Here is a 253,829-nt window from a genome sequence, read left to right as displayed (position 1 = left end):
AAAGATGTTCAGCATCATCAGCCCTCAGGAAAGGCAAATTAAAACCATGATGAGATTATCACTACACACCTATCAGAATGGCTAAAATAAAAAAAAAGACAACCAAATGAGGATGGTAAGGATATGGAGAAACTAGATCACTCACATACTGCTAGTGGAAATGTAAAACGGTACAGTCACTCTGGATAACAGTTTGTCAGTTTCTTAGAAAACTAAACATGCAACCACTGTATGAAATAGCTGTTATACAATTAGACATTTATCCCTGAGAAATGAAAATTCATGTTCATACAAAACCTTGTACACAAATGTTTCTAGCAGCTTTATTCATAACAGCTCCAAACTGAAAACAACCCAACCGTCCTTCAGTGGGTGAAAGGTTAAACAAACAGGGCTATGTACATACTGTGGAATACTGTACAACAATTAAATGGGCCAACTACTGATAGACACAGCAACCTGGATCATCTGCGGGAAATTATGTTAAGTGAAAAAAAGCTGATCTCAAAAGGTTACTTATTGTATGATTCCATTTATGTAACAACATAAGACATCCTGAAATGGCAAAATTATAAAAATGGAGATTCCATTAGTAGTTGCCAGGGGTGAAGGAGCAGGTGGAGGTGAGAAGGGAGTGGATAGGACTACAAAAGGATAACAGGAGGATTTTCATGATGATGGAAATATTCTGTATCTTGGTTGTATCTATGCAATATCAGAGTTGAGATACAGTACCGTGGTTTTGTAAGATGTCATTATTGAGGGAAGCAAGGCAAAGGATCCACAAGATCTCTATTATTTCTATCAAATACAAATCCACAATTATGTCAAAATTAAAAGCTTAATTTAGGGGCACCTGGGTGGCTTGGTCTGTTAAATATCCAACTCTTGGTTTTGGCTCAGGTCATGATCTCATGGTTTCATGGGTTCCAGCCCTGCATCAGGCTCTGTGTGGAGCCTGCTTGGGATTCTCTCTCTCATCCTCTCTCTCTGTCCCTCCCCCATTCATGCTGTTTCTGTCCCTCTCAAAATAAATAAATAAACTTAAAAAAATAAAAATAAATAAAAGCTTAATTAAAAAAGTACTTAATTTTTTAAAAGGCCTCTCATTACCTTGAGGATAAAGGCTATATTTTACAAGGCATGCAAGGCCCAACATCACCTCACTCCTGCCCAACCCATTCTACTCCACTCTATATCACTCAGAGTTCTTAGCAAACCAACTCTAGCTAAGTTTTGCTGAAAAAGAACCTACTGAAATAATTCAAGTGGTTCTGAGTCAACAGTAAATTTGAAGGACAAGGCTTGTGGAAGCCAGCAGAAATAAAGCTGTGTGGCCATGCCCAGCCTCTGGCTACAAGGACATCAGGTCAGTGAGGGACTACTGCCATTAAGGATACTGGGCACTGCCACTGGCTCCACACTGTCAGCTCCACTACCACTGGATATTAGATGGCACTGTCCCCTCCAAAGCATCTCACCCCAACTAAATTGTTAGGGTTCAGAGAGACCTTTCAAATTGGAAGATGGGACTTTGCCTTCTCAACTCATACAGTGGAAGATTCTCCACACATAGAAAAGAGACATCCTAGAAAGCCATACAAAATTAAAATTAAAATCTTCAACCCATATAGTTTTCTTCCAAACTCTTGCTGTGGGCTCATATAAGTCTTAAAGTCCCCAAATGTGCCTTGCTTCATCACACACATTAACCTTTGTCCAATCCTCCCTTTTTGCCTGGTATGGCTTCCCCCCATTCCTCTCCCTTTTTGTACTCTAGTGTCTTCCAACTTATTGGCCAGATAAATATAGGTACTTGTATAAGAGTCAGAGAAAGTGTCTCCCTCCTTCATTCTTTTCTGACCTATTTATTAAACAGAATTGACCACTTCCTCGTTCATGTTCCCCACCAGATGCGATAACCATTTCTACATTTAGCTCATACTTGTCTCACCCAATAGATTCTAACACACTTATTGTAGCCTTCATTAGTTTCCAATAACCAACACAGTGCCTAACATCTAATAGGTACTCAATAACGCATGCTGAGAGTGAACATCATTCATCTAAAACACAGACTATAATGTCTTAAGTCATTTAATATCTGTTTATGTGTAATTGTGTTGTTTCCCCCAAGCACATTGCTCTGACCTTGAAGATAAGTGTGTGTCTCGCATTTCTTTGCATCTCAATCTAGAAAGCCATGCTATACAGAGGACCTCCCGACTTCCACTCTTGCTCTGCCACAATCTACTCACCAAATGGCAGCCAAAATAATCTTTAAAGTATAACTCAGGGGTGCCTGGCTAGTTCAGCCAGAAGAGCATGAAACCCTTGATCTCGGGGTTGTGAGTTTGAGCCCCATGTTGGGTATAGAGATTACTTACATAAATAAATAAACTTAAATATACATATGTCAGATCTGTGTTTTTCAATAGCTTCCTATTCACTGGAAATAAATTCTAAACTCCATAACTTTAGGAAAATGCCCTGCCGGCCTATCTCCTGCCTATACCTTCCAATGTCATCTCCCCTTTCTCCTTCCTTGGCTCTTTGTGGTCCATCCACAGTGGCCATATTTTTGTTCTCTGAGGAAACAACCAAGGCCTTTTTCTGACCAGTGACCTTTTTTACGCGCCATTCTCCCAGCCAAGAACACTCTTGTTCAGACCCTTTATGCAAATCTACCTTTTAGTTCTTAGCCTAGATAATACAGCCTCAAAGAAGGGTAACCCCTCTTACCCTCTTAGGTACCCCTCTTAGGTACCTCTAACCACTGAACCCAGCTTCTCTTTTTGAGTGTGCTATTGGTTGAATTGTGTCTCTCCAAAGAGGTATATTGAAGTCCTACCTCCCAATATGTCAGAGTATGACCTCATTTGGAAATAGGATCTTCTTGGCAAAACTCAGGTTCTTCCTTTGGCTCAAATATAGCCTGGTGCCCTGGGATCTTTGATATGTTTGATCTTAGTTTCCATCAGTCTCTCATTTAGTTATCTTCAGTGGGACCAGACACTGGCCCGACACAGGGCAAAACAACAAGAATCTGTTAGAATGAACTAAAGAATATGAAATAGATTATGGAGAGCTCAGTTTATATATGAAGAAAATGATGAGGAGGAGAAGGGACAACATTAATATTTGAAGCACATGGTGACAACTTAATTGTAAATTTATCCCAGTCTTCTCAGCCAAAGAGTAGAAATGTTCAGATTAGAGAAAGAGGATCAGACATATTTGCCTTGAAATCTAAGAGAAAGCTATGATTATCATTAGAAGCCAAAATGGACTCAAAAAAAAAAAAAAAAAAGAATGGGTGCCAAAACTTTAATTTCTTTCTTCATATAGAACTGTTATTATAAGGGAAAATCTTTCACATGCAGCAGCATTTAGCAGATATCAAAGCAAACGCTGTATCTTATTTTATTGCAAGTGGTGGTAACCCGCTAAAACTATTGAAGGACATGAACTGTGAGCAGCCCAGCATGCCATAACTGAAGCATCTTTCCTGACCAATGACAATGGACTACTTTAGGCATCAGCCAGCACTGAACACTGGACTCATTCAGTTCTTTCTAGAAAGTGTGTTTTCAATTTTAAAGAGCATAACCAGGAAACCCTATTTCTCACATTCAGAAACCATGCCTTTTTCCTTCAGTGAACTACTCAGGTGAATTTCTTTACTGATATGAGTTCCCTTGCTTGCAAGAAAATTAACTCAGCTTTGGAAAAGAAAAAAAAAATCCTTTAAAGCTCTTTGTTTCATTCTTTGGCACTATAAAAGACATGAAATGGGCATAGTACATCTAGATTTCATAAGATATGGAAAAAATATTCTAAAGAGATCTGCAAAGGGGATTAGATAAAGAACTTGCTTTCCAAAAGAACTGAATATTCTTATATACACAATCTCCTAGGAACAGCTGATAAGCCTTTTCTAAAATGGAGATAGGTATCCATGGTTCACCCAGGTCGTTTGTCCTTGCCTGATACTTCATTAATCAAAGTTCTCATCTATCCAGCAGCAAAATTATTGTAGCACAGGCACAGCTTCAAGATACTGCACTGCAATAAAGCAAATATTACAATAAAGCAAGTCAAATTATTTTTTTTGATTTCTCAATGTATATAAAAGTTGCATTTACACTACACTGAACTCTATTAAGCTGCAAGAACATTATCTCTAAAACAAAAAAAACTTAATTTGAAAACTTTATTGCTAAAAAATGCTAACCATTATCTGAGCTTTCAGCAAATCATAATCACTGATCACAGATCACCATAACAAATATAATAATAATGAAAAGTTTGAAATAGTGTGAGAGTTACCAAGATGTGATACAGAGACACAAAATGAGCAAATGCTGTTAGAAAAACGGTGCTGATAGACTTGGTTCATGCAAAGGTGTCACAGACCTTCAATTTTTAAAAAAGGCGCTATATCTGCAAAGCACAATAAAGCGAAGCATAATAAAATGCCTGTATCTGCAAAATTCCAATAGCATTAATAAAATCCTAACCCGGGGTGGGGGGGAGAATATTGTCATATGTCCAATCAGCATTTTCCAAATAAAAAAGATATGCAAGAGGTTTATTTGTTACTCAAGGTTGTAATTTTTTTTTTTAATTTTATTTTAGAGAGAGAGACAGCTTGAGCAGGGTAGAGGAACAGCGGCAGGGGAGGGGCAGGGAGAGAGAGAGAGAGAGAAAGAGAGAGAGAGAGAATCTGAGAATCCTAAGCAGGCTTCATGTTCAGCACAAAGCCCGACATAGGGCTTGATCCCACGACCCTAGGATCATGACTTGAGCTGAAATCAAAAGTTGGACGCTCAACTGAGAGCCACCCAGGCGCCCCCAAGGCTGTAAAAATTTTAATCATTACCAAAAACAACAAATGTACTGGCTCTGACTCCTGACTTATATGTACATGATTTTATATAGAAACAAAAAGATTCTTATAATAAACTTCCCAGATTTAGAATTTTCCAATGTTCATGCCAAGTAATTGGGCAGAACTTCAAGAATTTCCTGTTCATCTGGCTTTTTTTTTCTTTTCTTTTTTTTTTTTTTGTCTCTTGATAAGTGGTATACTTTGCTTTATATATATATATATATGGTGGGACTATCCCTAAATAACCACAATCAGGTTTCTACTATTCACATTAATGGTTATTGTTTAATTGTCCTCATGTTTTTAAGCATTTCTTTTCACTTGTTTCTTAATTTAAAAAAATCTACTACCCCCTTAAATTCCTACTGTTTAAAGTCAAGGTTAAAGAAATATTTTGGTTAACTTCAAACAAAACCCTCCAACAAATTTTCAAAAATAATGAAAGACTCTTTAGGAAAGTTAGTTATTTTTTTCCAAATACTTGGCATTTTAACAACTAAGCTCATAATAATTATGTTTTAGCAATGTTTATATTGAAAATCCCCCGTTAAATCATTTATATGTATAGCTGTATATGGCACGGCAATTTACAGACATGTAATTGGTGTCATTGGTGTCTGGGGCCTTGAAATATAATTTCAGAAATGTAAGCAAGTCTCAGGGGCTTAATGTTCCTTGGAGAACCATCAAAGTAAATATGTTTAGAATATAATAAAAGCCCATTAGAAGGTGGTTTTCATTTCCTCAGTTGAGGTTAAACCAAGTAACACCCTGTCCCTCACATACAGAATGATATATAGGTATTTGGTTTACTGTAACACCAAAAGCCTATAATCTGTGTGCTATACTCATCTTCAGAAAGGAGCATTCATTACAGTATGCTAACTGTACATATTTTTACATCTCCTTGGTTAATGGAAACGTCAGAATATTATATGCTCATATATAAAGAGTGTATATGAATGGAGTTACAAATCCATTCTACAAGCCTAGCCCCAAATGTACAGAATGTGAGACAAACTTCCCTCTTTTTATTCTCTGCTTGGGCTCCCGGCATAAGGTCTGTTTCCAGCTACTGTAGGTCATCAGCTAAAACTCTATTGCCCAGTTCATGTCAGATGCAATTAGAATTTTGTCCAATTATAAAACCACTCATCTGCTAGTCTATCAAAAACAACTGTGTAGAACACTCACGTTTTAGAAGATTAAACCATATGTTATTAATGTACCTGTTGATGGAAGCACACTTTAGTGACTTACAAAACAGTGGTCTTTTAGCAGTTATTTATTTTAGTGGTCCTTGGAGCTTACCTCTTTTGCTTCACTGAGTCAAGTATTTACTGAGCTCCTACCGTGTGTCAGGCACTGGCCTAGTGCTTGGGGATGTAAAATTAAATAAAATAAGCATAGTCTCTCCTGTGTAAGGACATTATTGCAAATCAAAACTGTGACCACATAAATACTGTCAGTGCTGAGGGAGTTACAGAGCTAAATAAGATATAAATTTGTTTGGAAGGAATGTCTCCATCTTTGACTTCCACTATAGTTTTCTTCTTCTATAATTTATTCAACACATGATCATCGAACATTGCCTACAGGCATGGTGGTTGCTGTTGAGAATGTTGACATGAAAATAGATACAGCCTATATCCTATATAGAATTTATAAACTAGCAGAGGGAACAGTATTAGATAAATGCTTACAGAAATAATTAATAACCACTTCCTAAGAGCTATGAAGCAGAAATTTCAAGTGCTAAGGGCGCCTGGGTAGCTCAGTTGGTTAAGTGTCCCAACTCTTGGTTTTGGCTCAGATCATGATCTCACAGTTCGTGAGTATGAGCCCCTCATCGGGCTCTGCACTGACAGCATGGAGCCTGCCTGGGACTCTCTCTCTCCCTCTCTCTTTCAAAGTAAATAAATAAATAAAAACTTAAAAAAAAATACCAAGTGCTATAAGAGGGCTATTATACTCTATTATAGAAAAGAGTCTTTAGATCTATACTTGTTTCATCTTTGTATCACCCACAGAGCTTAGAAAAGCATATTGAAAAACTTGACACTTAAATGAATATTTGTTGAGTGATTGAGCCCTGAATTTGAGAACTAGGTCAGAAAATATCACTCTTGAGAAGTTAAAATATTAATCAAAATGACTAGATGTGGTATTTATTATTGTTGTTCAAGGATATTTCCAGTTCTCCTCTTTCAAGCACATGGTAGAATTGTGCTTTCCTATTCCTTTGAGGATAAGCATGACCATATGACTTGCTTTAACCAATGAAATGTTATTAGAATTGATGCATATCACTTTCAAATGAAAGCCTTTAAGAGGAAGTGTGCAATTAAATGCATTTCCTTCCCTTACCATGACAATAGTGTTCCAGATGAGGGGTGATCTATTAGCCTACTTCTCTGGCTGAACAAAACTGGGAGCAGAGCCTAACGAACAAGACAGGTACATATAAGCTAATTGAGAATAACCTTTGTTGTTTTAGACCTCAGAGATTTTAAGGACTGTTAAGGATCACAGCACTTAACCCTAAGTGACTGATAACCTAGATAAAGTTAGACATCTATGGAAAGTGTAATGGGAGGAAGAGGAGGGAGGAGACACATCTAGAAGAATACAAAATAAACCGCTGGTAAGATTAGATTGTTTCCCAAATCTCAGCAAAACACTTACAGGGCTCCTTGAAAAAGGAAGTATTCCTTTCAGATGGATCCTAGAAAATATGTTTATCATGAGAAAGTTTATTATGTAATATAGAAGGATTTGTGTGTATATGACTGATAGGTATTGAAAGAGAAGAGTGGATAAAAAGAATGTATCTCAACCATACTCTGATTTTAATCACTTTTTTTAATATACTTATTTATTTTTAAATTTACATCCAAGTTCGTTAGCATATAATGCAATAATGATTTCAGGAGTAGATTCCAGTGATTCATCCCCTATGTATTACACCCAGTGCTCATCCCAACAAGTGTCTTCCTTAATGCCCCTTACCCATTCAGCCCATCCACCCACCCACAACCCCACCAGCAACCTTCAGTTTGTTCTCTGTATTTAAGTCTCTTATATTTTGTCCCCCTCCTTGTTTTTATATTATTTTTGGTTCCCTTCTCTTATGCTCATCTGTTTTGTGTTTTAAATTCCACATATGAGTGAAGTCATACGATATTTGTCTTTCTCTGACTAATTTCGCTTAGCATAATACCCTCTAGTCCCATCCATGTAGTTGCAAATGGCAAGATTTTATTCTTTTTGATTGCCAGATAATACTCCATCATGTATATATACCACATCTTCTTTATCCACTCATCTGTCAATGGACGTTTGGGCTCTTTCCATTCTTTGGCTATTGTCGATAGCACTGCTATAAACATTGGGGTGTATGTGCCCCTTTGAAACAGCACACCTGTTTCCCTTGGATAAAACCTAGCAATGCAATTGCTGGGTCACAGGGTAGCTCTGTTTTTAATTTTTTGAGGAACCTCCAAACTGTTTTCCATAGTGGCTACACCAGTTTGCATTCCCACCAACAGTGCAAAAGAGATCCTCTTTCTCCACTAATCACCACTTATTGTCACAGAATTTTTGTAAGCATGAAAAAGGCTCCCACTCTAGAACATATTAGATGAAGTTATCATCAGCTTGGTAACACTCAATTTCCTTGTCCAGATTCTGTATTCACTAAGCAACTTTCTCTGTTTGGGATTCCTGAATATATCTTATTATCTCTGCCAAATATACCTGTTATTAGGAATTAACAATTTGGCATATATTTAATAAATCATTCTCCTGTGAATATAATTAGAATCTTTTTAATAAAATTAGCCATTTGGGAATAACCTGGTTTTTTTTAAGTTTCTAAATATGCATTATTGAGAACCAGGCCCTGCATCAGTGTTGACTCCACTAAGGCATCGATGCTCCAAAACACTCAGTCTAAAATGGCTGTCAGCCTTATGTGACACAACATTTAGTGCTGAAAGACAACACTGTCATTGTCTTAAATAGCAAGCATGACTGGAAAGAGCTATATAGGCTGAAGTTATGAGAAACAAGAAACATTTACAATACTAATCTTGAGTTTAAACTTAGACATGATACAGACTTTAAACAAATAAATGATAAATTGTTAAATGACTGCTGTCACATGTAAGGCAGAATTTTTAAAAATAATCTTTCCAAACTAGACTATCTTTTAGGATTTAATGTATTTATTTTTGACATTTGTAAAATATTACCATTACGAATATTTTGAGAATTGCTAGTTATGTATTTTATGAGAAAAACATTATTTCTGTATTTTATATGGTTCATAAGCTTAACCAAATATGTAAGTATAATTTCATTATACTCAAGATCTTATTTTCTTCCAGTTAAATATATTTTTAATTTTAGAAATTATTTAATTATAGAAATATAAATATAATATAACTCAAGATCTTATTTTCTTCCAGTTAAATATATTTTTAATTTTAGAAATTATTTAATTATAGAAATATAATAATGGGGCAAGAATTCATGTAACAGAAATTTGATGTGCAATGAACTTGACCACAGAAATATCTATTCTCCTAAGCAATGGGTTTCAATAATTATTCTCAAGTAATCCCATATGTCCTCACTATACTGGACAAAGTCCAATGGAAGAAAATCATAGTCAATGATTTAGAAAACGTTAACTGGAAACAGAGAGATGTATTGAATTTAACATGAAACAAAATGCATCAATACAATAAAAAAATTAAAAAGTCAAGTTAGCACAAATCACTGTTGAAAACATTAAATAACAAAAGCACTAAACTTATTAAAGATGAAAGGGTAAGTGGCAGTTAACTGATCATTATTTTAAAACTATTCCAACAAGACCCTACAGTCTATGGCTTATTTTCCTTTGTGCATAATATTATGTAGGAAGCAATTTTTCAATTCATGCAATAATATTTATACTGCACTTTTCCATATAAATGTGTTCATAAATATTAATTCCCACAACAACACTGTGAGAAAGCTAAGAATTATCCAGAGTTGACAGACTGAGAGCTTAAAATGATGTTTGGCTATGTTGCCAAGGACTGCTGAGGGAATTAATAAAAGAGCTGACAACAGAGTCAAAAATCCTGGCTCCTGGCTGCTGCCAGGGTGAAGGAAACTGTCACAGAGCTATCTTGTCCTGTCCTGACTCCTGTGCTCCACAGTGACATGAGGAGTCACAAGCACCCCTGCAACGGCAGTGAAGCTATTATAGATTCTTCTTCTAACCTCTCAGTGTTTCAGAGTTAGCTATCTCACTTCTTCCTTATAAAACCTGTAAGAACATTTTCAAATCCATAATTCAGAGACCCGCTTTGAGATGTCCTCCATAAGTCCAAATGACAGAATCTACCTTAGAGCTTAAGAAGGAATATCACAGCATTCTGCAAAGCTACAACCAGGATACTGGGACTGATTTATCTGAACTCTTAGTGACTAACATCTTTGTCTGTGTGCTTTTAATGTGAGGGAGCTTGCGGTTTGTACGTGGTATGCTGGTGACTAACTATCCCTGTTACCCTGTAACTGAAGGTCTTACGGTACAGAGGACTTTCTGTGTTAAAACTAGGGAAGTCCCAGGCAAACCCAAATGTTGCTTATCTTACCTCTGGGTAATGAAATATGCTGATGCTTCTTTGTTTATTTTATATGACTGCGGAAATGAACGTAACCAGTTGTCTTATTTCTGCAGGTAATTAGATATGTACTGGGTAAAATTAAATTTGAGCAAAAAATTTTCGAAGTATTTTTAAATGTATCTTTTAGTGAATTATGGCCAAATTTTCATAGGTAGTAAAATTTCGTATACAGTTGTCAAACTGCCATGGAGTAGGACCATTGGTATACATAAAAATCCGTACTGAAAATTTGTCTTAAGATTCTATTCTTGCATAGGAGTCAGACTGGAGAGATCTAATCCCCTTGTCCATCCCAAGGACTCTACTCATCTGTGGCCTCTTAGCTAACATTCTATTTTAGAGCCCTATTCAGGGACATAGGAAACTTCCTAAGGTTCTCCAGGACACAAAAGAATCTGAATGGCTGCCCTGTTTTATCTGCCATGTCTCCTCCACCCTGATGAGCCATGTTAGATGAGATCCTCTCTTCGAGATTACAATCTGGTTGGTTATAACCTTGGAAGCCAGAGACACTCCCTGCTCTGGGGTCTCCCCATTATCCCCTCCTTTGTGAGTGCTCAGCCAGAAGTATAGAAGTAGAAATCAGGCTTATTTCAATCATCCAAGGAAGCCTCAGTTCTCACTTAGGCCCCTCTGATTCTCTTCCCACATGTTTGTTAACTTCTCTTCTTTTGGGAGAGAAACCAGCTGTTATGTCATCATCTATTCATTTCTCCACCATGGATGGAATAGACTGCTAGGTCTGCCAGGTTTGGGTTCTTCTTACAGCTACTTATTTCCTGTGTGACTATGAGTAAGTTTTGTTTTGTTTTGTCAGCAAAGATTATTATTTTTTTAAGTAGGCTTTTTTTTTGAGAGAGAGAGAGAGAGGGTGGGAGTGAGTGAGGGAAAGAGAGAGAGAATCCCACAAGGGGCAGAGAGAGAGAATCCCATGCAGGGGCAGAGAGAGAGAATCCCATGCAGGCTCTGCACTGTCAGCACAGAGCTCAAAGCAGGGCTCAAGCTCACCCAATGTTGGGCTTAAAGTCACAAACCATGAGATCATGACCTGAGCCAAAGTTGGATGCTTAACCAACTGAGCCACCCAGGTGCCCCTAAGGTTTTTTTTAATCTTGTTTTTTCAACTTTGTTTCTCTTACTTATTCATTTATTTATCTATTCATTCATTTTAATTATTATTTTTAAATGTTTATTTATTAAAAAAAATTTTTTTAACGTTTATTTATTTTTGAGACAGAGAGAGACAGAGCATGAACGGGGTAGGGTCAGAGAGAGGGAGACACAGAATCTGAAACAGGCTCCAGGCTCTGAGCTGTCAGCACAGAGCCTGACGCGGGGCTCGAACTCACAGACCGCGAGATCATGACCTGAGCCGAAGTCGGCCGCTTAACCAACTGAGCCAGCCAGGTGCCCCAATGTTTATTTATTTTTGAGAGAGAGAGAGAGAGAGACAGAACGTGAGCAAGGGAGGGGCAGAGAGGGAGAGGGAGACACAGAATCCAAAGCAGGCTCCAGGCTCCTAGCTGTCAGCACAGAGCCCGACATGAGGCTTGAACCCATGAATGGTGAGATCATGATCTGAGTAGAAATTGGATGCTCAACCGACTAAGCCACCCAGGCACCCCTATCTATTTATTTTTAAAAAGACCCTATCAATCTCTTTTTTTTTTAATGTTTTATTTATTTTTGAGAGAGAGAGAACGTAAGCAGGGGAAAGGCAGAGAGAGGGGGACAGGGGATGTGAAGCTGGCTGCATACTGACAGCAGAGAGCTGGATGTGGGACTCAAACTCACGAACCATGAGATCATGACCTGAGATGAAGTCATACACTTAACCAGCTGAGCCACCCAGGTACCCCTTGGTTTTCTTTTTAAAACCTTGTTTCCTCATCTGTAAAAATTGGGGGTTATTATAGTATTTACAGGATATGGATTGTCATGAAGATTAAATAAATTAATAAATGAATGTGAAATGCTTATAAAAACTTTGACACAAAGTAACCCTTCCATAAGAGTTACTAATATTTTCAATTTTGTTGTGATTATTTAAATACAAACTTTAAATTATAAATACAATAACTTTTTTTTTTTCCTCTCAGAAGCTTGTTCCTACTATAGAATGCCTTTCTTTTAACACTGTTGTTTCTGGTAAAGACTCAAAAGTCTACTTTGAAACTCAGGAGAGAAATTAACTCTTGGGGTGTCTGGGTGGCTCAGTCAGTTAAGTGTCCGACTTTGGCTCAGCTCATGATCTCACCATTCCTGAGTTTAAGCCCTGCGTTGGGCTCTGTGCTGACAGCTCAGAGCCTGAAGCCTCCTTCAGATTCTGTGTCTCCCTCTCCTTCTGCATCTCCCCCACTCACAATCTTTCTCCCTCAAAAATAAATAAACATTAAAGAAAAATTAACGCTTGATTTTGAGTTCTTTTCTGTCCTCTTCTCCCTGGGGACCTAGATCTCAGTCTTTTTCTCCACTTCTATGAAAGGAATGTCCCTCAGCACCAAATTAAGGAGTGAAGAGAAGAAAAATTACTAGATGATATTACTGCCCTTTTCCAGCTATATTACTTTGGAAAGTGGCTTAAATTCTGAGCCTCAAGCTTCCTCATCTATGAAACCATCAACGAATATATATTGAGTACCATATGCCAGACTGCTTATCTGGTCCTGGAGATAAAACTTGAACCTCACTGAGTTTAGAGCCTACCGTGAAAGTGATTAAACTAATAATTACAGACAAATCTAGTAAATTCAATTATGATGAAAGTGATAAAGGGACCTCAATCTGGTCAGGGTGTCTTTCTGAGGAAGGGACATGTAAGCTAAGATCAAAAGTGAGGAGTAAGATGAGCTGGGGTAGAGGGCAGAAGAATTACAAGGTGAACTTAACCAGCTGTCTTCTTTCTTTTTTTTTTTTAAGTTTATTCATTTTTGAGACAGAGACAGCATGAGTGGGGAAGAAGCTGAGAGAGACAGAGGGAGAGAATCCCAGGCAGGCAAGCAGGCTCCATGCTGCCAGCACAAAGCCCCATGTGGGGCTCAAGCTCAAGAAACCATGAGATCATGACCTGAGCCAAAACCAAAAGTCAGATGCCTAACAGACTGAGCCACCCATGTGCCCTCAGATGTCTTATTCCTGTAGGTAATCATATACATATGGGGCAAAGATAAATTTTAGTGAAAAATTTTTAATTTGTCATAATAAAGTAATGACATGTGCAAAGTTGTGACCTAGTAAGGAATCTTACACTTTCTGGATGCTTAAAGAGGGCCATTGTGGCTGGAATGAACAAAGGGAGGAGAGTGGCAAGAGGTAAAATCAAAGTATAGAGGGGCCAGATTTGCAGGACCCTACAGACTCTAGAATGTGAAGATGTAATGAAATAATAAATATAAAATTTTGGTCCATAACAACTCTTCACTTAACATTGATTCCTTCCTGCAAATTCCTTCTACAATGTAGAGCTTCTCACCTTCATTATCGTTTTTCTTAGTCCTCTTCATTTTTTAGTATTTTAAATTAAGCCGAGTCACTTCACTTATATATTCCCATCTCCTGTTTCTATTATGAATATTCTCATCAAAAGTTTATGACTACTGCCAAATAATGCAAGATATTTTTGAAATTATTCATTTTTCCTTACAGTACGTTATGATGGGTGTCACACATATGAATATATGCAGATTTGTGTACTACTTACACATGCAAATTTATAAATATTAAACAGCAAAGGTCAAAATTACTTACATTTAAATTATTCTAAAGCAGTCTGTTCTATTCCAAAGCACTGTGTCACCTTTCATTCCACACTTCACATGTTTTATTTTCAACCGTTTTGTCTTTTTATAGATTTTAAAAATGATTCCACTATTAGATTTTTTGCTTTTTTTTTAAAACAAATGAGAATATGGGGTTTTTTAATCTTTGTACAGCTACAACGATAAAGAGGCAAAAGGTATGAAACTGAAAATAAGTGAACTTAACTGCTCAAAAGGATTCTTAGCTTGTCAGAGGAAGGTGTTGATCAGAGCAAAAAAGTAGGAAGAAAATATTACAAATTGTTTTAATTATATACTTCTGCATTCTCTTGAAAAATTCATCTCCCAACTGGTAAACATATTTTCAGGTATCCAAAAATAATTCTACATGATCCATATATCAGATTGATTCTCCAAAAAATATAAGGAATGAAACCTAAAATGTTTTAATGCTTACCACATTAAAGTAATGAAGTAATTCATACAAAACTAGAGGCATGTTACACATTGTATTTTATGTGTTTTTGTGTTTATGTGTTTATGTGTTTTTTACTTTCATTACAAAATAGAAAGCTAAGACTCAGGAGTTAAGTAACTCAATTTAGGTCACACGGTATGGGCCAAGCATGAATTAGTTGCCAAGGCATCTAACACTGAAGTCCTGATTCCTTTCCTAGCAGTGCAAGGATCGTTTCCCACAGGACTCACCTGACGGTGAAAATGCAACCCTAAAACTCCAGTCCTTCCCACTGTGGAGCCCAAGGTGGCCTGCCTTTCCTTTCACAAAAATTCCTGTGGACTTCAACCTCCTCCTCAGGCAAAGTGGTCTTTAAATCCCAGGGCTTCCTTGCCAGCCCATTCAAATTTGTAATTTGATCTTTGTAGGTAGGCTCACAGTACTGATTCAATTTGATCTTTCTCCAAATTTTGGCTGCTCTCCCCTCTGAATTAAACTGTAATTACCCTTTGACATCTTCCCTGATCATTGTATTCATGTACACATTCCCCTGCTCATTGAACAAACATTTCCCGACTACCTACATGCCAGGGACTATGCAGAGCACTGGAGAAAGCCTGTGCTTCTTTCAGAGAAGATGGGGAGTCACCTTTGCTTGGCCACACATCTCCATGCAAACACACCCCCAAGACCAGATGCTTTCATTCATTCCACCCCTATCAAATCAACTCCTACTCATACAGCAGCTACACAAAGTTAACACTGGTGCGTCTTACCAGATAGTGTACATCAGACAACGAAACCTGCAGGAAAATGGCTTTCTGACTAAGGAGGAGAGTGTCACATCTTCTGGATACCCTCAGTCTTTCAGTAGTTATGAACATGGCATCCTAGGCTTCGTTAGTCAGAGGTATTTAACTTGTTGGGTAACATTATTGTTTATTCCCAAGTTCAAAGACAATAGAACACTCCCATAAGGACAGTCCTGTTGCATTTCTAAAGCCCCTTAACAACAACAACAAAAAGATTCTAACCAGCGTAGAGTCGGTTATTGTATATTAGAGGACCCTAAAGAGTTGGGATGGATTCCTAATAACTAACGTTGGTTATGGGGAAGGGGTATGGTGCCAGGCTTTCGGTTAGGCATTTTAATCTTCACAACACCCCATGAATAAATACCTTATTTTGTTAAACTTACAAAATTGTGAAATAGAACAAACAGAAAAAAGTGCGTAAGACTTAAATTTACAGCTTAACAAACTGTTGTAAAAAGAATACTCATGTAACACCTACTCAGATAAATAGATCACCAGTGCAATGACAGAAACTCTGCAAGAGCTTTCCGTATCATAGCCCCATCCATTCCTCAGAGCCAAACACTTTTATGGAATTCAACTTCCTTCCATTTTCTCATGGTTTCACACCCAATTAACCATCTCTAAAAACATCATTTAATTTTGCCTATTTTGGGGGTCATACAGTAATTGTTCTGTTGTGCCTGGCCTCTTTTGCTTAACATTATGTCATTAAGAGTCATCCATTTTGTAACAAACATCAGAAGGCCATTCACTTTTATTGCTGCATGGAATAAAGTTGTTTGGAAACACCACAACTGTGTGCTCTTTTGGGATGGAACTTTAAGGTTGTTCTCAGTTTGGAGTCATTTTGAACAATACTGTGAACCTATATGCATATGTCCCCTGGTATACAAGTGGACACTACACATTAATCTCTCTAGTAGTGAGGTTCCTGGGTTGTGGGTTGTGGGTATACTCAACTTCACTAGATACTGCCAAAGAGGTTGTGTTGATCTGTACTTCTGCCAGCAGTCCATGAATGCTGCACATCCTCATCTGACTTTCATTATTACGCTTTTAGTTGTTGCCAGTCTGATGAAATGTATGTCACTGAGGTTTCGGTGTTCATTTTTCTGGTTTCCAATGACACTGAACATCTTTATTTACATTCCATTTCTTTGCCCTCTTTTCTGAAGTGTCTTCTCAGCTATTTTGCCCAGTTAAGAAGAAATAAGCGTTCCTACAAGCCAAGGAAAAAAATGTTCACCTTAAAGAGGGAGTGATCAATGTGATGAATGATGCTCATAGGTAAAATAAAATGAGGACTTAAGATTGACCATTGGGTTTAGCAAATGGGCATCCTTGGCAAACTTAATCAGAGAGTTGGAGTGTTGGAGGAAAAAGTTTGTGTGCTTAAGAGAGCAGGGAGAGGAGGGATTGCAGGCAATGAAACTGACAACTATTTCAATCAGTTTTCATGAAAGGGGAACAAAGAAATGGAAGAACTTGTTTGAAGATGAGAAAAATAACAGCATGCTTTTATGATTGTGAAATGATTTAGTAGAAATGAAAATGTTACAGGAAAGATGAGAAAGCACTATTTTTGACAGGATGAGCTGTGGTGCCCAAGTGGAGGGCTGGCCTTACATGTGTGCAGCTAATCCATAGCTGTTCTTCCCAAACTTCAGTGAGCATCAGAATCATGTGGAAGTTTAGTTAAAATACAGATTGCTGAGCCCTACCTGAGTTTCTGATTCAGTCATTCTCCAGTGGGGTCCAAGAATTTCTGTTTCTAGCAGAAATTTCTGTTTCTAGCAATTTCTGTTTCCTAAGTGCTGCTGCTGATCTAGGAACCACAACATAAGAACCACTGCTCTATAGTAATAGGAGGCAAGGTAGAGTACCTAAGTATGTATGCTAGTTGGTAGTGGGTATTTTTCCAGGAAAATAGAAGTTTGGTCAATACTTGAGAGTAAAGATGAGGGGACATGGTAGCAATATGAAAAGAGGAAAACCATAAAATAATTATCTAGGACAGCAGTAGAGTGAATGCACCAGGGCAATAAAGTATTATTGTGCAGTAGCATTAAGTACTCATTGAAATACATGTGCAATGGTTGTGTATATTTTCTTCAGCCAGGATTAGCTGCTCATGCATACAGATAACAAAGAGTTGAATTTAACCTGTGTGTGTTAGCTACTGTTGTGTAACAAGTAACCCCAAAACTCAGTGGCTTAAATGGTATTTATGATTGTTTAGGAACCTACAGTCAGCTAGGTAGTCTTGTTGATATGAACCAGGTTTGGTTGATTGTGGCTAGGCTCACACATGATTTAAGGTCAGCTCATAGATCACTGGAGACTGATTTTGGATGGCCTTGCTCACATGTCTGGTAGTTCACTGGCTATAGGCTGAGATGACTTGAGTGAATGACACAATGATTCATCATCCATCAGGGCAACCCAACCTTATTAGCATGGCAGTAGCAGAATTCCCAAAATGAGGGTGGAACCCCTCAACACCTCTTGTGACTCAGGCTCAGAATTGACAAAATGTCTTCCACTTGAATGCTGTTGACCAAAGCAAGTCACAAGCTAGACCAAATTCAAGAGGGAATAGATTCTATTCCTTATGGGAGGGTTTGCAGAGCCCTAATGCAAAAGGCATAGACAGATACTGGGGAAAAATGAATTATGTTGTTTTTTGATATCTACCACTACCAGGGTATGATTTTTAACTAGTTTGAAGAGGTGAAAAAGTAACACAGGATTAAAGATGTATCAATGAAGTGATTATAATGATTCTCCATGAATATTCAGCTGGGGAAAAAAATGAGAACACAATAGTAGCGAAAGAGAGTGAAAAGGAAGTGGCAATTATTGAGTTGTAAATACCAGTGGACTCAAAGAGTTAAGAGTTGGAAATGAGGACATGAGCTGGAAAAACAGAAGAGGGTAGGAATAATGTCAGTAAGAAGATCATCATAGAAGAGGAATTAAAGGAATTAAGGGGCTAGAGTATCATAATCATTAAAAATTAAACAGGGGAGATGGAAAAATTACAATGAGCTAGGAGCTAATACCAAGACATGGGAAATGTGAAGGGGGAGCTGATGTAGGTTGCTAAATATATATAAAGCTGTAAATACAAATATCTTTGTAAATATTTTTAGAAATCATATACATATATTTTGCTATGTTGCGATAGGCCCACAGGAACATTCATCCAATTTATAGTAGTTACTTCTGGGAAGAGAAACGATAATGTATTGAGTAATGGTGAAAGGAAATTTTTGCTTTCATTCTATTTGTTTTTTTGTTGTTCCATAACACACATGCATTATGGATCAATAACTTTGGTCTGAAGGAAAACTTCAGATAGAAAAGTGAAATAGAGCTTTAGGAAAAGCAGACGTGGTTGGCTTCCTGTCACATAGACCTGGATTTGAATTTCATCTGTAAAAGGAGTATACTCTTATCTACTTCTGTGTTTTGATGATTAAGTGAGATCACTATTTAATGCTCTTAATACAGTATCTGGCCTATGGAAGAAGCTCAATGATGCTTGCTATTTCTCCACTCACTGACAAGTCCCCCCACCTCTATGCAAATGCACTCTCTGTCCATGTGCATGCATGCGAGAGAGAGAGAGAGAGAGAGAGAGAGAGAGAGAGAGAGAGAGATTGAGAGGACATGCATGGATGCAGAGATTCTGTAGTACTTGTGTGCTCTCCCTGTAGTACTCTCATTGTGCAGGGTGAAAAGGAAGAAAGATAAAAGGAGGAAATGGACATGCTGTTTATGCTGCTTACCTGGCTAATTTCCAGAAGAGACTAATAATAAATTATGCATATGTTGACACTTTCACTATCAGCAGCATTTATTCAAACATTCTCATTAAGAACTGTTTACATGCCCACATGATGTTTTTAAAATACAGCTTTAAGAACAAGAATAAATCACAGCAAATAAAAATCCTTTCCAAGGGTCAAGAGTCACAATGAAGAGAGTTTGGTAGGCAGTATTATCTCAATATAGTCAGAATCTATTAATAGAAACTGGGAGGATTCTGTGAACCTCATGATAAAACACCAAAGTGTTTAAAATAAGTATTTTTCTAAATGATGTACTATTAAAAATTAAGTGCTGCTGGGTAAGTTAATTCTTAGGTTCCCCAAATGTTGGCTTAGGCCATTTTTACCCTGTGATTAATACAGCCTGCATGTGAGCTCTTGGTGTGGAAAGTGAAAAGTCTACCAAAGGTCAAATTGAAAATTAGTGCCTCATACACTTACACTAGTATTTGACAGAATTAAAAATTAATGGTTGTCAGAACACTGCCTGAAATTGTCGCTCTAAGTGATTAAAATCTGTATTATAAGCCTGTGAAATGTAAATCCTGATTTATTGATTACTGAGAACATGGAATTCAGAGTGAAACACAATGCCTCCTGCCTACAAATAAAATGTTCCTTGCATTCATTCAAAATTTCACAGTGGATAAATATGTAGAAATTAGGAAATGGAAATTCATTCATTCATCCAATGGCCATTATGTGCCAGGTTGTGTGCTAGGAACTGAGAGGCAAAGATGAACAAGACACAGTGCCAGTGTGAAATAACTTACAACTAGTTGAAAAGCCTGACACAAAAACAGACACTAATAAAACAATCAGGAAGAAAAGAGATCTCCAGGTTCCTGCAGCTAAATGTTATTTCTAAGGGTGATGTGGGAGGTAGCATGTATGGGAATGGAAAGCAGCAAATAAAAGGGGGTATGATGGTTAATTTAATGTGTCAGGTTGACTGGGCTAAGGGATGCCCAGATAGCCAGTAAAACACTTCTGCATGTGTCTTTGACGGTGTTTCTGGAAGAGACTGCCATTTGAATTTTTTTTTAACGTTTATGAATTTTTGAGAGAGAGAGAGACAGAGAGAGAGGGAGACACAGAACCTGAAACAGGCTCCAGGCTCTGAGCCATCAGCACAGAGCCCGACACGGGGCTCGAACTCACGGACCGCGAGATCATGACCTGAGCCGAAGTCGGACGCCCAACCGACTGAGCCACCCAGGTGCCCTGAGACTGCCATTTGAATCAGCAGACTGAGTAAAGAAGATCCCCCTCATCCATTAGGCTGGACGTCATCCAATCTGTTACGACCTGAACAGGAAAAAAAAAAAAAAAAAAGTGGAGAAAGGACAGATTTGTTCTCTCTGCTTGAGCTGGGACATCCACTTTCTCCTGCCCTCAGACATCAGGGCTCATGGTTCTTGAGCCTTTGGACTTGGACTGAATTATCCCACTGGTTTCCCTACTTTTCTACCTTGCAAACAGCAGGTCTCAGCTTCCATGATTGAATAAGCCAATTCATACAATAAAACTCTATGTACACACACACTCTGTTTCCCTGGAAAACCCTGACTGATACAGGAGGAAAGAATATATTGGGCATGAGTAGACAGCATGAGGTGAAGAAGCCATGCCAGACTAGCTTCTCTTTGTATTTTATGTACAGTATTATATTGTAGTTATTAGATTGTATGTCATTTCCCTCTCTAAACTGCAAGCCCCTCTAGGGAAGGTACCACTGTTTGTATTCTGGTATCTATCATAGTGCCTGACATATAGTAGACTCTCAATAAACATGTGGCAAACTAAACTAGGAAGCCAAGAGTTTACTACTATTTAAAATTAAAACCCTGAATGGGGCACCTGGGTGGCTTAGTCAGTTAGGCACCTGACTTCAGCTCAGGTCATGATCTCACCGTTCCTGAGTTCGAGTCCTGTGTCAGACTCTGTGCTGACAGCTCAGAGCCTGGAACCTGTTTCAGATTCTGTATCTCCCTCTCTCTCTGCCCCTTCCCTGCTCACACTCTGTCTCTCTCTTTCTTAAAAATAAACACTAAAAAAAATTTTTAATAAAAACCCTGATTCAATATAGTATTTCAACCAATAGAGTGCACAGAACACACTTAGTTCTATTTATCCTAAGATATTAATCAGGTCCACCCTGTCAACTTTGGAGGAGTCTCAGAACTTCAAGAGCCCAGGCTGCCCCACCTATCTGGGCCAGATTCTTCTGTTTGCTCCAATGTGCTAAGTAAACATTACTATTTTCTACGTGAGCCATGATGTGAACAAATTCAGGAAGCAGTGGACTAAAACATTTGTGGGAGTTTTCCATAGAGTTTTATTAGTTTGAATTAGGGCAGAGAATACACAGGGTAGATCACAGATGGAATAGAAAGAGAAGGTACTGAATGAACAGTGGATTGGAGACAGACTGACCAACAGAGTGACACCATGCCCAGATAAATCCTTATAGAGTAGAATAAATTTCATTGACTACACTGAAATGGGTAAGCTTTTACAATAGCCACTGTAGCAGATGGCACTGGTGCTCTGTATCACGACACTTTAGTCCACTTCCGATTTTAGTCACATCTCACATGAGAGCTCACACTAACAGTGTCCCACCTCAATAAAGCTATGCAAAGTCTTCCTTTGCATTTGATGGTCTTCCCTGAGGTTAGAGGAGCTCAAACTCAAACACAGCCTGAAAGTCAGATGGTGGGTAACCCTCAAGCATAAGAGAACAGAGCCAAGAGAACGGTTCCTTTTGGTGGACAATTCTGGGAGAGATCCTCTGTGTTTCAAGGAACATCCCAGTGGAATTAAACCACTATTGCCTACAAGAGTGACCTTGATGTTACCCTTTTGTATTGTTACTGGCTCTTACTCTCTTATTTCACTGCTGATTTCTGGGACTGCCTCTTAATAAACCACCTGCAGCCAAGTTTTTGTCTCAGGCTCTGTGCTGAGGACAACCTATCCATGAGAAAGACATGGTACCTATACTAACTTTTGAGGAATCATGAATTTTCTGCAAATAGTAATAAGGGAACAGACCTGAGAACTCAACATCTCAGTGCACACTGGAGTAGAACAAGAATCATAAAACAAGCTACATCTGGAAGAGGAAGCTTGACCTAAGAGCATTATCTTACCATAACAACAACAACAACAACAACAACAACAACAACAAAACTCTGGTAACTTCTCAAGGACAAGGAAGCTAGAAATGAATGTCACACATCACTATATGACATCTCTGTTGCTTAAGTTCATGTGTACAAATGTGCACCATAGAGTATGCAATATGGGTTAAGTCATTTTCAGCTAAAATGGTTTGGTACCTTCCTAAAGACCCTAGTTCAAGACTTCCTCTCAGGTATTGTTATAGTTCAATTTCTGAAATCTAGCTAATATTGTCTATGGGATTCTGGTGCACAGAACAGGCAAAGCCAAGGACATCTGACATACTCAATAAGAATTTATAAATGAATGACTGATTGGCCCTTTAATAAGGTCATTGTTCCATGAGTGCAAACTCATTACCTGGGCTAAACTCACTGCTGGGCTAAACAGTGTCAGGAGATGTGCATCTTACAGAAGTGAGAGGATTTCTTACCACCCAACTCCATTTCTAACTAGTGTTTCTAACATGAGGCAGAACTAGCTAATGTGGCCGAAATCAAAAGAACTTTCCTTTATCTCACTGAAAATGGTGAAAGGGTTAAGAAGCAGCAACCAAAGAATGACCAGACAATTGGTCCTTGTACTGCCCACCCCAGGTCCCTCACATACCCAGCCACATTTTTGAAGGACTGTGAGCCACCTGTGAGTGGGAACTGTGGGATGGAGAAAGGGACAGATGTGGCCTAGTTGGGGACCATCTATCCTGTGGAAACCCACATTGGCCAACCAGAATATGTTTGTGGCTGTTGCTTTCCACAAATTCCAATATGTTTCAGTGGGTAGGTAAGTGAGAATAAAGGAGAAAGGAGCTTTAAAAGCAACTTTAAACCAAAGAGAGACAATACATGACTCATTTTGCTTCCTAACAAGTCTTTTGACCACTAAACTGATTTTGTTAGATGAAAAGATCCAACACTACACAAATTTAGAAATTTAGTTCTTTGTTTATACCTTTTTGTGTTTTTAAGATTTAAATAGCAATCATCTTAAAGAAAATAAAGTAAATCACTATATTAAAGTCTTTGATAGCAAATACCTTATAATGCATCTCAATTTTTTTTTCAGATGGTATTTATATCTTCATGTGTAAAGTAGGTTTCTTTAAATGGCATACACTTGGATCTTGTTTTGGTTAAGTCTGACAATCTCTCTTTTTTAAAAACTAGTATGTTTTCATTGTTATTTATTTATTTATTTTTGAGAAAGAGAGTAAGCAGGGGAGGGGCAGAGAGAGAGGGTGACAGAGAATCACAAGCAGGCTCTGTGCTGTCAGCAAAGAGCCTGACACAGGGCTTGAACTCGCGAACCAGGAGATTATGACCTGAGCCGAAATCAAGAGTCAGATGCTTAACTGGCCAAGCCACCCAGGCACCCCTAACAATCTCTTTTAATTTGAGTCTTTAGATCATTTACCACTTAGTATAATTACCCATATGCTTGTGTTAAAAAAAATTTTTTTTTTAATCTTGATTTATTTTTGAGAGACAGACAGCGTGTGAGCAGGGAGGAGCAGAGAGAGAGGGAGATACAGAATCTGAAGCAGGCTCCAGGCTCTGAGCTGTCAGCACAGAGCCTGACATGGGGCTTGAACTCACAAACTGTGAGATCATGACCTGAGCCAAAGTCGGATGCTTAACCAACTGAGCCACCCAGGAGCCCCAATATGCTTGTGTTTAAATCTACCATATTGGAGACTTTGTTATTTGCTTTCTACTGCTCTTGTCTGTTCAGTATTCCTTTCTTCTTTCTACCTTCTTTTGTATTAATTGGATGTTTTTCAAACCCATTGTAGAGGAAATGATGGTCGGAATGTTTGGCTGAAAGACAGGAGCAGGGCAAACTATGGAAAAGTGTGTTAGTACCACTTCTGAACACATAGATTTCTCACAGGACCATAACACATTCCATTATTTTACATTTTCTTTTGAGAGAGAATGTTTAGAGTCTTACAGTAAGTATACCCTGTCTGTTAGGTACAGCAATAATTTACTAACCCTTTCACTTTGCCAAGAGAAGAAAAACTGTTACATAGTCAATGTCCAGCAGTTACTCTATTACCTGAGGTTCTTCTGGAACAGAAATCCTAGATGCCTAGAATTAGATTATAGATGTCAACACATAATAAATCATATCTAAGACTACAGATATTCATTTACACATTGCTTTTCTAAAGGGTTGGTGTGGAATATTTTTGTTAAGAGGAGACAAAAAAAAAACAATAGTGGAGAAGGGTAGATGAGCATGAGATACTCAATTCTCATGCCTTTTTCAAATATTAAATAAATATCATTATTTTAAAGAAAAGTTTCAAATATCTGATTTTACAGATAAGAAAACTGGGACAAAGTAATTAAAGAATCAAAAATATCAAGTTAGGAGAGGTGCTTGTTATTCATTTAATGGTTCTCTTGTACATCATTAGAAATACACGAATGGAGAAAGATCAAAGATGAAAATATACAGGTCAGGTGTATTCAGTCACTCAAGTCATAAAAGTAAACATGCTGCTCAAGAGATTTGGAGACAAAGAATTTACGGATTCTTACCTGAGTCACAGGAACTCCACGTTGAGTGAATCACAGTTTATAAGGCATGCCTGAAATATGTTCATATTTGGATGCCCTTGAAGACTCAAAACTTTAACATACTTAAATATTTGAAAATTTGGAATCAAAACATAAATGGAAAAAGATGAAAGGGCCACGGATGTAACAACCATTTCATTGTGCTCACATATTCTTTGCTATTGTCACCAAAAATGCTAACCAGCCTGCAAAAACATCTCTTAAGTTTCCCATAATCCCTTAGGAATACCAAACCCTAGATAAGAAGGCCTGACTTAAATGTATCCATCGTTATTTGTTTACAGATTTTGCCCACACTAGTACAATATTAAAATATTTGTAAAAAAATTTTTAATGTTTATTTATTCTGGAGAGAGCACACATGAGCGGGGGGAGGGGCAGAAAGAGAGGGAGACACAAAATCCGAAGCAGGCTCCAGGCTCTGAGCGGTCAGCATAGAATCTGAAGAGGGGCTCAAACTCAAGACTGGTGAGATTATGAACTGAGCCAAAGTTGGATGCTCAACCGACTGAGCCACCTAGGTGCCCCAAACTGAGATTTCTTCATTTCAAAATTTCCCCACCGTTTAGAAAAGTAGTAAACGTTTTCTCCAGGCCCAGCCCTCACAAGAAGATTTTCTGTAGCAGACAAGAGAGACAATTTCCTGGTTTTGTGTTCCAGCATGGACTCCAGACTGTTACAGTAGAAAAATAGTCTTGAACGCTGCATTAGTTTTCTACAGCTGCCATAACAAAACACTGCAGACTGAGTGGCTTAAACAACAGAAATTTGTCTCACACAGTTCTGGACGGTAAGAAGTCCAAGATTAAGATGTTAACATGTTTGGTTTCTTTTGAGGCCTTTCTCCTTGGCTTACAGATGGCCACCTTCTTGCTGTGTTCCCACACGGTCTTTCTTCTTCTGCGCTTGGTGACTCTGGTATCTCTTTGTGTGTCGAAATTTCCTTTTCTTATAAGGACATCAATCAAAATGGCTCGGCCCAACCTAGAGCTTCTTTTTAATTTGATCATCACTTTAAAGGCCCTATCGCCAAATATAGCCACTTTCTGAGGTTCTGGGGGGTTAGAACTTTAACATATTAGTTTGGGGGGCACAACTCAGCCCATAACAAATGCCAGGACACATCTTTTTTCAAGTTCTGGGCTTTCTGAAAGAAAAAGTTAATTAGAAAAAAGTTGTGTTTTTTTTTTAAAGTTGGTTTCATCCAACAACTTATGTGAATTCTGAGAGAAAACAACTTTGCAGAGTATCCTGTGATAACAGGGAGCAATCACTAGGATAGAAATGGTGGGCCACGTCTAGATAGAGGGCATCTGAGGTAGCCACCCCACCTTCCCACACTGTAACACATGTCTCCCTTTTCTGTGGCTCCAAAGCCAAAAGTTTTCTGTGAAGGTTTCCTGGGACGGCTCAAGAGAGGAGCAGAGGCTGGCTGAGTGCGGAATGGCCAGCCTGAAATGGTCTCATGGCTTGGATCAAAACTAAACCGTTTTCTGTTGACACTGTAACAAGAGGTGTTTCAGAGTTTATGCCGCAGGACTGGTTGCTGGCAGTGTGGCCAATGTGGCCAGAGGTAACCAAATACTGACAGGGATGGAGAAGCAGTTGTATGGATGCCATTAGCCAAGGGCCAGAGTCTGTTCCCAGACTCCTTGGCAATATGTTAAGCCCTTCTGCAATTTAGAACTCCCAAACCTCCCAGAAAAACAGTGAAGAAAAAGGGAAGACTGAAGTGACAATCCATCAAAGAGAAACTGAGTTTAAACTGGAACTAGCTGGGGCGCCTGGGTGGTTCGGTCGGTTAAGCGTCCGGCTTCTGCTCAGGTCATGATCTCATGGTCCGTGAGTTCAAGCCCCGCGTCAGGCTCTGTGCTGACAGCTCAGAGCCTGGAGCCTGTTTCAGATTCTGTGTCTCCCTCTCTCTCTGCCCCTCCCCTGTTCATGCTCTGTCTCTCTCTGTCTCAAAAATAAATAAACGTTAAAAAAAATTTTTTTTTTAAATAAAAAATAAAAAAAAAATAAACTGGAACTAGCTGAGTTCACCTTGACCTTATCCACACTTTACTTCCAACTTACCTGCTGGTAAATCAAGATTCCCCATAATATGCTGTTAAAGTAGATTATTTGAACCTGATCCCAAAACTCAACCTTTGTCCTAATTAATTACATTTCAGTCTATTGCTACATCATTAGAGATCATTCTGAATTACATTCCTGTCAGTTAGTATTTTAGCTAAAATAGGAGCTCATTTCATACTTTAAACATTTAGTTATTTATGAGAACATTTACTTTAAACATTTAGTTATTTAATGAGAAGTTTCCTACTAAAGGACTTCATCCCATCGCATTCTCTCCCTCCACCGTCAAAAATAAATATATGCACACACAAAAATGAAATAAATGCATACACACACAAACCACAGTAAAATTTCTAAGGAGGCATCTCTTTTTGTAGCAAGAGCAGAAAGGGAGAGTATAAAATGACTTTTTTTTTTAAATTAAGAAACTTAAGGATTTTAAGATTACTAAAGCAATCAAATGAAAAATATTCCTAATGCAGAACTACTGCCATCTTATGGCCACAGCCCAGTATTACAAATCAGTTTTTGGTTCTATTTCGCTCAATGACTTAATATTTAAGTGCTACAGAGATGAACTTTTAGGCATTATTACGTTTTTAGGCCTTATCTTTTGTTTTTTTCCAAATTACTGAATAAACTTTATTGCTTCCCAAAGCAAATTATATGATCCAGGGAAGATGTGTAGATTAGTTTAGATTATATAAAAAGTCAAACATTACAATGTTTACTTTGGGGTATTTAGAAAAACCAATTAAACTGATGAAACAATAAACAGGTCTCCCCCCCACTCCCCAACCAAAATAACAGTTTGGTAAATAACATTTACAATGTAGATATTAAATGGCAGTATTTTAAATCCACAAAAGGTCACTTAGTGAGTTATTTTAGAGTCTGAAACAAGCAAGCTAATCACTAAGTTACTTTTAGGTAAACAACAAGTAAAAGGCATATCTAAAGTTAAAGTTGCTAAATTATAGTATTAACTGTAGGTTAAAATGTACGTCCGTACGTCAGTATTAACAATGAAATTCAATTTTAGAAAATCAGCAACAAATGTAATTTCTTACTTCTGAGCATTGCTGAATTATTTCATAACTTTCTGGTTAGAAGAAAAAAATTCAGTACACAGAATACTAAACAATTCCTAAAACTTCACAGCAAAGTACTAACATTATACACAAATAAACGTACCAAAATTCTGAAAGCCAGCAAATAACCTAAGGAAAAAACTGAAGCATAAGTTCATGTCATTTAGGGATCCTGCAAATGCAAATATTATTTTCGGCATTTGACACAACATGGATTAGAGTCAAATCTCCTTATTGACCGTAGTAGTCTGCTGAGACTGCCCTAACAGTATACCACAGACTTAGTGGCTTAAACAACAGGAAATTATTTTCTCACAGTTTTGAAGGCTGAAGTCCAATATCAAAGTGCCAGTTGGGTTGGTTTCTGGTGAAACCTTTTTTTTGCTTGCAGACTGAATCTTCTCCTTATGTCCTCACAGGGTGTTCCCTCGATGCATGTGTATATCTGGTATCTCTTCCTCTTTTTATAACGACACCATCATATTAAATTAGGGCCTTACAACCTCATTTAACCATACTTAAAGTCCCTGTCTCCAAATATAATTACATTGGGGCTTAGGGCTTCAACACATGAATTTGTTGGGGGTGGGGGGGAGACACAATTCAGTCCACAACACTGACATATTTAATATATCACTCAAAGAAACAGAAATTAACTGTTTTAAATAGAACACTGAACTTTTGCTTGATAATAGAACAGCTGTGGTATTTTATCAGTACATGTGATAAAAGTTTAGGGGAATCATTTCACATGTTCTTAAAGGAGGCAGACTGAGGTTTGAGGTAGAAGCCAAGAAAAGTGAACAGGGCTCAAAGGAGGAGTAAGATCTCTAATGATTGGAGTGCACTGTTTGCTAAATTCTCCCACAATATGTAAATGTCGTAGACTCTAGCAGAGAGCTTTTTGAATGGACAGGAGGAATGTAAGAAACATAACAGTTGACACTCAGCAAGTAGATAGGTCCGGGTTTAAGGGTCAACTCCAGTCCCAGGGCCACTTACATCTTGAAAAACAATCCTTCGGTACACTTCCCTCTGGCAATGAATGCACTTGTGCATTTACATTACTAAGGGAAGTCCCTATCCTACATTAAAACAAGGTAACTTTCAAGGAAACTTGTGGCTTTCAAGGTGTCCTCTACCAGGTAGCTTGACCTTGGCAGGCATTTGGCAGGGGGCAAAAAGGAATGCTGAAGTCAATGCTCCAGGGACAACAGAGTCATAAAAGGGAAATAAGTACAAGCTGTAAATCAATCCAGCTTTTTCTCTTTTGATTCACAGACATTAAAAACATGGTTGTTGAGCTCTCATCAGTGAACAGCTCCATCTTCTTTAGCATTCTTTCCTCTTCCTATTCCAGAGAGATTTGTTTGGGGCTTTTAAGAGTTATAATGGAACAAGTATTCAATTTATTCAATGGGTCCACTAGGTATAATAAGTGTCCTACCAAACTGAACTATTTATTGCACTAAATTAATCCCTTGATTGGTCTATTAGCCTCATAAGGGTTAGTATTAGTAAGGGTTAAATGTAATTCTCAATCAATTATATTTTCATTATGTCATAACTATTGATTTTTTTTTCCATTGGACAGCTTTCCTTTAAATTTAACACAGAAGTAGTACAAAGATAATAGACTCGTATTTTTTAATGACATTTGTATTTTCTCTTTTAAACAATTTAAAAGATCTCAAAGTCCTAGCCTTTCATATGGGTTCTCAAAATTAAATGCATCCATTGTATGTAATGAATTAACTTTTCTCCTATACATCTAAAATGATATTAGCTATACACAGTCCTTGAGAATTCAGATAATTGTCACTTGAATCATTTTGTGCACTATAAATCTGAAAACCATCTGTCTGCAGAAAATTCTCTACTCTGCAGCATGTTCTATCAACTTTCTGATGTCCTTCCATTGAAAAATTCATTACAATAAAAAAAAGAATAACCAAATAACAAAATAGCCAACATTGGTTTCTTTAATCATTAGTGTCATTTTTGCAAAAAGGGTCCTTCTAACTCTTTCCTAAAAACTATTTAACTCACTCCAAAAGGTGAAATAGTGAAAGATCTATTTGACTACTTAGGAAGATACAAAAAGATTCAACTCATAGCACGTAGGCAAAAAGATCTTCCAAATTCTAGGCTAACTGTGTCAGAGGGTATTAGTGGGTAGAATTTTCTCCATCTTACCTTATTCCGCACAAGAGCAAAGGGTCGGGTCTAACTTTACAGTGTCCTGGTTTCTGTGGCACCTTCCTAACGAAGGGGAGCCCCGGTTAATTTTGTGGCAAGGGCTACGTGCCAACAGGGATTCATCTGTATCCCCAGGTTCAGCAGTGGTGACGTGACCCCCCCGGTCACACCCGCCTTTGGGGCTGCGGGGCGGGGGAAGGACGTCGGTAGGGCGCGGGGAGCCGGCCGGCCGCCGTCTGCGGGACGCAGGGCGCCGAAGCGGCGGGGAAGGCGCCGGCAGGCGGGCCGCGCGAGGGGCGGGGAGAAGCGTGGCCGGGGGCGGCGCTCGCGGGCGCGGGAAGCGCTGGAGGCAGACGCGCTGCGTCCTGAGGGTGGCCGCAGCCCCGCCCCGCCGTGCCCCGTCCCGCCCCTGCCGGGCCCCGTCCTGTCCCGTCCCGCAGCGTCCCGCAGCGTCCCGTCCGCGGTCTCCTCGCACCCTCCCGGCACCTGAGGCGCTCGCCGGTGCTTCCAGCGCAGCCATGGCTCAGCATTTCTCCCTGGCCGCCTGCGACGTGGTCGGCTTCGACCTGGACCACACTCTGTGTCGCTACAACCTGCCCGAGAGCGCGGTGGTGAGTGGCGCAGGCTGCCCGGGGCGCACGGCGTGCACCTCCATGGCGGCCGGGGCTGGAGTTTCTTCCCGGCTCCCGCGGCGACCGCTGCCAGGGGCCCTGCAGCCGCCGCGCCTCTGCGCAGAATTCGGCCTCCCACGGCGAGGCTGGGCGGAAATGTGCATCCCCGGGCCCCTCTCGAGCCGTCGGCACCGGCTTATGGAGCTCAGCTTTTAGCCAACTTTGAGAGAGCGGTGGGAAGGAAAGGGGCAGAGGGGCAATCTGTGCAAAATCGGGATGAGGAAGCGGTTCCTGGGACGGAAGGCAGGGCGGGGCCAGGGGAACTGGGGATGTCTTTTGCAGAACCCTGGCCTTGGAACTTCCTTGCAAGTCATTCTGGGCACCAGCCGCGCTACGATGCAGCCACCTGGGCTTCTATTTTCCTTGTGTGCAGTTTTCTTTTAGCGTGTCCACGCGACCACCTGTCAGTTTTTAAACACTGCAGTCAGGGAGAGATTGTGTGGTGTTTTGAAGAAGCACTAGCCGAAAAGTCATTAGAATCTTAGCCCAAATTTTGTCTTCTACCAAGAGACGAAAATAAACATTTATTGCGCACTTCCTACGTGCTGCATGCTCTCTGAATAAGTTCTAATCCTAGCAACCGTCTACTAAGTTTGCGTCCTCCCAGAACTTTGGGAAAAAGGGGGAGTGGAGTATTTATGATACCACACCCTAAGGGGAATTGTCCTTCCTCCCCCATTACTTTGGTTTCACAAGGAAACTAATTGTAAAAAAAAAAAAAAAAAAAAAAAAAAAAAAAATCACAGGAATTTTTTAGTCAAAGATTCTTTTGAAGAAAGTTAAACCACTGTCATGTTAGAACCCGTTTTGTGCATATGTGAGTATAAAAATCTCAGAATGCAAGACCCTGCAGTAAAAGGATTCTTTTTTACAAACCTCGAATATAAGTGAGGCTTAAAGATCGGAAGTATCCTAATAGTGTGTTACGGATCCTGTTTAGTTCAGAAATCTTTTATGAAATACCAGCAGTGTGCTGAGCCCCTTAATAGAGTTGGATGCTGAGATGGACACGGGCCTGCGGGTGGCGTTGTAACGGGGGAGGATGCCGAAGAGTTCAGCTCAGCCCCCTGTGGTGAGGGCAGTATTGCACCTTGCTGCAGACTGCCTGCCCCTAGTGTCTGGAGACCCTCCCTCCACACCAGCCCATCTTCCAATCTTCCACAAAACCGTTAATTTCTCATAGCACTTACACATGGCTTACAATTTCCTGTGAACCTGTCAGAATCTTCCCCTAGAGTCTAGAGCCATGACTCCTTGACATCAGTATCTCTGATAGTTTCTTGTGTGTTCTGTGTGCCGAGGTGAGTGCTTGGCACATACGGGGTTCAATAAGTAATTGAGGAATAACTGAATAAAAACATAGGTATTTTAATAAGTGAAGATGGCACAGCCATTATTCTAATATGCATTCAGTTTAAATGAACTGGTTAGATCCTTACAAGAACTGTGTGAGGTATTTGCTTTGTCACAGTCGCTGTTTAGAGATGAGGATAGCAAGGCACAAAAAGAATAAGCAGCTTATCCAGAGTCACCTTGCTAATTGGCTTCTGTTCCCACCACCATGCTTTATGTGAGCCAGAAAGCCCAGAGGAGAGGTCTGGAGTGACACTTGATGCTTGAGCTGGGTTCCAACACAAGAGTTAAAGCTGGCAGGTGAGGAAGCAGAGGGGGGCACTTCAGACAGAGGGAATCTAGCCAGGGCAAGGACCCAGAGATGAGAAACAATTCAGGGAACTGCTGGGTGTCACGCGGCAGGTGGGGAGTTGCAGAAGATGTTGGAGAAGTCGGTGGTGATTGCGTCATAGAACACTGAGTGCCTCTCCCATCAGTATCATAGGCGTTTAATAAATGCAAAATGTGCAGATGTTGGACTGGATGTGTTACCTCACCTGGGGGCTCAGGAAAGGCATCCTAGAAATGATGACCCCTGTGCTCTCCTGGGGTTGCAGACTCAGAAGGGTAAGGGGCCAAGCAGTTAACCCCCATTTGTGAGTGGGAGCAGGGCCTGGGATAGCCAGGAGAGTGTGTTTGCCTTCTGAAGGCACAGCCACACTTGACTCTTGCCAAGTTCCATGAGGAAGTAGGGGCCGAGTCTCCTTTTTAAAATTTTTATTTATTTTATTTTTTTAAACGTTTATTTATTTTTGAGAGACAAGGAGATGTAGAGCGTGAGCAAGGGAGGGGCAGAGAGAGAGGCAGACACAGAATCTGAAGCAGGCTCCAGGCTCTGAGCTGTCAGCACAGAGCCTAACGCGGGGCTTGAACTCACAGACTGCAAGATCATGACCCGAGCCGAAGTCGGAAGCTTAACCGATGGAGCCACCTAGGTGTCCCAGGGCTGAGCCTCTTAAAAGAACTAATTCTTTTTAAGACCAGTTAGGAATCTGAACTTCTATGAGAAGTCTCTCAACTTTTAAATGTTAGTTTGTTTTCAAACACATCAGGATTATGGGGTTGCCACATTTAGTGAAGAAAAATACAGCACCAGTTAAATTTGAATTTCAAATAACAAAACCATTTTTTCTTATATGTGTGTTCTGCATGGGATGTGCTTATACTAAAAAAATTCATTGTTTATCTGAAAATCAAATTTAGCTAGGCATTTCATGTTTTATCTGGCAACCTTAAGTGGGAACCAAACATAATTTGTAGTCTGCATACAACTCACAATTTGCAGCTGCTGTTCAGTGTGCATTATTAGGCACGTGAGACACTGGGAGAGGAAGAGGGCTGGTCATGGAGGCCCTGTGCCATGAAGGCATCTGGGGTAACTCAGTATAAGAAAGAGATCCAAGAGCTCGGGCCTTGGGACTAGGATGGGTTTCAAAGGCACAGACTCCCTTATTTTCCTCAGCACCATTATTCTCTGGTTCTCCCCACACATTGACCTCATTCTCTCCTATCGCAGAAACTTCTCCGCGAGGTGAGGAGCATAGCTGTGGATGCCCCTAACGGCAGCCCTGCTGGAAAAGGCCCCTTTCTCTCAGGAAGGTGTCAAGTCTCAGTGGCATCATATGCCCATATCTTTATCAGTATTGTCAAGGGGTGAGAATTTCCTGTTGTCCGAGACTGAGTAAAGTGCCTTGACTCGAGGCGGCAGGTTTAATGGTATGTAGTAAGCATTGGTAGCTTGGAACTGGCTGTGGTGAGAATATTGATATGTGGAAATGGGCAAAGGTACTTATCAGAACTTTTTTTTTTAAACCAGCATATATATGACTGATAATAGCAAATATTTCAGTTGAATTTACTTGTATGTAAGGCACTGCTCTAAAGCACTTTACATCTGTTAATCCCACAGCACTGGTTCCCTGCAGTCAGGATCATGATGTGTATTTTTTATTATCCATAGTACTTTGTACCTCAGAGTGACTCAGTCCATTTTTGATTGATTTTTTTTTTAATGATTCAATGAAAATCCGTATAATGCATAAAGCCAATGATTTTCAGTCATCTCTGGACTTCAGGAATCCTGTATGGCCTCACCTGGACCCCACCCTATCCTGGAGGCCTGAAATTTCCAGGTGGTTTTAGGAGCCATCACTGGTTCTGAATCACTGCCAGGATTGAGAAGTGCTGATATGTAGTGTTGACATAATGTAAGCCTGTTAACAACTGACCTGGATCAGGGTCACATTGCATTGCATGGGAGTGCATGTATAGTAATTTTAATTAGCTTTAGAATAGAGAACAGCTCTATTTGACAGGGAGCTTTTTTTTTTTTAATGTTTATTTATTTTTGACAGAGAGACAGAGACAGAGACAGAGCATGAGCGGGGGAGGGGCAGAGAGAGGGAGACACAGAATCCAAAGCCCGAAGCAGGCTCCAGGCTCCGAGCTGTCAGCACAGAGCCTGATGCGGGGCTCGAACTCACGAACCTTGAGATCATGACCTGAGCCCAAGTCAGACACTCAACCGACTGAGCCACCCGGGCGCCCCTGACAGGGAGCTTTTGATTTCTCTGCACTCGTTCCCTGATGCTCACACCCAACTCCCAAATCCAGATGTGTGTGGGTCTCTGGGTTTCTGGATTTGGTGTGCTCCCCTCCCTCTGGATTCACCCAGCTAACTGCTACATCTTGCAGGGGTCAGTGTAAACATCATCACCTCAGGGAGGCCTTCTCCCATTCCTTTTACTGTGTCTCTGCTCTCTTCCTGCTTGTGCTGTCTCATGCTGCCAAAACCTGTCACGGGTTAACATATGGGAAAAAGGTCGAGTTGCTCAAGAATCTTTTCACACACTGCTCAGTCAGACCCCAGACCAGCATTCTGCCTCAGGTCTGAGGGCATCTGATGCTGACTTAAGAACCCTCATGGAAGGAGAATGGGGTAGGGCCAGTGTGGACCTTCATCCACCTTCTGCCTCCTCTTTGTTTGGTATACACAGTTCTTTAAAAATGAAGCCAACTCTTTAGAAAAAAATAAGACACATTACCCCAACACTTGGGATTTTGTTGTTGTCGAGAAATCGGAAGATCTATCAACCATCGGCAGAGCATTTATCTTTGTACTTGTTTCCTGAAGCTTTCTTTGTCCTTTTCCTTCAGTTTCCTTAAGCAAAGAAATAAGAGGTATTTCCTGTATCTGATGGAAGCTCCTTGATTCCTCCTTCAGATCATCTGCCTTGTCTCCATGTGTGTTTTCCCTTTGAGACTCCCCTGTGACAGTGACAAAACTAAAACAATTTAGTGACAATTTCGATGTCCTTTATTCGGGGAAATAATCTATGAATTAGGGAAACCCAGTAAGCACTTTCCCATAAGCACTTTCCACTAAGAATGGGCTAAGGATAGATATAATGATAGAGTGGTCTATATGTTTAAAATGAGTTTACAAAGCTTTCAAGTCTTAATGATCTCCAACCCATTAGAATTCAGGAGTAAGATAATAGTCATCCTCAGTTATGTAATTGTATATTGATGGTGTAATTCTGCAGTGGAAAAAGACACAACAGCTACCTGGGGCTTTCAGGGGTGGATAAATTGCTTGTACACGGGGATTAAACTGCCGAACTTCACAATTAGAGATATTTCTCTCCCATCTGCCCCATGAATGACTCCAGTAGGTTTTCAAGTCTGTGAAATTCAGAATGAATAGTGAATTTTATATTTAATTTCTCTTTATTCCTTCCCCTTATTTATAGCTCATTTATAATAGCTTTGCTCAGTTCCTGGTCAAGGAGAAAGGGTATGACAAAGAATTACTAACTGTGACTCCAGAGGATTGGGATTTCTGGTAAGTTCTTTTTTTTAAGGGCTGCCCATTCCCTCTGTTTCTTAAATGTTGCTGATAAAATTTTAATGCTTCTTCTGTGGAGACAGAAAGTGAAATGTGAAACTGAGTCAAAAGACAAAATGCTTTCTCTATTAAAAGTTTTATGTTTCATTAATTAAAATCTTTTCTACTTTAAATTTAGACTTGTTTAATTAAATATGTAAATAGGCTAAAAGCTTCTTGACTAATTTGGATGTTTCTGTATGGCTTAAGTTTGTCATAAGTTTCAGAGGTTATTAAGAACTATCTTTAAAATTTACATCTTAAAAAAGAAAGTTTGCTTTATTTCCCTTCAAATACTGAACTGTAGAAGAGGAAGAATCATGTTTTGAATAAATGTCTGAACTGGGACATTTGGTTTTCTGCAATTTGGGTAAACGTTCCTGTCTCTAAGACTCTTACTGCTTACTCTTAGGGTTCTCTAATTGCCAAGGCTTATTTTGTCTCTCTTCCTTATCTAAACAACAAAATAAAAATCTAACACTTTAAAATTGCTCAGTTGAAAATTAATAATAAATCTAAAACACATGAAAAACACATACAAAAGTAATTCTAGAGCAATGATGTTCATCTGTTATATATTTCTGCAGTGTTTGGTTAGTCCTTTTTGATGTATCCCTTTTGTAAAAAGAAGAAACACAAATATTTCACTGTATAAAACCGCTGACTCTGGAAATTTTACTGTGGACCAAAGTCAGTAATGCTTCTAAAGTACCCTGTCATTTTTTGTTTAATTCTCTTGGTATTTGGTGGCATTATACTTCCTTGCTTTATTATTCATAAAATGAATCTGTACCCACCTCTCTCCCCAAATCCCACAAGTCTTTTGCAGTGAGGAACCTGAAACTTAGTATTTGACTTTCTTTTAGTGGTTTTCAATAGTATGCCCTGCCCAGAGGGCAAGGTTTTAAAACCTGACCTAAATCGAGGCAATTTCTAAAGAATATAGGAGAAACTCTGGCTAAGAGCTTATCTGGCAGAATTTAAATGTGTGTGTGTGTGTGTGTGTGTGTGTGTGTGTGTGTGTGTGTGTGTTTTATTTAATGAAAAATACTTGCACATTTTAACAGAGACATGAAATAATGTTCCTTTTTTTGTTCTAATTTTTGAATTCCTCTTTTTTTAAAGCTTAAGGATTTTACAAACTAAACATGCTGTCTCTCATTTTCCCACATGGCAGTTTTCCTTACATACTTGCTCTGTGGATGCTATTAAATTTTAGAATTCTTGGATATTCTTGGTCTTTTTAACCAATATATCATTCACCTGCATGGGAGAATCCCTTTTAGCATTGTGACTTTTTGGAAGTATAGATTATTATTTCTTGGGGTTAGCCGAATCTATGAATTGATCAGTAATCAAATTTTTCTATTTTTAGTTGCAAGGGCTTGGCACTGGATCTGGAAGATGGGAACTTCATTAAATTGGCAGATAATGGCACCGTGCTCAGGTAATAAAATTTAGTTGTGAAATCTAAACTTTTTCTCCAGGACACTTTGTTATTATATAGCATTTGATTGTTAAGTACGGGTTAAATAAGATTATTATTTTTATCATTCAGATGACAGATCATGTGCTTCTGTTTCTTCGTATGAATTGTTTTAACTATTTAAGTACAGATCGAGAAGCATTGGACTTAAAGGTCTAGTTCTTTTAAATTCGGCTCACTAGAAATATTTGCAGGAAATTCAGGAGAGTTTTAATAACTTGCTTCATCTCATTGATCACCTCTACTGCAAAAGAGCCTGGAGATTATGTTGTTTTAGATGAGTGCACAGTTGCCTGGAATAAAGTGAGATTTCTTTTTACTAAGAAGAGAATGAATGTTGGGTAGGAGTTGGTGGTCTATGCACACTTCTCCTTCCTTCTCCATTTATCCAAATTTGTCCCCCTCGTACAAGACTCCTGTTGTATTTTAGCTCCTTCTGGAAGTTTTTCTAGCCTACTCCAACCCTCATCAGTCTCTCTCACACTCAGTACTAATTCCCTTTCCTTCCCTCCTCTCAGGGTGCACTGGGCACTTGGAGTATTTGGGGGGAGTGGGACAAGCAGATGAGAAGCTGCCGCTGCCACTGCTCTGAGCCTTACAGAGCGGGCCAGGGTGTGGGCATCCGCTTTTCCCCCAGCACCCATAGTAGAGGCAAGCCAACGTGGCCACAGCTATGCGATTTATTATTTCTGTTGACGTGATCAGAGTCGAAGGAAAGGACGCTCAGCACAGGTTACCCCTGGCACATACTCTCCCTTTTGATACATCATTCTTTTTGCACGCTACGAACTCATACTCTCCCCTGGACCTCACGCTAAGTGCAGATAACTACAACAGGTGTGGCCCCCCTTCTGATTATTTTGTTATTCATTTGCATGTTTCTTGCCTTGGGCAACTAGAGCTGAAGTGTAGTATGTATGTATACATACTCAATGCAGCTTTGACCAGGACCTTAAACTCAACTATCAGATTCTTAACAGTGTACTTAGCTCTCTTCAATCATAGTTAAAAGAATGTAAAGCATTGTATAGTTTTGGTTCTGTCTTTCATTGTTGTATTTGTCTGTCTGCCCCTCCCATCTCCCCAAACCAGAGCAAGCCATGGCACAAAGATGATGGCTCCAGAGGCACTGGCAGAGGAGTATGGTGGGAAGGAGTGGAAATACTTCATGTCTGACACGGGAATGGCTTGCCGATCAGGTATGGCTCATGGGGTGGGGGGGAGGCGGGCAGCACCACCATTACGTCTCCTTTTGTTTTGGATGTTGAACCTGGGGCATGAGGGCATGAAGCGTGCCATTCTTGCCTCCTGTCGGCCAGTTTACACCACGGGGCAGCCGTGGTGTGATAGGAATACGATGCTTTCCTTGTGTCTGATACCTGTTTGGGAATTGGTTCTGCTTCATTTAGGGTTTCATTGATTGCTCCTTTTACTTGTACTTGTTCTGGAGTGAAAAGACTAGCACCTAGGAATAATACATTCCTCAGTCTTCTCTATTTTTTTTTTAGTTTATTACATGCTCAGTCCTTTTATTTCTCCATTACACATTTCTTCTCGTATTCATACTACCCACCTCTCTTGTTTGCTTGTTCTCTTGTTTTCTTGAATTCTCTTCTTTACTCTCAGTTCTAGTATCTTCTTCCTTTGTCTTTTCTTTTCCCTTATTTTAAATGATTTCATATATTTTCATATCTTTCTTCCCATTGTCTTTAAAGAACACGAATGGATTTCTCAAAACTTATTTGTAGACGTTGATATGCATAAATTAACAAGTAATGCTTAAGACATTATTATAAACAAATACACCTTGTTATGTTATAGTTGTTAGTTTTTCACTTGTTCTAAATGTGCCATTTTCTTTCACACTACACTTTTGAAATGCACCTGTTCTTCAGAAAATGTAGTAACCGGGTCAGGGGTGGGGGACACCTGACTGCCTCAGTTGGTAGAGCATACGACTCTTGATCTTGGGGTTGTAAGTTTCAGCTCATGTTGGGTGTAGAGATTACTTAAAATAAAATCTTAAAAAAAACCAAGGAAATGTAGTAAGAATATAGTTGGAGTTATTCCTTGTTATAATTAGGTTTGCTTTGTAACATTCTCTGTCTTTTGAGAGTTTGTTTTGCTTTTGTACTGAGATCAAAGTGTCAGGAAATGAGTACTCCTGATAAAGTAAATCGGTAGGAAAACGTATTTCACATTGGGGATCAATACACAGTGCTTTCACACATCTCAAGTCCAAATGGCTAGTGGGAGTGAAATGGGTGTCTATGTTGCCCTTTACTCCGCTGAGGATAGAGAACTGCTGTTGTCTTTCCAGACATAGTTGTGGATAGCTGCCCTCCTCCCAGAAAGGCCAGGCACAGAGCTAAGTGTTTCATTCTGCCATCCATTCATTAAAGGAGTAAAGTATTTCTCAGCCAAGAAAAGAGCATTCACCCAGTAGGACCAACAGTCTGCCCACTCCTCTGGCTGCTAGTGGGCGCCACCTCCTGGAATCAGCAGCTTCCCTCTGGTGCTCACTATAGCCAGGAGTGCTCTGAGGATGACCTTGGAATTTATCTCCTCTTAACTGAGTTGGTTAAGGAGGTGTTTCCCCTTCCTGTGCTCAGTGGTCAGGTGGTGGTGACACAAGACAAAGGCCTTTGTTTCTGCCACGTTGTAAGGGAAAGCTTTGCCTTTAAAAAGTAATACAACTTTTTTTAATTTTTTAATTTATTTTTATTTATTTATTTTTTTAATACAACTTTTTTTTAATGTAGAGATCTATAAAAGAAGAAAAAACTGGCCTATGATTCCACAACCCAGTTAAATTTTGTTTACGTTAAAAAAAATACTGTGAGCAAATGGTTAGAAAATTTAATTATAGAAAAGAGTAAAATGAAGAGTAATTATCTCCAACCCCTGGCCCCAGAATCCCCTTTCCTTGAACTTATTTCTCAAAAATACCAAAAGGAATCATACATTTTCTGTACTGTGCTCTTTTTAATTGACATCTTGGAGATCCTGTCACATTAGCACACAGAGGTATACTTTAGTCTGTTAAATGCTGCTGTGCTCTGCCATCCAGTGCTGTCCATCAGTCCGTCCATAGTGCATACTGACTTTGTGTCTAGTGTCTGGCCATTACAAACAAGCCTGCAGTGATGTTTTCATATATGTATATTTTTCACTTCTGTGCAAATGCATTCAGGGTACACTCCTAGAAGTACAGTTGCTCTAAAGACATGTAGGTTTAAAATTTGATCAGTATTGCCAAATAAAACCTTTATTTTCACGAACACCAGTTGGTTTAGCTGTTTCCATCTACTTTGAGCGTACTCATCCCCAGTGTTAAGTAGCGCATTGTCAAGTGCATTCCCTACCGGTATGTTTAGGGAATTTAAAGCATTGATGGCTAGAGACATTTTACTGACCATTTACTTGATAATCACTTTTCAGGTTCTTGCACTGGCAGGAGTATGGTTTTCCTTACCCGCCGATTTCCAGAGAGCAAGTCCTTTTGGTCTTGTTTCCCTCTAAACTGGTGGATTATGCAGAAACAACTTGGTATAGCAGAAACCACAGGGAGCGTGGAGGCGGGTGGTCCTGGATCATATTGACTCTGTTCCTTGCTGGGTCAAGTGATCTGGCAAATTACTAAGCCACTCTTGGCATCACTTTGTTCATATTTAAGTGAAGATGATATCACTCACCTGCAGGAGAAGTGAGCTAACATAAATTGTTCTCTTGCCCTCAGTCATTTGTGTGCCTCTGTTCTGTTATCAGTAAGAATATGTGGTTTGTAAAGTACATAGTTGTTGGCACTGGGTTCTTGGGGAGCAGTTTCTCCTAAAATTAGGAGAGAGAGAGAGTCAAAGCTTTCATGTGGTAGTCTTGGAGTTTTGTTGTGGGAAGAGGCATTGAGAGGAGCCTGGTCCAGTTCACAGGTCAAGACTGAACAAGCCTCGGTGTGTCCACAGAGTGGTCATCCAGCCCAGGTTTGATAGCTGAGTGAGTCAGCCCCTTGCCTTGTGGAAGGGAGTTTCATTATCCCCCTGCGTTATTTGCTTAGACCCCAACCAAGACTCATGATCAGTGTTTCAGTTCTTTAACTGAACTTCATCTGTTAATGGCCATAAAGGGAGTGAAAGGGGAGGGGAAAGCAAGGGCACATATCTGGTGACGAGGACACCTGCTGCTCCCACTGTGCCCAGAGCAACTGGCCACTCTGGTGTCATAGGCCAAGAGAATAAATACAGCACAGGTTAATGTACCTTGGAAAGCTGTTCCCACTGTCTTAGGTCTTGGGAACCCTGGAGTATTATGTGGCCTTACAGCACAGCAAAGTGTGAGCAGAAATGTACATGTTATATTATCTCCCTCTTCCTCCAGATCCTGGTTCCTCACACTGACAAAGCCAGTCTAGCCTTTCTTAGGAATTAAAAATAGTCTAATAAAATGAAAAAATGAAAAATAGCCAATAATTTTAGCTGCAAAAGAGTAAAAAACAAACTGTTTTTAACTGAGGGAAAGGATACACAAATCCACACAGCCATTTTGTGAATTAACAGAAGGAGAACTTTGAGTTTGTTTCGTTTATGTTCTTAATAATTTGATATGAGGAAGTAAAAAGCATTAAATTGCAGTTAAAGGGATAGACATCTGGCCCCTGCAGAGGGTTTTTTCCTGTTAATTTACCCATGACACTCCTTCATTCCAGAAGTCCATTCCACTATTAGATCATTCATTCGTTCGCTTAACAAACATATTGAGGGCCTACAATATGCTGGGTATTGTGTTTAGTGGACACTAAAGAGCAAGACAGCCGTGTTCCAGAACCTCATACATTACAAATGGGAGAAAGGGAGGACTCGAAATCAGGCACTTATAATAGTGCATTCAATGTTACGACCATTTGAAAAGTACTTTCTTACATTAAACTAAAATCTGGCTTCACCTTTGGTTGTTTGATTCCTCTTTGTGCAAGGGTTATGACATTGGGACCCCGCATCCTGCCCAAAGCAAAGTGGTTGGTCTCAGTCCTGGTAAACAGGAGTGAGATGTTAGAGGCGATGAGATGGAAGGAAGGAGCAATGGGGGCTGTGTTCCACTGGGACTTCTGAGAAGCACTGAGAATACCTCCCGGAGTTGTCAATCCAAGGGACAGAAGTCTTCACTGTCTCCTAAACTTGAGGCTCATCCACTGGTGCCTGGAGCTTGCCACGTGAGCACATGGACTCCACAGGCTTTTGGGGAAAGTGAATGACACAGGTGTGCTTAGGTGGGATGATGTCATTTAGCACGGCCATGGCTGGGATCAGACTTGAGCCAAAGGGATGTGACATGGGTCATCAGGTGTCTGCCCAGGGATGGCAGATTCGAAAGTGACATCTGTACCAAGGAAGGGCTCAAGTTTGATTCTGTCCTAGGGCCAAATAGGATAAATTAAATTCCTCTCTTCCATGAGATCCTGGAGTGCCTGTCCTGTGCTCCTGAGATTTCCAAGATTAGTATACTGTGTCCTGATATGATGTGCTATTTTTTTTTTTATTCCTCTCAGTGCATTGGTTATTCTCACATTGCATTGAAGGTGGACCAGCCAGCACAGATATGGAAAGGCACTGTTGTATTGATTACTTCATGGTACTCCAATGTTAGACTGATTGTTTTGGAATTCAGTGACATTGATAACATAAATTGTGGCTTTTTCATAATCCATTTTATATTTGGGGTAAATCTATTTAATTTTTACATAAAAGCATTTTTTTCACGAAATCCTTAAATTATGGATACCATATTTTAACTTTCTTGCAGCTTAATTCTTCTTTAAAAGACAACAATAGGGGCTCCCTGGGTGGCTTAGGCTGTTCAGCATCTGGCTTTTGATTTTGTCTCAGGTCATGATCTCACGGTTCATGTCATGATATCAAGCCTGCATTGAGCTTTATACTGACAGTATGGAGCCTGTTTGAGATTCTCTCTTTCCCTCTCTCTCTGCCCCTTCCCCGCTTGCCTGCATGTATACACATGTGCTCACTCTCTCGCTCTTTCTCTCAAAAAAAAAAAAAAAAAAAAAAAAGACGTTAAAAAAAAAAAGAAGACAATGGTAGCCTGTAATGGAGCCATTCTGAATTGAAACAGAGGTCCCTTTAAGTGACTAACCCAAAATCTAGTGTCTCTGTAGCCAGGTTTCTGTGTGTCACATAAATGAGGCAATAATTTATTCCCAGTTTAAATTTTTGTTCTTTTTTAGGAAAATATTATTTTTACGATAACTACTTTGACCTGCCAGGAGCTCTTCTGTGTGCCAGAGTTGTGGACTCTTTAACAAAGGTGAGCAGGGCCTCATTTTTTAGAAATTATGGTATGTATTTAGTCATAAATCAGAGGACTTAATTATATATGTCTTTTGAGTTGAGATTTTACTCAGTTTCCTCTCTGTAGTTGTAGAAGTGACTGAGGAAGAAAAACAAAATTTGGTCGAGTATTTTGGGAAAATTAAGTAGCAGTGACTATTTTTTTTCTCAAGGATAATAAACCTATTCGCCAGCAGGGGGTGCAAAAGTCTAAAAAGAAAACACCTCATAGGTGGAAAAATATTTTCTTGGTTTCATTAGCAGAATAAAAAAAAAAAAGTAAGTAAATTCCACCTGTTCTTAAGCATTCTAAATAATATGAAATTAAAAAATGAGATGGAGTTTTTAAATTCATCATTTTGAGCAGTTTGATGCATGCAGACTTTATACTGTTTATGAAGATTGAATAGATGTCTGGTTCCAAGAAGTTACACTTAGTTAGTGCTTAAGACCTGTGAACAGAAACCAGTTTTATGTCAGAATTACTTTTCTTTTTTGCATATGTTGTCTTTTAAAATCATAAAGATCATGTTCATAATTGAACATGGATAATGGTTTATTTTTGAACCAGAATTAGTCATGTTTTTGTGAAAGTTTCTGTTGAGCAATAATTTTAGTATGTTGGTAGAAGTTATTTGCGTGAGCTGGAGTCAGTTTTTTATTCATAGTAACTTCAAGCAAATTTATCAGTCCTCAAATATTTCAGAGCTTATATAATTAGATACAAATACCTAGTAGTTTGTCTTTGTTTAGATAGAAGGACACCAGTTAATGTTTCCAAGAAAGCAAGGGGTTGTAGGGTTATGTGTTTTAATATAATGTTACTTCCTGGTTTAAAGAAATCTGAATAAAAATGGTGTACATTTTGGGTTTTGAACCTCCTTTATCTCTCCTGTAGAGACTTGCTGCTCTTTTATATAGAAATCAGGTAAATGTGCATTGAATTCTAAAGTAACCAGCTTTTAGGGCTTTAGGAGTTGAAGTTTCTTAGCCCCATTGATGCCCCACTACATGAAGAGGCACATTCTGATATCTCAAAAGCTGTAACACCATAAATTTACTCATGTGTTTAAAATACATAATTTTTAGACATTACATTGAGTGGAAATTTCTATTTTATTTGGGCTATATGAGCTATATTAATATTTAGTTATATGTATATATATTGTATATATATATATATATACATAACAGTGATTTTCATGGAAGATTTCTTTTTTTTAAATCATTCGGAAGAATGAGTTTATACATCTATTACCTTTTCTAAAATATGAGTCCCAATTTTATTTTTTATTTTTAAAAAACTGTTTTTAATGTTTTATTTTTGAGGGAGAGACAGAGTATGAGCAAGGGAGGGGCAGAGAGAGAGGGAGACGAATCTGAAGCAGGCTCCAGGCTCTGAGCCGTCAGCACAGAGCCCAACGCAGGGCTCGAACTCACAGACCATGAGATCATGACCTGGGCTGAAGTTGGATGCTCAACCAACTGAGCCACCCAGGCGCCCCATAAAATATGAGTCCCAGTTTTAGATTACAGTAATATTGTAATGGTTTGGCAAGTGTTTTCTACTGGGCTTGAAAACAGAATTATTACGTATGTTAACATTTGGAATTTTTTTTTTTTTTAGCAGAACAATGGTCAAAAAACATTTGATTTTTGGAAGGATATAGTTGCTGGTATACAACACAATTATAAAATGTCAGCTTTTAAGGGTGAGTAATGTGAAGAGAGATTTTCTAATAGATGTTTATTAAATGCTATGTCTTATGAATCACTTAGAAGTTACCTATTTTGTTATGTGTCTCAGGATTTACGTTCATCTTAAATTTTGCTATGTAGTTGGTACTGTTTACATTTTAAGAGGTTCTGTAATTCATGTCTGGTTCATGGCCATAATTGCCAGTATTCTGAGCTATGCTGTCTCTTACATGCCTGCCTAAAGGGTTGTTCTGTGGGCTCCCTAGAATTGAAGTTCACACTTCACTATTTCCCAGCCTGGGAATGCAGATTACTCACGCCTATAACCATTGGTGTCGTGGTTATAGACTGGTAGGGGAAGTGAGAATTCTATTCTCATTGCTTAAAACAGGATTGGCTGACTCAGAATGGGGCAGAGACATCGCCAAGCTGCAGCTAAGGTTTCACAGCTGTATCCGCAGGTCTGCTTGAGTTACACAGAGGATATTTCTAAGGAATAAAGAGATGGGTTTATCATATGTTACCTCGTTGACTCCAACCAGACTGTCCTGATTCAACCAGTGGGCTGACTGATAGATGCTCAAGAGCAATGTTTCTCAGCTTAGAGAAATGTTGTCTTTTGATTGACATAAACTAGCCTGCCTTCTTTTTAATGTAATTTAAGCCATCAAAATGTAATATCAGCTCTTAAAAGCTGATATTAACGTAATCCTAAATATTATGACTAAAATCTGACATGATGGCAGCAAATAGTAACTGCAGAATATTTTTTTAAATTACATATTTCTCTGCCACCTGCTTTGTCCTTCCCTGAAGAAAATCACTGTTTTGGAGTAATCATCTCACTTTTCCATGCCCAGTCACCTGCCCTTCACCCTGGCTGGTAGGTCCCATGGGGTCCTGTGGGGGCCTTTTCACAGTCCACACTGAGTGCTGGGGGAGGGGGGTGTGGGAATGCCCATCCCCAGTAGAGGGGAGTATCCGTGACAACTGTAAAAGTCACCCACATACCACTACTGTTTTACTTTTATTAACTTTGTAAAATGAAAAGCCTTCAAAGAATGGTTGAGAATACCAGATTGCTGCTGTCGAATAAATTAACATAAAAATCTGTTGATGTTATTTTATTGCATTGTAAATAAGGAGTAGGTAAAACATTTCATGCTTTAACAAGTGAGGCACAGCTTAAAAGTTTTAAATAGCAATGTAAAAATACAGTACAGAGCATAAATAAATAACGTCTTTTCATTTCTAGTCAGACTGTGAAACGCTTGACGTTAGTTATACTTTCACTAGAATAGGAGGCTCAGGGTACATATGGTAATGGTCTGTAAACCCACAATATCATATTATGTAAGATTCAAGATGGAATTAAAGAAATCAAATTAATCACACTTGTATTAAGTAAATAAAATAGGTTAGACACCCATTTCCAAGTTACGAAGGATATATAGGAAGCTTTCCTGCAGTCACAGAAAAGTTTGCAAAGGTTCATGGCTAAAGCACCTTGCATTTCAGATTAATTTTAACATAATCTTTTGGTTTTATTAGAGCTGTAAGAAGTCTATATGCACCTGTATGTTTGAATAGATCTTGATGAAGGGGCCATATAAGCCTTCGAGTAATGCACCATCAGAAAGATCTCAGGGTATACAGTGTCTTTGAAATTTGAATATTCAAGTATTTGAGTTCTATAAAGATATGATACCTCCTGATTGTTTCCTAGAAGTTCTCCTGTTAATTGTTAGAAACAGGCTTCTTTTTAAAAACAAATGCTGAATTTCTGAAATCAAATTTAACGTAATTTAGTGTCCCATTTCAGGGTTTCATTGCGATCATTTTATTTTTTTAGCCTAGTAGGACTTTCATGGTGAAATTTTTAAATACTGAAGGAGTTCACAGAAAACTTTAAAGAGTCTTAAGGCTGCTGACTAGAAATTCAAGAGAGTCTTCGCATATAATTTACCATTGCTGCTCGCTTTGTCAGGGGGACAGTTTATTGGTCTGAAAGCTCAAATCTGTATTTTGGAAAATTAAAATTAGTCACATTTTTTTTTTGCCTACCTCCATATGCATTTTGTGGGGCGCAGTGGAGTTGGAGAATGCCTTTTCAAGCAGATTTACGTTAGCTTGGTTGGGAATATGCTCACATTGGTGCCACCAAGAACCCTGAGAAGGAGGAGTGGACATACTCAGAGGAGTACAGCCCATTTGACCCAGCATTGGGCAGCTGGAGCCACACCTGGTCATTTTCTGTGAGATCGAGTATGGCACTCCCAGAAGCCTGATCCAGGTAGCCTTTGGTGTATTCATCATAGGTGTACATGACAGGGGTGCCGTTCTTATACAGGCCCACCCAAACATGGTTCCCTTTCACATGCACGTGGTAGGAGAAATAGTATGTTCCTGGGATCCTACAGGTAAAGATTCCAGTACTTGAGTCATAATGCTGTTGCCTGTTATACAGAATCTTGTCAAATGGGATGGGAATACCTATAGCTGGGTAAGCTTTGGAGAGAATAACAGTGAACGCAGACACAGGCATCCCCGTTACTCCCTGGTTGGCACTAACAAGAGGCCTTTGGCCTGCCTTTATAAAGCCCTCGGACGGGGCTGCCTGGCCTGGGGGGCCTGGAGGGCCTGGGGGACCGGGGAGGCCAGGCTCTCCAGTGTGGCCTCTCGGACCTGGAGGCCCTGGTGGCCCAGTGGGACCATTAAGCCCCTTAGTTGCAATGCCAGCTGGGCCAGGAGGACCTGGAGTTCCTGGATCCCCTTTAGATCCAGGGAATCCTGGAATGCCTGGTGGCCCAATGGGGCCTCTGGTACCTGGTATTCCAGGGGCACCTCTTGGACCAGCCTCACCATTGTGTCCAGGTACTCCCTTAGCTCCTGCTGGGCCCACAGGACCTGGGAGACCAGGAGGTCCTTTAACTCCAGGGTCACCTTTTGGGCCTGGGAGCCCTGGATTTCCCTTAAGACCACTGGTGCCTGGTTCTCCCGGGTACCCTGGTTTTCCATCTAACCCAGAGGAACCCCTTTCTCCCTTAGCCCCAGGGTGTCCTGCAGGCCCAGCCGGTCCTGTCTCACCTTTAGGGCCTGGAATTCCTTGGTTGCCTGGGATGCCTTTTGGTCCTTGGGGTCCCATGTTTCCGGGGGGTCCAGTCAGACCTGGTTCCCCAGGATGGCCTGCTGGGCCTTGTTCCCCTTTGGCACCTGGACTCCCTGGAAGGCCAATAGGTCCTCTTTGTCCCTTCAGGCCTGGTAACCCTGGTTTCCCAAAGCCAGGAGCCCCGGGGACCCCAGCTATTCCTGGGGCCCCAGGGTGACCTTTTGTCCCAGGAATCCCTGGCTGGCCTGGGGCTCCAGGGGCTCCTGGCTTTCCAATGCCTTCTGGTCCTCGCTCCCCAGGAGGACCTTGGGGGCCTGGCGGGCCAGCTGGTCCTCTCTCTCCTGGAAAGCCCCGCTCACCTTTGATGCCTGCCTGCCCTGGAAGCCCATTTTCACCTCTTTTTCCTACTCCAGGAGAGCCAGGTGGTCCCATGGGACCCTGAGGGCCTGGAAGGCCCCTCTCACCTGGGCGTCCAGGAGTACCATATCCTGTTTCCCCTTTCTGTCCATGCACACCAGGGACTCCTGGTGTGCCCTTTTCTCCAGGAAAGCCTCTGGGTCCTGGGGCTCCTGGAGGTCCTTGTTGTCCGGGTTTTCCTGGAACAGTAATTCCAGCTGGGCCGGGGATTCCAGGTGGCCCCGGTGGGCCCCGTGGGCCCGGTAAACCAGGTGGTCCAATATCTCCTTTGGGTCCATATAGTCCTTTCTCCCCGGGTTTTCCTGGGAGTCCTGGCAAACCTGGCTTTCCAGTGGTGGATGGTCCTGGTGGTCCTGGTAATCCAGGCTCTCCTTGGGGTCCAGGACTTCCGTAGCCTGGTTTTCCTGGTGGTCCAGATGGACCTGGGTGCCCTCGAGGTCCCACAGGGCCTGGGGGACCAGGGATACCTTGCTCTCCTCTTACTGATACACCTGAAAGACATGTCCGATACACAGACCCAGAGAGAGGGATAATTAGTAATGTTAAGGGATCATTGCTTCTTGAAATATAAATCAGGACAGGACATGACAGTGTCCGTCAGTCCATTTTGGCAGACTAAGCTCAAATGGTTTCAGATAACACATTCTACATTGTTTTTAAAAACACTGCCAGAGGGCACAGTTTCATAAAACCATGGCTACCATATTGTTTCATTAGATCCTAATTATCCATAAAAATAAACTGGGATTGAAGAATTCATCTAGAATAAGAGTATAGGGGGGACTGGGGCACCTGAGTGGCTCAGTCGGTTAAGCGTCGAACTCTTGGTTTTGGCTCAGGTCATTATCTCACAGCTCCTGAGTTTGAGCCCTGCATCAGGCTCTGCACTGACAGTGTGGAGACTGCTTGGGATTCTCTATCTCTCTCTCTCTCTCTCTCTCTCTCTCTCTCTCTCTCTCTGCCCTTCCCTTGCTTGTGGTCTCTTTCTCTTCTCTCAAAATAAATAATAATAAAAAGAGTACAGGGGAGATATTTACCTTGCCCCCATCTGTTTGGAGAAAATCATCTACCTCAAAAGGAAAGGGGAAAGTATTTAACAGAAAAGGAATGAAGAGACAAATGCAGAAATAATGGGAAAATATTTAAGAACTCTAACAATTGTCTTTCACAAAAGCTAGCCTATATGACATCAGTGAGAAGTGCTATTGATTTCTAGTTTATATCTGCCATGGCTCTGCTGAACACAGTTTAGATTTAGTTTGAATTTTTTCAATTTCAGTACATACTGTGAGCTCCTACATTCTCCTTTAATTGACTTAAAATCGAAACAAAGAATTAGAGAATTAGATCTAATGGGCAAAGTATATAAAATAGTATTAAAATATTTATCTAAAGTTTTTTTTTGACTAATGCAAATAGATATTGTTGATTTCATAAAGCTGTGGGTTCATTTGAACTAAATACTTCTATTGATATTATGGATTAAATTCAAAAATCACTTATTCACTGCTTGCGATGTGAAAAGTGCCCCTGGGCCACAAGTGTGGGGGAAGCACACCACACATCTTATAAGAGTCCTCAAGGGAGCAAAACACGTGTCAATGTGATAAGTGCTTAAAGAGGTGTCCAAGGTTTTGGTTTTAGTCATTCAAAGATGGGATTAAACAGAGCATTACTGCCATTAGGATATATAATTAGAGAACTATTACCATGTCAAAGAATCTTTAGGCAACAATCATCATAAACATCTATAAGATACTCTTTCTCAGAGAAATTCTTTAATAGCAAAAATGGTAATAAAATGACATGTGATTTAAGTGTCTACTTGCAGAGTTTATATTAAAATCACTTTCTGTTTAGTAAATTTTCAGGAACATAGATGAAATGCCTTCATATACTATTTAGATTCTTACACATTGGAAAATGGTTCATAGTAATGGTAGATTTAGCAAATGGCATAATCGTTGAATGGTTTGGTCAAAACCCTGAAAATGACATTTGGCTGTGACTTTTGAGCCATACCTTTTTTGTACAAAAATGATTATTTAATTTACTTAAACTTTGTCTAAGTCTTTAATGGCTTTAGAAATCAAAATGAAAACTAAATTGGAATTAATATTAAGTGAATTGAAATAAATTGTAAATTGCCTTTGAACACATATGCCTATGGGTATAGTTCCCATTAACTGTTAATTGTTGGTACATTATTATATTTTTAAAAATCTTTCATATTAATTAACTGGCATGTAAGAAGTAGTTAACCAATAATAGTTGCCTATTCTCCTGGGTAGAGAGATTCCTGATATCTGAAAAACATTTAGTGACAAATGAAATGTAAAATACAGAGCAGAATCATTAAAATAGATGTGCTAAAAGAAAATTATTTTAGAGTTGGATATTTTGTACTAATTAGAGTTATGTTTTGTTTTGCAAATTTTTAAATGTATAGAACTTTATTCACCCCTGGATTTTCAGAAAATGACATCAGGAAGAAGATTATGAGAAAAATTAATTTATGGAAAAGATCTCCATGTAATCATACATATCTTATTGATAGATTGACTTTTTAGTGGACATATATGATATGTCTATAAGTGTAAAGGGTGTGATACATTGCAAGTAGAATAGATGAATAAGTAGAAAACAAAATAGTACATTTTTTTTCAAATACAAGCTATGTTAGATGGGGTTTGCTTTAGAATCTTATTCTGAATCTCCTAAAGATCAGTATCCATACTAAAAATAATGGTCTTGGTCTGGTCAGAAATCTGTTTAATGTTAAAATAGGGAGGAAAAACAGTCTTACTGAAAATGACTGTATAGAGCATCTTTTGAAACTGGAAGTTCCAAGACAGGGTGATCTCAGTCACTTGGAATGTTGCCCTTATTAATAAGTCCTCCACCTCTTCATGCAAGAAAGAATGTGAGTTCTGTTGTGTCTTTGGGGGATAGCCCCTGTTTGTTGCTTGCCAACCGAAAAAAATTAAAGATTAGGGTGATACCATCCTCAAGGAGAAATGATTACCCAGCAGAAAAGTTTCTGAAATGCCACAAGCCAAAATAGTGGTTGATTATGTCGGAATGTGGCATCCACCTGGCCACCAGCTCTGCAGTCCTTTGCAGCGTAATTTAGTGTGTTTGGCTGAGCTGTCTTTGAGCCTGTGTTGAACAGATGAGCCCAGGAATTAAATAGGCACTCTTTGTGTTTCTGTTATCAGTTTAATGTTATAATTGTATAAATTGTGGGCTTTTGTCTTTCTTTCAGTGCATTAGTGCCTGCCAGTGAATGATAAGGTATTTGAGTTTCCACCTCAAATTATTATCAAGTAGAGACCTTAGTGGAGTTAACAATTAAAATGCAGCTTCTAAACTTTTCATTTGTTAGTAAGATACATATTTTCATTTATTCTGCAGAAATAGCCAAGTACATGTGATGCTTGAGTCTTTTTAACTCAAGACTGTTTCATATGATCTTAGCTAACTATAAAAAGTGTGAATTAATGATCATAACAGTGTACCCAGTGATGTTTGTCCTAGCATTTCACATTGCTGTTCGTTGCTTCAAGTAAAGTAGCAGGTTTCCTTATCTTTTATTCTTTCTTTCTGTAACTTTTCTCGTTCTCATATATTATTGTATTCTGAGACGTTCAGAAGTTTTTGTTATGCACCTGTGCCTTTGTTTTTAAACATTGAGCTCCCTTTCATGAATTGCTTTAAATTTTGTTTTTCTCAAGAAGAGATTCCTATAAGTTTAACTTGCTCAAAATGGTTGTCTCCAAAAGCATAATTTGTAAAGTTTATGGCAAATACCCTTAGCATTATTCGCAAGGTAAAATATATAACTATAATGAAAAAATACTAAGGAAAGGAAATTTGAGTCCTGCAATCAGTTCAGATTGTTCAGTTTAATTCAGTAGATTTTTACAGCCAGTTTGTGCCAGATGCTATTAAAATGGAATTAGCAAATCTGAAACCTAATAATTGCCTTTCTTGAGGATCTGTTAGCAGTGTACATACATTTTCTCAGTTCTCTTCATAGTAACTGAGAAAGCTGAACAGTTGGGAAATGGATTCAAGAACAAAGTTAAATCGTGTCTAAGGCTACCCCACCCGTACCACCACAAGTGAGGAGGAGGAGTACCCGTAGTGCTGCTAATACTTGAGCACTTGACAGGTATTCACTCACTTAAGCTTCATGACAGCCCTTGGAGATAGCTGCTGCTTCTTTTACAAATGAAGAAACTAAGGCACAGAGGGGACAAGTAACTTACCTGAGGTCCCATAGTTAGTACAAGGCAGTTCATAAGTCTGAGTACTTAACTGCTAAACCATACAGAAATTTATAAAGAACTGTGAAAGTTGCTGCTTCATTTGTCTGTTAAGTTTCTTGGGAAGGCATTAGATTTTATTTGATAATTAAGACTGAGTTTTGTATATATTTGTGGACTAGCTGAATCGGTTGTAAAAGTAAATAATGGTCAACTGTTTAGATGGATAAACCTGCTACTCTTTGTACAATTGGCAATTATTTTCAGTTAAAACATTTTAAACTTGATTTTTATTGGATTCATATTTCTAGATTATGGGTAATTGCGCAAAAGCATCATTTGAGGGAAAAACTTTGCACACATAAAAGTTCTTACTATTCTTTGGGTACATCTTTCTACTATACTCATTATACAAAGGATTTTAATGTTCTTGAATAGACCTGCTTTTTCCACAAATTATTTTGTTCTAATATTTCGGACAGGTTCGGGAGTTTAAAGGTAATTGAACACCAAATAGAGTTAAAAGCATTTTGTTTAAGAGATCATTAAGATTGTAGAAAGCAACAACCAATATGTTTATACAGCAAAATACACAGTTTTGTTTACCTTTACTCTTTATGGCATAGGGAATGAAGAACTGTGTCTTAGTGTTGGGTAGTGGGCCTTTTATGCCTGTAGGTGTTTGGTATCGCTCAGCATAAAATCCTCCATGAACCAGGTTCAGGGACAGTAGCAGCAAAAGGGCTGTTTGTGGCAGCATGTTCTCAGATGGATTCTGAAAAAACAGAAAAGAATAGTGTCTTGTTATTGACCTGTTTTATCTGTCTGATGTTGGACAGATGAATTCTTTATTCTAAAAGGTAGTTAGCTACCTTTTTTTTTTTTTTACTTTATCCTGTTTTTAATGTATTCCATAAATCAGAATTATAAGTTTTTAGTTACATGAATATATGGCTTAGTTGTTACTGGAAACCACATTCAAGTAATCAAGCAAAACTGAAGTGATTTTTTAAAAAAAGAAACACAGAAACCATAATTGGATGCATATATTAATAATTCAGTATCTTTAACATAGATTGAAACATCCACTAGTTCCAAAATACACTGAATAGGACATGATTTTACCAATATGATTTTATTAAGACTGTCTTTTATGTAGACTGATACGAATTAAACTTTCCAAGTACACTTTAGTGGAAAGTCATTTTTTTTAAATGACAAAAACCAAATAGTCAATTTATTGAGGCTTATTTCCAAATAAGCTAACATGGAGGTCCACTAGAGTATGAAGTGATAGACTTACCCGGTGCCGGCGTTCCTGGAGATGATTTCTTTGCAGCTTTCTGAACCCTCCTGTGCCCAGGTGAGCAGTGCAGAAGGGTGCCTTCTTCAGAGCTATCCGGCAGTATTTATACTGTTTTTTCCCTTACTTCATGAGGTTACCCTGAGTTTAAGCTCCTCCCTCGAGAGGTGGAGAGAGTACTAATTATGGTGGAAAGTTCTATTGGGCAGGCGTACAGGATCAGGTTGGGCTGTCTTTCCTTGTTTTCTTATTGAAAAATAAACTCTTTGTCTTAAATATATATTAATAGTTTTAACCATGCACCATCTTTTTGTATGATTTTATTTTAGAATTTATTACTCAGATGTTTAGGTTGGTTCATGATGGGATGATAATACCCCCTTTTATTTTTGAAAGTACATTCTTGTGTTATTTGTTTGAAAATATTTGGTAGTATATGTAAGTAGGAAAGGAAGTCTTTTGGATGGGGATGTGGATATGAACCATCATCTAAATTCTTTAATTATGACGGAAAGCCACCAATGTATCCATTAATGTTCCTAAACTTTTATGAAAATAGCTTACTCCTATTCTTACTTATTTTTGAGCTTGAGAAAAACAAAATGGTAAAAATGTAGATATGTATTGTGTCTTAGGATTTTTGTGTAAGTCCTCAGAAGTTAAGAGAAATTTTATGTATGTTAGTATATACATACTATATTTCAATTTTTCATATTAAATATTTTAAAGTTTTCAGGAATTCCAAATTCCATGAATCTGATAGTAGAGTTAGCAATATAATTACCCTGAGGGATTATTTACAACATTACAATGTATTCAGTAAATAGCTTCAGGTTTTATTGCTTCATTTTGGATTTTACTTTAGATTTTCAATAGAGATTACAAAAGCCTTAACTGATAATGTCAAATCATGTCTGTTTAAATAAAATTGTTAAGTTCATGGCAGAAGAAGAAAATCAAACTTTGCTTTCAGTTTAAAAATCTCCGTGGCTTACCTTACCTTTAGGAATCTTGATTCAGCCCAGTTAGAACATTTTTCCCCTCAAGATGCAAGTAAACATTATCATTGTCATTTTCAATGGTTAGAATTCTCTTTAACAATATTAGGAGACTCTTAAAGTCAGTTTTCAGGATGCTAAAAAATCTAATAAAAGCGGAATGTTGAGAGGCCAAACTTTGTATCCAATTTTATTGTTTTGGAGCTAAATTAAATCAACTGTACAGGTGAAGTAGGTGAGAAGAAAAACTCCATAACAGGCATAGATACAACATTTTGAAAACCTCTGCAGAGTTAGGGGTGCCTGGGTGGCTCAATCGCTTAAGTGTCTGACTCTTGGTTTCAGCTGAGGTCATGATCTCATGATTTCAAGAGTTCCAGTCCCACATTGGGCTCTGTGCTGACAGTGTAGAGCCTTCTTGCGATTCTCTCTCTTCTCTCTCTCTCTCTCTCTCTCTCTCTCTCTCTCTCTCTCTCCCCCCCCCACTGTCTCTGTCTCTCTTAAAAATAAGTAAATTAAAAAAAGAAAAACCTCTGCAGAATTAAAGTAGTATGGTTTCAGGATTGATCAACAATTGAAATAATTGAATGTTTGACCGGTGGATGAAATAAAGATTTGTTCTTTTTGTTGTCCTTTCCTCCTCCTGTGCCTGTCATTTTCTGTATTCCTTTAGACTAAGCCTTGTATAGCACCTTACAGAAATGTAAACAGATAGCTCATCTCGGTGATCCGCTTTCTCCTAACTCTCACTTTTAAACCTTTCCTTGGTTGCCATATTTAAAAATCTACGAGGTCCCATATGTCTTTATAAATACTCCTAGATACACATGAAACATAGCCTTTATATCAGTTTAGATTAACAGGAGAATTAGAAAGTTTATATTCTAATACTTCTTTCATCATTTGGAAATTGTCTATGGAACAGCTTTTGTAATTATATAATTATGAGCTCTGCTATGTCTAACAGACTGCAAAAGGTAAGTGGGAGAAATGGCTGCCTTCCACTTACTTATGGTTCATTTGGATAATGTTTTGGAAAAGTAGGTGAGGTAACATGGATGTTCTTGAAGGCTAGGCTATAGAATTTGTTTGAAAAGGAGTTATTAGATGTACATGTTGTAGGGGCACCTGGGTGGCTTAGTCGGTTAGTGTCTGATTCTTGATTTAGGCTCAGGTCATGATCTTATGGTTAGTGAGTTCAAGGCCCATGTGGGGTTCTGTGCTGACAGTGCAGAGCCTGCATGGGATTCTCTCTCTCCCTGTCTTTCTCTGCCCCTTCCGCACTCGCGTACGTGCTCTCTCTCAAAAATAAACATTAAAAAAATTTAAAAAAGCAAGTACATATACTAGTATTTTTGTATGTATATATGGTTACACACACGTACACTTATTTGTTTATAATCGAGACTGATACCTGTTAGATACCATTCATATGGAAGTTGAGAAGATTAATTCTCAGCTCTTCCTAGTGCACCTATGTAGACCATTTGTTCATCTGTGGCTACTCCAGCTATTTTCAGAGCTTTTCACCTTAAACTCTCTAGGTGTCTGTTACACAATGAAAAGTTTGGACTAGGTTTCTAAGCTCCTCCAGCTTTAAAATTAGATTATTATTGTGTTTGAGGTATTTTGCTGTTCCCCATGGTGAGACAGACAGTGGGCTTGGCTCCATTTAGTACTTATTAGACAAAGTCCATACCAGGTGGTCATATGCCTTCTTTTTGGGATATGTAAATATATGTGGGTATTTGTCAATCTATATTCCCCTTTAACTTTGGAAAATGTGGTGTCTTTATTGGAGAAGCCCTGGACATTCAACCCTTTTTGCAAATAGTGTATTTATTTCAGCGCAGGGAATCTGACTGCTGTTTGCTTTGTTAGTCACATAAGAAGCACTGTCTTGTCCAAAACAGATTGTAGAATCAGAATATTTGCTAGCCACACCTCACCCAATTGTGTATTTAAAACTATTTTTACTTTGGGAGTTTACTTGTAGCTGTTTGAAGTGCCTAGTCTGTGGCTTCATGATGAAAACCCATCCTACTTAAAACAGAAAGCCATGCTTTTTCAACGCCGTAACCTAAGTGAATTTAAGTATCAAATATGAATGTTTTTTGCATATCTAGCATTTAGCCGCTTTAAGCTTGCCTATCCATTTTCACTACCCAGGGTTAGTCATTAACTGTCCGAATATTTTTTGAGTACCTCTTATGTGTCCGGCATAGAGATAAAAAGTGGGTGAATAATGTGCGGCCCCCACCCTTACTGGGTTTGAACAGTGGTTCACAACCTTTTTTCCCCATTTCTACATTTCTGGGGGACATGACACAGTCCCTTCAGTCTTCCATGTTCTGTGAGATAGTGGTGGTTCAGAGACTATATTCTGAAAAAGCCCTTCAGGTGATCATAGTGGACTCCTAAGTTGGAATATCTTGGTCTGATAACACTGATTACAGCTTATTAATATATTGTTACATAGTTTTTGTTGTTTTGTGCATATAGTTTTTAACTTTATTGTGGAAAATTTTAGTCTCAGATAGAAATAGAGAGATTAGTTACTGTGAGTGCCTAGGTACCCCTTTACCCAATTTAAACTAATCTCAGCTCCTTGCCACTCAGTCCTTCCATTTGGCATAGCCCAAAGTTGTGGGCAAATGCTGCACATATGTTGTACCAACTAACCTGTGAATATTTCAGTATACTACTCCAGAAAATGAGTCCTTTTTCTCTAAAACAAAATTTTCATCATACCTAAAAAACTAACCATTTCTTAATATTATCAAATCCATTAGTCCGTGTTCATATTTTCCCAGTTATCTTAATGTATGTATACACACACGTACATATGTATGTAAGTGTATACATGTTTACATATAAGCATATATAGATAACTCATATAATGTGTGTATATGTGTATATATACACGTACATACATATTTATGTTTTTTTTGGTTTATTCTTTGTTCAAATTAGGTTCATGAATTGTCCCTAATTTTTTTTTTAATGTTTATTGATTTTGAGAGAGAAAGTGAGCGAGCATGACAGCAGAGGAGTAGCAGAGACAAAGGGAGAGAAAGAATTGAATCCTAGGCAGGCTCAGTGCTGATGGTGCAGAGCCTGACGCAGGGCTCGATCTCACCAACCGTGAGATCATGACCTGAGCCAGAATCAAGAATTGGATGCTTCATCAACTGAACCACTCAGGCATCTGAATGGTCCCTAATTTATATGTTCCTGTTACTGTAGTTTTCTCATCTATGTCTCTTTATTTCCTTTGCAGTTTATTTGTTGAAAACTGGGTCATTTATTTTGTACAGTTTCCCACAGATTAATTTGGATTTTGTTGTCACTTAAAATACTTTTCTGTATCCTGTGTTTCCTATAGATCGGTAGTTAGATCTAGAGGTTTGATCTCCTTCAGGTTTGAGAGACATACACACACACACACACACACACACACACACACACACACACACTTTTGTAGCAAGTATACTTTATATAGACCCTAGTATATGGTATATTTCAGTCAGAAGGCCCTTCATTGCTCGTTGTCTCCTCTTGTGGTGTTTCTAGGCATGATCATTATCTAGATTCATTATTTCACTGGAGGTTACAAAATGGTAATATTCAAATTCTATCATTCCTCCTTTGTTTATTAGCTAGAATACTTCTGTAAATAAAAACACTTCTTCATTAACTACTTGGTTACCTCGAAGTACAGTTTGCATAGAAAAAAGCAGGAGAAATGCCTTTATCATTGTGTAATCTAATAAGCTTATTTTCATAGCATCCTCTAGAGGTGGCCCAGTGAGTTGTTTGAGTATTATTATAAACTCGTGGATTTAAACATATTTTATGTATTTAAGATCCATGGTAGTTACTATTGCACGGATTTTTTCCCTGCTTCTTCATGGTGGCTCCTAATTTCTTTTGACATGATCCCAATAGTCTTTTATAAAGCTTCTTTCCTTCTAGGATTTCATACGTCCCTGGCCCAGAGCTGTACTCAGGAAGTCTTAGTTCCTTTTGTGGGAAATAGAAGTTAGAGACCACAATCCGGGTGTCTGGGTTCTAGGGGTATACATTGCTCCTGGCTTGGGATTGTTTCTAGGCTTTTCCAGTGGACAGAGCTAGGAAATTCATTCATGTAATGTTAATTAAATATAAAACACATAATAACCTCATACTGACACATCCAGTTCACATGCAGGATCACAGAGAGTTTAATGATTTTCAGCTTAATCGCTAACTCCTTAATCCTATACTAAAATTCCCATTTCTCAGGACAGTAAGGGAGTTATTACTTTGCTTTGTTCTATAACACAATTTCTCAGTAACCATACCCATATTCACACCACAATATTGAAAACAGTTTAAAATTATTTTTGCAGTTCTTTCAGTATTTCTACTAGACCTATATAGTCAAATTACTGTGCCTTAGAGTCAAAACAGCTCAGAATGCTACCCACTCAGTTCACTGTTAGGTTTGTTTCCTCTTGCTCTCAATTTTTAGAAATGTTCTCTTAAAATTTAATTTTGTTTTATACTTTCCTAAAGTGTTTACATTTCTAGTGCTGTGCTGATAAATGATTAACAACTGGCTTGGGGGTTCAGAAGGTATGTTTGCTGGGATCCATGTTGTAAATACCTTCCACCACAGCCAATTTCAAGCTGCCACGGTAAAGACAACTGGCTCACAAAATACCTGAGCTTTTATCAGGAGCCAGTACAAGCCAGCTTTAGCATACATTGCGTATTTCTCAAGTCAAATGTATAAAACCAGGAATATTCAGAGAAACTTGGCTTCTGTTATAGACCTATCCACCCTGTTCCACCTGCCTTCTATAACTTTTAAAAAAAAAATCTTTTTTTTGGTTTATACTTTTATTATTTTTTAAAATATTCGTTCATATCCCCTTGCAGTTTCTTAGATAATGACATCATAAAATACATACTGAATGCTACCTTTTTATGTAATAGTTTTACAGCTGTGTGGTACTTCATTGTATGAACGTGCCATAGTTTTATACCCATTTCCCTATTGATGGACATGTGTGTTATTTCCTCTCTTTTGCTAATACAAATATTTCTACAGTGAATTGCTTTGTCTATGTGTATTTTTTTGCCAGAATATCTTCGGGAGAGATTTTTACAACAGGATATCATAGAACAAAGGTAAATGCATATGTAATTTTGTTACATATCATTGAATCCCCTCCAGAGGTCCTGTCTCATTTTGCATTTCCACCAGCAAACTATGAGAGGGCTTGTTTTCTCATGGCCTCACCAACAGGATATATTGCTTAGATTTTGTTGAATTTTCAGGGTTTTGCCCATTTTATAGGTGAAAACTGGAATCTTGGTGTAGTTGTGATTTTGACTCTTCTTACAAAGCCTATCGTTGCACATCTTGTCATACAGTTAAGACCATACTTCTAGCCCACTTTTCCTGTAAGTGTTCTCTATCTTAGGAATATAAACCTCTTTTCTGTGATACAGTTTGCATATATTTTTCCCAGTTTGTCATTTGTCTTTTTTGTTTGTTTATGAGTTTTTTTTTAACACTCAAAATTTTCTTTGAAGATCCATATGCTTTTGATTCCGAAAATTATTGTTCTTTCATAGACTCAGAGCTGTAAGGAACATTAAAGGTCACCTAGATCAATCATATCATTCTTCAAATGAGGAAACTGGCTTCTGTGTTATGAATGTCTCCTTCCCTCATGTTTAATTGAGTTACATTTCTGAAGTGAAGAGCTGTTGACGAGAGAGCCCATTGAAAGAAAACGCCACTGACTAAGCTCATATGTTCATCTCCTTATCCAAGCAGGGTGCTGATCTTCCTGTCTCCTTAATCCTTCAGTCTTTTAGCAGTGGAAACGGGAAAAGCGCCCAGAAGCATAGTTAGGGCACTTGGAGATCCACAGCATCCACCACCACCTCGCTGTCCCTCATTCCTCTTGAAAAGAATTTAAAAGAACATTCGTAGGTGCTGTTACAGAGCCCAGGAGCTAAAAATGAACTATTTGTGAAAATAGTCAAATGTGGCTTAGTGGTTAGATACCTGCTGACGGCTTGAAAGGAGAAATTCATGCACAAAAACAGGTGTTTATGAATCTTCAGGCTAGGTCAAGAAAAACTGAGAGTCATTTAAGAAGTTTGAACAAGGGTTTTATATTCTATTTTCTATTACACATAAATTGCTACATTCCTTAAAGAACTCATAGTTTTGTGCCACAGGCACTTAATGACATCACCATCTTTCCAAAGTAACCTGCTGAGTTAAAAATATAGAGCTCCTTGGCTCCTTGACCTCTGATCTTCAGGGATCTCGGCCACCCAAGAGGCTCTTGGCTGTTCAAACATGTTCCTACTCTATTTACAAGTTCAGCTTTCACGTGCAGTCTCTGCTAAGTTAGAAGAAGTTAGAAAAAGTGTAGAAAAGTAAAGTTTTAACGGGGCAAGTCACAGGAAGACACTTTCTTTTTGGATCTTTCTACTCCCCTGCTTATTATCGTACTTTGAACCACTCCATAGTCACAAAGTACCTAAAGGTACAAAGTACCTAGAGGGTACCTGAGGTACCTGTTGGTAACAGTTGGTATTTGCGAGTGACAACACAGACCATCAAGAAACCCACCCCTGAGACTATTGCTCCTGCAGCTGTTCAACTTCCTCATAGTAACAGTTACAATACATTGCACGGTTTAAGTCATGCTGGGCCATACTCTTTGATCAAACAACGTCCCTACCTGGCTGACAGATTTCCACTCCTAACTGAGCTGATGCTAAGGGACTCGTCTTCCTGCCCTCTCTGGCTCCCCCCCACTGCCCATCAGTTACCCTGGTGAGGTCACCTGGCCTCCTTGTTCCCTGGTTTCCTCATCAGTGAAATCCCTAACATCTGCTTACTTGCTTTCAGATTTTAAAGGTAATCACTATTTAGAGAAAATATAGAAAATAGAAAATAAAATCTGTACACCAAGGAGATATAATGACTGTTAGTAGTGGTGTCCCCCACCAACACCCTTTGGTGTTGACCTTTTGGTGCTAAAATTATCAATTTAATCACTTGTGAGTCAAAATAACTCCTGCTGCTTCTGATGACAATGAGGCTGAAATGTACACATGCTATGGTCCTGTCCTGTTTTCTCTTATTTTTATTTGTTGGGAAACTTGGAAGGTGAAATAAGATATATGTAAAGAAGTGGAGCTGTGCAAATAATGGCGAAGGAGGAAGTATCTGATTCATACTTGAATCTCTTTTTTTTTTTTTTAATTTTTTTTTCAACATTTTTATTTATTTTTGGGACAGAGAGAGACAGAGCATGAACAGGGGAGGGGCAGAGAGAGAGGGAGACACAGAATCGGAAACAGGCTCCAGGCTCCGAGCCATCAGCCCAGAGCCCGACGCGGGGCTCGAACTCACGGACCGCGAGATCGTGACCTGGCTGAAGTCGGACGCTTAACCGACTGCGCCACCCAGGCGCCCCTTGAATCTCTTTATAGTGTCCGTCTTCTCCAATGTTTGCCAAACTGTTCTTTAACCCCTACTGTGTGCCAGTTGCTACGTTAGATGCTGTAACCTGCTAATACTGATGGTCTTAGTCTCTTGGAGGAGACAGATAGCAAACACAGCCTCTTACAGCCTTTGCTCTGGCTTCTTTTAGAATCCAGAATTCACAGATTCTGGCATGAAATGAAGTCCATGTTCCAAATCATCAAACACTGTTCTCTCATCACACTTTATACTCATTTCTGAATGGAACTCAGGGACTATGGGTTATTTATCACAGAAACTCCACTCTGTACAAGTACTGTCTGGTACAAAGCATGAACTTCATAAATATTTGTTGAATGAAGGAACTAAGAGCTTTAGGACACCAGATTTCAATATTTATTGAATGTGGGCATTTTGCCTCACACTTGTGGGCACCGAGAGGTGGGGCCTTTTGCACAGTGCTGGTTTGGAACTGGGTCTTTTCAGTTCATGTCTTACCTTAAAATAGCTCTTAATTCTTGCAAGAGGTCCCAGCATGACCAACTGCTTCCCAGAGCAGTTTTCACAAAAGATATTAACTATGGCTGCTGTTCTGTCCAGTGATTTTGTGCCTTAAACTTTTCTATCACCAATTAAGTTAGAATTTTGGAGTTAGGTTTTCCAAAGACAGTGTTTCTCAAGGTAGCCATGCTAGGGGGTATATCATTAAGGAAGTAGTTCCAGGATGGGAGCTGAGATGTAGAGAGAAAGAAAAAGGAGAGAGGCCTGGATTCTGAGGAATTTAAAGGGATTTCTTTAAATGTCTCAGGATCTGAACATTACAGTTTCAAAGGAATTTTTATATATGCCTGTGCTTCATTTTCAAAATTTCCTCACCCATTCATACCTCATTTACTTGTTGATATATTGATTCATTAAAGATTTTTTTAAGTGTTTATTTATTATTTTTGAGAGAGAGAGAGACAGAGCATGAGCAGAGGAGGGGCAGAGAGAGAGAGAGGGAGACACAGAATCTGAAGCAGGCTCCAGGCTCTGAGCTGTCAGCACAGAGCCTAATGCGGGACTCAAACCCATGGACTGCAAGATCATGACCTGAGCTGAAGTCGAATGCTTAACCGACTGAACCACTCAGGTGCCCCAATATATCAATTCATTAAACTGCTCAGTATATTAGATTCCTTTTACATGCCAGGAAATAAAAATGGTCTCATAGGTTGTGGTCAGCATTTATTGATTCTTTCCCTTCTCAGACTACCTGTTAGCACCTTCTCTTTTGAATGAAAACGCATGACCTTTAAAGGGAGAGAAATGTTATTGTTTGGAAAGAGAGTATTGGATGGGGTGCCTGGGTGGCTCAGACCATTAAGCATCCAACTCTAGATTTCAGCTCAGGTTGTGATCTCATGGTTTGTGAGTTCGAGCCCCGTGTGGGGCTCTGCTGTGACAGTGTGGAACTTGCTTGGGATTCTCTGTGTCCCTCTCTCTCTGCCCCTTCCCTACTCATTTTCTGTGTCTGTCTGTCTGTCTCTCTCTCTCTGTCTCGGTAAATAAATAAGCTTAAAAAAGGCAGGGGGAGAGTAGTGGATGACATTTTAAAACATTAAGAGTTTTTAAGATGAAAAATTTGAGAATCACATTCAACATCACTAAAAACTGAATTTTACTGGGGCACCTGGGTGGCGCAGTCGGTTGAGCGTCCGACTTCAGCCAGGTCACGATCTCGCGGTCCGTGAGTTCGAGCCCCGCGTCGGGCTCTGGGCTGATGGCTCGGAGCCTGGAGCCTGTTTCCGATTCTGTGTCTCCCTCTCTCTCTGCCCCTCCCCCGTTCATGCTGTGTCTCTCTCTGTCCCAAAAATAAATAAACGTTGAAAAAAAAAATTTTAAAAAAAAAAACTGAATTTTACAGCTTCAAGAGACACTAACCTTAAATAAGTACCAGAAACTGATATTTAAATTTTGTCCATAGCAGCCTTAAATTCATGTTTTACCAACTTCATGTAAATCCTCTAGATAACAATGACAGAGCCATGAGTTATACCTGTTACTTAGCAAAAGTATATTTGAGCAGAATGAACTTTTTCCTGTTAAAATCTAATGTAATAGGTCATTCGATTATTTATTGAACTATATGACTTATATTATCAAAAAGTATTTTTCACAAGTTATAGTGACTATTTACTCTGGCTTCATTATATTTTAATTTAGTTGAAAAAAATGTTTTAGCTATGCTTCAGATTCCACTCTCACCGGTGGATCAACAGACCCATCCCTGGTCATGTTTTTATAAATATTCTTATTTACTAAACCAAAGTACCTTATAAAATGGATGTGTGCAGTACATACACGTTTCCATGGAAATCAGGTGTCTTAGAGTTGTGAAATCTGTCAGGGAATGTCCAACTGACTAGCTTACATATTTAAGTTCTTACCATGTGCTAAGTACAATTTGAAGAACTTTGCATAACTTATTTCATTTGCTTCTTGTAGCAGCCCACAAAATTGGTACTGTTATTATCCCCATCTTTAGACATGAAGAATTGAGGTCCAGAGAGGGTAAGCATCCCAGCCCAAGATCACACAGTAGGTGATGGTAAAGTTACTGTTTTCTGGGGATCGGTGTTAAGGATTTTTGAGGAATCCAGTGTAATTCTGAGTATTTAAATTCTGACGATTTAATTAGGAACTACTGTGTGGGCTCTTCTTTGTCAAAGATTAGTGTGTAAGTACAATTCCACTGTGCTTGCTTTCCAGATGATCATCTCAGATTGGTGGAAACTGTTTTTCATTAGTTCATTTTAATTCAGATTTTGCTAATTTTTAAAAAAAGAAACTTCAATTAGTGCTCATGGTGCTAATGTTGGTATGTGTTTTTTTATCCTGAAGAAATGTCAGTATATTTCATTCATAGCACATCATGGCCTTTTACGATGACTGAAAGGTAGGGTGGGTTTACTAAAAAATTCTCAATGTTTTGGGAGACATTTGAATTCTTACTAATATTTTAATTCTGGCAATGGATAAGCCTTAGTAAAATTTAAGAGACTATTTGTTCTGAAAAAAAGAGATCCCATTTTAGAATCCTTAATGTGGCATTCTCAACTTCAGGGAGTTTTTTGATGGTTTGTAGGGAAAAAAAGGAGAGCTTTTTTATGAATTGATTTATAATTTGAATTCTCTTGCTCTTATATCTTAGTGACATTTGACCTACTTCTTCAAATGCTACTATTTCTGTAGGATCAAAATAACTCAACTTTGAGGAAATGATTAATCTAATTTTTATCTTTAATTCACTCCTGCTCTTCATATGGAAAATCTGGCACCAGAAACCTTAGGTACATTTTAAATTCTGTATTACCCTGTTTTGATCTAGGACTAGCACACCTTATCAAAGAATCTTTTTTCTTCAAATTAGGTAAGTTCAGTATTGTGCTTAATGTAGAAAGTTATGTTCCAGGGTAAAGTTTCATTGATATACCACCACTTCTTAATTTTGAGTTCATAGTAGTTTCATTATTTAGAATTAGTATTTAGACATAATTTGTTAAGTGGAGCTAATCAGGTGGCATTAGAATCCACGCTTGATTTTGCAAAATGTGGCACTAACTTACATATGCTAATGGGGTCCATCTTTAATTTCATATTTGGATCCTCATATTTTTATAGAATTTTATAATTAGCACCAGTTAAAAATGACAAAGGATTGTTCTCGATTACAATTATGGTATTAAGAGAGTGAGAATAAATACTTGTATATTTCCCACTTTGCCTCTAGTTCTGCTTTTGGTTTTATTTCTCCTAACCCATTCTTTTTCACATTGGTAAATATTAGTTTATAATTGCTCTTTAATTTTGCAACCAGTAGGATTTACCTCACAGCAGCCAAGAAAGGCTTTTAAAGATTAATTTAGGAAAAGGCATATTGATTGTATAGGACAGATAAAATAATGCAGTTAACAAAAGATAGACATGTGCTTCTAGTATATATCACAGCTATTAAAAATGCAGATATAATGAGAAAAGAATTATTTGGTAAAAAATTCTAATAGAATTAAGGGGGGAATGTTAAGAGGTTTGTAGGCTCTGGGGAAAAAGGGACCTTATTTGTTACCAAATGTAGGTTTTTAGGGGTGAAAGCTCTCCTTCTGTTAGTAAAAATTTGTGGGTAATTAAAGGCTCAAAAATCTTTGTTATTTGGTATAAATGTAGGTTAAACTCATGAAGATTTTAGGTGATAAAATTATTATGTTTAAATCTATTTAGAAGCTGACTCCACAGTAATATTGAGTAAGAATTATATTTGAAAACCATCTATTATTTGACCTTATTTTACCCTTAATATTGACACAGAATTCTTGAACATTTTAATGCCTGTCATATGCTAGAAATGTAACAGTACTGAACTGCTTTTAAAATGCACTTGACTGTGTTAATGCAGTGTTAATAAATTTTTCAGACTTTCAAAGAACATTTCATAAGACAGTAAAGAGCACTTCCATCTCTTTAAATTTAACTTTACTTTATAGCACTTTACTCGAGGATCCAGTTTTTCAGTTGAGACGTCTACATGGGGGCCATGTTTATGGGCTGTGTGACTCTTTAGATGTTTCTTGACTTGGAAGGAAAGAGGGAAAGAAGAACTTAACTTTGTTTTGCTTAAGAGACATTATAGATATTAAGTCATCTTCACAGTAGCCATTTGTATAAAGGTTATGTCTGTGAGACCCTAGTAAAGCACTTGAGTGTTCTGTTGGTCGTTGTTAAATAGCATTCTGTGATTATCACTGTAATTAGACCTGATTTGACTCTGTCTTCATAGTGGGCTTGCATTTATTGAGCATCTTGTGTATGTCAGATACTTTGCTTTTCTCATTTGACCCCCAAGAATCTTACGTGATAGATATCAGCCTTCTTATTTTGTATGCAAGGAAACTGAAGCCCAGGCAGTTGAACAAATTACACAGGTTCAATAAAACAGTAGGTGGCAGAGCAGGGAGTTTGGATACCACAAGAGCATGCTATCAGGTATTTTTAATTTTTAAATACTCCTCTTTTGGGGCGCCTGGGTGGCGCAGTCGGTTAAGCGTCCGACTTCAGCCAGGTCACGATCTCGCGGTCCGGGAGTTCGAGCCCCGCGTCAGGCTCTGGGCTGATGGCTCAGAGCCTGGAGCCTGTTTCTGATTCTGTGTCTCCCTCTCTCTCTGCCCCTCCCCCGTTCATGCTCTGTCTCTCTCTGTCCCAAAAATAAATAAACGTTAAATACTCCTCTTTTGTTTAATATCCTGTGATTATTACTTAAATCAATCAGCTCTTGCCAAGGTTCCACCCCTTATAAACGGTAGCTGAAATGCTAGTATAGCAGTTCGTTTGGCTAATCTACTCTCTCAGAGTAGAAGCAATTCCGTTGATTTCCTGGCCACAATATGCCTGTCTCCCTCTTCTGCTTTACATTATTGCTTCCCACTGTGCTAAAAAAGACTTCTTCTTTCAATATTTAAAATTGGGAAAGCTTTGATATATATAGTATATATGATTTTTAATACAAAAAGCAATAATATTAACATAGTGAACATACAAGTACCTGCTGTCCAGCCAAAGAAACCTCCATTACTACTGCTTCTGAGGTCCCTGTGCACATCTCCCTGACTGCACTCCCTGTGTTCCCCTCTGCTGAACTGTGCGTCTGTCGTTCCCTCTGTCTTCATAGAAAATATACCCTTCTCACATCCCATGCCCAAAAACACCCACATACATATCCCACAGTAAACTTTTTTGTCGTGTCTTTTCAAATTTTGCTTAAAGGAATTATACTGGGTGTGTGCTTCTGCAATTTGCTTTCTGGATATGTCGTTATGTTGTTGAGATCTGCCCATATTAATGTGTATAGTTATTGTTGATTCATTTTCCACCACTGTATACTTTCTTCTGGTACGAGTAATCAGAATTTATTTTTGTTCATTTGACAATGGATATTTTAGCTAATTTTTTTTCCTGTTAAAATAACGCTGCTTTAAACATTCTTATACATGTTCCCTGGCTACCCACAGAAGAATTTTTCTAAGGAGTATATCTGGGAGGGGCACCTGGGTGGCTCAGTCGGTTAAGCGTCCAACTTCGGCTCAGGTTGTGATCTCGCGGTCCGTGAGTTCGAGCCCCGCGTCAGGCTATGTGCTGACAGCTCAGAGCCTGGAGCCTGTTTCAGATTCTGTGTCTCCCTCTTTCTGACCCTCCCCCGTTCATGCTCCGTCTCTCTCTGTCTCAAAAATAAATAAACGTTAAAAAAATTTTTTTTAATTAATAATAAAAAAAGGAGTATATCTGGGAGTGGAAGATCAAATATACATAGTTTCTGTTGTACTGACAAATGTCAATGTCAAATTGTTTGCTAAAGCTATTTTATGTTTTATCAGCAGGGCATAAGAGTTACAACCACCTGGCATTATCCAAATTTTAAAGTTTGCCAATCAGTTGTAAAATGCCATCTCATTAGATTTTTATTTGTATATTCCTGATTTCCAATGAGGGTAAGCATATTTCATATATTTGTTGGTCATTTGTGTTTACTCTCCTCTCAATGTCTGTTTATACCTTTGTTCATTTTTTATTGGGTTGTCTCTTACTGTTTTTGTTGATTTTTAGCATTCCTTAAATATTTTGGATATTAATTTTCATTAATTGTATGTGTTGCAGATATATGGCAGCTTATGTGTTGTCTACAGCTATCTTATCCAAGAAAGACTTGATTTTTAAAAATAACTCATTGAGGGGCACCTGGATGGCTGAACGTCCAACTTCGGCTCAGGTCATGATCTCACGGTTCGTGAGTTCGAGCCCCACGTCAGGCTCTGTGCTGACAGCTCAGAGCCTGGAGCCTGCTTCGGATTCTGTGTCTCCTTCTCTCTTTGCCCCTTCCCCACTCCCTCTCTCTCTCTCACTCTCACTCTTACTCTCTCTCTCAAAAATAAACAAACATTAAAAAAAATTTTTTTTAATTAAAAAAAAATTAACTCCTTGAGACCCAATAAGTTATTTCTGTTACTCTTTTCCCAACTTTCCAGTGGGACTTCAAGCCATTGTATATTCAAGAAAAAATTTAGCACCTCTGTGAAAGATGGTGGAGAATGTTTTCACTAAATTTTTCTTTTGATGACTTTCCTTACTCTGAGATAGATGATTTCCTTTTATAGAATTGCAGTTTAAGATTACTTGCAAAGGTTTTGTATAAATCACTAACAAGTTTATGTTCAATATTTGAAATCAAGTAAAAGATATTTCTTCTGATGTGATAATAACTAGCATAACATTTTCTGGATAGAGTCCTAATTATTTTAGTAAGTAATTTTCTGGGGGGAAAAAAAAACACTGTAAATGTGAGATGTTTCCAGTCTAGAAAATGTATAGGAGTTACTTTTTCAGGAAAATTTTGAAGTTACTTGGATGAAAACTCAAACTACATGTTACCTCCTATTTTCATTCAATAGCTGATCAGTAGTACATGATACAAATACAATTGATACTAGGAGACTATTCCATTTTACTTTGATATCTGTGCAACTTTTGTGGGCGCTAAATGGATGCCATTTCTAAAATATGACACTAATATTCACCAGTGTTCTATTTTATTTTTAGAGTCTGTAGGACCAATTTTAGTAATTTCAGTTTAAAAGCCAAGAATGTCATAAACTCTGTTTTATTAACACCATTTTTGTTGGGTTTTTTTTACCTTAAAAAAAATTACCTGGCATATTCTTAGAAAAAAGTAGTAGAGGTTGCATTGAGTTGGAAAAAAACATTTTTTTTGATACCATAAAAACTAAAATCACATGCAGCCTAATTTGGCTACTAAAAAAGATCTCCTTACTTTTAGGTTTCATATTTTATATTTAATTACGTATTTTATATATCATCAATGTCAGTTTTACTCAAACTCCTTTTTCACTCTTAAAACATTAAATGAGCATATATCTTCTGACAATTTTGTTGAAATTTGTTGGAATGTGAAAATAAACACGTACAAGAAAATGAGATCCTTTGTTGATAGTGTGTGGTGAAAATTAAGTTTTGTGCTTATAGTAAGGCATGTCTTTAGTGACCTAAGAATCTTTATAGAATGATAGTTCATAGAGGTTCATGGCAGTGGCTTGGAGTTAAGCAGGAAGGAATCACTGAAATAAATTTATAGAGTTCTTACAACATTGAAAAATATAATTTGGGGGCGCCTGGGTGGCGCAGTCGGTTAAGCGTCCGACTTCAGCCAGGTCACGATCTCGCGGTCCGTGAGTTCGAGCCCCACGTCGGGCTCTGGGCTGATGGCTCAGAGCCTGGAGCCTGTTTCCGATTCTGTGTCTCCCTCTCTCTCTGCCCCTCCCCCGTTCATGCTCTGTCTCTCTCTGTCCCAAAAATAAATAAAACGTTGAAAAAAAAATTTAAAAAAAAAAAAAAAGAAAAATATAATTTGGTACTGATTTTCTTCCTTCTCATTTCTTATTAACTGCCTTGAGACTGCAGAGGTTGCAAGCTCTTATGTTTATCAGCTCTAAGAGAGATTTTCTTATTGTAAAGGGCTTTGTTCTAGAAGTCCCAGAGTCTTAGAGGAAAAAAAAAAAGGTCCAGCATCTTCACACAAGTCAGTCTGTATACATGAAAATCAAGCAAATGCCCCCAAATGTCTGGAGTAACTGTTCTTTGTGTGTTATGCTTGGAAAATTTGGTGACATTAATGATTTCTATCTTACTCAGAAAAAGCTATAGTTTTGTCATATACATTTTGCTATTACTATGAAATTCCTGGAGACAGGGTGTAGTTATTTGAGTAATTTTTAGGAGTAATATCAAAACGCCTGATATTTTACTCATAATTAAATTTGTCTCTGGAATGGATTATATTTGAAAGAGTTTTCACCAGTGTAGATAATAACATCAGAAGGAATAGTCGTATTACATTTTCTCACATTCTTATTTTAATTTTTTCGTTCAGAATGAATTAGTTCTAAGTATAGATTTTTTTCCTATGAAAACTGCCAATAAGTCACACTATCTTTGTTAGCCACAGTTAAGGAATAGGAAATGTGCCATTTTATTACAGCTATAAATTTGACATTTTGCTGTGCTACATATTTATGTGTTTGATTATATGTATTTTTAAACACAAGTGATCATTTTGTGAATAAGCCTAGGAAATAAATTATTTACTCAAAAATTAACTATAGTAGTTCATTTTATTATAATCAAATCAAGAAAGATTATTAAATGCCATTAATTACAACATGACTGAATTTGTAGTGTTTGGTTGTGATGTGTTGACTCTATTAGATTTTAATCTATAACAATTAGTAAGATATTTTAAATACTTTATAAAAATGTAGATGTGAATGGAATGTGTCATACCTTCTTATACTTCTTATAACTAGAGGAAAAACTAAAGAGATTAGGAGCCTTTTCTTTGTGACTTCTCACACATTGCCAAGCAAATATGGTCGTTGATTTTTTTTTTTTTTTTTTGGTAACAAGGATATCCAGAGCTCATTTATTACTGGCTGTTCTGCATTTGGATATTTGGATTTCTAGAGTGTTATATAATTGGAATCCTTTTTATAACAAAGTGTGAAAGTGAAACCTTATTCTTGTTACAACACTAAAATGTAAACTTAGGGGGTGCCTGGGTGGCTCAGTCAGTTAAGCATTCAGCTCTTGATTTCGGCTCAGGTCGTGATCCCAGGGTCATGGGATCAAGCCCAATTTCAGGCTCTACTCTGAGATGGAGCATGCTTAAGGCTCGCTCGCGCTCTCTCTCTCTCTCTCTCTCTCTCTCTTCCCCTCCCTCGCTCCCTCCCTCTCCTCTACCCCTCTCCCTGCTCACGCTCTCTCTCTCTCTCTCTCTCTCTCTCTCTCAAATTAAAAAATTAAAAAAATTTTTTTGGAGTTAAATGTAAACCTAAAGGAAAGCACCAACTTTGATTCACACATACTGAGCTGCTAAATATGTTTTTTGAATTTGTTTTTCCTCATTTTCTGTATTACTTTAAATATAAGATTCTAAGTTTAGAACTTAAATATTTGCATATATTTAATTTAAATAAACTGTGATTCCCAATAAGCTAGTAAATGGACTCTTAGAATTTATCTGTAATCCACACCAGACTTTAGGACGCCTATTTCTTAGACTTCACAACAGTCATGTAATTTTTAAGGGGACTGGGTGTGATCACAGAATGCACAGCAGGAATGGTGAGCCAGTAACATTTGTCCCTGATGACTTTGAGCTAGTTCACCATACCCTAGCGGCAAACATGCACAATAGGAGAATGATCCCTCTGGCATGTAGTTCACAATGTGATTTTTTATTTTTTATTTATTTTTTTAAAAATTTTTAATGTTTATTTTTGAGAGAGACAGACAGAGTGTGAGCAGTGGAGGGGAAGAGAGAGAGGGAGATACAGAATCCGAAGCAGGCTCCAGGTTCCAGGCTGTCAGCACAGAGCCCAACGTGGGACTCGAACTCACAAACTGTGAGATCATGACCTGAGCTGAAGTCAGAGGCTTCACCGACTGAGCTGCCCAGGAGCCTCCAAAATGTGATTTTTTAAGCACAGAATCTTAGACTGACAGCACTGACTGTTCTCTGCAAAATTTTGTTACTGGATTTATTTCAAAGTGTGCTAGTTGCCAGCCGTGGAGATAAGATCTGTGGGGAAAGATTCAGCTAGAGTATGATGTTGAAATATTCCCAGAGGGAATGAATGAACCAATCACAGATTTGGTTCTTACATCAGACTGACACGTGAGAGGTGGCATGCCTTTCATATCTAATGCGTGAGCAAAGTTATGGGGCATAAAAGCTTCCTTTGGGTTTAAAGCATTAAAATAGTCTGGAAGCTTCTTTAGGATCTTCACCTCCTACAAAGGGTGTTGTTATGTTACAGAGGACAGTTGGTTACTGCATATTATTAAATGTCTCCAGATGAACTTGTTTTGAAAGCTGATGAAATGTGATGAAATGTTTGAAATGTAATGAAATGAATTGGCAACAAAATATTTGGATTATGGTACATCGTAAGATTTGAGTTCAATAGCTCTTCATGGTAAAATTCTAAAAAAATTAAACAATAACATTAAATTGCTGGTAAAAAAAAAGGAATGCTGATTTTCAAAATGCAGTATTTTCTCTCTTCTTTATAGTAGGGAGATCAGTTACATTAGAAATCTCAATCAGTGTTATCTTAACTATTTTCTCTTCATCTCTTACCCAATATGTATTTATGTACCATGTTATAATCTTTTACTCTGAATATTTCAGAGCTTTCTTTCAGATGTAAACAATGATGTAAAAACCAAATTTGTATTTTCAAGACAATGTGAAAATGATTTGTTTCTTTTTTTTTCCCTGTAACTTACTGTTTATGTTAAGGTGTTAACAATTCATCTTATCTTTTAAAGTATGATTTTGTTTTTAGCAGTAGCTGTGTAGCTGAGTCAGAAATTGTTTTTGTAAAGCAATCAAATAGAGTTTTTGGTACCTTCTGACCTTCTTTTAACATTTATATAAAAATATTTAAGAGCAGCAAACACTTGCCCAGAATTTTGTGTCTGGTAATTATTTTAATTGAGTGCATAGTTTGGCTTTCTCTCAGAGCACTGTCACAGGAAAAGTCTTCCCATATTTATTTCTGGAGAGCAGCTTGGAAGTGGAGAGAAGGCCCCCTCCTCCTAATGCACAAATACCAACCCCACGTCACACACCCCACTTTTTGATTATGGTGACAGTACTGATTAGAGAAAACCATCATACTCTGTGCGGTAGGCAGAATTTGAGGCAGGGAGAGTCTCTGGGATATAATAAAGGAATGTAGATATTCTGAGATTTGAGTCCAGTATACCGTTAAAAGGGAATCAAGCCAATAAAGGATTATGCGGGCTGCAGAAAACCTTTGGCTTGGTACCTTTTAAATATGTGGCATCAGCCTGTGATGCTAAGTAGCTTACTACGTGGACTCTGACCTCTCAGTTTCCAATAAAGGGGGAAAAGGGAATTTCTCTGAAACTACGTGGCTTAAGTAAATAATTGGGAGTTGTTTCACTCAAGATGGGGAAAGAAATCCCTATGTGTTAAAGCCAGGAAAATTCTCACCTGGCTACATGGAAACTTCCTCCTTAAAGGAAGTGTGTGCCAAGGGTGAGGAGAAGGGCAAATGAATTAACAAGTAACATTTAAAGCTAGTAGAAATATTTCTTTTTTCTGTATCTTGTAGTCTCCTATAATTATGACACAACATGTTTCCTTTTTTTTTTTAATTTAAATTCAAGTTAGTTAACATACAGTGTAGTACTGGTTTCAGGAGTAGAATTTAGTGATTCATCACTTACATATAACACCCAGTGCTCATCCCAACAAGTGCCCTCCTTAATGCCCATCACCCATTTAGCCTCCCCCCCCCCCCACCCGCTTCCCCTCCAGCAACCCTCAGTTTGTTCTCTGTATTTAAGAATCTCTGATGGTTTACCTCTCTCTCTGTTTTTATCTTATTTTACTTTCCCTTCCCTTCCCCTATATTCATCTGTTTTGTTTCTTAAATTCTACATATGAGTGAAATTATGTATTTGTCTTTCTCTGACATTTTGCTTAGCATAATACACTCTAGCTCCATCCACATTGTTGCAAATGGCAAGATTTCATTCTTTTTGATCACCAGGTAATATTCTATTGTGTATATAAACCACATCTTTATCCACTCACCAGTCCATAGACATTTGGGTTCTTTCCATAATTAGCTATTGTTGATAGTGCTGCTATAAACATTGGGATGCTGTGACATAATGTATTTCTTAAGCTTCTTTGAATTTTCTATGAATTCTTTATAATCTACATTGCTCAAAACTCAGTATTAAGATTGAATTGAAAGTCCAGAAATAGATACAAAGGCACTGGGATATTTAGTATCTGATAAAGGTATAGCATTTTAATCAATGGAAAATGGATTGCTCATATATAGTCACCTGTAAAAATAAAAGTTGTGCCCTAACTTCATACTTAACCCCAAAATAAATTCCACAGAAATCAAAGATCTGGGCATTAAAAAAAAGGGGAGTGGGTGCCTGGGTGGCTCAGTCAGTCAAGCATCTGATTATTGATCTTGGCTCACGTCATGATCTTACAATTCATGAGTTTGAGCCCTGCATCAGGCTCTCTGCTGTCAACGCAGAGCCCAGTTCAGATCCTCTGTCTCCCTCTCTCTCTGCTCTCTGCTCCTCTCCTGCTCATGTGTGCACGTGCTCGCTCTCTCTCAAAAATGAGTAAACATTTTTTAAAGATAAAATTGCCATTAGAAAATGTGAGAGAAATACGTATTTGTTTAATCCTGCAGTCAGAAAGCCTTTTTAAGTATGACTCCAAACCCAGAAACCATGAAAGAAAAGATGTATGAATCTGATAACATTAAAAAACATTCTATATATGAAGAGAAATACAAGCAAAATTAAAGACAAATGAAAAACTGGGAGAAAAATTTTCAACTCATGTAATGAACAAGATGCTACTAGACTTAATATATAAAAGAGTTTCTTTAAAAATGTATTAAGAACAAAACAACCCATTGAATAATGGAGAAAGGAGATAAACCGTTAACAAGAAAGAAATACAAATGGCTTTAAGCTTATGCAAAGATGTATGCTCTCATCCATGATAAGAAATTGCAAATAGAAACTGCTGCAGAAGTATAAATTAATAAACTTCAATTTTTTTAATGTTTATTTATTCTTGAGAGAGATAGAACACAAGTGGGAGAGGGGCAGAGAGAAGGAGACAGAATCCGAAGCAGGCTCTAGGCTCTGAGCTGTCAGCACAGAGCCCGACACGGGGCTCGAACTCATGAACTGTGAGATCATGACCTGAGCCGAAGTCGGATGCCTAACTGACTGAGCCACCCAGGTGCCCCTAAACTTCAAAAATTTTTAAATGTCCGTAATTTCTACCCCAGAATTTCATTTCTACAGATTGATCCTTCAGATATAGTTGCTTGTGAGCAGAGAATGTGCACACAGAGTTATTTATTAAACCATTGTTTGTAATAGCAAAAGAAGGAAACTACACAAATACTCATTAATAAGGACTAGGTACATTTTTGTACATATGTACAGTGGAACATTAAATAATCATTAAAAAGATGGAGGCCCCTTGGGGCGCCTGAGTGGCTCAGTCATTTAAGCATCTGACTTCGGCTCAGGTCATGATTTCGCAGTTTGTGAGGTCGAGCCCCGTGTCTAGCTCTCTGTTGTCAGTGCTGGTCCTGCTTCTGATCCTCTGTCTCCCTCTCTCTTCCTGCCCCTCCCCTGCTCATGCACTCTCTCTCTCAAACAATAAACATTTGGAGAAAAAAAAAGATGGAGGTCCCCTGTTATGGACTGATATGAAATGACCTCCAGAATATATTTAGTAGAAAAAAAGTAAGATAGAGCATATGGTAAACAGCACTTGTGTAAAATACACATAGTTGTTGCATATGTCACGCAGAATATCTCATACAATTTATGTAGGATAGACAAGGAGCTCTTAAGAGCGGTTGCCTTTTGGGAGAGAAAAAGGGTGGGTGGGTGGATGGGATGGGAAGGAAACTGACTTTGCATCATATGCCAGTCTTTACATGCAAGGATGATCTGTTCCAAAGTATAGTATCTAAAAGACCAAAAACAAAGAGAAAAGAATATAACATTTGTTTTCATTGTAATTTACTGTACATGCCATTCAAAGATTGCCTGCTTTTCTGAGCACTTGAATACAGTGGTAGACAGCTATAATCCTTAAACTTAGTTTTCTGTTTGCTTGTTGTGTGTGTGTGTGTGTGTGTGTGTTTTGCTACTTAACTACTACTCAGTCTTTCATTGCCTTTGGACTATCATTATGACTATTAGTTGTCATTACCCTCTCAAAATGTGGACATGTTAATTCATGCAATTATTAATGATAATGCCAGAATTTATTATATGTATTTTTTCAGTACATCAATTTTTTGTTAAGTAATGACTAAATACTTTATATAACAGAATCATTACTAACTAAAATTTGAGATATTTGTTTTGTTTTTCTCAATGGGGAAGAAAAATGAGAGAAATAATGTTTAATATTCAGGTATATTTAAGTCTGTCTTTGTTTTTTTTTTAACCATATTCTGGGTGGTTAACTTTACAGGCAGCCATTTCTATAATTAAATCAAAATGAAAGCTTAGTAGGAAAAATAAGGATCTAGGCAAATAAATATTTTCAATAAATCTATATTACGTGACACTGGCTTCTAAATTATAGCTTATTTTAAGGTACCAAACTTTTGTTTTCTATCACTAGAACATACTAAAAATTTAAGTGATGGACATTTTCCATGCTGCTGAGTCTCTCCTGGACATTTGGACTTTTAGCCTATTTTGTGTGTTTCTTAATTTTCTTTTTTATTTATTATAAGATGTATACATAATCTGTGGATAAACACAGGTAGACAGTAAACCAACAAATATCTCAGCATATTTTGTCTGGCAGAATGTTTTGGGGTAACTAAACATTTGGTTCAGAATTCAAAGGTGTTAGCAAATACAACACAATTTAAATTTCTCAATGACTTAAACATTAAATATTAAATTAAGAACTTTCTCATAAATTAATGGCTTAAGTAACTGTTCATCATTGCAAAATTTCAAAGTAGTATAAGCCATTTGTATATACTAACTTATGCTGCTTCCTACCATGCATGACAGGAAACTGAATAGACAGTATGTTTCTTTACTAGACCGACACTGCAGTTTTAGGATTATAATCTTCTAAGTTATTTCTTTGCCAGTATTAACAGAACACTGACCTATTCAAAGGTTACTCTAGTGGGATAAATAAGTTGAGCCTGAGATGGAGCTTTCCAAACAGTGGTATTTGAATAGTGAAGGACATGGCACTGTTGGTTTTAACAAAGGTAAACCAAAGGACAACTGTCGGAAAGGGTAGCTAGACTTGAAATTGGAGAAATAGTTATTTTCCAAAAGAGTCCCATGCCTAGTGCAGACACTGAATTAAAAACAGTTGAACTTAATGTTGATGCACTAAATTAGTGCAGAGATTGGGGTAGAACCTTTGAATCCGGAATCTCTGTGTAAAATAAGCAGTGAAAGAATTATAGAATCAGAGAGCTTAAAGATTCTTAGAGGTCTTTTTGGCCAATCTCCTTTCTTCAGAAATGAGGAAATTAAGAAGAAATTTGATATATACAAGGAATTGGGATTAGGACTCATGGCGTTTTATCTAAAATCCAGTATTCCCCCTCAGTTGAATGTGTTGGTACAGCATTTTACCTTCATTTCCTATGATGGCTTCCTTTGAGAAGTACCCCCAGAACTCTTGTAGAGAGAAGTCTTTCAGGTCATGAATGAGGAGACTTAAAGCTTATAGCAACTAGATCATCCCTGGTCTGGTCTTTTAAAAGGACAGTGAGAAGCGAAGGCTTTGAAGGGTTTTTACAGTAGAGTGACCTGATTAAATGTGTGTTTTTGAAAGATTACTCTGGCCGCAGTATGCAGAACCTTGGACAATCAGTGGTCACTGGGAGATCAGTTAAGAAAATGATGTCCTTACAGATGGCTAGCAAACATGAGAAGATTCTCAGCTTCACTAATTATCAGGGAAATACAAATCAAAGCCACAGTGAGATATCACCTTACCCTGTCAGAATGGCAAAAATTAAAAAGACACATAACAAGTGTTGGTGAGGATGTGGAGAAAAAGAAGCCCTCATACACTGTTGGTGGGAATGTAAGTTGGTGTAGCCATGAAAGAAAACAGTGTGGAGATTCCTTGGACCATTAAAAATAGAAATACCAGGCACCTGGTTGGCTCAGTTGGTTAAGTTTCCACTTAGCTCAGGTCATGATCTCACAGTTCATGATTTCAAGCCCCACATCGGGCTCTGTGCTGACAGCTCAGAGCCTGGAGCCTGCTTCAGATTCTGTATCTCCTTCTCTCTCTACCCCTTCCCGCCCCTCTCAAAAGTAAATAAAAATTTAAAAAAAAAATTAAAAGTAGAAATACCATATGATCCAGTAATTCCACTACTGGGTGTTTACCCAAAGAAAATGAAAACACTAATTCAAAAAGATACATGCACTGCTTTGTTTATTGCAGCATCATTTATACTAGTCAAGATATGGAAATAACCTAAGTGTCCATCAATAGACAAATGGATAAGGAAGATGTTTTTTATATACATATATATATTATATTTTTTAATATATACACATATACATAAATGGAACATTACACATAAAAAAGGATGTGATCTTGTCATTTGAGACAACACAGATGGGACCCAGAAGGTATTATATTCAGTGAAATAAGTCAGAAAGGCATGGGAATAAAAAGCACAGGATAAAGAATATAGTCAACAATGTTGTAATAACGTAATAATGTGTGGTAAGTGTAGCTTCACTTGTGGTGAGCATAGCATAATGCATAGAAAGGTTGAATCACTATGTTGTACACCTGAAACTAATAGAACATTGTGTGTCTGTTATACTCTTATAAAAAAGTTTTTTAGGGGCACCTGAGTGGCTCAGTTGGTTGAGCATCTGACTGTTGATTTCAGCTCAGGTCACGATGCCAGGATTGTGGGATCGAGGCCTGCATCAGGCTAATCAGGCTCCACGCTGTGTGTGGACCCTGCTTAAGATTCTCTTTCTCAGCCCCTCTCCCTCTGCACCTCCCCCACTCGTGTGTGTGTGTGTGTGTGTGTGTGTGTGTGTGTGTGTGCGCGCGCGCGCGCAGACACGCACGTGCTCTCTCTCTCTAAATAAAAAAATGTAAAAAACAATTTTAAGGGAAAAATAGAAAATGGTGTCCTGGAATAGAAAATGGTGTCCTGTGTTGTGGATGAAGTGAGGGAGATGGATGATGGTGATATTTAAATACTAATTTTTATTTTATTATTTTTTAATATGAAATGTATTGTCAAATTGGTTTCCATACAACACCCAGTGCTCATCCCAACAGGTGCCCTCCTCAGTACCCATCACCCACCCTCCCTGCCCTCCCACCCCCCATCAACCCTCAGTTTGTTCTCAGTTTTTAAGAGTCTCTTATGCTTTGGCTCTCTCCCTTCCTTTTTTTTTCCCCCCTTCCCCTCCCCCATGGTCTTCTGTTAAATTTCTCAGGATCCACATAAGAGTGAAAACATATGGTATCTGTCTTTCTCTGTATGGCTTATTTCACTTAGCATCACACTCTCCAGTTCCATCCACGTTGCTACAAAAGGCCACATTTCATTCTTTCTCATTGCCACGTAGTTAAATACTAATTTTTAGAGATTGGGGCATTAATCTGGCAACATTTGGGAAGCTTATTTTTATTTGATGTTGCTTGCCGTTGCCGGTCTCTGTCATATATTCTTGTCATTTAATATAATATCTGAATGTAGGGAGGCTGGAGAGTCTTGGAATATTATACATAGTAAACATCAAGTGTGAGTTTAGGAATATCACTTAAAATCATATGTAATACAGTGTTCATATTTAAATATTACACAAACTGATTTAGGAACTATAAGTGGCATTTAAATTTTATAAATAGAAACAATTTCAGATTATATGTGATTTTATAGCTTTTGATAAATGAGTGAATAAGATGGCATTTATAAATTTTTATGGCATTTAAAAAGGTTATTTTTGTTGTCTGAAATCTTGACCATCTCTGGATTTATATATCTTTCTAAATTTGTTCATGGATTAAAATTGCAGCTCCTAACAGCAGTTTGCATCACTTGCGTACTCTTTTTTTTTTGTGTGTGTGTGCTTCTGTGGAGTTCTCCAGCCCACCTTCCCACTGCCTTCAGTGCCTACACCATCCTCTCTTCTCTCCCCCACTCCCTCTACATCATTAGGGTGCTCATATCAGAGTGGTGTCCCTTCCAAAGAGTTAAGGTGTCAGCCACTTTAACTTCAATTCATACATGTAAATACATTTTTACTATATATCATTTTCTTGGCTACTTTTTTTCTCAAAATAACACAGGAAGAAAAATCCTAAATGTTTTTTTATTACACTGTTTGTGGTTTACACCCTCCAAATTATTATATGATTAAAAGGTATTTGTACAGCAGAATTTTATTCCATTCATTTATTTATTCACTTGAAATATTGAGCATTTGCATGTTGTTCCTTATTTGTTATATAGCACTGTTCCATTTAAATAATTCACATGTGGTCCCTTGGTATGCTTTTAAAATTCACAGTGTTACCAAGAAAACAGTGCATATTGAAAAATGTGATATTCCATATTAGATTGTTCAATATAGGGTTAGGTTTATAGGCAGCATATTAGAAATTATCACTTTGTATTCCTTCTTCCCATTTATGATGCAAATAAAGTCTGTCCATTTTAGCTTTTCTATAATAACAGCTTTAAATATTACTTTAAATAAAACTTTAAATTAAAAAAAAGGCAGCAACAACAAAATAATTCACTATAACCTGTAAATAATAGCAGCTCTTTTCCTGATTATTGAGATATTTATAAACTGGTAATTTTGTCTCATCAAATATTCTTTTGTTTTTGGAGCACCAAGGCATTTTGGATTCTGAAGCTTTATAAGGACATGTTATTTGGGGAGTAATTGATGCCAACTTTATTGAAAACACCTATTTTATTTTAGTAAGATAATACTTCTTTGACTCAGATGCAGGATTACAGTGGCCCAGTTGATTCCAGTACACCACTCCTTACAAAAGAGGAGAAATGGAAATTTTGAAGGAGATGGAGCTTGTACTTCATAGTCTACTTTTAAAAGGATGCACTGTCTTCGTTTTCATTATCCTTTCAGTACAGTTGATTTCTGAAATGCGAATTATAAACAAGTTTGAAGATTAAGAATTTGACATGGGAATATATGATGGGAAAATACAGGAGCTAACTATTTGGTTCTTTTTCTTTTTTCTTTTTATTTTTTATTAAAAAAAATTTTTTAACGTTTATTCATTTTTTGAGAGACAGAGTGCAAGCAGAGAGGAGGACGGAGAGGGGAACAGAGAGGGAGACACAGGATCTGAAGCAGCCTGCTGAAGCAGGCTTCAGGCTCTGAGCTGTCAGCACAGAGCCCGACGTGGGGCTCGGATTCACAGACTGTGAGATCAGTGATCTGAGCTGAAGTCAGACACTCAACCAACTGAGCCACGCTGGCACCCCTGGTTCTTTTTCATCTATTAACAATTAGAGTTTTGACACCTCAAAGTTGCACACATTTGATTCTTCAACTTCTTTACTGCTTAACTTTCATCCCTTTCATCCTGGCCTTGCTCCTTCACCATGAGGTAGAGCTCTTTGCCATTTGTTTCAAACGTAAGAGAAAAGGATAGATATGTTTTTTAACTGCTCTCTCCCCTACCTTTAATTGCACCTGTTATGGTCCATACTACCATGTCAGAGAATGAGGTGCCTTGCTCTTTCTCCCGGTCAGTCCTGCATACTGGATACATCCTCTTGTTTCTCACATGGGACTTTCAGTCTGCCAGCTGTCAGCACAGAGCCCGATGTGAGGCTCTCGAACCCACAAACTGTGAGATCATGACCTGAGCTGAATTCAGACATTAAACCAACTGAGCCACCCAGGTGCCCCTGTTCCATACTTTTCTGTTTCCTTTTATAACTCTAATACAATTCTCAGAACCATTCTGTTGTTCTTGATAAGGACAACCAGAAACTCTCAACTGGCTAAGTCCAGTGATCTATTTTTAATAGTCATATTACCATTCTTCTAAACATCTAACTTTATAAATCATTCTTTCTCAAAACTCACTCTTCTTTTTTTTTAATCTTTTTTTTAATTTTTTTTTTTAACGTTTATTTGTGAGACAGAGAGAGACAGAGCATGAATGGGGGAGGGTCAGAGAGAGGGAGACACAGAATCTGAAACAGGCTCCAGGCTCTGAGCTGTCAGCACAGAGCCCGATGTGGGGCTCGAACTCACAGACCACGAGATCATGACCTGAGCCGAAGTCGGCCGCTTAACCGACTGAGCCACCCAGGTGCCCCTTTAATTTTTTTTTAATGTTTACTTATTTTTGAGACAAAGAGAGACAGAGCATGAGCAGGGAAGGGATAGAGGGAGAGGGAGACACAGAATCCAAAGCAGGCTCCAGGCTCCAAGCTGTCAGCACAGAGCCTGATGCGGGGCTCGAACTCAAGGACCGTGAGATCATGACCTGAGCCGAAGTTGGACGCCCAACCAGCTGAGCCACCCAGGCACCCCAAACTCACTCTTCTTTTAGCTTTCTTATTACCTCTCTCCCTGGTTTCCTGATCTGTTTGGGTTTTCTTTTTTGTCTTATTCCTTGGCTTCTTCTCTTGCTTTGCTCATCCTATGAATATTGGGATTCCTAAAGGTTCTATGTTTGGTCATTTTTTTTCTGTACTGCAGAGGCTACTTGGGTGTTCACATTGTCATAACTTCACTCACCATTTATTCATATGCTGATTTCTCCCTAGCCCCATATTTCCACCATCCTATTGGAAACTTAATAAATACAGGGAATTAAGAATCAGGAGACTATTGAAATCATCCTCATAAAAGGTGGTACAAACTGCACTTAGGAAGGTCAGAGGGATAGACAAGTTAGATGTTTACAAAATATGGGAAGGAGGTAATATCTACAGGACCATATATTCCGTGTTATGGGGGGGAGTGGGAGTGAAGAAATGAATTTGAGATTTTAGGTCTGGTCACTTAAAAGCTTGTGGCTCCATCCATTAAAGATTCAGAGTATAAGAAAATGAGCAGGATTTTCAAAGATGATGGTTGTATCTTTGAACTTACAGACTTGGAAATATCTGTTGGACTTCAATTGTTCATTTGACTTGTATGAGTGTAGAGTACCAGGGAGAGATCTGGTATGGAAATAATGGGCATAGGAGAAACCCACCTATGGGTGGACATTGAAGACAGGGAGGACACAGAGCATAGAAGATGAAGACAAGGGCTAATGTCACAGCTTGTCATAAACACTACTCACATTTCTCACCCCTTCTCTGGCTGTTTCTCATCTCCACAGGTAGTCTTGACGTTCTCTTAATGTGCCACGTTCTTTTCCCTTTGTGTTAATACTCATCAGTGTCTGAAAACCCTCTGCCCATCTATGAATTATGAACTCCCTTTTTATCTTCTAAAATCTAGCTCAAGTAACATCTCCTCCAAGAAGCTATAATTAGACGTATTTCTCTCTGCTTCTGTAGTGCCTTATCATAGCATTTTTTTACCTCTTTCTGTGACTTACGTGTCTAGCTCATTACCACTAGACTGTATTTTCTATTGGCTTAAGACTTGTTTTAGCAAGTTTAGGAGCCAGATTTACTCATTTGTTAAGGTAATAGAATTTTTGGTAGAATGTTTTATGATTATATAGCTCATTAAAGTATAATAAAAAATAACTTAAAGATTACTGCTTGGCCATGTTGGTATTTAAACATGACTTTTTAAAAGTCTACTGAGAAAATGCTTCTGAGTTCTTAATTAGACTCTGTGAGCTCACCAGAGAAAAGAAACAGTAAATTTCAACAACCTATTATTTCCCTCCATATTCTAGTCTTGTTTCTATAGCATAATAAAATACAGAGAAATGATTGCTTTATATTTTACCACTAGATGGCTGAGTTACACTGCTTTTGGAAAAGAAGTAAAATCTTAATCACTTGAAGTAGCCTAATAGGTAACATTTAACAAAATGTCTGATATATAAGTATAAATATATGTATGTATTTACAAATGCACACATATATACATATGCACACACATAAATAATTTAATCTCTCAATAGTCAGGTTAATTGGAATTAAGAATTGTTTCTTAAAAACTTAGAGAAAATTATAACCTTGTGTGACTTCAGCTGTAATTTATAAGGTATATTTTGATAAGACATATAATAGGTTGTATATTTTAAAATCATGTCCTTACACAGAATATGCACAAATATGAGCACTAGAAGTTTCACCAAGCCCTTGAGGGTGAATTTAGCTCTGTTAGAGAAGTAGTATCTATTGTCAGATGAGTACATTCACTTTCTCTTTAAACATAGCGTTTTGTAGTCTCTGTTCCACTGGAGTTCAGAATGATAGAAAAAAGGTAATATGCTACTACTTCTTTTAAATTTTAAGTGTAAAACATTTTGTTCCAATTTTTAAGTCTCCTGGAATCAAGTCTTGGGTCATAAGTGCCTCTATTTTTGGTCAAGATTCAGGAATGCCATATTAAGTTGAACTATATGAAATTACCATATCTGTATATCAAAAATTCATCGTCAACAGTCTCATATAGTTCAACCTAATAACTTTCTTACTGTTTTAGTCATTTTCATTTCTTACAGTTCATGCAATGACCTGAATAGTTCCTATTTGGTAAGCTAAAGGCTTGACCTTGAAAGGATGATTTATGTCCTTTATCTGTGGGATTTTGTGGAAGATACATACATGCAGTTTGGCAAAATGACATTCAGGATAATAATAGGCCTTACTGAATACCAAAAGGTTTTCCAAGTACCATTTCAGTGTAAAGTTACGTGTATTACACTAAAAAAATGCAGTATGCATCTTTGAAAATAGGACATATAATATCTAAAGGGAATATTTCTAGGACTATTTTGGTTATGTGCTAGTTGAAGTGATTGGCCAAAAAATGTTAAAATGTGGGTCTGAAGTCAACATTGATTTGTAATGTAATTTTTTCCCTTTGGAATCACATAAACATAATAATAATCTATTGATTTTTATATTCGGTTACTTAGTGTTAACATTAAACAACAACATATGAAATTTCAAAATTGTGGATAAGCACATTTAATATTTTCACAAAACAACAAAATATCTGAAGTGATGTTTTTGGCTAAACTAAGATGCTGTCAGTGACCCCTTCATCTCTTTCCATTCCTATATCCTAACACCTTCCATGGTAATCCATTTTCTTGGGCAGGCATAGTTTTGACTTTTTTTTTTTTTCCTGAACTCTGACAACAGATTCACCCGAATATGTTGTATTTATTGCTACAGGTGATCATGCTAGTGTTTTGGAATTTTTATGTCAACCTTATTTTAAGTCTTCCAGCAAAATGTTCATTTAAAAAATACACAAAACCTTGTATTTACTCTTTTAAAAAATGCTAGGACAGTGAGGTAGTGTTAAAATAGTTAAAATAGAAAGTACTGTTCATAGTGTTTATTTGGTAAACTTACAGGTTAATTTAATTATGAAAAGGAGAGGTCCTCCCTGAGAAATATTTGGGTGTTGTTGATGATGGGACTAAACAATTCCTTATTTGTGCTGTTTTATTTCACCCATCAAACTAAAAACAATGCAGTGTTTATTTATGTTTCAGGATTAATAATTAGGGGATACTTCTCAGCAGAGGCCATTACATTTCTTGACTTGGCTGTAATGTCTTGTAGATGAAAAATAAGAATTGTTTTGAGAATAAAATATAAACATTTTTATGAGATAAAAATAGGAAACATTGTTCAGCATTTAAAAAAAAAAACAAAAACAAACCTACAGCCACATTGCCCTTATCTGTTTTGTTTTAACTCCCTGTGCAGATTTGAAATGAGGCTGTTAGAACTTTGTTTTGACAGGAGTGTATAGACTTTGTACATGACCAACTGAATACAATATGGCATTGGAATATTTCTCCCTCTGGGTTCATTAAGGGTATAAATGTTCAACATGATGTTAGTGTTTTTAAGCATTGATAGAAAACATACAGTCATGATAGTTATATGTCACACAGTTTCCTAACTTCTCCAAACTGCTCCAAAGATCTGGGAAAATCTGAGAAAGATCATAGTTTTCCTTATTGTGAATAATTTGTTCAGTTAGCACTTTATAGTAGTAGTTTGCTTTAGTCTTTGTCACCCACCTGCACAAACACCTCTTCTGGAAATCAGTGCCACTTGCTAGGTCACACAAAGAAATAATGTGCTTCTCCTTAAAAGGGTGGGTGGGGGGGGACAGGAAGAAGAAAGAGAGAAGGGTGGAGGGAGGGAGGGAAGAAGAGCTATATGTGCTAAAATAGAAGGATTTGGGGATATGTAAAATTTTTTTAAAGATATGGAGCTGTACATGTTTTTTAGTATCTTCTGTGGGGGTGGAAGTGGATGAGTATACCAAAAAAACACGGGAAGAATATACAACAGACTAACATTAAGTCATTATCTAAAGGCATTTGGAGTTGGGGATAAACTAGAAAAAATTACATTGACTTAATCAAGTTCACTGGTAGCTTTTATCTTTTATAATGAAATATCAAATAGCCAATATACTTTCTTGATTACGCCATCACCTAAAAATCTTGAAGTTATGTTGAAGTCAGTAATACTTATTTACTTTGAAAAAAATAATACTGTTAGCCTCTTTTCACGTCATCCTTTACTTGGAGAAGAAATAAGCAAAATAACCATATTTCCCATTTGCCTCTTGTTTTCCTGGTTTTGCTCTTCACTTTCTGTAGCATTTCCCCCTCAGTCTCTGTCCCTCTAATTTTTTTTTAATGTTTATTTACTTATTTATTTTTTTAATGTTTATTTTTGAGAGGGACAAGACAGAGCATGAGCGGGGGAGAGGCAGAGAGAGAGAGGGAGACAGAATCCAAAGCAGATTCTAGGCTCTGAGCTGTCAGCACAGAGCCCGACACAGGGCTCGAACTCAAAAACCATGAGATCATGACATGAGCCGAAGTCGGGTGCCTAACCGACTGAGCCACCCAGATGCCTCCCTGTCCCTGTAATTTTCTAACAAAATTAATGTGCTATGATTTTGGGGGGAGGATGTTTGTTTGTTAGTTGTTTTTTTTTTCCTTTTTTTTCGGTTGTAGATTTTATTCAACTAGGTAGGCTTTTTTTTTTTTTTTTTTGGCTGTTTAAATACTTGGGGATTGAGACGATGTATTACGTTGTCTCTGCGTTTCAATCCCAAAGTATTAAAATTAGTTTATTATAGTCTGTCTGTTAAAGGATCACCAAGCTATGTATAGTACTAAGTAGGAAGGAATACATCATAAAGAGGACACACGTGAAGTAAGGGAGGGGAGATTACTTTTGCTAATTGGGGATGGGTAGGGAGAGTGTAAGGAAGCCTTCCCAGAAATAATGATAATTTAAAGTTGCCTTGAAAGATGAATTTGGTCAAGTAGAGACAGGAGAGGGGTCAGGTGGGATGACACCGCAGCCATCCTTATCATGCTTCCATTATATTTGCTTTTAAAATTCATTCTCATGAATTAGAGTTACATTTGAGAGCTCAATGAAAGATGTCTGTGGATATGAAGAAAATAAAGCTCAGATAACACCTTCAGGCTTCCCATGCTCTCCCCACCCCTACCACAGCATAACTCCTGCACAATCCCTGTGCTCCTGCCAGGGTCTGGTTCCTGCAATTAACCCCTGGCCCATGAAGAGCCATTTACTCCCTGGGAAGAAGGCTTGCCCCATCTTTTCTCATGAAGCTTGTTCATTCCGTGTTTTCTTTTCCCTTTGCTAAGCATGCTCATTCCAGGATACCACCTCCCCTCTACCAAAAAGATAGGGAAGGGAGGAGATGAAGCCTTGGGCTGCACATTACCTAGGTTGTTTGGGTGGGGATGGAGAAAACAAAACTAACCTTTACTGATACGTATCCCAGATATTTGCCTCTTTTCCCTCTCTCACGTGTTTTCTTGATTATTGAGGACCCTCCCACATCTTTGAATTAATGGCAGTGCTCTAAGGTTCTATACCACTGTCAAACTGTGTAGGACCAGTCCGTTGTTAGTGGAACCCTAGACAAATAACTTTTATAGGCTTCCACATTCATTTTGTTCCTTTGGCCACTGCCACCATAGAAGCTCAGAGAGTAGGAAATATCCGTGGGGACAGGTTCAAAGGATTGAAGCTAATTGACAAAACTGTCTGCCAAAAGCCAGTGTTAAAGTCTTAAAAAAACTAAACAAAATTTTATTTTTTTGGTAATTCAAAAACTATTGACATGAATTGTGGAAGAGTCCCAGGGGAGATCAAGGATTGTGAAATTGCATTTCTTTTAAGTTAGGCTTTTTCAGGACAACCAAAAAGAATATGAAAGCACAAGAGAGGGTAACTCCACGTCCTCCCCAAATTTGGACCCATTTTTTAACAAAACAAAACAGTGAAACTGAGTTATGACAGTGAGATGATGAAGAGGGCAGAGCGGGGGCAGGCAGGCTTCGGGTCAGAGGCTTTCAAGAGGGAAGTCAGAAACGGAGGGTGACAGCCAGTAGCTGACCTGACCCCACCTGTTGTGGCTCCTCCTGAAAGCTGTGGTGCCCTGGATGAGTGTGCCTGTTAGACTACCAGCCACATTATTAAACCACAAAAGCAAAGTGTCTTATAAGCATTATAAGAACATTAAGAAACACAAAAAGCACGTATGTCCATTACATCTTTTTGTACTTTTCTTCCCATCTTTTTTTGGACGCTTAACCCTTCTTAAAAAAAGCATCACATATCAGCAGCTTTGAGCTCAAAAGAAGGCAATTCCCCTGAACTTCCAAAGACTTTCTAGTTTCTTTCCCTAGCTGGGATGAGTGCAGAATGCTCCACTGCAGCTCTTATAGAAGAACTCTGTCATTGACGGTACTGATTCTCTCTCATTGTTGGGAGGTGTCGCCTTTTACAAAAGTGAGGGCAGGTCTGGCACTACTTTAAAGAGGGTGCCTCACTTGAAGAGACGTGAGATTTCAAACCTAGTTTTCGTGCATCTCTATGGATGCTCTCCTCCAGCTGAAATTGCCTACTCCGGCATCTCTTCACATCCCAGGGGAGAAATACTGTTGTTTGTAAATGATTCACTTTTTAATTCAGCCGTTTCTTAAAGCGAAGACAAAAAGTTACAAACATAACCATCTTATGAGATACAGAAAAAAAGTATCCTGTTTTCTGTAAATACATTTGATTATCTCTTCTGAGAGATTGCTTAAATAGTCACAGCCGGTGTTCATGCCCTGTTTTCCATTTCATTACATTATCAGTCATAGAAACCTCTTGTCATACGTTTGTATTTCTCCTACCTGTATTTGCTGAAAGGGTCCCTAAGTGCTTGTTGTTGGCTGCTCTTTAAAAGTCACTACTTTGTCATCCCGGTGTATTCTTCAGTTACGCACACAGGCAGAAGTTCATAGATGCTGCCAGTAGTAATTCCAGGAAGGGTGAAAACAGTCCACTACTTCCAGAGCCTTTTGGGGGTTGTTTTTGAACTTTATACTTTTTAGACAAAGCTCTGCTGAATCATATGCTGGCTACCGAATGATGGTCTGCCTTCTGATTCATTTCCAGGAGAGAATAAATTTCTGTTGTTTTCCAGCCGTCAGTGATTTTTGACACATGGATGGGAATTGGGACATTTGTATTAATGCAAGAGTGAAATGACACCGTATCGTGAACATTTGCATTGGGATGGCTCAAAAACAAACCCTTCCGTAGTTTTCATTAATAAATCTAAATGATATGTGCATTTTAGAAGGAAAATTACTTTGTATCTACCTACTAACCAGCAATATGAGGGAATTAAGATAGACTGGTTTCTTAATGCCATTCTTTGGGGTTAAATGATATTTAAAAAAATATACAGTGCCTTGTGACTTTTTATAGCTTGATTTTTATTCTGTCTTAACTCCTTTTTAAAATTGACTCAGCTATGTGTTTATTCTTTTCGAAAGTCAGAGAAACTTAACCTTTTTCTATAAAAAGTAAAGAGAAACTTCACACCAAATCTTCAGTCCCTTATTCCCTTTATGGTCACATTGTTTTTCCTAATTACCCAGATTTGACAGTTTACACATATTGGTTATTCATGCCCACTTCTTTTGTTATTTTCCCCAACGTCATCACGTACTATGAATTACGGAATGTCCTAATTGTTGGAGACCTTTTCTCAACATCGTGACTATGTCAGATTTTCTTGACATCATGTATATAATTAATTTACCAACTTACTGAATCTTCATGCTGTAGCTATGACCTGTATTTTTTTGTTAAGCTCCCTGGAGGCACATGCCACTGATGACCTTTTCTACATGCTGAAAAATGGAAAAACTTCTTAAAACCAGGTCAGCAATTTTTGGAAAGTAGTTTTGTTATAATCTAAATCTGTGGGAAACTTGTAAGTTTTCAAAGGGATCCCCTTTCATGTTGTACGTACTTGTTTCTTAAATCTGGGTAAAAGAAGAAAATGATTCCATGAAGTCAATTTCATTACAGTAGTTTCTATTAAAAGATGAAAGGGCTGAAATTTATATTAAATCTGCTAGTTCTAACTTTGAAATGAGAATAATTTTTTTCTCATTAGAAATTGAACTGATGAAGTATCTTGCTTTTCTTGTCTTTCTGAATTTTGTTTAGTAAGTAAATTATTTTGGGGAACCTACTAAGTGCAGTTAGTTGTGTGCTAGGCATGCAATAGGGATTATAAAGATGGTTAAGACATTTCTTGCCTCAAAATTAAATCACAGGCTAGAGCATTCAACTACTTTAGGAAGGCTTTTATCAGGACGATCTGTGTATTTCTAATAAAAGGCATCCTATGCATAATGTGATATACTATATACTCCAAAAGCATTTATAAAATTGGTTCAAACAGAACAGTGTCCTAAGGCAAATAAAAATAAATACTTTTGACACTGATTAGTTGTACTGATACCATTTGTTGAAATTCAAATGTTTTATAAATTGAGGAGTGCTGTTCTTTCCTTTTTTCTTAATCCTTCTACCACCCATCAGTTTCTAAATTGATTTGAATTGTTTATGAACAGCATTTGTCCTCAGTGTCTTGTAGAGTTTTTTTAGAAAGGACAATCACTATAGCCATTGAATAATTAACTTGCATAGCTCCCAAATTGTAATGAATAGATGTGATCCTTTAGCTCAACTGAAATATAAAATAACTTACTCTTTGTATTTGTTGTTTGCTTTCTGAAAATGTTTCTATTTTGCCATCATTCTTGAAGGGTATTTTCTCTAGGGTTAGAAGTCTAGGTTAGTGGTTGTTTTCCACCAAATCTTAGAACTTTCTGTTGTTTTATATTGGGAAGTCAGCCATCAAAATGTCTTTTAAAGAGTAATCTGTTTTGTTCAGACCACTGTGAAAAATTTCTGTGTTTGTTTTTTAGCCTTTTGTTAAGGTGTTCTGTTGTATAGTTTTATTTTTCTTTATCTTCCTTGGGATTTGCAGGACATCTCAAATGTGTATTTAATACCATTGGTTGGTTTTTGGAAAATTCTGAATCTTTATCTCTAAAAATACTGCTTCTGCTTTTTTCTTTATTCTCTCTTTCTGGAATTTCACTTACAGATATTTTAGGTTATTTTTACTGCTGCTCTCTATCTCTTAGCCTTTTTTCAATATTTTCTCTTTTGTTGCCTGTCAGTTTTCTTCTTATCTGTCTTCTGACCTCTTTCCTAATTCCTCTTTAACTATGTCTAATCTGCTTTTAGTCCTATCCTTTTAAGCATGAATATTGGTTACTATATTTTTCAGATCTAGAATTCCATTTTGTCTCTTAAATATTTTACAGTTCCCTGACAAACCTTGATTTTTATCTTGTAGCTCTTTGCATTTATTATGCATGTTTAAAAAAAAAGCCAGGAACCATCTCCTTAAAGCATAGTAGCCCCTGTGGATCTGGTTTTATCATCTGTTTTTCCCTCTTTTTTTTTTTAAGTTTTATTGTATTTTCATGTTGTATGTCTCTGTGTATCTGATAATTTTTTATTGATATCAACTATTTTTTTATAGTTATTGAAGAAATTTGTGGCCTACAATGACGATGTTCACTTTCTAGAGAAAGAACTTACCTTTATTTCTGGTGAGCAGCTAAAGGCACTCGCAATCCTGCATCACTTTTAATTCATTTCTCAAAGTTTGAGGTGATTTGAAGTTGTGCTTCAGGCCAGTGAGAACTGTATTATGTCTGGTTCACACTTAACTCCTATAGTATAGTTCTCTGGGTTACCACACGAATCATGGAGGGTTTATTAGCCTCCAACCTGCCTTGGGAGGTACTGGTCTATGTTTTTTGTGCCCCAGGCTTCTTGAGGCTTCTTAGGCTTTTCTTTATTTCTTGTGGAATTGGTGTTGCCCTGATTCTGAGAAGAGGCCCGATTTCAAACTCACCTCTCTGGGTTTCTGCCTTCCTCATCTGGTTCCCTTAAATCTTCATTGACTTTTTGGCTCTCTGGTGCTTTTAAGCATATATATTTTTTAACTTTGTCCAGTTTTTCTAGTTATTCTTTTGATTAAAATTATAGAGTCCTCCAAGAACAGAAGAAAAACCCAGGGCTGAGAGAGGGACACCCAACATTTCAAGTTCCTTCAGGCAGAAAGGGAGCTGAGAAGAAAGTCAGATAAAGTAAGGAGAGAAAGAAAAAAAAACAAAAATAGGGGGGAATGCTGTCCTGGGGCTACAAGAGTGCTGATGCATAGGGGCACTTGTACCCCAATGTTTATAGCAACACTTTCAACAATAGCCAAATTATGGAAAGAGCCTAAATGTCCATCAACTGATGAATGGATAAAGAAATTGTGGTTTATATACACAATGGAATACTACTTAGCAATGAGAAAGAATGAAATCTGGCCTTTTGTAGCCACGTGGATGAAACTGGAGAGTGTTATGCTAAGTGAAAAAAGTCATACAGAGAAAGACAGATACTGTATGGTTTCACTCTTATGTGGATCCTGAGAAACTTAACAGAAGACCATGAGGAGGGGAAGGGGAGAAAAAAAAAAGTTAGAGAGGGTGGGAGGCAAACCATAAGAGAGAGACTCTTAAAAACTGAAAATAAACTGAGGGTTGATGGGGGTGGGAGGGAGAGGAAAGTGGGTAGTGAGCATGGAGGAGGGCACCTGTTGGGATGAGCACTGGGTGTTGTATGGAAACCAATTTGACAATAAATTTCATATTTTAAAAAAATGAAACAATTCCTATTTCTACAATTGTAAATATAAAATTAAGAAATGTATGTAGGGGCGCCTGGGTGGCGCAGTCGGTTAAGCGTCCGACTTCAGCCAGGTCACGATCTCGCGGTCCGTGAGTTCGAGCCCCGCGTCAGGCTCTGGGCTGATGGCTCGGAGCCTGGAGCCTGTTTCCGATTCTGTGTCTCCCTCTCTCTCTGCCCCTCGCCCGTTCATGCTCTGTCTCTCTCTGTCCCAAAAATAAATAAACGTTGAAAAAAAAAATTTTTTTTTTAAAAAAGAAAAAAAAAAGAAAAAAAAAAAAAGAAATGTATGTAAAGTGCTTGATTCATAGTAATAAATACACTGCAGTTACCGATTTTGTTGTCACCTTTAAATTCTGAAGTCTGTGTTTGGAAACAATTAAGAACTATTTATTTATTTAAGAACTATTCATGCATAAAATCATATGTCTTAGCAGTAACAGCCTTAACAGCCTTGGCTGTTGCTGGACCTCACTTCCCTAAAATCCAGCTCTACCAGGCTGCTTGCTAGCTGTTTTCCAGTGTACTTAGTCTGTCATACTTCAGCTGATCAGCTTGGAAGGGCTTGCACTCCTCCCCTATCCTCTATTGTCTTCAAAGGCCAACTTATCTTTCAGACTTGAACACCCCTTCCCTGACACCTTTCTTGACACCTGTTCTTTTCCACATAATTCCATGATTGACCCCTGCCTTACCCCTCTGTGGCCTCATTTGAGCCTGTTAGTACCCTACCAGTCTTTCAGCTTGGTTCACAGAGCTGTCTCTACTGACCTATAATATCCTCAAAAGTGGTGAACATTCATCTTTTGCTTTTATCTCCAGCACAATACTTGACCCATAGTAGGTGTTCAATAAACAATTGTTGAATAAATTAATACATGTGTGAATTAATGGCTGATATGATCACCACCAGTGTTACAGCTTTGCATATCTTAATGCTTTAATCACTTTATTTATTTGTTAATTACCTGCCAAGATTATTATTTTACAGAGAATACAAATCATAAAGTCAAATAAATATGTGAGGTTTGGGGTGGGTTTTTTGTTTGTTTAGTTGGTTGGTTGGGGTTTTTTTTGCTCTGGCTTAGAAGAGCGTTATTTTGTGAAAGAGGTTTCAGACCAGAAATTACAAATAGACACTGTTCCAAAAGTTCATTTATACTCAAGATATCAGAAATTTGGACTGTACTTTCTAAAACAAGTCATGCTTTATAAGTGTTAGTGGTGGTAAAGATAATTATTATTATAAGAATAATTAAATTTCAGATCTGTACTTACAAAATGCTTGCTCAAATCATAATGTCCTATAACCTGAGAACTAGTTTTTTGAGGGGACTTGGAATAGGGCAGTGATGAAGCAGGATAACGGCTTATTCCACCTTTGACTCGGCTGAATTTTCCCATAGAGATCCTCTATACCCCTCTGCTTTTCTCTATTTTCTGTTCTCTTTTAGATATTAAAGGTTATTCCAGAACTCTAAATTTTTAGCTTTCCTCTCGTGGCAGGAACAGTGGGGCTGTGTTGGGTAACAGGTATGATTAGGAGCCTAGGAACAACCATTTGTACAAATGTGTGATTTCTGTGACTTGTGTTTTGATGTTGAAGATGGGCTTAAAGAGTTGCCTTTAAATCCATGGCCTATGTACAAGGAAGTCCAAGGATGAGAGGGTTTTCTGACTTCCTTTGCATAGTGGGAAGGATTTTGTTGATGGGTAGCCACCCAGAAGAAGGCTCGAGTACCTTAAAGGAAACATTATGTTGTGGAAAGACTGTGAGGAAGAAAGAGAACCAAGTTGTTGTCCTAACACTATTACTTTCATCTAAACTCTGTATGAGTTTAAACAAATTTGAGACTTCAATTTTTTCCATCTGTAAATCAAGGTGTTGAGCATTTTTAACCTTTGTAAATTTGTGAACCCTTTTCTAAGTAATGATCCATGGTTCCTTCATTGAAATTTTGAAAATCTCATTTTGTCACTTTTATATGTTGTATGATATGGTATAATATATCAGATTATATATTATATTAAAGAATATGTAGGGGCACCTGGGTGGCTCAGTCGGTCAAGCGTCCGACTTCAGCTCAGGTTATCATCTCATGGTTCGTGGGTTCGTGCCCCACATCAGGCTCTGTGCTGATAGCTGGGAGCCCGGAGCCTGCTTTAGATTCTGTGTCTTCCTCTCTCTCTCTGCCCCTCTGCCACTCATGTGTGTGCTCGCTCTCTCTCTCTCTCTCTCTCTTTCAAAAATAGATGAACATTTAGAAAAATTTTGTAAAGATTATATAAAATTCATTTTACTATAACCCTTAGTAATAAAGAAAAATTTTCCATTTTCTCTGCATAACTGGTAATATATTCTGTTAAATTACATAAAAAACTATTTGTTGAGAAATTTTTAGGTGTTTATTATGTTTCTTTATTTGTTAAGGCATCAAAAATAATCAAGAGCTATTTTCTGTCTGGATGTTTGGAATTCTTGGATTTTGACTACTAGGAAAATCTCTTTTTGTTCCTGTTTGGTTTCTAAAGGATAAGAAAGAATGTTTCAGGATTCTATTTGCAAGCACTTTTCTACAGTCTCTCCTTGCAGGTGTGAATAACCAGTTAGGTGAAAATGATCTTTATATTGTTTCTTTTAACATTTGTTTCCTGAAGTACCAGAGATGTCTTGATCTGTTGCATAAGAAATTTGATCAGATAAATGCAATTCACAGGAAATTTCAAAACTTGTCATCCTTATGTTTCCTGCCTTTTTTCTGTAGTCCATGACATGAATAAGTTAAACACAACATACTAAAATAACCAAAAACACTACATATGTGTGGAAACTACAGCTCTTAGCAGTGTCTGAGTGATAATCTGACTGTGTGACTGTGTTGGAGGCAGCTTACTACCACTCACTTGAAACACACATTGAGACTCTCAAAATTTTGTTTTAAAGGGCTGCACAATTGGGACATTTAAAAGTAAGTTTCAAAATAGGCAGAAATTTGTTGCTTTTTCCTTGAACAGTCTAAAGTTGAAATTCCTGGACCCATCTAGAGTGGTGGTCAGATGACATAGAGAAGTAGTGAAACCAGTGCAGGCATCTTGTAACTTCATGCTTTTTGGCTGACAGGAAAGAATATTGTAGTTTTACGGTATGAGGGAATGCACAGTCTGTGAGTACACTTGAGAGCAGTGATTTTCATTCACATGGAGTGTTCCATCTGGGAAACAGTGGCGGAAAAGATATGTGAGGGCAAGTGTGCCTCAAAAGCACATGGGTCAGAGAGCCGCAATGGTCTCCTCTTTTCCTGGACATACTACTTTTTTTTTTTTAATTTTGTGTTGTTGGTTTATAAACTTTTTGTTTTGGAATAATCCCTAGATTTACAGATAAGTTTCAGAGATGGTATGGAGAGATCCTGTACACCCTTCATCTAGTTTTATCTGACGTGAACATCTTACAGTGACGGGTGATGTATTTGTCAAAACTGAGAATCAGCATTGGTACATTACTCTGAATTAAACTCCGGTCTTCATTTGATTTTCACCAGTTTTCCACTTACATCCTTTTTCTGTTCCAGATCCCATCCAGGATACCACATTGCATTTAGTCTTCATGTCTTTTTGTTAATCTCTTCTGGTCTGTGACGTGTTCTCAGTCTTTCCTTATTTCCCACACGTGGCTTATGGCAGTTCTTTAAAATTGTAGCCAGTGTCTTCCGAGTTGTAATTGCAGCTGGCCCTTGTCCTCCGGTGCACCGCCACAGGTAAACTAGGTCGTGCGCCCTCCATATCCAACCTCTGGTGGTTCGTAAAATTGCCATGTGTGGTACAGTGAATTTCCAGAGAGGATTGTACTTGGAGCCCTTCCAGATTTAAATCTAACAAGTGAGCCCACAGACATATCCAGAGTCTGACTGGTTTCTTCTTGCCTGATAAACCGTCCTTCTCTGGGGGCTCATTCTCCCAAGTTCATTCACGGGTCCAAGATATGAAAGTGACCCCTTCCTGTTTAATTCTTTTACATTTCCATATGTTCACAACTCATATATGATTTTTACAGAAATATGTTTTTGTTGGGGTGCCTGATTGACTCATTAGTTGAGCATTCGTCTGTCTCTTGATATCAGCTCAGGTCAAGATCCCAGGATCATGGGATTGAACCCCGCATGCTCAGCATGGAACCTGTTTGAGATTCTTCTCTCTTTCTCTCTCCCTCTGCCCTTCTCCCCCCACCCCACCCCCATTCATGTGTACAAATGCTCTCTCTCCCAAATTAGATAGATGATAGATAGATAAAATGTGTTTTGTTGAGGTTTATCTGGGGATTTGTTGTGCTCTGGGCAAGAGTACAACATCCTCCTTCATCCAGACCGAAAGCAGAACTTACTTGTTCATTTTTCAGCTATTCCATGTTCTACATAACGTTTTTCTACTAAGTGAAGGTACTCATTTGCGGATTATATGAGTTCTTAGAAAACACCTCCTTAGCGTTTATGGTGCAACATAAAATCAGTTTTCTTATTAAAATTGGCTAGGAGTTCTCTAATCAATGAGCAGTGCTGGATTTATAGTGTTTTCAGGAAGAGCAAAAATTTTACAGATTTTAGCACAGTAGGCTTAGTGAAAGGAGAGAATATGCTCCTTGTCATTTATGCTATTGTTTTTGCAACTTCCCTGTTGTTTCTGACTCGATATTTTGCTGATCATTAGTGTCTCTCAGATAGGTCATAAGGAAAATTAATTTATTATACTGTACTGATTCAAAAATATTCTATTTTTAGGTTTGCTTACGTTATATTAACTAAAGTATATAAGAGAGAGTTTTTTAGGGTTTTTTTTTTTAAAAGAAAGATCCCTTTTTTTTTTTAGTCACTTTACTCTTAAGCTTTGGAAGTTAACAAAATCGTAGCTTTATTTTCATTCTTCCTTGGATATTTTCTTAAGAATTACTTATAGGAAAATTATTAGATCTATACTAAACATTATTATGGTATAGCTATAAAATAGAATTTTCACCATGAAGTTCTTTCATCATGAAGTATAATAAAATAAATTGTGCCTTTGCTAACATGTTCCTACAGTGATAATGAATTTCTCAAGCATTTAATAATGTTTTTTATGTATCTTAGTATTATTCTTGGGATTTCTTTTTGGAAATATATATGTAATTATAAGGGTAGAAAACTGATATCTTTTTTGGAGGGAGAATTTGTTGTAACAAAAAAGTCATAACCATAATTTAATTCACATAACCAAGTTAAAACATGTGGTATACTTTGAACAAAACACATTCCAAACTGGAAATTTTGGCTCCGTATTTGATTATTCTTGAAATAGCTGTGTAATCAAAACAGAACTGGAATTATTAAAGACTATAATAACCTTCTAGTGGTTATTTAAAACAGAGTTATACCTTAGAGGCTGTTTTGACTTTTTAAATAAAGGCATTTATCTAAGAAAATACGTTATTATATTTTAGTGATGTATTTTACTCTGTGTGGAAATCTGAAAATTCTTCTGAGGGTTTCTGATTAACATTCTCACTGAGAAGTCTTGTAGCTGTTTAGTACTGATGCTTTGGGACTGATAGTATTGGAAATAGTTCTATAACTGTAGCAAATGTGTGTTAGCTCTCATATATATAAACTTTAAAAAAGAAATTTAAAGAAATTGAAATAAAGAATGAGGGTAACATTGCCACGGCTGACTTACAGAGTAATCAAGGTCTTGGCTTTTTGTATCATTCACTTATTATACATGTTCTGCCACAATCTTTAGAGACACTAATATGTAGTGTTATCATTACCATTGTGACATTTGTGGCACACCAAGTACTGTGCGGAAGAAAAATCTTTGCAATATATTGGAAAGTCTGGAGTTAAAATATCAGATGCTGCTTTTTTCTTAGCTCATTCTTGGAATTTATATCCTGACAAGAAATAACTAAAACTATGCCTATCTTCTGTTCTGCCCCTGCCTTTTTATCTGTAAATTGCCATTTTTTCACCTGCTACTCCCCCTGGAATGGAAACACCAAACCATTTCTTGAAAATGGCAATTTAGTAGTTAATTTTTGTGTGTTTTTATTAATCTGTATGATAACTCTTTTAAAAAAGACATTGTAGTGTACCTGTTTAAAAATTTATTTGCATAAGAGAGTATACATATGCTACAGAATACTTCCCTGTCCCATTAACTATGTTCAACTTGTTAAAGAGCAAAGCTAGTGGGAATGGTATAAGTTCATGTGCCATTCTCATCACTTGAGAAAAGTAAGAAATCCCATTCAGTTGTCACTGGCCACTTGGTTTGCTTTACTGGTTCTAATACTTCCTCCCCCCACCCCCCCCCATTAATTCACAAATGGTAGATTCTCTGAATTGCATAAAATTGCCAGTGCTTTTTAGAGCTTTTCACTTTAAGGGATAACATACAAAAAAAAAAAAAAACAGAATAGTGAAACCTTTTTATGTAAGTATACAGATTTCCTTCAGCTGATAACTTTTAGTTTAATTTAAAACCTTAACCAACTTTTTTTCCACATTTGTTTTCAATTTTGTTTCAAAATATTGATATATTAAAAAGGAAGTTTATAAACAGAGGCATCTGGGTGGCTTAGTCAGTTAAGCATCCGACTCTTGATTTCGGCTCAGGCCATGATCTCAGTTGTGAGATAGAGCCCTGTGTAGGGAGCCTGCTTAAAAATCTCTCTCCTTCTGCTCCCCTCCCCACTCCTGCTTGTGCACTCTCTCTCAAAACATGAAACTTTTTTTTATCCTAAATATCTAGTTTCTATAAATTGTTTCATAGATAATGAAAGTGTGTGTGTGTGTGTGTGTGTGTGTGTGTGTGTGTGTGCAGTTGGAACCTGGCCTAAATTTCTGTGATCTAAGTGAAAGTGAATTTGCTTGCAATTCCTCATTCTATAACAAGCTGACTATATAGACTCAGGACACTTTGTTTTCTGAACTCCTTAACTTGAAGTCTTCCTCTTTTGATTCATGGAGGAGGGGGAAGGAATCCATAGCCATTTCTACGTTTTAATATCCGAGCATAAAAATTCTGAAATTGAACAGTGAAAACCTTGGTCAGTGTCATAGAAAGGGATTATTGCAACAAAGTAGAAAACTAACCTGCTTTCCAGTCTTTTGTGCTTAAAGTACCAGGTGAGCTGGTACACAGAAGGCAGATTACCTCCAATGATTGAACTTTTCAAACCCAGTGGAAACAACCATAGTATTAGTAAAGACAATTTCACTGAACAGTCTAAAATTTCATCTCACTTCTGGAAAAATAGAACAGATTCCCTGTAATCGTAAAACTTGTTGATTGATCCCCACCCAAAAATGTAAGCATCCCAAAATGGCAAAAACAAAAACAGAACAAAAACTCATGCATAGATTTAGGTGAAGACCAGAAAAAGCCTCCAGGTCCTAAGAGATCTGCTGTTTGGTTGTTCATTTTATAAATCATCCTTTGTTAAGCAACACTTTCTTGACTCTGTATGCACTCCCAGCCCTTCCTTTCTTTTTTCCAAGGGTTCTGGGGGCACAGTGCTAATTAGCAGTAGAAAGAAAAGATGTTCATATTCCTCACTTTTATGGTTACACAAATGATTAATTCTTGGCCCTAAAACAGTCAAGGCAAGTGAAATTGTAAAATAAAGTATGTTAATCCTGCTCTTTTTTATATTTTTTTAGCATTAAGTGGAGATACTTAGCTTGACGCATTATGGCTGTTAGGATAGGGATAGCAATTTATTTCAGAAATCACGCATACTAAGTATTTTCCCAGTGCGTGTTTCACAGTTAATGTCAAAATACTCTTCATCTTATGATACTCGAGTGGAGAATTCTGAAAACTGCATCAGCAGGAAGATTGACATTGTCTTTCTGATCAGCCATGTATACTTTCATTCAGAGAATTGCAGTTTTAGTATTCACGCTTTTTTTCCTTGAATATTAGGAACCACAAAGACTTTTTAGAAAATTTAACATACCGATATTAAATTGTTCTAATCATCCCAAGCCCATCAGAAAACATAACCAATTTTGAGCATTTGGCAGTTTGATGATTGGAATCTGAAGCAGCTTCAGTGATAACTCAATATGTATCATAAGATTCCCATGTGATCTAGACCCACCTGCCTTTGATCTGGTTTGTTCCAGCCATACCCATGATTACTTAGAGTGATCTTTTTTCTCTATGGGAAACACACACGAATGTACGTAAATGCCAGGAAGACTCTTTATGTGATAGGATAATCCTTTTTATCCTAAAGGGTTTGTTAGCCAGTGACCCCTCTGAAGCAAGTTCACAGTTATTAGAATGGTAGAAAAATATGGAAAGCATGGGCAGTTCTAGCTGTGGTTACATAAAATAGCAAGAAGCACATTGAACATCTTTTTTGTTTTATTGCTAAATACCATCAGGTATTTATCAGGTATTTATTGCTAAATTTTTGTATAAATTTAGTTTTGTATAAATTTAGTTTTGTATAAAATTGAAAAGTATTTAATTCAAAGGATAATGTATATTTCTTTATCTTAGATGGTTATTTTATATTATCTTAATATATTGTTTTAATTATAGAGATAGTCTGAAAAAGGTGTATTTTACTTTGAATATTATCCTAAAGGAATAGAATGTTTCATTGGTCACATTTTGGGGGTATAGGGTAAACCAACTGCAACTCTGAAAATAGAAGACAAAAGGAAAGAATCAAGGAATTATCTTATTTCCCTTTTGCAGATTCTAATGCAGGATAACCAAAGAGTTGATGCCAGAAATTTTCTCATTATGGAAGACTTCCAGCTTTAAAAAAAAAAAAAAGTGGAAAAGGGATAGAATTGATATCACATTTTACAGTCTCTAATGAAATAATGGATATAGGTGGTGCTAAATGGATATAGTGCTGCTAAAACTCTTAGAAGGCTGATGGAGAAGGTAATTATACCTGAACCTACTGATCACTCTTAACACACAAAAGAAGAAACAAACAGGTATTATATGCCTCCTAGTTTGATGCAACAGGAAATATAAATACCATCTATAACATTTTTTTACCAAAATATCAAACCCAGATTGTATTAAACTTCTTGAATTATTAGTTGATAGGAAGTACAACTAAAGTGACAAAAGGTAGCTAACACTGTAGAAATGCAATAAGCAAAAGCCAGGATGCGAGAAATTCTGTAGGGGAAATCACTCAGTTTCATTAATAAATAAGTGGCAAGAAAAAAAGCAAGACTGTAGATTAGGAGAAATTTAATTAAATTTAAATGCAATTTGTGGGGGCGCCTGGGTGGCGCAGTCGGGTAAGCGTCCGACTTCAGCCAGGTCACGATCTCGCGGTCCGTGAGTTCGAGCCCCGTGTCAGGCTCTGGGCTGATGGCTCAGAGCCTGGAGCCTCTTTCTGATTCTGTGTCTCCCTCTCTCTCTGCCCCTCCCCCGTTCATGCTCTCTCTCTGTCCCAAAAATAAATAAACGTTGAAAAAAATAAATCTTTAAATGCAATTTGTAGTTCTTGTTTATATCTTGATTCAAACAAACCAGTTGTAAAAACAAACTAGGAGACACTGGTGACATTCTCAACACTGGAATACAATAGTATTAAAGAATTATTGTTACATTTGTCAGATGGCATCTAATTAAATGAGAGCCCTTATCTTTTAGACACACATACTGAAGAATTTATGAAGTGATATGTAGTGTCTTGAATTTACTTAATCCAGCCAAGGTGGAGGAGAGCTATATAGAAGAAGAGATTGATAATGGTAAAAGTTGAGTGGTGGGAATAGCAGTTTATTATACTGTCTTCTCTACTTTTACATATGTCTGCCATAAAATAATCTAAATACAGTGATAACTTTAGGACTATCAGATCAGTAAACATTGGATACTTAACAAAAAGAGTGTAATGTAGTATAGATACAAAAGAATGTTGTAAAAGTTATTAGCAAACGCTGAATATATAAAGTTATCTCCCCCCGCTGTCAGAGTGTAAAATCAACTTAACATTAGAATTATCAGTTTAATTCATGATATCAGCAAATTAAAGGATATCAGCAAATTGAAGGGTAAGAATCATGATTACACAAATAGATTCAGAAAAATGCGGTTAATAAAACTCAGTGTCCATTCATAATTTTTTAAATCTTAGGAAACTAGGAATAGAAGAGAACTTTTTTTAATCTCATTATAGGATAGCTCTAAAATTTCATGCCCTTGTTGCAAGTGTCCTCTCTGAGATTGGAAATAAGACAGGGAGGTTTGCCATCCCTGCATTTATTCATTATGTAAAAATCTGTTGTATATCCAGAGCTCAGCACAATCAATCAGAAACTAAAATGTTTTAAATACCATTTACAGTTAACATCACAAAATATCAAGTACCTAGGGATAAATGAACAAAACCTATCATAAGCTCTTTATGTGGTAAACTATAAAATATTATTGAGAGAAAATAAAAGATCTAAATAAGTGAGAACTGTATCATATTCATGGATTGGAAGCCTCAATACTTTAAAGGTGTCATCTCTTCAAACTAATTATGTAAATTTAGTAGTATAACAGGTTTCTTTATAGAATTAAAGCTGATGTTAAAATGTATGCAGAAATGCAAAAGGCCAGAAAAAGCCAAGACAGTCTTGAAGAACAAGGTAAGAGGACCTATTCTATAAGACATCAAGATTTACTGCAAAATTACAATAATTAAGACAGTGTGGTTTTGGGGCAAGAACAGACGAGTAGAGCAGTGCACCAGCGATCCCAGAAGCAGATTCATGCATATATAAACAAGTGCTTGATGACAGCAGAGGTACAGTAGAGCAACGGGGAAAGGACTGTTTCGTAAATGGTGCCCCGAAAATTGGGTATCCATATAGAAAATCCTAATACCTGATCCCCACTCCACATCACACACAAGAATCACTTCCACATAGATTATACACATAAATGTAAAAGGCAAAAAGTTGATGTTTGACAGACATTAAAATTAAATATCTCTGTTCACCAAAAAGAAAAATCATAGAGAATAAAAAGGCAAGCTATGGAATAGGAGAAGATACTGACAACACGTATTAAGTATAAAATGACTTGTATTGAAAAATACAAAGAAGTTCTATAAATCAGTAACAAGAAGACATCAACCCAGTAGAAAAGTGAGCAAAAGACTTCACAGGCAGTTCGCAAACAAGGAAATCAAATGTCCAGTAAACATTAAAATATGCTTATGCTCATTAATAACCATGAAAATACTAATTAAAATGTCAGTGAGAGACCACTGGGTACCCACTGGAGTGGTTAGTATTAAAGATCCTGGTGATATAAGTGGTTGGTGAAGATCTGAAGCAATGTGAACCCTCCAGACTGCTGGTGGGAATGTAAATTGGTTGAGCTAGTTTTGAAAATTGTTGTGTATTGTGAAGTTGAAAATGAGTTTTTTCTATGACTCAGTCATTCCATGCCACAATATATACCATACAGAATGTTCTTAATGGCATTCACAATAGCCCTAAATTAGAGATACCCCAAATGTCCATTACCAGTGCAGTTGACAAGTTATATATCATACAGTGGAATCCTATTCACCCATGAAACTGAAGAAATTAGAGCTATTCCAACAATATGAATGAATCGTAAAAACATAATGAGAGAAAGGAAAGGCTAGATACAAGAAGTACATATTTTATGATGTAATTTGTATAATAAATCATAGAGTGGGATAAACTAGAGCATAGGTAACTGATAAAACCAGGAAAGCAAAGATAATACCGTAAACATCAGGACAGTAGTTACCCTTGGGGAGTGGTGCTGGAAGGCGTCTAGGGTCCTGGATATGTTTTATTTCTTGACCTGGACAGTGATCACGTAAGTGTTTACTTTATAATACTTCACTGAAGTATACTTTTATGGGTTTTGTGCTTTACATGTGTTTTACAGTGATTTCTTTAAAGAAATAATGTATAAATTGTGAGTTATGAGTATAAGGCCCATTTCATAGCTAGTACCTTGTTTTTCATTTTGTCTTATTTGTTTAAAATTAATTATCTCCATCATCTTAAAGCGTAAAGTGTAAGTTTGTAATTGCAGTGGATAAATACATTGATTCACATGTTAGGACTTTATTAAAAACAGACCTTACAAATCCAGGAAGTTGTAGCCTTGCATGTTCTCGTCTTATAGTGAAGTCTTCACCTATCCACTTACTCTTCATTACAGTTGATTTTTCCAAAGATTCATCGAATCTGGTTGCAATAGGATGTTGAGGAAAACCTTTCCTACTTGAATTTGTCTCTCCTTCAGTTTCACTCTTGAGAAATTTCTTCTGGGTAGCAAAATTGTGGTGAAAGCTTTACCTCGATTCATTAACTAGAACTTATTTCTCTCTTAGACCGTTAGACTGTGACTTAGAGATAATCTCTGTTATCGCTGTATATTTGCATTTTACTTTTTGTCTTCTGAGTGTTGACATTTTACTCTGATTTCCTCTGGTTGTGATGTTTATTCTTTATAGATCTCTATCTTATTTATAAGCATTTCATAAAAGTAATTCAGATCCTTTTTACATGAAGAAGAACACATGAATGAAAATACAAACAAACAAATGTAAGAGTGTGGGTGACACGGAGCCTCCGAGACGGTGCCTCTCTGTAGTTCTTGCGGATGAAGCAAAGTTCAAAAGTTTAAACCCTCTATGCAGACTGTTTTTCTCTCCCTTAAAAAGGCTCTTGCTTGTCAAATGAGAGTAAATATTTATAGTTGGCTATGGTAAAATGTTCTGAGGGTGAAGAGAATGATTTTAATAGAACTGTATCCTTAATAGGAGTGGGTACAAAAATCCATTCATCTGCAGAAAGTGGGGTCAGTGAAGCAAAGGCAGGCAACAGCGACTTAATAAGTGCTTAGTAGCACCCATTCGAAGGAAATACGTAATTATTTTATCACATGCCATGGTATATGTATGCATTTGCCTTTCGAGATTTTTTTTTTCTTTTTTCTATTAAATTGCTGAGGTGCTTTTGTGGAAACGAGATTTTTAAACTGATTTCAGTGAAACATACATGCTTCTTTTCAGTTTTCAGATAGTGGCAGGGTACTGTGAACAGCATAATATAATGGAAACTGCATGGGCTCTGTTGGAATATGGGCAAATTAGTTCAGCTCTCTACATCAACCTCAGGGCTTTTTCCAGCTGTAACATGGATATGTAACACAGAGGCTATGGTGGATCTTAAGTGAGATGAGGTGTAGGAAGTGCCTGGCATGGAGGAGCTAGTCTATATGTTTATTTTCTTCTCTTCCTGTCACATTTTCAGCAAAGGAAAGCCAGCCTTCACTGCAATAACACAGTATTTTTAAAAAATTTTAACGTTTATTTATTTTTGAAACAGAGAGACAGAGTGCAAGTGGGGAAGGGGCAGAGAGTGAGGGAGACACAGAATCTGAAGCAGGCTCCAGGCTCCCAGCTGTCGGCCCAGAGCCTGACCCAGTGGGGCTTGAACTCCTGAGCTGCGAGATCATGACCTGAGCCGAAGTCAGACACTTAACCGACGGAGGCACCCAGGTGCCCCAACACAGTATTTTTTAAAATTATTTTCCTACTTTTTTCTTTTATTATTATGTGATATAAAAACATATATTCTGTGTTTTTTCCTTGAAAAGTGAGGTTAATGTGACATGATGCAAGGAAGTAATTTCTGGTGGTTCTTATTTTGAAAGAGAAGGTAAGTTGTTTTGTCAACAGAAGGATGGATATAGAGGGGTCCCTGGGTGGCTCAGTCGGTTAAGCGTCTGACTTTGGCTCAGGTTGTGATCTCACGGTTCGTGAGTGTGAGCCTCATGTCTCTGCTGACAGCTCAGAGCCTAGAACTTGCTTCAGATTCTGTGTCTCCCTCTGTCTCTGCCCCTCCCTCACTCACACTCTGTGTCTCTCTCTCTCAAAAATAAATAAACGTTTAAAAAAAATTTTTAAGAAGATGGACTTAGAGAGGGAAACATGGATAGAAATTTGGATGAGGGATGAGAGGTGAGGGAGACAGCAGGTGGGAAAAGGAGTTGGGGACATTGTTGAGAAAACAAAACAAACCCCCATCACATTAGTTACTCTTTTTACACAGCTAAATTTAAGTCAAGAGGAATAAAAATGACCGTGGTTGTGGGGGGTAAACAAACATGCAATGCAGAAAGCCTCCATTTTTTGCACAACAACTTGCTCTGTTGGGTCTTGAATAAAATCAAACAGGAAAGACTTTAGATCCACAAAACTGCCAAAAATGTGGTGGTCTCTGGATTCTTGACAGCTGAACTGCCAGAATCATGTGGTGTGTAAAATTGCTGGAAAGAATAATTCTGCTGAGAAGCAAGTGACGGGTCTGGTGGGTTTCAGTAATCTGAGAAGGTACCAGAACCATGCTCTTACAGCTTCATGGATTCACAGGGGTCTGTGTAAGGCTCCTGCCTGGTTCTCATTAGTAGTTAACCCTCTTTGTAAAGACCAGTAAATGGAACTCCTAGAATTCCAAGCTGGGCAGGACTTGAGGAATTGTCATCCCCAGCTCTGTATTTTAAATGAGGAAACTGAGGCTCAGAGACCTGAAGTGACTTCCCCAGTTTCATAGTGAGTGTGCATTAGAAGTAGAGGCGGGGCTTGAGTCTCTGAACTCCTGAGTTAAATGCAACTAGCAGGAGAAAAAGTTCTTTAAAAGTGTAATGTGTTTCTACCCTTCTAACATTAGTTAGCCCGGGGGGTGCCTGGGTGGCTCAGTCAGTTAAGCATCAGACTCTTGATTTCAGCTCAAGTCGTGATCTCGTGGTTCCTGGGATCAAGCCCTGAGTTAGGCTCTGTGCTAACACCACGGAGCCTGCTTGAGATTCTCTTCTCTCTCTCTCTCTCTCTCTCTCTCTCTCTCTCTCTCTCTCTCTTTCTCTTTCTCTCTGCTCCTCTCCCTCTCTCAAAAAAATAAACATTAAAAAAAAATTACTTGGTCCTGAAACTCAGTATCTTAAAGAAAGAGAGAAAATAAACAATTCCTATCCTTCCTTCTGTAGTTTAGCAAGAATTTATACTTCTGACCCAAACTCCACACCAATTGCTACGAAATACAAAACAGGAAGAGTGTCTGAGGTCTTCCAAAAATGTTAACCATAAAATAAATAAAAAACCCTGCCGGACTTACTGTGTTGTAGCTCCCTCCCATTTCTCTGTGGAAGGGGAAAGTGAGAGGAGGTTCAGAAGAAAGAAAAAGGTTTTATAGTGTAAGTGATTTCTACTTAGTAGGAGCTTCGTATTTACTGATAGATTTATTGATCATTGATAACATGAAATAGCCTACAGCAACCACTGTCTAACTCAAAAGGATTTTTATGTATGTGATTATTTGTCCATAGGAATAACCACATCTTTATTTTTCAACATGCATGGTATCACCAAGTATATGGAATGGAGTCAGTACGAAAATAGTCTGTCTAAACTATAAAGAAAATCTTCCTGTTGATAAAAATAATCTACCAAATTGTCTAAACATTTTTGTGTAATGTAGGTTATATAAGTTTCTAGAATCACCATCTAAAATTTGAGGTGTTTTTCCTAATACTTAAGTCCTAAAAGTATATATATTGACATGCAGTATTTATATATTTGTATTTCCTTAACCTTCAGACTGCCAGGTTTTCATTATTTGTTAATGTCACCAGCAAGGGAGCAGGAAACATTCAAATCAGTTTTGCTACTTGTGAGTTACTTTGATTGCCCTATTTCTTTTGGACAAATTAAAAATGAGGTAAAAAAAATCAACAAAGGAGAATGAGAATTGGGGCTTATCAAATGCATCTAATTAATCTTCCTTTGCCCATTACTCAGATGAAGATTTATGATCATTAATATCAATGTAAGAATTTGTCACATGGACTTTCATACACTTAATTAGATATATAGGGAATAGTAGTATATATATAATATTTAAGAGATGAATGTGAGTTTGGCAAATTAACCCTTATAAATCTTCATTTGCTGATATTTAAAATTGGGATACATCATATTATTGTAAAGTAATGCATATAATGTGTTAAGCATGAGCTCTCAATAAATGTCAGCTAATATTATTTAGGAAAAGGCATGATTCTCTTTGTATAGAATCAGATATTGTTATGAAATGCATTTCTACTTTATAGAGTTACACACATTCCCCCAACATCATTTTAAAAAGAGAAAATTGGGACTAGAGTTTAAGGATATACAAATCAAAGATTTGAAATGGACATTTCTTCTTGCTCAAATTGGATTTTATATTTCTATAATATTTCAATTTCTAAAAACTTTTTTCCTGAGCCTTTTTCTTTTGATATAAAGTAAAAAATAAAATCTTAACATTAAAAACTATTTTCTGTTATAAAAGTAAATACAAAATTCAGAATTTTGAAATTTAATTTTCAGATTTTGCCTTATACTTGTGTTGAGAGTGCAAAGCTCCAACTAACCAGAATGTATCTGGCCCAAACACTAATATTTTAGTGTTTCTCAGAGTACATTTCCTCTGTTAGGAATTCCTCCTGGTGTTAAGATGAAACGTGCTTTTTTGTGCTCATACTGTTGGAAGGTGAACCTACTTCCCCTCGTTCTTCACACACCATCTTCGGACCCCATCCTCCTCCTGAGTGGTCTCTAGTTGCACTTGACCTTTTAGAATCAATACCTGGAGTTGTTCCTAACAAGCTGTTTGTGAGATGCAGTTGGTTTGCCAGAGTGTGATTGGAGCACTGTCCCTTTTATATGAACACTACATTATATTTTTTTTAACGTTTTTATTTATTTTTGAGACAGAGAGAGACAGAGCATGAACGGGGGAGGGTCAGAGAGAGAGGGAGACACAGGATCTGAAACAGGCTCCAGGCTCCGAGCAGTCAGCACAGAGCCCCACGCGGGGTTTCGAACTCACATACCATACCGCGAGATCGTGACCTGAGCCGAAGTCGGACGCTTAACCGACTGAGCCACCCAGGTGCCCCTGAACACTACATTATTAAAGGTGAACAGAATAACCCCACAGACTCCCATGTATTACTTAAGAAGTCTAGTGCTTATGAATCTTTGGCCTTTCGTGACTATTCAGTTTGTTATTATAGCAGCCCTTTGTGTATGGCTTTTAGTTTATTTGTATTTTTCTCCTGGTTCTGCCAGCTTTTCCAGTGGTTTATTTACAAAAACCCTGCCCCATAGCATCTAGTAATAAATAAAGAGTGAAAGTACTGTATTGTTTTCCATAGGGGTGTTGTAATCGATAACAAAACCTCTAAAAAAAAGTGTGATATTTTGCTTCTAAACAAAAGGCAGAATGAGCACAGGTGTTGGGCAGCCGCAGTAGAAGCCAAGAAAGCTGGCTTTTGAAAAACAAAAACTTGGTTTCAAATCTGAAACTTGTAACTTATTGTCTGATCATGGCTAAATCTCTCTGTCTAATCTTAAATTGCGGTATTTGTGAAATGGAGAAGATATTGCTTCCTTCATGGAGTGAGAGCATAAAATAATATGCACAAGTGAAGTTTTATAAACTGAAAGTACCAAATAAGTGGAGCTCATTAACACACATGGAATACATCTCATTTCTGTGCTAAAGGACACAGAAGCAAAGGTTATCTTTGTTCAGGCACTTAACAACAAAATAGCATTTTCAAAAGTTTAATTTTAACTCCCTATATAGTAAACCTTGAAGTTTTCATGTTTATGTGTTAAATCCAAACATGCAATTATGCTATAAAAAATTAAAGATTTGATGAATAATAAAAAAGTAAGGCAATTAGAAACTCTGGATAAAAAGGCATGCAATGATGTCACAGTCCAATCACAATGCATCAAAAATGGGGTATGATTTTGAGCAATTATGAAAACTAAGAAAAGGAAATAAATTTCTTTCATTCTAGTAATGTGCTTTTTAAAAGTCAGATCATAAAAATGGACCTCTAGAAATAGAAATGTGATTCTAACACATTATTTGACTCTGCTAGGAACAATATTTGTGCATCATAATATAGTAAATACAGATTATATGCCTTTGATTTTTATTTTATTTTTTTTTAATTTTTTTTTAACATTTATTTATTTTTGAGACAGAGAGAGATCAGAGCATGAACGGGGGAGGGTCAGAGAGAGGGAGACACAGAATCTGAAACAGGCTCCAGGCTCTGAGCCACCAGCACAGAGCCCGACGCAGGGCTCGAACTCACGGACTGCAAGATCATGACCTGAGCCGAAGTTGGCTGCTTAACCAACTGAGCCACCCAGGCGCCCCTGCCTTTGATTTTTAGAAACAACTTATAAACAAAGCATAGGAAGGTTAGCCGATGATTTGAAAACAAAAAATAAGATGTTGGTCAGAAGTTAGGATGCAGGAGGAGGTTGACAAGTTGGTGGATACTGATCGCCTGGTGTTATGTGGTGGGGAGTAAAAAATTGATAGAACAAGTAGAGGGGTGTCTGAGTGGCTTACAAGTCTGATTCTTTTTTTTTTTAATTTTTTTAGTGTTTATTTTTGAGAGACAGAGACACAGACACAGTGCAAGCATGGGAGGGCAGAGGGAGAGGGAGAGGGAGACACAGAATCTGAAGCAGGCTCCAGGCTCTGAGCTGTCAGCACAGCGGGGCTCGAACTCACAAACCGGGAGATCATGACCTGAGCCGAAGTCGGACGCTCAGCCTACTGAGCCACCCAGGCGCCCCACAAGTCTGATTCTTGATTTCGGCTCAGGTCATGAGCTGCACTGACAGTGCGGAGCCTGCTTGGGATTGTCTCTCTCTCCCTCTCTCTTGCTGCCCCTCTCCTACTCATTCTCTCTCTCTCTCGATAAATAAACTTTAAAAAGAAAGAAGAAGAACAAGTAGAGCTTGAAGTGTGTTATTTAAAGTGGAAAGTGACCAGTAGAAGGATAAAGCTAAATATAACTATAAAAATTATAAGCAGGGAGGAGGATAATGAAGGGTAATGTGAGTTAAGTTAATCCTCATTCTTAGTTGGAAGTCAGTGGATGTTGCCTGAAGCTTATGAACTGAGAACTATGATTGTTATTATTTAGAGTTGTGAATCTAAATTATCAGAAGAGTCAAAAACAAATGGCTAAAGATGATGGCCTTTGAGAGCAGTACTGAAGAGGCCCAGGTAGGGGCTAGAACCTATTGCTTTTCATTATGAGCCACTCTGTGTGATCGTAGTGGTATTCTTACTAAGTACACATATTACACTGATATAGACCTTGAAAAAAAACCCAGTACTGATAGCAAAAAGCCATGGATGGATGCTGTGGAATGTGTCACCCCACCCCCAAATCTAGAAGACACACTATAATTCTCTGAGCCTAAAATCATCTCAGGTCCCTGTCAACCCTGCTCACCACTCCCTCCAAACTTTCTTTGTCCTACTTTTAAACTAAGCAGCATAGAGTGTTTTTGCCTTCCAGCCTAGTATCAGCCTATGTCACACTAAATTTTACATTATCAGTGGAAAGTCTTAGTTCTATTGTTCCCTGAAATGTCAAGAGAGTATATTTCTATAAAACAAAACAGACTCAAAGCACAATGCAGGTGTATGTTAGTAAGTAAATTATATATCTACTGCTTAGAAAATGGTTTGTCTTCTACCAGGATTTTATACCAAGATTTCACTATAAAAATCATGTAGAAGAGGACATGTCCCAAAATTAGAAATAGAATGGGTGCACTGTTTTATTTCCTGTATATTTCTATTGAGTTTACCTTAAATTTTTATTAACATTTTTTTCTATTGGAGAAGTGGCAGTAGTGTACTAGATCAGCTTGGGCATGACCAGATTCTAACCAAATCATTCCTAAAATATTCATCTTTAAGACCAGTTCATTGCAGGGATGCCAACAGTAATTCAAATATTCTGCCTTTAAACACTACTGCACTTGAAATTTCTACTTTGGTATTTCCCTGCCCCCTCCCCCAAATGTACACAGTTAAGGGTAAGAAAGATGGCTACCAGACATTTCCCAAATTTCTAGATAAGGAAGGCCCATTCTTTAGAAAACAATAGATTTAGTTGTCAATCAGCCAGATGTGTTCATTGACAAAAGATTGAAAGTGTAGATAGATTTAGATCAATAGCACCTAATAGTGAGTAAGCCAATTTGATATGCACTGAGCAGACTCTGGCATTGTGGATGGGGATTGATAAGACCCCAGAGAAATTCTTTTCCAGCACGAAGTTTAGGAGAGAATGAAGAGTTGTTTTGAACCACAGTTTGGGAAGGGGGAAAGTGGAGATGGGGAGACATTGCCACTCTCTAGCCATAACTTGGTAATAAGCACTTTGGTCACTTACGTACTCACCCTTCCATCCACCAGCCCTGTATTTGTTTGAGCACCTACTCTAAGACTGTGGTTGGTAGTGTGGGGATATTACAGGGCTAAACTTGACAGTTCATTATCACTGTGATCTCCTGGAGTAGCTCCAGGAGTACCTCCAGGAGTAGCTTCTATCACCAAAGTTTTCCTTTACTTGCCAATCATATATTCCATTAAGTATCTGGCTTCCTTGATGGCTTAGACCTCAAATAGTCCAGGAACAACTTTCAGGAATTACATTTTTAACTGATTATTTATATTATCTAAATCACATTTGTTATTTACTAAATGTTAGTCATATTCCTTATTTTTTCTCATATTTTTGCATTGCTCTAAAAACACTGACAAAAAAAAAAAAACAGGAAAGAGACCAGATAATCAAAGATTAAGCCTGTTGTACATAGTAGTACTTAAATATTTCCCAAATGTTTTCCCAAACTGTAAATCAACCCATTATTGGCAATTAGTTTGATTTAGAAAAAATAGTTTTCTCTTTTCAGTTAGGTATTTATTTTACTAGCAAATTATATAAAATTTTGTCAAACTGTAGTATATGGAAGCTTGAGGTTGGGGGACAGGAGGAGTCGCTTCATTATACCAAACAAAATAGCATTTATCCCTGTCTGCTACGACATTTTATGAGGATTTATCAATGTTGCTGACTTTCTGGGTAGTACATATTTGCTGCCTTAAATTCTACAGGCTCAGGAATGTTGCGTCAGTCCCTCCAACTTTCCCTCTTCTACTTGTGTGGCCTTGTGTATGCTGTGTTTAACAAATACACACCTGTTCACCCTGAGCCAGGCACTATTCTTCACGAGGAAGAGAGGTGGTACTTCACGTTCTGCCCTTCTTCTACCCTGGTGGTATTAGAGGTGTCCTCAAATGCAGTTATCATGGTTCTCCGGAGTCCTGTCTCGTAACACCTGATAAGCTCTTTTTCCTCGCATTTCTGAAAGGCAGACCTAGTCTCTAGTGGATGCTCACTTTCCTATAGCTGTACGTGTTTGTTAGAGCCACAGCCTCAGAGCCAGGGGATTGTGGGAAGTAGGGTCTCTTCCTGCAGGACAGGATATCCTCTGGTCTCCTGTCCACACACCTCCTTTCTCCATTTTTAATTTGCCTGCTGTCCTCCTCACCTCCGCTGCCTTCTATCCCTATCTAGGGCCTAACTAGGCATGAGCTTTCACAAGTATCTGGGCACTTGATGTGCGCTTTGCCTGGTTAGCAAAATGATACAGATACAGATGTATCTGTATACAGATGTCAGGATTGTCCTAAACCGTAACTCACAGACAACACTGGGGTCTGTATGAGACTTGTCACCAAACTTTTTACACAGCCCACAGAAAGGCCTTGATTTCCCCTGCTAGGTCTCTGGTTACCATCTTGTCTGATTTGAAAAGCTAAGCAGAATTGAGTTCTTAGAAAAATTGGGTGGAATAACTCTTAGCATTCTTGACCCCCACTACCTTTACCTCTGCCACCCATCTTAGAACAAGCAGCCATTGACACAAAAACAGACACTCAGATCAATGGAACAGAGTAGAGAACCCAGAAATGGACCCACAACGTATGGTCAGCTAATCTTTGACAAAGCAGGAAAGAATAACCAATGGAATAAAGGCATCTCTGCAGCAAATGGTGCTGGGAAAACTGGACGGTGACATGTAGAAATATGAACCAGGACCACTTTCTTAGGCACTTGTCTATGTCATCAGGAGCTCCCAAAATAGAACCACCTCTATTATATTGTTCCTGTAAACTCCTCTGTATTTTTTCAGAGAGGGCAGTGGCAGTTTATGGTCCCAGGGCACACATAGCTTTGCTCATAAAATGTCCTTCATCGTCTTGTTAGTAGCAGGAGTGAGCAAGCTTTTTCTAAAGCTTCCAAGAAAGATCTTGGTAAACAAAAGGGTTCTTTTTTCTGTCAAACTGTTGGGTGGTCACTGACTACATCAACAAACAGGGATTCCGTCACTCACTTCCTCTCCAAATTGTGGTCATTGAGCAGTGAACAAAAGTTCCTGGGTTACAGCCATTTACTTGGTAAGGTTCTCCAGTTCATTGGCAGATTCCCCCAGCCACCTTACTGCTGTGCTCCATTTTGCTCCTGAACCAGAGGACAGCAGTTAGTGTGGCCATTACATGATGGCATACGTGGAGATGGCCTTTCCTTTTCCGGCTGATGACATGTAACTCTGCTCATACTTGAGGAAAGCTGTTGCTTTGTTCATGCCCTACATGACTCAGGTAACTTATTTTAATAAGGGTACTCCTTCTGTTTGTCCCATACATAAGAATCGGGGGAGTTTCTTTTAACTGATTGTGAGCCATATTCCTTAACCAAAATGGGGGACTTTTTCTTCTGATAGGCTAACTCATGAGGTTACAGAATCAGAGTTTTTCGTTTTTATCCCTCATAGCCACCAACAGAAAAATAATTCAGAAAAATAATTTAAAACTGGATGAAGCTCCCATGATGGTCATTGTTTTGGCTATAGGGTCTCTCATTCTTAGCACAATTGTCATTCTGAACTGGGAATTCTTTGTTGTGGGAGATATTATGTGCATTGTAGGATACTTGACAGCATCCTTAACCTCTGTCCACTAGATACCAGTAGTGGCACACTCCCTACCCAACAAAAATGTCTCTAGACATTACCAAATGTCCAGGAGTTGGGAGCGTGGGGATAATGAAATCAACCCCAGTTGAGAACCTCTGCTGTAATATAATTAGAGACTTCATTCTACATAGGACAGAGTCTCCAGTAATTTATTCCAGGTAAATAGGAGAGTTGTCAGATATCCCTGCTAAGTTTGTACTCCTGAAAGGACTGTCTTCTGGAAATACCTTTTCTTCCTTTTTCCTTTTTCCAGCAGTTGTTAATCTGGTCTTTAATGCCATGTCCTTGCCCAAAAGACATCAAGTAGCAGAAAGGACTTTGAAGTGTCGTCAAAAGTGTTTTGCCCAACATTGACATTATTAGTCTTGATCTTGAGCAAACCCTGTAATTACTCTGAACCTTAGTTTACCCGTCAGAAAGGTTGTGGAAATGAGAGAAGTGTGTATTTGAAAGCACCTTTAAAAAATAAAGCACTCAGCGCCCAGATCTCGGTTTCTGATACCACATTTAGTAAAATGAACCAGAGCTCTTTGGAGAAATGTCTGACTCTAGGACTGGGGCAGGCAGTATATGAGATGAGCCTGTCACATCCTTATCCTTGGAACCAGAAAGTAAAGTGCTCAAAAAATGATGATGATGGGGCGCCTGGGTGGCTTGGTCGGTTAAGCGTCCGACTTCGGCTCAGGTCATGATCTCACGGTCCGTGAGTTCGAGCCCCGCGTTGGGCTCTGTGCTGACAGCTCAGAGCCTGGAGCCTGTTTCAGATTCTGTGTCTCCCTCTCTCTGACCCTCCCCCGTTCATGCTCTGTCTCTCTCTGTCTCAAAAATAAATAAACGTTAAAAAAAATTAAAAAAAAAATGATGATGATGATGGAGTATGTCAAAGGGACACAGGAATCAAATAACAGCTCCCAATGGCAACAGCTGGAACAATTTGAGAGCAAAATTAATAAAGTAATATTGGATTATAACCCAAAGATCCAAAGTATAAAAGAAATATCAGTGAGTCGGCTGATATAAATGATTGAACAAATAAATAGGGAAAGGGAATACTTTCCTATGCAAAAGAATTCCAAATAATTTATGCAGACGCTTCACCCTTAAGGCAGTGGAATATAACTCCTTACTCCTTAATTGTGGGCTGCACATAATGACTTCCTTGCAAAGAGTATAGTTTGGAAAGGGGGAAAAAAGAGTAACTTCACAGTGAAGAAACCTGACAAGCATGGCCTCAGCCAGGTGATCAAGGTCAGCATAAACAGTAAGTTAATATTGATAGGATTTATCCTGGATATGATGTGTTGAGAATGGTGTACCTAGCCTCTGTGGTCTTCCTCCTAAAATCCCATAATACCTGTCTTACCATGAAAAAAAAAACCAAAAACAACAAAAACATGAGATAAGTCTCAGTTGAGGGACATTCTACAAAATACCTGGCCAGTATTCTTCAAAACTGTCAAGGTCATTAAAAACAAGGAAATTGTGAGAAACGACCACAGCTAAGAGGAGCGTACGTAGACATGACCGCTAAATGTAATATGGTATCCTGGATGGAATCCTGGGACAGAAAAGGAAAATTAGGTTAAAATAAGGAAATACGAACAAAATGTGGACTTTAGTTAATAATGTATCAATATTGTTTCATTAATTGTGATAAATATATCATAATATTGTAAGCTGTTAATGGCAGAAACAGTTGTAAGATATGTGGAATGCTCTGCACTATCTTTTCAATTTTTCTATGAATCTAAAATTATCCTAAAGTTAGCAGTTTATTTAAAAAGCCACAGCTAGGGGTTCCTGGTTGAGCATCTATTGATTTCAGTTCAGGTTGTGATCCTAGGGTCATGGGATTGAGCCCCGCATCTGGCTCCATGCTGAGTGTGGAGCCTGCTTAAGATTATCTCTCTCTCTCTCCCTCTGCCCCTCTCCCCAACTTGCTCTCTTTCACTCTCTCTCTCTAAAGTATGAATATTTAGCCCCAGCTAAATTAAGACACTTTTGTAAGTAATGGTCATTTTATCTAGAAGATATATCATCAAGCTCTAGTATGTCTTCCTTATTTAAAAAATATTTTTTTTAATCTTTATTTTAGAGAGAGAGAGAGAGACAGAGTGTGAGCAGGGGAGGGAGAGAGAGAAAGGGAGACACAGAGTCTGAAGCAGGCTCCAGGCTCCGAGCTGTCAGCACAGAGCCTGACATGGGGCTCAAAACCACAAACCGTGAGATCATGACCTGAGCTGAAGTCGGACACTTAACTGACTCAGCCACCCACCCAGGGACCCCTGTCTTCCTTATTTTTAAAGGTTATTCATGGAGTCTATCTCCAACTTTGTTCTCATGATGATGTTTAACATCCTTTATCAACTATACCTCGTCTCTCCTCCTACTAGCTTGGAGCAGTTTTAGGTTTCCAACTAAAGAGGAAAGAGTATCACATATAGTTCTTCACTTTGACAGACCAGGTTTACTTTTTCTCATGAGGAAATCCATAGTTGGTCCCCTTTTCTTCCTCCACCTGGTCAGAAGAACTGCTTCCTTTACAGCTTACAGGTGCTTTCTTCTAACCAAGGTCTGGAAGGTTCCCTATTTGGTTTCTCTTTTCTTGGGGGAGAATAGAAAAACAGTGAGCAGGTACTATGGCAAACACCCATTTTGTGCAGGTAATACAACTGGATGTGTACAGAATAGGAATGGGAGAGGGGAGACCCTTCAGAATGGTAAAACCTTGGAGAAACAATACAGTAGAGGATTAAAACGTTTATTGTAAGTATGTAAGTAACTAGAACTGTTTCCTCTGTGACACTCTCAGCTTTCTAGCTTTAGCCATGATACTTAACCATCTTTATTTCAGTAGACATTATTCTTTATTCACTCCATGCATCTAGCACTGTATATAAGTTCAAATATAATATTTAAACATGGTACGTTATAGAAACTGAATTTGAATTCAGAATTACTGTATTAGGAAGATGGCAGTGTTCTATAATCTTAAGTGGTAATAATCTTTTAGTGATAATAAATGAACCAGTCAAGTTTCCCTAATATGACCAGTGACTATGGAATCAACTCAGTATTGCTTTTTAATCTGGGACCTCAATGAGCTGAGCATTTGACCAAGTCAAGTTTACTGACGATACCCAAAATGGGTCTCTTACATAAAAATAATAACATAAACGACATGTGCTGAATGTCCAAAACCTTCCCTCATTTAGACTTGTTTATCATCCGTCCCCCCCATGAAGTAGGGAAGGTAACATATGGCTATGAGGACCAGTGGGGCAAGGACACACAGCTGAAACACAGGTGTAAAAGCCTGAGCCCACCTGATTCTGGGCAGAGTGTTTCCCCTGCTGGCCCACACTGCAGCCTTGGCATGGTTTCATGATTAAAATTATTACTTTTACTTTTCAAAATGCTCTCTTTCTGGACCAAATCATGTTTGCTTGCTATTTTGATCCGAGGTCACATTGTTGCTGTATGTAGCCACGGCTGATAATTTTAGGAATGGTGAACTGAAGTTAACCTAGAGGAGTGCTAACCAATAGACCTGCCTCAGTGATGGAATGTTCTATATCTGTGCTGCCCAGTGTGGTGCACAGGGCACTAGCCACGTGCGGCTCTCAAGCACTTGAAATGTAGCCAGGATGTTACAGGAACTGACTTTAAACTTTTATTTAATTTTAGTTAATTTAGCTTCAAATAGTTTCATGTGGCTAACAACCGCCATGTTAAACAGCGTGGGTCTAGACAGTGTAGGGATCCTCCATTATAACGTAGGTTCCTCTGGTATTTAGCTCTCAGCATTGCTTGGGCAAACTTGGCTATTCTTTTAGAGAAGAATTATCTTTGAGAGACTTTTTTTTTTTTTTTTGGACATTTGGAACATATAAACAGGCAACACAAGGTTCCTCCTAAATTATGACCCACTTAGGCGTGCCTGGGTGGCTCAGTTGGTTGAGTGTCTGACTCTTGATTTTGTTGGCTCAGGTCATGATCCCACAAGGATCGAACCCCGTGACAGGCTCCATGCTGACTGTAGCTATAAGCTGTATAAATTTATACATTTAAATTATGACCCACTTAAATTTAAAGCTGTGAGATCTCGAATCAACACTAAAAAGTAAAATTCACTGAACTTAGTTCACTATATTCTTTTTGGTAGAAATAAGAGAGTGATCCATGTGTCTTTTTGATTCTACCTTTAAAAGACTGAACCTTTAAGAGTTGTGGGAGGCGGGATGGGTTAAATGGGTAAGGGGCATTAAGGAATTTACTGAAATCATTGCTTCACTATATACTAACTAATTTGGATGTAAATTTTAAAAAATAAAAAATAAAGTTAAATTAAAAAAAAGACTGAACCTTTAGAAAATTATTATTGGCAAGAGATTTATTTCTTTAATTCTAAAAACAAAGAGCTATTTTCTTTTACAGATACAAATCTGTTATTTGAAGCCTGCAAAGTTCAATGACACTTTAAATCAGGATTGAGTGATATGTACAGAGCCAGACAAAAATCCAGTCACATGATGTTTCCATTAGACTCAGAATGGAATTCTGAGATTATAGTCAGGGAGAAAGGGAACTGTGCTTTATAAGTTCATAATGCATTGCAGATGAACATTATAATATTAAAATGACAGCTGTTTTCATTACTGTTGCTAAACTGAACAACTGAATTTAGAAGCTGTATGGAAGAAATTAGAAGGAGTGACAGTTCTCAATTATCTAACAGTTCTTTGACTGGAGAAATCTCAAGGAATGAGGAAAATACCAAAGTAACAGATACTACTAGCAGTAATATAAAAATTCAGACAAGAAGTAGGGGTGCTATCTCATCAGAAACTTTGTTTTTTCTTCTAACACAATTTTTGACTTCTTAAAACAAATACTTTTTAGTTAAATTTAAGAGACAACCATCTTCCACAGATTATGATATTAGAAAAACACTTTTTATGCTGGGAGACAGGAAATAGTGAAATTGATCTAAAGTGTCATTTACTGTAAATTTGAACAAACTGAATTACCAGATGCTTGCTCTTTAATACTGAACAGGCTTTCAGTGTTGTTACATAGATTCTCTTTCGATGTGACTTCTTTAATATCTGAGATCACACTTGTTTCTACTCAGTTTCTTGGATTCATCTTTATGGGCATGAACATAGTGTGTCGGCTCTTTATAATTACTGTTGTCAAATACTGTTAAACATGAACATATTTTGAGCTAATAGAAAATTTTCAGTCCCCATAACCCCTCCTTAGGCTCCCTTCTGGCCAATATCCCTTGCCTGTAGGAACATCTAACACCAGAAACTAATTTTGTCTGATTTCTGACTTTAGGTAAGTAGAATTAGGCTGTATGTGTGTTCTTATGTCTGGCTTCTTCAACATTATGTTTCTTTAATTCATCCATATTGTTGTTGAACATAGCAGTAATTTATTGATTTTCATTACTGTACAATATACTATTAGGGCTGTACAACAATTCATGTAATGATTCTAGACAACTTATGTAATCATTGATAGATATTTAGGTAAATTTAAATTGGGGACTATTAACAAATAATGCTTCATGAGCATCACGTGTGTGTGTTTTGTGCACCTGTTTTCATACTCCTCTCAGATCTGTACCTAAAAGTAGAATCGCTTCATTATAGGGTAAGTGTGTGGATGTTTACTTTTAGTAGGTACTACCAATTTTTCCATCTCCTACAGTGTAAGAGAGTTCTAGATACTTTATATTTTCAGTGTCCTCACCAATATTTGAGTCTGTCAATATTTGTTTTGTGTGGGGAAGGATCACTTAACATCTGTAATAATAATCATAATATAGCTTTTGGAAAAAGCTAGTAGGGAGTAGCTGGCCTAACAGATTTAGGCCACAGACACCCCTACACACACACAGGGTGATCATCAAATGTTCCCACTCCCGACTTTCCATAGACCCATGCAAGAAAACACCTTGAAGATGGTAACCTTTGACCTAGTTCACTTTGGGCAATGTTATTGCAATTGGTCCTGCAGAGAAACAGTTGGATAAGAGAGAATGATACCCTGCTCTGAGCCTGAAGGCTTTTGATGGGATGAGAAATACTTGAGTTAATAATACTGGAATTTGCCAAGTGCTCTTAACAGAGTGTGTTTGGTGAATTTTTATAGTAAGTAATCTGACACGAGTAACTCTCCGTTCACCCAGTTGAATTCAACAAACATTTTTTTTGGTGAGTGCTTCACTCCCACCTTCTATATTATAGAATGCAAAAGGAATGACTAATAAAGATACAAAAAGGTGCTTCACTTTAATTCAGGGAAATGCAAGGTATAATGAATGGATGCCCATTTTCATCCAGTGGATTGGCAAAATTATGTCTGCTGATACGCTCTAGTGAGAGTGTTGTGTAAGGGTATACACATACTATGCTGCTAAAGTGTTACAGCCACTCTGGAAGGAAACTCGATGTATCTACTAAAATTAGAAGTGGGGGCGCCTGGGTGGCGCAGTCGGTTAAGCGTCCGACTTCAGCCAGGTCACGATCTCGCAGTCTGTGAGTTCGAGCCCCGCGTCGGGCTCTGGGCTGATGGCTCAGAGCCTGGAGCCTGTTTCCGATTCTGTGTCTCCCTCTCTCTCTGCCCCTCGCCCGTTCATGCTCTGTCTCTCTCTGTCCCAAAAATAAATAAACGTTGAAAAAAAAAATTTTAAATTAGAAGTGGACAGGGGCACATATCTGGCTCAGTTGGAAGAGCATTTGACTCTGGATCTCGGGGTTGTGAGGTTGAGCCCCATGCTGGGTATAGAGATTACTTAAATTAATAAAACCTTTAAAAAACTAGAAATGTACATCTTCAATAACCCAGAAGTCTCATTTTAGGAATAAGCCCTGGAGAAATACTCACCTGTGCACAAGAAACCATACACAATGATATTTACCCTAAAATTTGTAATCATGAAAAAAACTCTTCAATAAAGGACTGGCATAGCCATCTGTGGTATATTCGTACATGGATTGCTATGCCATGGTTGAAAAGAATGAAGCATCTCTAGAATGTAAGCTCTGTGAGGGCAGGAGCTTGGCTTTTGTTCATTCCCGTGTCTCCAGCAACCAGAATGATGCATGGCAGGCATGTAGTACACGCTCAGTAATTATTAGTTGAATGCATGTGTGAGTACATGGCTGGCCTCCAACTCCTGCTGTCGAGTGAACAACGCAAACTACAGAAAATCTATATTACAACATACATATGCGTGTATGTAAGTCCACAAAAACTGGAAAATATACACCAACATATGAAATACATATGGGTGTTTGCACATCTATAAAAACTTACCTGGAAAGATATACGCCGAAATGACAACAGTGTTACCCCTCAAGGGCAAACAAGGGGAAGGGACAGATTTTGGGAATAGTATTCCGAGAAGACTTCAAACTTTCCTGCAGTATCTTAAGTTTGGAAGAACATAATGTTTTCTTATATTAGGTAATTACACGATAATCTTAAAATGACATTTTACTACAGAAAGATAATTTCCTTGTTGTCTGGCAGGCTGAAGTATATTGGGTGAAGAGCTCCTCCATCCAGAGCCCCGCAGCCTACACATAGCCATACAGAGTGTCCAGGCTTGCTGAATTTAGTTTCCCAAAGGGAATTCCTCCAGCATGTGGAATAATTTGGAAGAATAGCTAGTGATTCTCCATATTTCTTTGGGAATAAACCAGCTCCTTGTGTTTTCATCTTCATTCTGATTTATGTTTGAAAAACATTAAAAAGCATTTATTTGCACTAACTATATTCACATCTTTCTTAAAAAAAGCTTTTAAAAGATCTTAGTAAATTTAGGAGATAAAACAATGAAGTTAATAGAAGTAGACAGTAAGGAATGTGGAAGGAAAGGACCAGGAAACCAGGATTTTCATTCCATCATGCTGTTTCATCATTCTCTGCTGACAGCCTAAACGGCCTCTCGGGGCCTTGCTGGTCCATCTGTGCCGTGAGGGGACGGGGTTTTGTGGTCCCCAAGGTTCTGCCAGTGCCCTGTGAGAAAGTATACATAATGGAGCTGTGTGTCATCCAGCTCTGTGTTTTGCCCTGGAAGCACCTCCCCCTTAGTGGAACTTTCGGGGGTTTTTTCAAAATACATTTTGAAGGTATGTGCCATTTGGATAAGGGTAACCTTGCATTCTGGACCCATGCAGGGTGATTCTGTGATGCAGTGTAGCTCATGGCATTTCACAGTTGGTTAATTGTGCTGAAGCCAGGTTACTTAACAGAGAGTGTTTACTGTGTGCCACGCATGGTACTAAGTGCTCCATGTATATTATTGTCTTTAGTCCAAATGCTAACATTATGGGATGGCTTCTGTTATTATCATGTCATAGCCAGCAAACAACCAAGTGCACAACTGAGAATTGAATCAACACTATCCGATTTGTATCTGGGCTACCCAGCACCACATCCTTTAGTGTGCTTTTGTGTGTGTGTGTGTGTGTGTGTGTGTGTGTGTGTGTGTGTGTGTGGTGTGTGTGTGTATCTGCTCCATGCAAAACTGCTCTGTCCTTGGAAAATTTTTCAATAGGAATAGAATAGCCACTCTCCTTAAATCAATAGCAACAGCTATTACTTAATGAAGTCATCTGCAAATCATGAATTCTTTTCTCCTTTCCCTCCTACTCTGTTCCATAATGATTTAATTTGCTGGCATGCGACCTTTAAATTAAACTCCTTTTGAAGTTTTAAGTGGAGTTCTTATCTGGAAGGAAGAACATTTGTCACAGTTTTCAGATAAATTGCACTGTTCCTGGTCATCTATGAGGTTAGTGTGATTTCCTTTCATTCATATTTTTCTTCATTGAGTACACATAGTTCATATAGTGTTTATCGCTAACATTTGCCAAACACTGTGAGTAAAATATTTGCCTCATTAAATTGAATTTTGAATGTTTTCTTCTTGGTTATTGAGTAACTCCAGGCTCTCGCGTTTTCTGGATTTGTGTTGACAGCTCCTTTCCTTTCAAAAAGAAATAGTCTGATTGCTTATGTCATATGTGTTCTTAACAAAATTTTTTCTAGGTCAAAAGAAAGTCAAGAATATAATTTGTCTTTTTTTTTTTAAGTTTATTTATCTTGGGAGAGAGAGAGTGTGTGCACATGAGTGGGGGAAGGGAAGAGAGGAGAGAAAGCACAAGCAGGGAGGAACAGAAAGAGAATCCCCAGCAGGCTCTGCACCGTCAGCACAGATCCCAACACGGGGCTCAACTTCACAAACTGTGAGATCATGCCCTGAGCCGAGATCAAGAGTCAATGCTAAACAGATTGAGCCACCCAGGTGCCCCATAGTTTGCCATCAGTGAATAGATTATTACAAGGTTGTTGTATTCAGGTCTTGGGAACTTGTAGTGTCTCTGACATAATAACTAGACCTGTTTTCTACTTATAGCAGACTTCTTGTAACCTGTTGTCTGAAGGACTGAAGATGTGCACGGGGCATATACCACCATTTACACTACTTTTAAGACCTTTAGCCTTGAGATTCCATTTAACTAAAATCTATGATAAATAGGCTCCATTTAGACTGAGCAGAAATAAAGTTTACCTTTGACTACAGAATGAATGGTTATTTTATTAAACCCCATAATGCTTTATACTCACTAAGATTTCAAATGAGTATGTTTGACCCCCTTAGAAGAAGTGTTAATGGTACTACTGCCTTTACTGAAAGTTTTCTGTGTTCCTAGAATCTGGTTACTCTAGTGGCAATCACTATAATGGCACAAAGAAAATTGCCCTAATGGGCCTTACCAGTAAGGTAAAAATCTATGCAGTGAATGAACTGTACAGAAAAATATGTGAATAAGAATTGGAGTAAGCGAACAGGAACATGGTAGCTGGCATATTCAAGGGAGAGAAAAAAAAACTAGAAAAAGTGTGAATTGAGCTAACTCCCAAAAGCGTTGTGGAATTGAGAAAAACAGAGAAGAAATTGGGTTTGAGGTCATAGCTTAAGGTTAGAAGTGGATGGGCTCAACAGCAAACATTCTGAGCAGAAGCACTGTTGTGGGGACAGACCTGTCCTGTGATTTAGGCAGTAACAACAACCTTTGCCTCCCACTCAGGGTTCACATGGGCTCTGAGCCCCTGACCTCCCTACAGTTCCTGCTCTGTTACCTTTTCTGCTGCTCTCTCTGCTGGGTGCTGTTCATCCCCTTTACTGCATGCGGAATGTGCCTCACTAACCAAGGCCCAATCCAAATCTCACTTTCTCTTCCAGGCTCACTTTGCCCTTTTGTTTGCAAAACCTTTAAGAATATATATGCAAAGACTGAATCCTTAACATTATTTTTTAAGATTTTTTATGTCAAGCCAGCAGAATTGTTTGCTGATTTTGGGTTTTAAAAGTATCCTATTTCAGTGTTTAAAAAATACATATGATTGTCGTCTTAAAAGACTAAATGTTTGTTAACTCAAAACAGTAGCCAAGATATAGAAACTGGTTGTCTTAGTGAAATCGGGAAGAGAGAGAGTAAAAAAAGTAAAAGGAATCAGGCTAGAGAAGAAAATAGACGGAGAAGCTGAACAGTCCTGCCGAGAGCAGAGTATCCTCTGGAAGCCAGCCAGACCTAGCGTCCCTCACCTGTGAACCTTCCTGCCCCGGTTCCCACTGTCTTCTCCCTGTGAGCCCGTCCACTCCTTACAGAGGCTGCAACTCATGTTAGGTACTGAGTTCTGCCAGCGACATCCCCAGGCTTCCTCTCCTCTGTCTCATGACAGATTCTTGTAGAATGGGGCTGGGTTCCCATAACGAATCAATTATTTATGTTTATTTGGGAGCTGAATCCAGTGCAGTGTGTATATACTAAAAGGCCGTGTGGACAGTCTGTTAGGCTGCATACTCCAGGAGCAAAACCGGGTTAAAAGAAACACGATGAAAGTTCTATTTGAGCACTTGAGTCGTCGATGAGAAGGAGGGTTTTTAGAGACATTTGTACTAAGTGCACCCCAAAGTCTACCTTACGACTCCTTTGTTCCTCTTATTGTTCTGAGAAGCTCAAAGCTAGAGAAGTGCATGGTAACTTTTTAAAAGCAATAAACCCTAGCACCTCTCTGAGGCTGCTTTACCCCAAGGTATCCTATATTCTCATTTTTTTCCAGCTTCTTTCTTCTGGAGGAGGCTAAATGTTTCAAGTCAGAGTCATCAGTGGGCTTGCTTCCTCCGGTGAAAACAAAACCTTCCAAGATGGTTTTGTGCCTAGCAAATAACATTTAAAAAGTATATGAGACAAAACTTAAAGTATATCTCTTTGAAGCAAGACCCTAAAACTTGTTCCAGGTTGTACCTGGAGGCATCTTTACTTTGCTTCCCCAAGGAAAATATTCCTGTTCCTTGTGCAGCTAATTTGTAAGGCCACATTTAGGCAATAGTGCCTTTATTCATTCATAGGCCACAGGCTCTTTAGGTCCTTTTGATCATGTCATCATGTCATCGTGTGCACTTCTTGGATCTTGCTATTTCCTGTGACATTAACAAGGAAAATATTACCAGCCGTTAGCTTTCAGCCCTGGGCTTGCAGTGTCTGCTGTGACCCATGTATTGCTCTATTAATAAGCAAACCAAATGAGCCTGAAAACATTTTATTCAGAGACTAAAAATAAAGTCTGCCAGAATCATAAAGGCATATTTAGTTTTGTTTTAACAAGATGGCAGAGTGAGGAGAACGCTCTTCTGGCTCAGTAGAATAGACTTAGAGGACCCAGGCCAGAGAAAAATTGAGGGGCAAATACACCATGCCTGGGGATCTGTGATGAGAAAATATGTAAAAATATTTATATGATATTCCAGAAAGCGGTTTTACCACTGATGATTTGTGAATATTTATTCCGCTTGAGAGACTACGTACCCTTTAAACAGTCTCTCAATGAATTCATTAATTATTATTCTCGGTATTTTATTTATTTAAGTATTTATTTATTTATTTATTTATTTATCTTAATGTTTATTTTTGAGAGAGAGAGAGACAGAGCACAAGTCAGAGAGGGGCAGAGAGAGAGGGAGACACAGAATCTGAAGCTGGCCCCAGGCTCTGAGCTGTCAGCACAAGAGCTCAACGCAGGGCTCGAACTCAGGAACCATGAGATCATGACCTGAGCCAAAGTTGGGTGCTTAACCCACTGAGCCATCCAGACACCCCTGTTCTTGGTATTTTCTAATACTAAGTTATAACTACTTGTTGTTTATTATTCCTGTCCTATAATTATGAAATACTATATTTATATCAGGGATCAGCAAATGTTTTCTCAAAGGGCTAGAAAATAAAAATTACAGGCTTTAAATAGATACTTACGTAACCATTTTAAGATGGAAATGCCTTTCTTAGCTTGCAGGCTGTGGTTTGCCAACTCCAGTCTTTATGATCAACTGGTAAGTTTTGTGTGGTAGCTCTCCACCCATACACACTTCTGCAATTAGTAATCCTTTACTGCTTGCCTGACATCAAGAATGTAAAAAATGCAAACACAGTTCCTTTTCTGAAAGATCTCAGTCTCAGAAAGAAAACTACATAAACACACTACAAGTGTTTATTACTGTGTAGTGTGATGAATGTCATCACTGCGGTTCAGAGGCCTTGTGCCTGGGACAGGCTGCACAGAGAACACTGCCTTGTTTTTTTGTTTGGTTTGTTTTTTTTTCATGTTTGTTTTTGAGAGAGAGAGAGAGAGAGAGAGAGTGGGGGATCCCAAGTGGGCTCTGCACTGACAACAGTGAGCCCATTGCAGGGCAGGGCTCGAACTCATAACTGTGAGATCATGACCTGAGCCAAAGTGGGATGCTCAACTGACTGAGCCACCTAGGCACCCCTTCCTTTTTTTTTAAACAGAGAACATGGCCTTGTGACAGGCCACAGACATTCCTGATCAGCAAAGGGAGGACAGTGCATTCCAGGAAGGGAAATAATATTTCTTCCTTAATGTAATACACTTGTTTTGTTTTGTTTTGCTTTTCCTATCCCAGTATAAGATCTCTGTTTCTAGATAATTGCATAGATAACTTCAGCTTCGTAACTACAAAGTACTCCTATAGAAATTCTGAGGAAAAGCCCATTATTCAGTAATTACACCGCAAAATCGGTATACCACTTAAAGAACTTGACCTCTGCTTCTTCTGAATGTGTTATTTTTTCTTTCACAGACACTGATCACCAGATAATTTAGATCTAAAACAAGACGTAAGCAACTTACGTAACGTAACACTTAACATTATGTAAGTGATAAGGTTACTTAAGGTTTAGTCTGGAGCACTGTATTTATTCCATTCCCAAATTTGTCAGTAACTAGTTTTGAGCCAAATCTGTAGTATGTACTCATCTTTAGAATTTACTCATTAAAATCTAATTCATCTTTAACAGGACAGGGAGGAAGTAGGTGATTTCTAAGGCCCCTCCCAGTTCTATATTCTGTGATTAGAATTAGAATCCATGCCAGTAGATACTTTTTTTGCCTCTAGAGAAATCTAACTTGATTTGCTCCAATCTCAAACTCTCACTTACTCAATTTCCAATCAATCCCAAAACCCTTGAACTGTGATACTGTGTTAATAGGGTACCACATAAAAAGGGAGAGGGAGAGGGAGAAGGGGGCATTTCTGGTGTCCTGAAAGTTATACAGTGCCCAAATGCCATATCACTGGAGAGGCACTATTGCACAAGTTCTGAAAGTAGACTGGCTGCATTCACATCCTGGCTCTGCTACATTCTGGCTTTGTGACTTTGGACAGGTTCCTTAGCCTCTCTCTTTCTCAGTTTTCTCAACTGCAAAGTGGGAATAATATAGGTCCCATCTCACAGGGTTGGTATCGCAAGTGTTAAATACATTAATAGTTGTAAAGGTCTTAGAATTGTGTTGGGCAAAAGTAAGCACTCTAAGTATGTCAGTTATTTTTACAGACAAGATAATTGTATATAAATCCATGTAGAAAGTTTGGTATTAAAATCATTAAAATGTTTTGAAATGAATGAGAATGCTGTAGGAAACTGCTCAAATGTGATGGCGAGCAAAAAGCACAGGTAAAAAACTCTATGTGGTATGCTTAAAATTGCCATACAGTTACATATGAGTAGAAAATATCCTGGCAGAAATCACACCCAAATATCAGCATGTTTGGTAGCTGGTCTGAAAGAGAGCTCCTAATGAACTATGCTGCCCAGAATTTACACCCTTGTTTTCTTCTCCTTAAAAATGAGCCAGCGCCATATAATCAGTAAAGTGCAGCAGAAATGACACCATTAGACTTCTTAGGCTGTGTCATAAGAGTCCTCGCAGCTTTTGCCTTAGTGTCTTGAACACTTGCTGTGGGGGAAATCCAGCCATCCTGAGACTGGAATGCTGCGGTAAAGCCCAAGCTAGCTAAGGAGAAAGATGTTTCGGCAGCCCCCACTCTTCCCGCCATTCCAGACAGGTGCCAGACAGTGAGTGAAGGAAACTTTAGGTGATTCCAGACCCAGTGACATTTGACTGGCACACCCCAAGTGAGAACCACCCAGCTGAATGCTGAACTCTGTCAACCCTCAAAACCATGAGATAGGATAATATAGTGCTGTTTTAAGCCACTATGTTTGAGGCAGTTTTTTATACAGCAGTAGAAAACCCAATATAACGGATTTCGTATAGCAAGAATATATCATTCAAAATTTTTTTTTTCTGATGTTTATTTATTTTTGAGACACAGACAGAGCATGAACGGGGGAGGGTCAGAGAGAGAGGGAGACACAGAATCTGAAACAGGCTCCAGGCTCTGAGCTGTCAGCACAACAGAGCTCGACGCAGGGCTTGAACTCACAGACTGTGAGATCATGACCTGAGCCAAAGTCGGACGCTTAACCGACTGAGCCACCCAGGCGCCCCAAGAATATATCATTTAATAAAAGTAAGCATTTAATCTCATTAATCTCCTTCAATCATAAATTTCTTTAAACATTTTTTATTTTCAACGTCAGTGTAGTTTCAACCTTAACAATGTTATGTTTTATGTATATTTTTTAAGTTGTATATTTGGTAATTTTCAACCTACAAATTAAATTAGCAAGAGCAATACTTTAGCCACCCTAAATAAATACAAGTTTATTGGACTTTATACATGTAAAAAAGTGCAGGGTGCTCTAGGAATTATCTATCACCTATTACAGAGAATCTCGTTTTTTCTAAGACATCTGTATAACATTTCTCTTGACAGTAACAAACGGCATATTGGAATGCTTTTTTCATTGGGCTGTTCTTGTCTTAGAAATCTAAATCTGTGATTCTTAACCTCTCGGGAATCACATGATCCTGGCCCCAGGAATCTGATGTAGACTAGAGCACCTGCTCTGCTCCCCCAGATGCACACAAATATAGTCACAGGCACAGCATTGCAAACAGTGTTTGGATTTTATTCGCCCACTGGAGGCCATGTGCATACCATGGGTTAAGAATTCTGATCGAGGGCATTATTACTCCTCAAGCAGTATTGTAGAGCATTACACTTAGATCCTGTGTAGTTGTATTTGCTATATTAAGTAGATATTAACACTTTTCTATTTTATCAAGTCTACAATTTCAAGTTTTCTATTATAAAAGTAAAACCTCTGCCAAAATATGTGAATTAAAATCTAATTTAAAAAATTATTATTGTTGCCCTTTTCTTTTCTCTTTTTCTTTTTTAATCAACTTGGAGTAACTGGCCAGGTGGCATTTTGCAAAAATATATAGAGGATACACCTGATGCAGTACAGATTTGGGTGGAAACGTGTGGTGAAAAACAGATTAATGCCTCATTAAAAGAACTGTTTCCCAAAGTTCCGTGTCTCCTAGGTACAGAAGTGACACAGACTTACTAGCTCTTAGGGCTTTACTGTTTGTATAATACACTGTGAGACCAGATATTGGATAAGTCATCTTTAGTGACTGTAATCTTTATGCGCGTTCTGAAGTTGATTTTCTCCTCGTTAGTCATAGTTCTGCATACTTTTGGCTTTATTAGTAAGAAAAGATATTTCGAAGATGTTGAGGGTGTGTCAGCTAAAGTAATTAAGGAAACAGTGCACCCTTGTGATAAAATATAATCTTTACAATGCATGTTTGTTTGAAGACCAACCTATTTTTTGAAGAAACCTCAAATGCTTTTTGATTTGAGGTTAATAGGGGATAAACATCCCAAAAGATTTATTTTTTTCCTGTTGTAATCACTATGTACTTCAGCAACTGGTGATTATTGTCTCAGTTTCCTAAGTAGCTCACATTTGAAGTGTGTGAGAAGTCAGAAGTAGTATGTGAATGTGCCTTAAATACTTGCTAATTTTAGTTTTATTTAAACTGTTCAAAAGATTTATGTTAACATAAGCCATGCATGTATTTATGTTCTGTAAATATGTATACAATAGGAACCTTTGAGTTATTCTTTGGAGGTGAACAAAAACAATTTAGAGCCTGTTTGCTTGTATTTCAAATGTTTCTAGAAGCATTAACAAATGTTTTCTTAATATATCTTGAATTGCATGGAGATAATAATTAGAATTATGACACTATTCCAAAGTATCTTGTTCTGGTTTTCTATTGTTCCATAAGAAACCACCACAGGGGCGCCTGGGTGGCGCAGTCGGTTAAGCGTCCGACTTCAGCCAGGTCACGATCTCGCGGTCCGTGAGTTCGAGCCCCGCGTCGGGCTCTGGGCTGATGGCTCAGAGCCTGGAGCCTGTTTCCGATTCTGTGTCTCCCTCTCTCTCTGCCCCTCCCCTGTTCATGCTCTGTCTCTCTCTGTCCCAAAAATAAATAAACGTTGAAAAAAAAAATTTAAAAAAAAAAAAAAAAAAAAAAGAAACCACCACAAAACTTAGTAGCTTAAAGCCACACTTTGTTATTGTCACTGATATTCTGGTCTGAGTTGGGTGCTTTGCACTTGGGGTCTCCCACGTGGTTGCAGTCATCTGAAGGCCTGACTAGGCTGGATGTCTGAGGGGGCTCATTCATTGTTCTGGCAGTTAGAGCATGTGCACTTAAGCTCTTCTTCAGACTTGCTCCTCACAGCATGGTGGTCTGAGCTTGGTTGCACTTTTTACCTGGCCCTGGCTTCCAAGAGACAGAAAGTTGAAGTTCCCAGGCCAGTTAAGGGCTACTCCTGAAACTAACACAGGGTTACTTGGCCCCCATTCTATTGGTCGAAGTAATACAAGGGCCTGTCAGCATTCAAAGGAATGGAACAGTTCAACCCCAATTCTAGACACACATGAGGTGGGAGAGACTGTTGTAGCCCCCTTGGGTATTCAGTCCACTACACGTGTTTTCCTGTGATGTGATATGTATAATAAAGTGAACACACAGAAGAACATGCAAATACCCCTCCAATTATAATGAGCTTTAGTAAAAATTAACTGTGCTTCTAGACTTCCTCAAAAATCATACAACCAGTATAGCAGGTGGCAAACCTGGAATTCAAACTTAGGCCAATCTAACTCCAAAGCACAGGCTTTTCTGCTTTACCTACAAAGTTACTACTCTCATGATAGATAAATGAAAAAGAATGTAAAATTAATACTGTGAAAAAAATCCCATCAGATATTTACCCTTGAATATATCTTTCCATTATAAGAAATAAAAATCATTTTTACAAACTTAAAACCTTGTTTGTTTAGATTCATTTTAACGTAAGACACAAGTTTGAGAATTTTCATCAGGTAATATTAAACATGCTTACTCTGATTTTGCACTTTTAGCCCAAATAGTGAGGATTTTCTTCTAGGAGAAAAAGGATTAAAAAAAAAACTATCTGGTTTTATAAAGGTTTAATACAGCAGTAATATTCAAAAGTGTGGTCCCACTATCAGCTGACCTGGGAAATTGGTAGAAATGTACATTTTCAAGCCCCACCCAAACACACTTATCAGAAACTTCTAATAAGAGTGTTTTAACAAGCCCTCTGGGTGATTCTGATATACTGTAAAGTTTGAGAACCACTTATCTACAGAAATTCTCAGCGAATTGAAAGATTCTTCAAGGTCAATTTTTTAAAGATTGTCTACATAAAGCAGAGATACATATTAGAGGAGGATACACTGTGGCAGTGGATGTTCATTTTGACTAAAGTTATCTGGCTGTGACATCACCATGGAGGTGTAGATACTGGTGTAGACTAAGACTAAAATGGTCCATCTACAGGTTTGCAAATGTCTAATCAGCCAGCCGTGAATCTGTGGAGCCCCATCAGACATCTGTGGAGTGGGGCACAGGAATGGATATTTGTTGCAAGTGCCACACAGACCATTGTGATCCCAGGTTTGGGAATCACAGATTCAAGCAGCATAATTTACTACCCCCTCTATTGGGTCAAACATATCAAGCCAGTCTCCCTTAGCATTGTCTGTGTTCTTGCATTTAAGTGTTCAACCCCCTGTGGGGCACCGGGGTGGCTTAGTTGGTTAAACATCCAACTTTGGGCTCAAGTCATGATCTCACAGTTTGTGGGTTGGAGCCCCATGTCAGGCTCTGTGCTGACAGCTGGGAACCTGGAGCCTGCTTCCGATTCTGTGTCTCCTTCCCTCTCTGCCCCTCCTCTGCTCGCTCTCTCTCTCTCTCTCTTTCTCTCTTTCTCAAAAATAAATAAACATTCTTTTAAAATTTATAAATTTTCAACCCTCATATCCTTTCCCTTCTCTTCATACTGGTCTCCAGCATAAGCTTTCTCTTTATCAGACAAGGTCCTTCATTCAGTGTGCCTATGTGTGACATCACACATCAACAGCAATTAATATGTATTGATTGCCTGTTAGGTATAAGGCTGTATGTTAACTTATAAAGATACTGTAAAATTAAGAAGCTCTGTCCTCTGAGAGCCTATGACATACAATGAGGAAGGCAGGATATAGAGAGAATAATAGCAAGAGTCCTAGTTCTTAGATCTTAGAGTAATAATCCTTAATCCTAGCTGCACATTAAAGTTACTTGGGGAGTTTTTAAAAAAAATATCAGTGTCAGAGCACCTGGGTGGCTCAGTCAGTTAAGTTTCTGACTCTTGATTTCAGCTCAGGTCATGATCTCACAATTCAGGAAACTGAGCCCCACATCAAGCTCTGAGCTGACAGCACAGAGCCTGCTGAGGATTCTCTTTCTCCATCTCTCTCTGCCCCTACCCCACTTGCACTCTGTCTCTCTCTCTCTCAAAATACCTAAATAAACTTAAAAAAATATATACCAGTGTCATCACCCCGGCCCTGACCAATTAAATCAGAATCTTCCAAGTAGGTCACACTACAGAGATAGAAGTCAAATACTGTTTAAGTATAAATTTTATAAATGATTTTTCATTACATTATATACTTCATTTTCCAATTCTTATTTGTTGTCCTTTACCAACCATTATATTTAGCATGTAGATTTTCATTTCACTCAACCTAGATATTCTAGATTTCTTTATTTACAAATATATTAGATAGAAAAAAACCATAAAGGGACCCTAAAAAGGAGGTCTGTCCTAATATTAAATTTGTTTCATCGTTTGCCCTCTATAAATAAAAGCTTTCTCTTTATCAGACAAGGTCTGAGATTGCTTATCTCTGTTATCCTTCAAAAAATATTTCAGCATCTCTTGGCCCCAAATTTATGTAGTGTACATTTCTGAAATGTAATTAATTTCAGAAAATTAATTATATCATCTCTTGCAGCAGGTTCATTTGAACAGTTTAGAGCTAAACATTTCAGCTGTTCACTAACATGCTGTTCTATAACTTGTAAAGGTTGTAAACATTTTAATCTCTCCTGTATCATGTTCTGCAGTGGGAGCAACAGACCTTAAGTGGAGGCTGATGGTGGAGGTGTTGGCATCCCAACAGCTCTAATCCCCTTGGCCAAGAGCTTTGAAAACTCCAGCCACAAATCACACAAACAGTAGTGACACAGTTAACAAGAAAAATGCTTACTTATTCCATGATAATAGAAATAGTGATGTGGCACAATTGTCTGTTAAACTAAAAAAGTGTTTTTAATGTTACAGTTGTGCTTTTTTTTTTAACCACAAGAGGTCCCCAAATCCTCAGTCATGTTTGATACAAGCAGGACATTTTATGTGCATATCAGATTGTTGCAACACTTTGCTATTATTTTCTTGACTCTTTATTAACCAATATTCTTAATATAAGAGGGCTAGTAAACTTTTATTCTTTAGAACTAGCTTTTTAAAAAATGTACTTTTAATCCCATCTGTATACAGAAAATACCAGCATCTAAGAATGTGAGAGGGATGCAAAGACTAGGAAAATGAGTTATATAAAGGGGCAGCGAAATAGAATTGCTTTAAAGTTAAATAAAAACACAGGCGACTTTGTGTGTTGAGAACAAACAAGACCATTGCTTTCCTTCTACCTAGGTGTAAATTCCCCATCTTGTGCAGTCAGTGTTAATTTATCAAGATAAAATTATATTTAAACATGATTTTTTCAGTAGGGGTAAAAAAATGGAAGGTAATTTAGATACAATGACTTTGACAGGACATGAATAAGACAATTTTTTGTCATTCACAGTTAGATTATATGCTACAAATCATATTATTACTTTGACTTTAAATAAACATAAATATCCCTGGGTCTGCCCCTGCACTAATTTAAGTATTCATTCATTGAATGACTGGTCCGTGTAGCAGAAAGTCAGGCTCCCTACCCTTAGGAGGTTACAGTCACTTCAAGGAGATAATTTAATAGACCATTATTATCCAATGCAGTGTGTTCAACCTAACTTCCTTTGGTTTAATACCTTGATTTAGTTCAATAAAAATATGAGTGTGTATTATAGACAACAGTACTATATTAGAAACTCCAAAATTGCTAAGAGACTGGATCTTAATTGTTCCCACCACAAAAAAGAAAAGATAGTTGTGTGACATGATAGAGGTACTAGCAAACGCTAAGGTAGTAATCATATTGCAATATAGAAATACAGAAAATCAACACATTGTACATCTTAAACTTACACAATGCTTATATGTCAGCCAGATTGCAATAAAAATAAAATTTAAAGAAGATGGATGTGTATTGTGTAGTTATATCTTCTGTTCCTTTAACGATTTGAGGTTATGGGAATAACTATATATTCCCCAACAGCAGCCAGTGATTGTTTATAATAATAGCGACCCATAGTCTACTATTGGGCAACTGAACTTTTTTAGTTCACCTTAATCTGTCTTGTGAACAACATGAGGACACCCATATTATTGCCACAGAGAGTCATTTTCTCCAACTAAAGTATTATGTTTGGACTCTTTTTGATTAACTGTAAAGAAAACTAATAAAACTAATTTAGGCAAGAATTTTCAAATACGGTATTTAAATGTACGTGCTTTATTTTGTTACTCATTTGGAAATGGAATAGTTTTGTAGCAGTAATTCATATTTTGATCACTAGATGGCACTGAGCACATATAGCTAAGGAAAAAATAGCCTTTTTTCTTAGCTGTCGTTTCTTTCTTTCTTTTTTCTTAATGTTTATTTATTTTTGAGAGAGAGAGAGTGAACAGAGGAGGGGGAGAGAAAGAGGGGGACACAGAATCCGAAGCTCCAGGCTTGGAGCTGTCAGCTCAGAGAGCCTGATGCGGGGCTCAAACCCACAAACTAGGATATCATGAACTGAGCTGAAGTCTGCCACTTAACCGACTGAGCCACCCAGGAGCCCCTCAGCTGTCGTTTCTGAATATAGATGCTTAAGTATGTAAATGTTTTCAGCATTATATACACATACCTTTTGTTTTCCATCCCGTAATAGTTCTATTGCTATAGAAGCTTTGTTTTTCTAGGAAATTCTGAGAGAGACACTGCCTCTGCCCTTTACTTAGATAATCATTCACCAAACAAATTCTTAGCTATTTCATTTTATTAATTTTCTCTGCCTTAAATTAGCCCTTTCTTACTACTACCTTCTCTTCTCTGTAGACTTTTATTTAAGGGTCATTACATAGTTTGTACAATATTAAGAGATCAGAGAGATTTACATAGTGTTCCTGTACGGCAAAACACAAGAAGAGTGTGAACTTTGTTTTTGTTCTGGGTCTCTTTATGTCTGTATATTATTCTCATATTGTAACATGGGAGGGGGTGGGGGTTCTTATTTTTTGGTCTGGTTGTGATTAATTCTTGCAGTATATCATTTTCTGAGTAGAGGGACTGTAGGCTACAAATAAGAGATATACTTGATATTTAAGCTGTTGTTAAATTGAGTCATGTGACTGGAAGTCCCCAGTTTGGCTGGTACCTTCAGCAATGGTTAGTTCATTCAGTGTCTTAATCAGAGACCTGATGATGTCATCAGGAACCCAGGTTCCTTTCAGATTTCCACTTGACCATCCTGGTTATGTCAGACGTGAGCTTTGTGTTGAGGAGAGCTGCTGCCCTTCTAGGTGGAATGTGCAAGCCTAGCAAAGCACAGAGTAGAAGAGGGGACGTATACTCGTATGTAGATGTCTTCTCGGTGGTGTATTCAAGATTCCAGAGAGTCTCAGAGTTCTCAGGTCCCAGTGGCCAGGCACGGGTCTCCAGCACTTCCTAAACAATTCACTGCACTGCAGGCGGAAGGAATCACCAAGACAGGTTCAACTGGTAGAGACCCATGACCTCCCTGAGCACCCAGCCCCTCAGAAGAGGGTGCAGCCTCATAGAAAAGCAGTGTCTCCAGCCAAGGAGAAGCGGTGGGATTTGGGCAGGCAGACAACAGTGTTTGCTACCATTTCTGGTCTTTGTTTCATTTTGGCTTTTTGCTTAGAGACTCTTCTTCCTCCTGCTATTCTTGAAATAATAACTTTGATTATCTGTTATTTTAAGTGCGTAAGACTGTACAGAATTAAAGGTATAGCCCACATCTGTGGCAGAGTTTATCATTCATTACAAGCTCTTTCTCCTGTGGTTTTGTTTATGCTTGTGTCCTTTTCTTAGTAGTTACAGAAGTTGGGTTCTCTTTTTCTGCTTATTAATGCTACCCCTCATAGAACAATGTCTCTGAAGTACTTTATGAATCTAGTAGCATTTCAGGCAAACCTACAAGTGTCTGCTAAGTATGCACCACTCTCAAGGCACCCTGACAAGCATTGTGGCTGGGTCTGACCAGAACTTCTGGAGATACTGGCACCATCTGTCCCAGAGCTCAGACTGACCCCTTGGACTCTCTAAAGACTCAAAGGGTCAGCGCCTGCTGGCCCTGCTCAGTGATTAAAGTCCTTTTGCTGTCAGTTGCAGTGCCTTCTGACCTTTTCTATCTGGTTTTTCCATTTGACATCTCAGCGCCTCTCACAGGCTGTACTAGACTGGCTTTCTAGTCTGAATTCCATCTGCAACACAATTGTGACTCTGAAGAACCCAGCTCCCCTCTCACTGGCTTCATGCCAAAGATGCCTTTCTGGGGCATTATCTGAATACTTATTTGTCGTTTGTATTCAGCAAATATTTGTTGAATGATTGAAAGAATATTTATTAATTGACATTCCAAATGCAGTAAGGTTTTTTCCGGACTCAAAACTGCTGATTAGGGGCGCCTGGGTGGCTCAGTGTGTTAAATGTCCTACTTCGGCTCAGGTCATGTTCTCATGTTTCGTGAGTTCAAGCCCCACATCGGGCTCTCTGCTGTCAGTGCAGAGTCTGTTTCAGATCCTCTGTTCCCCTCTCTCTCTGCTCCTCCCCCATTTGCTCACTTGCACCCACATGAGAATGTTTTCTCTTTCTCTCTCGAAAATAAACATTTTTTCAAGAAATTAAAAAACCCTGCTGATTATATTCTTTTTTATGTTATCTATTTTTTTAAGTTTTTATTTATTTATTTTGAGAGAGAGTGCACAAGTGGGGGAGGGGCAGAGAGAGGGAGGGAAAGAGAGGATCCCAAGCAAGTTCCATGCTGTCAGCTCAGAGCCTGACTCGGGGCTCAATCTTGAGAACTATGAGGTCATGACCTGAGGTGAAATCAACAGTCAGTCACTTAACCGATTGAGCCACCCAGGCACCTCTGTTATCTATTTCAATAGTTTATCAGTTCTTATCAAATATCCAACATTCTCAGTTGACATTTTCATTCATCATGTCCTTAAGTAAAGAATAGGAAATATTCTCTTTTTTTTGTAATGTTTATTTATTTTTGAGAGAGAGATCAAGCATGAGCAGGAGAGGGGTAGAGAGAGAGGGAGACACAGAAACCAAAGCAGGTTCCAGGCTCCCAGCTGTCAGCACAGAGCCGGATTCAGGGCTCAAACTCACAAACCGCAAGATCATGACCTGAGCTGAAGTCGGATGCTTAACTGACTGAGCCACCCAGACTCCCCAGAACAGGAAGGATTCTTAAGAAGCAGTTAACAATGGCATCATTGGTATGTTTGAACCAAGTTTTTCTCTTTTTATCTATAGCTTTGAGAGAGATGAACTTGTTTGAAGAATATACAGAGTCAAACAGTTTTTTTTAGAAGTGAATCTGTCTCTGTCTCCTGGACTTTTGGAGTTCAAAGTCCTTTGGCTTCAACACTGCTTTGTTGGAGAGACAAGGGAACTTCAGATCCCCCTACTTCTCCGCCACGTTGGCCCCTCCTCTCAAACAATTTTTTTAAAGAAAAATCTCTTTGACATTTTTATTTTTCAGAAAACTGTGGAATATATTTTCCAGAAATAAAGAGAGATCCAGGCAGATATTTACACACTTGTCCTGAATCTGTGAAAAAGTGGCTTCGACAGCTAAAGAATGCTGGGAAAATTCTGTTGTTAATTACAAGTTCTCACAGTGATTACTGTCGACTTCTCTGTGAATATATTCTTGGGTAAGTAATGAGTCATTCCATTTTCATGGTCTTCTATAATACTGGATAACAAATTAGGCTAGTGCTGTTTTAAAAATGCTTGACCGTGACCGTATCCTTATATTAGACAATGCTGAGAGACATGTAGTTGTTTCTCGTAACATCCCTCAACATCTGTCGACAGCAACACCACCCAGGTACAGTTTAGCAAAGCAGTGTTACGGGGGCCAGGATGCTAAAAGCCCACCAGTGGTCTGGGCTTTAGATGTTCTGAAAGGTTGATAAACGACATGTCCTTCAAGCAGTGCTCCATGAATTTGGTTTCTCAGCTTTGGATGACTGTTGAGGACATGGAGTTGTAGGTTTCACTCCCAGATACATACAGACCTGGAGTACAGCGCCTCTAGCCATTTGAGTGGGGAGCCGTGTACTTCACCATTTTGCACAGCTGGTGATGGGCCTGACATCCTTGAAAATCGAGGCAGTACAAATGCACAGACTTAAGACACATATGGGTTCAAGGCCTACCTTGCAACTTGCTCTGAGACCTGAGGTATGTTCTTGCACCTCTCTCATCCTCGATTTCGTCATCTTAAAAATGGGACAATAATACCTCAGAGGTGTGAGAGGGGAGTTTAAATAAGCGTAACACAGATGAAGTATGAGAGTAGTTGATAAGTTTCAGGAAGTCTTAATACTTCTGTCATTCTTGTGAGCAATACCAGGGAATATCCATGCTCAGAGCCAGATTCTAAAACGGGCTACTAGATCTCCCTAACGTTTCCTAGGATTTCAGCAAATACTGAATTGCTGGGAGTATGAAGTAAGTTTAACCCTCAAAACTGACCTCCGGCTGACTTGTTTAGCCTCCTGGTGTCCATGTTCCTCAGCACATGTGAGCCTAGATGGGTCTGTGATATACTTAGATCTGCCAGTAGATTTTCTGCTTTTTAATAATACATAAGCCTGGGGTCCTTGAAGTGAATTAAGGTGGAAATCCTGGATGCCTTGCCCAGTGCCTCTCAGACTGTGAGACTATTTGCTGTCCTGATAGTGGGACCATGCTTCAGAATAAGCACTCTTACCTTCTTTGTCATTAGCATAGATAACCAAAGTTTTTCTTCCTATCTTACGGTCTCTTTAGCATAGTTTAGATTTGTAGTTACTGTCTTCCCCATTGCTATAATGAATCCCATCTACCCTTTGCCATCCCAAATGATCCTTAATGTAGTATTAAATGCAGGCCAAAAAACAATTATTGTTGTTATCTAAAAATTACCACATTATAAGAGTACACTGATTTTCAAAAGAAGATGCCTTCTTCATATGTGAACACTCTAAAAGATATCACCTGACTTGATCATGCTAGCTTTCTGTAGGACCCATGTAACACACAAAATTATCAATACCTTTTCCTGCTAATAAATCGAGACAAAGTTCAGGGCCCACATTTGAAGATACAGCTCATGAATATTTTTGCTGTTAGAAGCCATTGAATTCACTCACTGTAACTATTACCATCATGAGAAAGCCAGCTTCACACCCAGAGTTAATGAGTTAATACGCATTTTTCCCCTTACGTTTATACTTCAAGGTGTCGTCAGGAAAAGTTTTGCTCAACCACTTCCTATTTCTGTATATAAAATATATAGAAACCATGCAAAAGTTAATCAAAAGGTAAGAAATGATTCTGTGGTCTGATAGGTAAAGATGAAGTTCTATTTTATATGGGCTTTTTCTAATTTCTTAAAATTATGAAAAATATTGTTGCTTTTTAGGAATGATTTTACAGATCTTTTTGACATTGTGATTACAAACGCATTGAAGCCTGGTTTCTTCTCCCATTTACCAAGCCAAAGACCTTTCTGGACGCTTGGTGAGTTAACATTTTGTTTCTTCCTTACTTAAGATTTGTTCATTCAGGTACTTCGTAAGTACCTGTTGGCTGACAATCAGGTGCAAAGTTCTGTGTTAAATACAACCAGGGGTATACAGGTGATACCAAGTCTTCTTCCCCCCTCACAGAAATGCATAAACAAACACTGCTACTTAGCAGGTGAATAAATGCATGGGATGATCATAAGCCATGTTACCTGTCATGACAAATATGCCTGAAAAAAAAAAAAAAAAAACAACAGGAAATGCCTGCCTGCTGAGTAAACCAGGAGGGCACTTTAGAGGGGCTGACCAGGGAAGGCCTGTCCAAAAAAGTCAAAAAAGGTGACTTACCAGGCAGGACCTGAGGGACAGGTAATGAGAAAAGCAGAGGAGGGGTGGCAGTTCCAGTGATGGAGAAGAGGCCAGCGACTCATGGGAAGAGAGAGGCGGGGAAGTTAGGGAAGCACGCAGCCTCATACACTGTGACAATGGGTTTGAATTTTATTCCACAAGCTATGTGAAGCATTCAGTTGAGGTGTATGGGTAATCTGGAGAGCTCTTTGGCTGAGGGTGGTGAATGGATTGAATGTGGGAAGAATAGAAAGAGGAAAACCATGGGGGTGCCTAGGTGGCTCAGTCGGTTAAGTGCCTGACTTAGGCTCAGATCACAATCTCCCAGTTTGAGTTCAAGCCCCTCATTGGGCTCTGTGCTGACAGCTCAGAGCCTGCCTGGAGCCTGCTTCAGATTCTGTGTCTCCCACTCTCTCTGCCCCTCCCCTGTTTGCGCTTTGTCTCTCTCTCTCACTCTCAAAAATAGAGAGAGAAAGAAAGAAAGAAAGAAAGAAAGAAAGAAAAGGAAGAAGGGAGGAAGGAAGTGAGGGAGGGAAGGAAGGAAGGTAGGAAGGGAGGGAAGAAGGAAGGAAGGGAGGGAGAGGGGGAGGGAGGGAGGGGGAGAGAGGGAAGAAGAAACCAGGCACTAAGTGTGTCCCAAGTAAGACACCGTGGTAGTTTGGTCTGAGGAGGTAGTACTGGAGATGGAGAGGAGACATATTTAAGATGCATTGTGGAGATGGACAGTAGGACTTGGTGATGCTTTCAGAAGCAGCAGATGAAAAGATAATCAAAAATGACTTGTTGATTTTTCTTTTTTTTTTGAATTGAGCAAAGGAGTGAATCCTCATGTAGCCGTGAGGAAGGTTACAGAAGAAAAGTTTGTATGGGGTGGTGTGGTGATTAAGAAATCATGTTTTGACATGCCTACAAATTCTTCAGCGGGGACTAACAATTAGGAAATTGTATGGATGAGCATGGAGTCCAAGGGGAACAGCTTTAGGGTCAGGGTATAAATTTGGGAGAGTCATTAACTCATAGAAGGATATTTTAAAGCCATGGGCTTATATGTGAGATACAGAGAGAATGACAGAGATAGAAACCAGACTGCAGATAGGTTCTTCTACATAATAGTTTTTAAACAGTTCATCCTTCTGTCTCTCGATACTTTTCAATTAAACAGACATAGTGCAAAAATGCAGTAACTTGTTAGCATAAGTTAATACATTTGTGGTCCCCAGTGTATTAAAAAATTTGGTGTATTTTTAATGTGCATTGTTTTCTGTTACTGGTGTGTGTGAAAATTTAATAAAAATCTCTATAGAACAACATACGTACTATAATAGGTATAGAACAGGTATAGATTTTCTTGGAAGAAAATGCAAAAATCCTGCAGATAAAAATAAACATTGTTGAGTACTTAGTTATGTGTTTAAATATAAATTTATGAAGAGGGGGAAACATTTAATTTTTGTTTGTTTAACAGAAAGAGTATTATTTGAATCCCTGATGTTATTTCTTGACAGCAAGGATTTATATGAGACATTAAACCAGTATATAAAAACCACCATCACTTTCTCACTTTCTGCTAGACCAGGGTTTCTTAACTGTTGCACTCCTGAGATTTGGGGCCAGATATTTCTTTGTTAGTGGGAGTGGGGGTGCCGTCCTATATGTTGTAGGCTGCCTAGCAGCATCCTTAGCCTCTAATCATCTCACCTCCCAATTTGTGACAACCAGAAATGTCTCCAGACATTGTCAAATTTGCCCTGAGGTCCAAAATTGCCATCATTGAAAACAACTGTACTAGGCCATTCTCATGGACATATATGCATATTCTCATATCTTCAGTTTACAAGAACAAAATATGCCCTTGGGGTGCCTGGGTGGCTCAGTCAGTTAAGTGTCTGACTCTTGACTTCAGTTCAGGTCATGATCTCAGGGTTCATGAGTTCGAGCCTGGCATAGAGCTCCATGCTGACAGTGCAGAGCCTGCTTGGGATTCTGTCTCTCTCCCTCTCTCTGCCCCTACACACACACACACACACACACACACACACACTCTCTCTCTCTCTCTCTCTCTCTCTCTCTCTTCCTCAAAATAAATAGATTTTTTAAAAAAGATTCTCTAATTCACGATGCTGTATTGTAGTGTTTGTTTTGCTGCTGATTCTGAGTCTTTGCCTACCTGTAACTACTTTGTTTCCACTGCTGGTTTCCCCTCGTCTTTCTCCCTCTCTGTTAACAAAATATTTTATTGCAGTAAGATATTCATTGTGCTCAAAATCAATACAAAGTAAGTTATTAAAATTATTTTCTTACAAATGAAACTATGGGGGCACCTGGGTGGCTCAGTCAGTTAAGCATCCGACTTCGGCTCAGGTCATGATCTCACCGTTCGTGAGTTCGGCTCAGGTCATGATCTCACCGTTCGTGAGTTCGAGCCCTGCATCGTGCTCTGTGCTGACAGCTCAAAGTCTGGAGCCAGCTTCAGATTCTGTGTCTCCCTCTCTCTCTGCCGCTCCCCCACTCACACTCTGTCTGTCTCTCTCTCACAAGTAAATAAGCATTAAAAGAAATTTTTTTAAACAAATGAAACTATGTAGTTAATAATAGCTATGAGTAAACAGCAACACAAATGTAGCCTCTAAATCAGTATGTAATCTTCTAAAGATTGCTAACAATAGTAAAGGAAAAATTTGTTGACCATCGTTGTTGAATTCACTGATTTCCATTAAACAAAAAAAGTCTTCCATATGTTCAAGACAAATAAATTTATTCCTTTGAAGAGTAACCAGAGAAAAGTCTGATTCAGTCCTATATATGCAGTTCAGTGAACTTTTTGGTTAAATGGCATATTTTCCAAGCTTCACACCTATTTCTCAAACGGAGTTTTCCTTAATGTTAATGTCAAAGCATTCTACATTTCATATTATAAAGTGTCTACATGAGTTTTTAGTCAGTTTGGAACTAATATCCATGGTATCACATTTCTCTTTAAAGGTTAATGTTTGGCAGCATTCTATCTTAGCCTTCCTTTCTTCTCCTGCTGTCTTCAGCTACCACTCTGACGGTTTCAGCTAGTACCTATATATGAGTGACTCCCAATTCCTTATCTCTAGACCTCACTTTTCCCCCGACTTACAGAGGCATATTTCTATCTGCCTTCTAAATTCTCCACACCCTACAGCCCTAACATTGCAGGAAACTTGGGATGTGCTTATAATAACTCATTAATTTCCCCCCCCCATCTTGGCATGCTCCTCTTCCCATATTCTGTAATTCCATTATAACTTTTCCAACAGATCTTACCCAAACCAGGAAGATCAGTCATCTTCTGTTACTCTCTCCCCTTCACATCACACCTGCCTTCAGTTTTCTCAGATTGGTCACCTACCATATTCCTGCCACTGCCCTTATCATCCCTTGTATGAACTGATACATTCACATCACTACTGGGTATGATGGTACTTAATAACTGATGTCCCGCCCCCATCAGCCTTGTAACCCTCAAACCACCCATCCTCCATATGGCTGTTAATGTTATCGTATCATGCAAGTCATGTCAGCGTGTTCTGGTAACCTCCAGTGTCATGTAAATCAAATCACTGCTCCAAATGGTTAAAAGTAGAAGTAAAATAAGGCAAAGGATGTATCTGGGATGGAAAGCGCTGGGTGAGTGTGTCCTTGCAGCTGTCGCACAGGCCTGACGTCATCCATTGTCATGGGGACAAGAAAGGGGGAGAGTTGCGTCTGAGTTGGCGGGGGCTGAGTGCCTCCTTCTAGGCAAAATATGCAGCATCCTGCCCCATCGCTGTGATTCGGCTTTTTGCCAGTGCGAAAGCCTGGGGAGGGGGTGGGGAGGTGTAGAGGAGAGGAGTCCATCTTGTAAGATTGTAACTTCATTGAGGAGAGTGACGATATCTTTTTCACTGCTGTGTCCCCTGTGCTGTCAGCTACCCATCCTCCTGCCCTCAGTTTGAAAACCGTGATTCCCAACTTGCTATCTTTGGTTTCTTGGCCTCACCTGTCACCAGTACACTCTGAAATCTTTCCCTGAGACTTCCCTGGAGCCTCATACCACATTTCCTCCTGCTCACAGCTCTGCTCAGTATTCTGAAATGAGACTTGATATTCTCCTTTCTCCTAAAAAGTGCAACCGTACACGCTGGCCCCTTTATAATCTTTATCTTCATTACTTGACTATCTAGTGAATTGCCCCCCAGCTATAAACCTCCAGTGTCTTCACCCTTTCACATCCAGCATGTTGTACATCAAGTCGTGTTTAAACTACCTCCTCTCTGATCTCTGTTTCCTTCCCATTAGGCCTTCATTACTCTCTTCCCTGTGAGTCTCTTACCTCATCCTCCTGCCCTTACTTTATATCTCTCCTTTCTTCCATCTCTTGCCTGCTGCCCTCAAATACTTGGCACATATTTTCATTTACATATAAATTTTAAATATATTTTAATAACTTTAAACATATGTTATATGAGTCACTTATTACTTACTGTGAGGCATACAGTATAGTTAATCACATACACACAGAATCTCATTGGCTCCCCACCCCATGAAGCATCTAAGGCGATTCTGAACCTGGTTGCTAAGTTACCTTTTCATCTGCACTCTGTCTGATCCCTCCAGATGCCCATTAGTCTGGCCTTGCCAGAATGAATGCCTTCTGTTCTATCAGGTTTTCAATCCTGCTGTTCTCTCCACATCAGTGTTTCCCAGATTTTAATGCACACTCACACCACCTAGGGATCTTGTTAGAATGGAGATTCTGATTCAGTAAGTCTGTGTAGAACCTTAGATTCTGCATTCTAAATTTTTTTTTAACGTTTATTTATTTTTGAGAAGAGAGAGAGAGAGCGTGAGCGGGGAAGGAGAGAGAAAGAGGGAGACACAGAATCTGAAACAGGCTCCAGGCTCTGAGCTGTCAGCACAGAACCCGACGCGGGGCTCGAACTCACATACTGAGATCATGACCTGAGCCGAAGTCAGACGCTCAACCGACTGAGCCACCCAGGTACCCCTAGATTCTGCATTCTAAACAAATTTTCTGGTGAAGCAGATACTACTGGTCAGATCACCAATGACAGATTTTAGTAACCCTAAGAGAGAAGTTCTTAGAGCCATTAATTGAAGATTGTTATTCTGAAAAGAAACAAACTTCCCATCATATTAGGTATGGAAATGAGCTAGATAGTTAAAGAATAAACTAAAGGAAAAGACTTTTAAAGAATTAACTGCTACTAGTTATTAAAGAATTGTGAATATTAAAGAATTATGAATTATAACCCCAAACCAAAGTAGATAAAGGTTTTGCTTTCTATTCTATTAAATTTGCTCCTACTCACTGGTAAGGTATTTATTTCTCTTAAGATGTAATTTTCCTTTTATGGCTCCCAACACAGACAAGCATTTTAGCAGATATTTTCATTAAAAAGTGTCTTTTTAAGGGAGGCACCTGTCTGGCTCAGTTGGTAGAGCATGCGACTCTTGATCTCGAGGTCATGAGTTCAAGCCCTACATTGGGCCTAGAGCTTACTTAAAAAAATAAATTCTAAAATACAGCATTTTCAATATTAAGCCAATATAAAAATTATTACAACATATTTGGGGCACTTGGCTAAGAAGAGCCTGACTCTGATCCCGAGGGTCATGAGTTCAAGCCCCACATTGCATGTGGATATCACTAAAAAAAAAACTTACTTTTTAAATGTCTTATTGCCCATGCCAAAGAATAAATGGAGAAAGTATGTATAAAAAAATGCACAATTGGGAAAAAAAAATTTTCTAACTCAAAATTGAAGAAGGAATATGTAAGAGAAAATATTAAATGTCCAGTCAAGTCCACATTATATAGAAAGGAGTTCAGGAAATCAAAAGAATTAGAGATATATTTTTAATTATAAATCATTGCTAAGTAAACCTCTACCAAGTCAGAGATTGCTACCAGAATATTAGCATCCTGAGGACAGGGACTTGGGCCATCTAGTTCACTGCTATATACCTCGTACCTGAAGTGTTCTGTAAAAGATAGTTGAAATAAAGAGCAAAAGAAAAAAAAGAAAATGAGTTTTTTCCATCTCAGAGTCTATTTGATCCCACCAAGCTGTGAGGATTCTCTCATGTTTGTAACTTTTTCCTTATAACAACAAAAGATTGGCAACATCTCACATAGCTACCAATAGATGACTATTAAATAAATTATGGAACATGCATCTATTTTAAAAACTAGGTACATAACAATGTATTATCTAGAGGAGTTTTTTTTTTTTAATTAAATTGCAGAAGAATGTGCTAATACTTCTGTTTAAATGGGAGGGTTCGTGGGTATTGCATTAATTGCCAAGGCTGCTATAACAATATACCGCTGACTGAGTGGCTTAAACAACACAAGTGTATCTTCTCTCAGTTCTGGGGGCTAGAAGTCTGAGGTCAAGGTGTCAGCAGGATTGGTTTCTTCTGAGGCCTCTCTTCTTAGGAGGGGCATCTTTTTCCAGTAACATATAGTCTTCCTTCTGTGTCGTAATCTCCTAATTCTCTGTGTCTCAATCTCTAATGAGGACAATAACCGTATTTATTAGACTCACCCTAATGACTGAATTTTAACTTCCAAGGCCTTGTCTTCAAATACGGTCACATTCTGAGATGTTGGTGGTTAGGACTTCAACATATGAATTTGAGGGGAACACAGTTCAGCTCATAACAAGTATGTACACATGCCGACTCTTCAAAATGTGGGTTTGCAATATGCGCAGTTTATTGTATATCACTCATACCTCAATAAATGTGTGTTTAAAAGGGAGAGGAAAAGAATATATGTTACCTTTTGTAGAAGAGGTGAGTGCATAGCAGATAGAGTTCAAAAATGGGACTTTTAATATATGTAAGTGTATTACTGACAAAAATCACATAAATCACATAAACACATACTGTTTAAACATTAAGATAGTAACTCCAAGCACACTGGGAGTTGGGGGGAACAGGTGTGAGCTGCCACATGAACCACATTCAGGCAGCTGTGGGCTGAGGTGAGTGGTCAAGCACAGGTACACAAAACTTCTTACAAAACTCTTGCTCTCTATAGCAAGGTTTTCTGACCTAAGATAAGTTATGGAACTTATCTTTGTTCAGGATTGTTAGCCATAGCCTTGACTGTATCATTTCCCCATATTTACTTTGGGACTCTTTTACTGACTAAAATTTTACTACTTTGTGGGGCGCCTGGGTGGCTCAGTCGGTTAAGCGTCCGACTTCGGCTCAGGTCATGATCTCGCAGTTTGTGAGTTGGAGCCCCGCGTCGGGCTCTGTGCTGTCAGTTTGGAGCCTGGAGCCTGCTTTGGATTCTGTGTCTCCTTCTGTCTCTGCCCCTCCTCCACTTGTGTTCTCTCTATCAAAAGTAAATAAATGTAAAAAAATTTTTTTAAATAAATAAAAATAAAATTTTACTACTTTGTTTTTACTTTTCTTGTCCATACGCTCTTAACAATAAGAAAATAAAAAGGTTGTTTGATTTACTGTTTGCTTTAATTGATTGCTCTTCCAGCTCTATCCAACCCTTATCTGCTTCCTAACTTCAGTCAGTTTTGGGGGAGTTTGCATGTTATAGGAACAACTTTGAGCTTTGGTCTGAGTTTTTCTCCTTGAAGGTTATCACCTAAACATCCATTAGTCATTGGGGCGCCTGGGTGGCTCAGTCGGTTGAGTGACCAACTTCAGCTCAGGTCATGATCTCACGGTTTGTGAGTTCGAGCCCCGCGTCGGGCTATGTGCTGACAGCTCAGAGCCTGGAGCCTTCTTCAGATTCTGTGTCTCCATCTCTCTCTGCCCCTCCCCCACTCATGCTCTGTCTCTGTCTCAGAAATAAATAAACATTAAAAAGAAATATAAAAAAAATCCATTAGTCATTAAGTTAAAAGATTTGAGGAATAATTTGGACATCTTACGATACTCAGGTACAAAAAATTGTTCTGAATATATATTTTCATAGGAAGATTTCTTAAATTAATGCATTTTGCCCAGTTCTTAAGAATGTTTTAAATTGAAACCATGACATAATTGAATTTTATGAAAATAATAGTGGTTTACATTTTTAATAATATAGAACTGTTTCCTGAGTCAATATGAGGGAGATTGTATAAACAATACTTTACAAAATGAGGTTCAAAATGCAATCTAAAGTCCACCTTTTTTTAATTCATTGCTGACCTGTTCTTAATATAATGGAGGAAAGTGGGGGCGCCTGGTGGCTCAGTCAGTTAAGCGTCCGACTTTGGCTCAGGTCATTATCTCACGGTTTGTGAGTTCGAGTCCCGCATCCGGCTCTGTGGGGACAGCTCAGAGCCTGGAGTCTTCTTTGGATTCTGTGTCTCCTTGTCTCTCTGCCCCTCCCCACCTCACACTGACTGTCTCTCTCTCTCTCTCTCTCTCTCTCTCTCAAAAATAATAATAATTAAAAAAAAAAGAAGACAGTAAACAGCAATCCATATGGATATTACAGAAGATGACAGATAAAAATTTCTCTTGTGCTACACTTGTTTCTTGTTTGTGGCAATTCCATGAGCCATATCCAGGTCCAGGAATCCAAATTTAGAGATGGTTTATGGGTCTGTCTTCTAGCCTCCATTTGAAGTCCTAATGTAAACTGTGGAGTTTGGTTAATAATAAATCAGTTATCAGCTTTGAGACCTTGAACAAAATAACTTCTCTGAGATTTCTGCTCAGTTAAGAGGGTTGTTATGAGGAATAAAAATACATACCTCTCCCATTATCAATATTCTCCCCGCCCCCCCCCACGAGAGTACATTTGTTTCAGTTGATAAACCTGCCTTGACACATCATTATCACCAATAATGGGGGAGGCTATGCGTGTGCGGGGTGGGGGGTGTATCAGAAATCTCCGTACCTCTCAGTTTTGCTGTGAACCCAAAACTGCTCTAAAAAATAAATTATTTTAAAAACATATTTTTTAATTATTTTTTAATATGAAATTTATTGTCAACTTGGTTTCCATACAATACCCAGTGCTTATCCCAACAGGTGCCCTCCTCAATGCCCATCACCCACTTTCCCCTCTCCACGCCCCCCATCAACCCTCAGTTTATTCTCAGTCTTTAAGAGTCTGTTATGGTAAAAACATATTATTATATGTATATGAAAAATCACATATCTATACATAGAGATAAAGACATCCATGGAGGGCTTGTAATGCATAGGTGCTCACTGAATGCTAGCTCCCATTCCCTCATGGTTCCTTCTTATACATGTCCTGCAGCCATGCTTGGTGTGGTCTGCCCATATGGGTGCTCTTACTTGATTAAAAAGTATAGGATTATTAAAAAAAAAAAAGCATATGATTGTCAAACTCTATTTTCAGAGAATGATGAGGAGCAGGAGGCATTGCCATCTCTGGATAAACCTGGCTGGTACTCCCAAGGGAACGCTGTCCACCTTTATGAACTTCTGAAGAAAATGACCGGCAAAAGTGAACCCAAGGTATTTTCTGATTGAGGTGGAGTTCTTGATGCCCACTTACAGACATAAACCATTATAAATTAAAACATAATTCTAAATGCATTCAGCTTAGTTATCTATGGGGAAATCATCTACCTCTGCCTATCTGTCAGTCTCTTATTTCTTCTGCTTAAACAAGCCCTTTCTTTGTTGATCTAGACTGGGTTTTCATCTCTAACGGAAAAGAGCAGAGATTCCAAGCAGGGAGCCACAGTTCTAGGGAATACACTGGATAAGTGTATGGGGTACCTGAGGAATGATACCCTATAACAGTTCTCAAACAAATTTTGCAGTAAGTGAAATACAGCACAGACTAGCCTAAAGACCCACTTGCTTTTGATACTCTGGTCACATTGTTGATGTTGGATATTGGTGCATTTTTTACAGCAGAACCCTTTCTTCTGAAAAATGTTTATTGGAGAGATCAGTGTGTAACTGAGACCTGCGCCATTGGCTCCCACTTTGCCATAATCCCCTGGGAATTCTTGAGGGGTTTAGTAGACAGAGCATCCTGACTTGAAGGTTCTAGTTCATTTTCCCTTACTCTCGTTTCTCATCTGTAAATTGAGGGGTATGGATTAGATCGGTGGGGCAATGCCTCAGAATAACTGGGGAGCCTCCCAGAGTCCACCTGCCCCAACCCCCTGTCCAAGATTCTGTTTCGGCAGGTTTGGGTGGGTACCAGGAACTCCTGGGCAAGGGCTGTGATGTGTGCTCCTGTTAATCTAACCCACTGTAACAAGAACAGGTCATCTGTAATATGTCATCAGTTCTTCAATCCTGAGGGCAGGTTCATCTGCACACATATGGACTCTGATTTCTTCAGAAAATTGAATAAAATCAGTTAGCCTCTGCCTTTCTTCTACCTGCAAATGTATCGTGTAACTTCTTACAACAGACTGGTGTCCTGCAAACCAAATGCGGCCAGTTTACAGTCACCTGTGACGTTACTCAAGGATGTTTATGTAACTTTTGTCTTACTCTGATACCTGTTGACGAATTTTTTTCTGCTTCCGTGAAGTGAACACTTTCTTGCACAGTTCTCATCCCTCAAACGGAATTTGCTGTCTGACTTACAGGTCGTTTACTTTGGTGACAGCATGCATTCAGACATTTTCCCAGCCCGTCATTATAGTAACTGGGAGACAGTTCTCATTCTGGAAGAGCTCAGAGGGGACAGAGACGGGAAGCCTGAAGAATCAGAGCCTCTAGAGAAGAAAGGAAAATATGAGGTAAGGATTCCCTTCAGCTCTCTGCTGGAAAGAAAAACCTTTATGTTGATGTATCTTAGAAAGAGCTTGTTTGTGCCAAGAGTGATGAAACCTGTTGGCATTTATGGTGATCTTCTTGCCATCTCAGCTCTATTGTTTTTTTGTTGATAATTTTTAAATGATGCCAAGATGACCCTGACCATCTGTCTTCCTAGCCGTCTGCTCTCATCCAATGCTGTGAAACCCTGGGTGATTTTGGCTGATGCTGAGATGGCTAGATCCAGACTCACTGTAGTCATACCCTATGTCTCTTCTGCTTGGTCATGAAAGTTCTTCCACGCTTTTTTCATGAGTTTACGTTAACTAAACTGGTAACTCCTTTAGACTTATTCCTGAGCTGCCGAGAATAAACTTAGGTGAAGACTGGAGGTAAAGAAAGTAAAATATGTCTAGAAAAGTAAAATAAATCTAGAAAGGGAAAATAGTATAAAAAAGCAAAAAGGGGGTACCTGGGTGGCTAAGTCGGTTAAGCATCTGAAGCCTGCTTCAGGCTTTGTGCTGACAGCTCAGAGCCTGGAGCCTGCTTCAGATCCTGTGTCTCCTCTCTCTCTGCTCCTCTCCTGCTTGCACTCTCTCTCTCTCTCTCTCTCTCTCCCTCCCCCCCCCCTCAAAAATAAATAAAAAAACATTAGTAAAAAACATTAATAGGGTCACCTGGGTGGCTCAGTCAGTTGAGCATCTGACTTGAGCTCAGGTCATGATCTTGCAGTTTGTGAGTTCAAGCCCATCGTGGGGCTCTGTGCTGACAGCTCAGAGCCTGGAGCCTGCTTCAGATTCTGTGTTTTCCTCTCTCTGCCCCTCCCCCGCTCATGCTCTGTCTCTGTCTCTTTCTTAAAGATAAATAAACATTTAAAAAATTTTTAATGTTTTTAAATGTCATGTTTTTATGAGGTTTCCATTGAGTGCCATTTAGTCTTCAACATGACGTTGGAAGTTTTTTGGGCTGAGTTAAGAAGAGCTTTAAAGCAATCTTGCAGGAGGTGTAGGCCTTCTATCCTGAGTGACTTTGGAGAAGGTTTTCACTAAAGAGAAACTAGGAGCTTTGGTTTCTTCAGAATGATTTGAGAATGCAGGTACTATGTTAAGAAAATGAAGAATCCATGGGAAAGTTTCCTCCAGCATTACAATAAACAGTAGCCCAATCTTTTCCCCACAGACCTCTTTCCTCTTGTTAATTAGTTACAAACACACCATAAACAAAGAGCTCATAATTGGCTTTTAGACAGGAAATAGTGAGTTTTATTTGAAGATTTGAAGGTTTTTTTGAAAATTTTACTTCATAAGACAAAATTGAAATAATGTTCCTTTCCTATCAAACTCTACCTCCCCAACTGACCCTGCCCCACTGAACATAGACAAGGAAGCAAGGAATGGGAAGGTTTGGCCTAGTGACGGGGTGAGGATAAAGCCCTCAGAGGGTTCCAGAGTTAGCCCTGAACTCTTTTTCCATCTCATGCTATTGAGGTTCCAGGAAAAGGGAGTTGTGGAAGATAGATTCCCTGTCCTGTTGGGGGCTGAGGCAGGTGTTTTGGTGCGAGATTCCCAGTTGTGGCCCAAAGCATTTTGTTGAAAACTCCAAGTATCCTCGTACTCCTTGACTCCAAAGTTATTCTGGTCATGCTGACACCACCAGTTTTGAGGCAGTATTTGTATTGACGGCCCATTCTTAGTACAGGTTTCAGGCCAACTTAGGAGTTTTATCTACTCTAAGGAAAATCCCTTATCATACATCTTTCTGCTTATATTTAAAGGCAGATTTAAATTTTAATTTAAAAACAATTATGTGGGTTTTTAAAAATTATCTTGTAACACAAATCTAGGAGCTTCTAAAAGACTTCTAAAAACTTCTAAAAGACCGCTTTCATATTTAAGTTCACCTGTATTCCTATTCACAGCACACTTCTTCCATCAGCACATCAAAGCCTGGTGTAAGCACAGCATGTCATGAGAATTCAGTTGCTTTCCTGCTTCCCTGTGAAGGAAACAAGAATACAGATACCCTCAATTGTTACAGGAGGAGGAAATCATCCATTAAGCATCACATGAGGGTTCATCTGTTGATTTTGTGATTATTATGAAAAATGTAGTTTCATTTTCCTAATCAGATGTCAAACACAACATATGTAACACGCAGTCTTTTATTAAGTACAAAGCCTGAATGCAAAAGGATTTAGTTTCTTATTTCTAGTTAACTTTATTCAGCTTAAGTAAACTTTTCACAGTATAATTTAAAAACAAATCAACAAGATCACTCGGGATTGATGCACTCACTGAACCAAAACATTAACATTTACTATATTCTGTGGAGATTAGCATTTTGTTTCACTCAGGCTTGAATTCAGTTTCTTAGATATTTACAGTAATTTCTATTCTAGATAAAACCATCTGGAATGTGAAGATTTTACTTCCCTTCATTTGTGACAACAAGCTCAAGATAAGGACAGAGAACATCTCAAATGGCACTTCAAAGGCTTAGATAAGCAAGGCTTTTTCAAAGGCGCTTTTTTTTTAATGTTTGTTTATTTTAGAGAGAGAGAGCATGCGAGCCTACATGATCAGGGGAGGGTCAGAGAGAGAGGGAGACACCGTGAGATCATGACCTGAGCTGAAGTCAGAGACTCAACTGACTGAGCCCTATAAAAAACTTTCTTTTTTTTTTTTTTTTAATTTCTTTTTTTCAACGTTTATTTATTTTTGGGACAGAGAGAGACAGAGCATGAACGGGGGAGGGGCAGAGAGAGAGGGAGACACAGAATCGGAAACAGGCTCCAGGCTCTGAGCCATCAGCCCAGAGCCCGACGCGGGGCTCGAACTCACGGACCGCGAGATCGTGACCTGGCTGAAGTCGGACGCTCAACCGACTGCGCCACCCAGGCGCCCCTAAAAAACTTTTTCTAGAATCTTACTGCATCTGTTGATTTTCTAGTGCACTATATTGGAGCATGGCAGATAAGGAAAAATGGCCCATTTTAATGATTAAAGTAAATCCAGTTAAGGAGACTAGGGGAAAATAATTTGTTTTTGTTCATCTTTGTTTCCAGAAATAAATCAAAAGTCACTTCATTAATCTCGCAATTACTTAGTCTTAATTTCATTAAGATTAGCCTCCAAAGGGAGCTCTCCTCTTTAGCTTCCTGCATTACTGTTCTCATCTGTTTCTTCATTTTAACTCAAAACAAATGAAAATACATTCTTCAGCTTTTTAGAATAACATTATGAAATTTAGGTGCCAAAACAATTCATTTTAATGATGAAAATTCTCAACAAACAAGAAGGGGCCACCCTTTTATTAGAGAAAGGCTATCCAACAAAAAAACCCAGTGAGAATATAATCTGTAATGGAAAGCTTTAATGGGGAAAAAAGCCATACTTAATGGAGACATACGCTCTTTAAGGTTCTGAGCTAGACAAAGGATATCTGTTATTAATTATATTGTGTAACAGAGAGCTGGCCAAAACCACAAGAAGAGAAAAAAAAATACAAATTAGGATTAGAAGACACCAAATTGTGATTATTTCAGAGTTATATGGTCATTAGCATAGAAGACCATAGGGAATCAACAAACTATTATAACTTGGAATAGAGTTGTCAAAATGCTGGATCCAAATCAGCATTCAAAAATCAATAGCTTTGCTGTGTACCCTCAGTAACCACTTAACAAAGTATAACGAGAAATAAATCATTTAAAAAGCAATGAAAATGAATCACTATGTAGGAATTAATACATCCCATAAGACTTAACAGAGAAATTTTTAAGTCTTTAGTAAGGATTCTGGATTCCTTTAGTAAGGAATCAAAAGTACAGATTTCTAGTTATAAAATAAATAAGTCTTGGGGACCTAATGTACAGTGTGGTAACTATAGTTAATAATATTGTATTGCATATTTGAAAGTTGCCAGGATATTAGATTTTTAAAGTTCTAATCACACACAAAAAAATCTTTGTAACGATGTATGGACTTACTGTGATCAATTTGTAATGTACACAAATATGGAATTATTATGTTCTGCATCTAAAACTAATATAATGTTATATGTCAGTTATACCTCAATTTAAAAAAAGATTCTAAATACAGATGAACAAAGGGGAGAGATACACCATATTTTAAGATTATATTGACCTATTTTCCTTTATTTATAGTCAATGTAATGTTATGCAAAATCCCAGGAGGATTTTGAGTGGCCCTTCACAAACTGATTCTGCATTTAGGCAGAAAACTGAAAACCCACAAATAGCTAAGACAATTTCATTAAAAAAGGATAATGGAGGGAAGGAATTTCATCCTATCAGATACTAACCATGTTTGGAAGCTACAGTAATTTTTTAGTATAGTACTAATAACAAACTAAAAAGGTCAGGGTCAGTGAACAGAGAAAGAAGAACCCGGACAAAGGCCCTCTATCACAAGTTACTGTGTAAATGTGATATATGTTAGAGGGTTGTCAATCAGCAGGAAAAGATCGATGGTTCACTAAGTAGCACTGAATAAGTAGACTCAATATATGGAGAAAAAGGAGTCCCTTTCCCCCCCTTATGTAGATTCCGAATGGATTATAGATCTGAAAATAAGAAATAGATTTGTAAAATTAATTGAAGAAAATTTATGAAAATATTTTTGTGGCCTCAGAGTGGAGAATTTCTCAAGTTAGAATCCAGATGGTGGTGCTGGACAAAGATGAACAAAGATGAAGCCAGGGTGTCCAGCTGGCTCAGTCAGTAGTGCATGCAACTCTTGATCGTGGGATTGTAAATTCAAGTCCCATCTTGGGTGTAGAGATTACTTTAAAAAAAAAAAAAATCCAGAGAGGCAACAATAAGTAGAAAAAATGACAACTTTGTATCAATATTGAATATTTTTGTTCTGGGCACCTGGGTGGCTTACTTGGCTAAGCATCTGACTCTTGATTTTGGCTCAGGTCATGATTTCACAGTTAGTGGGATTGAGCCCCATGTTGGGCTCTGTGCCGACAATGCAGAGCCTGCTTGGGATCCTCACTCTCCCTCTCTCTTTGTCCCTCCCCCACTCTCTTTCTCTCAAAATACATAAATAAACTTTTAAAAAATTAATAAATACTTTTGTTCAAGACCCCTGGAATAGTGTTAACCAGTGAGCAAAAGATAGGGAAAAGGGTCTCACAGCATCCATTTAGGTGGGAATTTATGAAATTGCCCTTTTATGTATGTCAAAAATAGTTGAATATCAGCACTTTCGTGTGGTTGAACCTGATGAAACCAACAGTGAATTCATATCTAGTCAAGTAGCAAATTGGTATCCAGCAGTTGACTGCAGGGGAAAGCTTACATAGGAGGAGATGCCTGTTCTCCCTAGTAATCCACGAAGCACACATTAAAACAATGGTGATATTGATACCACCTGAAAACATTCAAATTGATAAAATTGAGTCTGAATTTTTAAATTGATTTACTAATAAAATAGTCTGAATTACACTTCTATGAGTTAGATTAAGAAAACATAAAGCGGGACCAGTATTGTTCACTAAAGCTTCACTTCATTACATTTGACAATTCTGTACCAGAATAAAAATAAATTTTAATCTTATTTTAGTAAACAGCTATTTGGTGTTTCAGTCATAAACACTGTTTTATTAAGAATTATGCCTGGATAGGGGGGAACCTCAGCGGCTCAGCCAGTTAAGCATCCACTCCTGATTTCGGTTCAGGCCATGATCCCAGGGTTGTGAGATTGAGCCCTGCTTGGGATTTGCTCTCCCTCTCTCTCTGCCCCTCTCCCACTCATGTGTGCACAAGTGCACATGCACTTTCTGTCTCTTAAATTAAAAAAGAAAGAAAGAAAAAGAATCATGCCTGGAATATAACCACTACCCTTTAGAAATTCTCAAAATGAAGAGTGTATCTGTGGTAGGACCTAGGAGTACACCTAAGAGACCTACTTATCTCTCAGTACTCCCATCGGGTAACTAAAAAATGAAAGATATTTGTTAGAAAGAACTGATAATTTGAAACTTTGTATCAGCTTATTGGCTTTATGTTCCAGATACATTGAAAACAATGAATAATAATTGTGTCCTCATTCTCTTCGAAAAAAACCTTCCCCCCCAAATAAATACCAAATAAGAAAATTAGACCAAGTTGTTTTTTAACTATTTACTAGACAAAATAATAATAAAATTAGGGAGTTAATCATGGAGAAAAAAATTTACCCTTCTAGATTGCTGTGTTTGGGATAGTTTTTAGATTAAAACCAACAGACTATTTTTTAAGCCAATTCTTAAAACCAACAGACTATTTTTTAAGCCAATTCTCACTTAAGATGAATGATATTTCATAATAAAGAAATATCATTCCTTTTCCACAAATGTGGTATACCTAAAGCCTATTTGCCATGTAATGCAAATGTTATTTAATCTTGGCGATTTGAGTATTTTTGAGGTTTATGTATAGTGATAGTAAATATTTGAATATCACTGCTTTGAAAACATTTTCCTTTTTAGTCTCATAAAAGATACAATGAGTTTGGAGTTACATTCTTTCAAATTACTTTCTATGAGATATGTTAAGCTGGTTAGGTTCCCCCCGCCCCAAGGGGCTCTTTTGCAGTTAGTCTTGTCAATAAAAATAAGTTACAAGTTAGAGGGAACTGGTTATATTCATGACTTTTTGTCCTTCTTTAAAACTTCTTACTTTTCCATTGTGATCAGTGACCTGACATGATTATTCATACACTGTTTTTCATTTTCAAGACCATAAATGAATCATTTCTAATTCATGGAAGTATGGAGAGAGAAATCCAATGTAACTTAGTTTACATATGTATAACACTCTTTCCTATATAGGTACATCCTTAATTACATCACCTCACTGTAATTGGTAGTTCTGTGTATGTGTTTACATATACTACACGTATTTCAGAGCAGTACTCAAAATTTTTATCACAAGTGTCAAACATAAGAGCTTATTGGATTAGCTCTTAATAAGATCTTAGTAAGATCACTCATTATTAAACAGTCTAACACCATTCTCTTGTTCAGCACATACATACACTGAGTTTTTAATTTACACAAGCCTCTTTGTTAAGAATATCCAGAAACTTGTGGTTGAGTTACACACAGTTCCTTTCTACAGAGTGTATTACAGTCCAAGGATAGAGGAGAAGGGAAGCTTGACTATGCAAATAAAACATAACTGTCTGGAGGGAATACAAGTTATAAAAGAGTTTCAGACAACGAAGGATGCATACTTCATTGAGGAAGATTACAGAAAACTTCATAAGGAATGTAGAATTTGAGGTAGACATTAAAGCATCAGTATATTTTCAATTGATGGAAATAGTAACATATTCTTGGCTCAGGAAATAATGAGTGAATGTATGGCAATTGTACAGGCTATAATGCACGGTCTTGACCATAAAATAGCAAATTGTGTAGATGTGTCAGCCAGAGAAACAGTTTTGAAGGTGGAGGCTAACAGGATTGAAGCTTTCATGTAGCTGTGTAAGGGCGGACTTGGGTGGTGGGACAGGTGATAAGCCTGGTGCTTCTGGAAGGGGTTGGGACTCAAAACATAGCTACTTTTCAAACACAGGCAACTGGAAATAATGGATTTTATCCATATAAAAAATGGAAGTCAAGAGAAAGAGCTGGTTTTGTGAGGAGAAAGATATGACTGATTTCATGTTATATCTTATTTCCTTGAAGTATTTGGAGGAGATCAAACTGGCTTGGGAGATAGGTCGGGACTAGTGAAGAAAATTGGGATATAGATAAATGTCCAAGGGAGACTAGAGAAAGGAGAAGAGGCTAGAAACTTGATGAGAACACTTACCAGTAAAGGATGATACCTACAAGATATAAAGCTCAAACAAAAATAGGAGTGCTCCTTGTTGATATGTTCAAGAATGGAATGATTCTTTTGATTAGTTGTATATATATGTGTGTGTGTGTGTATATATATATATGTGTGTATTATATATATATATTATTAATATATATATATATATATATATATATATATATATACATTTTTTTTCCTGGCTTATACACAACAAACATTTATTTCTCATAGTTCTGGAGGTTGTTAGGCTCAAGATGATGGTGCTAGCCAATTTGGTATCTGGTGAAGATCTACTTCCTCATAGACCATCATCTTTTCACTGTACCCTCACATGCCAGAAGAGGGGAGATAGCTTGTTTTGTAAGAGCTTTAATCCCATTCATGAGGGCTCCACCCTCATGAGCTAAGCAACCTCCCAAAGGCCTCACCTCCTAATACCATCACCTTGGGGGTTAAGACTTCAACATCTGAATTTTGGGGAGGCACAGACATTTAGACCATAACAGCACCAATATTACATTAAGCCAGAAAGGGTAGATAAATCTGTTTTCCTGTTTTCATAGGAATAGGGAACAGCCTACATTTTACCACTCTGTGTTTGCAGAACCATTATCTACATACAGTATACGTGATGCGAATCATCTCTTTTCAGATTCATTATTTTGGAAAAGATAGTGAACTAAATAATGAATCTTACTACTTTATGAATTGCTTAATAAACATTGGGAAATTCAAATACACCTTAAATGTATATATACAGAATCAAGGATATTCATACTCTATACTGCTTTTAAATATCTTTGGTGAAATCCAAATAGGTTCTTGCTGACTGCTTTCTAAACATCATCATTTGAAAACATTCTCATCTTCATCAAATGAGTTACAGCACAAAGAATTATGAATCTAGAGGCATGATTTAAGACTCTGTGGTGTTCCAAAATGAAATTTTCATCAGAAAATGATGAGATTTTATAATCCAGATTATATGGATACAATGGGATTTTTTACAGTTTTAATTTTATCCATATCCATAAAACACTGAGAAGTATTTTTTTAATAATCTTTTATTTAGTCTACAATTGTTACGTCCCTGCTCTGACCCAGGTACCAAGCCTTAAAGTTACACTAATACATAAGGAAGTTCCTAACCTTAGGTACTTCATTATCTGTCAAAGGTGAAAAGTAAATAGTATGATAAATAAATAGTATGATAAATAAAGGTAGCATGAGAAGTCATATATTAGGGATAAACTAAGGAAAATGGAAGACCTGAACTAACCTGAGGGTGGGAGGTCAAGGAAAATGTCCTGGATGGCATCCAGGTCAGATCCCAAAGGATGAGAAAAAGGGTTCCCAAACAAAACCAGGGGAAGATACTTGTACCAGGGGAGGCAAGAACTTCTAAGCTTGGTTTCCCTTTTTAGGTAGTATACAGTTTAGTTAAAGGTAAACAACTGAAATTCCTAGAGTTTTTTATTTTGATTTACTTAATGGGGGAACAAGTTATGACATTGAAAATTAATCATTTTTTTCATTGTTCTGTTCTCTTGTTTCAGGGACCAAAGGCAAAGCCTCTAAATACATTATCTAAAAAATGGGGCTCTTTTTTTATTGATTCAGTTTCAGGACTGGAAAATATGGAAGACTCATTATTTTATACATGGTCTTGTAAGAGAATCAGTACTTACAGCACTATTGCAATTCCAAGTATTGAAGCAATAGCAGGTAAGCAGGAAAATACTTATAAAGCTTTAGCTGTTACTAGATATTAATGACTGTAAGTACTAGATTTCTTGCCTTCAAAAGAAGAAAATTTTCCCATGGTATTTATTTTTCTTGGGATACACCTAGTTATGGCAACCTAGGGAATTAGGACCTGCCTGTCTCCTGGGGCCACCCATAAAAGCTGGACCTTTTTTCTTTTTTAAGTCTGCTTGGAGTCATAGGATAAAAGGAAAAATTGCCAGGACAGGATGCTAAAGGCCAAGCAAGATGAACCTGACTTTAGGAGCCCCCTTTCCCTCACTGTTGGCTAATTCTAGAGAGAGTACCAGAGAACATGAGTGGGCCTTTCATTAGCTGAAGCTAATGAGCCTTCAGGGACAGGAAGTGGAAGGTAGGGTCTACAAGAGGAGAGGTGGGCCTGATAGACTCTCTTAATCTGCATGGAGACCCTGAATTTACCTTAAATATAACTGAAGCTCAGGGGCACCTGGGTGGCTCAGTCAGTTAAGCGTCCGACTTCAGCTCAGGTCACGATCTCACAGTTCGTGGGTTCAAGCCCCACGTCGGGCTCTGTGTTGACAGCTCAGAGCCTGGAGCCTGCTTCAGATTCTGTGTCTTCCTCTCTGTCTGTCCCTCCCTGCTCACACTCTGTGTCTCTCTATCTCTCAATAATAAACATTAAAAAAACATTAAAAAAAAAAAAGATAACTGAAGCTCAGTGTTAGATCAGCTAAGTCCCTAAAACTGGATTGAGAATATTCTCTTTTGAGGAAGGTAACATCATTCTAGGACTCAAATTTTTTCTAAAAGCATCATTATAAGGTTCAGCATGTAATGAAAAATAGCCAGCCTGACCCCTGTTAGAAGACTGAAGATGCAAGAAGGAATATACAGCAACAAAGGGACAGATATGTGAATCAATTAAATGAACATTTACTATTGGAACAATTTTTTAAAAAAAGTCCTAAGACATTTAAAGAAAGAATTTTAAAACATGCTGCCAATGGCAGTGGGACAGCTGGAATTAAAATGTTCTAACGTCCTTGTATTATATGGTAAGGCATAAGAGTATATTAGGTATTAATAACATACAAAATGTATGTGTAATCTCTAAGATAACTACCAAAGAAACTGTAATGAGATATATACTGAGCTAATTATGTAAAATAACTTAAAATCTAAAGGAAAACAAAAATAGGAAAAAAAGAGAGTATGAAAAAGAAACAATACAAATGGAGAGTATTCACTAAGATGATGAGTTTAAAGCTAAGTAATGGTATTAAGTATGGATGGCAAAATTCTCCGGTTAAAGGCCTGAATGAAATAACAAAACCCAACTATGAGCTGTTCATAAAAGACATCTCTGAAATATGAGTACACAGTTTGAATATCAGAAGATGGTGACAGATAATACCATGTTAATCATAATCAAGAGTTAGATATATTAATGTGAAACAAAATAGACATTAAGGGAAAAATCCATTATTAACACAAAAGAGAATTACTTCAGAATAGTAAATTCTGTTTTCAGAAATATATATCTGAAGTATGAGATACTCACCAGGGTCCTTCTTCTCTCTGAGGGCAGAACTTAATCCTTCCTTGTTTTCTTAAAACTGAGAAACTGCTGAAAAATCCACTCTGCTTTGCAGAGGTATATGCTTATGCTTGCTTATTAGTTTCCTTAAGTTGCCCTCAGAATTTGCCAATGGGCCTGAGGAGCAAACCAGTAGACTCCAGTTCTCCAGTCATTCCTTCTCAGCAGATTCCTAGCCCCCCGGTTTCCATTCCTTCACAGTATTTTCCTAGCCCCTCGGTTTCTGACTGCAGCCCTTCAAGACTGCCGAAAGCTCTACGAGTTTTTCTGCTGCTAGTAACTGCACTTGCCCCCAGCCGGAATTCAGGGACCTAAAGGAAAAAAGCTGTGGCTGAACGTCAGCTCACTCTCTGCTTGTTACACCTTCCCAGGAAATGGGTCCTCAGGTCTTAGTTGACTGTCCAGTTTATATGGATGTTTATATTCTATCCATCTTTTCTAGTTGTCCTACCTCTAGTTTAAAAGTGAAGTCTGCTTCAGTTTTTTGTTTGTTTGTTTGTTTTTGAACCTTAGATTCTTCTTTTTTAAATTGGGGATAATACCAGGCTGCATTTCTTCCCTCACAGGATAGACGTGAGAAACAGTAAAGCAAGATGTTTATTTTATTTCAAAGTGATTCAGATTTATAGTGAGAGAATGAAGTAATGTGATACTGGAAGCCAATGAATTAGTATATAGTACCTGGATGGAAACTGGTTCAATGGGATATGGTTATGAAATAGTAAGAAAGTCAAAAAAAAAGTGAATCTTCATTATTCTAGGATTTAAATATTTCTCCAAAGAATTGGAAAATAACCCCTTCTCTGTCTTCTACGGTAATAACCTCTCCTTAAAGAAGCAGTTACATTAGTGCATCTGCTTTTTCATTTTCCAAAAGCTTTCTTCCACAGCACCCTGGGAAAAAACTTGGTACAGGGCCTGTCTTCTAACTTTCCTCAGGAGAAAATATTAAGAAGGACTTAACAGCCAAACAAAGCTAGGCAGTGTTCCTTCTTCTCAATCTCTAGCATTAGTTTTTTCCTCATAAGGGTTATTAACTACTTGGGCCTTGATGATTCTCACTGGCATTTAATGTAAAGTATGATTTTTATGCTAGTGTCATTTTCAGAATAGTACTTCCAAATGATGTTTTACTTGTGAAATTTTTAAAATAAGGATTATCGCCTAGTATGTGCCCATGGAATGAGTATTGTAACATGGCATATGTCATAATATTTCACTTGTAATATTTCTAGTTATGTTTCCTTGGAAGAAATTGGGGAAGAAGATATCTGAAGTCTAGCTTTTGAGAAACTTCTATGTAGATGTCACAATGTCTCACCATCAATAAAATGTGCATTTTATGTTCCCTCTCCCAGTTTCCTTCTGGCTGTGTGTGTAATGCTTATGTGGAGAAAGTTGCCACATTGTGTGCATTACAATCCTTATTTATCTAAGCATTCAAAGATTACTCTTAGTAATTCTCTTATTACTAAGGGCCATGAAGATTATTAGTTCCCATTTACCTGTTACATGATGCTTGAGTAGGGCCTGAGAGAGTTTTAAATTTCAGAATAAAAAATCAGATGAGCATTCCTGTTTTATGTGCTAACTTTTGTACAGAGAATGTTATATATAGTTAGATCTCTGAGGATGATTTATAATATATCTAAATGTATTTTGACTTAAATTTTATAAAGAAAGATATCTATATGTTAGCTGCAACCTATCCAGGTGACAGAAGAAATTAAAATCATGAAGCTAAAAAATGAGTTTTGATTTGTTTATATTTATGAACAGCCTTTTAAGATCTGCAGAATAATAATACTGTTTTTTTCCCCAGAATTACCCCTGGACTACAAATTTTCAAGGTTCTCTTCAAGCAATTCAAAAACAGCTGGCTACTATCCAAACCCTCCATCGATCTTATCAAATAATGAGACACTGACAGCCAAATAAACTGTCTTTACTGAAAAATGAAGAACCATATATGCAGCAAATATACTGTAAAAATGTTAATTTTTGAAAAATACTGTAAAATGCTGTCTAGGAACAAATTCCTAATGATAACTAACCAAGAATTAGATGCTTTTCCATAAGTCTCCTTTCTGTATAGATCATCTTGATGCCCAACAACTCTCATTATATTAAAATCTCAGTGTCTTAGAATGGAAAGGAACCTTATTAATATTTTCTATACCAATAATTCTGAGATTACAATTCACCTGGGCATGTGTGTGTGTATGTGTGTGTGTGTGTATAAATACACACACACGCACACTTGCACATACACATATACATACACATATTTACATATATGCCTAGACCAACGGTTCTCAAAGTGTTGTCCCCAAACCACTAACATAGCATCACCTGAGAATTTGATAGAAATACAGATTTGCAGGCCCCACCCCAGACCTACAGAATCAAACTCTGGGAATGTATCCCAGCAACCTGTGTTTAATATTGGTGTGATTCATATACTAAAGTTCAAAAATCACTAGCTAGACCATAACCTCCAGATTGGTTTCATTGGTCTGGGAATAGAGATGAGCACTGATGTCTTTTACTTGCCCCAGGAAAAGGTAGCCAGAATTGGGAACAACTCAACTATATCTGTTTCTTCCATCTATAGCTAAGAACGCTGAGTCCAGTGAGAATAAATGATTTTTCCAAGCTATCAGGTTTCATGCTATTCTTATGTTTTCCAAAACAAGGAGGTAAAGCAGATTTCTTCTGAGACCACACAGCTAGTATGGGACAGAAATGAGATAAGAAGCCAACTAATTCAACCTCTAGTGTCACTCATAAAGTTTTTTTTTCCCCCTAATAATGTTAAAACCTATAGAATTTTCATTCACTTTAAGACATATATTCTCAAAGAGACAAAAAATTGGTTCTTGGGATGAAAAAAAAATTAGATCATGCAATGTATAGTGGCCCTCCAAAGCTGAATCCTACCCAATAAAATTTTATTCTTTGGTATTAATTTCTCTCACGAGGGAGAAATATAAAGTTAAATTTATTAATTAAATTTAATTTGGTTAAATTTAATTTTTCTCAGGGTGGAGTGTGGTAATGAAAAAAAAGGTTGAGAAAAACACTTTAAGAGGTTTTATAGTTATACTGCAATTTAGGATTACTGTGTTCTATGTGCTTTGTATAGTCCTATTATGGTAGTTACTTGGGGCAAAGTATTTGGAGCCAGATGTTTACAATAAATTCCTGGCTACTCTTTATGCTGTAATTTCATTCTGTCTGTCATGGACAGTATCAGAAAACACACTGGTCACTATCATTATTTTACCTATATTGTAGCAAAGAACTTAGCATATTGATGCATGCAATGAAAAGAAATAATTTCGTTAAATTTTTAAGTGCTCAAATAATCCCAAATGTATTGTGGGAATGAGTATCTCAGGGTAGATAAACAGTTACTGAAATTTTTTCCTCAATGTCAGTAGCTCTGTTTGATATCAACTAATAAGTATATGGTAATGTATTTGAAATTGGCTTCCAAAATCTTATTGGAGGACAATAATAAACACACACAATCAGCTTAGGGCTAAATGAGAGCTGTCTTATGTATACAAATAGATATTTAATTTCTTTAAAAATAAAGCTATTTTTCCTTACGTGGATTTATTTTGTCAAGAGCAAAATATAATGTATCTTTAAATGCTTATAAACTGCTGTTAATATGAAAAATGAAAACCCCAAAATAAGTTAATTGCACTTTTTTGGCCATTTATGGAATGAAAAAAAATTGACTCAAATCAGAAGTTGTCATTCTACTTTTACCAGTACTTACCTAAGGAATCAGAACAAATTACCACCTAATCTGACCTCAGTTTCTTTCATCTTGTCAAAAGAGAGTAGAGTTTATTTCCAAGTTTCCTTTTACCTTTCTAGCAGAGTCAGTGCTTCTTATGAGTGTTGTCTTTCTCTTGGACTGTAATTACTTTCAGATTTTTTATTTCATTGTTTCTAAAAAGTGCTAGTGTTGGGGCATCTAGGGGCTCAGTCGGTTAAGCGTCCGACTTCAGCTCAGGTCATGACCTTACAGTTTGTGAGTTCGAGCCCACAGTCGGGCTCTGTGCCGACAGCTCAGAGCCTGGAGCCTGCTTCGGATTCTGTGTCTCCCTCTCTCTCACTTCCTCCCCCACTTGCTCTTTTCTCTCTCTCAAAAATAAAGATTAAAAAAAAATTTTTTAACATAAATAAATAAATAGTGCCAGTGTTTCTAATAGATAAGAAAAGTAAAAATAGTAAAAAATGGCAGTATAAAAGTTGAAGATATGAGAGAAGAAAAGCTGTATATTTTTAATAAAGTTAAATGAAGAAAGTTGTGTAAATGGGCAGAGGACTTAAGTTTAATGTTAGCATACAGGCCAACATTATTCATCTAAAAAGATAATTACAGGGGTGCCTGTGTGGCTCAGTCAGTTAAGTGTCCAACTCTTGATTTTGGCTCAGGTCATGATCTCATGGTTCATGAGTTTGAGTCCAGCGTCAGGCTCCATGCTACAGTACAAAGCCTGCTTGGGATTCTCTCTCCCTGTTGCTCCCTGGCTCACACACTCTTTCATTCATTCACTCTCTCTCTCTCAAAATAAATAAGTATACTTAAAAAAAATTTTTTTAATGACTATGAATAAATGCAAGGGATTGGAGATTTTCTTTTCTGGCCACTGTTGACCTCATCAGCAGAAGAAAGATCTGAATGACACAGTGGTCACAGTTTGTCAGAATTTGGTGTGTGAAATACTGAAGTAACAGAGACTTCAACTAAACTGTGAATTGCAATCTAAAATTAACTAAAGTTGACTCTTGAAATACATGGGTCGGAACTGTATAGGTCCACTTACAGCAAATTTTTCTTGATACAGTACTGTAAATGTATTTTCCTTATGATTTTAACTTTTCCTAGCTTGCTTTATTATAAAATATAGTATATAACACATATATAAAATATGTGTTAATGTTATCAGTAAGGCTTCCAGTTAACAGTAGGCTATTAGTAGTGAAGTTTGTGGGGAATCAAACATTACACATGGATTTTTGACCATGCATGGGGGAGGGGGCCCTAATCCCCATTGTTCAAGGATCAATTGTACTTCTGAGTTTTTTTAACTTGTAATCAGGTATTATTTCCCCACCAGTTTTCATATCCAACAACTTTAAATGTATGTATTTAAAGCAAATATATACATACATACACATACATACATGTATAAACACATGTATACACACACTTAATTGAACTGGCTTGAATGAAAATCAAATCTATATGATTATTTTATATAACCATAAAATGGAATGTCAGACTATCTCTTTGGATATAATAACCTTGACTCTATGTTAGAATCACATGGATAGATAGCTTCTCCTTAAATGTTTGGCATTTAAAGTGACATTCCCTTACCTCTTCTCAGGCTCTTGAGAACAAGGTTATCGTAAGAATTGACTTCCAGATTAGTTAAAGACTGGGATATTTTCAAGAGTTAACTCACCCCATGTGCTGCCCTTGAAAATCCTTGGGCCTGGTCTAGTCCACATAGGGTGAATGCCAAAAGGTATCTCTTGTTGGTCTCTAGAGTCATCCTCAGAAATAATGGTAAAAAAAAATAATGGTAATGAATGCTAACTCTTCAGCAGGCTACTTCATCTTCCTTATTTATTCCTTACAGCAACCATACAAGGTGTATAATTATTAAGATTTTATAGATAAGGACATTGAAATTGACAGGTTAAATTAACATACTTGCTCAAAAATTTTCTGTTACTAAGGAACAGTCTGTACATGAGCCCAACTTTCACCCCAGAATTCATGCCTTTAGTTGACTAACAAAAGTCTTCCAACATTAGATGTAGAGTGGGACAAATTCTTAGTCTAAAATCACACTTCAATTTCACAGTCACACCATGCTGGGATTAGAAATGAAGAACACAGGGGCGCCCGGGTGGCGCAGTCGGTTGAGTGGCGCAGTCGGTTGAGCGTCCGACTTCAGCCGGGTCACAATTTTCGCGGTCCGTGAGTTCGAGCCCCGCGTCGGGCTCTGGGCTGATGGCTCGGAGCCTGGAGCCTGCTTCCGATTCTGTGTCTCCTTCTCACTCTGCCCCTCCCCTCTTCATGCTCTGTCTCTGTCTCAAAAATAAATAAACGTTAAAAAAAAAAAATTAAAAAAAAAAAAAGAAATGAAGAACACAGACTCTGGCCTAAAGTAACATAAGCTAGTAAAAAATATTAAAACAAGATCTATGGGGTACCAGCTGGCCCAGTCAGTGAAGCATCTGACTCTAGATTTCAGCTCAGGCCCTGATCTCAAGGTCGTGAGATCGAGTCCAGCATCAGGCTCCACACTGGGTATGAAGCTTACTTAAGATTCTCTTTCACTCTTCCTCTGCCATTCCCCTGCTCATGTTCACTCTCAAAACAAAACAAAAACAAAGATCTATAACATAGAACTTACCTGGGAGAGTAGAGAACCAAGAATCACAGGAGTCCTAAAATGTATAATGAAGTCTACTCTTCTTGGAAGCCACATACACTAAAGTCATCAGTAAGCAGGTCTACCCTTTCTTTATATTCGAGTTCAAATGTTCAGTTTGAATACTTAACAAATTTCCCTCTGGTGCTGAGGAAACCAAAATGGAAAAGGAATCATGAAAACTGCTCCAAGTAAACTTAACGGGAGATGAGATCTCTATGCCTACTGAGAGAAGCTGGGTCATTACTTGGAATGGCAATTATATCACATAGTCTGCTTGATAGGTTCTTTTACCATGCACCTGTTCCCAGAGTCTGAAATAAAAAAACACTTTATTTTACTTTGGTGGTAGTTTGGCCTTGGCACTTTCTTGGTTTAAAAAAAGGCTTAATAAAGTTTAATAAAGAGAAGAATGGGGCGCCTGGCTGGCCCGGTGGGTAGAGCATGAGATTCTTGATCTTGGGGCCATGTGAGCCCATGTTTTTAAAATTAAAAACAAAAAAATTAAAGAAGAAATAAATTACAAAATTCCTGTTAAAAGCAATCACCATGTTGGATCAATTAAAAAATACTCATTCTCTAAATTTAATAAAAATGTAACATTTCTTTAGAGTTCCTAGCAACTAAATTCCAGAAGTATAATATTTAAAATCCTTTTGGTGCATTTACTCCCTTTAAGGAAGGCAACAAACCTAATTTCATTCATTTTGCAGCAATCACCAAGATTGCATATGTAAATTTCAGTAGAGTTTTAATCTGAAAGTACCCCTTTTCAAAGGACCATTCATGAATGGATTAAGAATAACCTTTAACAAGTCCTGATTATTCATGTAAATCAGGTTTTGTTTTGTTTTATGCCAAATTTAGATGGCTGTGGTAACAGTGAAAGATACTCTAGGCTAGAAATAAAAAATACGTCTGTATGACTTGCATTTTAGGCACACTTACTTCATTTTGTTGTTGTTACTTCAACTTTTCTTTACTCTTGAGATAGTAAAACTTGTGTCAGGATTATGAAAGTAACATGAGAACACAAATGTATGTACCTGACAGAACTCAGATTTCTTGAGATTGTCAAACCAGAGGCGGTGTATCTGATGCAAATCCGGTATCCAAGCCTCAAACTGTGACTCTGTGGAGCAGGGAATTCAATAAGAATCCAGGTAATTTTTGTTTTTAATTAAAACTGATTACAGAAACTGGAGATAAAGAAGTGGTAGCAGCAACAGGAGTAATGTGAAGGGACCCTGAGTAAGGAAAGTTAGAGAAGCCTTTTGTTATTGTCTGGTCTAAGCTGAATACCCAGAAATGGACGAGAATGCCCAAGGAGATTCTGTTATGTGGGGTACAGGGAAATTATGAAGTATGACCCTACGATCAGGGCAATATGGCCTGAGCAGACCAAATGATACTTCTTCGGTGAAGAGAGGACAAGAAAACCTCTTAACTGATGTGGAGGTCTGCATAAGGGACAATTTGGGCTTAGAACTGAGAAAGAAAAGGCAGTGAAAAGAAATGGAGCAGTGATATAGGAGCAAACCAGTTACCTGGTAAGTGAAACCTACATAATGTCTAATTGAGTCTAATTTTATTAAACAGAACAGAAATCATGATAATCTAACAAATGAGTGGCACCAACCTACTGGCAAGAGGAATACTACTGGTTAAAGCTGATAATAAACCAAGAACAACAAAAATATTATTTTCCAACTATGTCCAGAACAGGATAAAAGAGATAATGCTTGAAAACAGGTGATTGATAATGCAGAAAAAAAAATCAATCACTGAATTAAAGATAAATGAACACACTAAAGGAAAATTTAGGTTTAAGATGGATATAGAGTTAGCTCTCTAAAACTTAAAACTTCTCCAGGCCTGGAAAAACTATACTTTATCAAGTAAAACTTCCAAGTATGAATTGCACCAAGAATTAGCAAGTCGATTTAGTAGTAATTCTGGGCCGTTTGTGTCAAATTTTTGTTTAGACGGCTAAAAATATTTGGTCATTCATTTTCACAAATCTTGCAATATCCATAGCCCTCTCAACTCCACAGAATGCAGAAGTATTTATTTCCCAAACCTCCATGTAATAGCTGCTGAACAGCAAAACATTACTGGTAATTGAGATTGGGATGTCTGAGATCATTTGTTTCTAGACACTATATGTCAGTAATAATTATTTTGTTATTCTTTCCTTTTAATTTTTTTTTTAACGTTTATTATTTTTGAGACAGAGCGTGAACAGGGGAGGGGCAGAGAGAGGGAGACACAGAATCCGAAACAGGCTCCAGGCTCTGAGCAGTCAGCACAGAGCCCGACGTGGGGCTCGAACTCACGGACCATGAGATCATGACCTGAGCCGAAGTCAGACGTTTAACTGACCGAGCCACCCAGGCGCCCCTGTTATTCTTTCCTTTTAAAGCACCACACTGTAGTAGCAAAGAAATTAAGAAGCACCTAACAGAATACACAATGATTAATTTTTCCAAAGTCTATCTTAAGCTCACTAAGAATCAGTTAACATAAATATACCAAATAAGAATGGTGTATTAAGAACAGCTTTCCATGGGGCGCCAGGGCAGCTCAGTTGGTTGAGCATCTGAGTTCGGCTCAGGTCATGATCTGACGGCTCGTGAGTTTGAGCCCCATATCGGGCTCTGTGTTGACAGCTCAGAGCCTGGAGTCTGCTTTGGATTCTGTGTCCCTCTCTCTCTCTGCCCCTCCCTCGCTCATGCTCTCTCTCTCTCTCTCTCTCTCAAGAATAAATAAAACATTAAAAAAAAACATTAAAAAAAAATAGTTTTCCAGTAAGTGAAATTGAGTCAGAGAAAGACAAATACCATTATTTCACTCATGTGAAATTTAAGGAATAAAACAAGCAAAGGGGGTAAAAAAAGAGACAAATCAAGAATCAGACTCTTAAGAGAACAAGTGATGATTACCAATGGTGGGTGGGAGGATGGGTTAAATAAATGATGGAAATTAAGTACTGCACTTGTGATCAGCACTGGGTGATATATGGAGTTGTTCAATCACATACATAGACAATATAGTGCATACCTGAAACTAATATAACACTGTATGTTAACTGGAATTAAAAACTTAAAAAGCAAAAAAAAAAAAGCTTTCCACTGAAAATTCAGTGGTGCTTCAATTACCCTCCAAAACTACACTGGTTGAACAAGGAAAAATTAAGCCCATGAGCATCCAGTTAGTTAGGCTTCTTATTTACCATTTTCCTAGTAAAAAAAAATCTTAGAAATTCTGTGGCTTTTTTTTTTTATAAAGCTTCAGGACAATGCTTATGGTGACAACTTGATAACTTGAATGATTTCCCAACCTTTTATTAGCCTAGACACACACAACTTTATTGTTATTTTTTGGTGAAAACAAGAAATACAGCAGAGTGACAGACTTTTATTTTTCCTTTGAGCACACAGAAGAAGACTAATAAAGTACTTAACGATCCTTGTTTACTTTGACAGAGCAATTCTACAAATACTTACACTGGTTAGGAACATAAAATTCAAGTACAACATTACTATTAGGGCAAGAAATATCAAGACAAAAGAATTGGTTTTCTTTTTGAAATTACTTTCACAAGACACAGCAACAATTTGCAAAATTTCAAGGATCACACTCAAATTATATTTCTAAGAATAGAGCTATATATGAAGACAGACCAGAACAAGCTGATATATTAACGAATATTCACAGGTTTCATACTGCACAGGAAACAAGTTTGATATTTTTGCACATATTCTCAATTATAAGCAAAAAGCAGGCCTGTAAATGTCAATTTCGCCAGCAAGCAAAAATAGAGAAAGGAATTAATAGGATTTTACTCAAACACAGTGAAATAATGAGCATATACCATTAATCTTCTATACAGAAAAGATCACTCCTATAATAACAGAGAGAAAACAACCAGACTTGCATTTTTGCATTTTAGACAAAAATCTACTGGTGAATTCAAGGGAGTTAGGGAAAACTCCTCTAAGTATCCTTTTTAAACATCAACCACTTTGATTCTCCCACCTCTCCTAGGAAAAGCTTGAGGCCTCCCCCTCCATTCCCAAAGCTGCAGGGTTCATCCTTCCTGTGCCGTTCCAAGACTACTTGGTTCATTTTGGTTTCTGGGCTCTCACTTCCCTCAGCCTAGAGCACCCTCCCCACTGCTGTACCCAGACCTCCCAAGCACTCATGGAACTTAGGGCAAGGCCTTCAAAAAGGAGAAAGCAGGTAGTCCTTACCATTACCATATACCACCCAAGTAACACAGCCCTGATACACTGCTGTCCCACCTACTGGAACCTGTCCTGGAAATCCAAACTCCACACATCCCCCGGAAGGAAGTTTGGCATCTCCCACAATGTACACTGCAGCCTGCTCCCTCATCTGTTGGGAGAGAAGCAGGGAAGGAAATAGGGACACTGAAGCCTGAAAGCCAAGAAGGCCAGACAACAGGATGGAGGCCCCTGGGCCATGAGAGCAGTAATAAAATAGTACGGAGAATAGAGGTGACCCTCAAAATGCTGCCTTGGGGTTCTTTCTAAGTGGTCAAGGCCACCCCCGCCAAAATTTCCATGTTTAGAAAAGTGGAGTGAAACTAAGTTTGGCCGCTTTACATCACAACCTTCTCTGCATCTGCCTTGAATCCATCACTGTGAGGCCCTTCTGTCTTTCCTCCCTGCTTCTCTAACTAAACTCAAGAAACACACAGATTTTGGTAAGTGGACAGGGAAAAGGTGGGGTTGTCAAAATTGGCCCAAAAGAACACTGCTCATAACTAAATAACCTACAGGTCTCCCTTTGAAACTTTTAGACCTTACTAAAGGAAGAAGGGTGGAGGCTTGAGGGCAGAAGAGCACAAGAAGACATGTGGAGTCTATTGTACAGTACCTTTCTCTCTTTGGACACCATCAAGGGTAGAGAAAATTAAACAAAAAGCCCGCTGTGCCAGTTTTGTTTCCTGTCTGCTTCAGAAGAGAGGGAAGTGGGAGAGAGAACAAGGGGGTGGGGGTGGAGGAAAGAGACAAAAAGATGCAGAACAGGCCACACAGACCAGGAACACCTTTCCCTCGGTGCCCCCACCCTGGCAACTTTATCATGCTCAGAATGAGTGCAGGAGTTAGAGAAGGGGATACCTAACAAAACTATCTGATTAAGGGTGGTTTGTTGACTCCAGCTCAGAAAGGCTAACTGCTGGAAGTGAACCCCTTCCAGCCTTGCTTTGGGCACTATCACATATGACTGTGCAACCTGCCCCACAGCCAATTGGGTTTATAGGTAACCATTTGATGGCACAAGGGGATTGAGGCGGAGTTCCCTGTGTGCTGCCTGGGAGCTTAAGTCCACAGTCAGTTGCTGAGGAGGCAGGCAATGGTGCCTATGCAAAGCTCATCCAGAAGGGTGAGAGCAGGTTTGTGTGGGCCATAGCACCGACCCTCATACTCACCAGTACCTGGTCACAAAGCAGAGTGAAAAGAAGATGCAATAACACTGAAAACCTCTCATCTGTTACCTCACTCATGCCTTGTAGCCACCCACCAGCCCCCTTATTCTGCCAGATAACCAGCAGGGTGGATAGCACAGGCCCAGGGAGGCAGCTGGGAACCAGTTAGTGGTAGCTAGAAATGTCCAGTTTGCGTTGATGGCTGGCATCATCTAGAGTAGTTTCATCTTGCAGCGGTGAAACTCAAAGAACTTGCCATAGAATACATGGTTATCAGGAGGACAGTCAGCATAAAGTATGAAGTCCAGCTAGTTATTTGCAAAGGTATTGCAAGCTTCTTTGTGGTAGAGAACCACTTAAAAAACTAGGAGAAGACCATGGTCATAGACAGGACCCAAGGCATGCAAAGGAAGGCAGTGCCTATCTACAGCATCATGTGCTTGGCATAGAAGCAGTGCAACGCCATGCACTTGAACATGTAACAGGATACAGAAGAGCATGAAGGTCCAGAGGAAGAGGAACATAAACATGTAAGAGTCAATCTTGCAAATGACTGTTGAAGAATTAGGAGAACCAAAGGACAAAATAGTTCAGTGTGAAGAGAAAGCAGATAGAAGACTGCATGCTGTTGGCTAAGCAAAGGTTCAGGGGGAGGTGGTGGGAGACTTGTGCAGGAGCTTCTCACAAGGGCAGCGCTTAGCCAGACTGGAACCTGAAGGACCTGGGGCTCTCCACGGGCTGCCTTGCTGGGTCTCGAATTCCTCGGCGAGGCCCTTCGCCCATCAGGTAGTACTGTAGGGGATTGGGCCACAGTTCTGCTTTGATAATCTCAGCAATCCTGTCGAATTCTAGAAGGCTGTGATCTGAGAACCAGTTGAAGAAACTGGGGATAGTGTTTCCTTCCCGATTCCTGTGGATATGTGACTGGGGGTCTTGGCCCCTGTGCCAGCGGATTGGAGTGGAAAGAGACACCACCCGGCCAGAGGATCTGCGCTCATATTCTTTGACGAGCCCCTCATTTCGGAAATAGGGGTTGCTCTGAAAGATGAATTTGAATTTGCAGCCTGCTCTGGGATGCTTAAGCTCCTCCACCTCCAAATTGATCATGTACCTCATCATGTCTTCATCTTGGCCACTGATCATAGGTGACAGCTGGGGGTGGTTCCGAAAGGCAGTGACCCAGAAACCTGGGATATTTTGGATAATGAAACTTCTGCGCTGCATATGGAGCCTTCGCATCCGGCCAAACTTGCGCTCCAGCTGAAGGAAGGCCCTGTCAGCCTGGGCATTTACATTTGACAGCTCCTGATCGATGGCCTCCAGGGAATCCATGCAGTTATTGATCTTCGGGGCCTTGGCCCGTGACTCCTCTTTCACTCCAACTACCACCTTTTTTTCCTTCTGCATCACCTTCTTTTCCTCCACCACCTCCTCCGCTACTCCCTCCTTTTCCGTTGCCGCTGAAACGGCGCACTTTTTTGTCGTCATTTCCTTGGCCTTCGCCCCAGGCATCATCTGAGACCCCAACCCCCCTGCGCCACAGGCTTCTAGAGCTTTCTCCCCAGCAGGGCCCCGCGGCTCTCTACGCTGACAGCCATTTTCCTGGCTATTGTCGGTTGCTACCGCGGGGGAGGCTGAAGCAGAGGCTGCTGCCAAGCCTTCCGTCGGAGGCAGCCCCTCTTTCTGGCCCGATTTGGTCGCTACACGGCTGCGGCTCCCAAAAACTCGAACGCGGAACACGGGGGCACAGCTCGCGGGGCTCTCGGGGGCGCCTGCCTCCGCGGGGGTCTCCAAGTTGCCCTCCTCACCTGTGTCCGCCATCACCTGGGTCGCCTCGGTTTCCTCGCCCTGGCACTGGTTTAGGTCCGGATGTCCTGGGGCATCGTCGGCAGTAGCTACGCCGCAGTCTTTAGCGACAGGAGGGTTGCTGCCCTCATCCAGGGTGCTCATTTTGGTAGAAGTCAGATCCGCAGGAGCAGAGCGTCCCTTGTCCTCTGCAGAAGCCGCGCTCCGCCCCAATCCGCTTGTCGCACCACCCCTCTTTTCCACTCTGGAGGATGCTGCTATGGCAACTGGTGACGTCACGGCGGCAGCATCTTCACGTCGCGCGAGAATTCGCTGAACCTAATGATTACGTCAGTCAAGGGTATGCCTTTGTCTTTGTGTTATAAAATGGATGAATTTCGTTTTTCTGGAAAAGATTTGATTTACGTGATTGGGTGCAGACCAAACTCGAACATGTGAGAACTGTGTCAATGTGCATTTCTAAGGCTCTGTATGTATTTCTAAGACACCTATGCTATTAATTTTTCTCTTAAAATATTTACTTAAAAGGTAAGAAGGGTTATGGTCCAAGTTCATCAGCTCAGAGGGCCGTTTGTGGATGGTAAGGAGGAGTCAGCAATTCACCTGCGTGCCTTTTTTATGAGACTGAGGGCTACCTACTGCGCTAACGAGGCGCCTGCCTGCCTTTTTTAATGTACAGATTCGTGACTATTATCAAAGAATTGAGATGAGCAGAGTTTGATTTTTAAGAAAAGTGTTGCTCTGTTAAGCGATGGTTTAAAAAATTAGGAGGAATTGTAAGGGAAGTTTCTCTCATCCTAACAAGACATAATGATTATTTCAATTTGTGTATGTACTTTGGCCAATACCTATGAAGTGATTGGACAATATTTCCTCATCCCTTTTAACTAATATAAGTAGCAAATGTATTTTCCTTACTTAGAAGTGACATACGCGTGAGCATGCAAATTTAGCCGTTAAGCATTTCCGAAAAAGATGTGATCTCAGGAGATTTTAATTTCCACAGTTGTACATAATATATGTTGCTTATCCTTAGGCTGTAATCCTAATCTAAAAGGAGTTCCTGCTTTATAATGTGTGTGGGCATGAAGCCAGCAAATACTTGCCAAAATATGCCCCTGTTATAATTTACTGCAGGGCAGAAGCAATAATCAACTGTTTGCAGGCACTGAAACTATTACTTGTCCAAATTAAAATATTTTAAGTAACATTTAAAATGTTAAAGTATTTACTTAAAATTTGTCTATTCAAATCAGCTCATACAATTCATCTGCTAGTGATGTCGATACCGTGCTATGTGTTGGTTTGTTGTTGGAGTATGAAAACACTGGTGTTAGTACTTAGAAAAATGCAAGAGTGAAGGAAAACTTAAATTTTGCATATTTTTGTTTAACATCTTAAATTCATATTAGAAAAATGATTATAATTCTTTTTTTTTTAATTTTTTTTTAATGTTTATTTATTTTTGAGACAGAGAGAGACACAGCGTGAACAGGGGCAGAGAGAGAGGGAGACACAGAATCTGAAACAGGCTCCAGGCTCTGAGCTGTCAGCACAGAGCCCGACGCAGGGCTCGAACTCACAGACCGTGAGATCATGACCTGAGCCAAAGTCGGACGCTTAACCGACCGAGCCACCCAGGCGCCCCTGATTATAATTCTTTGTAATAGAAACTCCACTACAGAGCCCCCAGATTATGATCACTTTGAAATTAGGACTCAGAAGAGGATCCAGTGAAAAGGAAGCATGTGGGGAAACAGATTTAGAAACAAGCAGGGAGACTGGAGGGAAGTAGTGCAGACCCAGTACAACTAAGAATGAGGTGTTGATGGAAAAGACACTGACATTAAAGGGAAACAGCTTGCCCTGCAGCTTCATAGTTTAGCTCACAAAGGTTTGCAAGAGAATTTGTAAACAATTAAGATATTTTTGTACCCCTAGTCAGCCTACTCAAGGACAGACTGTCCAAATTGACTGCTGCCAACTAATCAGATATCCCACAAAAATTGTGCAAACAAGATTCACTCTTCTCAGACTACAATGATTTTTCTCTCCTTTTTTTTCCTCTTTTAATAAATCCTATTTTGCCTCTGTGGGGTGAAATCAATTACTGATTTATCCTCTTTACAAATAAGTAAGCAATGTGCTATCATTAAGTGACTTTGTGACTTGGAGTCACTCTTTGACACTATTCTGCCTTGTTTCCTTTCTTAAAGAGTCTTTGTACTGTGGGAGGATTAATTCTCTAGGATTATAACCTGAGCCAAGAAGCAGAGAAGAGGAAATGCTGAATGAAAGTTCCTTTGCCATAGAAGAAAGAATTTGCTATTTGCAACAGAAAATTATAAAATTACCTGAGGCTGCTACCTGTGAACTTTTTTCTCTTGTTGTATATACCAAATTTTTAGAAAGATTTTTACCTCCACTACTTGAAACGTCCCTGTCCATAGCTTTGATTGTTCTTGTCATTGTGATCATTTTCCACTAATAATAGCCTGCCCATTCTTGAAACTCCATTCAAGCCTATCTCAGGAAGATTGCATTAGGCATTTTAATGCATTTAATTTCATAAACAAGGACACAGGAATCACAGAAAGTTAACTCACTCGTGGTAAGACATATATTAATTGGCAGATTGCCTCCTCCTATCTCCTGCGCATAACCTTCCCTTATCATTCTGATAGTCCTATAGCTCTATGACCTTTGCCACCCAATTTAGTACTTACCTTCTATCTTTGACTCTCTTGGTTGCTTTATGCAGATCAGTCTCCTCATCCCAGCTGGACAAGGATGGCTGTATAGTGGCTTCATCCTTGGCATCTACAGTGACTGACTATCTCATTGAACATTTTAATGAAATGTGATGATTTGATTTAAATGTAAATTTTAAAAGGTTTTACCAAAATGAATAATATGACTCTGCTAGCATTTCATTTTGAGTTGAGTAGATATATGTATTATAAATAGGAATCATTTGATTTGCGTATTAGAATATAGGATTTTTTGGTACACAACAGAGCCTGTCCTAATGGCAATTGGCAATAAACCTCACTACAGAGAAAAAGATATATCAGTAACACGATTGTATGAAAAAGGATTTGCAGAAAATGTCGTGAAAAACTAGAAGGTACATTTGCCACAGGACACGGACTTTAACAAAAGTTCAAAAATAAACTAATATAGTCAAACAGGAATGACTTTACCAAAGTATATAGTAAACACTGGAAAACTTAGGAAACATCCACTGTTATTGCTCTTGAACAGCAAGTTTTTTTTCTTTTTTCAGAGTGACATGGTTTCTGGTTATATATTCATTTTGGCCTACATTTATTTAGTGTCTTCTAAATGTGCTATCTCTTTTAATCCTCAGAACAACCCTGTGAGGTAATAATATTATGACCTCCATTTTACATTACCTCAGAAGGAACTCAAGCAAAGAGAAACTGAGTTGGTTATCCAAGGTCATACAGCAGCAATATAGAGCCACAAGCTGAAACCAGGTAATCTGACTCAAGAACCGTGCACTCATTCATTATATCGTCCTGCAGTTCTACACAATGTATAAAATGCAAAGGTACTTTCTTAGAAATAAGACCATATGACCATCTCAATTTAATGTTAAATCTTATCTTCCTATTCCCCTCTGCCCATCCAGAAAAATACTAACAATTGTTGGGGAAGCACCCAGTTACTAAAAGGGGAAACAGGAATTCACGATTCAGTGCCCTACGTCAGCAGTTCTCCATCCATCAAATGTAACATTCCCTTTGTTCATTTGTTTTTTTTTTTATTGGTATTGTGTAGACCTAGTCTTACTAGAGGAGGGCAAAAGACATGGGCTGGAGTTCCAGCTCTGCCTTAACGAGCAATGGAAATTTGGGCAAGTGGTTTGACTTTTTAAAATCTCATTTCCACATTTTGAAAATGGGAAGAATAAGGGGCACCTGGCTGGCTCAGCCAGAGGAGCACGCAACTCTTGATCTCGGGGTAGTGAGCTCAAGCCTCACGTTGGTTGTAGAGCCTACTTTGAAAAAAATGGGAATAATAAGATCACCCAACCTATCTTTATTCACTTCTCAGAGTAGTGGGTCAGCACTCTACATAGGTGAACCTTCCTTATAAGTTGCTTTCTTTCCTCCACCCTCACCCCCATCTCCGTGTCTCTTTTTCCTTCTTTTCTTATTTCATGGAAAAATTAAAAATAAAAAAATAATTATTTCATGGACCATTACAGCCAAAAGATACTTGATTTTCAAACAATTTCCCCTGAATGACCCTTAATGTATGGAAGGAGTTATGTCTCTCTGACTGAATGGGTCACCTCTCCTGGGCTCCAAAGCCCAGAGTTGAGTTGAGCAGCAACAGAGGCATTCTATGGAAATGTTTCTCTTCCTCAGACAGGACAAAGGCATCTTTAGCAGACAGACCCCATGTGTCCAGAGCCAGGTACACTTGCCAATTCCAACAGAAAGCTGTCCTACTTTCTGGGAAAACAATGGCTGAAGAACAACTAACTTCACATTCAAAGAAGATGCCGAGCTAATTGAATTTCTTGCAGGTAAGAGTCAAGGTTGCATTAGGCATTTTAATACATTTAACTTCATAAACAAGGACACAGGAATCACAGAAAGTTAACTCACTCGTGGTAAGACATATATTAATTGGCAAATTGCCTCCGGCTTTGGCACCATCTCACTGTGGAGATTAATGTGGTGGCCATGAAGATGACCTTACAGCCCTCCAAATACAGGAAGAATAACATCCAAGGGCCTGAATGCTGTACCCTGAAATCTGTAGCCTGCTTTGCTTGCATTCGGGCCATACCTCCTGTGAGCTGCTCCAGCCAAGACTGAGTGTGGCTAGAATACATAAGGTAAAACCATTCCTAGAAACTGCGGGACTCAGCTGACCACTGACCCTGGCTGACTCAAGGACTCCCCAATGGCCTCGAATCTTCCCTGGATGGCACAGGAGTCTAGGCCACTTCACCCAACTTTCTCTTGTTCTTCTTTTCATTCAGTCAGACTTGTTTCCTGGTCAAAAGTTTCTTCCATCTTTTTTCTGGGCCCCTCCCCATTTCACTCACAGTCATTTCCCCTAGTAATATCTTTGCACATTTAATCCCAGCTTGACTTCTGCTCTTCAGAGGACCCAGATTAACACATTTAACAGATCATTTAAACTTCTTAGTTTCAATTTTTGTATTTTGCAAATTGGGAGTTGGGGGACAGAGAAGAGCTAAAAGGAGAAAGACTTATTCAGTGTCTACCATATGCTTTATGTTATTTTACATAATTATCACATCAACTTTCATATGACAGGTAGTACTGCTATTTTACGGAAAAGGAAGGGGAAGATGAGAGAAATGATATCACTAGTTTAAGATTACTGCAGCATCTAGATTTGTACTGAAGCCTATTCTGACTTCAAGGTGTATCTTCTCTACCACTTTCTCTCCTTTTCTAACTGCTTAATTGTGAAGATCAAAAAAGATAACAGATGTGAAAGCACTTTGAAAATGTAAAGATGTGTTACTTCAAAGCCAGAGATGATTATTTCTGTTGGTTGCGGTCAAGACCACTATGTCATATGCAAGCCTGGTGCAAAGTACAAATGTGGGGCTCCTTGTTCAAAATTTATTGAGACTTTGAAGATGGCACAGCAGAGCATTACACCAGGTATGGGACCCATAAACCCAGCCATGGGAACAGCAGAATTATTGAGACAGGGGCAATCAAATTGAGCTTGTAGGAAACTTTCTAGAAGAATAGAAAAAACATTCTGGGGTGCCTGGGTGGCTCAGTTGGTTGAGCAGCCAACTTTGGCTCAGCTTCATGATCTCATGGTTCATGAGTTTGAGCCCCGCGTCAGGCTCTGTGCTGACAGCTTGGAGCTTGGAGCCTGCTTCGGATTCTGTGTCTCCCTCTTTGCCCCTCCACCACTCACACCCTGTCTCTATCTCTCAAAAGTGAATAAACTTTAAAAAAAAATTAGAAGAAAAACATTACTTATAATGAGTATTTTATAACTCCTGTTTTCTTTCTTGAAATTCACAAATAGTGTACCATCATTTAAATTTATTTTTTTAGTTTAAGTCATCTCTACAACGTGGGACTCAAACTCATGACCCCCTAGATCAACAGTCAGTCACATACTCTTCTGACTGGGCCAGCCAGGAACCCCAATTTTTTTTAAATTAATATAACATCTTGGTTGTAATATCAAGGAAAAATAAAAGGGAAATAATTCTTAAAATATCTATTTTAATTTATAAATGGTTGGGCATGCCTGTACTAAATGACATGATGAAGTAGTTAGGTGGCTACACCTATAGAATCACTAGTTCCTTATATATTTTGGAGATTAACCTTTTCAGATATATAGTTTGTAAATATTTTCTCCCATTCTATAGGTTGCCTTTTCACTCTGTTGATTGTGGATAAAATAAAAATTATAAGCATTAGAAAGCTTTGTGTCAGAGTTTAACTGGCAATTGTTTTCATTCTTAGTGTTAGATAACGATGTATCTTACAAGCAGTGTTTAAGAGTAGATGAAGTAAGTTGCTTTCAAAAAATGCAGTGTTTAACACAGTGCAGGGAGGTGAGGGGTGTGCCTGGCTGGCTCAGCTGGTAGAATATGCAACTCTTGATCTCAGAGTCTTGAGTTCAAGCCCCATGTTGGGGGTAGAGTTTACTTAAAAAATAATAATAAATAAATAAAAATAAAACAGTGCAAAATGTCTTCATATGTAAAATGGTGCTAGGCTCTAGGCTTAAATAATAATTAATATATTTTTCATCTATATGTTTAACACTGGATAATTACTTTATATGGGGCACTGTTCTCCACACTGCAGGATCTAGCATCCCTAATGTCCCTAATGAATACCAATCGCACCTACATCCATTGTAATAATCAAAATAGCTGGCAAATTTCCCAGACACCATAGGGGGAAGTACACATATACATTGATAATCAGTTTTTTAAATGCCTGTGAATATGACATGGTATTCTCATTCCTGGTCACTAGAGGGAGAAAGTGGTCTTTAAAATGATAATCTGACTAGTTTGTCAGCCTTTTAGGTTAAAGTTAAAACTGCTCTGGAAAAAAAAAATTTAAACTGCTCTGAAGAGAATATTTATGATAATTTTATATACCATACATTCATAAAACAACTGTGGCATGAATTTTCAATGTATGTTTTATGCTGTGTATACTATTAGAATTGAATCATAATCTTTATTATACTTAAGCTATCACTGTTACAAAATTAAAATTTTCTCAGACAAGCTTATTTAGTTATGATGCCTCCCATGATAATATATAGCCAAAAAACAAGATTAGATAGCGTTGCTTTCCTCAATCATTAGAGAAATAAGAGACAAAGTCTGTGACCTGAATGACCTCATACCTTTGTATGCTGAGTGTGATAGCCCATGATTTGACTGGGCCGGGGGTGCCCAGACTAAATATTATTTCTGAATGTGTCTGTGAGGGTGTTTCTGGAATTAGCATTTGAATTGGTGGACTCAAGAAAGTAGATTGCCCTTCCCAACATGGGTGGGCATCATCCAGTCCGTTGAAGGCCTAGATAGAACAAAAAGGTAGAGGAAATGAGGAATTTGCCTCTTTTGCTTCCTCCCTGAGTACTTGAGCTAGGACATGAGTCTTCTACTGCCTTTGACTGGTCTTTACACCATCAGCTCACTTGGTTCTTAGGCCTTAGGACTCAGACTGGAATTATACTACATCACTCAGCTTTCCTGGGTTTCCAGCTTGCATGTGGCAGATTGTGACACTGCTCAGTAGACCTCCCTAATCACATGAGCCATTTCCTCATATAAATCTCTTCCTATTGACCCTATTTCTGTAGAGAACCTGCCTGGTATACTGGGTAAAGGGCATACATTGGAATCGGACAGTTCTGGCTTCATGTCTCAGTTGTGCCACATACAGGCAGTTCAATTTGAGCAGGTCACTTGACTTCTCTGAGCCATAAGCTCCTCAAATATGGAATGAATATAATAAAACTTAAGTTACAGAACTGTTAGGAAGATGAAATATTTGCAAAGTGTTCATCCCAATGGCTTTCAGTAAATAAAAGCTGACTTGATAATTTTTATTATTTTTATGCTAAGATTTACCTACATGAAATAGAGTATAGTGCAGACAAAATAAAATCAATGTCAAATTCTGCTATAAAACTGTAAGTGTATAGAAGTTCAAAGATGAAAGACATCCATAAATAATGGAGCAGTAAGTGAAAAAAAGAGTTGAATTGGACCATGTAGGATACAATTTGAATAACATGAAAAAGATATAAAACACTGGGACATAGTAATAATACTTGTCCACTATGTTCCAGTTACTTTTTTTAAAAGATTTTATTTTTGAGTAATCTGTACACCCACTGTGGGGCTCGAACTCACAACCCTGAGATCAAGAATCACATGCTCTTCTGACTCAGCCAGCCAGGTGCCTTTGTTCCAGTTACTTCTAAATGATTTTAGATATATGATATTTCCAGTTCATAGGAAAAAAATGTTTTGCTGGCACTATAATAAAATGCTTCACCACATTTTTTTCACATAATATTATTTTAAAGACTTTATAAAATAATTTTTAAAAATTAGTTACATGAAATCTATGCTTTTAATAACTAATTGGAGAGGATTCATCAAAATTGACCTCAGAGTAAACTTGAAGAAGCTTGACCATTACTTAAAATGATTGATTACAACAGCACCTAGACTACCATGTACTAGACTCATCTCAACACAACTCCTATTGTACTAAGAGAAGTTAGAGCTTGGTTAAGAGGATAACAATTAAGTATGAAGTGCTGTTATAAGTAATCACCCAATTGACTCAAACCTCAATAAATACACATTCTCTGCATTTCATAGTGATAATGACAGTTCTGTCTACATGTCAGCAAATTCCAGAAGGATATTAAAACATTTGAACTACTTTGGCTAACTCTGTTCTTCTGAAGGAAAGTAAAACCAAGCAGTTTAATTCAGACAGTAAGTATCAAGAATTGTATTTTTAAATACAGGAAACAGTTATAATCTGATGGAGTTTAGAAAACCTGTATTATTTAACATATACAAAGATAAACGAACAGATACATAAAGGTAAATAAATACATCCCTTTTGAAAGCCATTCATGAATAGATTGGGAATATTAAAGCTAACCTATTTATACTTAATTAGGATTTAAATGTCTTTATGCTAAAATTACAGGTTGCTGCAATATGGTGAGATGTGCCCTAGCTTGAAATAAGGAACCCTAACTGAATACAACCTGTGTTACTTATATCTAAATTAATACACTTCAATTTGCTAAGCTTCTATTTCCCTATCATATGGGGATAGTGACACAAAAACTGTAGGATTACACATGTAAAATGAGAGCATACATGGAAATTTCTGATATTTCTAACAATCTGCTGAGAAGACTTTGAAGACAGAGGTGTGTACTTGGAGCAGAATTAGATACCTGAGGCTCAAATTGTAACTCCATGGGGTAGAGAACTCAAATGTCATTAAGAATATAGGTAAATATCTTGTTTTGTTTTTAAACTTTTTAAATGTTTGTTTATTTTTTGAAAGCGAGAGAGAGTGTGTGAGAGGGAGAGGGCAGAGAGAGAAGGAGAGACAGAATTTGAAGCAGGCTCCAGGCTCTGAATTGGCAGCACAGAGCCCAACACGGGGCTCAAACTCAAACCGCGAGACCATGACCTGAGCCAGAGTCAGTCGTGGAACCAACTGAACCACCCAGGCGCCCCTTGTTTTGTTTTTATAATGAGAACTGAGTTCAGGAAACTAAGAGATAAAGCAAGAACAGCAATGGGGTTTAGGGCAATGATTCCCAAACATTAGTATGCATCAGAATTACCTGGATTGCTAGTTAAACTACAGTTGCTAGAGTCTACTTCCAGAGTTTGAGTCTATAGAGAAGGAGTGGGGTTCTTGCATTTGCATTTCTAACAAGATTCAAGTGAGTCTCATGCTGCTTTTCTGGGGGCCACCCTTCACAATCTACTGTGTTAGGGTAATAGAGACTGGTAAGTTGAAGCTGGAGTCAGAGAGAAGGGTCCAAGTAAAGAAGGTCAGAGAATCATCTTGTAGACATCTAAATTTGCAGAAATGAAAAGGGAAACACGGAGATTATTATTGAATAAGTATGTGAGTACTACTTACAGGTCAATATGAGCAGATTCAACTTCTTCAGTGACCAGAGGATGACAGCCTCTTAGTTTGTATGTTAAGGAAATCTCTAGAGAGATCAACTTTTGCCCAGAATTGAAGGTGAAAAGTAACCAAAAAAAAGTAATCCTAAAATTGGGATTAGAAATGAAATTATATAGCAATAAGAACTTGCAAACAAGGTCATACAAGTAGAGTCAACAACTTGTATTTAAGCACTGAAGAAAAGTAAAAATAGCAGAAATGGGCAAATAGAATTCCATTTTTTGAATTGATGACAATAATTTTAAGTCTGTTATTTAATGAGGTTATAACTTACACTAAAATGCATGGATCTTGATTGTACAACTTGACAAGTTTTGACAAATAGATACATCTGTGTTATCATCAGCCGAATCCAGCATTACTATCACCCAACAGTTGGCTCATGTTTCTTTCTCATTACTAACCCTGAGGCAACCACTCTTTGGATTTCTATCACCATAGATAAGTTTTCCATGCTATCCAACTTCACATATATGGAATTACATAATATGCACTCTCTTGTCTGACATCTTTCATTGACCAATGATTCTGAAATTGTTGCATGATCGATAGTTTGTTCCTTCTTGTTGCTGAGTCATGTGCCATTGTATGAATACACCATAATTTGTTCATTCACTTGTGATGGACATTGGTTTGTGTCTAGTTTTGAGCTGTTATAAAACTGCTATGAACATTCTTGTGCTGTATGTAAATTATACTTTAATAAAGAAAACAATGACAAATTCCAAAAACAAAAGAAAAACTACTTGTAGGTAACATCTTTGGTGACTTAAATGAGCAAAGAGAGAGGGCCAAGGCAAAAACAACAGTGAGGTGGTAAAGATTAAATATCTGTCACTCAGTGTTAGCCACTATTAATGTGGTCAAGAAGACGCAAATGGATTCAAGCTGGATATGTATGCTGACTAGAAAGCAAATGGAGAACACACTCATTTCCCAATACTAAACTGCCATGAATTCTAGAATCAGAGGTGGAATCTTAAAGACAGGAAGACTTGGAAATGAAGTTACTGTCACACATTCAAAGGCTTACATGTATGGAATCACGCATCCAGTTGCCGTGGCTGATTCTGCAATGCAAACCTTTACTCTATTAGTGGACCTCAAGAAATGTGTGCTGAAATCAAGCCCTGAATAAGAAGGCTCATATTTCTAGAATTTTGTAGAGGAGTTCATGAATCTCAAAATAAGTTTTAAGTTTCTAGGTTAAGTGGTTATTTTGGGGCAGCGTCCTAATTGGGTCTATCCAGAGCTGTAGGAAGTAACCCAACATCACTGGTAACTCTTCACAATAATATGTGCTTCGTACTTGCCTCCTATAGTCTCCAATTATAAAACAATCTTTAAATATGAGTATTATTATTACCTTGATGGAAATTGATCAAGATTATCAATTTTACTTTTATTTGTGTACTTTTGTAATATATTTTTTATATTTTTGACAACTGATGAAAATAAGCTGTACATTTTAAATATTTCTCCAACTTTTTGATTTGAAAAGTTTCAAACCCACAGTTGAAAAAGTAATATCAAAATAGTAATACTGCCATTAAAAAAAAAAGAGTGAAAGTAAAAAGATTATTAAGAAGTTGTTTCCTTTTTTGACAGGGGAATTTGAAAGACAAAGTGTATCAGTTATTAGGACTGCATCTGGGAGGAATGGCACACTTTCTCATCCCTAAGCATGGAGGGGGCTTAATTACCTGATTTCTGAAGAGGTACCAAGTGTGCTTGCTGATGCCCTAGGAGAAAGTTAAAATGTATGTGGGGGGGGGGGAGGGGGAGAAGGGAGTAGGTAGATCCATAGTTTGTACAAAGATCCTAAAGATACTGCGTCACTCTGAAAGGAAGCTTTCTGGGAGAACTTCAACAGTGACCTGGCTACAGACCAGATTTGTAAATGACGTGAAATTAGGGGGTAAAATTACTCATTAGAAATAATTAATGATCCTCCAAATGCAAATAGGTTAAAAGAATTAGACTAATTAAATAGAATAAAAATTAATATAGATACATGTAAACTGTTGGAAACAAACTTCAATAAAGCGTAACATGAATGGGGTGCCTGGGTGGCTCAGTCAGTTAGGCATCCGAATTCAGCTCAGGTCATGTTCTCGTGGTTCATGGGTTTGGTGAGTCAGGCTCTGTGCTGATAGCATGGAGCTTGGGATTCTTGTTCTTTCCTCTTTCTCTGCCCTTCCCCTGCTTGCGCTTTCTCTCATTCTCAAAATAAATAAACTTAAAAAAAATAAAATAAAAAATAAAGTGTAACATGAAAAAACCTAATTCAGCAGCACAGGAATACTTTAAAATTTAAGGGTTTGGTAAATTTTAATCTTATTAGGAGTGAAAGGGTAATATTGCTGCCCCAAAAGCTAATGTTCTCTTAAGATCCATTCAAAGAAATATACTATGCAGAATATAAGCAGTAATAATCCTATTCAGGGCACCTGGGTGGCTCAGTCGGTTGAGCATCTGACTCTTGATTTCCACTCAGGTCATGATCTCATGGTCAAGAGATCAAGCCCTGCATCAGGCTCCTCACGGAGCATGGATCCTGCTTGAGATTCTCTCTCTGCCCCTTTCCCCTGCTCATGTGCTCTCTCTCTTAAAAAAAAAAAAAAATCCCATTCTGTTCTTTCTATTCTGTTATTTGGACGTTACAGTGTTCAGTTTGGAGCACCTGACTTTAGGAAAAATATAAGCATAATGAATCTTGTTTATTTGCATTCACAATGGATAAGGAACATTGAAGGAATATGTATATAACCAGATTGGTGGGGGAGGGCAGGGTGTTGAGGGGAGGGATAGGATGATGACCTTCAAGTACTTAATTCATTTGTGGAATCAGGCTAATTACATCCTGCAAGACTCCAGGGGTCAAAATATGGAGCAGAGGTGCTGAGACCCTACTATATGCCCAGTCCTTTATAATACCTGAATGTTATAAGGCAATATATTTCTGAATAAATTTAACAAAACTGGGAAGGGAGTGGGTATTCCCTCCCTTGAGTCCAAGGAAAGGTTATCCATGATTCTCAAATATGTCTGTACCTTAGTGTCTAATTTAACTGGTTTGGGGGTAGAGCCTGGAATTTTTTACCAAGCTCCCCAGCCATTTATAATGGACAGTCAACTTTGAGAAATATTAGGCTAGATAATTGTCTGGATGTAAATTAATGTGAAATTAAAATGGAGAGGAAGGTAAATGGAAATTAATATTTACCATGTATTATATGCCAGGCATTGTGCTTGGCATTTTCACACTCTAACTTGTATTAACTATGTTAATACTTGGGATCTTTTAGCACAGTGCCTGGCATATAGTAAACTCCCAAATGTATGCTGTTATCCTCTCTACAACCTTATATTGACATTCTCCAAATACATCCTGGGAGAATACTAGCTTATAATATAGGTATTATCATCCCTGCATGATGGACAAGGAAACCAAGACTCAGAGAAGGTATTTATTTTGGCCACTAATAAGACATCTGTGGATTTATGAAAAAATTAGCAGCCTACCTTAGTGGCCCTTTTTATTTTAATAGAATTTTATTTTAATAGAAGAAGAAATCTCTTCCTGACCTGGTCTCAAAAAAATGACATTAACTATAAATCCTGAAAAAGTGAAGCCAAAAAGTAGACATTTTTTCCTAATGTGGCCTGACAGAAACTCTTCTGTAAGTCTTGAGAACCCCTGAGGTCAGAGGAAATGGATTAAAGTGGCCCTTCAGAGCTAAAACAAAGCACTTCAAGCAAACATGGAGAAAGTACTGCTCACAAGTGAAATAGCTCCTATATATATATAGTGAATGCATAAATATTGTATCTGTCACATCCATAGTCTAGGACTTCAATTATATATTTAACACTGAGGGAGGGAAAGTTGGTCCTGAAGGGACAATCCTGATCATCTCTGACACCTTCTCTTTGCCACGTTAATCCTGAGTTTTCTTGTGCACATGACTGGTTTGAGTATGTGAATTTGCTGAAGAGGAAACATTCAAGAAAAGATACCCCCTCCTCAATGAGATTGTAAGTTCCTCAATTGCAAGGACAACCTTCACTTTACTATCCCATATAGCCCTTAATGTAATAGCCAATACAAAATAATAATTGCTGCAAGATTGTACTGCACGGCTACACTAATTTTCAAAAATAAAATATGCTTCAAGTGGTGAGCATTGAATTGACTTGGTACAATGCTATATTCAGATTTTTTTTTCTGTTGCCTGGCCAATTGTTAAAATTTAGAGCCTATGTTAACATACACAAAATGGTATAGCTGATGACTGAAATTTTATTTTCTGAGCTTCAGGTACATCTGTAAACCAAAAATACAAAACATTTTATTCTAGAAGAATATGAAGCTATAGGTCCTAAATGTTAAGGGTTTACTTTTTTTCTTTCTTTTTTGTTAAGGGACTACTTTATTCTTTATTAATTATTATTATTTTTTTTTAAGTAGGCTTCACATCCAGCAGAGCATAATGCAGGGCTTGAACTCACAACCCTGAGATCAAGACCTGAGGTGCAATCAAGAGTCAGACACGTAACCATCTGAGCCACCCAGGCAACCCAATGGGACTACTTTATTATTATTATTATTTTTTAATGTTTATTTATTTTTGAAGGAGAGAGGGACAGAGCATGAGCGGGGGGAAGAGCAGAGAAAGGGGGAGACACAGAATCCAAAGCAGGCTCCGGGCCCTGAGCTGTCAGCACAGAGCCCAAAGCAGGGCTTTAACTCATGAACCATGAGATCATGACCTGAGCCAAAGTCAGGTGCTTAACTAACTGAGCCACCCAGGCTCCCCTTCCCCCAGTTTTTAACAATAAAGGGAATGACTTTATCTTCTTTTTGTTACCTTCTGAAGGTCTGACAGAATGCCTTGATAAATATTTGTGGAATTCACTGTTAACAAATTATGTGTTATTTTCTAGAACAGTAAGTCCCTGTAAGTACACCAAGTACTTGAGGAAATACTTCATCTTCCCTAAAGGGAACAGAAGAACTGTTAAGGCAGAAGAGTTATCAGGCCTTGAAAATTTTGACACAAATAGAAAGTGGGGAGGTTTGAAGAAAAGAATGAACAAGTTTTTACAGCTGAGAAAGTATGAGAAGGGTTTATCACTTATGACAGAAACTCTGCTTATTAAATGCATAAGCAAATAAAAAGAACCCGAATGACACAAGAATATCATTGACAGAGATAGAAATGGAAGCTTTAAGGAAGTGAAGGGAGTGGTGGTCCTGCACAAGCTATATGGAAAAAAGTGACATGAGTAAGCACTTGCAATTGTGAACTAAAGCAAAACAACAGTAACAACCCTCCCAACCTTGCAAGGTACAGAGCAGTATGCCCTAGTTCTTATTTCTGGGATAATGTCTGTTGTATCCGTTTTTAGAATTTTAATAATTCCATAATCTGTTATTTTGAACAATTCACACGTTTATGGGCAGGGTGGAAAAAAAAAGAAATCTAGCAGAATAACATGCTTTTATTTTACCACGATGCATATACAGAAAGACAAATATCCCGATGGTACATTTCCAGTTTGAAAGAGCAATCTCACAAGTATTTATGATATTTAGGAAAAGAGACACATCATTTACCAAGTTGTTCCCAGGGTAAGTTACCAAGAAAGACAATCAAGTCAAACATTTTTTGTAGGTTATTTTTCCATGAAGACAACAATTCCCAGTCTTCAGAATCTGACAAAACCAAGTTACTCAAATTATATCTCTAAGAATACATTTTTAACAGAAACAAGAGGTTGAAAACTCATATTCAGTTAAGTCTCTATATCTTACAGGAAAATAAAATTGTTATTTTTCCAAATGTTCCCAACTGAAAGCAAAAAGAAAGCCTGTACAGCTCGGTTTTCCCATTAAGCAGAAACAGAAAATGTTATTTTATTAAACACTAGTGGGAAAAAAAAACACAGTACTAATCTTCCACGTAAATGAAAACAGAAAATGAAACAACAGAATGAAAACAACAGAAAGCACCCAAAGTTACTTTGTTTCTTTAAAGTATTCTTCTCTAAGCAACACATTTAACACTCAATTCTCCCATAGAAATCCTGAGAAAAAGTATTTCTCCTCCCATTACCACTGATAGAAAAAGAACCTTTTCCTTGAAGGCTCTGCCAAGCCAATCTTAATCTTAGGCCCAATTTTTATCTTGCTCATGTTCGCCTGTGGTCGTCTGCTGTTTCCCCCGCTTAGAGCACCCATCAAAAGCTCTAGTTCTTCCATGACTATTGAACTAGATATCACTTCATCTATATCCGTCTCCTTTTAAACCCTCTGGGTGTCGCTAAAGGGAGTGGAGGATGGGGAAGAATGCAGAGGGAAATAAGAGCTCTAGCAGTCTATTTTACAGGACAACCTGTCCCTGGAAATCATGAAGAGCTAAAGCTAAATTAAACTAAAAGGCCTACTTTTGAGCTATCATTTTTTTTTTTTCTTTAAGAGACAAGAGGCAGACAGGGAGAAAGTGTACTACCACCCTGGCACTTGACCATGTTCAGGGCAAGGAGAAGAGGCACAAAGAGGTATACCTACGTTTTGTGTGAATTTACTAGTTGAGGCTGAGAAAGCCTGGTACTTGGAATGGACACCATCCTTACTCTTGCCATAAGAATAAAGTCTTAACTTGTCACCTTAACTACTTGCCTGACAGTCGGGTTCTGGATCATGAAGGGAGAGGAGAGAGGGGGTGAGGAATCAAGGATGTCTTTTGGGAAAGGAATGGAAGGGTCTTTTGTGTGCTGGCAGGAAATCTGGGTCCATCACCAGCTCTAGGGATTGTTTAAAAGAAACGAGACCACAGTGGGGCTGACAGTGATCTGCAAGGTATTCATCCAGTAGGTAGTAGCCCAAGGTGGGTGGGCATAGCCAGTAGTAAGCAGTAGGTGACTAGAGGTACAAGAAGAGCCACAGAGTCACATAAATAAGACCAACTGGCCCACTGCTGCTCTCTTGATATTAATGCCCCACAATTGTCTGCCTATACTGCAGAGCAAAATGGGTAGAATGGGCTCCTAGGCAAAGTTAGAATTCCAGGTGGAAAGAGTCAAAAAGCCCTAGGAACAAACAGGGTCCATGCAGTGCAGATAAAAGCAGTGCAATTTACAGCATCATTTGCTTGGCTTAGGAGTGATGTGAATCATGACCATGCAGCATGTGACAGTAATGCAGAATAGCATGAAGGCCATGTGGAATGGAGGAGCAAGGTCTTGAAAGTCTCAATCTCGAGGTTGAGAAAACTGTCCAGAGGAAGAGGTTGTAAAAATGTCAGGGGGAAAAAAGAAAAAAAAAAAAAAAAAGGTAGAAGGCATACCCATTTCTTGTTGTCCAAGCACAAGTCCAGCAAGGGGTAGTAGGGACCTTGTGCAGTATTTCCAAAGGCAGAGATTAACCAGACTGGAATCCAAAGGGCCTGGGGATCTCTACAGGCTCTCTTATTGGGCGACGTCTGGCTCTACGGACTCCTTCACGCAACAGGTAATACTGCAGTGGATTGGGCCACAAGTCCTCTTTGATAATTTCAGCAATCTTGTCAGACTCTGGAAGGCTATGGTCTGAAAACCAGGTGAAGAAATTGCAGACGACATCTTGGTTCCTGCGAATGAAGGACTGGGGTTCATGGCCCCGGCGCCATATGATTGGAGTGGAAAGAGACACCACTCGGCCAGAGGCTCTGACCTCATATTCTTTGACAATAAGCTTGTTTCTGAAGTAGGGGTTTCTTCGAAAGAAGAACTTGAACTTGCAGCCAGTTCTGGGGTGTCTGAGCTCCTTCACCTCCAAATTGGTTATGTATCTTAACATCTCGGCATCTTGGCCCCTAATCATGGGGGACAACTGGGGGTGGTTCCGAAAGGCAGTCACCCAGAAGCCCGGGATATTCTGAATGATGTAGTTCCTCCTCTCCAGGTAGTGACGACGCATGCGCCCAAATTTCTGCTCCAGTTGTTGAAAGGCTCTGTCAGCCTGAGCATTCACAGTGTCCAGTTCCAGCTGGATGGCTTCCAGGGGGTTCATGCGAAGATCCATATTCAAGGGTCGGAGCCCCGCGTCCTCCTTCACCTCCTCTACCACTCTATTTTCCTCCATCATTTCTATTTCTTCCCCTACTTGCTTCTCTATCTCCATCTTCTGCTCCACCACCTCCTCCTCCTTCACTCCTTCCTTCTCCACCGTCTCCTCTTCCTTCACTCCCTTCTTCTCCACCGCTTCATCCACTGCTACCGAGAAAACGGTGCATTTTTCTGTCTCCACTTCACTGGCCTTCACCTCTTCCAACACCTCAGACCCCGACCTCTCTGCAACACAAGTTCCTGGGGGCTTCTCCCCACCTGGGCCGCCCGGCTCTCCACTCCGACAGCCATTTTTCAAGCTGTTGTCCGTTGCCACGGACACAGACCCAGCTTCCAGGTCTTCCGTTAGAGGCGGGGCCTCCGCCCGACCGGCTTCGGTCTCTACGAAACCTCGATCCCCACCGCATCGGATCTGGGGAGTTTGGCCACAGCCCGCGAGGGCGTGGAAGGCTCCCCGCTCCTCTGGAAGCTGAGGCGGTGGGAGCGCGACAGTCTCCGAGCTTCCCTCACCCGGCTCCGCCATCACCTGTGACGCCTCGGTTTCCTCACGGAGCTTCAGGCGCTGGTGTGGGTCGGGGTCTCCTGGGGTACGGCCGAGAGTCGTGAGACTGCAGGTTTGGGGAAAAGGGGACGTCTCAGCTCCATCCTGGCCGCTCATGTTAGCAGCAGCCTGACCAACGACAGATTAACGGCTGTTTTGCTCACAGACAACGCCCCCTCCTAAACCGGCGGCTCGCGCCACCCACCCTGAAGTCCCGCGAGAGTCTCTGCGAGGGTGACGTCAGGGCCGTGGATCTCACCAGAACGCGAGAAGTGGCTGCTTGCTCCGCCCCTGCTTGCGGTCCCAGCTTGTTGCCTTTAGTTTTATTTGTATGGATTTAGGAGGGTGAAGCGATAATTTGACTTATGTGCATAAATGTATTTCGGACTCAGAGACTGAAGGCAGTGAGGGCACTCCCAGCGATGCATCTGGAAACTGCCTGCAGCATGTAAGCTGGGGTACTGGTAGCGATCGCAGCACTACACTGCCTGTTGTCTGAAAACATACGTTTTACCGGGTCTGCATATGTATTTTTTAGACCGGGAGATAGATCTCTTCACTGTTACCCCATAGTGGCCAGAAACAAAAATCTTTTTATTTTTAAACTGAGATGAATAGCAATTTGTTTCTCTTTTCTCCAGTAGAAATGACATGAAAGTATCAACTCCAACCTCTAACATTAGTGGGAGAAAACTACTCAGCGTTTTACCACCAAAGTGATGCATAGTATTCCTTGGTAGTTCTAAATTTATAATATGCATCAAAGAAGAGTCTGTGATACATAATGTCTGCAGGAATTAAGCCAGGGTCAATTAGCTGTCTCTTGCTCCATGACCCCTCACTGCAGAAAATTAGAAAAGCTGTTTTCAGCCCCATAAACTATTAATCTGTTAACGAATTTAGTTCCGCAAAAGGCCCTAATGAAGTATGTATTCATGGCAGTCAGTTCATAGACTTGATTTAAGAGGGATGTCAGTGTCTCTAGTTTTTAGTTTGTTGACTTGTGAGGAAAATGTGTTAGAGAGCTACAAGGCTTCAGAGAAATACCAGTGGGGGACTACCCACCAACATTTTTATAAAGAAAATCTCATTAAAATGGATAATCAAGATGGTCTTGAAGTAGAAAACAAACTTGCAGAATGCCTGTGTGCAGTTAGTTGACTCGAGGTGTAAAGTAGGCAAACATTTTTTGCTGTTTGCTTTGCCTAATAATGGCCCCCAAAGACGTTCACTTCCTAATCTTCAGAACCTATGGATATGTTATCTTATGTGGCAAAAGGGACTTTGCAGATGGGAGGATTACACTGAATTATCCAGGTGGGTGCCATGGAATTACAAGAGTCCTTATAAAAAGGAGTTAGGAGTATCAGTCTGAGAATATGTGACAATCAAATCAGAAGTGAGAAAAAAAGAGAAAGAGATGTGAAGATGCTCTGCTGCTGGCTTTGAAGATGGCAGAAGGAACCAGGATCCAAGGAATGAAGGCAGCATCCAGAAGCTGGAAAGGTAAGGAAATAGATTCTCCTGTAGAGCCTTCAAAGGAATGCAGCACTGCCAACATCTTGATGATGTCTCACCTCCAGAACTATGCAAAAATTAATTTGTGTGGTTTTAAGCTATTAAGTTTGTGGTAATTTGTTACTAAAGCAATATGAAATGAATACTCCTTGGATTGAGGTTTGGTTGCATCTCTGTGTGTGTCCTGTTTTTCCTAGCAGCAGCTCCTTCAACCTTGCCCATCGCTTCCTCTGAGGTCCTGCCTCCTGCCCAACAGCTGTGATGTATCATATCCTGAGCCTCTTTTTGGTTATTGAGACCAGAATTAGGCAACACCCAGAAAGAAAATTAAAGCTAAAACCTACCACAAAAGATATTTGAGAAGACTGTGAACTCCAAGGACAGTCAGAGTTTTGTTTACTACTGTTTACCTAGTGCCTAGCACACTGCCTTGCACAGTGTTACACTACTGGAATGTTGAATAGGGGAACAAGTGGACAGAATACAGTTTCTCCAGCCTAAGTGGAAATTTTTTTTTTAATGTTCATCTATTTATTTTTGTGAGAGAGTGAGCGCACGAGTGGGGGAGAGGGACAGAGAGACAGAGAGAGAACCCTAAGCAGGCTCCACGTTGTCCACGAAGAGCGTTACATGGGGCTCCATTTCACTACTGTGAGATCATAACCTGAGCTGAAATCAAAAGTCAAGATGCTTAACCGACTGAGCCACGCTGGCACCCCCTAAAGTGAAAACGTATACTAAGTGAAAACTTCTATTTTTAAGCAGAAGACTATTGCGAGGCTTTCACCAGTACTAGATGTGCTTTATTTGTCAAAGGCACTATTATGATTTCTGCAAGTGTATTTAATTAGTGCTCTGATAATGTTAGGAAAGCCTCCAATCAGAGATGGTGCATGTAATGTAATAAGGATTCTAGTGAGTGTAATTTCTCCAGATAGTGTTGAGACACTGTGGAGGAACCTTTCCTTCTCTTACTGTTAGTACATCTGGAAAAGTCATAGTATGGGATATTTGATTGAAAATATATAGAAAATGAGGAAAAACTTAAATTTCTTTTACTTGTCTGAAAGTCACAGTACAGAAATGATTGTGGTGATCATTATAGAAGATGGAGAGTCCAGGTTATGATCACTTTTGAGTAAGAGAAGGTCTAGCGAGAAACAAGGATTAAGAGGGAAAAGCAGATTTATGTATTTTGTGCCACTTTTTTTTTTTTAGAAAGAATATTTACACAGAAGAAGGAACTCTTTATGATTTCAGTCTGCATCAAGCCTCATGTGCTCAAGGAGTTATTTTGCCATGTAGGAAAAAAAAGAATATATGATTACTATTTGCTACAGAAAATTGTACTTAATATATTAATAATATTACTTGTGGCTATTACTTGTGGAAGTTTTTCCTTATCTTTTTGAATCTACAGTCTCAAAAGGACTATGTATCTCTTTTACATGACAGAGTTATCTTGCTAACTGAAATATTCTCTTTTTAGGCAGATACTGTTCATTCTCTAAGACCCCATCGCAAACCGTCTTGCTTTAGAATGTGCCAGGCATTTTACGTGCATTAAATTGTCAAATTTTATAAAAGAGGAAACGATAACTCTGAGATGTTAACTAACTTAACCAAGGTCATGCATAAAAACTGATACATTTCCCCTCCCTTCTCCTAAGGGCAACTTTCCTGTACATGGACTCATTAATCTTCCTGCTCTGAATTCCTACAAATGTTTTATGAGCTGTGTGAGTTCTCCTTAATTGCCCTGGCTTCACATTTCTTCCATTGTAAGAAATATATTTTCACATTTCTGTAATCAGAATGGGTCATAAGCACTGTGAGCCAGGTGTCATTCATGACATGTTAACTGTCGTTGCCTGAGCACGTGAGAACTTGGTTGTTGTTACTGATTTCATTTTGGACAACTTTCAAAACCATCTGAAGAAGGGTTACAGCCACTGGTTGTTGTTTGAAAACTTTCCATCAGTATCTTTGGAAGGCTCAAAAAAGTGCCAACATCAAAACCTAATAACTGGTGTCTGTGGCTTTAAAGAAAATCCTAGATACAAGAGTTGAGCACTCCTTTAAGAAATATAGCATCATCAACATAGTTGAGAGAAGAGAGAATAATATTGTTTGGAAAAACATGGATATTCACAATTCTGAGTCAAAAACTGTTGCAGAAATCTTTCTGAATATGAAGACATTTTAGAAATATCTGAACAATTTATTTTGTTTTTGTTTTTTCTTTTATATATATATATCCAAGTGTGATATTTGATTATGTCTAAATAAGTCTAAAAGAGCTTTTAGGTGCTCCTGGCTGGCTCAGTTGGTAGAGCAACTGAGTCTTGATCTCAGGGTCATGACTTCAAGCCCCACATTGGGTGTGGAGATCACTTAAATAAATAAAACTTAAAAAAGATAAAAGAGCTTTTTAGGGGCGCCTGGGTGGCGCAGTCGGTTAAGCGTCCGACTTCAGCCAGGTCACGATCTCGCGGTCCGTGAGTTCGAGCCCCGCGTCAGGCTCTGGGCGGATGGCTCGGAGCCTGGAGCCTGTTTCGATTCTGTGTCTCCCTCTCTCTCTGTCCCTCCCCCGTTCATGCTCTGTCTCTCTCTGTCCCAAAAATAAATAAAAACGTTGGAAAAAAAAAATTAAAAAAAAAAAAAAGAGCTTTTTAAAGATAAAGTAAAAATTATGTATAACTGCATTGTGTCATAATTTTAGCAGCAGTAGTTTTTTTTTCTGTCTTTTCTTCATGATATTTAAGTAATACTGTGTTTTATAACTTATAATGTCTTGAGTTAGATGAAATGCCATAGTTTACTTCCTGGAAAATCCATTGCACGGTAAAATAGTGCAAACATATTTTGTTTTTGCATGTAAAATGATGTTAAACTGAAGGCTTACATAAGTAAATATAGGTAGTTTTCCCCCTCTGAAGTGGGACAATTTTTTTGTTGTTGAGGACTTATATACTGTAGGTATATAACATTCCTGACCCTAGTTAATGGAAGTCAATAACATTCTTGTTAATAACCAAAATACACCTGCACAGATTTCTAAGGCATGCGAAAGGAAGGTACATCTACTTAGAATCTGTTACTTAGTGGTTATGGAATTACCATTGATTTTTCACTAGAGGGAGCAACTGGTCTTTAAGAAAATGACATGTCTTTGGAATTTTCTTTCACTATAAATGAAATACTCTTGTAATTTAAATTGAATTGAAATTTTTACTCCTATTAAGCTGTAATTGTGGCAAAGTAGTTTTCTCATATGGGACTTAGATTTGTTATGATGGCTTCCAATAATCAAATCAAGCCTAAATATCTCATATGACCCCACCTACTCCCAACAAGGTCTCTACCTCTGTAGACTAGAATGGACCTGGTTTCAAGTTCCAGCTAGGCCACTCACTAGCTGTTTAACCCAGACAAGTCGCTTCTACTCTCTGAGCCAGTTTCCTCATATGTTAGAGACTATAATACACACTATACCAGCCTGTTATGAAGATGAAATAAGATATGTGTAAAATGTTTAGCACTGTTAGCTGTCAATGAATAAAAGCTGATAGTATTATTTGTAATGTTTTATACTAAAACTTACATAAACTATTGTGCAAGATAGTCAGGCACTAAATTCCTTTATAAAGCAGTTGTGTTTAGGATTCAGACAAGAAAGACATCCATGTGTATTAGAGTGGTCAATAAAAGCTTCATCCAGGAAACGACACTTGTTTTGTGTCCTACTATATGTAATAATTGAACAACATGAAAAAGAAGTTGGAATGAGGGTATAGTAATCACACTTGTTTACTGTTCCAGCTATTTCAACATACATTCTAGACCTGCACTATCCATTACAGCCACATATGGCTATTTGAATTTAAATTAATTAAAATTAAAAATTCAGTTCATCAGTCTGATGAACTAACCACATTGTAAGAGCTCAGTAGCAACATCTGGCTAGTAGCCACTCTATTGGACCATGCATGGCAGAAAGTTCTATTAGACAACACTAACATATTAGACATACAGAATCTTGGAGGTTTGTTAGAACTAAAATGCCATACCACAGAGATTGCAGGCCTATACTTTATAAAGGTCTTAAGGGTAAAAGAAAATCGATTATTAAAATTCATGTATTCAGTTAGCATTTTTTGGAGCAAAAATTGTGTGTATTTATAATGGGAGTTAGTATTTTCACTAGAAGTATTTATCTCCTGGCTCATGTGATATCAAAAAGACAATCTAAATATTATGTTACTTCACTATAAAACTTATTGATTAAAATTATTTACAAAAGTGAGCCATTACTTCAGAGAGAAGAATGAAGCTAAATCAAATGCAGGAAGCATTAGTTAAGTAACTTGTGTAATGAGGTTAGTCATTTAAAAAAATTTTTTTTAACGTTTATTTTTGAAAGACAGAGAGAGACAGATCATGAGCAGGGGAGGGGAGAGAGAGACACACAGAATCCAAAGCAGGCTCCAGGTTCTGTGCTGTCTGAGCTGTCAGCACAGAGCCTGACACAGGGCTTGAACCCACAACCATGAGATCATGACCTGAGCCAAAGTCTGACGCTTAACCAACTGAGCCATCCAGGCACCCCTATGTTAGTCATTTAAATAACCAATAAAATGTATGCTTGGTGGGACAAACCCCTACTGTACTTTTAGTAAAGTGAAAAAATTTATAAATGAAAAGAAAATAACAAATATGAAACAATTAATGAAAATAATTTCATAGAATTTTACATCACTGTGAGTCATAGTGATTGTTTAGTACAGTACCAAAAGTGGACAATCAAGCCATTTAATGTCCATTTAATTTTATATTTGGAAGCATCTCAAAATCCTAGGGTTAAGAAATCTCATCCAAGGGAAAATATTTCTATGCATTTTATAGATAGTATGAAGTTTAGATAAATAGCTAAATCCTTTAAATATTGTTCCCATGAATTTGTGTTACCCTATTCATTAGAACTCTGGAGTTCATATGTAATCTTACAAAAATATTAGTAATTTTGTTTTTGGTACAGTCCCAAGGTCAAAAACCTTTTTACAACAGTCAGACTTTCATGATAAAAACAAAAACAAAAACCAGCCCTCTTGTTTTAAAACAGGTTTCATCTAAGTCATTTACCACTTTCCACATAAAAATTAATTCAATGTGAAAAATTCATATTATAGTATCTAACTTGATATTTGATTGTTATAACACTTCATCTGTTAGGCTGAGAACTCTGATTTGTGACTTCCTTGGCTCTAATACTATATTACAATTTCCTTTGGTTTGTAAGCAAGCTATTCTATGCATGTCTGTTTTTAAAATGTGAAAAGTTGATTTGGAAAGAGACCATGATTCATTCATTTGGCCATTAATAGAAATTTTCTCATCCCCTCTATGACATAGGTAGAATTCACCTTATTATACAGATGAGGGAATCTCAGAGAGGTCAAGTGACTTGCTGAAAGTTACATAGCTAGTAATTAATGGAGTGTGGATATAAACCCAATTTGCCTAACTTCAAAGCTCTCTCTACTATGCCGTGTTGCTTTTTGATTTTTTGAAATCTTTGACAGTAACCAGGGAACTCAAGGACTCCTGATAACTTCTTTTTCCAGGGTTTGTGTCTTCAGTAGCACCCAGAGGATTCTTATGCAACGTTGGCTACATTGATTGAATGATTCCACATTGAAGGCTAACTTATACAGCCGTGAGAACTTCAGTATATTAATCTAAACAGAACTTATGGCTTTTAGGAGACAAGTGCCCTCAGTGGAAGCATTTATTAAATGTGAGACAGATTTAAGAAAAAATACCTCCTACTACCGCTAATATTTCTAACTTAACAGCATTTCCAGATTCTTACACTTGGGGTTCAGAGATTTCAGTTGCTGATGAATGAACTCAAGGATAAAAGAGCTCTAGCCAATAAATATTTCACTAGATTTTGCTGTTCTATACTCAGGAGGAAATTTTGAAAATAAAAAGTTTGTTATCAGGAAATACATTAAGTCCAATTTGGAAATATTTCTTTCTAACTCATCCTAAGAAGAGAGAGGAAATCTGCATCCTTCCCATTTAACATATCATCTACCCATATTGGAAACTTCCCTGATTTAAAAAACAGAAGGATCATCTTAACTGCTTACTTCTCTCCGGAAGAGAGAAAATTTTCACAGTTCAACCCCAGTGAAATTGCTGATTAAATGCTGATGAAACACCCTGAGCAAAGACCCAGATGGCAAGCAGGAGCCCAGACAGCTTGAGGAATGGCTAAAAGAGCAATTAGTGGGGGGTGATGGTTAGATAAAATCGAATCTGATGTATAAGGGCCTTATGTGTGTGAAAGAGTTATTATTTTAGGTGTATAACATGTAATTATATATGCATTTTAAAATCCTATATTAGAGGATATTGGAGGTATTAAAATGGGACTGACATGGATGTGTCAGAAAATGACATTAATTGATTGCAATATGAAAAATGGCTTGAAGGTTGTATGAATAAAGACTAGGAAATTAGTTTTGAGTGTTGTAATAATTCAAGCAAAGGTTGATGAAAGTATCTTTAGAAATGTAGTATTGACAGAACAGAATATTTCAGAGAAGTATTTATTGAAATACTAGTTATGAATATTGGAGAAGAGTTGAGGAAGGTTGATTTGTTTCAGTCTGGACAACAGGGATGGGTGGAAATGTGAGTGAGCTATGGAATATAGGAAGAAGATCAGGTTACAATCTAGTTATTATGGGAGGGAAGAGATCATAAGTTCAATTATAGGCAAGGAGAGTTTCTTTTTGTGTTTTCTTAAAATTTTTTTTTTTTTAAGAGAGGGAGAAAGACAACAATGAGCAGGGGAGAGAGGCAGAGGTAGAAAGAGAGAGAGAATCTTAAGCAGACTTCACCCTCAGCGTGGAGCCTGACACAGGGCTCCATGATGACCCTGGGATCAAGAGTCAGATGCTCAACCTACTGAGCCACCCAGGCGTCCCAAGGAGAGTTTCATTGTGAATCTGGGGCAGCCCATTAGAAATATTGGAAAATAAATTTGGGCCTTTGTAGATCAGGAGAAGAGTAGGGTTGTTCTGTAAAAGATATATGCAAATAACCTCCAAAGGCCAAAGGAACCAGAAGACCAAAGAAAAAGGCTGACAAGTCCAGCTTGACAGGATATGGTTTGTTAAAGGGACATATGGATAGAAGCATGTCTTGGGCTGCTACAAGACGAGAAGATCTCCACAATCCCACCTCCCTTAAGACCTGCTCTTATAGCCCTGGAGCCTGGGAGTACAGATTGAGGGACTACTCAAGAGGAGAACAGTTTAGAATAGTCATATCTCCAGGGCAGATCAGGAATGTTCTGCTATGACAGTGTAATTAAGGGTGTGACCGAACAAAAGAAGGGAGAGGGGAGTGTGCTCAAGAAGGTTTCCAGTAACAGAATAGTCATCATGGCAAATTTGTGCACGATGGCATTAGTCTCATTGACACAAGGGTCTACAGATAGATTTGGAAGTCATTAAGGTGTAGGTGATAGTTGAAGCTATCATAGTGGATGAGTACCCAGAAAGACAGAAGAGAAGAAAGGAGACCCAAGAGTAGAAATCTGTGGAACACTGACATGAGAGAGACAGGTGAAGTGGGACAAACAGAAGAATTGAAAAGTAACAATTAGTGATTAGGGAAAGAGTTAACAGTAGGCAGGGATAGGTAAAGGACCTTTGGGGAGGCTGATTGTGCCTATGATGGCTCCACCTGGCCACCCCCTAGGCTTCAATTCAAGGCTCATGAAGAGGCCCTTGGCCATCCTACTCCTTGAGGAGTCCACCCAACGCCCCCCCCTTCCCCCCCACACACACAGCTACAAATGCAGGTGTGAAGCTATTGCTGCAGATGGGTTTTGGAAAAAAAAAGGGTAAACCCATTCCAGAACCTGCCCATTCTAGGCGCCATAAATAGAATCTCATAAACTATTATTCAGTTCCTGATAAGTTCCCAGTAGAAGGTCAGAAACAGAAATCCTTGGTGGCAACCCAGTTGGGACCCCTCTCACTCTGGGGAGCTTTGTACTTTCACTCAATAAACTCTGTCACTTTGCTCACTCTCTGCTGTCCCTGAGATTTCATTCTTCGACTCTGTGAAGCAAGGACCAGCATCTCTGCCACCCACCTGTAACAATAGAAGAACCAGAAGAGTGTTGTCCCAGAAGGCAAGGGAGGAATGGACTTCAGGACCCTAGGGTTCAGGGGATGCAGCCGTGTCAAGTGAGACAAAGACTGGGAAGAAAAGTTCCTGAATTGGGTAGCTGTGTGGGCATGGTGTCTTTAGTGAGAGCAGTTTCAGAAGAGTAGAAGGAGAGATGGTTCCAGAGTTGAAGAATGAATGAGAAATGAAGAAAGTATAAATAGCATAAGCAAGTTCTTTCATAATTGGCAGTTCAGAAAGGGAGACTGACTAGGGGATATATTCAGGGAGATGTTGAGTTGAAGGAAGAAAGTTTGTAAGGAGAAGTGGGGTTGAGGAAGTCCCCTATTTACTGGGATAAATATGTGTGCCCAGCAAAATTGGTCTCCAGGGTATTGGAGATGGGAAAGAGGAAGAAGGCTTTAACTTTTTGTTGACTACAATTTTAGAGAGCTGTTTACATTAAAATGAATTTTACACTTTAAGAAAAAATTTTTTAGGGGCGCCTGGGTGGCTCACTCAGTTAAGCTTCTAACTTCAGGTCAGGTTATGATCTCGCAGTTCACGAGTTCGAGGCCTGTGTGGGGCTCTGTGCTGACAGCTCAGAGCCTAGAGCCTGCTTCAGATTCTGTGTCTCCCTCTTTCTCTGCCCCTCCCCCGCTTGTGCTCCACCTGTCTCTTTAAAAAAATATTTCTTTTTAAGTTTATTAATTTATTTTGAGAGACAGAACAGGAGCAAGGGAGGGGCAGAGAGAGAGAGAGAGAGAGAGAGACCCATGAGCCATGAGATCATGTTCTGAGCCAAGATCTAGAGTTGGACACTCACCAACTGAGCCACCCAGACGCCCCTGACTTTTACACTTTGAATTTAAAATATTTTTTTAAACAAACATTAAAGAAAACCCTCTCATACAAGGATGAAACAATTGGACTTTACTTGGTCAAATACAGAGTTTAGTATTCACTCAAAAGAAGAAAACAATACAAACTAACACATTTACTTTGAAAAATTTTGGATTGGTATTCAAAAGTTGAAGCAAAAACATTTGCTCAAAATGTGATATTGAGTTCAAGGTGATTAAGACTTTTTTTTTTTTTTCCCCTGAAGTCTCTGTGGTAAGCCCAATATTAGGTTAGAGAATTATTTAAAACAGCTGAAACGCAGTCAAACTTAATTTATTGAGGTGACGTTCTGTATTGTGGAGTATTGCTTTAAAAATTGAGCTTCTAACTCAATTGACCTTGGGGATTTATTTCTATTTCTGTTATGAAAGTATATTTTTAAAATCTGTGTTAGTCAGTGTTCTTCAGGGAAACAATTAATAGGAGGTAGATATAGATGTAGATATACATATGGAGATTTATTTTGATGAATTGCTTCATGTGATTATGGAAGCTGAGAAGTCCCATGATCTACTCTATCTACAAACTAGAGACCTGGGAAAGCCAGTGGTGTACTTTAGTCTGAATCTGAAGGCCTGAGACCCACGGAGCAGATAGTGTAAATCCCAGTCCCCAAGCTGGAGAAAATGTGAGATGTCCCAGTTCATTCAGTGAGGCAGGAAAAAGGGGTGAATTCCTTCTTTCTCTGCTGATTGTGGATTGGATGAGGCCTACCTACCTGGGGGAGGCAATCTATTGAGTTCATCATTCAAATGCTGATCTCTTCTGGAAACACCCTTCCCAGACATACCCAGAATGTTTAATCTGGACACCAGAGTCAAGTTGACACTTAAAATTAAAGGTCATAAGGGGCGCCTGGGTGGCTCAGTCAGTTGAACATCTGGCTTCAGCTCAGCTCATGATCTCATGGTTCACGAGTTTGAGCCCTGCATCAGGCTCTGTGTGGACACCTTGGTGCCTGGAGCCTACTTCAGATTCTGTGTCTCCCTCTTTCTCTGCCCTCCCCTACTCACGCTCTGTCTCTCTCTCTCAAAAATAAACACTAAAAAAAATTTAAAGGTCATAATATGCAAGTTAGTATTAGTGAATAGTTAATAAATATGTATACTTTTTATAAAAAGTCATTTTATATGTAAGGCTTAGATGCAGGGTTGCTGGAATTAGTAAAAACAGCTAGCTTTTATGTTAAAAATAGTTTACTTATTAGAATTTCATTGGAGATAACATGCTTTTAAAATAGAAAGGATCCTATATTCATATATTTAAGTAATTTTGGGATCTAGATGTATGTATAGAAGAGTCAAGGAAAATGGGAAAGCCCTATTAGGGAACTTAGAAAGCTTGAGGGTACAATGACTCTTGAAAGGGAGAGTAGATGAGAGAGGAATTTGTAAAAAGAGATAAGTCTGAGAAAAACCCTGCAAGATGATACCTGAGTCCTGGGGTCAAAGGTGTCACATAAAATGACACATAAGGTGTCAGAACCTCAGTCCAGTCTCTTCATCTAGCCGCTGTCCCATCTTGACTCCAGAAGGGAGAACAGAGGGAAAAAGAGGAGACATGGACATAACAAGTCCCTCCTCCAATCCCTCCCCCCGCCCCCCATCTCCATTACCAATTATCACTGCAGAGCAAAATAACATGCAGAACATACCCTCTTAGAACCCTGAGGTATGTTGAAATGAGTAGAATATTCATCAACCACTGAGAGGGCATTACCTATAGTGAGTATGGTAAGTGTTGAGGATTCCAGGATAGATGCCATTCTTGCCTTCAGAGATTGCCCAGCAGGATGGATGATGATTTGGACATAAATCATTACACTGCAGCTTGAAAATAGGAATGTTAGGCATATTTTACCAAGTATAATCTGAACACTGAGCATAGGAATAAAGACCCAGCAAGTGTCTGAGTTTGGAGAGAGCTTCCTAAAAGAAGGAGACTTGAGCTGGGAAGAAAGGTGTGAGTGTAGAGGATGTGGGCAAGATGGGAGACAGGCTGGGGAACAACCCAGGCAAAGGCAGACAGGAAGGAGGAAGCCTGCTTGTGTAACAAGTGTAGACAAAATGGGGTAGCTGGTGGGGAGCAGGGGGAAGGGAACGGAAGGAAGAAGGCTGGAATGTGGGTTGGGCTGTATTTGAAGGACTTTGAGACTGTAGAGTATTGTGTTCTGTTATCAGTGTCCTATTGAACTCTGATGGTGTGCATTTATTTTTTTCTATTTTTAAAGTTTGCCGACTTCATTCCAAGTTATTAATTGGGTCTTTATAAGATGAGATGTGATACAATATCTAAATTAGTCAACAATAGGACAGAAAAGCAGGAACCACAATATAGCAAATAAAAAATAACAGCCTTAATTTAAAGATTTAGATAAAGTAGAGCTGTCTAGGTTTTCAGAGAGCAATGATTTACTTCCTGGAAGTTGGTTAATGGGGTTTTTGATACTGTTAGTTTTAGCTATTGTTTAACACAATGGCTAAGTCCTGGAAGACAATAATTTTAATCCAAAAGCTATAAATACATTTACTTAAGGGGAAAAAGAAAATTGCAAGTTGTCATTTTATTTCCATTCTAAAAATAGCTGGAACATTATCCTTTGAAACCTCGTTGAAAGTAGAACTTCATTAATTGGGACTCCACTGATGAAAAAATTTTTCATAATCTCATGAATTTTGCTTTTGCTTAGCAAACCATTTCTTCATGGCTGTTGTAAACCAGTAATAAACATGGTATATTGAAGTTACATTTACAGTATTCAAGACAGATAAGCTTTTCCATTCAATCTCATCCATCTTGGAAACATTTTTTTTTTTTTTTTAGTAAAAAATATTTCTGAAATTCCTAGGTACTGGGAATATAGCTTTGAACAAGACATACACATCACTGCCCCTTAGGAGTTTACATTCTAGTGTTCAGAGAGAGACAATAAATTTGAAAACATATAAAATGATATTTTGAGGGACCAATAATTGCTCTAAGAAAGTCAGTGAAAAGAATGACAGGGCCTAAGGTAATAAATAAGAAAGGGCCTTTGTGTGGAGGTGATATTTGAGTTACACCTGAATTGTGGGAAGGTGATCCACTGGGAAAAGCATTATAAACAGAGGAACCAAAGAGCAAAGACTGAGACAGGTCTCATCAACAAAAAGAAGAGTAGATAGCTGAGTAGTGAACAAGCTTTACTTAGGAGGTAAGATCAGAGAGATGGGGGAGTCAGACCATGTGAGGCTTTGGAGGCTATGAGGAAGCTAGATTCTAGCTGGTCTGAGTTTTTGCTAGGGTGGGGGTGACATAATTGGATTTATGCTTTGGAAAAGGCATTTGGGCTATTTTGTAGGGGTTTGGGTGGGGAGGAAGAGTGGAGGCCAGGAAACCAATGAGGAAGCCGCTGCAGTGGTGGCTTGGACTAGGGTTGTCACTTCAGAAATTGTGAGAAGTGGTAAGACTCAGGAAATGATTTGAATAGATGAATTAGAACTGTTTGGGCTCTGCCCATATCCCCTTGCATTCACTGCTTCAGTGCATGCTGAAGGTTTTCTACTTCCTGGCTAGAATGCTAGGGAGCTGGAGGATAAGCATCCCAACTTCCTCACCTTTGCAGTGGAGAACAACCCTGATGTATGTCCTACACCATCTTCTCAAAGGCCCCAATTGGATCTGTCCATTATCAGTAACCTTGTCCATTATCAGCAATCCAGCTGTCCTTATCAGTAACCTGCTCATCATCATCCACTATCTTCCTCCCTTCCTTCTCTTTCCTGGTCCCTACAAATACCTCTTGGAATCACCTCCTAAATAAAGTGCACTCCAATCCCTGTCCCAGGGTCAGTTTCTCTGGGAACTCAATTTAAGACAATAATTTTGGTAGAGGCATCTGGGTAGCTCAGTAGGGTAAGCAGCCAACTTTGGCTCAGATCACAATCTCATGGTTTGTGAGTTTGAGCCCCCTGTCAGCTCTATACTGACAGCTCAGAGCTTGCTTCAGATTCTGTGTCTCCCTTTCTCTCTGCCACTCCCCATGCGTGCCCTGTGTCTGTCTCTCTCTCAAAAATAGAGAAAACATTAAAAAAAAGTTCGAAGACTCTAATTTTAGTGAATTATAAATAATTAATTACTGTGAGCCATAGGACCTTTAATAGGTAATATTTTTAGGATTTTTTTGTTTTGTTACATATACAGCAAGACTGCATTTCCACCTCAAGTGTGTTTTCCCATCTACTTTCAAAGTCCTACTTATGAATCTTCTTAGAGTAAATTATCTGGACCATCTTCAGCAAATGTATCTTTTTATCAAACTACAGCTGGGTTGTAGGCATATAAGAGCACCTGGCTCCAGGGGTCCCAAACAGACCAGTTTGGCCACTCACTGCTGACAAAATCCAAAGGCAGAGAAACAAGTGGTGGTGACACAAGAAAGGAATTTGTTTCAGTGAGGCCAATGGACTAGCCTCTCAAAGACTGTCTTCAAAATGCCAAAAGTTTCCAATGTAAAATTCCAAGTTTACATAAGAGAAATGGGACAAAGACTGGTGGGTACATTCAGGTGGGCAGTAAAAATCAGGGCATCGAGGGGCGCCTGGGTGGCTCAGTCGGTTAAGCGTCCGACTTCGGCTCAGATCATGATCTCACGGTCCGTGAGTTCGAGCCCCGAGTCAGGCTCTGTGCTGACAGCTCAGAGCCTGGAGCCTGCTTCAGATTCTGTGTCTCCCTCTCTCTCTGACCCTCCCCCACTCATGCTCTGTCTCTCTCTGTCTCAAAAATAAATAAACATTAAAAAAAAATTTAAAAAATCAGGGCATTGTTGTCTTGGATGGGGTCTTGCTGGCTCAGGGAAGTCCCTGTTGGTTGAGGGGATAGTTTCAATTCCCACTGGGGATTCTTTGCCTGCAGGGTCTTTTGCTTGAGTGAAATATAAACTGGAAAGAAGAACTTAATCAATTAGAAAGAACATATTGAGGTCAAAGTGGTAGTTGAAGTCCTCTTTCAAAACCAGGGAAAAGTTAACCTGGAGGAAGAGGCAGAGTTTCTTTGCCATCTCTGTGCCTCATAAAGCACCATCTCCCACGACGATGGAGCCCTCTAGAATTTAGTTGTCATCTATGATTACCAGACTTTTAATATAAAATTCTCACTAAACTATTGTAATAGGGACTTGGGTTAAATGTGCAGATGTGGTGATTAACCATCCTGGTTTGCCTGACTCAGAGGGGTTTTCCTGGCTTGGGAAATTCAGCTTTAAACCTGGTCAGTAACCTGGGACTGACAGGTTTTTGGTGGTTTGTTGTTTTTGTTTGTTTATTTGTTTTTAATGTTTATTTATTGAGAAAAAGAGAGAGAGCACACAAGCAGGGGAGGGGCAGAGAGAGAGGAGGGCAGACGATCCAAAGCAGGCTCTGTGCTGACCACAGAGCGCTCCATGTGGGGCTTGAATTCTTGAACCATGAGATCATGACCTGAGCCGAAGTTGTATGCTTAACCAACTGAGCCAGGCAGATGCCCTTGGGACTGACAGATTTTAACACTGAATTATTGGTCACTTTAAAGTGACTGGATTTTTGGTCACTTTGTCAGAGTTTGGGCCCTGGAGTAAAAAATATTTGAGTTCTCATTTCTGATCTGCCACTTACTGGCTTGGTAATAATCATGGGTAAATCACTTAATCTTTCTATTCCTTCATTTCTTATCTATAGAGTTAACACTAGTACCAAAATCATAAATCTGTTATAAGGATTAAATGAGATTATATGTGATAGGCAGAATAATGGCATCCCAAAGATATCCACATACTAACCTTTGGAATCTGTGAATATAATATTGCATGACAAGAAAAAATTAAGATTGCTAATCAACTGACTTTGAGATAGGGAGATTTTCCTGTATTCTGTGGGTGGGCCCAATGTAAACACAAGTCTCCTTTCTCTTTTGAACCCTTACCACTGTTTGTGTATCTATTATGATTACTTGTTTTGTTTTACTTTGTTTTATTTATTTGTGAATTTACTTCTCCTTCTTAATTTAGAAACAAGTTAAACATGAGGACAGTTTTTACTAGCTTTTCTCTTCCCAGGATGGTATCAATTTTCATAAAGTAGGTAATAATTATCAAGTATTATTGAGTAACAAATATATGGGGAAAGAGGAAGTAAAGGCAAGCAGTTTTTTAATTTGACCTGAAAATTCCACAGTCATATTCACTCACATGCCAATGGCAAAACTTGGTTTGCAAGGGAGGCAGAGAGAAATTAGTCTCTAGCTAATGCTGTTTTGTGCTCACCTAAAATTCAAGAGGAATAAGAGAGGACTGAGTATGGAGGAACAGTTAGCAGTTTCTCTCTCTAGTGGTTTTAAAAATAATTTGAGTCAATTAAAAGTTATCTATAATTGGAGTGCCTGGGTGGCTCAGTAGGTTAATCCTCCCACCTTGGCTCAGGTCATGATCTCCCAGTTCATGGGTTTGTGCCCTGCATCAGGCTCTGTGCTGACAGCTCAGAGCCTGGAGCCTGCTTCGGATTCTGTATCTCCCTCTCTCTCTCTGTCCACCACCCCCCCACTTGAGCTCGCGTGCTCTCTTTCTCTCTCTCTCAAAAATAAATAAACATTAAAATATTGTTGAAAACCAAGTTATGTATGAGTTTAGAAAGCTATTAGGAAACAAAATGCCCCAAAGGCATTTAACTAAAAATGTAGGTAAATTCTCTCATCCTGAAAGGTAAATTCCCATTCCTTAGAAAAGGAAAGAAAAAAAAATCATTCCTGATTTTGAGTTTCATAGAATTTGAACTCATACATCTTACAACTATTATAACTAGAATACATTAGGCAATCCTGGGCCAAAAGTTTTAAGAATATAAGCCTAGTTAAGTCAGTTTTGTAGAGTCTGCCCTTCAGAACTTCCTCATTTTTGAATTCCTGGCTTTAATGGCAAACGGAGTGAAAAAGAAAAAAAAAAAAAAAAAGAAGAAATGTGTGCCACGTTTGTGGGTAGTGGAGAGGTGGGTAAACAGAGTTCTGAGTATAGTTACAAATGTATAGTAACCCAAGTTCTGGAAGGATTTTTGATGTCTAACTGGTTGGACCATCAAGATTTTTTAGGAAGAAGAAATAAACACAAAATTCTAAACTGCTTTAATCATCTGGGGGATGTTATCATTTTTACTTGGGGCTTTTCTCCAGGGTTGTATTTAGTCTTTTAGCTAAGGCAGCAGCCCTGGCAGAATGTGTTTAAGCTACTTTAGAATATGGGCAGGTTGCTTTCTTTCTCCTAAATGAGTCAGGCATTCTAAGCACAGAGGACATCATACAAAATATATAGATCCAGAGAGATATAGACTAGATAGAGTTATAGAGACAGAGAGGGAGATGAGGGAGCTTCCTGTCACTCAATTTATACCAAATAGGATTTCAAAACTTGAACAAAACTAGTCACAACTTTTTTTTTCTAGCATAAGAGGGCCAAGATAATCTTTCAGTGCACATCTTTAAGTTATTAATGTTGAAATGGATAATTCCACGGTATATTGTGAACTGAAGTTGACCCAGTAAAATTAGTATGGTCTAAAAGAAAGTTACTGAACACACTTGTCTGTTTTCTGAGGTTGCTAGTTTTGGTGATGGTTGGCTGTAGGCAAGGATAATGTGGAACATTAGATGGAAATACAGTTGTGGAATTTTAATAAACTGCCAGTCTGCTAATAATATGCTTTTGTTCAAACTATTTTTTAAATTTGGCAGTTACTCACAAATCTTAGTCCAGAAAAAAAAATTGTAAATTTTTGTTAGGAAGATGTGTATAGTATTTGGAGAATAAAGAAAAGACAGACCTTCACGCCTTCCAGAAAGAGACTTTATTCAGGCACAAAACTACTAAATTTGTACTTTCAGAGGTTGCTGTAATCTTTTGGGATCCGAAGTCACAATTAGAGGAACAATTGTAAATAATAGAGTCATATTTGAATAGTAAGTTTCAAGTAGTACATTTTAGGTGGCTGTTACTATTTTTGGCGGACTAAACAGTGCTTAGTATGTAATACTCATTTCCTTCCATATTTGAATATTATTTTCATACAGATACAAAACAAAAAGGAAAAAGCCCAACTTCAAATGTACACATTCATTTAACTTCTGAATATATAATTTTGCCACTCTTGATAAAATTTCAGAGTAGTGAAGACCTGGGAAATTTTAGAATTCAGAGAGACTATGTATAATAGTTGGCAAGGGCTTAATATGCTTCATGACGTATATTTATCTTATCTTTCCCCTCCTGCTAAAGATATACTTTGCATAATTGCTTTCCTATTCTGCCTCAGGCTATCAAGTCTAATGAGGGATTTTTTGGCCTTCTTCTAACTGGTGTCAAAGAACTATTGTCCTTCCCCCATTCCTCCTACCCTTTGAATCTAAGTCCAAAATAAATGAATGGTAACAAGTTTTCTTCACTGCTTTTTAGTGTAGAGTTTCAGTTCAGGAAAAGTTCTGTTCAAGAATGAATTCCAGCAGTGTTCCTAATGCCAGCAGGCAGCATAAAAGTCTTGGAGTATGGAAGTAAGCCAGAGTAAATTCTGCTCTATTTAAGTGAAGAATCATGATAACATATGATTATGATTCTTTTTTTTTTTTTAAGTTTATTTATTTATTTTGAGAGAGAGAGAGAGACAGCACAAGTCAGGTGGGGCAGAAAGATATAGGGAGAGAGAGAGAATTCCAAGCAGGCTCCACACTGTCAGTGCAGAGCCAGACTCGGGGCTCAAATTCATGACCCAAGCCAAAATGAAGAGTCAGATGCTTAACCAACTGAGCCACCTAGGGAGGGGGTGGGCATTAATGACTCTTAATGCAAACTTCATGGCCATCTTTCCTTAAGAGTTTAAATAGCATTTATGGACAACAAACTTTTAAAGGTGAAATCATTCCAACTGTGATTTTTATATACTATTCAAACACAAAATATGGAGCAAGGTGCTAAGAGAGCATTCTTTCGTTGTGGAATGGTGGTTCTATTACTGAGGTAGTCAGGTTGAATGGTTTTAGAGCGGATGTATGGGGGAACATAAAGAGAGAGAGAGCAGGCAACCTTTTCTGGGATAGGCTTCACCCTTGAAGGTGAAAAGCAGTCCTAAGGACCCACATGGAGAGGGAGTGTTGTACCTCTTCCTCCTTGGAGATGGCCAGTCCTTCTTGGAAGCCACTGCCTCACCCATGTGGAACCAGGCGATGTAACCCAGTGCTTCAGGAACCGGGAGGTGCAGTCCTACTTGGGGTCATGAGAAGAACCATTTTATTCAGTTCCTCATGCACTCAAGGTCACATCCTTACTTAAAACCCCTTAATGGTGAATTGATCAAAGTTCTTTTACCTCACCCCAGGCTCTCTCTCTCTCTTTCCTTGCTAGCCACAGTTATGGCTTCCACATTCATTCTTTGAACCTCTGTACTAGATTGGGCCCCTTCTCTCCCATCCCCTTGAACATTCTCACTTCACTCTGCATCTCCATTTGTAGCACTTACTACAGTTGTAGTTAATTATTTATTACCTGTTTCCCTTGCTAGACTGTAAACTCAATGATGACATCAAATATGTCTGTTAATTGCTATACTTCAGGTACTTAGGATTTTCAATATAGATTTGTGAATGAATGAATAACTGATTAGCTAACCAATGGCCAACTGGATGGTTGAATGGCTGGCTGGTCTGATTTCCGTTTTTGCCTATTTCCCCACCTCCCAGGATATGGGGCAGGTCAGCAGGGCACAGGTGCAAGAGATGAGTCCCATAGGGCACAGCACAGTGAGGGTAGGGAAGGACTGGCAGGGGAAAGGGGACTGGTAAGCTGTATTCTTTTTTTTTTTTAATGCTTTATTTATTTTTGAGAGAGAGAGACAGAGTGTGAGTGGGAGAGGGGCAGAGAGAGTGGGAGACACAGAATCCTAAATAGGTTCCAGGCTCTGAGCTGTCCGCACATAGCCAGCATGAGGCTCGAACTCACAGATGTGAGATCATGACCTGAGCTGAAGTCGGACACTTAACTGATTGAACCACCCAGGCGCCCCATGGTAAGCTCTATTCTTAGAGGAAGTTATGGTTCAGGAGGGTCAGAGATCAAATAGCAAAAGCCATATCCAGAAGAAGAGTGAGGGCTTTGGATTCAGTGGTGAGCCAGGTCTGTAATGGATGCTGAGGGACAGAATGAATCAAAGAGCCAAAGATGCTGAAATGGACAATGAGTCAGAACAGGCAAAATGAAGGCCTTCTCTTTAGTTCCAGATGTAAGATGCCAAAGCCTAGGGACACTTTTCATGAGTGAAATGTTCATTTAAAGGTGTCAGTCTAGGTTGTGAAGGTAATAGTTACCCAACTTTTCAAATATACTTGCATATTTCCTTATCTGAAATCTCTACAGTCCCATGAGTTTAAAATGCAGAATTTTTGGGATTTTAGAAAGGAGATAGTTAGGGTGCATATTAGGTATTATCCCCAGTGAGTTTTGAGACAACACTTGTTATCAAACACATTAATAGTCATGCAGAGAAATGTATGAATATGCACAGTAAGTGGAATAAAGAAACACCATCAAGAGCTTCAGATCAATTCAGGTCAGATTTTGCTGCCAGATGAGATACAAAAATAGTTTTCAAAGTTTTTTGGGTTTGGAAATTCTGGATGAGGGATTGCGGACCTGGTACAAGCACTGTGTGCTTTTGACACCCTGTTAATTCCTGTTTGACTGATTATCAGCAGCAGAGGAGGAGATGTCCCGGTTTGCTGACCCAGGGGCTCCTCAATTCTTTTTTTCTTTTTTTAAGATTTTATTTTTAAGTAATCCCCACACCCAACGTGGGGCTGAAACTCACAACCCCAGAGATCAAGAATTGCATGTTGCACTGACTGAGCTAGCCAGGCGCTGCAGGGAAATCCCCAGATTCTTCCCAGCCCTCTTTGCCTGGAAGGAAACTTGGCCACCCCTTGTCTTTTCCTTAGGCTTCCTTTTTTTTTTTTTTTTTTGGTAGATAATTGTTTATTTGATCATAACATTAAATAATGGAAATATAATGTCTTTGGGAGAATTTATGGCTTAAATTGCCAAAAGAAAATGGAATAAATGACGTTGGAGAAGCAGATTTGCCAAGGTTGCCCTAAGCAGATGATGCTATATCATTTGATCCAAATGAGGTGGTTATTTTTGGTATCTATTTTTTTTATTTTATTTTTTATTTTTTAAAATTTACATCAAAATTAGTTAGCATATAGTGCAACAATAATTTCAGGAGTAGATTCCTTAGTGCCCCTTACCCATTTAGCCCATCCAACCCCCCCACAACCTCTCCAGCAACCCTCAGTTTGTTCTCCATATGTATGAGTCTCTTCTGTTTTGTCCCCTTCCTGTTTTTATATTATTTTTGTTTCCTTTCCCTTATGTTCATCTGTTTTGTCTGTTAAAGTCCTCATATGAGTGACTCATATGATTTTTGTCTTTCTCTGACTGGCTAATTTCACTTAGCGTAATAACCTCTAGTTCCATCTATGTAGTTGCAAATGGCAAGATTTCATTCTTTTTGATTGCCAAGTAATACTCCACTGTATATATATACCACATTTTCTTTATCCATTCATCCATCGATGGACATTTGGGCTCTTTCCATACTTTGGCTATTGCTGATAGTGCTGCTATAAACATGGGGTGCATGTGTCCCTTTGAAACAGCACACCTGTATCCCGTGGATAAATGCCTAGTAGTGCAATTGCTGGGTCATAGGGTAGTTCCATTTTTAGTTTTTTGAGGAACCTCCATACTGTTTTCCAGAGTGACTGCACCAGCTTGCATTCCCACCAGCAATGCAAAAGAGATCCTCTTTCTCTGCATCCTTGCCAACATCTGTTGTTGCCCGAGTTGTTAATGTTAGCCATTCTGACAGGTGTAAGGTGGTATCTCATTGTGATTTTGATTTGTATTTCCCTGAGGATGAATGATGTTGAGCATTTTTTCATGTGTCGGTTGGCCACCTGGATGTCTTCTTTGGAGAAGTGTCTATTCATGTCTTTTGCCCATTTCTTCACTGGATTATTTGTTTTTTGGGTGTTGAGTTTGATAAGTTCTTTATAGATTTTGGATATTAAACCTTTATCTGATATGTCATTTGCAAATATCTTCTCCCATTCTGTCAGTTGCCTTTTAGTTTTGCTGATTGTTTCCTTGGCTGTGCAGAAACTTTTTATTTTGGTGAGGTCCCAATAGTTCATTTTTGCTTTTGTTTTCCTTGCCTCCGGAGATGTGTTGAGTGAGAAGTTGCTGCAGGCAAGATCAAAGAGGTATTTGCCTGCTTTCTCCTCGAGGATTTTGATGGCTTCCTGTCTTACATTGAGGTCTTTCATCCATTTTGAGTTTATTTTTGTGTATGGTGTAAGAAAGTGGTCCAGGTTTATTCTTCTGCACGTTGCTGTCCAGTTTTCCCAGCACCACTTGCTGAAGAGACTGTCTTTATTCCATTGGATATTCTTTCCTGCTTTGTCAAAGATTAGTTGGCCATACGTTTGTGGGTTCATTTCAGGGTTCTCTATTCTGTTCCATTAATCTGAGTGTCTGTTCTTGTGCCAGTACCATACTGTCTTGATGATATCAGCTTTGTAGTATAGCTTAAAGTCTGGGATTGTGATGCCTCCTGCTTTGGTTTTGTTTTTCAAGATTGCTTTGGCTATTCGGGGTCTTTTCTGGTTCCATACAAATTTTAAGATTATTTGTTCTAGCTCTGTGAAGAATGCTGGTGTTACTTTGATAGGGATTGCATTGAATATGTAGATTGCTTTGGATAGTATTGACATTTTAACAATATTTGTTCTTCCTATCCAGGAGCATGAAATCTTTTTCCATTTTTTTTGGTATCAATTTCTTTCATAAGTTTTCTATAGTTTTCAGTGTATATATTTTTCACCTCTTTGGTTAGATTTATTCCTAGGTATTTTCCTTAGGCTTCTAAGAGATGGTTGTAGGTCTACAATCCTTATTAAATATCTGCTGTGCTCAGGGCTCAGTTGGGGAGTAGAAAGATAAGCAGAAGGTGCGTTGTTTAGGTTTATCTTCTTTAGGTAATTCTTCCCTATTTTAGACATTTTAGACATTTCACCTAAGCTCTGTGTCTTGTTTCCAACATTACAGATCTGCTCAGCATTAAAAAACAACTGGTTATCCTTCTTCAACCTAAAACCAAACAAAAATCAAAATCTATTATATTATAATCCTTATCACCATCCATTAAATGTCCCAAGTTAGAATCAAATTTTCACTTCCTTTACATTTCACAGATAATCTGTCCTAAATGCTGTTCAAGTCTGCTACATGAGTGCCCTTCTCTCCTATCCTGTGAGGGTTCCATCATTTCAGCTGGTTCAGTCTGGACTCTCTTTCCCTTATATTCTATGCCCTTTCTTATCCATCAATCTCTTTCTTGCTGACCTTAGTCATTTTTCAATAGTAATGTATTTTGGGGGGCACCTGGGTGGCTCAGTCAGTTAAGCCTCTGACTCTTGATTTCATCTCAGGTCATGATTTCTTGGTTTGTGGATCTAGCCCCGCATTGAGCCCCACATTGGGCTCTGTGCTGACAGCGGGGAACCTGCTTGGGATTCTCTATCTCCCTCTCTCTATTCCTGCCCTGCTTGTGCATGCTCTCTCTCAAAATAAATAAATAAACTCTAAAAGTAAGAATAAGAGTAATGTATTTTTTAACAAACTATTTGTTTTAAAAATTCGCACTGTATTTTAAAAATATCGATGTTATGAAAAATAAAGGCTGGGGAACATTTCAGATTAAAAGAGACTACAGTACAAAAGAATGAAATGCAATACACAATCCTGGATTTCGTCCTACACACACACACACAATAAGCTGTCATAGTATGAAGGTCATTGTTACAAAGTTGATAAAATTGTAATAAAAATATTATATCAGTGGTTCCTGAATTTGATGCCTGTAACATGGTAATAAAAGAGAATGTCTTTATTCCTGAAAAATACACACTGAATTATTAAAGGGTAAAGGAATTTGGGGCGCCTAGGTGGCTCAGTGGTTAAGCGTCTGACTTTGGCTCAGGTCATGATCTCACGGTTCACGGGTTTGAGCCCTGCGTCTGCCTCTGTGCTGACAGCCCAGAGCCTGGAGCCTGCTTCGGATTCTGTGTGTGTCTCTCTCTCTGCCCCTCGTCCCCACTTGTTCTCTCTCTCTCTGTCTCTCTCAAAAAGAAAGAGAAGGAAGGAAGGAAGGAAGGAAGGAAGGAAGGAAGGAAGGAAGGAAGGAAACGAAGAAAGAAAAAGAAAGAAAAAAGGAATTAATGTGTGAACCTACTCTCAACTAGTTCAGAAAAAATAAAATGTGTATTAAAATGTGCACGTGTGTGGGGCGCCTGGGTGGCTCAGTCTGTTGAACATCCGACTTCAGCTCAGGTCATGATCTCTCACTCCGTGAGTTCAAGCCCCACGTCAGGCTCTGTGCTGACAGCTCAGAGCCTGGAGCCCGCTTTGGAATCTGTGTCTCCCTCTCTCTGCCCCTCTCCTGCTCATGCTCTGTCTCTGTCTGTCTCAAAAATAAATTTAAAAACATTGAAAAATAACTTTAAAAAATGTGCGTGTGTGTATACACATGCATATCCATATCTGTCCATTTGTATCTATGTAAATAATATACATGCTATAGGTAGAGGATAATAAGGCAAATGTGGCAAAATAGTAACAATTGGTAAATCTGGGTAAAGAGAATATAGGAATTTTTGTACTATTCTTGCAACCATTATGTAGGTTTGAAATTGTTTCAACATAAAAAGCTTCTCAAAATTCATTTTTAGTATAGAGGCGCATGGGTGGCTCAGTTGGTTAAGCATATGACTTCGGCTCAGGTCATGATCTCGCAGTCCGTGAGTTGGAGCCCTGCGTTGGGCTCTGTGCTGACAGCTCAGAGCCTGGAACCTGCTTCGGATTCTGTGTCTCCCTCTCTCTCTGCCCCACCCCCCACACTCATGCTCTATCTCTCTCTGTCTCTTGAAAATAAATAAACATTAAAAATTTTTTTCATTCATTTTTATTATAACACACACACACACACACACACACACACACACACATACACACATACAATTTCAGCAGCTTTCCACAGCCCCGTGTAAAGAAATTTTAAGCTTCTCAGCATCAGACTCAAGAACTTTCTATAATCTGGTCCCAACTTAGTTTTTCTACCTTATTCTTTCCTTTCCTTAGAGGTATTTTTACGCTATTCATGCTGAAATGATCACAATTTGTTCTTTCTCCTGTGTTTTATTTCTGCTGTCCTTTCTGCATGGTGTGCCCTTCCTGCTCCTCTGCTGGTAACCTCCCGTGACTGCTTTGAGACCAAGCTCAGGAGTCACTTCCTCTGCAACACCCTCCTCTACAACTCTCTGCAGAGTTAACATTCCCTCCCACTATGCACTAAATTTTGCATTTCCTAAAATTCATATGTTAAAGCCCTAACTCCCAGTGTGGTAGTATTTGGAGATGGGGCCTTTGGGAGGTAGAGTAAAATGAGTTCATCATGGGTGGGACCCTCATGATGTGATTAGTGTCCTTTTAAGAAGAGACACCAGAGAGCTTGCTCTCTCTGCCATGTGAGGACACAGCAAGAATCTGGTAGCCATCTGCAAATCAGGAAAAGAGTTCTCACCAGGACCCAACCTGCTAGCATCTTTATCTTGGACTTCTCAGCCTCCAGAACTATGAGAATATACATTTCTTTTTTTTTAAGCTATGCAGTCTATGGTATTTTGTTATGGCAGCCTGAGCAGACTAATGTCTGCTTTTTTTTTTTTTTTTTTTTTTTTTTTTTGGCAACACTTTGCATAGAGGTAAAATATAGCATTTAGGACTCTTTCTTATGTTGGGTTGCTGATGGATCTTTCTCACCCACTGGGAAGTGAATCCTAAGGGTAGCATCTGTGTGCTTTATCTTTCTGTCTTCAACACAGTGCCTGACCCACTGGATTCCAGGCTTGCTGAATGAATGAACCAGAATCTGAACCTGACTACTTTAGTCATTCATTAACCCTACTGTTTGAGCTTGGATTCATTGCTACTTTACTTGAATTTGTGACAAGTTGATTTTAGCATTTGACAGAGAGAGCCACAGTGAGCCTCAGTTTCTAATCAAGCAGAGGTCTTGAATATAGCCCTGCCTGCCTGTTCCTGTATTGTAAATGATGGATTTCAGTAACCTCAAAAGAATATCTTAGTAAAGAATGTTGAATGCATTTAATTGAAAACTGTTACTCTGGAAAAAAATACTTTCCTTCATATGCTAGATGAACATGAACTAGATGATAAAGCATACCTACACTAATGGAGAAATTTTTTTATGAAGTACTGTTATTAATAAATTATGAATAATTTTTCTTTAGGTAGTACCAAGTTAAACAGCAGTAGGAATCTTGGTTTCCATTTGTTTGTTACCTTCACTCCAACTGATCTTTTATTAAAAGTATTTTTTCTTGGAGTGCCTGGCTATTTCAGTTGGTGTTTCCCCACTTTGGGTGTGGAGCCTACTTGAGAAGAAATATTATTTTCTATACAAGGCCCTTGTTTTTGTTTTGTTTCAAAGCTTGGCTTAAGTCTTTTTTTTTTTTTTTTTTTTTAAGTACACTCTACACCAGGCACCCTGTGGCTTAAATCCTTTAAGCCATTTATAAATCTTGTAAATGTATAAAGTCACATAGAACTTGATCTGTCCCTCCTTGTGTGTGTGTGTGTGTGTGTGTGTGTGTGTGTGTGTGTGTGTGTATGTGTGTGTCTGTCTTTCTCTGGGGTTTTCTTTCCGTTTATTTTGAGAGAGAGAGAGAGAGAGACAGGGAGAGAATCCTAAGTAGGCTCCACACTGTCACTGCAGAGCCCGAGGCACGGCTCAAATGCAAGAACTGAGAGATCGTGACTTGAGCTGAAATCAAGAGTCAGATGCTTAACCAACTGAGCCACCCAGGTGCCCCTCTGTGGGGTTGTTTTGAAAATGAAAAAATATATGTAAATTGTGAACATAGTAGATAATAAACAGTAGCTCTTATGATTAATACTTTATATATCAGGAGAACAAAATAAGAAACTGATAGGTAATTAAAATATCTGAATATCGCTTTTACTAAAACTTTTCATTTTGTTTAGAACACTCATTGGTAAATTGAGCTTATTCATATTATCTCATAATTAAGATATTAAGATTAAATTAAGTAAAATTAGAATCACCTATTGTATTACATGACATATACATCTATTGTTTAGATGTATATATCACCATATATATGGATATATATATCCATAAATATTTATTCTCTACTCCCCAACCTCCACACACATAACTCTCTTTTTTAAGGAATGGCCCAGAAAATAACTTTTTACATACTTAGTCGTTATACATGTCATTTGGAGTACACACACTGTAAAATAAAGGTCAGTTACCTATTCATCATCTGTCATGTGAATCCTACATTTGCCATTCTGTGTGGCTTCAGGTAATAGATATACTATATATGAACACATTCACCTTTGCTTAGCTCAAATATGAAAATACCCCAATAGTCATGCATATAAGGGACATTCTAAATTTTGAGAACTATTAGAGTTGGGTATTTTTAATCAAATGATTTAGTCATTGCTTTCTTATAGAGATTTTTGACTCTTTTAGTGTTAAGGTCACAAACATGCTAGTCCTCTAGTCATTTAGTGTGCTTACTATTTTGATTCTTATAAGAGATTTAGAGCTCACTATCCTTGGGGCTCCTGAGTGGCTCAGTTAGTTAAATGTCTGGCTTTTGATTTCAGCTCAGGTCATGATCTCATGGTTTGTGAGTTTGAGCCCCACATCAGGCTCTGCGCTGACAATATGGAGCCTGCTTGGGATTCTCTCTCTCCCCGTCTCTCTCAAAATAAATAAGTAAACTCAGAGAGAAAATTTTTAAAGAAATGAATTATACATAAAATTAAACCCTCTTATTCACAGAGCAATTTTCTCTGCTGTTTACATCAGTTTACACTGTACTTATCTTTTCTTTCAAGGCTCTTAGCCACTGCCTTAATGATTTCCTTTTTCCATTTTTTTTTTTATGTCAATTTAATCTCTTATCCTAAATCAAGGTTTACTGTTTTGTCTTTCTCCTTTCCGGTCCATCTGCTTTCACAATAAGGATAAAAGAAGATTTTGCTGTATTATCATAAGGCAAGACTCTTAACAGAGCAAATTACATTTTTCAAATAGGTTCTAGTATGGATTGCAACATATTTAAAGTGATTGCTCCTTCCTTTACTCAACCTCAGATTTAATTTTTAATTAAATTTGAATTCAGTTTTTCCTTTCTCTCTCTCTCTCTTTTTTTTTTAGACACGAGGGTCATGGGAACAAGTTTGAGCTTAGTCACTCATAGGGGTTTTAATCTTCATAGTTATTTTGTAACTCAAACAAATATTAGTCATTCTAAGAAAGGGTTAGAGGAATTATTTGGACATTTCATAGGACTTTAGCTCAGATAAGTTATTCCAATAACACATTTTTACCAAAAATTGGCTTTAATTATTGTTTTCCTGACTTATCTGCTTGTAAGCTTTCTAAGTTCCATCAGACTCCAGGAATGCTTTAAAATAATGCTTTGGGGGCGCCTGGGTGGCGCAGTCGGTTAAGCGTCCGACTTCAGCCAGGTCACGATCTCGCGCTCTGTGAGTTCGAGCCCCGCGTCAGGCTCTGGGCTGATGGCTCGGAGCCTGGAGCCTGTTTCCGATGCTGTGTCTCCCTCTCTCTCTGCCCCTCCCCCGTTCATGCTCTGTCTCTCTCTGTCCCAAAAATAAATAAAAATAAAAAAAAAAAATAATGCTTTGGCCTAAATATATTGGGAGAAATTATCAGATTTTTTTAAATCACAAGATAGTACCATTTCTAAAGGAAATTAAAAAAAAATTTTTTTTAATGTTTATTTTTGAGAGACAGAGACAGAGCGTGAGCCGGGGAGGGGCAGAGAGAGAGGGAAGCACAGAATCTGAAGCAGGATCCAGGCTCTGAGCTGTCAGCACAGGGCCCAACACGGTCTTGAACTCACGAGCTGTGAGATCATGGCCTGAGTCAAAGTCAGCTGCCCAACCAACCAACCCACCCAGGTGCCCCTAAGGGAAGTTTTTAATAATAATTATTATATTGTATAAAAATGCATTTTATCGTTTCCTTTTAGCTTTTTCCTTAGCCATTGTTTACCTATTCATGATGTACATGGAGACCAGTAGATACCCCTTATATGACTATTATAGTATAAAGACACTTAAGGAGTTGGCTAGAGTTACACACAAGGTGTGTTCCTTTAGCCTTTTGTCTTATCCCTGTCTTCAGGGATGCCAAATAAAAGTAACATTTAGCAATATTTGCTTCTGATGTATGGCACCAGCAAGAGCCACATTCAGGAACAGGAATCTGTGTCAAGAGGTAGGCTCTTGCTTCGGATTCTGTGTCTCCCTCTCTCTCTGCCCCTCCCCTGCTCCAGTTCTGTCTTTGTCTCTCTCTCAAAGATAAATAAACATTTAAAGAAAAAAAAAAAAAGAGGTAGGCTCTGGCCTCATTGTTCATCTGTCTTCTAGCCCCAGACTGAAATGCCTGTAGGGGTGAGTTGAGGTGGGTGAGGCATGGGTAGCAATGGGGCCTGATTCACCTCCTGTCTTAGTTACTTGGGCAGATTCCTCCACTTCTCTGAGTATCAGTTTCCTCATTGGTAAAATAAGGGAATAGTCCATAGTACTTACTGAACACTATGTGCCAGGCACTGTTCTAACCACCTTACATGTAAAATCTGTTCCACCTTCACAACAACTCTGTGAGTGTGGAAGATCCAACACACACATACTCTCAATACCCCTACCCTGCTTTTTCCCCCTATCATCTTATAATCTTCAAATATATATATTTTAAAAATATTATATTGTTATTGTTCTGTAAATCTCTTTGTTCTAGATGGTAAAAATAATGTCCCCAGGGTAGGAATTTCCACTGGTATACTTTTAGAACAGGGCCTGGCACTCAACGAATATACATTGGATGTTGAATAAATCAAGTACAGAGATTAAGTAATTTACTCATGCTCACAAAGCTAGTAAAAGGCAGACTTAGGAATTGAGCCCAGACTGTTTATCTCCAGAACCCGTGCTCTAGAGATATAACCCCCAACAGCACTGTGTTATACTGCATAAAATTAGATAATTGATGGCTTCCAAAGCTATGGCTCATAATGCTGTTTCACATCAGTTATATCTGGTGCTTTAAAAAATACAGATCCCTACAGCTCCCCACTATCTTCCATCAAATACTCTGATTCCCCTTTAGTGGGTCTGGAGTCACTCCATTTCATCCCAAAATTCCCAAATGAACCAAATTTGCATCTGAGGTAGAGAATCAATGCTTGAAGTTTATCCCAGTAAATTTCTTAATATTATAAATCTCAGAAATTTATTCTGAAAGGAGCTCAGACTGAGGCTAAAAATCAAAACAAAACAAAACAAAACAGAAAGGCAAATGGAAGACAGTAAGACCAAAACCTGCTTCTGAGTTAGGTTCTTGTTCCGGCTCATGGTTGAGTTCATGGCTGAGTTTTATGGATCTTTCTATAAAGACTTTCTAGCTAATCCTAAATGTTACATAGAATTGGCCTCTGATTCATAACTAGAGTTTTTCTGTTTTTTGTTTTTAACATGAGAGGTATTTTAATTTGAAATTGCTGTGAACTGGGGTGGGGAGGGTGCAAAAGAATGGAGAAGAAGCCCTGGCTGAGGTCAAACAGGAAGGAACCAGCTTGTCCACAGCTCCCTGGATCTCTGGCTTCCAAGATACTAGCTGCTCCTCTTGCACAAAGATGCTGGGCTCAGCTTCAAAGGGTCTGGAACTTGTCAGTCAGGGACTGCATGGCCACAAGTTGCTCTTTAAGGTCATCTATTTCTCTGTAACACGAGATACTGAGGACAGCCCTGTGCTCCAGATGGTTGCTGCTGCCTTTCCAGTCTTGGGGGGGGTCATCAAGCAGTTTTTGGTCCCCAGACAGTTCAGGCCCTCTGGGCAAGACGTCTCCATGGCTTAGGACCAAGGGCTGTGAGCTTCCTGGAACTTGGGGGGGGGGTGCTCTGGTGTTGAGGTCACCACTCCTGCAGTGTCCACCATGCATGCATAAGCAAGATGGCCCTGGCCTGTGTGTTAGAAGTTGGCCCTTTGGGGCTGCATCTTTGACTGATAATGAACTAATAATAATCTATGTGATTTGAAATCAGTGGTTTCACAATTTAGTAATTTAACCATTTGCCTAAATGCTCTGTAGTATGTAGAATATGCTGTCTGTCCTAAATGTGAGACAGAAAACCATCAAAACCCTACGGGAGAAAACAAGACAACAATCTCTTTGACCTCAGCTGCAGCAACTTCTTACTTAACACGTCTCTGAAGGCAAGGGAATTAAAAGCAAAAATGAACTATTGGGACCTCATCAAGATAAAACACTCCTGCACTGCAAAGGAAACAGTCAACAAAACTAAAAGGCAACCGACAGAATGGGAGACGATATCTGCAAATGACATATTGCATAAAGGGTTAGTATCCAAAATCTATAAAGACCTTACAAAACTCAACACCCAAAAAACAAATAATCCAGTGAAGAAATGGGCAGAAGGCATGAATGGACACTTTTCCAAAGAAGACATCCAAATGGCCAAAAAACACATGAAAAGATGCTCAACATTGCTCATCATCAGGGAAATACAAATCAAAACCACAATGAGGTACCACCTCACTGCTCAGAGTGGCTAAAATTAACAACTCAGGAAACAACAGATGCTGGTGAGGATATGGAGAAATGGGAACCCTCTTGCACTGTCAGTGGGAATATAAACTGGTGCAGCCATTCTGGAAAACAGTGTGGAGGTTCCTCAAAAACTTAAACGTAAAATTACCCTGCAACCCAGCAATAGCACTACTAGGAATTTATCTAAAGTATACAGGAGTGCTGATTCATAGGGGCACATGTACCCCAATGTTTATAGCAACACTATCAACAATAGCCAAATTATGAAAAGAGCCCAAATGTCCATCAACTGATGAATGGATAAAGAAGATGTGGTTTATGTATACAATGGAATACTACTTGATAATGAGAAAGAATGAAATCTGGCCATTTGCAGCAATGTGGATGGAGCTGGAAGGTATTATGCTAAGTGAAATAAGTCAGTCAGAGAAGGACAGATATATGTTTTCACTCATATGTGGAAATTGAGAAACTTAGCAGAAGATCATGGGAGAAGGAAAGGAGGAAAAAATAGTTTCAAACAGAGAGGGAGGTAAACCATAAGAGACTCTTAATACAGAGAACAAACGAGGGTGGATGGGGGTGGGTGGAGAGGGGGAAATTGGTGATGAGCATTTAGGAGGGCACTTGTTGGGATGAACACTGGGTGTTTTGTAAGTGATAAATCATGGGAATCTACTCCCAAAGTCAAGAGCACTGTATACACTATATGTTAGCTAACTTGACAATAAATTATATTTAAAATAATAATAATAATAAAATAAAATCAGTGGTTCCACAATTTAGTGATTTAACCGTTTGTCTAAATGCTCTGTAGTATGTAGAATATACTGTATGTCTTGTGGAAAAGTAGCAGTAATAAGGAATGTTCTGATAGAAAATGTTATCCTTTTTATTAAAATAATAATTTCAAAATTATGCTTCTTTTTCAGGTATCTGTGTCTAACAATAAATGGATAGATAGCCTGACCCTCTCCTGGAACTGGACTTTAGGAAATTTGTTTTTCATAGCTTTTAATTAATGATCCAAACTCTACTAGATAAGCAGAATTTTTTAAAAATACTTTTTGATGACTCATTATTCCTTCAAGTCATGAGATAATCTTTACCACAGCAATGCAATGGAACATGGTGCTAAATGACCTGAAACAACAGCTATCCCAGAAAGATGGTCTCTGGTTGTCCTGTAGGTGACTTCGAGATCCTAAAACTAATTATAGTAAAGAATATATTTAACAGATGTCCGTGAAATTGATTGAGAATGCCCCCCCTTTTAAAAAGTATAATACACATACCTTAACTCATTTACTTCTAAAAAGTTCTGTGAGTTATGTTGGCATGGATTCTCCAAGAAGCAGATGCTAATTCAGGATTAAATGTACAAGAAATTTATTAGAGTAAAAGCCTGGGACAGGAAATGAGGAGGGAAAATGGGGAATATGAAATGTGAATCTGATCATACCCTGGTCCTCCTTAAAATCCTACAATGTCTTCTTATGGTCCTTAGATTATATACAGTGTCTTTAACATGGCCTGTAAGGCTCTGCATGATCTGGCCCTTACCTCACAGCCTCAACTTTTGATTGGTTCCACATCAGCTTCTTCACCCCAAACATGTTGGTGAACTCTTAGCTTCTTAAAAATGTCCTTCTCTTTCCTGTTCATAGGCCTTTGCACTTGACATTCAGTTCCTCCCTTTTCATATAGCTAACTCCTACTCCTTCTTCTCATCTCAATTTAATCATGACTGTCCCTGACTCTCCAACAAGAGTCAGTAAGAGTTACCTTATGTATGAACTCAGCTGTCAGTAGATTTCCCTTACACTGCTTGTCTCTAGCCCATAAAGGGATTTTCTTATATACAAGAAATACAGGTCCCAAAGCCATGTCTGCTGTTGGCCTTCCCAACTAATTCCACCATCATTTTGATGTGAATTTATATCTTACTTAATCATCTTGCCAGTGGTAAGTGGGCAGATTTTCCTTAGTTTTTGGCCTGACTCTGAGGTAAGTGCAATAGCAGGCCTAATCAGGGAAATAAAGATATTTTGCCTATTTTCCCTGGACTGCTTTAATATCTGGGAACGAGTAACCTGCTGGGAGTTGGTGGTTTGGATTTATGGCTAGAATATGAGTTTGGGAGTCAAACTCAGGCTGTAATCCTAACTACACCCCTAATAGCTGTTTAGGTTGACTCTGTGAGTCTCAAGTTTTCATCAGTCGAAAGGACAGGGAAATCACGGCAGACATGGAAGAACACAGTTGCAGGGTCTGTAGCTGTGGAAATGTCAAGACACTGTGAGGATTGAGGATTACATACAGTGCCATATATATATATATATATATATATATATATATATATATATATAGCTAGCACAAAGAGAGTGTGGCTTTGTTGGACACCTGCCAATTTTTAACTCAATCAGCTTGAGCTCAAGTAGAGAACAGACTGATAATTTGACTATGCCCTTACATAGATGTTCACTGCCCTCCCCTTTCCTATCCCTGTCAATGGGTGGTGGATTCTAGGGGCCAGTATCATCCTTCTGAGGGTGCATGCAGTCCTTGTCTGCCTGACCTAAATTGTGGGTAATGAAGGCTCAGGCGATTGTGTGTGCTCTCCTACTTGTCTGCTTTTAAGTTTTCTCTAAATTTATTCAATTTCATGTTTGCACCGTGAGGCCATAATAATGAGTGCCCATGACCTCTTCGCATGACAGCTGGAGACCAAGTAGGGACAAGTACCACCTGTTCCAGTACTATGTGGTTTTGGAAGCAGCAGAGTTTAACTGCTCACCTAGGATGGGAAACAACCCTCTTGGGGGCAGGGGAGGTCACCTGAAAATGTCTAGGGCCATGTGTTGCTATCCCAGAATCATGTTTAGTGGCATCAGAGGAGTCCTTCAGACACCAAAGCTCCCAAACTCACAAGTCACTGGAAAGAGGTGGATTTTTATGCAAAAGGAAAACCCAGAAGACTGAGACACTAGTTGCCTGATTTTTGCAAAGTCCCAAGGCCTCACTCTCAGTTATTTTACCAGGCCTAGGGTAAGGCCAGGCATGTTTTTGAAAATGTCTGTCACAAGTTGTGATGTGTCCCCCTGGGCAAGGACTGCTAGAATAAGCCATCACCAAAGTCCCATTAGCTTTTTAGTTCAAGAGGCAAGCTAAGTTGTAAACATACGAGGTTTCTCTCTTGTTTTCTTGGATAAATTGTATAAAATAATTTGTAATTTCTACCTTGCCTTCATCCCCAAATGTCTTGTACCTTTTATCATTTTCATAGAGCCTAGTGCCCTGTGTAGCAACTGGGGTAGGTAGATGGACTCCCGCAAAGGTAAGATGTTTATACAACTTTTGTTTGTCACATTCTGATGCTCTGATGTGTGTTGTGTAATTTCCTTCTGCCTTCTGTGTGAAGACCACGACACTCTGATTTACAATTCTGCCTTTTTACTTATTTTTTTAAAATGTTGATTTATTTCTTTTGAGAGAGAGAGCATGCATGCATGCGAGCAGGGAAGGGGCAGATAGAGAATCCCAAGCAGGCTCCACAAGTCAGTATGGAGCCCGACACAGGACTTGCTCCCACAAACCGTGAAATCATGACCTGAGCTGAAATCAAGAGTTGAGTGCTTAACTGACTGAACCACCCAGGTGCCCCTCTGCCTTTTTAAATGTGTAACCCGTTATAATTTAGTGACTAACTTTGCAGCATGTATTCAGATATTTTCCTGACCCATTACTATAGTAACGGGGAGAGAGGCCTCATCCTGGAGGAGCTCAGAGGAGAGAAAGCAGAAGCCTGAGGAATAAGAGCCTACAGAGAAAAAAGGAAAATCTGAGGTAAGGGTTCTCTTCAGCTCTTTCTTTGAAAGAAAGACCTTTATGTTCGAAATATCATAGGGGCAACTTGTGCCAAGAGTGATGAAATCTTTTGGCAGTTACTGTGATCTTCATGTCAGTGCCCTTCTTTAGACCTTGCTGATAATATGTAAAGGGTGCCAACATAACCCTGTGTGACCATTGTCCCTCTTCGTTGCCGTGTATTTTCATCCAGTGCTGTGGCAGTAGGGATAGTTTAGCTGATGCTGCAGAGGCCAAATCCTGACTCACTACACTCCTAACTCCATGTCTCTTTTACTTGGCCAAGAACACTGTTACATTCTCTCTTCGTTTGTCAAATGTGAAGATTTTGGGTGCTCCCTAAAGCTTACTGCTGAGCTGCACAGTATCAATTAGGAGGAAGACTTCATGGAAAGAAAAGTAAAATATATAGAAATCTGAATGAGGGAAATAACGTGTAAGAGCAAAATGAAGCATAAAAATCACTCAAGAGGTGAAAAAATAAATACAAGTTCCTAAATCCATTCCATTAGAACAGTCTATAAAGAGGGAAAGCCCAAATCAAAATGTTACCATAAACTTTGCAAAATGATTACAGTCAGGCAGTAGAGTTCATGACATTTCACATTTACTAAACTGTAGCCTTGAGGCTGACGTTGGGGGTCACTTGTGTGATCTTCAAATATGCATGCCTTCTGGGGAAAATGGATGGGTTTCTGCAAAAGGGAAATTAATGGATTCTAAAAGGGTTTACAGTGTAGACAGTAAGGAAAGAAAAGAACAGGGAAAAGTCAGGGGAAGGTATCGTTAGCTGATAATAGTGCCATCTTTCTCCAAAACAGACTCCATTTTTCTCACTTAGTTACCCAGCACATCACAAAGAGTAATCGATTGGCCCTTAAGTACAAAAAGAGGTGAGTCAGAGACTTTGTGGGATTATTTCCTAGTAGAAAATTAAAATAAATGTTTCATGGATTTCTCCCTCTCTTCCATCACAAGGTGAACAAATACATAAGGAAGAGGAGGATTAGGTTAACAGACAAGGTTGAAATGAGTTTTTGAGCTCTCAGACATGACCTTGGGAGGGTCTGAACCCTGAGAACCTGAACCATTATCATTTTAGGGTTTCAGAAAAGCAAGAGTTGAAGGAGGATGAATTTTCTTGTCAGGATCTCAGGCAAATGATTTGCTAGAACCACAGCTGGCATCCAAGGGATAGAAATCATTGGGATTATAAGGTATTTGGAGTTTAAGACTTCAAAGCATTATAATAATAGTTGACTCCAAAATGTTCCCTTTAAATATTCTGTTATCAATGGGCCCATTATTGCTATATGCTTACTACTTCATTGGCCATTTTTACATATCTTTTAGAAAATGCCTTATTGTAGGAATTAAAAGCAAAAATGAACTATTAGGACCTCATCAAGATAAAAAAACTTCTGTACTGAAAAAGAAACAATTAACAAAACTAAAAGGCAACTAATGAATGCAATGGGAAAAGATATCTGCAAATGACATATCACATAAAGGGTTAGTATCCAAAACTTATAAAGAACTTAGGAAACTCAACACCCAAAAAACAAATAATCCAGTGAAGAAATGGGCAGAAGACATGAATAGACGCTTTTCCAAAGACGATATCCAAATGGCCAACAGACACCTGAAAAGATGTTCAATGTCACTCCTCATTAGGGAAATACAAATCAAAATCACACTGAGACACCACCTCACACCGCTCAGAGTGGCTAAAATTAACAACTCAGGAAACAACAGATGCTGGCAAGGATATGGAGAAATGGGAACTCTCTTGCACTGTTGGTGGGAATGCAAACTGGTGCAGCTGCTCTGGAAACAGTGTGGTGATTCCTCAAAAAGTTAAAAATAGGTTATAGGAGTGCTGATTCATAGGGGCACATGTACCCCAATGTTTATAGCAGCAGTTTCAACAATAGCCAAATTATGGAAAGAGCCTAAATGTCCATCAACTGATGAATGGATAAAGAAGATGTGGTTTACATATACAATGGAATACTACCTGGCATTGAGAAAGAATGAAATCTGGCGCCATTTGCAACAACGTGGATGGAACTGGGAGGTATTATGCTGAGTGAAATAAGTCAGTCAGAGAAAGACAGAGGTCATATGTTTTCACTCGTATATGGGTCTTAAGAAACTTAACAGAAGACTATCGGAGAAGGCAAGGGGAAAAAAAAACCAGTTACAGAGAAGGAGGGAGGCAAACCATAAGAGACTCTTAAATACAGAGAACAAACTGAGGGTTGATGGGGGATGGGATGAGGAGGAAGGGGAAATGGGTGATGGGCATTTAGGAGGGCACTTGTTGGGATGAGCACTGGGTGTTGTATATAAGCTATGAACCATGGGAATCTACCCCAAAAACCAAGAGCACACTTTACACACTGTATATTAGCCAATTTGACAATAAATTATATTAAAAAAAAAAGAAAATGCCTTATTGTATATTTTATCTGCCTAACTTTGCAAGCAGTTAAAACCATTAAGTGTGTTACTACAGAAGTTACAGTCTTACACAAGTAAACTTACAGATGCAACTGCTAAACATCAAACCTTTAATTGCCATTTTCGCTGCTTTTAATACAAGTTCAGCTCTGTTCCTCTGCACAGGGCACTTCTACCACAGAGGCCAGAGCAGCACATCAAAGCCAGAAGTACACAGAGTCATCAGAGTTCAGATTTTTTCCTGCTTCCCTGTGGAGGGGTCAAGAACATGAACATCCTCAATTGTTAGAGCAGGAGGAAATATTAGTCCCATCAACAGAACCAAACAGGAAACACCAAATGGGCATTTCTTCTATTTATTTTGTGACCGGTAGGAAAGATGTTTATTTCTTTCAACCAAATTTGTTGGTAAAGCGTAAAAATCATATAAGATGTAGTCATTTTCATTTCAAGATTTAATGCTGCTTTCCAGTTATTTTTACTTACTACAATTTCTGCAGTACTACGTTCTTAGGATGTTGGAATTTTACCATATCTGAAGTAATTTTTTTCTTTTTTAAACTGTGAACCAGAAGCTTGACATTTGCTGCAGCCTATTAAGATTCACGTTATGATTCACCCCAAATTTAATTACATTTCTCAGAACATTTTCTTTCCAGATCCGGAAGGATGCACATTTATTGAACAGCATGACTTCTCCTCCCTTCAGTTTGCAATAAGGGGCTAAACGTGTCAGATAAGGCCAGGAAATACCTCAAATGGTACTTCTGAGGTTTGTCTGCCTTAGCAAAATTTTTAATCTTGGTATATCAGTTGGTTATCCACTCCATGACATTAGAACAAGTTCTTTTACTGCACTGCCAGTGATGGCGGATAAACAAAAATGACGCACATTGTAATGATTTAACAAGCCTAGTGCAGGAGCAAAAGTGAATGTAATTTGTATTTTTAATGAATATTTCCAGAAATAAATCAACAAACCACTTCATTATTCTTGTAATTACTTGGCATCTCTTAATTCCAGAAGAAGACTCTTTGGCCTACTTGTTAGAAGAAAATGAATGTTTCTTTTCAGCTTCCCTCATTATTTTTCTCATCCGGACAGAGGTATACCAAGGATGGGATGGTGGCAGGGGTCTACCCCTACTAGTATAGGCGGTAAAGGAGTGCGTTGTGTGCAGAAAATTTTAAAGGAATAAAATAAAATAATAGTAAAAGTCTGTCTGCTTATATTAATACTATGCACTGACAATTCTAAGCAATGCCAGTGATATTACTCGTGTCTGAAAAAGCAATCTTCTGTAGGTTTAGGTTCTAAACACCTGGTGCACTTACTGAAATGTAATAATACATATGTAAGTTGAAAATTACCATGTTTTTAAAGTTTGCTTATTTTGAGAGACAGCATGTGCAAGCCGGGGAGGGGCAGAGAGAGAGGGAGAGAATCCCAAGCATGCTCCACTGGCAGCACGGAGCCTGATGTGGGGTTTGATCCCATGAACTGTGAGAACATGACCTGAACTGAAATCAAGAGTTGGACGCTTAACCGACTGAGCCACCCAGGTGCCCTTACCTTTTCTATTACTTATTCTTCAATAAACATTGTATTCTATATGGAAGTAATTCCAACTCCCCTAGAGGTGAACTCAGCTACACTTTTATTTCAAGAATAAGCAACCAACTTCTGTTTTTTATTTTCATAATCACTCTGGTATAATTGTTTATTTTGAATCTGTGTTTAAACTCAGCATTACACAGTACATAGGGTTAGAGATATGAACTGAACCTGAAGGAAGCTCAAATAATTTACAAACATTACAAGCTGTGGGGGAATTTTACCAAATATAATAGAAATTTATGATGAAATTTCTGGTGAAGGTGTTTTAGTGGAAATTTTCAACTGCAGAAATATTTGAAACACATGAACCCCAGAAATATTTGAAACACTTGGACAGTTTCTTGAATTTACTATGAAATGGGATTTTTATGAATCTCTGATAAACAACCTTATTTGAAAGCTTTCTATTTCTATATCTCTCTTCATGTGAGAGAAACATATGAAATTAAAATAAGTAAAAAGGGTTCTTCAATCAACTATTAGTGTGGATGGATTGACAGACCAGGTATATACTATATACTGATTCTATTGACCATGAATATATGAAGATCAGTTTGACAATAATACCATTGACAAATTTGTGGAAGTGAACTTTCAAAGCCAGAAACCACAATGGAATTATTCATCACCATGGCAGACCAATATGTTGGTATAAATATTTTTCTCCTGTTTTAAAAAAATTAATGTACTTTAAAAGTATTAAACCTGTATTTCTTGCATTTTATTAATTTTTTACTAGCTCTGTTTTATATGTAAAATTTAATAAAGGAAAATTGTCACTGCATTGCTTTTCTGGATGTAATCATTGTTACTTATTTCATTTCATTATTATTGCTGAAAAAACTGAAAAAAAAATTTTTTAATATTTATTTATTTATTTTTGAGAGAGAGAGAGAGAGAGAGAGAGAGGGAAACACAGACTCTGAAGCAGGCTTCAGGCTCTGAGATATCAGCACAGAGCCTGATGTAGGGCTTGAACTCACAGACCAAGAGATCATGACCTGAGCTGAAGTCAGAGGCTTAACTGACTGAGCCACCCAGACACCCCAAAAATTCTTAATGTCAGCTAACCCAACAATATGTACAAGTGATAATATGTCACACGTAAATTGAGTTTGTTGTAATTATGCAGTGTTAGTTTAACATTGGAAAACCAATTAGAATTTAACAGAATAAAGGGAAGATTGTATGATCATCTTTCTGGAAAAGTAGTTGCTTAAAGTCAGCATTTGTTTCTGGTCAACATACAACTTTTGGCAAACTAAGAAAAGAATTTCTTTCATAGAGGATATCTGTAAAACACTAATAGCAGTCACCACAGAAAGCTTTACCTCTGAAATTAGGAATAAGACATGTATGAGAATTATCACTTCTGCTCAGCCTTTACTGGAGGTCCTAGTCACTGTGGTAAGGAAAGAAAAAGAATTTTAAAAAACGTAAAACTGCTATTATTTAATGTGACCTGTCTATGTAGAAAATGCCAAAGATTCTACAGATAGAATTAAATGAATTTAACAACTATATATTTCAAAAATTGCATTTCTAGGGGCACCTGGGTGGCTCAGTTGGTTGAGCATCCGACTTCGGCTCAGGGCATGATCTCATGTTCTGTCTCTCTGTCTCTCAAAAATAAATAAACATTAAAAAAATTTTAATTGCATTTCTATGACTGATAACAACAGGAAATAAAACAAGAAAAGTACAATAGTATAAAAATATTTAAAACTGAGGAACAAATATTTAAAAATTGTGAAAGAAACATTAAGACACTCCTGAGAGATATTAAAAAACACTAATGCAAGCCTTTACCACACTCATATATTGGACGACTCAGCATTTAAAATGTTAATATTATTGAAACTGAGCTTTAAATTCAATAAAATTGCAATCAAAATCCTACTAGGTTTGTATGTGTGATTAACCCTATCTGTGCATGACAGAGAGAGAAAGGAACTTGAAGACATTCTAAATATGTACATATATATGAAAATTCAGAGGACCAGGTACAGACAGGACACTTCTGAGGGTTTTTTTTATAATTAAAAAAATTTTTTTTAATGTTTACTTATTTTTGAGAGAGCGAGTGGGGGAGGGGCAGAGGGAGAGGGAGACACAAAATCAGAAGCAGGCTTCAGGCTCTGAGCTGTCAGCACAGAGCCTGATGTGGAGCTCAAACTCATGAACTATGAGATCATGACCTAAGCCAAAGTCGATGCTTAACCGACTGAGCCACCCAGGTGCCCCCAGACAAGATACTTTTGAATAGGAGAGAAGAGGTAGAATAATCTTTAATAGATATTAATACTTATTATATGTCTATAATAATTAAGACAGTGTAGTATTGGTGTAAGATTAAACAAAAAGATCAGTGGAAAAAAACCAGGGTACAGAAAAACTCACCTTTGAAATAACTTCTTTATATATTAAATAGGACACAAAAGGACCAACAAAAGGATAATTAGACCATGCTAAAATTAAGAACTTTTAAATTTCCATTTTATCAAAAGACACCTTTAATTACTTGTAGTCAAGCTACAGGGTAGAAAAATATATTACAGGGGTGCCTGGGTGGCTCAGTCAGTTAAGTGTCTGACTCTTGATTTCGGCTCAGGTCACGATCTCATGTTTGAGTATTCGAGCCCCACATTGGGCTCTAGGCTGATAGTGGGGAGTCTGCTGTGGATACTCTCTCTCTCCCTCACTCTCTGCCCCTCCCTGTACATGTGTGCGCTCTCTCTCTCTCTCTCTCTCTCAAAATAAAGGAAAAAATATATTACATATCAGAGTCTAATATCCAGCATATATATAAAGAATATCTGCAGGGCCCCTGGGTGGCTCAGGGTGTTAAGCATCCTACTTCGGCTCAGGTCATGATCTCAGGGTTCGTGAGTTCGAGCCTAATAGCAGGTTCTCAGCTGTCAGGGTTGAAGCCTGCTTCAGATCCTCTGTCTCCCTCTCTCTGCCCCTCCCCTGCTCACGCTCTCTCTTTCTCTCTCTGTCTCAAAAATAAATATTAAACAGAATATCTGCAAATCAGTGTATAAAACAACCCAAATGAAAAATAAGCAAAACATTAGAACAAGCATTTTAGAGGCATCTGAGTGGCTCAGTCGGTTAAGTGGCTGACTTAGGCTCAGGTCATGATCTCACAGTTGGTGAATTTGAGCCCCTTGTCGGGCTCTGTGTTGACAGCTCAGAGCCTGGAGCCTACTTCAGATTTTGTGTTTCTGTCTCTCTCTGTCCCTCCCCTGCTCATGCTCTGTCTTTGTCTCTCTCAAAAATAAATTTTAAAAAATGTTTTTTAAATTAAAAATAATAAAAATTAAAGAAGAACAGGCTTTTTACACACGTACACACAAAAAGGATATCCCGACTGCCAAAAATATAAGAAACGTGTATAGTTTCTTTAGTAATCAGGGAAATGCAAATTAAATTAAATGTGAAGTAAAGCTACATTTAAATACCACTAGGTTTTTTTCCAGAAGAGCTAAAATTAAAAATACCAACAATCCCAAGTATGGGTGCAGATGTGGAGCAACAGGAATTCTCATTCACTAATAAGATGAAAATTAGTAAATTGTCCATAAAAAGAGAATGGAATTAACATGTTTTCATATCAATTCAAGCAGCAAGTACTGATCTATGTTGTATCTTAACTGTCCTTCAGAGTAGGTATCATTTTTAGTTTACAAATAAGAAAAGTGAGGCTCAGGAAAGTCCAAGATATTTAATAAATCTATAAATCTATTAAGTGGAAATGCCAGCATCTAAATCAGGTCTTTCCAACTCTTCATGTTCTTTTCAGAGTATCTGTAAAAGCATCATTTTAAAATGCTACCCTCTTTTTTTAAAAAAATAAATATATAATTTTTTTCTATTTACCAATTAAGAAATATCGCTCAAATTACATTACTCAATCCCTTTTGCTCCTTACCCAGAGGTAAGACAATGCAATTTAGAAAATAGAAATGTGAAAGAAGTTCATTTCTTTATATTGCTCTCCATCCTAGCTGGTTTATTAAATTCATCTTACTTTAGTGAACATTACTGTACTAATCTGTTTACGCATTTATCTGTCAGTATTAGGTTCTAATATTTTTGAGGGCAAGCTCTTATCTTTGTGTCTTTATTATTCCCAGTGTATCACACATATATCTGTTGAATGAATGAATGAGATTATATACTCAACATCTTGATTCTGTGGTTAAATTCCCATTTTAACCTTTTTAAAGAAAGCTTGAAATCACTGCTGCCTTCCAGCAGCATTAAAGCCAAATCACATTTGTTTGTTTCTTTGTTTGTTGGGGGGGGAGGGGCAGAGAGTGAGGGAGAGAGAATCCCAAGCATGCTCAGTGCTGTGAATGCAGAGCCCAGCGTGAACTTCCATCTCATGAACTGTGAGATCATGACCTGGGCTGAAATCATGAGTCAGATGCTCAACCAACTGAGCCCCAAAGCCAAAATCACATTCTGAAAGATAACGATTCTACCTCATTTTTTCATTTGATGTAATTCACAGTTTCACTTCCTGTGGCTCACTTACTTCACACACTGCCTAAGTTTCATAAACTATGTCCAGAGAATATAGCTCTCTTTGCTGATAGTATTGTTTTCTTCTCTCTGTGTGTACTTAATCATAAAGATCTTCTCAGAATTATGGTCAGCATATGAATATCCCTGTTGTACATTTGTATTGAGATGTCAACTCCTTTGGAATCCAAGAGAAATTTTATTCAATAATAAATCTGTTTTATAGAATAAAAATCTAAAAGTACAAATCTTGCAGTATAGTAACAAAGTATACCCTATTGAAAAGGATCATGATGGCCTAGACAAAATCTAAGAAGTTGAATGGAAGAATGATATACAAGCCTGCAAGATGCCAAATAATGTGAGGGAGTTAATTTTGGGTAAAGACTTGCTCATTTGAATGTAACAGTTATAATTTCTAAAAATTGTTTTAAAAATACACATTATTTTAAAACTAATACAGAATGCCACCTACCTGATTGACATGTGGTCCGCTGTATTTGTTTGCATGTTTTAAAGAATAAAAAACATTAAGGGGCGCCTGGGTGGCGCAGTCGGTTAAGCGTCCGACTTCAGCCAGGTCACGATCTCGCGGTCCGTGAGTTCGAGCCCCGCGTCAGGCTCTGGGCTGATGGCTCAGAGCCTGGAGCCTGTTTCCGATTCTGTGTCTCCCTCTCTCTCTGCCCCTCCCCCGTTCATGCTCTGTCTCTCTCTGTCCCAAAAATAAATAAACGTTAAAAAAAATAAAAAAAAAATAAAAAGAATAAAAAACATTAAATTATGTTAATATAATTGTGCCCCAAATATCTGACTATATATTTTAGGCTAATTTCATAATCTTTGTTGCAAAATATTAATGACTGATACATATGTATTAACATTTATAACTATAATGAGAATAGCTCATGATAGTGATATACTGATAATGCCCATGTTAACATTTTATCTTTTTTAAATTTTTTTTTTCAACGTTTATTTATTTTTTTTGGGACAGAGAGAGACAGAGCATGAACGGGGGAGGGGCAGAGAGAGAGGGAGACACAGAATCGGAAACAGGCTCCAGGCTCTGAGCCATCAGCCCAGAGCCCGACGCGGGGCTCGAACTCACGGACCGCGAGATCGTGACCTGGCTGAAGTCGGACGCTTAACCGACTGCGCCACCCAGGCGCCCCAACATTTTATCTTTTTTAAAGCAGTAGCCCTATGAGTCATAAATACTATCAATACCCCTGTTTTACAGATAAGGAAACTGAGGCACAGATAATAAATATTTGTTTGATGTCACACAGCTGGTAAGTGGTAGAGCTTGTGCATAAATCTAAATGATCTGGCTCCAGAACCCTTGCTCCTCACAGCCATGGTATAGTACCTTGTATACATGAAGAAAACATATATAAGAAAAGTTGCTTTGTGCAGGATTTACTTTAGCTAAATTTTGCAATAGTATTCATCATTTAAAATGAGAAAATCTCTACACAGAGTTAAAAATTGAAAAGCATTAGTATTACTGATGATTACAGAGGGTCTGGGTCAAATAAAGACCAAAGATTTAGAAAAACTATGGGGGCACCTGGGTGGCTCAGTTGGTTGAGCATCAGATTGTTGATTTCAGCTCAGGTCATGTTCCCAGGGTTGTGGGGTCAAGCCCTGCATCAGACTCCACACTAAGCATGGAGCCTGCTTAAGATTCTCTCTTCTGCGCATCTCCCTGACTCATGCACGTTCTCTCTCTCTCTCTCTCTCTCTCTCTCTCTCTCTCTCCCCCTCAAATAAAAAAAGAAAGACAAATTATGTTCTGAAATCTGAGATTTCAGATAAATAGAGTAAAATGGTTTGACATACTTCTTAATGGCTATTAGCAAAAATGACCTGTGTGATTTGGTTTTTTAGAAATGGCTCTGAGAACCTTAAATATAAATTAAGTCTGCCTTGATTTATGTAGACTTTTTACTCCTGCATTCAGTAACACTTTTGGTGGTTTTATAGGACATTATGAAATTTGATATAACTATGAAGACCTTTAGAAACTCCAGCAGAAATTTTGCACTTACCTTGATTCTGTCTGGTGAGAGAAATAACAAAAACCACAAAGAATAAAAGTCATGAGTTCCTTCCTGTAACAAAACTCTTGTCATACTTCACATCTCTGTTTGGTGTCCCAATTAACCTTCCTTTTTGACTCTATTTATCGTTAATTAATATACATTCTTTCATAGTGAAATGTTTTAAATTTGGATCATATGAATTTAGAATTCATTGTAATTCAGAAACTGAACCAAAGATTACCTTTGGCATAAGTACAGAGTGAGTGGAAAGCTTAGCTAAACAATTTGACCCACACCCAACCAGCATCTGCAGAGTTTTTGTTACCTAATTTGCAAAATTCATGTAGCTTACTCTATTCACAAAGCTGTAGGGTAATAGAAAGCTTTTTCCATTTTCCAGCAAAATACTGTACAGGCAGCAACATGTTTATAAAAACAAAGCAGCTTCATGCCAGTTCATCAAGAGTCTCCAGCTTCCTACTGTCAAGGGTCTCTGGACTGTTGAGGGCTTGCCCAGACATCCTTGCTCAGGTCCATCTGGAACTGCAAGTTCCTCTGTGGTTCCAAATAGCAAAACAGTATTTCAGAAATGTTTGCTGTAATCTTTGTTTTATTTTTCTCATGCACCCTGTACTAGAATCTCTATTCATCTGTGTCCATTTACTAGTAACATGGTTTTTCTCAGTAGATAAAGTAGTTTGTCTTCTGGTCTTGAACTGGCTGAAAAAGTCCAGGGTGTGATCTCCTCCACCCCAATCCTGTCCATCTGCTTGCCATATTCCATGGCCACGTGTCCTGGACTTTTCATCTCCCATAGCTGATGTGGCCACTCGACACTTCCAAGAGCTTACATAATGTTAAATCTTAGAACATTTACAAGTTGTCAGGGAACATGTACCCACCCACAAGTAATTATCTTTTTTCCCATTTTTTCCCTTTCTTCTTTTTAAAACTTATTTATGTTGAATTGGAGAAAGTCTCCAATTTTTTTTTCACAGCTGGAGTTTTAGGTTGGTGAAGGGAAGTGCTAAATACAATTTAAAAAGCAATGTTCTGTTGGGCGCCTGGGTGGCTCAGTTGGTTAAGCCTCCAGCTTCAGCTCACGTCACGATCTCACTTTGAGCCCCACGTCCGGCTCTGTGGTGACAATTCAGAGCCTGGAGCCTGCTTTGGATTCTGTGTCTCCCTCTCTCTCTTCCCATCCCCCGCCATGCTCTCTCTGTCTCTCTAAAAAATAAATAAACATTAAAAAAATTATTTTAAAAGCAATGTTCTGTTAACAAACTCAGATTTTATTTTTTGAGCCATGGGAAACTATCATTTTGTTGTCGTTTTAACAGGGAGTGAAATGATCAGAGTTGGGTTTTAAGAATATCAACCTGAATACTATATTTTGGATGGATTAAAGAAAGAAGAAAACAGGGTCATGAAAACCAGTTATTGCTGTAACATCAGTCTGGGTGAGGAATCAATGAAATCCTAAACTAGGGAAGTAGTATTGGAAATGAATAATAAGAAGAAAATTGTCAGTAGAATTGTCAGAGCTTGGCAACTGCGTAAAGTTGGGGGAGAAGGAAAATCAAAGGCAACTGAGGTTTCAGGTTTCCTGTTTCCCACTCTTAGTGCTAATACTATTATGGAAATATGGAACTACAGAAGAATTTCTCTTCTGCAGTCAGTGGACTAGTGAAATATCCAAGAAGAGGTATTTAACCAGACAATCTGGTTGTAAGAGTCAATAGTCTTTTTACTGATAGTCTGTGAAAATGGATGGAATTTATTTTATTTTTTTTTAAGTTTATTTTTTCAGACACAGAGCACAAGCGGGGGAGGGGCAGAGAGAGAGAGAGAGAGAGAGAGAGAGAGAGGGAGACACAGAATCCAAAGCAGGCACCAGGCTCTGAGCTGTCAGCACAGAGCCCGATGCAGGGCTCAAACCCACAAACCATGTGATCATGACCTGAGCCCAAGTTGGACTCTCAACTGACTGAGCCACCCAGGTGCCCCCAAAAATGGATGGAATTTCTCTGTGAGAGTATGTGATATAGAAAAATAAGAGTTTCATGGGATTTTAAAATACACTTACATATACACACACTCACGGAAAAAAAAAAGGATTGAGAAAGAAAAGTATACAAGGAAGGAGCAGTCATGGAAGCATGAGGGGACCCATGAGAGTACACAATCACAGAAATCCAGGGAGGAGACTTTCATGCAAATTTATTTATTTGGGGTTCATTGAGCCTCTTGGATAAGCAGATTAATGTTTTGAATCAAATGTGGTAAGTTTTCAGTCATTATTTTTTCAAATATTTTTTCTGCCTCCTCGTTCTCCTTTTCTTGGTTAACTCCCATTAAATGGATACATTGTTCTATGGTCTGTGTTCTTCAACTTGGATCATTTCTACTGATCTGTCTTCAGGTTCACTGATTTTTAACTCTGTAATCTTGAATCTGATATTGAGTCCTTCCAGTAAATGTTTCATTTTGGTTTTCAAATCCAGAATATGCATTTCATTCTTTTTTCTAATTTCTGCCACCTTACTGATAATTTCTATGTTGATTCATTGCTGTAATACTTTCCTTTAATTCTTAAAACATGGTTTACTTTAGTTCTCTGAATTAAATAGCTGATTTTTAAAATAAGTGCTTTGTATTTTTTTGTCTACAAAATCCAACTTTTGGGATTTGGGTACAACCAGAGACTTTTTTTTAAACCAGAGACTATTTATATTGACTGCTTTATTTTCTGAATATGGGTTATACATTCTTGTTTCTTTGCATACTTCATAATTATTTAGTTGAAACTGGACGTATTAAACAGCATATTGTCTAGATTCATCGCTTTATTTATTTATTTATTTATTTATTGTTTACTTTAGAAGGTTATTGTTGTTGTTGATTCTTGTTTGCTAGTTTAGTAACTTGCCTGAACTGAATTTATGTAATTTTTCTCCTCTACCATTTGCACGTGCTAATGTCTCCAGATATGATATATATCTGTATATTATATATGTCATATATATGTATATCTCTATTTTTTAACTTAGCAGAGCTTTATTTATATACATATATACATTATATCTGCATATCAGTATACACACACATATGTATATATAGTATTATTTACACACACATACACACACACACACACACACACAGTTGCTTTTATTTCTTAAGCCTGGTTTCCCTGTGTCTGCTTGACTTAGTGATTTGACAGGTTGTGCTCAACATGTTGAGCCAGTAAGGTCTCTGTCCTCTGTCAATGGATCTCTGTGTGAGTAGGGGAGCTCAATGAAAGTTCAGGCTATTTTTGGGGGTGCCCAGGTGGCTCAGTTGGTGAAGTGTCTGACTTTAGCTCAGGCCATGATCTCATACTTCATGAGTGTGAGTCAGGCATTGGTCTCTCTGCTGTCCACGCGGAGCCCGCTTTAGATCCTCTGTGCCCCTCACCCACTTGCACGCACACCTGTGCTCTCTCTCTCTCAAAAAAAAAAATTTTTTTTAAGTTTAGGCTATTTTCAAGTCTGCTCCAACTTCAGCTTTTACTTTCCAGTGGGCCTTTTCCTGTCTCCGCTGTGCATGTACACAGCTCCAGGGTTGGCCAGGAATGGGTGACTAGCTCGGGCCCTCTCTGCTCTCCACATATACACAGACAGGGATATGCCTCAACAGTGACCACAGCCTCAGACTAGTAGAGCTGTTGGCTCTCTCTGTTCACCCACCTAAGAAATCATTACTTCTACTAATAATGGTCTTGGGAGTGGTTCTCTCCCACCACTCCAAATTGAGTGAGCTCACACTTACCCTGACAAGAGAAGTTGCCAGTCCTTAGGGCCTCCCCTGCCTCTACAAAACCTCTGTCCTTACTGAGGAGGCAACAGGAGATGGAGAGAAGCTCTAGGCCAGAATGCCACATGCTCTTTATTCTTACTCCAAATTCAGCAGCCTAAACACTTCCCAAAATTTCCAGCCTAAACACTTCTCAAATTGTTGTATACCTTTGGTCGATTTTCAGAGTGCTGAAATGATTGGTTTTGTCAATTTTATCTAACTTTATAACTGCATTTTGGAAAGAGGTTTCATACTTTACTTTCAAATTTTATGTTTTATTTTTTCTCTATTTCAAAGTGATTTGTGTGTCATAAAGGAATACAATAATAAGAAAACTGAAAAGTGATCAGGCCATTTCAGATGCCTTAATAAAAACTATTGAAGAGGGTATGGTTGAGGAATAGTTTTGCAGGTCAATGTAGTACCATTCTACATTATTCCAAGAGCTACTTACTACTTCCTCACAGAAGAGAAACCTTCTACTCTCTAACTCCTGTGGCAATAAACCTCACTTAAAGAAGCATAATTGTATCAGAACTCATTCTTCAGAGAAAGGCACTTGGCATCTCTCCTTTTTGTATCATAAAAGTTTATGCCAGAGAACCCTGGATAAACCAATCTACAAATCCCATTTTGAGCTTCTATCCACATTTTCTCAGGGACAAACCCCTGACACAATTGTTTGTTCTCGGAGGGTGCAAAAAATCCAGTCAGGCATTGTGTTCTATTCAATTGTTAACTACGTTATTTAAAACGATGCCTTAAAGAGCAAAGTTTAGGGGCGCCTGGGTGGCGCAGTCGGTTAAGCGTCCGACTTCAGCCAGGTCACGATATCGCGGTCCGTGAGTTCAAGCCCCGCGTCAGGCTCTGGGCTGATGGCTCAGAGCCTGGAGCCTGTTTCCGATTCTGTGTCTCCCTCTCTCTCTGCCCCTCCCCCATTCATGCTCTGTCTCTCTCTGTCCCAAAAATAAATAAACGTTGAAAAAAAAAATTTAAAAAAAGAGCAAAGTTTATGGCTCTCTAAATATCAGGCAGGTCCTTACTGTTGTGATGGTATTCTCAAAGAGGAGTTATGTTCCAAACATGTATTTCCACTAAATGTACACTGCATGTACACATATAATCTGCCTCCAAGTAGGGAAGAAAACTAGAGCAATATTTGGGTATTTTTGTGTGAAGTTATACATGATGAAGATAGATTTTCATTGCATAATGATTTCCCCGGCATATCTTCCTTTCAGAAAAAAAGTCTTGAAAGTCACTGTGTTTCATGAAATATTCCAGTCTTTGTTCTGCATGGTATTATTTTACACAGAGCTTATAGTCTTAGAAAAGAATGTTTGTTCATTTGTTAAAAGCTACTGAAATTGGCTTATATTATTGATACTAGCGTTTGTTTTTATACTGAGCTTAATAGAAAATTTGTTGTGATTGAACTCAAAGTTAGTTGCCTAGCTTTGTCTTTCTTCAAAATACTTAACACCATTAATAACTTTTCTGCAGCAGAGATGTGAATGTTTTTCCTCTTGCTGAATCCACAGTCTCAGAACGCTTATTTTAACAGAGCAGTCATCTGATCTCAGTTTGGCTATCCCATACTCAGATCTCCTGGCAGCCACAGAGTAACCCTTGCTGGTACCCGTGAGAGAAAACAAAGGGTCTGTTTGAGTATGGTAGAAGATGAAAAATAAACCTGGCACTTCATTTCACATCTTAAAACTTTTGTTTTTTATTTAGGAAATCTAATAAATTAGTCACCTTACTGATATTTAAATTCTTAAGAACTATTTTTGCAGCTTCTTACATTATATTCTTTGGTTGTGTCATAACTATATTCTATTATATTTTATAGTGGTGTTTGTTATTTATTAATAACTCATTATTTTTGCCTCACCAAATAGCTATGTAAACTGCAGCTTTTAATAGCATTCCACAAAGAGAGGGAAAATTAGGATTATTGACTATCTTGGATGATTTTTCATGAATCCAGTGTCCTCAAGTATGTAATTTTAGAAAGTCAAGTTTATCAGTTTAATTCAAATGAAGTCTTTGCTGATTAGAATAGTATTCTCTATCATTCGGTGTATTCCAACTCTAATTTTATGGCATTTAGAATTTGACTTTGTAATCAAATACAAACATAAAATACATAGCTGGTGAGCTATGAATGGAGACAAAGATCTTGAGGAACGTTCATCTCAACTCTGGTGAAACCTGGAGCGTTGTCTCTCATATTTTATAATATATGCTTCTAGTGGCTTCATTTCTCCTATTCAGAGCACTACTTTTTAGTTTATGAGAACTTTAAGTCCCATCATTAAACCTTTACTAATTGCCTGTAACCTCCTTGGTTACACTTGGTTTCCATGAGACTGTAACCAAATTTCATTCCAGTCTTTCCTATCATCTAGGAAAAGTTAATTAAAATCCCCAGACCTTAATTCTGTCTGTAAATATGTAAAATGAAAGGGTTAAACTAGATGTCCAGCCGTAACATTTTATGATTTTAGGTGTTTATACATTCTTGGAATTAGTATGAATACATAGTGGTGCCTTACTGAATGTTACCTTGAGCAAATCTATTATCTATCTACACGTAGCTTCCCTGGCACAACCAATCCATTCAGACTTACTTTATCCTGTTATTATATCTAAAGGTCAGTTCAAATAAAGTGACCAGTCAGAACCATTCTTCTCTCAATCACAAGAGCTCCCCAAACACAGCAGTTTAAAATGATGAAGTATCTGCCCTAGAAGAATCTCTCAATATGGTACTGAATTGGCATGGGTCATCAATCCTAATTTCTAGACTCTGCATGGAGGTAACTGTGTTTGGAATGGTTGTTCTTAAGCCAAAGACTTAA

The 253,829-nt window shown here is 38.4% G+C and overlaps 4 protein-coding genes across 5 annotated transcripts; 1 reads left to right on the top strand and 3 right to left on the bottom strand.

The window, feature by feature from the left end:
- The first annotated feature begins 31,046 nt into the window (after window positions 1-31,046).
- On the top strand, window positions 31,047-170,500 carry NT5DC1 (5'-nucleotidase domain containing 1). 2 transcript variants are annotated; one of them, XM_047102426.1, is made up of 12 exons: window positions 31,047-31,192; window positions 36,397-36,488; window positions 37,906-37,977; window positions 39,109-39,215; window positions 44,252-44,331; window positions 45,985-46,066; window positions 143,242-143,416; window positions 145,174-145,271; window positions 154,989-155,107; window positions 156,205-156,357; window positions 165,767-165,935; window positions 169,355-170,500. In XM_047102426.1, the coding sequence occupies exons 1-12, from the start codon at window positions 31,100-31,102 to the stop codon at window positions 169,468-169,470; spliced, it is 1,356 nt and encodes a 451-aa protein (XP_046958382.1). In that variant the 5' UTR covers window positions 31,047-31,099; the 3' UTR covers window positions 169,471-170,500. The 2 variants fall into 2 exon arrangements, with proteins under 2 accessions (XP_046958382.1, XP_046958381.1); XM_047102425.1 differs by having other exon boundaries at window positions 31,048-31,192; window positions 45,982-46,066.
- COL10A1 (collagen type X alpha 1 chain) lies at window positions 46,961-54,606 on the bottom strand. Its single transcript, XM_047102424.1, has 2 exons — window positions 54,453-54,606; window positions 46,961-50,069 (listed from the first exon to the last, which is right to left on the bottom strand). Exons 1-2 carry the CDS (start codon window positions 54,604-54,606, stop codon window positions 48,199-48,201), a joined length of 2,025 nt encoding a protein of 674 aa, XP_046958380.1. The 3' UTR covers window positions 46,961-48,198.
- Window positions 170,501-177,399: 6,899 nt separating the features above from the next.
- On the bottom strand, window positions 177,400-181,467 carry TSPYL4 (TSPY like 4). Its single transcript, XM_047102472.1, has one exon. The coding sequence runs from the start codon at window positions 181,405-181,407 to the stop codon at window positions 180,154-180,156; it is 1,254 nt and encodes a 417-aa protein (XP_046958428.1). The 5' UTR covers window positions 181,408-181,467; the 3' UTR covers window positions 177,400-180,153.
- A 15,542-nt stretch (window positions 181,468-197,009) lies between these two features.
- Window positions 197,010-200,353, bottom strand: TSPYL1 (TSPY like 1). The gene has a single exon (XM_047102538.1). It carries the CDS (start codon window positions 200,290-200,292, stop codon window positions 198,949-198,951), a length of 1,344 nt encoding a protein of 447 aa, XP_046958494.1. The 5' UTR covers window positions 200,293-200,353; the 3' UTR covers window positions 197,010-198,948.
- Window positions 200,354-253,829: the final 53,476 nt, after the last annotated feature.

The sequence above is a fragment of the Lynx rufus genome, unplaced genomic scaffold, assembly GCF_022079265.1.
Source record: "Lynx rufus isolate CCGP_SWC_20201006 ecotype Redwood Valley unplaced genomic scaffold, mLynRuf1.p SCAF_6, whole genome shotgun sequence".
NCBI lineage: Eukaryota > Metazoa > Chordata > Mammalia > Carnivora > Felidae > Lynx > Lynx rufus.
The sequence above is the reverse complement of the archived record's forward strand: the minus strand, read 5'-3'. Positions and strand labels throughout refer to the sequence as shown.

Excerpts from the sequence above, each read along its gene's own strand:
- NT5DC1 (XM_047102425.1), top strand. The coding sequence starts at position 31,100 with ATGGCTCAGCATTTCTCCCTGGCCGCCTGCGACGTGGTCGGCTTCGAC. Across the intron at positions 39,216-44,251 it reads GGGAATGGCTTGCCGATCAG|GAAAATATTATTTTTACGAT; the intron begins GTATGGCTCATG and ends GTTCTTTTTTAG. Across the intron at positions 165,936-169,354 it reads AAGTATTGAAGCAATAGCAG|AATTACCCCTGGACTACAAA; the intron begins GTAAGCAGGAAA and ends TTTTTTCCCCAG.
- TSPYL1 (XM_047102538.1), bottom strand. The coding sequence starts at position 200,292 with ATGAGCGGCCAGGATGGAGCTGAGACGTCCCCTTTTCCCCAAACCTGC.
- TSPYL4 (XM_047102472.1), bottom strand. The coding sequence starts at position 181,407 with ATGAGCACCCTGGATGAGGGCAGCAACCCTCCTGTCGCTAAAGACTGC.
- COL10A1 (XM_047102424.1), bottom strand. The coding sequence starts at position 54,606 with ATGCTGCCACAAACAGCCCTTTTGCTGCTACTGTCCCTGAACCTGGTT. Across the intron at positions 50,070-54,452 it reads CTATGCCATAAAGAGTAAAG|GTGTATCAGTAAGAGGAGAG; the intron begins GTAAACAAAACT and ends CATGTCTTTCAG.